Genomic DNA, 288358 nt, shown 5'->3' with positions numbered 1-288358 from the left:
CATCACCCTGTAAATGTGACACTCCACCCTTGAGCTGGTGTATCTGGCTTTGGAACCCCTTATGGAGCCACCAACGCAACACATATGGGACTGCATGACAGCAGACATGTACCTGTCTGGTCCCGCTCCCAGGGGGGACATGCTCCATCCTCAGTGGTGGTACCACCAAAAGGTGGTGCAGAGCCAACAGAGGTTGATGTCTATGGCTGGGCCTCAGATGTGCTAGTGCCCGGTGCCATGGTCAGTTGAAGTGGGACAGGAGGTCCTGCCGGGACCTCCCAACCCATTCAGCCTATGGTGTTGTGGTTTATAGGTTCATAGGTGCATAGGTTCATACTAGGCTATGTTTGGCTTTCACCACCCATTTTAAATTAATTTTGCTATGCCTTTTTTTGAGGTTAGTATACTGTGCCTCTGTCTAACAGTGACACAGAAGTGATAGCTGGGGTAAACCTATGATCTCCCATCCACTCATCAAGATTCCTCTTGAAGAGAGTCAATGTGGGACTCTGCCTAACCTGGACTGGGATTTTATTCCAGAGTGAAGGGAGCCTCTGGGTTATGAATCTGTCCCTCCAGCATGTCCTATTTATTTCAGTGCTGAGGTTCAAGTCTCGAGCGTGGCTCGAGGGATTTGGATTTTCTGAGGTGCAGCATGTCCATTAATTCCGGGTTGGACATGGCTTTATATGTCAGGCACAGATCGCCTCTGAGCAGGTGGCATGCCACTGAGTAGAGCTGGAGTTTCTTTAACCGGGCAGCATATGGCATCTGTTTGAGCCCTTTGATCCTCTTGGTGAGGTACTTTTGGGGTCTTTCCAGTTGCTGCAGGTGTCTGGTAAAGTACATCCCAAAAGGGGCATTGTACTCAATTATGGGCCTGATGAGGGATGAGTAAAGAGGCACGATGACCTCCCCTGATCTAGATGTGAATCCCTTAATGATTAGGTGGGCTATATAAAATGTTTTTCTAACCACTTTGGCCATGTGGTTGTCAAATGAGAAATTGCTATCAACTTGGGTCCCCAGGTCCCTAATGACTTCTTCTGTACTTAATGGATTACCACCTAGGTGGTAATTTTGCCAAAGGGGATGACTATACACTTTTTGGCATTTAGCTTGAGGCCATGGCTCTGGCACCAGTTGTCTGTTTCTATGAGGCCCTTTTGGAGGATGCTTGTGTCGGCTGGAGAGTTGATTATGGCACCCAGTTTGCAGTCATCTGCGAACTTGGTCAGCCACAGTCCTTCCATGTTGGCCTGTACCGCCGAGAAATATATACCGAACAAGAGAGGTCCCAGGACTGACCCTTGTGGGATGCCACTTGTAACTGGTTTGGAGTCTGACATGGCTCCAGCAATTCTAACCATGTGGGTTCTGTCCTTGAGCCAGTTTGCAACCCACCTAGTGACATAGAGGTTTATATTTAAGCTGGTGAGCTTATCTATAATGCCCGAGTGGGGTATTGTATCAAAGGCTTTTGCGAGGTCCAGGTAGGCTGTGTGGACCACCTTCCCCTTGTCAATGGCCTTGGTGACTGTTTCAAAGAAATCAACCAGGTTTAAGAGGCAGGATCTGCCCTTAACAAAGCCAAACTGGGTAGGATCCAGTGTCTGTAGGTCCCCAATATCTTTATTTATGAGGTCCATGATGATCCTTTCCATAGCTTTGCAGACCAAGCTAGTCAGGCTTATGGGGCAATTGTTTCCAGGATCTGTTGAGGCACCACCTTTGTGGAGAGGGACCACTGTTGCTGTATGCCACTCTTTGGGTACATATCTTGTAGTAAGGCTAAGATTGAACAGTAGTTTTATGTTTGGGTTTAGCTCTTCTTGGAGTTCATGTAGGACGCAGCCCGGGACACCATCTGGTCCCACTGATGCTGTGTTTTTTGCTTTGCAGTGGGCGGCTCTTACCTGAGCATCTGAGATGTCAGGGGGGCAGCACTCTGTTGGGATAGATATTTGCCCTTTTGGTGGGGAGGGGGGGGAGAAGTTTGCACTAAACTTGTCAGCTAGGATGTTGGCAATGTCTGTGGGCTCGGTGTATTTTTTGTCATTTTGGACTACCTCTGAGCATATCCGGGAATTCCCACCCAGGTTCCTAACATAACTAAAGAAAGCCTTGTGATTACCTTAGTGTCCTGTGCAATTTTTCTCTCGAAGCTGGCCTTAGACGATTTTATGAGTGCCCGTAGTTTTTTGCTAATACTGATTAGAGATGCCTTCCCTTTTGGGGATTTTGCTCTATCATGTAGTAGCTTCCTCCTTCTATTGTATAGTTTGTTTATGGCTGGGGTCCACCAGACAGGACGTCTGCCTTTGGAGGATTGGGTCTTGGTTTTATTTGGGATTGCATGATACATGCATTCCTGAAGGTGTGCATATAATGCGTTTATAAAGGATTCTGTGGTCTGGGCCGTATTTTCCACAGGCCCAGGTGCTTTGAAGGATTCCACCTCAAGTTTTGAGGCATGTGAAATTTGCTTTAGACAAGTTTTTCACTGTGGTTTTCGGGGCAGGGGGTGGGGTCAGGATGTGAATATCCAGTGAGATTAGTTTATGGTCTGATCTTACTAGTGAGGGATACACTTCTGGTCTGGAGCATAGTGTCCCCATGTTGGTGATGATCAGGTCCAGTATGTTTTCCCTCTTGTGGGAGTGGTAACAACTTGTTCCATAGCATTTGAGTTTATAAATTCTAGGAACCTTTGGGCTAGGGTGTTGGAGCTAGAGTAATGCTCCCAGTCTACGTTTGGGTAGTTGAAGTCGCCCAATATAATGGTGTTTGGAGAGACCTTCATATTTTCCAGTATTCTCAGGAAGGCCAAGTGGGGTTACTGTGTTTGGGAGGGTGGTCTGTAGCAGGCTATAAACTGGAAGGCAGTTTTACCCACTGTTAGTTGCTCATGGATAGTCTCTGATGCTTCGTGCTGTGCCACCAACCTGGAGGTGTGGGTATCTTTGACGAATATTGATACTCCCCCTCCTTTTGTGGTTCGGTCCAAGTTTTGGTGCCGAAAAGCATGGTATGAGGTATAACCTGGTAGTGCTGGGGTGCTCTCGGGAGCCTTGAACCAGTTTTCTGTTACTGCACAGATATCGATGTTCTCCATTCTAAGGAGAGTTTTGAGTGTGTGCATCTTGAGGTTTAGACTTCTGGCATTGAGTAGCATTACTCTTAGTTTCTTATCCCTTGTGATACCTATGGAGGTGGGTTTGTCTTTTGAGCCTTGCCTAAAAAAGGCACTATGGGGGTAGCAAGAGCCTTTGCCAATATCTGAAAGCCCAGGGGTGACAGGTGCAAGCCGTCCCTAGCGAAGCATTGTGGCTTGTCGAGCATGTCATCCCAGGCTGACAGGCATTGGATCCCCTTTGAATGACACCAATACTTAAGCCAATTGTTGAAATTGATCATCTTGTCTTCATATTGTGGCATCATTCTTGGTGAGGGTAAGATGCTACTCAAGGTCAGGGTCATACCGGCCTGGGCTACATGCTCAGAGAGCTCCTCTATGTCTCTTTTATGTAGTCCAGGGAGGTAAGTCTCAGGTCATTCACACTAGCATGGACAATGACTGAGTCATATTTGTACTTGCCTTGGAGTGACCTGAGTGCTTGTGTTATGTGGCGGATCCTAGCCCAACAGGCAGCTCACCGTGACCTTCTCCTTGTTCAGCCTGGTGAGTGGGACGTCAGTGTGCCTGACGATAGAGTCACCTATTACAAGTGTATCAGGTGTGTTGTTTAGCCTTAAGGGCTGTGACTGTTCGGCACACTGGCTTTGTGAGCTATGTGTTGCACGTGTTTTGTTTTGGGGTAGTGGTTGCTTGGGTGTCTGCTTTGGAGGTCTCTGCTGCTTAGGCAGATTTTTATTTAGAGCCTCGGGTATGTTTTGTGTGTTTATGTGTTTGGTTTGTTGTCGTGGTAGGTCTATGTGAGACTGGAATTGTAGTGAGTGTGGTTTCCTTCTCCTCCTGACTGGTTACGCCAGTACTGAGTTGAGAGAGCTTAGCCTCCAGTTTGGCTATATGGTTGCATCTCTCACATGTGTTGGAATTTGTTGGGAGGAGGAGAGGGTTGTCTGTGTACATGAGGCAGTTGTAACATTGCCTCAAGATTCCCAGATTCACCAGCTGGACCAGAGAGGAGATTGACAACTGACCTTTGGACATGCTAGAATAGTATTGGGAATTCCTTTATAATTGAAAAAAGGGCCAATGGGGAACAAGGTACTCAAGGGGAGTTTGTGAGGGTGTAGTGCTTTTCATTTTTTAGAGCTGTCTTATATAATTGCTTTAGTGAGCAAATGCCAGGTAACTTAAATGCAATGTGTTACAGGTAACTTAAATGCAAAAATGACAAACAGTAACTTTCTTTCAAGTGAAACAAGGAAATAAGTACAGTAAGCAATGCAGATATCACTAGGGATCCACAGAAGTGCTAAAAGGCCACGTTTTAGGTGGAATTAGCGTTTCAGGGAAATAAACAAACAACAAGCATACAAACAAAGCTAGATTCAGCAGGCCTGGATCTAGTCTATGCTACAGCAAACAAGGTGTACTGATTTCAGTAAGAAACAGTTAGAATATGCAGGCACTATAAGCCTTTAACCAGAAATTCCCAGCTCAGAAGGGCAGAGTCCAGCCTCTCCTCCCACAAGAGTGCAGACCGCGATCCTTCTTAATGTACAATAACTGGCCTGAAGCCCAAGTGCTTAAACCAGAACTAACACACTTTTAGAATAACAGACACTGAGCCCTCAATCAGCAGTTCCCAACTTAGAAGGATGTAAGCTACCTGTCCTGCCACCACAGTGCAGGCCAGAAACCTTCCTAATTTAAAACAACTGGTCTGAAGCCCAAGTGCTTAATCCAAAAGACTTAGAAATGATAGCTACACTTTAATCAAGTTACTACCAAGCAGTAATAAATACAACTGAATACTTTAAAGAATGCCTGGATTAGTGCTCAAGTTATACAAACAAAGCTAGATTCAGCAGGCCTGGATCTAGTCTATGCTACAGCAAACAGTAAGAAGCAGTTTAAATATGCAGGCACTATAAGCCTTTAACCAGAAATTCCCAGCTCAGAAGGACAGAGTCCAGCCTCTCCTCCCACAAGAGTGCAGAACACGAACCCTCTTAATGTAAAATAACTGGCCTCAAGCCCAAGTGCTTAAACCAGAATTAATACACTTTTAGAATAACAGACACTGAGCCCGCAATCAGCAGTTCCCAACTTAGAAGGATGTAAGCTACCTGTTCTGCCACTACAGTGCAGACCACAAACCTACTTAATGTAAAACTGGTCTGAAGCCCAGGTGCTTAAACTAAAAGGCTTAGAATGAGTTACACCAGCAGTAATAAATACAATTGAGTACTTTTAAGATGACGCAAAAGCAAAACAAAGTAGGAAAAAACACAAATACAGTAAAAGCAGATACTTTGTTTTTAAACCCACATATGGCTTAGTGATAGACAACAGCATACAGGATTACCTACGACAGTATGCACAGATATCACCAGCAACCCAACACAACAGATGGTATACATTTGCAGAGGGAGCACATCACATGCATATATACTGCATGCCATCTGTACAATGTGTAGTAGACATGTGACTGCAGCTATGAGCAGTTGCCCATTATTGGCTTGTCACTGGGAACCCCAGACAGTGTCTGTCATACCACTGTCTCATGTGACACATGTCCAGTCAGGGATGCAATGGCAATAACACATCCCTATCATCATGTACTGTCTGCAATCCTCACTCCATGCTTCTGCTGTGCACCGATGTGTGTTCAATGTGTAACACAGGAAATAAATGGTACTGATGGGGGTCCCTCATGAACAGAGTACTGCCATGTCTGTATTATAACATGCAGAATAGCTATTACCACACACATGTTAAACATGCAGTAGTCTCGATGCAGCATAGCTACATGCTGTAGTCATGTGTGGCACATCACCCTCCTGTCTTTAGGCAATTTCCCACTGTGGAAAATGATTGAGGTACATCCATATATTATCTGTGATGCCGTGTCAGAACACCACATCCAGGTATCACTCACAGTGACTGTCATGGCGAAATAACAACATGGTTCCCTAGATAGTGTACTGTGTTTATCATGCGGATGGCTATGGGAGCACCATTACAGCTCAACCACATGCAATCATCTAGAGGAGGACTGCAATAGGTGCAGAGGCCATCACCTGACCATGTCCATCATTTACAATACACATGCTGCTGCCGTGCAGGTGTACTCCTTCACATCCACCAGAGAGTGTGTGGGTGGGACAGGCAAAGTACACCAGGGAAGGGCTTGGAGACTTAACCATAAGCATCATCTGTCACATGCCGCACAGTACAGTGGTCAAACCCTGACTGACTACTCATTACTATTACATCTGCATGACGTTACTACATGTGCCACAAAGGCAACATGTTGCTGTGCTGTAAGAACATATATGTGTGTAGGTGAGTGACATCTGCAGCAGAGATATAGTAGACATACTTTAGGTGTGGCACACATGGCTGTCCATGTGAACGGATCCCATTGTCACCACAACCACTCTCTAATGGACATGCATTGGCACCTTTGCCAGGGCCACAAATACACAATGTAACTACTTAGTTTGCCACACTGCAGTAATGCAAAGGACCACATGCACCACAGGGGATATCTGGGGGTTCTATGGGCTAGGGCATATGAAAGTACTAGACATCTGTTGGTATGCCAACGAGGATTATACTGGGAGTGACTGTGGTTGGGAGCATCACAACCCACACGCAGACACAGGTTGTCAGTACTGGCATGCAGGTATGCATTGCTTCATGGGTGTGTAGTGGTTGGCTGTGCAAGATGGCTGTAGAAGGCTGGGTGAGGGGTAATCCATGGCATTGCGTCACCCGACAATGGTGTGCAGTGCAGGGATGTAGTGTCTGCAATGTCCCACACAGATGGGTACTGCATTATCTGGCCGAACATCCTGGTTACCAGTGTGTATGGCCATAGCTTTGAAATGCGTGCCATGTCTGTGTTTGATAGTCCTTCACATGGACATTGCTTGGGATGTGCATGTCCCACAATACTGTACAGTGAAATGTAAAGGTGTACCTGGTTTGGCAGACACATGTTGTGTACACAGCCTGTTATCCCCCAATATGCCAACACTGGCCTGGTGTGGTGAAACCTGCTTATAGTGTGCAGGTCGACCCTGCACATGCATGAATAGTATGATACAGGTATTCCATGGTGTCAGTGGCATCGGTCCATACAGTGCACATGTGTACAGCATTGACTGACCTCTGTGGATCACATTTGATGGCACCACATATGTTTCAGGCATTCAATGTGGAACATAGTGAAGGCACAATGTCCGCATATATGTGCCTATTGTACCACTGCACAGGGTACCATGTCCTCTGCAGGCCACTGCATTCACACCATGCCTACTATCTGTCAATGTGCATGGTACTAGCAACATAGCAGGATATCCTAGGCAAGTTTGTTTGTGCATGGCACATGGGTGCGGGACATATGCCGGGTACTAGTAGGGCTGCATACTTTGCTCACCAGGCCTTTTGCCAGATGTATGGGTATGGCTTGCCAACACAATCCCGTGGCTGACTGACAGCTGTACTCTGTGTGAGGTGGCCAATGTGTCATAAGATGGATGCCATAAAGGAAAACTACAAAATCCGCTCCCAAACATGTCTAATGATAAGACAATCATGGCCACCTCTACACAGGCTCTGACAGACAAACACACACTTACCATGTCCTGTATACAAACCCCTACCATATCACACTAAAGTGATACGCATTTAGGGCACATGCTACAGCGAATACTACAAAGCACTGCCCTTGTCTCACGCAGGCAGACACACACACACTTGGCATGCCTGTGATTAGAACACCGACCTAACTACACTATTACACTACAGCATTACCCAGTTACAGAACATGCTAATGAGATTACTGGGACACAGCACTCTCAGAGGTGCATTTGTAGATGGGTGACATCATCAGCCTTGCCAAAGGTGGGTATAAGAAATGTAAGGAGTGTGAGCAGTCTAAAAGCATTACTCAGTCCTCAGGCAGATGGAGACACACACACACACACACATACACGGAAAGTGTGGGATTAGAACACCAACCTAACTACTTTATTACACTACAACATTACGCAGTTACAGAATGTGCTACCAAGATTACTGGGACACAGCACTCCCAGAGGTGTATTTGTAGGTGGGTGACATCATCAGCCTTGCCAAAGGTGAGTATAAGAAATGTAAGGAGTGTGAGCAGTCTAAAAGCATTACTCAGTCCTCAGGCAAATGGGGACACACACACGGCAAGTCTGGGATGAGAACACTGACCTAACTACTTTATTACACTACAGCATTATGCAGTTACAGAACTGCTGTACGTATGAGGTTGTCCAGTGTTTGTCATTCTGGGATGACATGGCTGACAGTAGACAGGCCTTTGACACATATCATATGCATCCATGATTCAAGGGAGTGGGGATAATACCCAAGTCGCATCCGCCCATACCGTGCCATTCCAAGGCAAATGTCCTAAACACAGGATAACACCCTGAGACCTACAGGACAACTGCATTGTTTTCTTATGCTAACCAGTGCTAGATGTGTAGCGTCCATAATCACAGCTGGTCACTGTAGATCCAACAATGGGGAGTACTGACATCTGTGCAGTGTGGAACACCTGGTTGATGGCTCTGTAGTGCACAATAGCACTACCACCATATTCCTCAGAACCAGACATATGGGCCATAACACAGGTACGGACCATTCCTGGTGGTGGTGTCCCCACATACACAAAGGTCACTCACATGTACTTACCTGTACCCCCACGAAAGGCATCACAGATGAGTCATGTGCAGGACACAGTGTCACATGCTGCATTCTAGGATGTAAACCTCAGACACCACCATGCCCTCGGACCACCAACACGCATCCATACATGTTATAGGACATATAAGAGTACACCACCATGTGAACCTTGACCAGTGGACTGTACAAAGCTCTACATCAACTGTAGATAGTACCCATGTACTGACACAGTTGCATCATGTGTTATGCAATGCAATGATACCATTGTCTGTAACCAGGTAAGCTGTACACATACCAGGGGCCCTCGGTTATTTACAGCATTAGCAGATGACTGTTGCTGTACACCAGTGCACACCCTCATGTATGGATATGACGTACATGTACCTGCCCTGGGTATGTACATGCCACACACACAACATACATGTAAATAGCATAGCTGTTGTTGTCCTTTGTGCAAACAGGTGGCTACAGCCATTACACACATGCACATGGAATGTAGGTCCATGGCTGCTGAATGCTAACAGTACATATGGTGTGATATCAATGTTGACAGAGGTAACATTCCCTCTGTATCGGTTGCTCATTACACCTATCATATCATACAACAGTCCATGTGTCATGTATGTCATTACACATGTCCACCAATTGCAATGCCTACAAACATGCCAAAATGACTGGATTGTAGGACATACACACATGTGCATCTAGTGTTGTGCATTCAGATAACATGAGTTTGCAGTTGCTGATGTATGCAGGTGACATGTATCCTAGTACATCATGCAGTTGCAATGCAGCCTCAACATTGCCAACTGTATATGGTGATATGCTGATTGTATGGAAAGATGTACCTCAGGTATGGACAGATGTGTAGAAATAACTAAGTGGTGGGGCATATTTGCAGATGGATGTTTGCTATGGACAGCTCACAGGTGTGTCACAAGTGGTCCTACAATAACCTGTGTAACCGGTAAGCAATAGTTTCATTAATTGAAGGAATAACACACAACTTAGACAGCGGTCAGGGTGACAGCGAAGGTAAATCACTTGACACCTGTTAGCAGTTAAGGCGTCCCATGTGCATATATTAGCACTGTTGCCAAAGGAAGCATCAGTACAGTTTGTAATGCACGCAATACTGCTGTAAGTCTGTCATACATATCATGAGCAAGGCAGGTCTTTGATTCACAGTACTGGCATGTGTGGTTGCGTATGTCTTCATATATGTCACGTATGGTGGGGAATACATCTCAATTGTTACTCACTCTCCTGTACACTAGTGTACATATCTGTACAGACTGCAATGTAGAAAGCAGGACATAGGCAAGGGCGTGTATCTCACACATGTGAGGTATCTGTATGTGCGTGACATAGATGTATTCAATACTGAATGCCACAGTGTGTGTATGTGTGTGTGTGTGTGTGTGTGTGTGTGTGTGTGTGTGTGTGTGTGTGTGTGTGTGTGTGTGTGTGTGTGTGTGTATGCATGGCTGTCTGGCTCCTGAAGTAAGGATGTATGTTACCATACTGAACTGATAAGACCCCTCCCCCATCCAGGCGATGCATTCTACTATCCATGTTGATGTCCCTGATCATAGGTCATACTGACTACCTGTACATGTGTATTCTCTGTGGCACATCACGTAGGTGCACAGTACTGTAATGATGAATTGCACATAGGTAGGGGTCCTCACCTCATCAGTAGCAACTGTGTGCGAGTGTGCGTTTAAGTGAATCCATGAGTGTGTGAGTGTGTTACTGTGTCACTGAATACATCTGTGTCAATACCTGAGTGTGTGGGCGCAGTTGTGTGTTGGCATCCTGTCATGGGAATGTGTATTACTGATTCCTAAATAGGCATCACACTTTCCACTGGCCTTTACCCTTGTAATCACCTAGACTGCTCTCTTACCTCACCACTCCATGTAACTGTACCTGTGATGTCACCCTTTATGGATGCCACATCTGTAGCCACAGTAGCTTAATACACAGCTATCATGCTTTTGGATCAGTACACATGTTTGGAATGTGGGACATTCTCACTGTTATGTGGCAGCTACACGGTGCATGATGGCATATTCATACATACCTGTGAGTAGTCCACATTGACATATGGGTCACTAACTGCAAACACTGACATCCACTGGCACGTGCAATTAGACATGAAGGAGGACAGCAGAACATCATGACCAACATGCAGTTACTGTTGTTACACAAGACACATACTGTTAACAGTACGAAATGAATTGTACACCTGTAGTACATGGTATGTCTGCTGCCTGTCAACAGTACCCAATAATTGTAAACTACACTTATCTTCCTAGTCTGTTCACCCTGTGCATCAGACCATATGAGCATGTCCCTGCACCGATGGTGTGGATGTTAGGGATGCGGCACAGGCAACATCATATGCACAGGGTGATAATGTTTGCCAGAGGCCTAGGCTGCACCATTGGATGATATCATGTGTGTGGGTTAGGGCCTTTGATCTAATTGGGCGTGTGTGGATGTTATGCATGTGTGTGTTAAGGTGCCCTACATATGTTTCCAGTGTGTGCGTGTATGCATACACACAGTTCTGCCATGTGTCTGGCCTACACAGGGGTATTATTGACAGCTGCAGACTGTACAGGCCAGGTTTTACAGTTCACGGTGTCCGGCCATGGACATGTGACCTGTGCTAGCCAGGGGATGCATGGGCACTACCAGGCAGAAGTGCAGATTGGGTACTGTCTGATGTCACTTGTCCACTGAAACCATGTCCCTATTGGGACCTTTCCGGGCCACGTGCATGTGTCCTGCTGTGTCGTGGTGTGGATAGCACAGCACCAGATGCACTGCTGCTGCTACCGCCACTATGGGAGTGGACATGTGAGGCAGCTCGTACATGTGAACCTGAAACAGGTGATGTAGCAGGCCTACATCCACGAGCCCGACACGTCACTCCTACCAGATGTTCCAGCACAGACACCTCACACTTGCAGATTGTCATGCCATGGTCAATGACTCCAACTGTCTTTCCAAAGCTTCAGCAATCTGCTGTTGAGCCTTTACCATTGCCTGGATGTTGTTTAAAGAATGGACAGCGGCCCTCTGAAGCATCTTATCTTCTCTGTTGTGCCATTCAGTACACGCCTGTGCCTCCATTACAGCCTGAAACATGCATCTGGTGACACCAGCTGCTGCGCTCTGTCTTGCAGGAGCATGTTGGCCAGAGGTCCTCCTATGAGCAGCGCTGGCCACGTGCCTGTGTGGGGCACCGCCAGTCAATTAGCTGGCACCATGGTGTGCAGGCACACCTTCCATAGCCCCCACACTTTCCTGTTCCAATCTACCACGCACCAACTGTCCTTCCTCTATGGCCACTGGTGATGGAGTATGTGCAAGCATGGGATCTGTGTGCGGGGTTCAGGGGGATATAGCTGGAATGGTAACCAATGGCACAGTTTCAGCCCCTGACAACTCTGCCTGTGCCTCAATCATACGTTCATCATCACTGCTAGAGTGAGATGTACCGCAGGAGGGCAACACACCTACTTCACCTGTGAGGGCAGACAAGAACTGTACATTACAATCTATATAATAGGCACACACACACACACACAAACACATGCATGTGATATGACAGAAGGCATGCAACATGCATGTGATACGGCTGATGGCATGCAGCGCAGACAATAATAGTGATAGTTATCATACATCCCTGGGTTGCACACAACAGCATGCATATGTCATAGCAGACAGCATTCAAATTATACAATCATAGTAGTAGTTAGCATACATCCCTGTGTTACACCATGTAGACCTGCACAGGTTAACAGTACACCTGCCTGATGTGTGGCATATAACCTTGACAACCACATGTAGTATGACATGTGATCTGCTGACGTGTGCAATGACATGCATACGTGTTTAACACAATGGTGTCCTGTCAAATATACAGTGGGGTAATGGTGTCCCATTGCAGTATTGTCTGTCTGCCCTACAGATATACTGCACATTTAGCTGATGTGCATGGCCATTGCAGGGAATCATGAGGCATTTCTATTGCTACACAGTGTGAGTTACAGACACAGTTCATAGCCATGACTCTGTTCAGATATAATGCATATATACTGTGGAATGTGACCCACGTCACTGAGGTGTATACACACTAAACCATGATGTGGAAGTTGTGACACAGGTCACTGAAGGGTATACGGATGACACCCCTGCACATCTGCAACCATATTGCTGCTGCCTGGCAACTATGGCCAGACATGGTGAACATGTCGGTACACCATGTCCCACATGACATCTGTGTACCACACACACACACACACACACACACACACACACACACACACACACACACACACACACACACACACACACAAGGAGCAAGTATGACATTGATGTCTGACACCAGCAAGGGGAATGTACTATATATGTGGGCTGATGTGGATACTGTACAGGTGACTGCTGTCATGTTGTGACACCCTCAAGATGTTCAACACATCTTATGTGGTGGATTGATGTTACGCCTACAGAAGATGTGCACAGGCCTGTAGGATGTCTAGTGTTCCACATCTACAATATAATCAATACACAAAGGCCATAGTTAGACCATGTGTAGCCATTGTACAACAGGGTGCACACACAAGCGCACCATGTCTACTGTGTGTGTTGCTCCATGTCTCTGGCCATTCTCCATGGCCATGTGTGTACATGTGTTGGCCAAATTATTGTGACAAGCATCTATTTCACATGTCTGTGTTGTCCCATATGGCATACACCCTTAGATGTCACATGTTCCACTGACAACAGGGTTATGCAGACAAAGGGTGGTATGTGGGATATGTTTTCAGGTTAGGTAGGCAGTACTGCAGCCAGGCCACTGGATGTCATGGACATGTCAAGAGAGCACATCACATTGTGTGACATTTATAGCAGGGCTATGATCCACATCAGTGAATCCTGTGGGCTGGCCATACTCCAGCCCACTGTGTAGTACTGTTTGTATTCTCCGCATGTGTAATTCTGATCTGTAGTACATGTCCCTACAGTGAACAGCAGCTCCACCATTGTATGCACAGCTGTCCACACATCTGGCAATGACAGTTTGTGAGGATTCATGTTGGTGAGATGATTCACATAGTCTGCAAGTGTTGTACATGGGTAGGTATTGTGATGCATTGCAGGTCCGACCTGTATATTGTGACAGGACCATACATTATGTGTACATGTTGTAAATGGCCACATGGCAGATAGATCTGTGCATTACAATTCCTGATAAATAATAACAGTCTCACCTGCAATGGGCTGCTGTCACAGCGGAATGCCAGAGTTACCTAAATAGGAGTAACACAGCAGTATGAGCATTATCCATGCATGTATGATGGCTACAGGGTGCAATGTGCATGTTAACACATACACCAGTGCATTAGACTATACTATGGTGTATGCCCATGTGTGCATACACAGAGTAGCATACTATAGTATGCAGTATGTGTGTATACATGGCTTGCATATGATGTTACATTACATATTGTACAGTGACACATGCAACTATATGGAATATAGTTGTTATAGGTGCAGTACTGACTTAGCAGACAACTCCAGGCTCAGTGGTTGAGAAACACTCACCTCCACAATATCAGCTAAGGCTTGTGGATGTGGTTTTGCAGGTGTCCTCAGGTTGGCCAGTAGCTCCTCAGTACGTGTGAGTGGGGGCTGGGTTGGTGGTCCACCACTTGTTGCACCTTGTTCCCTGGTGATTACATTTGCACGCTGTTTTGCCCATCTAATGAGGTCTATACAGTGTCTGCACACCTGCTGGTATGTGCAGTTGTGGCCACCCACATCATTAACCCTCCTACAAAGTTCCATCCACAGGGCATCCTGCTGCTGTGCAGCCTGTGGCACATGGCTGAACAGGATATCATGATTGTCAAGTAGGTATGGGATGAGGGCCTCATCCTTCAAGCGGGTAAAAGGGGGTAGCCTTGCATGTGGCATACCTGGAAGACATAATGATGAAGACAGGTCACAGTAACTCACAGAGACATGCAGAGCCACAGCTGAACATACATGTGTATTGCATGTATTACATTTAAATAGTTGTATTTACAAACCTACATGACACTGACATGTTTGTGTCACACACATGTGATACTCAATGGTGAGTGGATATTATCACCATATATGTGTGTGTGAGTGTGTCACCTGATTACATTGCTCATACTCCATGTGGATGCTGTCTTGATGTGGGCATGTCTGTTTGCCTGTACTGGTGTTCCTACCTATCAGCACATGGCTGGATGTGTCCACACTAATGCAGTCGACCTTGATGCTGTGTATATGTCACATATAAAGACTTTCACTGCCTTAACAGACATGACCTGTGACCCTGCAGACTTGCTCACATAAGGTTTTACATGTATGTGTTCTGCCATATACATCTACACAGCACTGTACAGCAATTCAACATCCTGCCATGTATCACTTGTGCTGCACATGTGATACACATGAGACACTGGCTAGCGAGATGGTATTTGCAGGGATGGATATCAACTATAGCATGTACAGTCAAAGTCAACTAGTAGGCTATATGCCATGGGCCATGTATGAATCTAGGATGAAAGGTTACCTGGCAGTAGCTGACAGGCGGGTCTCTGGGGCCAAGTGGAACAGTGCCACATTACTGATCCACAGGGTTAATGATACATTTACCATGCGGTCATCACACCATGTCTGAGAGGGGAGTGATGTGTAGCTTTGACGGACAGGAATGCATAGTATGGCAGGACTATGTAAAGTGTATGGGACAAGGATCTGTCTAGCATGTGGAAGGTGGATGTCCATGAAGTATGTGTTTGAGATCAGGATGTGTATGTGTAGCATGTCCAACATCACTGGGTTGGACATGGATTTATTCAGGGTATGCATCATGCTACATCTGATATGGGTCACTTGAGTGTTGTGTATGGCTGGACAATGATCTCTATATTCATGGATAGCACCATGTCATTATTAGTGTTGCCACATATGACTACCTGACAGGTGTGGTGACGTTGCTATCACAGGAAAGACAACTGCCCAGCTGCATCCCTTACCCACAAGTGTCCATTATGTTGACCGCTGCCTAGGTGTTAGTTCATGGGTACAGGTTTATTAACATACAGGTGACAATGCAATATGTAGCTGTCAGATTGTGGCCATATGTCACACAAACCTCACCCATAAAGCCCCTTCTGTATGTTGTCCACAACACTCTTGAGTCAGCTATTGCTCCTAGGTCATAGTCATTTGCATACTTCAATAGGCAGATACCGTCTGTTTGTCTGTGAGGTATGGACTACAATGAGGGGGAATACAATTAATTAACCCTGACTTACTGTAGCTGCCACTGGTGTGATGAGCATGTATTATTCAGACACCTTCTGTAGTGTTGGTTCTGCCAGCAGTCTCATTGCAAAACACTCCTGTGACATAGGAATGTACATCTAGTATACCGAGTGTAGGTGGTACACAGTATGGGTGATGATGTCCTATGACCTGGCAAGGTAATGACATGCAGTGTGAAATCAACCTTACTGTCCTCTACATCTGTAATGCTGACATCAATTATTTGATCAAGGTTCATGGCCTTCCAGACCAGACTCAGCAGGGTAGTAGTGCAGTACTTCCCATTATCAGTGGTGTCTCCCCCTTTGTGGTTTGTGATACCTGTTGGTGTGCACCATTCAGTGTGCACACAGCCTGACATGGAGCTATGTTTTACATGATGTGTACGTGGAGAGCATCTTGTTTTGCCATATGTGTATGATACAACCTGTGATGTGGACAGGTCCCATGCAGCCTGAGTGCAGCTTGTACCTGCATAGTTGTGGGTACCAGGGCCCTGTGGTGTACATGGATATATGATTGTGTACCTGTTGCGGGGGCAGTGTGTTTATGTTATCCAAGACCCTATCTGGATTACTTATTCATGCTCAGCACTTGTTCAGAACTTGTAAGCACTACGTAAGCTACTAATTACTATAGCACTCAATCTTCATCATTACCTAGAGGTAAACAAGCTTTGTACATACTTTTCTCACTTGCTTAGAGTAAAATAGCTCTTGTACTCACTTTCCTCACTTATTTAAGGGAAAGTAGTTCTATATTCAGGTATATCCAAATTTCAACTGCCAGTGTTCTCTCCTGTCTATCTGATGAATATGGACATTTTGAGGCAACGTACTCATTGCCTCCTGTACACAGACAAGCCTCTCCACTTACCACCCAACACTACAACCTGTGAGAGATGCATTTATCTAGCCAAACTGGAGGTAAAGCTCTCTCCAACCAAGCCTGACCCTGACAGTCATGTGAAGAAGGTAACCATTTGCACCACACCACACTCATCACATAGTCTCACTGAATCTACCCCACCATTAACTGAGAAAACTACTCGTGTACCAACTCATTAACTCAACGCTTTATAGAATTCATAAACACCAATGCCCTGGATCAACATATCCACACACCCACCAGGGGCAACAATATCCTAGACCTAGGCACTACCAACATGAGTGACCGGTGCTCCACACCTGAAGTCAACTCCTCGTTGGTCCAATCTAACCATGAGCTAAACACCGCTGATATCCACATCCCGCCCCACCCTCCATTAAGGGAACCACAGTATAATATGTCTACAAAGTCAGCTTTATGCTTCTTAAGACAGACGTGGTGAATGTCATGACACCCATGCAGATGGACAATACTGTTACAACTGCTGAATCCTACACAAATGCACTCTATAAGCATTTACACGAGTGCATGGATTGTGCTATCTCAAACAGAACCAAGACGCTATACTCCTAATTAAGGAAACCAATCTGGTGGTCCCCTGCCATAAACAAACTGTACTACAGGAGGAAGACACTGTTGCAAAAGAGAGTACAATCCCATGCGTGGAGGAGCTCCCTGGTCAGCCTCAGTAAGAAGGTGAGATCCCTTATAAGATCCTCCAAAGCTAGCTATAAATACAAAACCACCACTAATTCCAACAACAACCACAAAGCATTCTATAGCTATGTCAAATATCTCAATGTCAACACCCAGATCTGCTCTGAGTTACAGCACAAAGGCATGAACATTACAGAACCAACTAATATTGCCAACATCCTGGCAGATAGGTTCAGTGCTACCTTCCCCCCCTCCATCTCAAAGCTGCACATTCTAAAGCCAATATCACAGCATCCCTGGGACTGGACAACATCCCAGGCTGAATTTTACATGAACTTCGGAATGTACTGGCTCCCCACCTATGCACCATGTTCAGTAATAGCCTCACATTGGACTTAGTGCCCCCTGAATGGTGCACAGCAACAGTTATCCCACTCCACAAAGGTGGCGCCACATTGGACCACGGGACATATTGCCCTATAGGCCTGACTAGCCTGGTCTGCAAGGCTATGGAGCACATCATGGATCTCAGTCACAGAGACACTGGGTACTTCCAAACCTTTGACCCCTCCCAGTTTGGCTTTGTTAAGGGCAGACCATGTCTCCTAAACCTGGTGGACTTCTTAGAGACAGTTACCAAGGCATTAGATGAGGGTAAGGAGGTTCACACAGCCTACCTAGATCTCTCAAAGGCTTTCAACACCATTCCTTATTCTGGTATTATCAACATACCCATCCACCTGAACATTAACCCCTACGTTATGTGATGGTTTGCAAAGTGGCTCACGGACAGAACCCACACAGTGGGAGTTGCATACCCTAGGTCTGACTGTATACCAATTACAAGTGGCGTCCTCCAGGGCTCAGTCCTAGGACCCCTCATGTTTGGTATATAACTCTCTGACGTACTTGCAAGCACAGGAGGGCTTTGGCTGAAAAGGTTTGCAGACGACTGCAAACTAGGGGACATAATTGTTTCCCCAGCTGTTACAGACACCCTCTGGAATGGTCACACTGAGATGGATACCTGGTGTCAATATCATGGCCTCAAGCTGAATGCCAAAAAGTGCATAGTCATCCCCTTTGGATATAACTAATTACCCATGGACTACCACATAGGTGTTAGTCCCCTACATACAGAAAAGGAAATAAGGGATCTGGGAACCCCAGTAGATAGCAATCTCTCCTTCAATACCCATAATAACAGAGTGGTTAGAATATCCTTCTAGATGGCCCCTCTAATCTCTAATGGGTTCGCATCCAGATCAAAAGAGGCCATTGTGCCTCTCTCAGACCTCTCAACTGTCCCGAATAACTCAGTTTGTACCGAGTTTTGGGGTCCCAGTAATGGTGTGCCATGATTCACGAGTGGCACCGCATTATTTCCGATTTTTCGGATCTATTTTTTAAATTTTCGCGCTTTCGGCGGTGACATCATCACGTGTGCGATGACATCAGCTCCGTCAGCATGCAGCGCATAGGTTTGAATAGGATTGCGGTTAGATTTATTTTACTAAGCTAATACGCGTCTAATCTATCTTCCTGCCATTGGGCAGAACACAGGAGGAGGATTACTTTACTTTCTGCCATTCAGGCAGAACACAAAATTTACTTTACTTTCTGCCGTTTGGGCAGAACACAGGATGTGGATGTACTTTACTTTACTTTCTGCCATTCGAGCAGATCATAGGATTACTTAATTTTGACACGCAGAGCCGGTACAACGTACAATCATCGGACTTATCTTCGGGAAGTCAGCGCTAATGTAGGGTGTGTGTGTGGTGTGTCTCAGCTGCTATTGTGTGATATATAAATAAAGCCAGTACTAATTTTGTCTAGTTAATTGTATGTTATGCTGTACAGCATTTATTTATATTGCATGTTGCACCATGTTGAGAGTTTTTCTCCCTGGGACTTTCTTTGATTATACAAAGTGTCCCTTTACAGCAATCTTTGCTGTTGTGATTTTCATTTTTAAATAAATAAGCTGCACATGGATTCAGCCATCGTGTGTGTGCAATTTTTGATTATTCCTTTGCGAATGACAGCATGGTTTTAAGTTGCAAATGTTTTGACAACACATACTACTTCACTTTTGTGCCTGGATCATAGACATGGGGCTTTCAGCAGGGCCTTTGGCCCTTACTTACTTTTTAAATTACGATCACCAAAAGATAACTGAGGGTACAACACGTAACTGTAACCAAAGCCAAAAACCCACAGAAAAAACCACGATCCACACTGTGTTGTAAATCCAAGAACCGAATGTTCTTTAATTCAAACAAACTTCTGTACAATCAATAGTTGAGCGCTTTCATGTAAATAATACACTTCTTCAGAACAAGATGAAAAGCTGGGAGTTGACACTGCACTAAACCACTGTACAAGTGTCCTATGTTCTTTGGTTCTTGTCTCCTTCTGTCCAGGTGCTATTGTTGCCTCTCTCTCTCTCTCCCCTTAATGTTCAGATGCATAGTCTGCAGGTTTCCATAGCATGTTCCTTTATTACAGAAAACACGTTATCATGTCTTCTAGTTCTGTCAGCTTTTTTTTTTTTTTTTTTTTTTTTTTTTTTTTAGTTTGTCAAGCGTTGTCGCCTCACAGTTAGACGTTGCCCGTCTGATTCTCAGTTAGAGCGTCTTCTGTGTAGCGACATGCGTGAATGGGCGTTCCTTCAGACGGGAAACGTCTAACTGTGAGGCGACAACGCTTGACAAACTAAAAAAAAAAAAAAAAAAAAAGCTGACAGAACTAGAAGACATGATAACGTGTTTTCTGTAATAAAGAAACATGCTATGGAAACCTGCAGACTATGCATCTGAACATTAAGGGGAGAGAGAGAGAGAGAGAGGCAACAATAGCACCTGGACAGAAGGAGACAAGAACCAAAGAACATAGGACACTTGTACAGTGGTTTAGTGCAGTGTCAACTCCCAGCTTTTCATCTTGTTCTGAAGAAGTGTATTATTTACATGAAAGCGCTCAACTATTGATTGTACAGAAGTTTGTTTGAATTAAAGAACATTCGGTTCTTGGATTTACAACACAGTGTGGATCGTGGTTTTTTCTGTGGGTTTTTGGCTTTGGTTACAGTTACTTTTTAAATTGGGGGAGTGAAACAATGTCATCTTGAAAATTTAGTGACAAGAAACAGACTGCATTAATATAACCTATAAAAAGTGAGGTTGCAGCTGTATTTATGCAAGGGAATGTGAAGAATGAGGTAGGCATTGATGCCTGGAAATCAAAACATGTTGTAAATCTGTATACACCAGTGGCATTGTGAGGTAATGCAAATGGGTGAGGGGAGTTTGTTCAAGTCTTGTGTTTTGCTATAGGTGCATAACTTGGCCTATCATGCTTTATATTGGTTGGGTCACTGTCATTGTGTTTGCAATTGCCTCATCTTTCCTCAAAGAAGTAACTCTCTGTTCTTCAGAATAGATAGCTGTTGAATTAGCTTGGTTGAGAGTTACCCCACTCAGTCTTTGTATTCACAAAGATGTAATATGAATTAAATGTTTTTGAGTAGTTTTATGAAAATGATTCTGTTGACTCTCCTTTATTTGTGGCTTTTACATTAGTGTAGTCAGTTAATAGCTCAGAACTCTGCAGGTAGCAATTTAGTGTAGAAGCAGTTAATTTTACTTTTATAAAAGAAGACTATTTTAGTTTTTCACCTGTTCAAAGTTTGATGATACAAGTCCAAATGTTAATATAAATAAAACACTATTGTTATGTTTATTTTGTATTTAACATTTTGCCTGTTTTCAGTTTGCGTTTAAAAGTTGGTAATGGTATCCCACAATTGCACTGGAGTGGGTGGGGTTACATAATTATGTATGAAAATGTTATGTTAATCAGCGTACAGATTTGTACCTATTTTTCAAGGCCTTTGTCCAGATTTTTGATGTTTCCAGGTTGAGAGGTATGGCCTCTCTGCTCATGACTTATTAGACTCATTAAAGGATACATCGCCCCATTTGGGATATACCTTACAAGACAACTGCAACAGCTTGGAAGACCACAACAGTACCACACCAGCAGGATTACTGACCTCAAACAGATGACCTATGCAGCCCAACCTAAGAAACTCCAGCTGTACTCGGTTGCATACCGCATACTCACAGGTGATCTCTGCTTGACATACAAGGCCCATGTCCAACCCAGTATTGCTGGATATGCTCCACCTAAACAAAGGCCCATGAGAGCCACATGCTCTAGAGATACACATCTAACCACAATGATGACTAGGATGTGCTGGACGGAAATATTCCTGAACCGGACACTCCCCATGCTTTGAAACATGATTCCAATGTACATCAGGCAGGGCCCCTCACTAGCACTCTTCAAGGGAAACCTTGATGTGTGGATGGGTGACAGACATGTACCCCGGGGATCACTACAGTGGCTCTACTGGACAGAGGCACAGGGAACTAATGGCTCTGCCATTCAGAGGCAGAGGAAACTAACCTATGGGGGTGGTGAAAGCCAACCCACTCTAGCTAGGCTTATAAATACCCTTGATAAGACAGCCTAGTACCTACCTTTGCACTTATTACATGTCTTATGTGCATGGATAGTTAACTAGCTCTTCCATTTTACTTTGCTATCATGCTGATAAACTGTTGGGTGACTAAAAGTCATATGTATCCTGTTATTGTGTATTGTAAATGCCAATAGACATAACTAATGTTTGCCTAACATAACAGTAATGCTATGTAACTTGTAATACATATCTGCATACAATACTGTACATTACACAGTTATTGGCACAATATCCCACAATGCAAATCATAATTGCACAGTGGGCCAAACTTCGACATGCTATTCTCAGTAATACGCTCATAAATATGGCTACTGTTACAATATATCAACATATACTATCCCCTGTTATAACACATACTTGTTGGACCAGCCCTGTCACTGACAGCAGCTGCTGAGGAATATTTGTGTTCAAAGTCCTTATATAGCATCCCTTGTGATGTATGCGGTGTTTGCCTTGTGACCTACAGCAGTGCACACAAATACTACAAGCGTTACTATGCTCAACAGTTCATCACTACAAGATAACTGTTTCCACTATATGGATTGTGTGCACTTTAAATACTACAGAACAGGTACTAAATACACAGACATACTGACTGTTCTACATACCTTATTAGTAACCCGAGGTGTCGTTAACTGTTGATTCAATCTTTTTCAGTGTGTGGTTAAATCTTCTTTGTAATGTTCTGCTGGTATATATGGATGGTTTGAATGTTTGATAAGCCATCCTTTTCTAGTTAAATATCGGTAACATGTGGTATCCTGACCACCAATTGGTGTTCCAAAGTAGTTAATTAGATGCACATCAGCTGTGCAGCTACTCCATTAGCCGATACCATGGCAACAGTGGTGTATAAATGAGTACTCCTTTTGGGCGTTGTCTGTTTGCCTTACTTTCGAGGAAGATGGACTGGATGCGTTGTTTGTGATGTATTTCAACAGCTATATGGAGACAGACAGAAATATATTAGCTTCATGACTCCCATGGATTGTGTGTACTGGCTAGACAATTTTGTTCTACATGTGAGTACAGCTATATGGAGACAGACAGAGATATATTAGCTTCATGACTCCCATGGATTGTGTGTAATGGCTAGACAGTTTTGTTCTACATGTGAGTACAGCTGTTATATTTCAAAACATTGCTACTTATGCAGGGTTTGTTTGTACCTGATACTTCTGCAGATGTTTAAGTCTGGCTAGGATGTTTGGGCAGCCCAAGGCTGTATGGCTATGCATAAACTGTTATGTGGTTTACAGTGTGCTCACCAGACATCCTTGATTTGGTGTACATGTGTAGCATACTGTGCTGTTACTCAGTAATTGGTAACACATTCTGGTGTACACACAACCCTCTGAAACTGGATTAGTGCAAATAAACCCTGTAACATCAGCAGCTGTTCCATTGTATAACAGCAACTATTTCACATAGGGCCATGTTAGTGTGTCTCTGACAAGGTATGTTAAGGCTTCTGCAGATGTCGTACAGTGAGTGAATTATTTGTGATGTTATTAGTTTGTATTGTAATTTATTTGGGTGTGGGGGTGATGTTGGTGGGTGTGCATAGCAGATGCAGGTGTGTAGGAACTGCTTTTATGCATAATCAATATGTGCATGAGGGTTCCTTCCCTATTTGAACACCTATCCTTTAGTGGACTAATACTATGGTAATTGCAGGCTGATTCATTAAGGCACTTTTAAGTGGTTCCTGTATATCATGCAGGTGAAGTTAGTCATTGAATCCTTTGCTACATGAAAGCTGTGCATTTCTTTCATAGGTATTTGCAGTCATTGTAGTTGTGCTGGTGACTGACCCTCTTTGGCTAGGGTTGCCACCTTTTCATATGGCCATAGTGGGACATTTTTGGGACACACATCAGAATTTACAGGCCGACACAAACCCATGGTCAGTACAAGGGATAGAACTTTCCTTTCTTGCCTAAATATAAGCTTATTCTTGTAGCAGTGTAGTTGCTTATCCTGTTTCTTGTAACATGTAGGTATTTTAGATAAAGAAAGAACTATTGTATGCAACTATTACATTATATATGGGACATAATTATGTCCTAGAATCCCAGGACATTTGCCACGTTTAATATATTTGGTCAGGACACAACCGCCCAAGGAGGAACTGTCTCTCCACAAGTGGAACAGGTGGTAACACTATCATTGGCTCATGTCCATAGCACATATTTGTAATATATTCTCCATATCCTTTGTTCATAAAGGTTGGTCGTGGTGGAATGTGTGATTGCTATGGTCCATGTTATACTCATATATGAACACTTCAACCGCTGTATACGGGATACCTATGGAATCCTGAAACCACACAGTTCCGACACACACAGTACCGGTCCCAGACTCCCATACCCCACATTACCGACAGTGACAGTAACTCGCAAAAGTAACACACACACATGGAACACACACATGTACACACAGACACACTGCTATCCACCACATCCAAACAAACCATCCTATACTACGTATGAGAAGATGGTGGGCAAGCCCCCCTACACCCCCCATGTAGGTGTCTGCACTCCCCACACCCCCTACTTTAATATTCCACCTCCTAGATCACGCAAATGGAAGCACAAAGCTAACCCACACCCACATATTACAGTCCCCTAGGAACACACACCACACTCAGAACACACACTTACACACTCTACATCCCTCAGAAATACACTTACACACAGTAACCTACCTGAACCGCAACACCAGAAGCACTGACTAACTGTCCCTTAACATCGTGATTTTAAACCTCGCGCATCTGGTGTTTTGGTACTTTCGGACCTTAAGCCTCAGAATTACGCGCATCGGTATGTAAAGCAGTTGGTATGTGGTAGGTATCCCATTTATATGTACCCCCATGGTTATGTAGATGTTGTTAACCTATCTATATATCTACATATATATGTATATCCCCATATATCGGCATATCTCTCTCTCTCTATAGATGATGATGTGTATATATATATATATATATATATATATATATATATATATATATATATATATATATTTTATATATATATATATATATATATATATATATAAAACATACACCTTTCATTGGGTACATGCCGGTTTGTCCTATTTCCACACATTCCTACCTTTTGTGTTTTATCCTGTCAGTATACACAACTGCCATTGGTACATCTCAGGTAGCTTAGTGGTATGTTACTGTGAAGATTGTGTACATGGTTGCATGTTCTAATCCTGGCAGTGGTATTTTACCTCTCAGAGCAGGCACTAGTAGTGCAAGGTTGATTAATGCACATTTCAGCGGTTGTGTGTTCCACATGTTTATTATTTTGTAGAAAACTACCTATATATGCAAGCTGTGTTTAAGGTATGCTATGTAACATGTAAACATCTGATAAGATTCCTATCAGGGATACTCCCCATTATTTGGAACTACATCCCTGATTGCATTATACAAAACCCCTCACTAACACTCCAGGGAATCCTTGCAAAGTGGGTGGGGAACAGTGGATACACTCCATGGATCCTGCAATTGGTTCTGCTCCACAGAGGGACAGTTGGTTAATCGATGGGGTGGCGATAGCAGACACTTTTTGCCTATGCTTATGAGTGGCCTCGGCAGTTGGGCATGTACCTACCTATGTATCTATGAATCTCTACATACAGTATGGACACATGCTGATAACTTAATTTACTGTTCAGGTATTGACTTACCTTGTGCCAATGGTGGTTGTGTGTACAATAGTTGAGGGTACCTATGTAGGATGCACACAGTAGACCACCTATACATGACAATTTACAGGTGGTCGTGTGTGTGTGTGTGCCATCCATGTTTGCTGTGTGTATGCAGGTGGAGAAGGGTGTCAGTCCATGAGTGCCTACACTGTCAGTGTGTGTGCTATACGTTCCATCTTTGCCAAGGCATGAGCATACTGGACACGGCTCCATCTGCCTACTGGGGCTAGCACAGGGTGTTTGTGGTCTGAGTCCCTCTGTGCCTGTGGGTCCCTTGGCAATGGTGGTGGGCTGTGAGGGCCTTCACCATTCTGTCCTTGCTGCAGCTGTTTCCGCAGGATTGTGTAGCATGGCACATACTATGAAGATGTGGGCACATGTGCCTGGAGAGTACTGCAAGGCTCCACCAGATATGTCCAAGCAACGGAACCGTGATTTCCAAACACAGACTCTATGATGATTCTGGTTTCTGTGTGTGCCTCATTATGGCATTCTTGTGTGGCTGTGTGTGCATTTCTAATGGGAGTCATCATCCACGGTTCCAGTGCATAGCCAGCATCCCCCACAATGTGGCCATATGGGATGTCCCCCCTGGCAAATACCTGGTACACCTGTGAGGCATGCCAAATGTGGGAGTCATGATAGCTTCCAGGGCTGCCAGCACACACATCCATGATAATGCCCTGGGCATTGCACCCGACCTGGCAGTTGATGGATGGGTATCCCTTGCAGTCTATGTAGCGCCTACCCTGCTCACCGGGTGGTGACTTGATGTGTATGTGCATGCAGTCTATTGCACCCAGTACCTCTGGGTAGTCTGCCACATGGTGGAAGAGACGCATATTGCTGGCCAACTCCTGCATTTGGGGGAAGTATATGTGCTCACTGGCATGTGGTAACATGGCATCCAGGAACTGGTGGAGTACCCTGGATGCTGATGCCTGTGAGATCCCCATGATATCCCCAGTTGGCTTTTGGAAGGTACCTGTGGCTAGTATTCTCAAGCTTACACATACCTTCGTGTCCACTGGGATGGGTACCCCTCTGTTACTTCTGGCTCTGAGGTGTGGCCAGCACAGCTCAACAAGTTGCTGTATGATGTCCCTGTCCACCCTGTAATGCTCTACTATCTCCAGATCATGTAGCTCCTGGTAAGTTACCCTGGATCTGAACACTCTTCTCCTCCTCTGGTGCCTGAGATGATTGTCAGCATCATCCTCCACACCACCGACAGTCTCCAACACATGCTGGTGAATCAAAGCTATGGCAGCCCCTAACATGTACATATTAAAAGTTCCCCATCTGTATACACCAATGGTGCAGAGTGTCTGGGAATACACAAGTGTGTGTGGGGGGGCTTTCACACCTTATACTATTGTGCAATGGATGATGCTGGTGTAATTGGGTGTGTTTGTACAATTCTAGCTGCAGGGTATCTTAATTATTGGTTTTACAGCAGGTACTGCTATTGTGGGACCTTTGGTGTTGACTTACGCTTGGCTGCCATGATTCATCTATTGCCCTTTACTTCAATTTTCAACCCGATTCTCCTCCCATTGTCAGGCATGCATCCAGCTGCCGGCTTTCTTGTTTTGTACTTTCACAACCCAGGATTGTGTTGGAAAATGTGTTATGTAGCTGATCTACTGCAAGTTTGCTTTGTTCTGCTATGACAGTTCTCTTTCCTTTCTGCAGGTAGCTGCTAGAAGCCTTGTTAGCTGTTGTCAATGACCCACTGTTAGTTCCTAGGTGTTAATTACTCATTTGTACTCCAACTACCATGCTGCAGCATTTCCTTATTGTCTTCCCATATCCTTCCTGTTTCAGCTGTGGTGTGTGCCACGCACAGCCGTTTACTGGGTTTTTGAGCGCATTTTCATCCACGTTCACATGCACTTTCGGTTACCTTGTGTGCTCTCAGCTAAGCAAAGCTATGGCTACTTCCACACCCCTATCCTGCGGCTTTGCTTAGCAACAGGCAACCCGGATTAGCAATGATCCAATGTGCTTACAGCTACGGTGGTTCACTTGATGTCATGTTTACCTCCAGGTCACTCCTCGGTGTTGTACCTCTATGCTGTGTGGTACATCCTTACGCCGGCGGGGCATTTGCAATTCAGTATTACTTAACTCATTTGCATGGCATTGACTACTAATTCCTAGTTACCACACAGAACACTATCACAGACCCTTAGCAACCCTTGCGCCATGGTTGTGGTGTAACATGCGTGCCATTGACTATTATGGGGAATTCATGAATTGTGTTACATTGCAGTTTTATGACATCTAAATATATTTTCCTTGTGATCCTGTTTGCGCACAGATGCACTGCGGTTTTACTTTGAGTTAGTATGGCCATGACATTAAATGTTATTGTTTATGTGTTGCACATTTTTTTTATGCCATTGGCTATATATTAACCATTGGCATATATTAGCATTATAATACGTAAATTTGGTCTGCTTTCATGGCTCCGATTTTATGTTTGACAAAATGTAAACCTTTTTTTGGTTTACATTTCTCCATGCTTACGCTACGCTTGCACCACTTCATGATTCGCTATATACCTTCATTTGCATAGTACACTGCTGCGCATGGGGTAATTAGCATACATGCGCCGGGAGCTGCGCAGCTCTGGTGTATGCTGGTAGTGCAGGTGGAAATAGCTAGTACCTGAATCGCTCGGCGGCCATATTTGGCGCTAGATCGCTGACGCCACTCCGGCGCCTGGCGCAAGCTTCATGAATCCATGGGAGTGTCTTTTCATCATTATATTGGGTTAGTCTTTTTCTAGGGGGGGCAGTAATTTATTTTAGTAGTATTTTGTACCTGCATGGGATATGCTATATATATATAAAAAAATCTTAATTTAGCATAGAACAAGTTTTGTCTTTTAGTCAAGTAATTTTTATCTTGAATCAGATATCATAGTAGATGGAACAATGTATACCAAATGATTTTTTAGATGTCTACAAATCAAGTTCTTTTCACAGCCTACATTTACAGTGTAAGATTAAAGAAGTCAGTTGTGACTATCCGTTGATTCTGAAATGAGAAACTGACATTCATCTATTTAGTGTTGAGCAGTTAAGGGTAACATTAGTGAAAGATCCCATTAGGACTGCAATTATGTGTCAGGAAGACTGCTTTGTAATTGAAATCTTTCTTGAAATATAAAATGTGGAATAACTCAATAGAAAAGACTGTCTTTGCCAGCTATTAATATTGCACTGTAGTGTAGACTTAGTCCATGAAAGGATGTTGCAAAGCTAAACCACATAAATGGACAAGGATCACATTCTGTACACTAACAGGCATTCCATCTATAAGAACTTTCTCTGCGATAAAAAAAAAAAGTATGACCATTAGAGAAAATATCATCCCAAGACATCACAAACTTCTGCAGAGCATCCACTCAGAATTCTTAAAATATCAGCTTTTCAAAAGAGTTAAAAATAATGACCAAGCCCACAAGGTGTTTTATGTGCAAGAAGGCTGTTTTGAGCAAAAGAAAAGGGGTGGTAAATGAAGATGAAATACACTATAGGGGGGAAAATATTTGATCATTACAGGCCTCGGCCTCTATATCTGTATTGCAGGCTTAAAGTGAGAGCTTTGTTGTTTACTCTGGGGAGAACATACTTCAAAATGAGAAGCTCCTAGCTGTCCAGCTTTAAAGAGAGGCAAAACATTGTCTTTAAAAAGGCTCATGGTGAGTGAAAGGAAGCTAATTGTCCAGATGTTGAAGTTGAGATCCCTTCTGTCCTTTTCTATTCACTGTTGAATGCAGCCTGCTTCACATTAATCTTACCAATAAGAAAAGCGTCTATTTAAAAATTATCTAAAATGACCATTAAGCTTTCAGTCCAGCTTATGAGCAGATAACAGCAGGCAAAGGAGCAACAATATAATTTTAGAATAGGACAACTATGGATGGCAACAACAAATGAAATTAAATGAGACAGATGCATGAATAATCTATGGTAATCTTGCAAATCGATAGAACATTTTAATTATCAATGCCACCTCCTTATCTGTGGTTTGTAAACTCAAAAAAAGGGATCTGATTTAGAAATGAAGTATACAAGACAAAAAATATTTAAAGCATTCACTTATATAGTGGCTATTACTTTTTACGTCTTTCTCCTTAGTTTTGCAAACACTGATGTATATTGCCTATATTTTTCTTCTGTCCTTTTGCATGCTAGGTGGATGTATGTCGTTTGCAAAATCTTTCAGTTTTCTTTTTCACTAACTCCTGCTGATTGACAGGGTTGATGGAGAATGTTCAAGTTCAAAGCAAGGTGCAGATTGCAAAATTTCAGTTTTCATTTGAGTGCGGTGCATATATGTTTAAAGATACTTATTTTTCATTAGCATTTACATTTAGTTTGTAGTACACTTCTTTTGACAGCAGAAGCAGTGCCAGCTTGCATTGCAGACATTTGCTAATTGACTTTATAACAGTGTTTTCCTCTTAAGATGGGCTAGGTATAATAAAGAAATGTAATGCCCTTGTAGTGGTACTCAGTCCACCTTTTAAAGTGCACTGCATAGCCAACTGGTGAAATCCATGTTATTTGTAACTTCCTATATGAAAAAAAGATAATTACTGTGTTGATTAAAGTGTAAGATAAATAAATTAAGTATAAAGTAAAGACAGAATGAAAGGCCTCAATACACTATTGCACAGATAGCACTGGATGTGGACATTTGAAGAATAGGTGTCATTAGAAAAGCAGTTCAGGGCACAGAAAGACAATGTGTGATGGACATCATTATTTTGACAGAGCTGCATCTGAAAAATAACTAGCCATTCTTTGCATGGACGAGTTGTTTTGGCTGACACCTTAGTCATTGACAGATAAATCAGTAGACTGAACCAAACAAAGGGGAAGAGGGGGCAACAAAAGCAATGAGGAGGACAGAGGGGGAGGAGTTACTATATTGGAGGCAATAGCAAAAAAAACAAGACAAAACAAAACAAAAAAAAAAACTTTTGCATAGCACTCATCCAGCACAGGATTTCAGGGAGTAGCACGAGCAAAGGACAGCAGTGTAAGTCACTGTACACATGCAATCCGGAGATCCCTGTGGTGGTTAAATGTACATCATACATGCAACTAGTCCGAATGCTGAGCATTACTTCTGTCCTGTTTCCTTGGCAGCTAAACACAGCCATTCATTGACAACAATTGCACATGTCATCCAGTTAGTGTAGAGTATTAATGTTAAGGTTTTGTAACTTGTATTTTCCCACTATGTGGGTCTGGATTTTCTCCCCCTGCAGTTTTCCTCAGTTTGTCACACCTCTCTATATCCAGGTTCATGCTTCCCACTGATCTTCCTTGGCTATGAATAGAGTATAACATAAATATTTAAGCACTTAAATATAAATTACATATATTGCAAGGGTATACATATTGTTTATTTGTCCCACCATTACCTTTTGCTTTGTCCAGAAGTACTGAGCAAAGTAGATGAAAGGAATGGTGCTACATAGTAAAGATCTTGCTTCACAAGTTCTTTGCAAAGCATTTCTGAACAAAACAAAAGTGGAGGACACAGTACCAAAGTGATAGATGATTTTTTTTTTTTTTATGTTTACTCTAATTGTTTAATGGCTTCAATCCTCAGTGATTTGCCAGAAAACCACACATTTTGTGAGGAACAGACCAAAAATATGAGGCAAAAATCTGGACATTCTTCACAAATCTGGCCAATTGAGAGGTATGTATAAGACTACTGCTGTTGTGTGACTGCGCTGGATTTTGGATTGGATTTCTTCATTTAAAGTATATTGATCATGTTCTGGAGCAAGTTTATTAACAAATCTTTTGAGCTGGGTATAACCGTTTTACTGTAAACAATAAAATATCTTGCAGTTGTTGATGCAAAACGTCTTGTCTTAGCATTTTATTTTGTTAAGTATGACTCCCTAAGTTTTTTTTCAAAGAGCTGAAAACAACTCCCATGGGTCAGCAATGATGGTGCAGCAGTTAGTATTGTCACCTCACACCAAAAGGTTCTCCAGTTCGATTCTCTGATAGAGTACCTTCTGTGCAGAGTCTGCATGCCCTCCCTGCGGTCATGTGAGTTTTAAAGACATACAGTAGGTAAGTGTGCGTGTGCCTTCTGTGAAGTCTGGGTACCAGGCTGGCAACTCAACACCATAAAAACTCCAATGTCAATCAATCTGTGGACCAGTGATTAGCTGTGGCAACCCCTAATAGGAGAAGCCAAAAGAAATTGCTTTGAAAATACCTCCTATGACATCATGAAAGTCTGAAATCATAATGCCTCACAACCTAAACTAATGCATAGGTTACTGTCATTTCATACAGAATGCATCAGCAGGAGTTACTTTCTTGAATGACGGGTTGAAAAGTGGTTTTGCAGGTTGAACACTTCACACTGAAAACTAATGCATGGGGTAGTATTAAATAAGAACTGGCTTCTCTAAAAAGGTATCTTGTTTTTGATTACTCACAATACTTTGTAGTCAAATGTAAACCATTGTCTAATATTTACCATGACATCATTGTGAGAGTGAGTTTTAGGAAAAAATGAGTAAACAGTGAAACTAAAAAATAAAACAAGGCATTGTATCTTATTTTTTTCAAAATCACTTAATCATTGCAACTTTAACAGAAGAAGGATGCTTCCAAAAGTGATCAAATACACTTTACAGTTTGGATACATCCATTTTTTTTAAATATTTGCTCTTATTGTAATACAGTATATTTTATTTTAAAAATTTGTTTTCTCTTAAAGGTTTTTTCCTTGGAGTTTTAAAAGTTCTTAGCTAGGGTCAGTTAGAAAAAAATAATTTTCCTGTCACTGAATGAAAACGAAAAATCTAGTTAATTTGTAGGAGTAGATGAGGAGTAAGATTTCTTATTTAGGGTGTTTACTGCACTCTTATTGGACACTCTAAATTGGCCCTAGACGTGAGTGTGTGCATGTGTGTGCCTTCTGTGGAAGGTTGGGCACTGGGCTGGCAACTCAACACCATAAAACTCTACTGCCAATCATGAGCAGACAGGTGATCCTTTGTGGTGATCCCTAATGGGGAAAAGCCAAAAGAAGAAGACTGCACTCTTATTTAGGGTGTTTACTGCACTCTTATTTAGCTGCGTTCTTATTTAACTGTAAGGGATGTGAGACTACTGCTGGTGTGTGATTGCACTGGATTTTTCTCACTCACCCACCCACCTATCAGTGCCTATTCTGCTTTTAATTCTGGTGGCTTTCAAGCTACCTTCCCCTGCCATAAATGTGACATTGAAAGCTACTCTTACTCTCATCTCAATTACTCATTCTACTGGCAACTGAAAAACTAAACTGGGAAAGGACTCCTATTTGACTCTCAAAATTTGAGATAGCCTCTGTTTCGTATCATCCTACAAGTGTGTACTGTGATGTTTTGTGTATTAATCCTTTTCTCTCCACTTCACTTTTAAAACTTATAACATATGGGTCTGAACTACCAATGACTGGTACTACCTGTCAGGAATCAGCTTGAGATTAGTGATTCTGTTGAGGGAAAGAGCAAAAAAACATGACTTACTAGCATTTCTGTTCACTGCCAATCACCAAAAAGCCTGTAAATTGATTCTTAGAAGCCACAATTGCATTAATACCATTGGCATGCTCCTGATGAGAGAAGGAGCAATAGGGCATTGATTCTTGCCAGTATCTGATTAGGCACTATGCATGGGACTTCACTGAGTGCTCTGACTACAGTTTTGGTGAGAGCCTTCTCAGTGCCTTTGTACAGCTTGGCTTTCTGTTGTGTCCAGCTGGTATAGTCTCTGTCCAGGGTGTCTATCAAGAAAAGATTGTAGTAAGTGTAAAGAACACAGCAACATCTGGGTTAATGCTACTTCTCAGTAAGCAGCTTGATATTAGTGATCTACTTTTTCATCTGGTTAGAGAAGAAATAAAGGATCATTGATTCCTAGCAGTGTCCAGTTATGTTTAAATCAGCACTATCCCACTACCAGACAGATAGCACCTCCAGTATTGAACTCCAAACCTCATAGGTGCTACTATTTCTTCAGCCCACATTAGGGAGCACTTGTTATAATGTAGCTAGGGTGGAGCAAAGGGGACAACTGCCCCAGGTACAATGTATTGGGGTGTGTGATCACCCAATTTTGATCACTCTATAATGCAGACCAGCCTTTAAAAGCTTGGTATTGCATTTGCAGTCAAACCTGAGTGTGTGGTCTAAACTATAGCAACTGCTTGCTACATTTGTAGCAAGCAGTTTTCTACAGTTTAAAAGAGAGAAGATGTTTCTTTTCTTTTCTTTTTTCTTAAGAAAAACCTCCTTGGCACTGTAGTATTCCATGTAGTATATAAATTGTAGCAACTGCTTTCTGCACTTGTATCAAGTAGCTGGCTACAGCTTAAAAAAGAGAAGTTTTTTTTAAGTAAAACATGAACTCTGTAGTGCTCATGCATGATATGAACTGTAGCAACTGCTAGTAATTAGTTTGTTACAGTTTAAAAGAGAGAAAATGTTTCTTCTGTTTTCTTTTTTTTTAAAGAAAAAACTTAGCACTGTAGAGTTCCATGTAAGATATAAACTGTAGCAACTGCTTGCTACATTTTTAGTAAACAGTTTGCTACAGCTTAAAAAAAGAGAAGATTTTATTAAGTAAAACCTGAGTGCTGTAGGAAAGTTGGGAGCAGGGCATAGAAATGGGAGATGATTGGCTGAGGCAGGAGGTAAGGCAGTCATATTGTGTATCTGGCTACTGGCTATCTGGTTGGTGTATCAGTAGAAGAGAAGGGGCAGACATTTTTTTTCCTCTTAACTTGAAGAGCTGGGTAACACTCAAATTGTTTGCTGTCTGCAGGAAGCCAAAAAATTGGTGTCCTGCAGAAGTCCTTTTTTTATGCTGAGGTATGGGATGCTAGCTCATGGTACTGGCACAAGATGCACATGATGATGATGATTGAGCCAGCTACACTTCTGAGCACCTGGTACCATCAATTTATACTTTCCAACTATCTCTGTGGCCAGCTTGATTGAAATCGGCATCATAGGACAATGTAACAATTGTCTCATGTCTACTGACACCCACCTACTACTTAAACAAACTGACACAGTGTGTGAAAGATGCAGTTATATAATGTTTTTTAAGGCAAAGATCTCACATGATGCCACGCAAAACCACACTAAACCAATCAGACACAGACATAGAAATACATATACTAAGGCTCTTAAATGTAGCCACCTAAACCCCAAAGGCCTTCTAATACCCTCAGCAACCTCATAAACATAATGCAGGTAGCACTCACCATGAAACATGACATGATTCATGTGACAATGAATCAATTCAAAAGCCCATAAGGCAAACCTCTACACATTTTAATATCCTAGTCATAAGTGACTTCATTGTGAGACATATCGATGTAACATTCACCAGGCTGTGCAAGGAGAAGGTCATGGTCAGTTGTCTGTCTGATGCTAGCATTCACCACACCACACATGCTCTTAAGTCCTCGCACCACAAGAGCACATGTGACACACTTATAATAAACATGTGTAATTGACTTGAGTCCTACCTCCATGGACTATATGAAGAGAGACATGGAATCCTTGGAATATTTGGCTGAGGCTGGTATAAACCTAGCATTCGACCATCAACAAGAATGATGCTGGAATACAAGCAGAAGATTGTTGACTTCAGCAACTGGATTAGCTTCTGGTATCAGTCTAAGGGAATTCAATACTTATAAGCCTGAGAGGAGATATTAGACAGCCTTAACTGCTTTGTTAGGAATGGCCTGCACCTATTCCCCAAGGCTTTTGTATACTGGCTAAATCCTTGTCTACCCCATAGTGTATTTTTTGGCAATGTTAGTCTTCTAAATCTTCCAGCATAGCAAATTAGAATCCAGATAATATAAAGTTATCGGTGCTCAATGCTGGGAGACCCCCCAAAAAAAATCCACTCCCTACAAACACTCCTTAACTTGGAAAACATCAATACCTGCATTGTTTCAGAGACCTAGTTCATCCTAAATGAGAGCACCTCATCAGTGCAAGATTATAATGCCTGCCACACATTCAAGCCTATCATATTATATGAAGGCACTAAATGCAGTTGTGCTTCTATATTCTTAAAAAAAATTACCTTCGGACTCATTAGACAAGATAATGACCTAGAACTTCTTCACATCCAACTTACCTTTAACAAAACTCCTTATCATATTATATCATAGCTAAGTATAGCACCACCTCAGACCATACAGCTAATCAAACCAGTATGGAGTCTCAGTGCATTAAGCCAAACACCTTTCTCCTAGGAGACTTTAGCTACACCTCCATTAACTAGAAGACTTATACATCCTCAAACATGCATCCACACAATGTGTCTAGACAAATGGATGGGAAATTTCAAATTTATCTCCACTTTAGTACCCATGTTCCCCATGGATAGAGGCAATAAATAAATGTCCCAGCAAATCCTTGTTCTGCCCACCTCTGGGTTATCTGTATGTAAAATATAAGGGCTAAAAATTGTCAAGAGAATGTAAGGTTGGACTTCTTAGGATCCTAACAGATCAATAGCTTAGTAAGTACCAATGAACCTATGAATCTATGATATCTGCAAAACTGTCGACCCTTGAGAGCTATGGAGATGAACAGTGGTTCTTCTGCCATCTCACATACATCAACACACATGATGGCAGTGGTTTGCCCTTCTTCTGTGTGGGAAAGGGGATTCCATATCACCTGTGGACTTGACAAATTGGGTTCATGTACCAACTCCTACCTGAGGTAGCAAGTCACAGGAATAGTGGAAAATCCTGCTTTGCATACTTCTCAGGCACAAGAGATGTGTGAAAGCACAGGTAGGCACCAGTCCTCGAGGAAGTAAAAGGTGGTCCAGCACTGACAGCTCTTGCATGCCACACTCAGGTGCTACTGAGTGCTGGTGGTTGTGGGGAGGAAATAGTAGTAGAACATACTTCCCATAAGTAGTATAAAACTGCATCAGGCTTATCCAGCTCCTCACACTGGCCCCTGACATTGATCAGGTATATCCCAAGGTAGGCTAACATGGTCCAGTAAACCTGTTAGGTGAGTAAAGGAACTAGGAGAAGTTGATAGTCTGCTGCATGGAGCCAAAAACAATAAAATAACATAACTTCAGCGTGTTCCTGTTATTATTTATTTATAATTTATTTCACTGTGTTAACCAGGAGCATGAGATGATCAGGGGAGCCCTTTTTAACCACAACCTGAGCCAAAATGGCAGTAACAGTATCATGATATAAATCACAGCATCCACATAATAGCTCAGAGTATTTAGACTCAAAATATTCAGATATATGTACAATATACCATAACCAATTATAGTTACAACATACATTTACTCTAAAATATGGAGATGAATTATATTCCTCAGTGTTTGTATTTCCTTAATCTATACTATAACTTTGTGAGAAATAAGTCTAGAATTTCAAAGTGGATTGAATATAGAATATTGTAGCTCATCTGATCAATTTTTACATCCATTTAACTAATTTTTAAATAAACAATGCATCCAAATGCGCAATCCATATAAGATGCAATTTGTTCAGTATTCCATCTCATTTCAAAATGCCTAGGCAAAAGCAGAAGCAAAATAGGCAAAAAACGGATCTCTGGCATAAATCATAGTAAAATCAGAAAGACCTGCAAACTTTATAAAATGAGATACGCTACAAAATTTAGTTCAAGATTAGATTACATGCTAGGATATGAATGCATATATGTCTATCTTGCATCAGATAGTAAGATTATCATCACTAAAAAAATACCCAGACTTGTCTTAAAACATTCAGCAGTGTTGCATGCCTTAATCTCCTTAGGAAGTGTATTTCAGTACATAACAACCGTATCACAAAACGATGTTCTTATTTATTTATTTTTTATTTATTTTCCATTTGTTAACAGGGGATGTCCAACTGAGCCAGAGGCCCATTTTCAGCAGAGGCCTGGGGAGAAAAGCTACTTTACAAAAAAACATTACATGCAAATTCATGCAATACAATACCAGAAACACATAGCATTACAATATAATACCAAAAACACATATCAATTTTACAATGCAATACAAGAAAACACATTACAAGATAATGCAAGAAATGCAGGTAGTAAGTAAGCTAAACAACTAACTGACAAAATAAAGAGGTCTAATAAAACATATAATATAGAGTAATAATATTCTGAGTAGAAAAAAAAACATTGCTAATTAGCATTCTGACAAATACAATAGTAGACTGTACCATCATAGGGAAATTATAGATTTTTAAGTGAAATGTAATGGTATAGGAGGGGAAATATTATTAACATCATATATTGTATAGAAGGCAAGAAAAAAATAGATGAGTTATGTTAGTGGCACATATACTTAAAGCAATGGCAGCAAGGCAATGTGGAGGTGAGTTGATAAGGAGGGAAAGATGGTGCATATAAAAGACTTAAGGTGGGTATAAAGTGATTAAAGGAGTAGTAAATTAGCAGTAGGTAGAGAGACGTTGAAATTTGGTGGGCACTGAAAAAGCAGCTTAGAATATAAAAAGAAAAAAAGATAATTATGGTTGAAAGAAAAGGGATGGACAGAATACATCAGCCTTGGTTAGTGCAGGAGCAGAGCCAAGTGTTGGCTAAGTGCTCCTTAAACAGTGTTTTAAATTTGGATGTATTGCTAGTGTTTAGTATCATTTGAGGTATGGAATTCCAGGACTTGGATATTTGGTAGGAGAACAGAGAATTGCCATGATAGTTATTAGGTTTAGTTACTGTAAGTAGTAATTTGTTGGAGAATCTTAGTGTTCTGTTGTCTGAGTAGGGCTGAACTAAGTTCTTAAATGATGGACAGTAGTCTGGATGGTGTAAGATAAATTAATGAATGTTAGTTGCTTGAGAGATAGGAGATGAGATAGTTTGATCCAATTTAGTTTATGAAGTGCTGTGCAGTGATGTGATCTGTGAGGGAGGTTAGTAGCCAATTTAGCGATTTTGTTATAACAGGACTCCAGTTTGTTTAAGTCAGATTTTCTGAGGTTAGTGAATATTTGTGAGGTGTAAAGGAGGGTAGAGAGTAGATGAGTCCTTGCTATGGGACATCTAGTGGCATCGGTTAGTTAAGGCTTGACTCTGTACAGCAAACCAAGCTTAATGTGGACCTTTCTGATAGCTAGAGTGAGGTGCTTGCCAAATTTTAAGTTGTTGTCTAGTGTAACTCCAAGGAGTTTGGTGTGCTGGACAGGTTCTACTTTAGTTTTATTGGCTGAATAGATGATGAAAGGAGTATGGTTATCAGGTGCTCTACTATTAGTGAAGAGCATAAGCTTTGTTTTATTTGGACTGAGTATGAGTTGAGAGTCAGAGAGATATTCTTCAATGTCCTCGAAAGATTGTTGGGTTGTTTGTAGGAGTTCTGGTAGGGAGGGAGCTAAGCATATGAGGGAGGAGCCGTCAGTGTATTGAATGATAGTTGCATGCTGGGTGGCTGTGCTGCCCTATTGGTGAATTTGGTGGAAAGCAGTGGACCAAGAATTGAAACTTTGTTTACTCCTACTGAGACTGGTAGTAGGGTGGATAGTTCAGTTTGCCTCTTAACTGCCTGTTGGCGGTCAGTTAAGTAGCTGAGAAACCGGAGGAGAGCAGGCTGGGTTTGATTTAAAGTAACTAGTTCTTTTAGCAGCTTTTGGTGTGACTCTGTATCAAAGGCCTTAAACATATCAAGAAAGATAGCAGAGACAAGCTGATTATCATTTCTAAGATGGTTGATTGAGTTTGTAACTCTGAGAAGGGCAATGCTGGTACTGTGTTTAGATATGAAGCTGTGTTGAGATGCAGATAGGAGATGTGTTGTTCTTCATAAGAGTATTTTATTTCCATGCAGTTTTGATGCCTTAATGCCAAGGGATTCAAAAATAAAATGACCATTTCATGTCTGGAGTACCATGATCATTTCATCCTTCAGCTTTTTGTAAGATAGCATACTATGATTTGAGTATGTCATCATGAGACAAAAATTTGTGGAACTCTATCTTTTTAGTTAAATGTCCTTAAATCCTTTATAAAGCTCTAATGTTTGTTTTTGAATATGTATAACAAAAACGACTTTGAAACTCTAGCTTTCTCTGTAGAAGATTAACAAACAATGGGAGTATTTCATCCTGCTTTCTAGAATTAATATACAGCTTAGCATCTTAAAACTCAGTTTCTTTTTTCCAGAGGGTTAGTTAAATTTAGGTTATTATCAACTATAGGACAGAGATCTCCACATTTTGGACCCACCAAAGGTCAACATTTGGTTTTGATGATACTAAATGCAACCTATTGGTTATGGCCTAGATGTTCAAATTATATAATGCAACTTGAAGTGTGTTAACACTATAACCACATCTAGCGACAAAACAAATAGGCAATGGGAGTCTCCTTCACGAACACAAACAGTAACAATCCAGTAGTCCTTAACGCAATTTTTTATTTGGAAACAGAAAAAGGCGTTTTCGCTACTGACACATAACTTCCTCAGAGGTTTTAAAGTCGATTGACTCAATGAATAAAAATCACTTATATACAAAAATTTAAACTCTGAGTCACAGGAAGTGACAACATAATCTCATCAGACTTCACCCTACGTGGTTTTTTATGTACAAAACAAATCCATTTTCACAATTACGTGTACATACTAGTAAACTTTACTAAAAACAGTAATAAAAGATGTAAAGAAGCTTGTTAAACAAGTAACAGTCTGGTCTAAAACAAGTAAAATACTCCTAACAACTCTCCTGTGGGTTTTTTTTTACTATAATCCTACAACCAAGTCCTATGCTGACTATAAACACTAATGTGCATAAATAAAAAAGAAAGTATGTTATATACCTTACATCTATGCCAGAAAATAGGACTCATAAGACAAAAAAAAATCATTGTTTTAAAAAGTCATCGTTTTAAAGAAGTCATTGTTTTTTTAAAAAATCATTGTTTTTAGAAAAATCATTGTTTTTAGAAACAACAATTATAATCATTAAACCCAATATAGTGTAGTTCTCTAGCGCAAATGATGAGAACGCTTTAGCGAAACACATTGGCACACATCCTGGACATACATTCTTATTTATGGGCATTGACCATGTTCCGGTTGACATCAGAGGTGGCCCAACACCACTCATTTCCGGGAGCTTGAATGGCAACTTTCTTTAGATGCATTCAAGGCTCCCGGTTTAAATGAAAACTGCAATATTGCTGCAGTACTAAAACTACGGAGTTATTTACGCTAGAGAACTACACTATATTGGGTTTAATGATTATAATTGTTGTTTCTAAAAACAATGATTTTTCTAAAAACAATGATTTTTTAAAAAACAATCCCCGGGATTCATGAACCTTGCGCCAGGCGCCCGCATAGCGTCGGCGTGATAAAGCCAAATATGGCCACCGAGCGATTCAGGTATGAACCAATCCCACGTGCACTACCGGCGTGCGCCGGACCTGCGCCGCCCCCGGCGTAGGTATGCTAAACACACTGTGTGCGGTATTGCACCATGCAAATGAAGGCAAATATCGATCCACGAAGTGGCGCAGGCGTAGCGTAAGGGCACGGAAATGTAAACCAAGAAAAACGGTTTACATTTACCCAAACATGACCAAGGAGTAATGGAAGGCTGTCAACGTCAGGTATCATACAGGTGCAATATGCCAATGGCGAAAGGCACCGAGAATGTCCAAAGAAAACATGCACAAAATGTAAATAATGACATAAATGTTATGTACGCAGAAACCACAGCAGAACCCCCAGATATGTGCACAGAAGGTGCAAAACAATGAAATAATATGACAAATGTCCTAAAAGAGCAGTATAATACACATCAGCTGCACAGCCACCACACACCATAGTATGTATGGAAAGCCTCAACCCCAGCGCAAGGGTTGTCAAGGAGTGGCGGCAGTGTTCGGCGCCGTAACCATGTATTAGCAGTCAATGCCATGCAAATGAGGCAGATAATAGTGAATCGCAAAACCGGCGCCGGTGTAAGGATGGAGCAAACGGCACAGCGGTAGTATACCGAGGAGTGGCCTACACGGAATACATGTCAATCGCAGAGGAGTGTGCCACTGTAGGAGGAAGCACATTGGAGGCCAGCAAACATGGGCTGTACAATGCACATCACAGCAGCAGGACCGGCGTGTGAGGAAATAGATGCGCTGAGAGTACATAATGCGTGCACAGATGCATGTGCACGAGGATGACAACGTTCCCCAACCCAGTCATGTGACGGCCTCCCTGTCAACAACCATGGATATAGGAAGGTAATGCGGAGAATATGAGGAAATGCGGAAGCAGTGTAATTGGAGCCGTAATGAGCAATCAACACCAATCAATCCAGGAAGGGCAAATGGCGGCAGCTGACAACTCTGCCTGCAGACTCCCGCAAAACGGGAAAGGGGAGGCATAGGAATGCAAAGATAGTAGGGGATGTAGTAGAAATGCAAAGAGCAAAGAACCGAAATAGCACAGCCAAGTACAGAGGTAGCATAACGGCGGCGGAAGACAAAATGCATCATATGCCATGTGCCTGCAGGATGCACTGCAGGCAATAGTAGGTGCAACGTGCAGAAACAGTAATGTAAGATGCAAAGCTACGCCAATGCAGGCAACTGTAATGTAACACTAAAGGCAATACCGTCGCAGTTGCAACGGTAAAACACTGAAGATAATCCACAGATACGGCTGCACAGACACACCCAATGACATCACCGGGTATACAGCACAACAGTATAAAGTGTGAATGCACACAACACACAGCGCGATTTCCCAAACGCCGCACCATAGGGTGTAAACACACGGGGAACTTTTAATATGTATATGTTGGGTGCCGCCGTGGCTGTGATGCATAGGTATGTGTCAGAGACAGACGGAGTTGTGGAGGAGGGTGCCGACAACTACCGTAGGCCTCATAGGAGAAGGAGAGTGTTCAGACCAAGGGTGACCTACCAGGGGCTGCAAGACCTGGAGATAGTAGAGCTACAGGGTGGACAGGGACACGTTACAGCAAATAGCGGAGCTGTGCCGCCACGCCTGAGAACAAGAGACAACAGAGGGGAGCCCATCCCAGTGGACACAAAGGTATGTGTGAGCTTGCGAATACTGGCTACAGGTACCTTTCAAAGGCCAACCGGGATATAATGGGCATCTCACAGGCATCAGCATCCAGGGTACTACACCAGTTCCTGGATGCCATGTTACGACATGCCCATGAGTATATAAACTTCCCCAGATCTCAGGAGGAGTTGGCTAGCAATATGCGCCACTTCCACCGTGTGGCACAATACCGGAGGTACTGGGTGCGATAGACTGTACGCACATAGAAATCAAGTCACCGCCCGGGGAGCAGGGTAGACGCTACATAAACCGCAAGGGATACCCCTCCATCAATTGCCAGGTCGTGTGCAATGCACAGGGCATTATCATGGATGTGTGTGCTGGCAGCCCTGGAAGCTACCACGACTCCCATATCTGGCATGCCTCACAGCTGTATCAGGTATTTGCCAGGGGGGACATCACACAAGGCCACCTTGTGGGGGATGCTGGCTATGCACTGGAGCCGTGGATGATGACACCCATCAGAAATGCACACACACACATGCAAGAACGCCATAATGAGGCACACGCACAAACCAGAATAATCATAGAGCGTGTGTTTGGGATGTTGAAATCACGGTTCCGGTGCATGGATACATCCGGTGGAGCCTTGCAGTACTCTCCAGGCACATGTGCCCACATATTCATAGTATGTTGTATGCTACACAATATGATTCTGCGGAAACAGCTGCTGCAGGGACATAATGGTGTAGGGCCACCAAGCCCGCCACAACTGGCAAGGCAAGCACAGGCACAGGGCGTTCAGTGCCATGAACACACTGTGCCAGCCCCAGTAGGTAGACGGAGGCGTACCCAATATGCCTATGCCTTGGCAAAGAGGGAACGTATAGCACATACTCTGACAGCGTAGGCCCCATGGACTGACACCTCCCTACCTGCACACACAGTGAAATGGACGCCACACAAACATGTCCGCCCGTAATGTGTACCGTATGGGCGGACGTATGTGTGACTCCAACATAGGCCTCACCCAAACACTGCACACCCAATAGCCAGCGGAGCATGGAACGCCAACACCTCAACCGCACGCCAGTCCTACAGCAGACAGTGTAGCCGTATGCTGCCACTTTCGGCGCAAGTTGACCACATATGTACTTATGTGCATACACAGATACGGAGATAGATATCATCACACACGTAGAAATATATGTACACATACACAGATATAAGGTACAACAGGTAAATATGGAATCCCAGGGATGCAAGTTTACAGAGAAGTAAGAGGCGAAATCTCCACATAGTAAACATAGTGAACGACAACCCGATCATCCGGGAGGGTGGGCAGAGCAGGGAACGCCAGCCATGGAAATGTCAACCTGCATCAATGCATATCCGTGGGTCGGGATGATCGCCAGGCCACGGTACAGTAACGGGATATGTGCGTGTCATATTCATAGGATATGGATGCGGAGGTACACACCGCCGCCGGCGATGCGGTCAATGTAGGTACTGTGTGAAACCATCGGTGCGAAAGCGGCAATCATACCTCTCAAGTGTATGTCATTATGAGGAACGTACCTCATTTGGGGTCTAAAACAGTTCATGTTCCTCGAAGTTCCTCAAAGTTCCACATTGAAATACTCTGTCACACATTCATTGTTAGGAATTTATTGAAATGAAATCCTGGTAAATAGAAATTAATCATATTAATTCATTAAAGGTTCTTCTTTATAAGTAAATCAGCATATTTTAACCATCCTATGACCTTCTTAGCTGAAGTTGTTAGTAAGCCATTAGTATGTGTTCCACATTTTGCCCATTTGTCCCATATTATGAAGGTGTGTGTTCCTCATTTTGGAAATGGAAGGTTGAGAGCTATGGCGGCAATATGTGTATGTGTGAGGTGAGGTTGTCGTGTGTTCCGCTGTGTGTGTGTAATGTGTGTGCCACTGTAAAATGTGTATGTAGGTGACATGTCACAGGCGGAGAGGAATAACATGCGTAGGCATACAGTACAGGAAACATAGGCGTATGTACAGCAGTACCCACAAAGTAGTAGTGACAGCTCCTCAGTGGCTAGGCGCGTGGCGACGTAAAATGATGCAAAGCGGAAATGTCCCAGAATGTACCACAGGACCATAGCCAACAGGAGATTCAAAGGACGCATGTACAAACCATGACCGTATGTATGGCGGCCATATGGTAGACTCAACACGATACGTCGGCAACGTTACACAGCATCAGGCATGTACGGCGAAAATACGCATGTGCTATCCTGGCAACGATCGTGGCCACCTACCATCCCGTAAATACCGCTGTGTGTTCCACGACTGTTAAGTAAGCAAGCGCCACACGAATAGGAGGCAACAGGTAGCATACAGGCTGTCCCAAGTACAGGACCACAATCACCGTAACTATCAGTGACAAAATGCCAATGGATAGTAGGCACGTACGAACAAACGCAGATATATAACCGATGTGAAGGAGGAATACGTGCAGGAAGCACACATGCAGGCGATACCGACACCACACGACATCAACAAAACAAACAGTCCCAGAACAACAGAAAGGTAACCTGCAGCTCCCCAAGCAGGGATGGAGCACACACACAAGCATATCGTGTATGTATAAATGCAAGACCCACACCCCGTACCCGTCACCCACATCCGCAGATATACCCCATCGCACATATCAAACGGATACCAGCGGAAACCGTAGCAAAAACATACAGGCAGTCAATGACAGCGGCATACCCGCAACAAGCCGCGTGGGAAACACTAGCAGCAGCTGATGCATCCCTGCATCCGTTGTGTACAGGAATATAACAGCTATGTTACACATCTGAATGCACAACGCCATCGACAGACGCTGCCTGGACACGGACACCCACATGTTTAACCAAATACCATACCCAACACACACAATCCACGGCTAACACCACAGCGAAATGTACCTGACACCACACATAGCGGATGCAGTCACACAAACATGATACAATACATACCATCCCCACTAAGGTATTGCAAATAACCAACGCCCACACGAGGAATGAACCATGGCCTAGTTCCGACGCGTAACGTACGAATGGAGGAGGATCACCGGTGATATGCGCATAAGTACACACTGAGGAACAGCTATTGGCGTGATGAACCCACATGCCTCAGGTAACGACGAATATAAGGAAGACTCCCCGGATGTTCAAACCGTATGTTCATACCGAACAAATAGTGAAGACAAAACAAGGAGTATCAAGCAAGTAGTGACAAATACAGAACCAAAGGCCAGAAAGGTATGTCGAACCCACGAGATGTACTGGTGTGTAACGCATGATACGTATGACGAATCTGCACTGTATGTGAATGGTGTGTGTAAGTGAAGATACCTGTCCATCAGGCAGAGAGTGGTGAAAGGTGGTTATGTAATGCTAAGCCGCGGAGCATACCAACGACTGTGGACAACGTGTGCACAGCAGTGGGACAACATGTACACAGCCGGGATAACCCAAGGTCCACCATAGGGATTTCAAACACAGAACAATGCCACCACCCACGCTGATGCTGGCAGTGGATATCCAACAATGAAGTGCCACAGCAGGGGATAGGACATGTATGTATAGTGTCACAGCACACATGTGTATGGGCATATACCGTCGATGTCATACGGAATGTGCGCACGATGTGCACGTATGCCTCGCAGTAGGGGTGACCATGTCAATTATGTGTAATGCAAAACTGTCATGATGGATATGTTCAGAAATCATATACAGTATCACAGACATAGCATGCATGATGGAGGGATGGCCTAATGTTATGTACATAAACAGGATATGTATGGCCTGCACATATGGGACAGAGTAGTAGCAGAATAGGTACTCAAAATGGAGGGAACAGCAAGTAACCGTATCCAAACGTTCTGTAGCAGGTGCAATGTGTGCAACAATGATGTCCGGCAGGGCCGTGTGTAAACACATGTGCAATGTACACAGTAGTGTCACCCCCCCCACAGTAGTGTCCACTAAACAGCAGAGGTGGATGTCAACTGTATGTCTATACAGTACTTCCGCTGTGGTGGTACCATGGGTCTGTGTCACCCTACCAGCAAGGCAGCTATCACATGACCAGTGACACAGTCTATCCCTGTGGGATGTGCACAGGACCTATGTCCCACAGCACGGTGTGTGTCCAGTCTGCGGAGGTCACACAGACGCCCAGGCTGAGCAATGTGGCATGTGTGCACACATGCAGGAGTGCTCCATTCACCCTGCCCACTGCAAACGCCATGTAGGAGTCCTACATGCATCAGTAATGTGGAGAACATGGCCCATGCCAGAGTAGATGACACCCCTGTGTTAGTGGTATGCAGGTGAGTACAGATGTGTTTCACGACTGTCATTTGCATATGTAAACTGTCTGAGCTGGGTAGACATCACGGCATGACTATACTGTGACATGTAAAGTTGTATCCATTGTGTAAGGTACACCACACATGTGTTATTGTAACACTGCCCGCATGTACATGTGTGTATGGCACAGGTACAAGTGCACCTAATGTATCAGCTAGACATACAGTCCAGAAATGTGTGGCCCTGCACATGTGTACCCACGCCATAGTGGAATATGGCAACCACAGCACAATGTGGGGCATGTGTGTGTACAACAACCATGTACAATGTGATATGCATGTATGGGGACAGTATCCATGTGATACACAGTGCATGACTGTCACTATGCAAAGGTGATGTGTATGCACTATGTGTGATGTAACTGATGCAATGACATCTACATGATATATCTGCCACACTGACACCTGTATGGTTGTTAGCAGTATGAGTAGGTTGAGCTACAATGCTGCCAGGTATGTAGATGTGGTATATGTAGGCATGGACAGTACTCTGTGACAGCATGTAGTGTATGTAAGCAAATAGTGAGCATGAGGGGCCACATGACTGAGGACTGTGCAATGTCACATGTATCTGACATGTTGTAGTTAGCATGATATGCCTGCACCACTGTGTGACCTGCACAGGAGTCACATGGCGTAACATCCTGAGACATAGGGTACGATGTGATGCTGGATGCCGACACTGGCAATACCATAATGTGGAACGGCGCTGAAGGGCAAAGAGCGGATAATGTCTGATTTGTCACCCTCTGTACCACACCAACCACCCATGCAATGGTATGACAGGTGGCCAGCATGTGGATGTGGTGTGCTGTGGTGCACAGAAGCCCACCAAGGTTGCCAGTAAAGGCATGGAGGTCGTCAATGAGTGTGTGGAGCATGTATGTGAGGATGTGGCCCAGTGCCATACTGAATGGCCCAGTCATGGGTGTACAAATGCAGCCCCATACGTGCAATGCAGTACCACCCATGTGTAGTGTGATAGATGTGGTAGTGTGGTGGTCAGGGTACACAACGTCCATGAATGGGCTAGCAGTCAATGCAGTGTGCTGCTGCAGAGACATATAACAGCCAGGTTTGCGGGATACAACAACTACGGAGATTGGAGGTGACATTGGGACTGTGTCTTAGGACATAACGTGTGCATGGCAGTACCATGTATGTGTCCACAGGGTTAATACAATGTCCAGCCATGGATTGGAACCCTGTAGTGAGTGAGAGTGTGTATTGTTGGTAGGTACCCCATTGGCAGGCACGATGCCAGCAACATCTGTGTTGGCAATGCCTGCATGAGTGTTGTATGCTGCATTGAATGTGGATGTAGCCAAACAGCAGAGACATACCACCACACTGTGTGAGGGCCCACACTGCAATGTATGGCAGTCATGTGTAGGTAGCTAGCTGTGGAGTATGTAATGCACCATGAGGACCCACCATGACTGTCAAGTGATGCACCACACACATGTGAACATAACTACCGTGCAACAGCCTGCACATGTGCCCATACAGCACATGTGCATGGAACAGGAATACCTCTGTGGCATCTGTGAAAAGGCCAGTACCACCATGTCTCTGCGTGGAATAGCATGGTCCCTACCAGTGCGTAAATGTAGTGGAAGTGCACTGTGATATGTGTTGGCATAGTCACGTATACTGTCCATCGTACCGGGTGCCATGCCATCAACTACCTCTGTCAGTGGATGTTGGTATTACCGGCTGTAGAGCATATGTACTATGCATACTGCGATGGTCGTGTGTCTAGGGCGTGGCTAGCAGGCCTGAGAAACATGGATGTTCAGCAAACAGAGGGGGGATGTCTGTAGGTATAGCACACAGACACATGGAGGTATGGTGCATGCCGAGGGTAGTGTAGGTATGGTATGTGTCGTGTAATGTGTCACCCAGCTATGTGTACTGCATGGCCAAGCATGTGTGGGTACATGGGAGTCCATACAAGGGAAGTGCGTGTTGCTGTCAGTACATGGCAGTAGCAACTGTCCCAGGTGCAATGTACAGTATGACAACACGGCCAGCATGTAACCTGTGGTGTACAGTGTATTCACCGTTGCGTGTCACAATGTGTGTAGGGGTCACGAACATGGGTATCTGAACATGGATTACCTATGATGCAATGTGTCTGGGGAATATACAGTATGTGTGTAAATCACTGTGTGGTGTGGGAACCACCCACCCGTGTGTGTTGCAGCCCAGGTATGTGCCTGGGAGGTATGATCTGTGTACAATCTGGACTCGCAGGTGTGCTGTGTAGGGCATGGAGGCAGGTCCCAGGCACTGCAGATAAATGACATGCGTGCCGTACTGTCTGTGCAGTGCTTGTGTACAGCACAGTGGAGGGTGTAAGCATTGTCACACATCACTGCATGCTGTGCCTGCCTGTGACAGCCCTGCCGGAGACAGACATGTGACACTGCTGCACAGGCAGCATAGCATGTGAAGATGTACATGTGGGCTGCACACCTTAGGCAGATGTCTGCAGGTCATGTGTGCCACGGTAGTGTGGTTGAACATGACTGTCAGACTGGACAAACACCACATGCCTGCATAAGTACAGTATGACCATAGTCAACACTCCCAGTGACAGAGTAGGCCAATGTACAGTATCCCTGTGTGCAGACCACTGGCTAATGGACACCTGGCTAGACACACACCCGGAGGGTTAATTCACCATTGAGCCATCACATGTCCCAGTCCATGTGGCCTGTACAATGTCATCACAGGGTGGTCACAATAGCAGGTGGCAAGGCAGACACGGTGTACCAGGTGATGTGTCATGCGTGCATATGTTAAGTAGCACAGCCGTTCACATGTCCGCAACATACTGGTGCACAATGTATACTGTGACATGATGTGTGGAACTGCACTGTCACCCACTACAGGGCCATCTGACACAGGTGTGTTGTGACAGGTGTAACCCATGTTTGCACAGGATACACACTGCTGGTGTAGGCAGCCATGCTGGTGGCTACCAGTGGTACATGCAGTGGTCATACAGCCATAGTGCACACAGTGTTCATGCAGGAATGTCCATTGTCGTGGACGATGTGCTGCTATGTGAAGGTAGGTGTGTGTTGTGAATGTTACACATCCAGATGACACCATCTGGCGCAGTCATGGTCGTCAACACCATTACACACATCCACAGCAGTCAGAACCCAGTCCTGACAATGTGTGTCAGTCACCCTGCATCGTGTGACATATGTGCACATGGCGGAACACCTCACTGTCATCTAAGATGGCTACATGATGTTCGGAATGTGCTGTGAAAATGTACAATGCTGGTAGCCCAATGAAGTACCTGGAATCACACACAATACGCTATGGCAGCCATGTAAACCATGCACAACAATGACCGCCCAACAGACACAAACAATGCGTTGACACGTGGAACATGTGCACATGACAACCCCCAATGAGGTATGTTGCACATATTGATGTACAATTGTCATCTATGGCCATAGCATGGATGCAGACGCACATACCCCACAGGTAGTACCACGTGATGTAGGTAGGGGGACATTGCACATGTACATGTGACAGTAGCTGTACAGCCACATGTCCTGCATAGCCGTCATGTAGGGGTAGCTGTGGCATGTGACCGCTGGACATGCCCGTACAATTGACCATGTCCCACAGGAGATGTGTTATGTGTGTACCACATGTGATGTGCCGACAACAAGCTGTGACGTGTACGGCTGCCGGTGTACCTGTGTGACATTGTCTGTGATGGGTGCAAAGGCATATAGTATCGTATTGCATGCCCACAAGCCCCACATAGGTGCATAGCCTGAACATACAATACAAGGAGGGTGTGGGATGATAGCAACCCACAGGAGGAGATGGGTACGGACGGCAGACCACAACCACATGTGCGTGTACGGTGTTCATGTCCATGACACATGAGCATCTGAGAGGCTAGCCTTACAGCTGTACAGGGTTGCATGCATATATGTTCAGCAACATCCCTGTGTGTCCCACCACTGGCCCGTGGACCGATGGACACCAACCAAATGTGCAGATATGATATTTGCACAGCACATCACAGATGCCTACTGTACAACAGGCTTACCGTGTAGACATGTGCACAGTAGGTCTGCGCCAGCTGCAGTCAAACACGTTATGTGCCGAACCACACCAATAGTGCAGGCCATGCCACAGATGGACGTGCATGCATCTGTGTATGTATGGCTGTGAATGTCTCCGGCATAGCAGTATAGCTGTGTCACCGTTGTGAACAACAATATGAATGGGTTGTATGTGTGAGGGGTGCGTCACATGTATGGTCAGATTGACAATACCATCACTGACCCTGCTATGTGAACATCCCTGTCCCCATACATGGATACCTATGCTGTGCCCAACACCACATTCACAGAGGGAGGGATGGCGGTGTGTAGTGCAGCAGCAGACATGGGGGTGGCAGCAGGCACTGGATGTACACATATGTGGTACCCACATCAGTGCAGGCAACCATCCATGTGCACGGGATAGCCGTGTGTGTCCACATACAGCACTGTGTTGATCAATATCACAGCACATAGCACCTGTCAGGGTTACAGTGTATGCATGGATGTGTGATACCTGCATGCACCTGACACACCCTCAGCAAGCAGTGTGCAGCATACCTTGCTTGAGGCCAGTGTCCACACCATGGTGATAGACATGTTGAATGTCCATATACACATAGCAATGACATATGGAATGGATAGCCACCCTGCCAATAACGTCAACCCCCAGGTGGATCACAACCCAGTGCCATGTATGTGGCATACCCTGCCATACCATGCAGCCCTGCCCAGCAAGGCTGCATGAGCTATCACAGTCCTACATGGTGCAATGGACAAAAGGCACTCTCACTATCAACCATACACAGCAGTAATGTGGCGGTGATGCACCCTGTGGTGTTACAGGTGCTGTGTGTTGCTCTGGACAATGTGTGTGTACATGCTATGCATGGCCTTTCCTGCTAATGTGTCATGGTTACACAATGCCCTATGTCTATCACATGTGCAACACAGGGAGCTGTGGCAAGTTGTCCAACACCCGTACAGTGCTGTGTGGATGTACATGGCACAACACATGCATGTGCAGGTGTCCATGTGTATGTGTACAGTGCCACTGCTGACGTTGACAATGGCTACAGACGTGATGTTTACTGACATATACACAGCGTCCAGGTGAACAGTAGCACCGACGTCACATGGGGACCTATGCCAATTGATATGGACACAGGTGCAGCCAGGTGCACATGTCCACAGCAGGCTAACATCTACATGGTGCGTGTACAGTGTGATGGGGTGGCACACAGATATGATGTGACACCCACTGCTCAATGGTGTGAAGCCAACACATCAGCTGTGTCACTGCCACGATGCCTTTCACAGATTACTGTGCAGATGTTGTACATGTCATAGCAATGTATTTCCAACAGTATGCCAGCACAGCAGTGTAACTTTGACCTGCCACCATCATTATGTCTTACAGATAATGCCACGTTCCCGGCTACCCGCATTCACCCGTCAGGAGGATGAGGTGATTATACCATACCTCCATACAAATCATGACATCCTATTCAGTCATGCGCCACAGCAGGCACAGGAACGAGAGGAGATGTGGCAGGAGATGTGCAGGAGGGTGAACAGCCTGGGCAGACACATCCGCAGTTACCAGCAGATCCGCAGGCACTGCACAGACCTGATCCTGCATGCAAGACAGCGTGCCACTGCAATTGCCAGACAACAACGTGGGACAGGTGGTGGGCCACCAACCCAGCCCCCACTCACAGCCACGGAGGAGCTCCTGGCCAGTCTGGGTACACCCACAGAACAACACGCAGAAACTCTTGCGTCCATCGTGGAGGTGGGTGTCTCGCAAACTATGAGGTCGGAGCTGCCTGGTAAGTCAGTGTTGCATGTTTGTATGATAAGTGACGTGGGAGTGGGTGTCATAGTACAACACATAATATAGCAACACATGCCAGCTATATGGCCACACAAGATGCATACTACAGTATGCTATGTTGTGTTACCAGACATGTGCATAGCAGATGCAAACTCACAGATGCATGATGTGACATGCACAGTGCTGACTGTGGCGATAGTAATGGATAATGTGTATACCTTTGTGTCATTCCTTTACAGATACGTCTGGTGTGTCGCAAAGACAAGGGTCTGTTGCAGGTAAGTCTGTTGCTAGTCAAAGGCATGATATGGTGTATTGATATTCCCCATGTGTCCAGGCATGACATGCACACCTGTGTGTGCCCCAGTCACGGTATACAGGTTGCACCACCCGACACACACACCACACATGTACAGTAGATACAACCGTTAGCGTAGAGTGGCATGACACCACACAACCTATTGGTGTGTTATGTGCAGTCAGCTATGCATACAATGGTGTCGGTGTTCCACAATGGCTGCATGTGTAGTATGCATCGGTATGCCTCTGCAGTATGCACACAGTACCACATAGTGAGCTGTGATCTGGCCAGAGCACAGGTGTTACCAATGTGACCTATGCCCCTGCATTGGACGCACACGTTGTGACATGGCACATACCATGTCCCATGCACGTGGATGTCTGTCTGCAACATTTACACACCATGACATGACCTATGCACGACATGGCAGACATCCACACTGTCTGCATATCCGTAGGGAATGTGACACCTTAGACTAGTATGGTTGTATGTGACATGGGCCACCACAGGGCCATGTGCACGATGTCCACCACACACAATTGTCAATGACCCAGACAGACAAGGCCATGGCCGATACCTACAGGCATGTTGTCACACAGTACATCCACAGTGGGTATTCACTGTTGCACCCTGTACACACATAGTGGCCTCATCACTGTAGTGGACCCCCTGGACATCCGATGTGATACACCAGTGACATGGAATGCCTGTCCACAGCTACTACAGGTGCCACCATTGTCCACCATATATGTGCTGCTGAGCAGCTGAACTGATTGTCAGACATGGCAATGTAATGCGCCCAGGTCACGCATCGCACAGAAACATACCTGTGTCCTGCTACTGTGCAGTGGCACAGTGCCTGCACTCCACACTGTACAGCTATGTATACAGCTCACACCAACCGCACCTGCACAGACATCCCTGTTACCCATACATTGTATTTGTAGACTGTACACATAACACTGCACTGTGACAGCTGTTGTGATGTGGTGCATGTGGTGGGACACCATTGTCACATGTCCACATGATACCGCACATGTTTGCAGTGTACATGACATAGTGTCGGCAGACATGTGTAGTGTCAACTCCCCTGTGGCCACACGGTGTATCACGGTGATGCATGCAAACTACCATGAATGTGTGTACTGCATGCCTACTAAAAGACACCTGCCTGTTGTAGTGTACCCACCAGGGCAGTGTGCATACTGCCACTATGAATGTGTGGTCTGCATTTACTGGTCTGTGCTGTGGGAATGCTGCATGCCACCTGCAACATCACATGCATGATGTGTCTGTGTGTGTGTGTGTGTGTGTGTGTGTGTGTGTGTGTGTGTGTGTGTGCATGTCTGTATTGTAACGGATGGTATGTCTTTGTATTGACAGGTGCTGTAGGTGGGTTCCCCTCCTGTGGGCCATCTGAGGCTAGTGTCCACACAGATACTAGTGGTGATGACCATGTGCATGTGGCACAGGCAGGGTCGTCTCAGGCAGACACTGTGCCATTGGAGAACATCACACTTACGTCCCATTCATCCCTGCACATGGTTCAGATGCCGACACATACCCCAACACCATTGCCCATGGATGACGGTCAGTCAGCGTCTGTTGGCACCGAGCAGGAATGTGTGGTGGCTGCAGAAGGTGTGGCTACACACGATGTTGCCAGTGCAATGACTGGTGCAGTACCACACAGGCATGTGGCAGGTGCTGCTCGTAGGGGGAGCACCGCTAGACATACACCTGCCGTACAGGGTGCAGCAGCTGGTATAACCAGACGCATGTTCCAGACTGTAATGGTGGCACAGGCACGTGCCGAATGGCAGAACCTGGAAGGGCAGAGGCTGCAGAGGTCTGCAATCCGTTCCTTGAATGACAACATCCAGTCATTGGCGAATGCCCAACAGCATCTTGCCGATGTTCTGGATAGGAGATTGGGTGAGATGGCTGGGATCCTCGACCGAGGCATGGCCATCCGTGAGCGTGAGCTGTCTGTGCTGGAACACATGGTAGGGGTGAGGCATAGGGCACGTGGCCAGTAACACCAACAGGTGCAGGTCAGCGTGTGCGTGCCACCTCCCATGCCCACCCACACAGTGCTGGTAGCAGCAGCAGTGCAGCTGCTACTACACCAACCACACCAGGACACAGCAGGCCACGTGGACGTGGCCCTGGACAGCCCCGGCATGGGCACGTTTCCAGCGGACATGTGACATCGGAGAGTGGACAGTCTGTATCTCCACCCGGTAGTGCCCGGGCGACCCCAGGCAGGCACGGGTCACATCGCCGCAGGCGGACACAGTGAGCCGTAACACCTGCACTGTACAGTCTGGGGCTGTCAAGCATACCCCGTGTAGGCATCACAGATGACTGAACCATGTACACACAAACCCACACACAGCAAACACAACTGTAGGGCTCCACCACATCCACATGCAATCTACACAGTCATGCCCAGTCAATGCACAGGCCCTTACACACACACATGATGTTATCCATTGGTACAGCCCATGCCTGTGGCACACATATCACCCTGTGCATATGATGAAGTCTCTGCCGCAGAACTGTGAGCTACACCATTGGTGCATGGTTATGCAAACATATTCTGATGCACAGGGTGGACAAGATAGTGAGAGGTGTATGTGATACCTGTGTCCGCATAGTACGTGACGTGTATGTTGTGGTGTGTGTGTATGGCTGGTGACAGGTGTGTATGTGATGTGGGTTGTGCACTGACATCATGCAGCAGACATACCATGTAGGGCAGGTGCAGCATTCATTGATCTGTGTACACAGTATGCATGGTGGTTACATGTGTAGCACCATGTTGGTTCAGTTAACCCGTATGACAATGATGGTGTATTTGCATGTGCCTACTGGGAGCACTGTTATTAGTTCCCCACGCAGTAGTCATGGGGTACCCACAGGCATGTCTGGCAACATCAGCATAGTACAGGTACCCGCAACTGGCATGGACCCCTACATAGGTACATAGGCGCACATGTACATACCAGGCTATGTGCCCTACGACATGTGTAGACCTAGCATGACTGTGTGTGGCTGCTAACACCCCTTAGGATGGGGATGCCACATGCATCAGTCCCCAGTCCCTTGTCCAGCACTGACACACGGATGATGCCTGGCGCATAACTATGTTCACACATCCACACATCATGAGTACTCCTGGACGTAGGCAGTCAGGGCCTTTCCTTAACATGGGCTGGCACTCCTCTCCGTGTTGTAGGGGGTCTCTGGCCGTTGACCCTGTTCCCCCAGCACGTCCCACTCATCTTTGTGGTGAGGTGTCTGACAGTCGCTTCTGTGCCCGTGTTTGCCTGGAGCCTAGGAGGTGAAATATGCCCATGTCACCCAGGTCGGACATGGCCGTGTATGCCAGGCACAGATCACCACAGAGCAGATGTGCTGGGAAAGTATACAGCTGGAGTACCCTTGGTCGTGCAGCTTGTGACACATGTCCTAGCACCGTCATCCCTGCGTTGTGGAACGTTTGTGGTCCTTCCGAGTGCTGCAGGTGTCAGCTTAGATACAGGCCAGATGTGCCATCGTACGCAGTCATTGCTGTGGTGTGTGATGTGTACAGGGGTACAATGAACACCCCTGATGTGGATGCAATTCCTTCCAGACCAGGTGGCCACAGTGGAATGCCTTCACACTCACATTGCCATTGTGTGTGTTGACAGAGGTTACCGACAGGTGTGTTACCCATTTCCATGAACATGTCCACCATTTTGAATGGCTTACTACCTACATGTTACATTGGGCCGAACATGTCCTTCACACTGGGTAGGTCTGCACCTTCTCTGGCATGTAGCAGCAGGCCATGGCTCTGGCACCAGTTATCCATGTCTATTACGCCCTAGGTGGATGTCCATGTCACATGGGGTGTTGGGTATGGTGGCTGGTGTGTAGCCATCTGCATACCTTGTCTGCCGCAATCCCCCTATGATTGCATGCACATTTGAAGGTCGAATGCCGTATGGCAGGGGGCCCAGGACTGAGCCCTGTGGGCCTCCACTGGAGACCAGATATGAGTGTGACACGGCACCAGGAACACCAACCCTGTGTGGTGTGACCCCCAACCTTTCTGAGAACCATCGGGTGACATATGTCCCCACATGTACGCTGGCAAGCGTTTCCATGAGTCCCATGTGGAGTGTACTCTGAACGCTCCCACCAGGTCATGGTACTGTGTGCAAACCCGCGTATCCCCATCAATGGCCTTGGTGACCACTCCAGACAGGACGAGCAGGTTCCGGAGGCAGGATCCACCCTTGACTATGTTGTTGTGGGTATGTTCCGGTATTGGCTGTACACCGCTGTCTGTATCCATGGGCACCTGTATGGACCTCCACACAGCTTTGCAGACAAGGCTTGTCAAGCTGATAGGGTGTGGCTGTCTACAGTCCAGAAGAGCACTACCCTGGCATAGTGGGACCACAGATGCCATATGCCATCCATCGGGGACATAGCCCATAGTAAGGCTAACATGACACAGTGACCTCATGTGTGGGTCGAGGGCCTCATTGAGGATGGGTAGCACACAGCCAGGGACACCATCGGTGCCCATTGGTGCTGTGTCAACCGCCATAGAGTTATGAGATCACTCCAGGCCATATGGGATGTTTTGGAGGCTACACTCTGGTGGGATGGATATGTCCCATCTTGGGGGTGGGTGGGGGTGGATGTATGCATGGAACATGTCCGCTGGTTTGTAGACAATGTCTGTGGGTGCAGTGACCGTTGTACCATTCTGGACCATTTCGGCAAGTCTGTGTGCCTTTAACCATGTCCTTACCACAGTTAGGGAAGGCCCTATGGTTGTCTCATGTGCCCTCTGCAGTACCACTCCCACAAGCGGCCGTGGATGATTGTATGTGTGGCCGTATGGTGACGCCGGTATGAATGGGAGATGGTTTCCCTGGTACTGACATTGCTCTGTCATGTATTAGCTCCAACTGTTGATGTACAGCTTGTCAGTGGCTGGGGTCCACCACACCATGTGCCTACCTGTGGTGGACAATGTCCTGATGTTATCATGTTCGCCTGGTGCAGACATGCATGGGGGTGCTCAGAGAAGGCATTCGTAAGGCGGTTGGCTGTCTGGCCTGTGTTCAACACTGGCATGGAGGGCTTGTAGGGTACCACACTGGTCGTATGATGTGTGTGGTTTGTTGTGGAGAGGTCATCACTTAGGTCCCCCATGCCGGTGTTGAGTGCAGGATGTGGATGACCAGTGGATCCACTATATGGTCTGGCATTACCATTGAGGGCTGTACATCCTGTGTGTGGCATATCCTCACCATGTGTGATGGGCAGAACTGTTAGACATCCCCCCTAGTGTGTATGGTGCATGGCTGTTTAACAGTGGCCAGGTGTGAGAACACCTGGGACCGGGTGGCGAGTGTGTTGTGCCATGGGTAATGTTCCCAGTCTATGTATGGGTGGTTCATGTCACCCAATACGGTGCTGTTGTGAGAGCATGCACACTCACCAGTGTCCTCAGGACGTCTGTGCAGGTATCCTGTGTTTGGGAGGGTTGTCTGTAGCATGCAAGAAACTGTAGGCCAGTCCTACCCATGGTTAATTGCACCTAGATATTCCCAGCTGCAACGGCCATGTCTGTGGCATGGCCGGGTTGCTGTTGTGTGGCTGGACACACACGGCGGTCCACATTCCGCCACCCATGCCGTCGCACCATGTGTATGCATGTCTGCTCTGTGCCGAGTCTAAGTGTCTGAGCATGCCCAGTAGGCAGCTGTGTAGATAGACACACAGCACAGTGCACACGCGGCCGACTGCAGTTATACCCCAGGTGCATGCCTGTATCCCCTTCGCAACGGCCACGTCTGTGGCATGGCCAGGTTGCTGTTGTGTGGCTGGACACACACGACGGTCCACATTCCGCCACCACCCATGCTGTCGCACCATGTGTATGCATGTCTGCTCTGTGCCGAGTCTAAGTGTCTGAGCATGCCCAGTAGGCAGTGATGTACTGATCAGTGGTTACCTGGTATTCCCGACTGCAGCACTAACGTGTTACTGTACGGCGACCTTGGGATGGTAACAGGCTGCGTGACTCAAGACTCTGACATAATTCCTGATCGGTATTGCCTCTGCAAATGATACCACCCACGAGGGTATGCCTCCTGACAGCGCTCTGCTCAGTAAACTCGGTAGCGCGTTCTGTAAATGCTTCATACTGTAGTGTGTTCATGTAGATAGGCGTAGGTTCGCCTCCGCCCTTCCGTGTGTGTGTGTGTGTGTGTGTGTGTGTGTGTGTGTGTGTGTGTGTGTGTGTTTCCAGCTGCCTCTGCGAATGAACATGCTTTAGACGCCAACACGCATTACCTTGGCTCTTGCCACCTATTGTCTTGCGGGTGGTGTCACCAGCCTAGAAGTACGCCTCTGTCACCGCTCTGCTCAGTAAACTCGGTAGCTGCTCTGTAAATGCTTCATACTGTAGTGAGTTCATGTAGATAGGCGTAGGTTCGGCTCCCGGCCCTTCCGTGTGTGTGTGTGTGTGTTTGTGTGTGTGTGTGTGTGTTTCCAGCTGCCTCTGCGAATGAACATGCTTTTAGACGCCGCAACAACACACATACCTTGGCTATTGCCAGCTATTGTCTTGCGGGTGATGTCACCAGCCTTGAAGTATGCCTCTGACAGCGCTCTGCTCAGTAAACTCGGTAGCGCGTTCTGTAAATGCTTCATACTGTAGTGAGTTCATGTAGATAGGCGTAGGTTCGGCTCCCGGCCCTTCCGTGTGTGTGTGTGTGTGTGTTTCCAGCTACCTCTGCGAATGAACATGCTTTTAGATGCTTCGCAACACATACCTTGGCTATTGCCAGCTATTGTCTTGTGGGTGATGTCACCAGCCTAGAAGTATGCCTCTGACAGCGCTCTGCTCAGTAAACTCGCAGCAGCGTTCTGTAAATGCTTCATACTGTAGTGAGTTCATGTAGATAGGCGTAGGTTCGGCTCCCGGCCCTTCCGTGTGTGTGTGTGTGTGTGTGTGTGTGTGTGTGTGTGTGTGTGTGTGTGTGTGTGTTTCCAGCTGCCTCTGCGAATGAACATGCTTTTAGACGCTTCGCAACACATACCTTGGCTATTGCCAGCTATTGTCTTGCGGGTGATGTCACCAGCCTAGAAGTATGCCTCTGACAGCGCTCTGCTCAGTAAACTCGGTAGCGCGTTCTGTAAATGCTTCATACTGTAGTGAGTTCATGTAGATAGGCGTAGGTTCGGCTCCCGGCCCTCCCGTGTGTGTGTGTGTGTGTGTGTTACCAGCTGCCTTTGCCAATGAACATGCTTTTAGACACTTCGCAACACATACCTTGGCTATTGCCAGCTATTGTCTTGCGGGTGATGTCACCAGCCTAGAAGTATGCCTCTGACAGCACTCTGCTCAGTAAACTCGGTAGCGCGTTCTGTAAATGCTTCATACTGTAGTGAGTTCATGTAGATAGGCGTAGGTTCGGCTCCCAGCCCTCGTGTGTGTGTGTGTGTGTGTGTGTGTGTGTGTGTGTTACCAGCTGCCTTTGCCAATGAACATGCTTTTAGATGCTTCGCAACACATACCTTGGCTATTGCCAGCTATTGTCTTGCGGGTGATGTCACCAGCCTAGAAGTATGCCTCTGACAGCACTGTGCTCAGTAAACTCGGTAGCGCATTCTGTAAAGGCTTCATACTGTAGTGAGTTCATGTAGATAGGCGTAGGTTCGGCTCCCGGACCTTCCGTGTGTGTTTTTGGGCGTTTCCAGCTGCCTCTGCGGATGAACATGCTTTTAGACGCTTCAAAACACATACCGTGCCTACCAGCATCCATTCCTGTACGGTTGTTGCCACCCACCTGTACATGTGCCTCTGCTGGTGCTGTACTCGGTGGTCCACGTAGCGCATACCATACCTGTGTTGTACGTTTGTGCGGTTGGGTATGTGGGGGTGTGGTCAATCATCATGCGTGCCACATGTGTGTGTGTCCAGGCTCCCAGCTGCATGGGTTCATACAGTATGGCTTTGAGGTTTACGCGGAACACCCATAACCTGGCGCCATCCTTGTGTTTGTGGATGGCGGGATGCAGCTCGTGTACTGCCTGTGTGCTTTTGCTGGTCGGCGACCTCCGTAGCGTGTTCTCCACGTGCACCCTACTATGGTGTGGTGGGGTGCTGCTGTGTACATTACACTGACGGGCCTGCCGGATGTGTCCGTCTCTATCTCTTTCTTTGTATATCTATGTACCTATGTTGTGGACGTACCGCTGCTCTACCATGGACAGCTGTCTTCCCCATGTATCGCATATTTGCACGGCTGACACATATAACTGTGGTACGTTGCATATCCACACATTGTCCATGCACCGTCCGTATTCCGAACACCTCATAGACATCTGCTGGATTACGTGGTAGACAGCTATCCTTGCTGTCCTGACACTGTACCCATACACGACATACACCTTGTGTGTACTTGCCTATTTATGGTGTGTGTATGTCTAACTGTGCTGTATGCATGGTCGTGTGTGTGTCCCGCTATAGCCATGTGTGCAGCTGTCGCCACTATGGGTATCCTTGTGGACCGCTGTTACATGGGCACGTCTGAACATACCTGCAGACTGTACTACCCCTGACGGCAGCTGCGCCTTACATCGCTGCCTGCCCTAGGCTGTGGGGCTACATGGCGACGCCACCACAACACATGGTGCACCCATCTTGGTATACCTCGGTGACACGCCTACTAGACAGGTTGCCCTACTAGAGCGGCACCTGGGCAGCGCAGGATTGGAGTATGCCTACGCCGGCTATGGGCACATCACAAGGCATACGCCTAAATTCGGTGTTTTACGGCGTCTACATTATAACACCACAGGAGGGACCTCTGCAGCTATGCTGAAGAATGCGGATGTAGAATAGATTAGTAGGTGGAGGTTGGCCACACACCAGGGCTGACCGATGGATAACTGCCGAGGCATCTTTTGAGAGGCAGGTGGAGCAAACACCTTAACGGGAATGTAGTGTAGATACAGATGTAGGGTTAACATACATTTGTCCACTCTGTCAGTTTGTACCGTTGTATTACAGTGATATGCTATGCATATCTTCCATATACATTGTTAGGTCTTCGATTGTTGAGGATTCGGCATAGTACAATATCATACTAGCGGCCAAATAAAACATCGGCCGATACTTTATCCAACCCAGTTTGGCTTGGTCAAACAACATGTTTTAAACGTTTACTTTTGGATAGTCCCAAGGCCATTGATAGGGTAAAGCGTCCATACAGCCTACCTCAACCTGGAAAGGCCTTCACACAATACCCCTCAGGTATCATTGATAAAGGCCGGCTTGAATGTGAATACATACATCGTGGGGAAAAAAACAGGCTAAGTCACAGAACCCACACGGTCATAGTTGCTCCATGTCATACTCACAGCCTCACAGGGGTGTCCCACGGGTCAGTCCTGGGTGCAGTTTTTCAGCATCTACATTTCCAAAGTACAAGCAAACACATTTCTGACAATGTTTGCAGATGACTGCAAACTCCATAGTAAAAACATCTGCCACAGACATCCTTCAGAAGGGCCTCACAGATGTGGATAACTGGTGCCAGAGCATCCTACAGCTAAATGCCGGGAAATGCATAGTCATACCCCTTCGGGAAGAACAAGGTTACCCCTAGCTACCAAATGGTGGCAATCCACTGAGCACAGAGGGAGTTACCAGGGATCTGGGGACCCGGTTGTTGGTAACCATGTACACACAGTTAAAAAGTTAGGTAGACCTTCAACATTGCCAGCATCATGAAGGAACATCTAGATCAGGGAGGTTTGTCCCTTGTACTCATCACTCATTAGACCTATGATTGGGTAAAAGCCCGTCAGAATGTATCTGACCCAACACCTGCAGCCTGGGCCCCCCAACAGTTCATGACAAACAGATGCAGGGGTCTCAGGAATATGTGTTATGCTGACTGACTGAAAGGATTCCAGCTCTATTCAGTTGCATACCACTTCCCAAAGGGTGACCTGTGCCTGGCATAAAGGCCATTTAACCCAGATTTGATGTTTATGTTTCATAAATTAACTGTCCCCAAAAAAGGGCGGTGGGGCATACACATTTACACTGTCCAAAAAAATTAAACCTGTGGGTGGGACGGGAGTCATAAAAACACTTTTTTAAAAATGTTTTTTGGAACAACATTTCCCCGTTTTTCATTAGGGCCCCAAAAGGCAAAACCCTTTGTCCTTTGTTTTAGTTTTTTTGACAAAAGGAAAAAAAGTTGGTTTTTATTTATTTAATTTTTTTTTTAAAGAAAAAATTTTTTAACTTTTACCACTTGTGAATCAAAACAAATTTCTTGAAAAAATTTTTTTTAAAAATTAAATTTTTTAAAAACAAAAAAGGGGGTTTATCTTTTTTTTAATAATCTGGGGCATTTAATTTAAATAGGTTTTCTTTTGGTTCTTTAATATTTTTTGGGGACCCAAATTTCCCCTTTTTGAACAATTTATTATGTGCTTTTAAAACCCACTCAGAAACCCCTTTTTTGGAAAACCCTTTAGTTGGGCCTTTTTTATTATTTAAATTTTTAAATTTTTCAAAGAATTTACCTTTTGGATTTTTCAATTGTTTGGGGGAAATTTACCCCCCCACGGGGGAAAATTAAACCCAAAATAAAGGCTTTTGCCTGTTTCCTTTAAGGATTTAATTAATTTTTAAAGGGGCACATCTAAATTTTACTGGGGCCCCCCTTAAGGATTTAAAATTTTAGGGGGGGAAAAAAAGGTTTTTGGGACTGCCCCTTGTATGTACTGGGAAAAGGGGGGGGGCCTGCTTAAAATTTTTAAGGGAGACAAAAAGTTTTCAAAAACCATGGTAAATTTTGGGCATTTTAATTTCCCCGGTGGGGTTTTTGGGGTCCACTGGAAATCACGTTTTTCCCATTTTGCTTTGGAAAACTTTTTTCGGCCCTTTTTTTTGGGGCCTTGTTTTTTCTTTATGGGGTTCAAAAGGGTAAATTTTCCCTATGTGTTTTTAAAACCTGGGGGTAAAGCCCCAAAATGCAGCCCCCAAAAATTTTTTTTAAAAATTTTTCCCCACCCGGGTTTGCCCGGGTTTATGGGTTGGGCCATCCCGGTCTAAAGGGTTTGTCCAAACCATTTTGGGAGAATTGGCCCTTTTTTCTGGGAAACCCCACGGGGTTTTTAAGGGCTGTACACCCATTTCACCACCCCCAGGCAAATTTTTACCCCCTTTCCGGGGGGGGATGTTTTTTCCCCCTTTTATTAAAATGGGGGGGGGGGTAAGGCAGGGTGACATCCCCTCCAGGGGGGGGAAAAAAAAAAGGGGTTTACCCCAAACAACACCGGGCCCCCCAAATTTCTTTTACCCAGGAATTTCCCTTGGGGTTTTTTCCAACAAAGGGTCGACCTTTACCCATACCATCCTTTTCAGTGGGGGCCCCGGGATATAGGGACGAATTCCCATGGCTGGTCCCCCCCGGGTTTTCCTTGGCCAAATTATGGGTCTGCATTTCAGGCCTATCATCAAATTAAACAAACCCCCTATGCCCATATGTGTTTCCTGGGGGATGGGGGGTTTCGACAAATGAGGGTTCACGGGTTTTGGGCCCCCCCCCAAAACAGGATTCAAATGGGGGAATGGAAAATTTTTGGGGCCCCCCCTTTTTCCCCAAGGACACCAATTCATAATGAAATTAAAGGGAGGGTTGGGGACTGTTTTCCTTGGGGTGGCCAAAGGGGTTTGGATGCTTTGCTTTGTTCAACCAATCCCTGATTTGGGCTTTCCCTTGCCCCACCCCTGTTTTTGTTTAAGTGACGGGGGAAACCCCTTTTTTTCCCAAAGAGAACCCCGAAAAAATTTTTTTGACCCAAATGGCAGGGGGTTTTAAAAAACCAAAAACCCTTTAATTAATCCCCCCAGAGGTCCCCTTGGGGAAGTTTTTCGCCACCTTTTAAATTGTCCCGGGAACGACATCAATAGGTAAAAATCACCCCCCCACTTTTAAAAACCCGTCTTAAACCCCCGGGCCAAATTTTCAAGGTGTTTAAATTTTTTAAAACCCAAAAAAAACACCCGTAATTTAACATTTTTTTAATTGATAATATTTTTTTATTTGGGGCATTTTTCGGGTTTTTTAAAATTTCCCCTTTTTTTGTTAAAAAAAATTTTGGAAAAAATTTTGGCTTTTCCTTTTGCTTTTTTTGGAACATTTTTCCCCTTGCTGTGGGTTTTTGCCGGTTTTAAAAACCAAATTTTACCCCAAAAAAAAATTTTTGGCTTTCCAAAGGAAAAATTCCAAACCTTTTCCCGAACCCCTACCCTTTTTTTTGGTTTCCCTTTTTTTTTTTAGGGGGGCCCTGAGCCCAGGTTTTTTGGGGCCAACCCGTTTACCTTTTCAGGGGGGCCCCTTGCACCTTACCCTAAAAGCCCGGCCTATGGGTTAACCCCCTTTTCAGGGGGCTGCATTTTGGGGAAAATCCCCCCCCCGGGCCAAAATTTTCCCCCCCCTTTTACCCAACCCCGGTGGGTTTTCCCCTTTTGGGACAAAGGGCCCAAAGCATTTTTTCCAGGTGTTTTTGGGTACCCCAGCCATAAACCACAAATTTACGGGGAGGAGGGGGGTTTTTTGGCCCACTACAAGGCGTGGAGGCACCCCTTTTGGAGGTTTTTTTTGCCAACCTTTTTTTGGTCCCATTATTTAAAATTTTTTAGAGGCTTTAAACCCCGGGGCCCCTTTTTGTCCCAAAAGACATTTTCCCCCCAGGGCACCCCTTTTTTCCACAAGGGGTTTAAAAAATCTACTGAAAACCTGGGGTTTTTTAAATTTCATACGGGGGGGTTTCATTTTTGGGGTTATGTGGAAACCTGGGCCGGGGGCAAAAAATTTTCCCACATTGCTTTCCCACCCCGGGGTTTTTCAGGGGATTTTGGAAAGGTTTACTCAAAATTTTCACATTTCCCCAAAATTTCCCGGGGCTTTTGGGGGCAGGTTCGTTGGGGAGGGACAAAAACGACCCCCTCCCCACATGGGACAAAAATGTCCCGTTTTGGGCTTTTGGGGTCCCCCAAAATTTCTGTGAACGGGTGGACAGCTTTTCCATTAACATAGCATATGGGACCGTGACCCACTGGTTCCAATTATTTAGGATTTAAACCCCTTAGGGCATTTTCTTTGACCCACCCCGTAATGTGGTGACGGGACTGTGGTTTCCTGGGCCAATGTCCCCTGACCCTGGTTAACTGTCCCATTTCCATGAGGAGACCTTCGCAAAGACATGGGAAGGATCAAACCCCTTAAAAAAGGCATGGGAGTATACTTTTTCACCCAAAACAGTTTGTTTCAGGGGGTTAGCTTTAATTTTTTTGCGACAGTCAAACCCTTATGGGGGGGCTTGCATCCCAAAGTACTGATGCAAAGGCCCTTTCCACACCCCCTAGGTTCATTAAAACCCATGCCCTTGGGGGAACACCAATCCAATGGGTTTAAACTGGCATGTGACACCCCCTGGTCATATTTGGGGCCCTTCGGACCTACGCCCGATGCCCCCGGGGTCTTCCCCTGGGTCCCCCTTTATACATCCATTTCCCAGTACAGGCCACACAGGGGGGTTATGGGGACATTGTTTTTAGATGACAAACGGGGGCCATAGTGGGACACACTGCACATTCCAAAAGGGGCCTCCCAGATATCATCTGCTGCAACATCCTACAGCTAAATGAAAGGGAATCAAATCTACCCGTCAGGGGGGTACTAACACCCTGCCAACATAGGGGTGGCAGTCCATGAGGCCCTATTACCAGGGATGGGACAGGGTGGTCACCATTTTTTCAAAACACAGGGGATGGTTCATTGGGACTTCTACATTGCCCACCTGTTTTCAGGGATTCACATTAGACAGGGGGGTTTTCTTTTGTACTCAACGTTTCCCAGTTGGTACATGCCCCGCCAAAGCTTTCCCCACCCGAGCCTGGAAAGGCCCCCATTACCAAAAGGAGCATCTCAGGGAAAAGGTTATGCTGACCCAAATGAAAGGGCCCTCCCCCTTCCCTCCAACCCCTTGCCCAGGGTACCTTGCCTGGCATCCGGCCCGTTGAACCCATTTTATGCTTGCTTTCCCCCAAAAACTGACCCCCAAATCACAACATACCCCTTGGACGTATTTAAAAATGGCTGGTGGGACACATTATCACCCCGAATTATGCTTGGAACAACCCCAGTCATGTGGCAGAGCACCTCTGGGCCTTTTTTTAGTTTTTCAAGGGCTTTCTTTTTCAAATCTTTTAAAAAATTTACATTCCACGGTAACACACCCCAATTTTTTAAAAAAAAAAAAAAAAAAAAACTCCAAAAAAAAAAAAAAAAAAAAAAAAAAAAAAAAAGAAAAAAAAAAAAAAAAAAAAAAAAAAAAAAAAAAAAAAAAAAAAAAAAAAAAAAAAAAAAAAAAAAAAAAAAAAAAAAAAAAAAAAAAAAAAAAAAAAAAAAAAAAAAAAAAAAAAAAAAAAAAAAAAAAAAAAAAAAAAAAAAAAAAAAAAAAAAAAAAAAAAAAAAAAAAAAAAAAAAAAAAAAAAAAAAAAAAAAAAAAAAAAAAAAAAAAAAAAAAAAAAAAAAAAAAAAAAAAAAAAAAAAAAAAAAAAAAAAAAAAAAAAAAAAAAAAAAAAAAAAAAAAAAAAAAAAAAAAAAAAAAAAAAAAAAAAAAAAAAAAAAAAAAAAAAAAAAAAAAAAAAAAAAAAAAAAAAAAAAAAAAAAAAAAAAAAAAAAAAAAAAAAAAAAAAAAAAAAAAAAAAAAAAAAAAAAAAAAAAAAAAAAAAAAAAAAAAAAAAAAAAAAAAAAAAAAAAAAAAAAAAAAAAAAAAAAAAAAAAAAAAAAAAAAAAAAAAAAAAAAAAATTTTTTTTTTTTTTTTTTTTTTTTTTTTTTTTTTTTTTTTTTTTTTTTTTTTTTTTTTTTTTTTTTTTTTTTTTTTTTTTTTTTTTTTTTTTTTTTTTTTTTTTTTTTTTTTTTTTTTTTTTTTTTTTTTTTTTTTTTTTTTTTTTTTTTTTTTTTTTTTTTTTTTTTTTTTTTTTTTTTTTTTTTTTTTTTTTTTTTTTTTTTTTTTTTTTTTTTTTTTTTTTTTTTTTTTTTTTTTTTTTTTTTTTTTTTTTTTTTTTTTTTTTTTTTTTTTTTTTTTTTTTTTTTTTTTTTTTTTTTTTTTTTTTTTTTTTTTTTTTTTTTTTTTTTTTTTTTTTTTTTTTTTTTTTTTTTTTTTTTTTTTTTTTTTTTTTTTTTTTTTTTTTTTTTTTTTTTTTTTTTTTTTTTTTTTTTTTTTTTTTTTTTTTTTTTTTTTTTTTTTTTTTTTTTTTTTTTTTTTTTTTTTTTTTTTTTTTTTTTTTTTTTTTTTTTTTTTTTTTTTTTTTTTTTTTTTTTTTTTTTTTTTTTTTTTTTTTTTTTTTTTTTTTTTTTTTTTTTTTTTTTTTTTTTTTTTTTTTTTTTTTTTTTTTTTTTTTTTTTTTTTTTTTTTTTTTTTTTTTTTTTTTTTTTTTTTTTTTTTTTTTTTTTTTTTTTTTTTTTTTTTTTTTGGGCAACCCTTTGGGGTTTGTAGATGGGGAAAACCCCCCGGCAAAACCCCCGGGGGGGCCCATAAAAATGGGAAACCGGAAAAACCAATTCTGGACACAGATATCCTTCCAAAGGGGGGGCCCCCCCCCCCCCAAAAATAAAAACCTTTGGGGTTTAAAGTTCCCCCAACCCCGGTTTCCCCAACCAGGGGCCCAATTGGCCTTTTTCCCCCCCTGGAAGCCCTTGGTTAATTCCCCCCCCTGTCCCATTACCATGAGGAGACCTATCTGCAAAGACATGGGAGGGATCATACTGCGGCTGCGTACATGAGCGCGCCAGGGGACATACATACTTTGCATCCAACACGGTTTGTCTTGTTCAGGGGCGGGTCATGCCTTTAAAGCATGGTTGACATTTAGGACAGTCACCCGAGGCCATTGATGGGGGTCTTGCAGTCCATACAGCCTACCTCGACCTGGCAAAGGCCTTCATCACATTACCCCCCTCAGGTATCGTTGATAAACCCATTGGCTGGGATGTGAACACGTACATCACAGAATGTGTTGTAAACTGTCTATGTGACACAACCCACACGGTCATAGTTGATGGCAGCATGTCAGACCTACTGCCGGTCGCAATTGGTGTCCCATGGGGCCCTTCCCTGGGTCCACTCCTGTCATACATCTACATTTCCACGGTACAGGCACACACAGGGGTGTTATGGGCAACATTGTTTGTAGATGACTGCAAAACAGGTGCCATAGTGAGACGGACATCTGACACAGATATCCTTGAAGGGCCTCCCAGATATGCATATCTGCTGTCAGGGACATGTCCCACAGCTAAATGCTAAGTAATGCAACATCATACCTGTGGAGAAGTACTAGGTCACCCTTGTCCAGCATATAGGTGGCTGTCCACTGAGCACAGGGGTGATTACCAGGGATCAGGGGACAGAGTTTGTCGGTCACCATTCGTTCAACACACACATTGCTATCGTGGTTCTGTGGGACTTCTACATTGCCCACCTGTTTGTGCAGGGATTCACATCTACATAAGGCTAGGTGATTGTCTCCTTGTACCCATTACGTGTTACACCTATGATTTACTACATTGCCCCATTCAGACTGTATCTGACCATACACCTACAGCAGCTGGGAAGGCCTCATAGGTTAATTGTCGTACAGATGCAGGATGACATCGTTTTGTGTAATGCTGCCCCACTTGTAGGACCCCTGCCCCATTAAGTCACATACCTGTTGTTTAGTGTTGACCTGTGCCTGACATACGAGGCCATGTCAACCCATATGTCATGTGTATGCTTCACCTACTGTATCTGCATCCCTCAGAACCACAGGGGCAGGTGACATGAACCTTGTCACGGTCATTAATGGGATGTGTTTGAGTGACACATATATCACCCAGACACTCACAATGCTGTGGATCTACATCACAGTACATGTGAGACAGAGATCCTTCCTAGCCTTGTTCACGGGTATGTTGTCCATTGGATGGAGAATTGCAGGTATAGGCCAGGGATTACATCATTATCACTGCTTGACGGAGGTACAGCAATATCATGAGTATTTTATCTGAAGCACAGAAGGTTGGCAAAGTCATCCTACCTATGGTGTAGGGTTATGGCTGAACCTGGGACAATGGCCTACCCTGTACCTATGGACATATGAACCTATATTCATAGTTTGTCACATTTACACTTGTCTATCCCCTATCCTCTTTCTCCAGTGTATATTTCTGTGGCACATGATTGTCCTCTGTATTACTTGCAGGTATGCTGTCTACAGTGCACATCGTCACAGTTGATGACAGTGTATCTGTGTCCCTAACACTGTGATACTGAGGACTACCACACATCCTTCACAACATTACATGCATATGTCCATTCTATTCTTCTTTGGCCTATGGGGGGGTGTTAAGGCAAATATTACACAAGTCCCTGTTTGTGCATGCTTCATGTTGGTGTCTGACCAGGCTCCGTTGCAGTCGTGTGTTGGACGGTAGTGTTTCTGTGTGTTTGGCATGTGTTTTCATTGCCGGTACATCTGTGGGAGGTGTGGTTGGCACATGTTCCTCTTTGCACGGACACCCATCCTGGGGTTTGTGTCATGCATCTGCACTTGGCATGTGCCATATGTCCTGTACTATTCCCACAGTCGTGTATGCCTTCATGCACTACTACTGCGTGTTACTGGCTGTTTGTATGTGGTACACATGGACATTGTGATGGTTGGCTTGACCTATTCCCATGCTAGAACATACACATCTGTCAATTACGTTGTTTAAATCAAACTGTAACACTCATTCATCTTTTCAAAATGACAGTCAATAACACAGGAAGCTGAGATTAACAACGTTTTACTACTGTGCAGCAGGAGGCAAATAACTATGCAGTACAAGTTTAGAGTTTTCCTTTACTCTATACATGTTACAGCTGTGTGAGTATTGTGTTTACAATCATCTTTTGCACACATTAATGATGTGGTCAGTCACAGGGCATTTACATCACTATAATCCACAATATTGTATTCCTACAACAGTGCTAAGGTAATGCTTATTAAATGTTTTCCCATGAGGATAGCACAGCCTTGCGAGCCACATAGTCAATTAGTATGTACTTTGGTAAATTTTGCTCTGTCACGGTTCCAACACTGTTCAGATCGGTCGTCACTTCATTTCCTACTAGGTTCCTTTGTCTCTCTGGTGAGCAGCTGTACTCTGTGTTAGATAGAGCTCACAAGCCCATCCTCCTCAGTGGAAGGATGACAGATATACCTGTACATACATTTATTATTCTCTAACCGAGCAGATGACTAATGCTGAATGACATACACCTGCTGCACTGGTTACTGCCAGGGTCAGGGTTCAATCACACTGCAGCTACACTACAGGCAATTACATGCATGATAAGCTCTACTGCCATATTGTAAGATAGAATAATATGCATTATACACTATTTGCTTCTAAAGTAGCACGTCATATATATGTTTAAATATGTATTTTGCTAACATTGTCCCTCCTTTGATTGCTTCTATTCTATCCAGAAACATATACAACATTATTTCATTCCCTAGCCTCTTCCTCTCTGGAACGTTTAACTAGGCAAGTAATTTGTTGTACATTTCAAGAAGGATTGCATTTTGTATTGACAAATACCACTACAGGTCTTGATACATAGTCTCGGTACAGATACGACAGAGTCCTGACTAATACTTACATGCAAAGTATCCATAACAGACACATGCTCCCAATATGAGCAGAACAACACAAATGGCAATCATGATATTCAGTATGACTGCACCCCATCCACCAAATGGTTTGTGGAAATGGTTCGTCAGTGGGTTTGGGCCTGGTTCCGCCATGGATGACACCTGCTGTATTACCTCTAGGTGGGAGTTGATTTCGGTCTTTTTATGTGGTACTTGGACACAGCGGTCTTCTTTAATAAGCGCGCACGTACCAATTCTCGCTGCCAGGGTGCAGTCGTGCGCTATTACATTTTGTGACACAACAGTTCTCATTGCATCCAGTTCATCAGTCACAAGTTCAAGAGCGGAAAGTCACATTGATCAGTCCTCTGACAGGTTTTGACAACTTCCTCTGTTCCCTGATTGATTTCACTACTCCACAAGCTGGGAGTGTTCCAGCCCAGGTTATGATGCTGTCACTCATGTCCATATGAATCGATATACCTTTATCTCTTGCAGAAGACTGGAGTTTCAGAACAGCTTCCATTTCACCCACTGGATTAGTAGGTTTCTCGACTGTGTTTCCGGTTCTTCTAGCTATATGTGTTATAGTTCGTTTCGTACCCAGAGGCAATTGTGCAGTATGTCATGTGACTGGAGCCAGATAACCCAAATAACAACTGCTGGACCAATTCTCAGGTAACCATTGATATGCTTTTATCCCACAAACAACATAACAATATTCTACTTTACTACTGATGCGGGTTACCTCTGCATGTAACATTTTCCTGTCTATAACAGAGGACTGTTTAAACAATTCAGGATGTTTCTGCACATCCTTCCACGTTATTCTCATGAAGCTTCAATACAGATAATGAATGGTGCTACAAGTAGTACTGTGGTCTTTGGCTGTTATATGACATTTGTAAGACACAGTTATGTTACAAATACTCCCACCAACTTGAACTGTATCATGTTTATCACAACATACAATTACTTTTTGTGTAACAGGTAGGTACAGTGCAACATTGTCCTGTGATCTCACAGAACCTGTATCAAAGTGTACATATTCACAAGTCTCAATCTATCCCCAAGGGGCAACATACATCGGAAGTCCTCCATATGATGTAGGTATGGCAGTACAAACACAGCAATTTAAAATGTTCATAGTCTGTACATGCACACGCGTCATGCCTAGGTATGTGTTGAAGTGTGGAAGCCACTCTGTGGCCAGTTCATCACGTATCACTATTTGTATCCGTGTAGTTATATGCAGGTAAGGTCCCAGCAAATGTAAAGTAAACACAAACATGGTTAATAGGTGTATAATCATTAGGACAGTAAACAAAATGTCTTTGGGGTTGCTTTGTATTGTTATACAGTCTGGCCCGGGTGATTCAGGCTCTATGGTATATCAGCTACAAGATGTAAATCAGACTTGATATCCTTTACCGGTTTGAAAACTGTGAGGTGAACCCAGGACGACCTCTCTGCAAACTTTACTGCAGTAGGCGTTGCCAACGGTAGCTGGTACAGACCTTCACACATTCCACTTGGTAATTATGTTCTTTGGATAACAGTGACATACACACAGGATACTGGTCTCAGCTATGCGTCCGGCTTCGCTTGCTCTTTATCTGTAAAAGACTTTAACTGCAAAACAGTGTTATTGGTTAACAATCCTCTCATGTCACCTGCTAATGAGCCATCGACCTCCGGCTCTGCAGGCATGACAGCTTTCCACTCTGGCACATAATATGCCATTCCACATACTACTTCGAAGTGGGTGCAACACTTTACATTTGGAACTGTAGTCATGCTCAGCAATGCTAGAGGTAGACAGCAAATGTAACTCATCTGGGTGTCACCCACCAACCTCCTCTACTTATTTCTCGGGATCCCATTGTACCGTGCCAGCAGTCATGCTGACTGTGGGTTGTACATGCAATTTACATTCATGGAAATACAAGTTAATCCCCCAGGTTGCGTGATTGTCTGGTTCACTAAATGTGTTCTATTGTCACTGTAGCTTCTTTACAGTATGCCAGATCTAGGGATACTTTATTTTACTGGCACCTTTGCCACTGCTGCTGCATCCGGATTCATGGTTGGGAATGCTTCTACCCATTTTGATTATATATATGTGTGATCACTAAACAGTATTTCTTCCCTTCACATTTATTCAGATGTATGAACTCCATACAAATAGTACGGAATGGTTATGGTGGTGTAGGTAAACTCACTCCCTTCAGTTTAAATGCTCCCTGTGCATGATGTCTACTGCAAATGTGACACGCTGCTCATGATGTTTGTATGTGGTTCCTAATTCCATATGTTAGGGGTATTCTGTTAACCAACTTTACCATCCCCCCTGTTGAGACATGGCTCTACCCATGGCTCCACAAAGCCACATATCTGAATACATTAAACGTTAATATTGGCTTTCTCACTGTGGATATGTGCAGTCCGTCTTCAAGGATTGCTCCTCGTCATACCCACGTCGGCTTTTCTGCTTTCGTAGTTGATGTTTGCATTGTTTGTAACATTTCTACATCTAGAATGTCTGAGGATTGTCATTCCTCATTCAAACAGACACTTTCCAACTGTGAGGCTGCTTGTTTTGCAGCTGCATCAGCTCGTGCCTTCCCTTTCCTACTGTTTTCCTGTTGCTTTCTATAACCTGCACATTTACAATTAGCTACTTTAGTGGGTAACTGAATGGAATCTAATGCATTCAAGATCAATTGCGCATGATTAATCGGTTTACTGGTGGATGTTATCATTCCCCTATTCTTCCACCGCTGCTCATAAACATGCACTGTACAGACAACATACTGACTATCGGTATAAATGTCCACACATCAGTTTTTCGCTAGAGTACAAGCACGTGTTAAAGCTATCTATTCTGCTGCTTGAGCAGACACGTTATGCTGCAGGGGTTGGGCGTCTACAATTCCATTATCAATAACTACTGCATAACCTACTTGATTCGTTCCTGTAGGACTCTGTCTACATGATCCGTACACATAAACTGTCACCTCTGCATCATCTAAGGGTATATCAGTGATATCATGTCTGTGTGGAGTTATTTCATCCATTTCATATAGGCAACTGTGTGGTGTGCCATACACAGGTGTCGGACGTGACGTTGATAGGTTTAATGTTGTACAACGTTCAATCACCATATGAGGTTGACTCAGTGGTATGGTCAAACAAGACAAATGTCTAGCACGGGTCAGGAATGCTATCTTCTCTTGCAGCAGAATGATCGCAACTGCATGAGACATTCTCACAGTGAGAGGGTGGAATAATAACATTAAGGCCGGGGCCTGTACTGCCATGGGTGCTACAACAACTGCCTGTACACAATGTGGCACTGACCATGCCACAGTGTCCAACTGCAATGAGTAGTAAGCTATGGGCGTTGCTTACTTCCATGCTGTTGCATCAAGACTGACGTCATATATCTCCGCTTACAATCTACAGTCTGACAACATGTGTTATGACTATTCGGGAGACCTAATACAGATGTTGAAGCTATCAATCGTTTTAGTCTGCAGAAAGCTGTTTCTGCTACTGGAATCCAGTGTAGTATATGTTGTGCTACCATAGGTGTATTAAAGATTAAGGCAGACAATAGAGCGGATTCCAAAGCATTGTTTGGTAACCAGCTTTGACAAATGTTAGTCGGCCCAGAAAGGACTTCATTCCCTTCTTGGTAGTTGGCTTGGGTGCTTGTGAAATTGCTACCTTCCTATCGTCATGTAATGTTCTACCCTCCTTGGATACCACATGTCACAGGTACTTGACCTGTATTCTCTGTAGTTGCAATTGATGCTTGCTTAATTTATGTCCCTGTTCTGCTGAATATCTCAATAATGCTATTGTATCTTCCATACATTGCTGCTGGGTAGGGGCCGCAAGCAGAATATCATCCACATAAAGTAGAACTTGACTGGCCCCGGGTGGAGTAAACACCGGAATGTAGCTAGCCATCTCCTGTGGGAATGCCGTTGTACTTTCACAGTTTCCCTGCGATAGCCGGGTATGGCTGTATCTGTTACCCTGAATGTAAATGCAAAGCAATACGGACTATCTGGATGTATAGGTATTGCAAAGGAAGCATAGCTTATATGTACCACGGTTAGATACTTCTGTGGTGTGTTCATAGCATTCAATATTGTGTGTGGGTCTGGCACCATCGGTACCCTAGGTATTATTACATGATTTACAGCTTGTAAATCCTGTACCATCCGCCATTCCCCCTTTGTTTTCCGATCAGAAGATACAGGGGTATTGCATGGTGAATAGCGATTACTTTGTAGATGGGGAATTCCCTCTGTGACTTTACAGATATCTTCTGGTGTCCACGGTCTATACACTAAGGGAGTTGGGTCCTGGCCTTCCTGTCCTGCATGAGGGTTCGGTACTTCAATTAATTGACAGATATCCTCACTCTGTTCTAGTGACTGTCTTCTTACTCGAGTGTCCCTAGGTATGTTACGAGTTCGGGATGTGGTTTCAATAGCTTCTGTTACATTTGGTCATTGTGATACCTCTGTTGCCACAGGGTAACGTGTGGGGACTAGCCTGCCCTCCCGCTTCATATCCTGGATGTGGTATCGGAGGTGGTAGGGGTGGGGGCTGTCGCTACTACTGTATTATGATCTTCTCTGTATACGTATGATGCTTTCGCATTTTTAGTGTTCTGTTCCCTTCGGTTCACTACCTCAATCCACCTATGTGCTTGACGGATACCCAATTGTCGCTGTTTTGTCACCTGCACATCTTAGGGCTGCCACCTTTTCAAATGCACAATGTGGGACATTGGTGTTTGGAACGTGTAATTTGCCAGGGAAAAACATACCCACGGCCAGTACATAGGACAGGAATTCACTTTTTGCCAGGAGAGCTACCTATTCTTGTAGCATTTCAGTTACTTATTCTGTTTATTATGATATTGTGTGGTTCCAGATACAAAATTACTGTTTTATGCTACCATTTGAAAAGATATCTGAGAAATGTTTGTCCTGAGACATCAGGACATTTGCCATTTGTTCGGTTTGTTTGCAGGACACGACTGGCCAAAGAGGGACTGTCCCTCACAGGGTGGGACAGGTGGTTACCCTAGAACATCTGCATCACATTTTCAGAGATTCCAATGTTTCAGTAACGATATTTTGTGTAATATACCATCAATGACATATTTATTACCCCATTTTGCAGAATATCTCACATTATGTGCTCTCTGCGATTGCATATACTTCACGTCACCCGTCAAACGCGGATCACATGATCTGTTTGTGCACTAATCTCGCATATCCTCTACACGACTGTTACGTACCCTTCTCTCGTACCACATGGTATCTCCTTCCCTGCATCCACTGTAGTGTCTACAATGACTATTTACTCTACTCTGTGTTCCCCTGATCTACGTCCAGATTTAACACTATTTGGATTGGTCTTCGACCTGCTATCACAACTGTTAACAGAAATACAATGTAGTCTGGTCCCTGATCTACAATAGACACAAAGAGACAAACCCTCCTTACCTGAGCCTCCTGTTTATGACCGCACGTTTTCTTCTTGGGATCCAGTTTTCCGCTTTTCAGCCACAGATCAGACAGTGGACAGCCTCTTTACACACAACAATTCAGTCGGAGGTCTTTTCATTCAAGAAGAACCATTTAGGCAAATTCTCCTGCGCAGATGTCTAACCACCCATGCACTCTGACCTGTAGCTTACCAAGGGAATTCCGGCTAAGAAGGACCACAATGTCAAATAAGTTGTTAAAACCAGACTGTAGTGATCAGTAGGCTTTTCTAAGTGACAGTCAATAACACAGGAAGCTCGGGTTCACAGCGTTTTAGTAGTGTACACAGGCAGGCAATATAATATACAGTCCAAGTATGAGAGTTTTGTCTGACTCTATACAGTAAGCAATTTCTTTATATAGTGTTTACAATCAGCTTTTGCCCACCTTACTGGCGTGGTCGGTCACAGGGCATTTCCATCACTATGGTCCGCAATAGTCTATACATACGTGGGTGCTGAGGTCGTGCTTTTAAAATGTTTTCCCATGAGAATAACACAGCCTTGCAAGGCACCTGGTCAATTACAGTGTCCTTCTGTGATTGTAGCTGTTTCAAGGACCTTGGACTGTTCCGATACAGTAGTCAGTTCATTTCTTACTACGTTCCTTTGTCTCTCTGGTAAGGAGTTGTACTCTTATCTTCGATAGTGCTCACAAGGCCATCCTCCTCAGGGGAAGGGGTGATGTTATGCATGTACATACATTCATTTTCTGTAACCCAGCAGATAATTAATGCTGAGAGACATAAGCCTGCTGTACTGGTTACTGCCAGGGTCAGAATTCGATCACACTACAGCTTAGCTTCACCAATTACATGCATGATCATTTCTACTGCCATATTGTACGGTACAATTCAATGCATTATATAGTATTTTGATTCTAAACTGGCACTTCCTGTGTGTTTCTATATATATTTGTCTAACAACATCCATCCGGCCATATGCATGTTGTTCCGTCCTTTACCTTGACCGTGTGTATTTGGCCGTCCGGCAATGCTACTCTCCACATGTGATGTCCCACCTTCCCCTTCTTTGCCTGTAGCACCCTGTTAGGACGTCCTGTTTGGTAGGCACATGTTCTGCTATATGTGTTTGACTTCTCTGCATAGCTAATCATCGATGCGGTAGTTCAACAACACTACTTGTCCACATGTGTACAGTTATGTGCACCGTGGCGTGTGCAAACCTATATGGTTTGGACGGGTACATACCACATGCGGGATGTACACATTCTGCACACACATTCACATGCAGCCATTTCCATATCTGTACCTGGGGTGGGTTGGTGACATGTGGGGTATGTATTTGCCCGCGTGGCACTGCCTAACACATACTTCTTACCACATTTCAGGTATGCACATTGTGTGTAGGTGTATAGCTGCACAGGGATGCTAGCTGGTTTGGGTGCACAGGTGTACATGGGTGGGACTTACATGCTACAATGAGCCTATTGTGTATTACATCTGCATGCATGGGTTCTGCTTCTGGATATTACACTTAAACATACGCCATCCTGTGTATGCGACAGACACGTTGCTGAGTGTGGGATATGTTGCTATGCACATGTTTGCCTGTGTTTAGGGTATCTTGGTTCCTTCCTGTTGTTGTGTCGACACAGCTACCCGGCTATGTACTCTCACTACTGCTTGTGACCATTATGGTTGACACCTTTTCCAATGCCCATAGTGGGACATGTTTTGTGGAAACATCTGATTTTGCAGGACAACACATACCAACGGCAAGTGGAGTTGACAGAACTTCACTTGTTTGCCATACTATACGCTTATTCTGTTAGCATTTGGGTTCCTTATTCAGTTTCTTATGCCATGTATGTGTTTCATATACAAAATATATGTTTTATGCTACTATTACAGGTATATTGCGGAATATTTTGGCAGGAATCTCAGGTCATTTGCCAGTTTTTCGATTTTTGCTGGGACACAACTGTCCAATGAGGGACTGTCCATGGCAAATTGGGACAGCTGGTAACCCTGGTGACCATGCCCATGTCGCTACTGGGGTTGCCACCTTTTCCAGTTGCCAAGGTGGGATATTTTGGGACTCACATCTGATTTTACAGGCCAACACATACACACGGTCACTATATAGCATAGAACTTCACTTGTTTGCCTAAATAAAAGCTTATTGTTGTGGCAGTTTGGTTGCTTATTCTGTTTCTTGTGACATTGAGGTATTTCAGTTACAGAAATAACCAATTCATGCAACCATTACATTAAATACGGGATATCATTATGTCCTACAATCTTAGCACATTTGCCACTTTTAACATCTTTTATCGGCCCACAACCGCCCATAGAGGGACTGCCCCTCGCAAAGTGGGACAGGTGGTAACCTTAGTCGCTACTCCTATGTCGGTGCGGCGTGCTGACATGCTGCGGTACACCTTCTCTGGGTATGACCACTGACGGTGCATTCCGGGACAAACGCGGTCTTAAGCGTATCCTTTGCTCCTTGGACGGGTACACTTAGGGCTTCGTGGGTTGTATTTGCTTCTCCGTTTAGTTGGGACGGGTACTATGTTGCATACTCTACGTGCATTTCATTCTGCACGGGCCCTGGCTGCTGCCATTACTATTATGGGTGGACCGTGGCAGTCAGCACATTAGGTTGCTCACCACCTGCCGGCTTGGCCACGCCTCCGGACGCATCCTACTTGGGCTCGCTCACGTACACTACGCACGTGTCTGTGGTTGCGGCGCACTCTCATTACTATGCATATGTCGCTACTACGCCAGCTATTCACTGCACCGCCGGCGCAGCCCTTACGCTGGCCTTGCGCCGAGCTTCATGAATCCCGGGGAATGACTTCTTTAAAACGATGACTTTTTAAAACAATGATTTTTTTTGTCTTATGAGTCCTATTTTCTGGCATAGATGTAAGGTATATAACATACTTTCTTTTTTATTTATGCACATTAGTGTTTATAGTCAGCATAGGACTTGGTTGTAGGATTATAGTAAAAAAAACCCCACAGGAGAGTTGTTAGGAGTATTTTACTTGTTTTAGACCAGACTGTTACTTGTTTAACAAGCTTCTTTACATCTTTTATTACTGTTTTTAGTAAAGTTTACTAGTATGTACACGTAATTGTGAAAATGGATTTGTTTTGTACATAAAAAAACACGTAGGGTGAAGTCTGATGAGATTATGTTGTCACTTCCTGTGACTCAGAGTTTAAATTTTTGTATATAAGTGATTTTTATTCATTGAGTCAATCGACTTTAAAACCTCTGAGGAAGCTACGTGTCAGTAGCGAAAACGCCTTTTTCTGTTTCCAAATAAAAAATTGCGTTAAGGACTACTGGATTGTTACTGTTTGTGTTCGTGAAGGAGACTCCCATTGCCTATTTGTTTTGCCGCTAGTTTACTTTTCTCGTTTTACCAGCCTATAACCACATCTGTTAACACCTCTCAAGTAAGAACACCTCTACATTTACCTTCCTTATTCATAACATTATATCTCTTCTAATTTAATAGTCTGACTACTTTGCTTCACACAATTATTTTCCATCACAGATTTTTTTTTTGTTTTTCACCACTTTGTGCAATATCTGAATGTACTTCCTTCCCACCAACAAGGTTTTCACATTTTTTACCAGATTTTTCAGTTTTGGGGGTACTTAATTTTTTCAGGTAGTAGAAAAATACTAATGTTAACACCTTCTGTCCTTTCTGCCCTAATCACTACCACCATTTCCAAATAAACATGGCTTCCAATCCTACCCTCCTTCCAAGTTAAAAATAACTGTCTCTTGTCTAATTACAACCTTTCAAAGTCAACTTTCATGTTTTACTCTCAAAAAAAATGCAAATAATATAGCCTTCTTCTCCTTGTGCCTCCACTAATCACTGCCCACACTTTTTTGTGTTTTTTGCTTTGCTATGGTTGAGATGCTATCTCTGTAATGGTACTAACCATGCCACTCATTTCTTGAACTCCCAGGACAGTTTCAGCCAGTCCTTAGCTACCAGCCCAGAAGCCTTCCTAATGTTATTACATATTAACCCAATTCTGTCATTGTCTGCTCAAACTGTCATTTTGATAAGAGGCATTACTCCCTACCAGCATCCATATTACTTTCACCTTTCTTTTTAATAAGGATTGTTGCTTCATCCCTACTGGATTTAACTTCAAGTATTCATTTGTATTAATATCAAATACTATATATTTTGACATGGCATCAACTTTATTTTTTTGTTGTCAGCTTAGAAAAGCTAATTTCTACAAGCATACCACTTGCAAAAGTACAATCATCCTCTCAACTCAAACACTAATGACCCATACCCAATTTGAGTTCCCTAAGAAAAATATTTGAAAAAAATAACTTTTCAAACATATTAAGAACTATGGAGTACTCTGTGATCAAAAGCATGGATTCAAAAACTCATTCAGCACCATGATTGCTCTACTAAACGTCACTTGTAATATATACAGCAACATCAACAAAGGACATACTGTTGCAGGAATTTTTGCAGACCTAACTAGAGCATTAGAAATTGTTAACCACAGAGCCTTCTTTTGCACAAACTCAGAATACTAAATTTTGTTAAGAACAGAATAGCTTGGTTCAACAACCGTCTTAAGGATATGACATTCCAAAGAACTGTCTTACTCCGGAAATGTTATGCATACAATTCCACTTAGTGCAAACATTTGCACACAAATAGGGTGATGATTACCTAACTGCTGTATTTTCCTTTGAGGGAAGTCATAGGCACTTCAGCTCACTATTCAAGTTAACATTTCAATTATGTGCTTTCTCGCATCTGTGCCATGACTTATTCTATACATCATTTATTAGTGTACAAGTGTAGAAATAGAAAGTGGAGATACAAAGACAGGTTTTCAAATCTGACAGTGTATACCTCATTTGAATGTGTACAAAACCAACTAGTAACAGGCAGAACCAGCTTACATAGAAGATATGCTTGTGTGGAATTGTACTTAGGGTTACATTTACACAGGGAAACATTTGTCCCCTCCAGTGTCATGCTCTCTTTTGCCATTCCAACACATTGCTCAAGTCACCCCTTCAACTGTGTGCTTTCTGACAACTGTGATATGAGTACTTCTGCAGCATCATTAGATAGTGCACATGTTTAGAAAATGTTGACTTCAGGCAGATGTTCAAATCTGCTAGTTTGTAACTTACATTGCTATGTTCAAAATCAAGTGGTAACAGGCAGGAATGGCTTACCGAACAGGTGTTGAGGTGTACACTGCTACTGAGTAGTAACACTGTCACACGTACAGGGTTTTGATTCCCGAGCTGATACATTCTCTTTTAAGGCAGTGCATATGCATTCAAACACACGGCTCAGGTAGTTCCTTCAACTGTGTTCCTTCTTGCGACTGTGTTATGACTTCTTCTGTGCTGTCAGCAGCAAATTAACTGGTTTGATTTACATGGGCATGTCTTCATATCCAGCACTGTCGACTTTGTATGAGAGTTTTGAGAGTTTAAAACATAAATAAATAAATAAATAAAATAAAGAAAGGGACATTGGTGACAAGCTGGAAAGGCTTACTCAACAGATGAGATATATGATAGTCTGTCTTTTTAATTAGTAGATGATTGTAATCTCCTAATTGCTCTTCTTCTTGTGAGCATGCCCAGTTCAATTATGCATGTATTGCATTTTTCTTTGCATAACTTTTACTACAAAGCAGTATAAGTAATATTTGTTGAGAGCAGCAATTGTCATTTCTCTTCCTAAGGCATACACCACAGAGAATTTGCAATAGACCTCATGGCTGTGCTGGGTGTCACACAATGGAATTTAAAGATGATGTGCAGAGGACACCAACATTATTACAGGCCTGTCTAAAATAGTTATGTAAACTCTATCAGTTTCCACAGTTCACTGTCAACCTGATGTGATATTGCAACTGTCTGTGAGCTATGTTGAGTGTTTTGATCCAGGTATTACTGTTGTTTGTTGCACAATGCTCAATTCAGTAGTCATTTTCCAAAAATATTGTCACAAACCATTCGGATATGCATTTCCTCGGTACTGTACTTTTGAGTGGCAGCATGAACTGATATACATGCAATGCGACTGTTACATGGTTCCCATGCCATCTGATACACACTGAAGCAGTGTTTGAAACAACTGTTGCTACACAATAATGATTTAATGCACACATGTATTGTAATTACTTGTCCTTGGATGTCACAATTTTGTGTCTGTTCTTGTTCGTACATGTCATGTAATCATTTCCATATTCATTCATAGACACAAAAGTTATTAATGAACTTCAACCATATAAGTCTTTTCTGGCAAGCTTTCCATCACATTACAGGTTTCATTACATCTCCCACATGTCCTGTATACATACACCTCACCTGTTATGATTTCCACATCTGTAACTATTTCTGCATCATAATAACTTACTTTCTGTTCCAGATAACATTTGTGTTTCTGTGGTATATCCTTGAGGGTTATAGTGTATGGGGTTGATGAATTCTGTATCTCTCTTTTTACTCTTCACAACATGCATGCTGCTGCCACAACTTTTTCTGTATCTACTTTCAGTACTCATTGCATTTCTCCACACATTTATGTATTTGTTTTTCCATTATTCATTCTTTGGGAGTTGACACATGCCCATGCGAAATTCCAAACTTTTATTACTTGCACTTATCTACCCTAAACACATTCTTCCTTCTGAACATTTAATGAATGTTTCTTAAAGTGAATGACAATGCCAGTAATGTTCCATATGTCCATGAATTCATTCAGTGCAATGTAAAACAGTATAAGCATGCAATGCCCAGTTATTGCTAGGCTTCCCCTTGCTTATGTATTCCTAATTTACTTATCTGTTGTGCCATGTGCCTACACCAACTTCTGAATCTCTAGTTTTTTTTTCTAAGGTCCCCTGTTTACATCATGCACGCACCTAGGTCAAGCACTTCCTGACCTCTAAATGGCTATGTACCTATGTTGTGGGCTCGAACTGAGGCTGCCCATCATGTTGTGTGCCTTGGCTTCCTGCAAATTTGACTTGTAATGTTGTTCAATGTGCAAAGACAGCCAATCAAGTTAGCTTCAGTGTGACGTGTATACAGCATTAATGAATCCCTGGGATTATTTCCATTAAATGTTTTAACTCATTCCCTCCAGATGTTTGCACTGTAACTTCCAATGGGTGGAGCCTACGCTTTTTGAAAGAATAAAATGATGTCCTCCCATTTCAAACAGATGTTCATATCTCTGGAACCATAGAGGTTACTAAAAAAAGTGTAAATTTCAAACTCCTCAGTACAATAGTGACAGTATTCTTTAGATACTAGATCTTAAACAAGATTATCAAATCACAGTAAACACAGCAACTATTATGTTTATAATATTTTGCAGACAACATACAAAATCTTAACAATCTCTGAAGTTACACTCATACTATAATCAGCATTTTGCTCATCCAGCTAAGAGTGTTCATGTGAGGCTAAGCAATTCTATCTGTTCTACGTGATTTTGAGATATTTAGAAAAACATGACATTTATGACAATATAAATAAATATTATACAAACAACAATTATCTCTTTATCTGCACTACACAGAAGTTAAATTATGTTTGCCGTTATATAAGCTTTAAGGTGAGCTCTTTTAATACTTTCTATGTAACATGGTTTTGGAATTATTAATGCAAATATGAAAAAGTAATACTTGACCCCTACAGATGTCAGTAGGATGTAACCACAGAAGTACCTGGAGGCATCACTTAGCTGTAACGAGTTTAGGTTAAAATCAAAGAGTAAGAAGCACAATCACTGAAAATCCATCCCCCGGATTCACGAATCCTCCGTGTAAGACTTAATAAGTCTTACTCAGAGGCTGCAGTTGAACAGTATGACGTCAGTGTGCCATGAATATGCGTGAGGGCATGCTGACTCAACCGTAAGTCTTACACGGACCGCCTAAGAAAGCAGGGGGCGTGTCTGACTGCCGAGCAGTCTAAATGTCCACGCCTCTGCAAGTGTTTAAAATAAAAGCAAATAAACAAGAGCGAGTCTGCTCAAATGTCCCTGCACCCAACACCTCACTGTCTGATATTGTAAACCCCCATCACAATTCTAAAACGCATAACATTAATTTTTTTTAAATTCCCAAAATAGCTGCCTGTATTTGCGCGTGTGTGCCTGTTGCTTAGCTACAGTTAGCAATTCTGACATGGAAGAGCATAAGAAAGAATGTTTATGCAAATCACACCAAATAGCAATAGCATAATGGTAGAGCGTTCGCACAAAGAAGAGGCATTCACGGTTCGAGTCCCACCACTCCCTTTTGTATTTTTTTTTAAATCAAATATGTTTAAACATAACTAAAAAGCAGTGAAATGGCCAATGTATCAGTGAACAAAATAAATATTTTAAAGGATCCCAATATAAAATTGCCTGCAGTTAATCAGCGCTTCGTCCAGCGCAATAGAGTTGTCCATAGTTAAATAGTGCTTTACCCAGCACAATAGAGTTGCCCATAGTTTAATAGCGATTTATCCAGCGCAATGCGTTTGCATGGACGTGTGCGCCACACCAACCAGGGCACAGTAGGGCACCGAGGAGCAACGTAGAGCAAAGTTGCTTAAATGCAGCCACACCCCCTAGCCTGTCTGGACAGTATGAAAATAAAATGAATGACAAAGTTCGAACCCAGGACTCTGTGCATCAGAAGCAAAGTACAGAACTACTAAGCCATGACAATATAGGGGAAACAGCCACTGTTAACATTCATATACTTACTAATGGTAGTTTAACCATTACTAAGCAGGTCTGCAGTCAACCGAGAATTTTAGAAAATGGCCAATCACAAAAAAGTGTGGGAAATGCAGCATATTTAAGCCCCACAGGCGGGAATACACACCATAACTGATTGTAGCTCACATCTGCAGTTAGAATGTCTGGTGTCGGAGAGGGAACACGCTTCCGAGCGCAACGTTGGGGCATCAAGGAGTCGAAATACATGGTTGGCTCCTTGTCCACTGTCATGAGTCAAGACTCCTGCAGGGCCAGTTCCAAGGGATGGAGTACAAGGCAGAGGCTTGGAACCAGTTAGCTCGTGACCTCACCAGTGCCACAGGCATTCCTCGGACTGGTGAGCAGGTCCATCACCACCATGCAGACCTGAACAGATGAAAGCAGGACCGCCTGAACCAATGGATCCAGGAGGCCCATGGGATACGGGATGCCCCACAACTGAGTATGTAGCCATGGAATGCAGTATGTAAGAATTGATAATGGAGTATGTATAACAGATAGGTATGCCTCAATATCCCTTCATTTACTTTACAGCTGCAGGTGACCGTGCTGTGAATCAGCAAGCCTATGCTGATAAGCTGCTAAGGCTGTGCCACCAGGCAGGTTAGTGATTATTCTGCATGTATTGTTATATAAAATATGGGAGAGAGCATGAAAGAAAGTGTTGTAGTCCAATAATAAAGCCATAAAATTGCCTGAATAAGTCCTCTGCATGTACTGTCAGATAAAAATGTCAGAGAGGCAGAAAAAGAGTGTAGTAACCCATTAAGAAAGGTAACATATGTCTGGAATAATATCTCTGCAGGCACTGTCATATAAAATAAGTGAGTGAGCCTGAAAAAAGAGCATTCTAACCTATTAATAAAGGTATAATATATCTTGAACATGTCTGCCATATACACCGTTAAAACAAATAAAGGAGTGAGCCTGTGGAAAAGTGTGTAATGTCATTAATAAAGGTCTAAAACCCGGAGTGTGTCTGTGTCACAGAGTTTGAAATGTTGTTGTACTCTTGCATTATGCAAACAGTACTGTTTGAAAAGGTGCTGGCAACCCAGAGTTGTGCAGTCCCATATAAAGTGGGTGATGGAAGTGCTAGTAGCTGTGAAACATATATACAGTCCACAACAGTCAGTTACTGGCTGGTATGAATAAGTAAATCTGGCACACGTGTAGCATGTTATTTTTCCCCAGAAATGTGAGTGTGTGTCAAGAAATGCAGGGTTCTGTACAAATCGAAGTGAAAATGTCATGTGAAAACATCCCAGATATGTAGATAAAGAAATATAAATGCAATCAAGAAATATGTAGCAGTAACATCTGCATCCTGGACAGTTAGTATGTCAGATATAGGTCAGGCATATATTGAACTAGCCAAACCCATTACACAACCTAATGTATGGTGGCAAGTGTAATAATACATGTAGGGGATATACACTTGCAGTCACTAGGAATGTAGTGTAGATGAAAAGGTAACTATAAGATGTTAACCGAGGTTTTTTTTCTACACCCTACTGTATGTGCATAAACCATGCAATTCCACACCTCAGTGGGTATGTGTAATTTTAAATATTTGTTGGGACATATGTCCTATTGTTCTATAAATATTTGCATTCACGTTGATGCATGTGCCCTGTTTAAACACCACAATCATGGTGGCCTGTTGCTACCAAACATCCCTGCATGCTGTTGGAATATCCACTGTGGTTCACTATATGCATGTGTTATGCTTGCTGTTCAAATGTTGTAACCTTGGTGTGTTGGGTTAATGGGAATATTACTGCATGCTGTTACAACTAATCTGGAATGCTGTTTTGCTTATGTTGTAATTAAACACACCTGATCACAGAATGTATGGGAAGGCTGGTCCCAGCGGACCCACCTGTCCCTCCTCAGCTGGCGAGTGCACCTGGCACCAGCAGGTCCAGTGCCCAGCCCGGGCTTCCCTCCTCCGTTAGTCCTGTGCCACCGTTGGGTGGAAGCACTGCAGGGGATGGGGCTCATCCCCCCGTGCAAGTGTGGGCAGAGAAGGGCCACCTGTCACCCTTCGAAGGGTCCAGGCTGTGGTGCGTAGGGAGATCCAGCATTCAGTCGCTGATCCCCTATGCCAGCTCGAAGCAAGAGTGGCGCATCTCACAGGTGAGCCTGCCCATCCTACGCAGCCCCCAGCACAGCTACCCTCGGGGCTGTGAAGGTTCAGTGGTGACTGCCCATGGGTGGGGATCTCAGTTCCACTGTTACCATCTGTGGGCTCATGGGCTTGCGATTTCCAAACATCCGACCCTGTCAGTTGTGTTCACCTACTCCATGTGTCATACACCACCCCTGTATGTGTCTTGTCTGTCTTGTCTGTTTACCTTCCCAACCTACCTCCCCGGACATACCTACTTCCTCTACCTCCCTTCCCACTCTCACCTGAAAAAAAAAAAAAAAAAAAAAAAAGTTGCAATCTGTACCTACAAAAACATTACGCCCCATACATAGCTGCCCATTTCGCACACATGTCCATTGGACATGTAAGCTGATAATTAGAATTGGCAGTACAACATACTTTGTTGTCCTCACACTTCTCCCAGGGGTGGAAGGTTTTAAATTTCACTCCAAATTCATTGCATATGCACAGCTGTTGCTGTTAAAGAAATTGGCAGCTTTGGACCTTCCCTACACCCGTCCTGCACATCCCAAGCTTGTTTACCTACTGTCTGTCCCTCTTTGTGCCCCCTTTTTCACCACTTTCCCATCTCCCCATTTTGTTTTCTTTAAAAGGAATTAGCGCGGGGGTTAGCGGGAGTAAGCACTTTTATGCAGTAGTAAGCGGGTTTAAGCGAGTGTGCGCATGTGTGCGCTTAGCTAAGTATTGCCAAGTATCACGCAAACCCACGCAGGCCCACTTACAACTGCTTAAAAGTGCCTTAGTCACTCTATGGCAGGGCCCTTGTTCTGCTGAACAGCAAACGAAAAAGCCTCTGCCAGTCCCGAACCCCAGACCATTGGCACAATAGACTGTATGAATTACCACTAAGCCACAGCAGATATACAAATAACTTGCTTCTCACATAAATATAGCATGCATTACAATGAATGTAAATGGAAAATAGGAATGGTATAACACAAATCCTGTTCTGTGGGTCTTTACCAACAGTTGTTGTGGAGTTGCATGACATGACTGTGAAAGGAGAACCAGCCATCCTAGCAGGGAATAATGTTACAGTAGCACCTTACAAACACCACACAGTATCAGACCAGGAAAAATACTGGCAGAGGTGAATAGGGCAGAGGCCAGACTCCCCAACTGTAACTGATTTACAAGGATGTCCCTGATTTGTAAACCAATGTTAGCTGTGCCCCACTGAATCACTCCGAAAAGTACTAATTGTAGGCAGACAAGTGTGGAATCACACGTAGTGCATAATGTCAATAGGTGAGAGTAGACACTGCATGCACGTCAGAAAAGGTGTACTTATACATATGCTCTGATTCCCAAGAAAGTCTCAACTGCAATATGTCAGTAATATATTGCAGGTGTATCTCACTTATATGTACCTTTCACTGAGGCCGTTCAAATATACACCTGAGAGTATGTGAGGCCTGGCAGAGGCAGGAACACACAGGCATATCAGCATTACTGCTGTTATACACTCTGCAAATAGCTTTGGAAGGAGTTCCACAAGCATGCCCTTATGTAGGAGTACAAAACAGAAATATCACAGGATGTAGCCATGTACTGCTAGTAAACAACTGTGACAATGCCAATGTGCCACTGCTGAAAAGACTGGTGTGGTGCACAGACAAAGTAAACTAGGCTAACCTCTAGCTACCATCCGGATATGTCCACAGGTGTGGGCTACACAGAGAGACTACTTGCTTTGGTAGACTAACAGGTACACAGCAACCCTGTATGTTCAGCAAGATAAACCTCACATGATAATAAAAAATGTTCTTTGCAGTTCTGCACCCCTACCCAAAGGTACAACACACCTGTGTAATCAGGCAAAAACCAGGGTGTAGGTAGGCATACTCAGTACTGAAATATGTCCAGTTGTGTTGAGCAGCCTGTGCTAATGTCAACAAAAACAAACCACAAACTGTGCAGAAGTGAGTAATGTAATAATTACAGTATAGCAGTTCACAAACACTGCATGTGCTACAGGAATTCAGTGCAATAACCACATTTGTATGGCAGTTAATTGTGTAAGTGAGAAAAAAGTACATACTCCCATGTATCCTGTGTTAGCATTTGGAGGGGTGCGTACATGTCTACACTGAGATGTGTGTACTGGAAGCAGCAACATTCAGGTTTGAGTACAACATGCATATAACTGGTACAACCCTAGCATCATATAAGAGACATATACCAACCTTCAGACTGACACAACGGTGTCCAGAGCAAACAAGCATGGGCCCCACCTTGGAAAGCTGAAAGGGCTACACCTACCTAACCTAGCATTTTATAGCAGTGGGCTGCAATCACAGTGAGTAATGCAATGACCAAACAGCAGGCTGCATGCAATTACTGAATGGTGGGCAGCGATTGGTGCAGAGGCTGTCACATGCACAAGTGCAGATACCTAGAAAAGCAGGCTGTACCTGCAGTCCACACATGCAATTATATCATTGCAGGTGCTGTGAGATAGAGAGTGAGAGAGAGAGAGAGACACGGACACAGACACAGACTGAGACAGAGACAGAACAGAGTGAGAAACTGAGACAGAAAGTTAAATAGAGGGCAAAAACCCAAAACAAACCACCAATAAAAAAAAAAAAAACTACAAAACCATAACACACGGAGCAGGGAAATACAAAGGTAAGGTATGTAACTCACATGTATGTGTTGGCATGTAGTAGATGTTCCTGAAGAGTACTCTACACACTGCAAATCATCCATGTGTGGCAGCAGTATGTATCTATCTGTATCTGCACATGTGCATAGGGCAAGGGACATACTGCAACTGTTAGTGAAGGGTGGACAGATATCTGTCAGTGAAGGTTGATATGTGCATATATCCATGTAGGTCGTAGTGTGTGGCCTAGAAAACAGCATGCAGTGCTCAGGAGCGGCCTTAGGTCAACTGGTGCCCTAGGCAAAAGGTCTCCAAGGCACCCCCTCCCACACTTCCTGGTGCCCCCATCCTTGTCTTACTACACCACATAAATAGTGGAAAAGCACCCCTGCTAGAGCGGCACCCTAGGTGGCCGCCCAGTTGGCCTATGCCTAAGGCCAGCTATGGTAGTGTTGATATATGTCATGTGGTGGTTAAATGCTGTGGGACAGATTTGTCAAATCTGCTGTGTTACAGCCAGTGAGGCCTGCTAATGCTACAGGGGCTGAGGACACCCACATGCATTCTGCACAACACTGTGAAATTTAATCACATACCTGTACATCCCACAACTGTCACATAAGTGATATCCCCACCATGAAAGGTGTACTGTACATGTGCCTATATGTACATCCATGTGTACAGCAATGGATGTGTACATGTATGTGTATAGATATGCATATATATAATATATATATATATATATATATATATATATATATATATATATATGTAAATATATATATATATATATATATACATATAGAGTGAGAGAGAGAGAGACATGGGGTCATATGTACCGCAACATGTGTGTGGTGACCAAGGCATGAACTGTAGGCAAGTGTTGATACTGCAGTGCCATTCCACCTTCCCAAAACAGTGTACCCATTAACTACCACATAGGTAGAGATCTACCTAACAGTGAAGGTGTGATAAGGTAACATGGGACACAGGTGGACAGTAGCCTCCGCTTTGATGAAGACAGCGCCACACTACACCTGTAATCTGTCTGTGTGGTGTGTGTCATGACAACAGGTGTGTCATCTATGGAAGTATAGGGTAGAGTTCCCCTCTACTCATCACAATGCCCTGTGTGGTATGTACTTCACATGACAACTACACCAGGTGAACAGGCCACAGACATACCTCCCAAAGGGTAATACTGGCCGCAAACAAATGTCCTATGCAGACTGACTCACAAAACCACAACTACACTGTATTGCATATTGGCCACACAGAGGTGACCTCTGCCAGACATATAGAGGTATGTCACACCCATAGCTGGGTGACAACCACCATGGCAACATATCACAATCCCTCCGGGATACACGCTCTAGGGCCCTAAACCTTGTCAGCTCACTAAACAGCACATGCTGGAGGGATAGGTTCCCATCTCAGAGATATGCCATACACCGGAATAGACCACATAGCAATAGCAAAAAAGGCCCCTCCTTAGCAGTTGTTATAAATACCCCTGATGATTGTGTGGGAGATTGGTAATACACCCCAGGAAACACCTCTGTGGTTCTGGTTGGCAGGGGCAAGTGAAATCAAAGTACATGTGTGTCAAAGGCCAGGGTAGCATATGGCTAGGCTGCCGTAGGCCCTAGGGCCAATAGCATATTACCTACCTATGACACTATGCACTCACACATGTACTTAATGCAATAGCTGCTATGTGAGGTTGAATAAGTGTAACGCTGAATGTGTGCAAGGTCTGTAAAGGTGTGATAGCTTAGTGTGACATTGTATCTGACATGGTAGTGCCTATCCTAGCTGTGAGGACAGCAACTGATGTGTAATGTACTGTTAGGCAGACATAGTAGTACGGCATATGATGTGACGTAGTTCTCCATTGATGAATGTGGTGTCTCATTGTAGGCTAAAGCAATACATGTATGCTTAGTGAGTGGTACTGCTGGTGAATCCATCACCGATATGAACTGTAGTACTACCTGAAGCTGTAGGCCTAAACAGCACAGTATGGTTTGTGTTCACATTGCTTGGAAACACTGTCATGTGTTTTTCCTGTAGTCTGCACAGAGGACAGAATGCAGGCATAAGGGTGTGTAAGTAGTGGCACACAGTATTGTATGGTACACAGGTAATGCTCATCTGTGTTGGCATACAGTGGTGCATTGTATGTTTGTCTGATGTGTGTGTAATTATGCCTGTACAATGGCTGCAATCATATGTGTGTTACAGGGTAAATGTGCATATCCAGCAACATATATACTTTGTTACAACAGTATGCCGCCTATAGTAACAACTGTACACATCTGTTAGGCAGGGCTTTGTCATCAATGACTAGGGTGGTTGATTGTTACTACTGTACCTCTACTTTACATCCATTGCAATGGATGACATCTCTGTTTGTGCATTGGTGTGATATACAACCCTGTCTTGAGGTTGTGCAATGTGTCACAAACAGTGTGTCGGGTACTGTTGCATAGTGGTGTGATATATAGAGTGTGCCAGGCAGTGTTAGTTAGTTGTGGCCTGAGAACCAATAAGTGGTATTGAACATGTGTAACCTCTGACAGACAATAGGATGGTATATATGTCAGTAAAGTGATATCTGTGGATAAAGGTGTAAAGTGTGCCACAGGACACTCTCACACATATTGTTCATATCTTTTTCAGCCAGATGGCCCACCAACGCAACCCAGCATACACAGCGGATGAGGAAGAGGTGATACTGCAAAGCCTATTGCAGCAGTACACAATGCTGTTCTCCAGAAGCAGCCAGCACCAGCAGGAGTGGACTGCACTGTGGCAGGAACTTGTTCGTCAGGTAAATGACATAGGCATGCATAACCGGACATATGAGCAGGTACTCCATCACTGCAGTGATTTAATTAGACAAGTCCGGTGGCGTGCGTCTGATATCCAAAGACAGCAGCTTGCCACAAGTGGTGGGGTGGCCATTCACCCCCCCACACACCAGAGTGGAGGAGCTGCTCCTAAGCGTGGTGGCTCCTGGACAACAGCTACATCAACCTCTGACATGTGTTGTAATGGAGGCCGGAGCCACCCAGCACATCCACCTGGAGCAAGCAGGCAACATGCCCTATCTGTAGACTACAGTTAACTGTATTGTTAGATTATGTCTACGTGAGATGTGTACTGTGTATTTAGCAATTCCACTGCCTAATGTTGTGCAATATGGATAGTTTGAATAATATCTCTACACCTGTGACTGTTGACTGTTGTTGTACTGCAGTTTAGCATACCCACGGTAGCAATGCCAGAGTTGTGGCCACTGACGAACTCTCTCATATTCTCGTAGGTCCCTTTGGTGTGACGGCAGGGCAGCCGATCCATGCTGGTAAGTGTGTTATACCTGCAATGTTGGTAATGAAATATGCATATCAAAGGTGAGGTGTAGGCCATGTACACGTAACACACCTACGCATAATGCATGCCATGCATGTTTGCTGTGAGACGTTGCACAGCTCAGTAATGTCAGTAGCTGCCTCAATGACATACAATACACAGAGCATGACACACAGTTGTGGCAACCCCGTACTGCACATTGGATAGGCATAGTTGCAACACCTGTACACAACATAACACATTTATCACATGCAGTACACAAAGTCATGCTACATACGGTGTGACCACACACCCGCTGTAAGGTCACACTTCAGTATCCCACATGTCATCCACACACACAAGATGTACCTTAGGGGTAGAGGCCTATCATGGGGCTATGCAACACTCTTCAACACATAACACAGTCATGTTATGCAATGCTGCCTATTGGGCACCTCATACACCCATGTACAAAGTGGCTGTGTAATAGTGAACATAGCCATGGCACTGCAGTTCAGGTACAGCATGCTAGGTGGTGGTCTATCACACAGTAGTAGCCATGAGTGACCACAAGATGCATGATGATGATGATGGCACATGGTACTACACCCCATCCGGTTACAGTGACCACAGTACTACACATATCGGTCTTTGCTGTGCACCTCATTGTTCTGTGTGTGCAAACATATGCACCTATACACACTATGCATAGCATGTTGTGTGTGTGCTTACATATGCCAGTATACACATTTTGCACAGCAGTCGCCATCTGTACAGAGTCACATATATGCCCTGGAATACTATTGGGTGTATAGGTCACATGACACACATTGGGTATGTGTGGTGTTTAATGTTGCAGTCATGTAGCATACCATGTGATGGCTGGCACCGACATATCTGCAATATGTCCCACACTCACCATAACCACTGTACAATGTCCATGTCTAGCATTGGGATTCCTTCACATCTACATGCACCACTTATCCCATGTCTGTACATTGCATGCATTTGCTACACCTGTGCCCACTATTATCTGCTATGGACACAGACACTGTCATCAGACATGGCAATCTATGTGTCACACAGATGACACATGCAGCCATGGTATGTATACCATTGAGTGATGGTGCACATGACATTGCAGAGCAGATAATACTTGCACAGTTGTGTCCATGTACACATTGTGTTCCAGGGTGTAGCCAATCACTGAACAACTATACACAAGCATCAACGCCATGTATAATGTCATTAGATAGGGCTGTCTACACTTGCACTGCATGGTGTTGAGCAACACATAGACTGCATGCTGACATGTGTGTGGTGACTGTTTGCCTTGTGATACTGTCACCCACCATCACCCACTATTGTGTATGTGTTGGATTGCTGGTGTGTGTGTGTATATGTGCTGTGTTGAGCAGTGTATTTCTGTGCATGTGTGCATGTGTTCATGTGTGCATGTGTTCATGTGTGCATGTGTGCATGTATGCATGTGTGCATGTGTGCATGTATGCATGTGTACATGTATGCATGTGTACATGTGTTCATGTGTTCATGTGTACATGTGTTCATGTGTGCATGTGTTCATGTGTGCATGAGTGCATGTGTGCATGTGTTCATGTGTGCATGTGTGCTAACATCATGTACACATTGTAAAGTGTGTTTCCTGTCTTCCTTCCACAGGTGCTGAGTTAGGGGTGGCTGAATGCAGCAGGGAACCTGATGTCACCACCACTAATAGTGGAGATGATGAGACATGTATTGTGGCACAGGAAGGTCTGACAGGGTCTGTCATTGGTCCAACAATTGACAGTACACAGCGGTCAACCCCATCTATGTGCACACTCATACTGCCAATACATCCCTCATCACCAATGGCCTTAGCTGAGGGACAGCATACAGTTGGCATTGACCAGGAGAGTGTGGTACCTATGGCACATGCATCCCCTCACAGCAGCCATAGCCAGATTACTGGAATGGTACCACATAGGTGGATGTCCAGGGGTTTGCGGGGGAGCACCACTCATCGTATTGCCCCTGGTAGATGTGCCCCCGGAGGTATTACAACCTCCAGTATGTTCTGCAGGCACAGGCACGTATGGAACGGTACACGCGACAGGGACTAAGGGTGCAGAGGGCCCATTACACTGCTGTCAATGACAGCATCCATGACCTTGCCGGTGCCATCCGGAATTACACCGAGGTCATTGATAGCCGTTGGAGGGAGACATTAGATGTCCTCCACAATGTGTTAGCCATGAGCCAGGACTGTGCGTGATGGATGAGAAGCCGATGTGGGCGCATGCCAGCAACAACATCAGCTGGTAGTCATCGCAGATGGACCACAGATCACAGCCGCTCCCGTAGTGGCAGTACCAGCCCCAGCAATGCTGGGGCTGGCCTGTCCATTGACCGTCCTACTAGAACACATGCACATGGCACTGGCCAGTCCCAGCAGGGACATGGGTCCAGTCATCACACCTCTGCCTCTGATGATAGCACCCAGTCAGGGTTGGTACCCGATACTGCCCATAGCACCCCTGTTAGGCACAGGTACTGTGTCCATGGCCGGAGACAGTGATCTGTATGGCCTAGCAGGTACAGTCTGTGGCTGTCCCACCACCGCCCATATATGGCAGCCACATGGTGGAGCTGTGTGCATGCAGACACGCACACATATTTACCATACAACTAGGGCTCACACATACACACACACATTACATCAACATTGGCCCATGCAGTACTGTTGTCCCTCACACACACACACACACACACACACACACACACACACATGGCAATTGGATGGGTCAATGTTGGGCTCTGGCAAACCTACAACACACCCTGTGCATAAGATGACACCTGTGCCACCTCCTGTCATCTGTAACATTGATGCAGGAACAGGCTAACATGGTTCTGATGCACAGGGTGACATTATAGCAGTGTAGCAATAGTAGCAAGTTGCCAACAGGAAAGTGTAGTGATATCCTTGTAGGTATATCTGAGCAGGCATTATGCATCACAGCTGTGATAGTCATTGTAGCATTGTTTACACCAGTGTTAGGTCTGAGTATGTATTGTCCACCCATGTGCCACTTGGCTGAAGTGTACAGTGTTGCCAGCATGTGTTAGTGAGTGGACAATACATGTGTGATGTGTGCATTACAAATTAGTGGGTGTACATCTGTGAACATGGTGTGTGTGCACTGTCTGCATATACGTGCATAGTGGACACGTGGGATGTGCGACATATCCTGTTCTACACACTAACATCTCATGGTATCTTTTGATGGCCAGTATGCATTCTACTACAGATATGTACTAACATGGGTACACATGTGTGTATGACATGGGTTGGCACTATGCTCTGGGTGATACTGTTGATATCTGTCAATGATCTGCAGTCTTGTAGTATACACCACCTCAACAGCATGACTATAACCAATCATTAGATGATGTCCTGACAAATGACTCACAGTTGTAGGGAACTCAGTAACAGTTTGATCCTTCCAGTACTATACTATAACAGTAACCAGTGGTATTGACCGCCACACATTCCTGGAACCACACCTGTGTGGCATATAGCCCTCTTAGGTACATGCAAACACACTAGGGATATGTCCATCCACATCTGGAAATGCATGCATTGGCCTACACTGCATTCCCTGGATGGGACGCATATCCTACACAAGGGTATCATACAGACAGACACCTGTTGTCCAATACATGCTGTATAGCAGTAAGCCATCTATGGCATAGTCATCCACATTTACTATACATACTATCCCAACAGTACCACATAGGTGGTAGCCCTGAACATGTATGTTGGGTACCAATGTGTACAGACAGACACGTGTTATGTCATCTGTCCCTTGGTATCCACATATCCATAGGTATTGTGGGGTCCCTCTGTGTTTCACATAACACATTAGGGGCCTGTATGCATATCCACAGGGCTGGTGTACACCTATAATGACTGTCCATTATTGCCAGTCGTTGTTGTGTATGAACATGTCTGACATATACCCCGGCAATTACCCTCACTCACAGTACTCTATAGTACGTGTCATGGGTGTGTGTGGCAGAGATGTCCTTGGCCATGGATCACTACATTGGCTGGGCTTGACGCATACATACATATGTGACCTATGATCTGAGAAGCAGCGGCACAATCTGTCGAAGGTTACAAATGTATTCATGTAGTATGCAGGCTTCACACCTATGTACTGATTGAGGTCACATGTACACAAATTTATTTGACACGCAGATACCTGATGTGTGCCATGCACTTACTGTTTGAAACATATGTCATACCATAGTAAAAGCAAAACCCACACTGCATTGACCACCTGTGGCACACACACACCACGCGTTTGCAGGACTCAAACCCCTACCTAACTATGTTATGATGCTAGAGAAATACGCATTAACACAGTGTGCTATATGCATTACTGGGTGGTTTATGTTCTCCTTGAATATTTGTAGGATGCTGACATCATCAGACATTCCAAAGAGGGATGTACCTCTTTTAATGTGTTTTCCCAGTCTCCAAAAAGGCTACTCCTCTCAAAAGAAATCTCACACACACTTGGCGTTTGCAGGACTCAAACCCCTCCCTAACTATGTTATGATGCTAGAGAGATAGGCATTAACACGGTACACTATATGCATTACTAGGTGGTTGCTGTTCTCCTTGAATATTTGTAGGATGCTGAAATCATCAGACTTTCCAAAGAGGGATGTACCTCTTTTAATGTGTTTTCCCAGTCTCCAAAAAGGCTACTCTTCTCAAGAAGGACTCAAACCCCTATTTAACTATGTTATGATGCTAGAGAAATACGCATTAACATGGAATGCTATATGCATTATTGGGTGGTTTTTGTTCTCCTTGAATATTTGTAGGATGCTGACATCATCAGACTTTCCAAAGAGGGATGTACCTCTTTTAATGTGTTTTCCCAGTCTCCAAAAAGGCTACTCTTCTCAAGAAGGACTCAAACCCCTATTTAACTATGTTATGATGCTAGAGAGATATGCATTAACATGGCATGCTATATGCATTACTGGATGATTTTTGTTCTCCTTGAATATTTGTAGGATGCTGACATCATTAGACTTTCCAAAGAGGGATGTACCTCTTTTAATGTGTTTTCCCAGTCTCCAAAAGGCTACTCCTTTCAAAGGAAATCATACACATACACACACATCCCCCCCACACACACACACACACACTTGGTGTTTGTAGGACTGCAACCCCTACCTGACTAGGTTATGATACCAGAGAGATATGCATTAACACAGCGTGCTATATGCTTTATTGGATGGTTTCTATTCTCCTGGTATATTTGAAGGATGATGACATCATCAGACTGGACATGGTAATGTGTGTACACATTTTTATGCAATCCCTGGAATGATCCATGTAGGTCGGCAGGTATCAACAGCTTGTACAGGACCCCGTGAGTCTCACCTTGTGTGATCTATCTGTGGACACATTGACATCCCTTCATATGTCAACACATATCTATGCACAGATTGTTGGTTTTGTGGATACGACATGTGTCTGTGATGTTGATGAAGAGCTGTTCAAAGTCTGTGTGGGACATGTGTAGCTCTGTTCTGTGATGTATGTCTGGGTGGCTGCCTTGCAGACGGTGTAGCATGCTTGGGAACCATGATCTGCACATGAACATACCACAGTTGGTAGGGTTGTGTGTTTGTCGGTTTCCAATAGCTCTGTTTATGACTTCTGCCATGATGCACTCCATGGCCTTGCAGATCAGACTTTATAGGCTTACTGGACTATACTTCCCATGGTGTGTTGTGCACCCACACATGTGGGGAGTGCCATATGTTGCTGTAACACATTCAACGGTTCCAGGTCCTGTGGAGTGGGTGAGGCTCAACAGACTGTTCAAGTGCAGGGTCTGTTTGTTCTGTAGTGCATGCATGACACATATTGGGAAACAATGTAATCCAATTGCTGCCATGCTTTTGGCTTTAGGGGGAGCTGTTCAGTCATTCTACACGTGGTATCTCCTGGTATGATGTCAGGGACTATTGTCAGTGGGAGGTGAGTATGTATACATGGGCCTGTCTGACAGGATGACAGCAATGTCAGTAAGGTACAGTTGTCCCTGACTCAGCACATATATGCGTGTACATTACTATTTATTACATAGCTGAAGGACATGTCATGATTCTCAGTCTGGACTCCTTCTCAGCTACTCTTTACAAAACACCGACAAACATGAGCACTAATCCCGGTTATACTCTTTTACACACTTAACACCCTACTGATCCTTTGTGATCAGGTTACAGAGTATGTCATCATAATACACTGGCATGTCCAGGGGTCAGTTTCATGTGTACTCTCCAGTCCAGCTAGTGAATATTTTGGTTATGACACAATGTCACATCTGCCTCGTGTACACAGACAACCCTCTCCTATTCACATCACACTCACATATATGTGGGAGATGTAACAATATTGATATACAGGACACTGAGATCTCTCGACCCGTGACTGGCATAGTCTATCAGGTGGTGAGGGTGACCACACACACCACATATCAGTCTCAAATACACCGACAGTGACAGCAAACAAACCACATTATCACACATACACATATTCGGAGGCTCTACATACACTCTGCCTAAGCAGCAGAGACCTCCAAAGCAGACACACATACAACTGCTACCCCACTACAGTGCCCACATGTCATACAGTTCACAATGTCAGTGTGCCACACAGTCACTGTCCTTTGGGCTAAACAACACACCTGATACACTTGTTATAGGTGACACTTAATGTCAGACACACTGTCGTCCCACTCACCAGGCCAAACAAGGGAATAGTCACTTTGAGCTGTCTCTCAGGTGCCAGGATCTGCCACATAACACATGCACTTAGGTCACTCCAAAGCAAGTCCAGGACTGGCTCCGTCATTGTCCATGCTGGTGCGTACAACCTCAGACATTCCTCCCTGGACCACATGACATGAAACATAGAGGAACTCTGTGATCATGTAGCCCAGCCCAGTATTACTTTGATCTTGTCTAGCATCTTACACTCACCAAGTATGATGTCACAGTATACCAGCTAACTGATCATATTTATCAGTTGGCTAACATATTGGTGTTATTCAAAGGGGAAACAGTGTCTGTCACCCGGGGGTGACATGCTCGACATGCCATGTAGCTTCCCTATGGACAGCTTGCACCTGTTACCCTTGGACATTTGAATACTGGCTAGGGCACTTGCTGCCACCATACTGCCTTATTTAAGCGGGGCACAAAGGACAGAACCACCTCCATAGACATTACAGACTACACGACACTGAGGGTAATGCTGCTCAACACCAGATGTATTACCCTCAAATTGCGCTCACTCAGGAATCTCCTCAGTATGGAGGATAACAATATCTGTGCACTAACAGACACATGGTTCAGGCTCCCACATGCACACCAGCACTACCAGGTTGTTTTTTGTACCATGCTTTCTGACCACATAACTCGGAATGGCCAACACAAATAGGGGGAGTATCCATATACATCACAGATACACATACCTCCAGGTTGGTAGCACTGCACAATGCATCACAGACCATACATATGCACCTAACATTGTGCAAATCTGCCTTTTGGTTTGTTGCCTGCTACAGACCACACTCCCCAACTCAGCAACCTTACTCAGCTTTCCTGGGAACATTGGACAATATGAAGTTCTCCCCAAACACCATTATATTGGGTGACGTCAAATACCCACACATTGACTGCGGATAGTACTCAGGCCCCAACACCCTCATCCAACAGTTGCTACTATTTCTAAACTCATATGTTATGGCACAACCGGTCACCACACCCACAAGAGGGGACAACATATTGGACATGATCATCACCGACATGGGGACTCTATGTTCCACACCTGCGATATACCCCTCATTGGTAAGGGCAATACATACTTTATCTCACTGGAAATCCATATCCCGTCCCCACACCCATCCTGGGTAATCTTGATGAACTTCCCAAAAGCAAATGTTACACTCCTCCAAACCATGGTGGTATCCTTCAGAGACCCTGGGTCAGTGGTAAGTATGGCTCAGACTGCTGAATCCTTTACATACACATTCTATGGAACCTAGTGGACTGCATGGATCATTACATCCAGAATAACAACTAGACTCACTCCTCCAATGGCAGTGGACCTGTCTGGTAGACCCCAGCCATTAATACGCTTTACAACAAATGGAGGAAGCTACTACATGATAGAGCACAATCCCAGACAGGGAAGGCATCTGTGATCTGTACTAGCAGACTGCTACAATCACTCGGGTATTTATGTCAGGCACGCTTCTAATGAACAATTGCACCAGACACATCGGACACTCACAAGGCCTTCTTCAGTTAATTCAGGTACCTGGCTGGACACTCACTGATATGCTGTGTGTTACTGCATACTGACTAAACATACCCTGAACCCACTGACATTGCCATCATCCTGGCAAACAGGTTCAGTGCAGATGTGTCCCTCCCATCCCCCTAAGGTGGTACTGTCCATACCAACAGAGTGTAACCTCCCAGACATCATGAGTAAACAGGTGAGTGCTGCCCTCCCCACAGAGGACAACACAGCATCAATGGGACCAGACGGTGTCCCGGCCTGTGTTGTACACAGCCTTCATGACAGACGTAACACTCACATTACGTCACTGTTCGATATAAGAGTTACTGCAGGATATGTACCCACGGAATGGCGTACAGCGATAGTGGTCCCGCTCCACTGAATACTGCCACAACAGACCACAGACAATATCAGCCTAAAAGGCTAACTAGCCTGTTCTGCAAAGCTATGGAGTGTATTGTAATGGGACTCATGCACATAGACATGGGAAACCTACAGACACTGGGTCCTACACATTACAGCATTGTTGTGGGCAGATCTTGCCTGTTGGACCTGTTCATATTCTTTCAACAGTTACCAGGTCTATCAGTGTTGGGACGGTTGTCCACACAGCCTGCCTGGACCTTGCACAACCCTTCAACACAATACCCCACTCGGCCATTATGCATAGGCTCACCAGCATCAATATCGACACATATCTGGCACGATGGATTGCTACCTGGATCAGGGATAGCACCCACATGCTCAGTGTTGCAGGTGCCATGTCTGACTATACACCAGTTACACATGGCATCCCACAAGGCTCAGTCCTGGGACCTCTCTTGTTCAGTATATATTTGTGTGATGTACAGGCTATCACACAAGGGATATGGCTGCCCAAGTTCGCAGATGACTGCAAACTGGGTGCCATAATCAGCTCTCCTGCTGGCACACGCATACTCATACAGGGTCTCACAGAGATAGGTTGACTGGTGCCTGAGCCATGGCCCACAGCTACATGCCATTAGTTGCATAGTCATCCCCTTTGAGGATGACAAGATGCCCACACATTACCACATAGGTTGTAATCCATTACATACAGTAGTAGTTGTTACGGGTTTGGGGACACGACCTGTTCATACTCTCACCTTTACAATCCTATTGCCATAGTGGTTAGACAGTACGTCTACATAGCCCACCATATCCCACATGGTTTCACATGTTGATCAAGTGTGGTCATTGTGCCCCTATACTCTTCACGACCATGCTTGGTTACTATGCCACATTTGGGATGTACCTTACCTGACACCTGCAGCAACTGTAATGGCCACAAATGTTACTCTTCGAGCAGATGTAGGGACTCACACAGATGCCCTGCACAGTTCCGATACATTAACTCCAGCTCTACTCATTCACTTACCACCTAGACGGATGTGTTGTGTGCCTGTAGTTGAAGGCAATATCTGACCCAGACTTACTGGACATGCTCTACCTCAGGATATCCGACTCCCTTGGTGCTACTCACTCCAGGGATACATACCTCAGCACTGATGTTAAAAGGACATGCTGGGGGGCAGATTATTATCAGAAAGCCTCCACTCACTCCGGAGTGTAGTCCCGGTTTTGCATAGGCAGAGCCACCCACTGACCACCTACAGGTGACATCTTGACAAGTGGATGGGTGATCGCATGTTTACCCATGGGATACTTCTGAGTCCCTGCTAGACAGAGGCACAATACACTGAACATAAATGGGCTATCTTGTGTGACCTACTATTCACAGGCACAGTGTTCTGATTTGACTGGGTTGCAGAAGCCAAACACACTCTGGCTATGCTTGTACATGCCCTAGGGCAGATAGCCTAGTATCAACCTCTGAACCTATGATAATTTTCATGATGCACAATGTTTATTGCTGATAATGTTTGCAGGTTTTTATCATCTTTGCTTTCGCACTTTATATGAACCGCTTAGGTATCTGCAGAACATATTTGCTTAAGGCAGGGTTCCACTATATTATATACGTGTCTGTTGTCATATAAGTGTGTGCACAGGGCAGATTGCTGTGTAGTGAGAGGTTCCTGGGTTAACACATGCAACTGCCTGCTATGTGTGGCCCAATGCTGTACTCCAACATGGCCTAAGTGTGTGAGCATGCCCAGTTCAGACTGTCAGTGTTTTGTTGCCTGACATTTGTTTCATGTAGTCAAGTGTGTGAGCATGCCCAGTGTGACCTTTCAGTATGTTGCTGTCTGAGGTCCACTACATTTGTTGATGTATGTCTACATGTCCAATATTAACATTTGTACTGTGTGTGTTGAAAGTCAGGTTCTATTCTTACTGCAGGACTCACCTTTGTGTCATAACTCGACAGGGATTATGCTGTGCCTGCAGGGTTTCCATGAAATACTTTGCATAGACTTATCAACATTTCTTCATGCAGACTAATCACTGCACTACTGTCATGGTTTAGTGGTTCAGTACTATGACTATAGTGCACTGTATCCTGGGTTTGAGGCCCATTGCTGCTTATATTTTTATACTGAGCAGACCAGACTGCTTAGGAGCCAGTAGAGCAAATATGAGCATGTTGGCTTTTGTTCAGCTATGCCCTACCTAGACCCAGCTTGTCCAACATTGCTCAATATTAACCATCATTGCTGGACATTGGCCAATATTACTCTACATTGACCACATTTGTAGTAGTTGGCGTGTGCAATTTTGTTTACATTGACTTCATGATGGTAAATGCTGTTTAGCACTGCTTTATATTGCTCAACACATGGCAATCATGCCTCAGGTGTTGATGCAGGGCTGCTTATGTCGGATGCACATACTACACTCCCTATACATGTTTGAAAGCAGGTAGTGTCAATGTAGGCATCCCTTTTACTACATGTGTGGCTCAGAGAGAGGTATAATTTCCAGAGTTCCTACTGAGCCAGTGTATGTGCTATGCATTGCCTCTTTGCCAAGGCCAAAGCATACTGGGCATGCCTCCTTCTGCCTACTGGGGCAGGCTCAGGTTGTTCCTCCTCTGAGTCACACTCTGCCTGCGATGGCCTTGGCAATGGTGGGGGGGCTGTTTGGCCCAGGCCTATGCTGGTCCTGCTGCAGCTGTTTTCGCAGGATCATATTATGTATTATAGCACATACCATGACAATTTGGGTACATGTAGTTGGTGAGTACTGCAAGGCTCCACCAGATGTGTCCAGGCACCGGAACAGTGACTTGAGCAGCCCAAACACATGCTCGATTACATTTCATGTTTGTGCGTGTGCCTCATTATGGCGTTCCTGTTCAGGTGTGTGTGCGTTTCTGATGGGTGTCATCAGTCACGGCTTCAGTGCATAGCCAGCATCCCCCACTAGGTGACCATGTGGGATGTCCCCATTGGCAAATGTCTGGTACAGCTGCATCAGATGCCAGATATGGGAATCATGGTAGCTTCCAGGGCAGCCAGCACACACATTCAGTATTATGCCCTGGGCATCACACATGACCTTGCAGTTGATGGAGGGGAAGCCCTTGCGGTTGAAGTAGACCCTACCCTGCTCACTGGCTTTTGCTTTGATGTGTATGTGCGTGCAGTCTATTGCACCCACTACCTCAGGGTATTCCACTATTTGCTGGAAGAGACGCATATTGCTGGCCAATACCTCACGGGAATTGGGGAAATATACATGATCACCGACATGTGCTGACATGGCATCCAGGAACTGATGCAGTACCCTGGATGCTGATGCCTGTGATATCCCCATCATATCACCAGTTGATCTCTGGAAGGTATCTGTTGCTAATATTCTTAGGCCAACACATACCTTAGTTTCCACTGGGATGGGTTCCCCTCTGTTGGCTCTGTGTGTGAGACATGGCCTGCACAGCTCAACAATTTGCTGCAAGAGGTCTCTGTCCACTCTATAGCGCTCCACTATCTCCAGCTCATGTAGCCCCTGGTAGGTAACCCTGGGCCTGTACACTCTTCTCCCTCTCCTCACTGTGGGTTGTCCAGCAGCATTTGCATTATCACCACCCTCAGCATGTTGCATATGTCGCCTTATAACAGCAATGGCAGCCCCTAACATTTTTTGTCTCTGTGAAGCCTTTTCAGTTTTCACTTCTATTAGCTTACTGCAGTGTTGCAGTGTCTCTTGAGAGAAACATAATGGACTGTTGTTTGCAGAGTTTTAAGTGCTGGGCTGGGCTGGGCTAGTGTTCTGCCTGGGTAATTGCCTGATTCTGATTGTTTTCACTTGCTAGCTCTGCTAGTACTCCCTGGTAACGTCCACTAATTGGCGTGCTTCCTTTTTCCTTACTGTTTCTTCGGGGGGGGGGAGCGCTGCGCACACAAGAGCAAACACGCATGCACACATGCTTACACGGACTAAAGCTTGCTTATTCTTCTTAAAAAGTGCACACACCGACACAAACGCGCTTACAACTGTTTACGCAGCCTTACATATGCTTACTCAAGCCTACACGTGCGCACACACGCTTACACGCAAGCACACTGTCTTACTCGGGTTTACTGGCATGCACACACACACATGCACACTCAGTAAGAAACTTTGGTGTTATCCACGGCATACACCTTCGATTTCTTGACTTTACCTGGCCTACCTGTTGACACACCTCTTTCACTATTATGCAAATGTAAGCTGGCACATGGCACTCTGCTCCAATGAGCTTCACTCCTTTCATACATACTCCCCCGTGATGTCACCTATCTTCTACTCTGTTACTCCCCTTATCATACTCCTTCACTCCACTGACTGTGCTCATTTGCTATGTAAACTTGCGATTCACTATCCTAACTCTCATTTGCATAGGATTGCCTACTAATGCTTAGTTACATCTCTTAGACTGAGCTTCCCCCCTTAGCTACCTCTACTCGGTGGCCATGTTGTCTTCAGCTTGCCATTCCCTTGCATTGTAAATTCATTTTAGCTATAAAATCCACATTTGTGGATCTTTATTATTAATTTTCTGCTTTTTAGGGCGCAGCGCGTTTGCGCGGCGCTGAGCTACAGTTAAACCCCAGAGATCGGGATAAAAAAAAGTTATTTTATTTTTAATTTGCATCACTTCCCATTGCCAATGGCAGTATTTTTGGCCATTGGCATGCTTCCTCCTGTAAATGCATGCTTTTTTTCCAGCTGACACGGCTCCGTTTTGCTATTTGCAGAACCGTACTCAGTTATCAACTGAGTACATTTCTGCAAATAACACTACTCCTACTTGGACAGGTTCGGGTTTCCTGGATCGCAAATTTACCTCATTTGCATAGCTTACACCTGCAATTGAGGTATTTTGCATATCCCAGCCCTGTCCATATAGGACTAGTTTGGAGAGTTCAGTTGCATGCCCCTACCGGCTGTTCCTGGATCGCTCGGCAGACATGTTGGCTGCATGGAGTCTTTCTCTACTCTAAGACTCCATGCAAGCCTTCATGAATCCGGTCCCATGTCTTGATTATTGTTTTTAAGATCCTGTCATTTAAGGACAAGTATTTAAATTCTACATATATTTTTAGTTTATTCTGAAGAAGTCTGATAAATAGATGAAAGTTCTACACAAATAATTTTGAGTGTAGTGAATCGGTTAACTTGTTTTATTTTTTATTTCTTTTTTTACCAAGTTTGGTGGTGCTGTCTGTTATGTTTTTTAATACCCAGAAGTTAGTTTTGCACTATCAGTTTTTCATCCTGTATCTTCTTGAAATTTAAAAGAAATATTATAATTGTGTAATATTTTACAAGATTTTTGCAACTTCTGATTCATGGATGTCTAGTGCTTAACATTTGCAGAACATATGTATTAAAAATCTAAAACATATTATTGTGATACTTGGATCATTATATTAAGGTATTTTTGGGAAGGCTTTCTTTTTGACTAATGTGCATAAATTCAGCAAATGTTGTGACCCTTCACATTGCATATTAGCACATTGTAACACAAATAATATGGTGACTAAGGCAACATTCTATAGAACTGTGCATTAACCACTGACACCACAGAAGTCATACCAAAGTTGTCAGAAGACACACATTTGAAGGGATAACTTGAGTATTGTGATAGAATGCATATGACTTCCCAAAAGGGAGTATAAAACTTGGACTTTCTCTCTCCCTATATAAGTTTTTCCACTGAGTTTATTTGTACACACCAAATCTGTTGGAAAAGCCATTCATGCTTATTACTTTTGTCTGACACTCTCACAGTAGTTAAACATTGCCACATTCAAACACTTGCTGTGTATGTGTCTGAGGCAAAAAACATGCTTTGAACCAGAATGATCTCAAGATTCAAAGGTAGTTTGACTATGCAGTTGCTGTCATTCTCTGGTGAGCCAGTATGTGTCAGCTTGGGATGAGATGGTTGACAAGAATTCCTGCTTTGCTAGGGATGGCCTATACCTCCTTACCCAAGGCCTACACATGTGCTGTCCCTATAGCACTTTTTATAGGCAGAGTCCATATAATGGACATCCCAGCCTAGTAAATTCTAATTTGGAACACATTACTGTGGCTCTACTCAGTGCCAGGAGTCTTTAAAAAACACCCAAACTTGAGGTTCTCTTGCAACTTGAACAAATTCATATATGTGTAGTTAGACAAGCATGTTTTCAGAGCAATGAAAGCACTCCCTGTATCTCTGGGTATAATGCCTATCACATTTTCAGATTCATTGGTAACTGTCAGGGAGTATCAGCATTTGTCAAGGAAATCATCACCTCACAACAGATCCCTAGGGACATGTGAACTCCTAGAAGTCCAACTCACCCTAAACAAGACTAAGTACCACTTCATAGCTAGCTATAGAGCATCCTGTATGTCCCTTTTTGAACACAACAGCTATCTTAACACATTAGCTGAAATCCCCAATTAACCCAAGACCTTTCTTTTGGGAGACTTTAACTATTCATCAATAACTTGGCATACCCACACTACTAATGGTCATCATTACCAATGTTTCCTTGACATTATAAATGCTAACTCTCTTTCACAACTAGTTAACCATCCTACTAGGTGTCCCGATATCCTGGGTCTAGTCCTCATAAATATGGTCACTTCTTGAACAGCTCCATATGTCCCATCATATCATGTTAAATCAAACCTTAATTTGGTGAACATTCCCTTTAAAACTGGTGGTAGTTCCCCTGTAAATAGCTCTGAGTTTGGGGACTTCTCAAAAGCAAACCTTCTTCAATTACTTGACTTAAATAAATTCTGCTGTAATCATCCCCTGATGGATCCTGTTGTTAAAGCTGCTACCCATGCCTCTGACTTCTACTCCTACTTAAATAGGTGTATTGATAAACCTGTAAAAATATGAGAAGTTTAAAAACAAACCCCTGTGGTGGAATACCCATATAAATAAATGATATAACCACTGAAAGAAACTGCTTAATGCTTATAAGAGGTCTCATTCTACCTACCTTAAGAGCATGCTTAAGCAAACTAAAAAAAGAGCTTAAGGGAACAATTACAACAGCTCAAAGCTGAGTATGAATTTAAAATAGCCACTAAAACCAAAAATAACTGCAAATCTTTCTTTAACTATGTCAAGAAGTTAAGAACTAACACCCAACATTCTTCAGAATCAGTCCATAATAATACTACACAGTCTGACCTAAAGGTGATAGTTAATATCCTAGCTAAAAAATTTAGTGCAAATTTTACTCCACCCATGGCTATAACTATTCTCTAGAATCCAGGGTCCCAGACACCCCCTTTAATTATTATGGAACAAGTTATTTCAGCCCTTTCAATAACTAAGAATACTTCATTCATGAGTCCTGATAATGTACCAGATTTCCTAATTATCAGTGCAAAGTATGGCCATTCTGAACCCTTACTTAACCCTTTTAATCTAAGCCTTTGCATTGGTTGCATTCATGAAACCTGGAAAATAACCATTGTAATGCCATTACACTAGGTGTCCCAACCACTGACCTTGGTAACTATACACCCATTAGTCTTACTAGCCTCACATGTAAAGCTGTGGAGCACATTATCTCAGACCTCACTAATCTGGACATTTAAAAATCTGTCAAACCTGGACCCTCATCAATTTGGCTTTATCAAAGGAATATGCTGCCACTTTAACCTCGTTAATTTCTTTGAAAAATTTATTGAGCAGTGGGTAATGCTTATATAGTGCATTCAGGCTATCTAGACCTGACCAAAACCTTTGGCACTATTCCTAATGCAGGCATAATTGATAGACTTGTAAATCTGGATATAAATCCTTATATTGTGCGATGGATAGCTAAGTGGCTGTCTGACAGAACCCATGTGGTTAGAATAGCAGATGATACATCTGAAAGCAAAACAGTTACCAGTGGTATACCTCAGGGCTCCGTTTTGGGCCCCCTCCTATTTGACATATAGTTCTCAGACCATCAGGCCAGCAATTTGGGCCAATGGTTAACTAAGTTTACAGATAACTTTAAACTGGGTTGTGTTATTCAATTCTCCAACACAGCTTAGACCATGTTAACAACTGGTGGAAGGGCAATTGTTCAAATTAATTGTAAAAATATATCACAGTTAATTTTGGTAAACAAAACAGTTTCACTTACAGTATAAGAGATGCACCCCTCCAATCAGACACTTTTGTAAGAGATCTTGGTACTGCTGTTGATAATTCCTTATCAATTAACCATCATGTCTCCACAACAGTGCTAGAAAGACTTTTATCTGGCCCAGCTAATTTCCAAAGGCATCTCTACTAGATCCATAGAAGTCTTCAATCTCCTTTACTCATGTCTTATCACACCCATTATTAAGTATAATACACCTTTTGGCATGTATTTGTCTAAACATATCACACAACTTGAGAGATCTCAGAGATTCATAACTAAAAAGACCAGTGGCCCCAAAACATCTTAGTTATCAGCTGAGACAGGCAGCCCTTTGTCTTTATTATGTCTAGCCTTTTATCCCATTAAAGATCCAAGTCTATTTGATCTCCTGTTCCTTTTGCAGAACTGATGGTACATCAAATACTTGGTTAAAGAAATTAAACCTACATCAGCAGATAAATAAGACACATTAATGTGATAGATTCATATCCCAATATACCTATTACTTCTGGAGCAAACTTCCGCAACATATCAAGCAGAGTAGCACCCTTGCAACCTTCAAGGTAAACTCAGATAATTGGATGGACGCTCTCAAATTCTTTCCCGGTCTGTCTTGTCTTATCATCCTTGAGACTAGAGGGAAATTTGAAATAGTTTTTTTTTTTGGTGAGGCTTGAAATAGTATGCAGACTGACTGCCTAGTACTTAGCCAAGAACCTGCTTATCTAAGTCCATATTCTACAGAATTGAGCATTAACCAAAAACACCACAGAAGAAGTCATATTACAGTTGTTAGAAAGCAAATGCTTGAAAGGATAAGTTGAGCAGTGTGTTTGAATTAATATGTTTTCTCTAAAAAGGGTTTTGAGATATCAAAATCCTGCAGCCAAGTAATTGTCCTCACTAGGCCAAATTATCTACATCATTTATGTTGAGTAAGCATGTTCTGCCTGTCACTAAACACTTACAGCAGTTAGATATTGCCAAATTCTAGCAGCTACCTATCTAGATCTATATTCTGTAGAACTGCATTAACCCTGACACCACAGTAGACGTCATTGCACAGTTGTCAAAAAGCACACACTTGAAGCGATGACTTGAGCTTTGTATTTGAATGGATATGTTTTCCCAAAAAGGGAGTAAAACACTTTGGTGATTTCTATCCACGTCTAAATGTTACCAGTTAGTTGAATTCTACTGACCATATGCATAAGCCAGTCCATCCTGTTAGCATTTGCTGACACACTCATAAGAGGTACACATTGCTGGATTTTAACATTTGCCTATTTAAGTACACATACTCCAGGGCTGTGCATTAACTGCTGATGACACAGAAGTCATATCACAAGTACCTGATAACACATAGTTGAAGTGATAAAGACACGTATGGGGGGATGGGCAATGTCTTGTGTCAAACAGACACTGTCAATGTGTGGATCAAACATTACATCATACTGTATTAATAACTCAACATCTCCTCAGGAGTACATTAATGTAGCAAGACTGTTATACTTAGAAGACTAATTGTCTCCTCAAACTGATGTTTATTGCTTATGTGGTGCAGTGGACTAAGCATATTACCTTGATGAGCACTAGTAGAATGCGGCTGAAGGCAAATTTCTCTCATTTTTTCCAGAGGACTTGAATTGTCACTTACCATTACTTAACTTTGCTGCTTGATGCCAAGCTTCATGCATTGGTAGAAGCAGTAAGAGTAATTTGTGGTGTGTTTTAAAAGTGTTATGACCATGTCTGTTGAGTGATATATTTGTTACTTCACATGAATTGCTATGGTATGGAATTAGATATATTAATGTGTGTAAGAATAATGCTATCTACACATTACTAGATGTAACATCTGTTAGACTAGCTAATGTATTCCACAGAAATGCTATCACAAGTCAATAGAGGAAGGGATTTGGACTGTCATGTATCTGACAAGTCACAGTTGAAGGAATTCTGCAAAATGACAGACACAAATGTGACATTTCATTGATTCAACATCAAAATGGTGGGTGATAGTGACAGCTCTCACACAGAGGAGTTCCATCCTTGCATTCCTGACTGTTAATCTCCAGATCACTGCTTATACATTATGGCAAATAAGTTTACTCTTTATGTGTGTAACATTTAAATCTCACTGTTATGTGTATATAATATACAGGATGATAACAAGGCATATGTGCAACTGATATTGGTATTGCACTCATCAATCACCATCATCATCAGCCCCCCTTTTCCGATTTTTCTACATGGGGTCAGGGTATCGTGTTAACTGTTGCCAACTCTCTCGATTCAGTGCCACACTCCTGCCTTCTTCAATACACATGCCTGACTGTCGCAGATCTTTCACACAATGCATCCACCTCTTTGCTGGATGTCTTTACTTCCTCTTACCTTCTTCCTCTCTGTCCAAAATCTTCCTCACCAGATTGTCTTCTGCTTTTCTACACATGTGCCCAAACCACTGCAATCTGTTCTCGTTGATCTTTTCTGAAATTAGAGCTACTTTGGCTTCTGCTCTTATATCCTCATTTCTTTGTCTGTCCCACAGTCTGCATCTATCACCTTTTTCAGGCATCTATACCATCTACAAATATGTTTGCAACTGTAAAAGTAAAATGGGACACGCAGTGACACTAGGAAGGAATATGACAGGGAATTCCACCCTCAATTGCGTATAGCAGACACCAAATGCATTGCACTGAACTACTCATATCATGTATACATTGACCCAATAAAGTATATATAAATAACAGAAGCCACTAACATTACCTTCATTCTGTCAAAATTGCTTACTGAAGTGCAATGTTGCCTAGCTCATTTGTGCAACCAATAGTAATGTATTAGTAGATGCATAATTATTTTTTGAGTTTTTACCATATGACAAGAAGTTGCAGTTGACTTTGCTTGTTAATGGCAAACATCATGCAAATGTTGAGGACAATAATAGAGATTTCTGTTTATAAGCCATTTATGGCAATATGAGTAGTATACATGTTGACTCATCGACAGCACTTTAATCGACTGCTGTTCATTTGACAGAAAGAAAGCGAAGCAAGTTTTGTCAAACCTCAGAGGTAAATATTTTTGCAGGGGAGCAAGACCCCTTATACCCCCATGTAGGAGGTCACCCCCTCACTCCCCCCAAACATAAATGTAACTACTCCAAGTGTGCACAACAGAGGAGAGAAAAGAAAACTCCACTGTTGACAAAACTTCTTTCACTCTTTTCGCATCGATCAGACAGCACTCAAAGTGCTGTTGATGGGTCAACAGGACTGCTGTGTGGTGTGTGATTCCATTTTTTTTTATAGATTAAAACTGTGAGATGGGGTGGTAAAACAGTGGTGAAAATGGGGAGTAAGAGGGTAAAACACTGAGGGAGAATCAAGTAATGAGCAGGATGGTGGTGGGAGATCACTATAGCTATTCACTTTACTTTACTAAATATTTAAAAAAAAAAAAAAAATATATATATATATATATATATATATATATGTATATCAAATAGATAGAAATGTATGGATCTACTTTGAAAGCTTGAATGGCTAGATTACCGAATGTGATTTTCATGAGATGATAACATTGTGCCAGGTTAAGTAAACACTTACACAGCATGAAGAAATATACCCTTTTCGCCACTGCAGTGGTGCAATCCCAAAGTTGTTATATATAGATGGGAGTGTGGAGGGTGCAGCCCCTCACCTAGGTATGTTTTACATACTGAGGTGTGTTTCCGTGCAATTTTGAGCAAGTATTTTGCTTTACATACACATATACATACACACACACATACACACACACACACACACACACACACACACACACACACACACACACACACACACACACACACACACACACACAGACACACACACACATGTAAATATATATATATATATATATATATATATATATATATATATATATATATATATATATATATATATATGGGTCTACTTCACTTCACTGAAATCCCATTTCACTGAAATTCATTTCACTGAGACAAAATCACCTAAAGTTCATAACACTGAAAATGTAATTTCACAAGATTAAATGGGAAACCAAAGACAAACAAACTCATAAAAGTAAAGCCTACCTTCCACAACTTATAAACAAAGTATTTATCCTCTTAACAGAAACCAGACAATAGGAAACCGAACTAAGTGGGGGCTATGCCGCCCCACCCTAACATATATATACTAACTCCAGGTCGCATTACAGTGGAGATGAGGGCATATACCCTTTACTTGACTCACAGTACTCTACACACTGCCACATCAAGTCTATAGCTTGCAATTCAGTGAAATGAGATTCAGTGAAATGAATTTTCAGTAATATGAACTTTAGGTAATTTGGTCTCAGTGAAATGAATGTCAGCAAAATGGGATTTCAGTGAAGTGATATATATATATATATATATATATATATATATATATATATATATATGGATCTATGTAAGAAGTTCAAGTTTTCAGAAACCCAAAATTAATATTGTTGAGACAATATGATCAAGTTTCTGAAAACTCGAACTTCCAAAAACCTACCTTTTTTCTACATTTTTGCAGGGGAGCAAACTCTCCTGCACCCCACATACCACCTGCATATTATGTATACTCCAAGATTTCACTAAAGTGGGGAAAAGGATAAATTGCCCAATCCTCACTGTACTACGATCTCCACTCAAAAGCTTTGATTTTTCAGAAACTCGATCATATGGCCTGGACCATATCAATTTTGAGTTTGTGAAAAGTCAAACTTCTGATAAGGACCCAGATATACATGTATAAACAGAGAGGGAGAGAGAGAGAGAGAAAGAGAGATGTAGATACAGTATATATATATATATATATATATATATATATATATATATATATATATATGTATATAGATATAGATGTAGATTTAGCTGTCACTCCAGCATGTTTTATCTATAGGATGGTGGAAGTTTAGAGTCTTAATTTGAGTGCTTGTGTGGCTATTGGTCTTGGAGCTTGAAGATTTGGTCGTCAGAAGCACATTTTGTAATAGGAAGGTCTAAACACAGAATTTAGGTATAGGGTTTCAAGCTTGCACTGGAAGCTAAGGGATTTTAGACCAGTAATCCTTTGAGTCGAAACCTCTGAAGCATTTCTAGCTGAGTAATGTGTCTGGATAGGTACACGCTGAAGGGGCTAATGTACTCCAAAACTGGTCTATATAGAGCTGAGTATAGTAAGAAGCTAATTTATTTTTCCCCGGATGAGATATGTTTATATATCAGTGGGCCACAGGGATTTCCTGGCTGCTGATACTATACTGTGGTTGAAGGAGATGGATTTGTCTTCCAGGTTACCACAATCCTGAGCTCTGTATCCATTTAGAGTTGGGTAATGGCCATAATGTAAGTTATAGATAAAGATGGTTTACCAAAAGTGACAATAGTACTCATTGTGCATTTAATTTTTAAATTTTCTGCAAGAATTCTCACAGGAGTGTTACTGTAGCTATCTTCGATCTCCTGGTTTGCCATGTTAGATTCTTACTTATAAAAAAGTATTATATTCATAATCACTGTTCCGGAAGACACTCTTTGTTTTCATTTATTATTTGTTACCTGGTTAAGTGAACTGGACTGAAGATTCTGTTCAGCCACAAACCAGTCAAATTAGCATGCATAATAACAACAAAGAGCCGAGGACATACTATACAAAAATAAATAGTTACATAAATAAAAAAGCCATGCATGATAATGTTAAAAGGGTGGAGATTACAGCAACAAAGACAAATAACTTTCAATAAAAAAATAATACAAGTTCAACTAGAAAAGAAAAAGCAGCAAATGCACTGTGTGCAAAATTCTGTCTCTGTGTCTTGGGAATTCACCTCTATTCAATGCTCATAACAGTCCACAACACCTTCAATGAAACCAAGTAGAAGTGAACAAAAGTTTATTGTAATGCCAACAAACAAAGAATGGTTAAGCACTTTCACTTGAATAAAACAAGCTTCCTCAGAACACCATAGCTTGCATCACAGTTGTTTAAATAACTTTTTTGGCTGCACTGTTTGCTTCAGTTGAATAAAAAAATAATAAAAATTCATAACAGATATCATTCATGGGAGATAAAAACGAACAATAGATAATCAGCTTGTTTCATGCACCAACCTGGGGATTCAATAAACTCCATGTAGGGTTAGCGCAAAGACTACATGAAGTTTACATGTTTGCATGGTGAGCAGCAGTGCTAATTGCATGTGCATGCTGTGCACTGCATTTAAATGTAAATAACTGCAGTTTCATTGTCAGCAGCAGTGTTGCTGACTAGGAAATGTAGAGCAACACAAAACATGTAAACTGTGACAAACTAGGTCGGTGAGATTGCAGGGAATGCACAATGATTACCAGGGTTACTAATAATGCAGTATATATAGTTCCAACATTACATGAAAGTGTATACACTGCAAAGCATTGTGGAAACCCATTTCAGATATACTGAATAAAAGTTGTTTAAATGATCAGCAAGAGTACATAGACTGCATTATAAATAAATAAGGTAAGTGTGTGTAATGAAAAGGGACACACAGATGAACTGTAGGAAAGAACAGAAGGGAAGAGGACAGATGAAACATGGTAATGTTCAGTAGGTGAGTGCATGTCAATGAAAACAGTTGTAGCATGAACACTAATCACATATCGACATGATAGAGTATGGACTGCATAGTTAAGTTATTGTATATTATGTGACTGTCACACAAGGTGACATATCAATAGAGAAGATTATTTGTGATATAAGCATCCTGACATGGGACATGGACAGGACATATGTCGGGAATTGTATATACAAAAGGGGTTAGGTGCATATTGTGAAGCTGTGCAAAATGAGTTGGCTGAATGTGAATGTAATGTCGGCAGAGATCTCCACCAAGTGAGATACATAGTTACAGGCTAATGGACAACAGAAGGCAGGACCATGCACAATCATGGACAATATCAGAATAATACAACCAGTAATTCCATGTCTGTGACATAACATATGTGATTGTGAGTGATCATAGATGGCTCTGCAAGAACACACTTGTACAACTATTATGATTTGACAACAATCTATGAGGGGAATCAAACTCATCTTCCTCAAACTTTAAAATCTGCTGGAGGTGTTGGGAGGGACACTGTTATACCTGTATTTGAGATTATGAGCAATCCTGGCTAGTTGACAGGTGTGCACGGCATATATATGACACAATCTACACTGTCTTGAATGTAATCCATGCCATCAATGTTGTCAGTCAGCAATGTATTTACTGTGTGCATCACAGAAACATGTGTCACACATCCATCTGGTATAATACCTTAATGGGGCTTCCACACCATCAACCACTAGTATTATACAACAAAGAGAATACTTAGGTATGGTCAATAAAATGTGTGAGAGCACACTGTGCAAATGTAGTATACTTGAGAAGCTCATCCCTGGAAGATGTGTTGTGAGGTTGTGAGATAAATTAATATTGATTAAATGGTCACATAAGTCTTGTCCCATACACATGTTGTTATGCTGTTATATAGCAAGAGAAATACAAGAAAGCACTAATTAGTATGGCATAAAAACAAATAAAACTTTTATTTTGTAAGTGATTTCATGAATACGATTCCTGAGGGAGTGATTCATCTTCCTCACATAAAAATATAAATGGGTGGTACAAGTAGCCAAACAGATCAAATCACTGCTACTACAGCTAGGACATAACTGGTGAATACAGTCTGCCTGTCACAGGATGAACAAAATAATTGACTGGGTATATATAATTGGAAACATTACATGAGTAACAGGGGAAGGTACCTGACTGTTCTGACAATCTGTTCCTACCCAATTTACGTTTATAACAGAGGTGTCATTTAAGTGACTTTTTATTCTTAAAACAAACTCTGGGACATTTCTCTACAATCCACTTAATCGTCTCATCGTCCATAAGAATTGGCCAGTTTTTCTTAGCAATATCACAAATCAAGTTCACATCACTAGAATATGTAAGTAACACATTAGTATTATTAGACACTACAATCAATGCTGGTATGGATGTATCACTAAAGGCAGAGCGAAAAGAAAAATATGGTCTCACTCTGACCATTCATGCTGAATGCACCTCCCATATTGGCTCATCAACTTCCTTCTCAGAGTATCCCCTATCAATAAAATCACTACAGAGCTCTGCAAATGCATATCTAATTTTGTATTGTCATTATGCAACCTAGAAACCCTCATGCACTGACTTTTCACTACACTCCTATGCACATGGCCTGATGCATACTTGACTAGTGCAAAATACTATTCTTCCTACATGGTTTCCTATATACACACATATTAAAACAGGCATCTGCAGTCCTAGTGACATTAACATCAAGAAAATGTATACTAGAATATGAAAAATTCACAATAAATTTAAAATAAATTAGAGGTTCTATCAAGATAGTTAACATAATCAAGTAACAAACTGTGGGGGCCCACCCACAATAAAAAACGTAATCAACAAAATGTTTATAAATCTAAGATCTGGGAGAAGTCATTACCTGGTAACACCTGGGTAGATTTCCAGTATTCCAGTATTATATTAGCATAGCTATTGGAACATACTGTGCCCATAGCCACTCCTAGTTCATGGAGATAATATTTCTCTTTAAAAATGAATGCATTGTTCTCCAAAACAAGCTCTAATAAAATACTAATCAAACTGATCTGACTTTAGAATAGTTGCGATTCTGAGACAAAAAGAGCCTAACATAATCTATCCCTTCATTGTTCGGTATAACTGTTAACAGAGACCACATATCTAATGCAAATATTAAACAATCCAATGTCTTACTGAGATCTTGTGCGCATTCATATAATGTTTGTAAAAACATTGAGTGTCTCTGTGGGGAAGACGAATCACTCCCTCGGGAATCGCATTCATGAACATGCTTATGATATATGGATAGTTAAGACCTCTAACGCTTTAGAAAAGCATGTTAATCTTTATGGGACCTCACACCATTTTTTACTTTATGGTATTACAGTTGATGTTTAAAGATCCTAGAGGTGGATGATCTTGAGAATTAAACAGAAGTAGCCGAATTGAGGTGGATCATTACTCTACAATCTGACAGGGTTTACTGCTTGAATGAAGCAGTATCTTTAAAACTGTTATTGAAGCCACATAGGCTGTTTCATTCATTCATTGTTATGAATATATATTTAACAGGGTTCCTACTTTGCATTTTATGATCTTATGAAGTGCCAACAGGTGTGGAAGCACTTACCAAATAAAAGTTTTATTTGTTTTTATGCCATGCTAATTGGTGCTTTCTTGTATTTCTCTTGCTATAGCACAGCATAACAACATGTGTATAGGACAAGACTTATGTGGCGATGTAATCAATATTATTTTATATTGTTGTCTGTCACAGAACATTTAATGATGGTATGTGGGCACATGCACACCTGTGCCATACTGCAAGTCTCACTGTGAGGGTGGAATGTGAACTGTGTAGATGGTTGATCTGCTCCACTACAACACATGTCCTAATATTCCAACAATATACATAAAAGTGTATCATACCATGTCAACAGTTCTCAGGAGTCATATTATTACAGCTGTTATAGAAGGGACATGTAATGCAATAGCAGCATTGGCCATCAATGCATTAGCTCACATCACAGATTGAAATACCTTCTTTTAGCTATACTGTATGCAGGATGCATGGAGCTACATAAAAGGTACCCCAAGTGGTAGTGAAATGAAGAGCTATTCTAAAGATCATACAATGACCAGAATGTACCACCAGCCCCCCCCACACACACACACACACACACAGAGCAGTAGACTGGGCCTGATTTGAACATTACACCTGTGTAGGTATAGAATATGAATGCCATGCAGTGTCACAGTAGCATCACCACATATGTCTTACTTATACATATACATGATAGAGTTGAGTGTTTAAGCATGTATGTGTGTGACATGACACTTCAGAAAATAAATGTGCAATTGTAGAACCATAATTCTACTGAAACCCACAGTGGCACATTTAATATATATCTGATATCTTGTGTATGCTCAATGCACCTGCTGTAGACAGTTATTTGCATGTTTGATTACTGTATTCATGTTAATTTTAATATAAACTAAACTGGAGCAACAGGGAAAAAAATGGATTTTGCTAGATTAGAATCCAGGCTCATCTGCATTATTAAAAAAAAACAACTGCGTATTTTCATTTTCATTATTTAGTATGTGTGTTGACCACCCCGCAATGCCGCTTACCATATTTTCATAGTGGTAACCACAGAAAATGCAATGTATCCATTTTGAAATTGTCTTCTGTCTGCTTCATGTCTGCAGGTGTACTAGACCTGAAGCTGTTGGGCAAGGTTGCTAACTGCCGAGCAATGCCTCTTAGCAGGTTTGTGCGATGACAAGTAAAAAATGCAACAAAGTATCTGTTGTGAAATTGACTACTGTCTGATTCCTGTCTGGGCCATTAGGCCAGGTTTGCATGAAGTTAAGCCACTCACAAATGTGACAGGCAAAGCTCACCTTGTTTTATCCTTATGAACAGTGTTTATTAGGTTTCATCCTTAAAAGACAAATGTGGGACTTAAACTGAGAGCTAGATAATATATTCTGTGTGGCTCACTGAGTTTAGCAGGATTTACAAGTGTAGTTTATGCAGTCTTTATCACAGAAGTATATTACTTGAAATGCATTGTATTTATCTGTTTCCCCATGTTTGCGTTAAGTCAAATGCCCCACAAATAGTAATATAAAAAATAAATAAAATTAAAAAACAATAAACAACATTAGAAAAGATATCTAGCATACATCAAAGATCTTTACACAAGTCTGAATTTGAACTGCCACACCAATGAACCTACAAAACACAGTAAGAGTGTCTTACCCTCTTTGCCAAAGAAACAGCTCTGCAGCAAAAATGAAAATCATTGTGCATACAAGCAAGTCCCAAATCATCCACAGTATTAACAAGACATATGACACTTGTACACTCTCATTTGTTTGTACATTTGTTAATTTCAGATTTAGTGCAACAAGTAATCATAGGTTCATAGGTTGGTACTAGGCTATCGGTCCTAGGGCCTGTACAAGCCTACCCATAACAATTCCCTGGCTATTTCTTCCCTGGACCCTTGTCAAGCAGGGTGACTGATGTGATCCCCGGGGTAAATTTCCTATCTCACATCCATTCATCAAGGTTCCTTTTGAACAGGGCCAATGAGGTGCTCTGCTTGACATGTATGGGCAGTCTATTCCAGAGCAGGTGATCACATGACCACTTATGAGCATTGTTTGTAGCAAAGCAGCTCTGTCTTATCTTTGAATGGTGTTCATTCTTCTCTTATTTAAGCAGTAATCTCAGACGTGCAGTCTGTAAGGCATTTTGTATTATTGTCATTAAAATGTATGAGGACATTAAATGGCAATAATATACAGTTTTCAGCAAAGGCAGGGGAGTTCAGATATTACTGAACAGACACTAAGAAATGTATGCTGCTTACTTACACTTTTATTTATTTACTTATTTATAGGTTCATAGGTTCATACTAGGCTATCTGCCCTAGGGCATTTATAAGCCTAGCCAGAATGTGTTTGGCTTTCGCCACCCATTTTAAATTAATTTTGCTATGCCCTTTTTTGAGGTTAGTATACTGTGCCTCTGTCTAACAGTGACACAGAAGTGATACCCGGGGTAAACCTACGATCTCCCATCCACTCATCAAGATTCTGCTTGAAGAGAGTCAATGAGGGACTCTGCCTAACCTGGACTGGGATTTTATTCCAGAGTGAAGGGAGCCTCTGGGTTATGAATCTGTCCCTCCAGCATGTCCTATTTATTTCAGTGCTGAGGTTCAAGTCTCGAGCGTGTAGCTCGATGGGATTTGGATTTTCTGAGGTGCAGCATGTCCATTAATTCCGGGTTGGACATGGCTTTATACGTCAGGCACAGATCGCCTCTGAGCAGGCGGTATGCCACTGAGTAGAGCTGGAGTTTCTTTAACCGGGCAGCATATGGCATCTGTTTGAGCCCTTTGATCCTCTTGGTGAGGTACTTTTGGGGTCTTTCCAGTTGCTGCAGGTGTCTGGTAAGGTACATCCCAAAAGGGGCATTGTACTCAATTATGGGCCTGATGAGGGATGAGTAAAGAGGCGATGACCTCCCTGATCTAGATGTGAATCCCTTCATGATTAGGTGGGCTATATAAAATGTTTTTCTAACCACTTTGGCAACGTGGTTGTCAAATGAGAGATTGCTATCAACTTGGGTCCCCAGGTCCCTAATTACTTCTTCTGTACTTAATGGATTACCACCTATGTGGTAATTTGTGGCACTTTGTTTTTGCCAAAGGGGATGACTATACACTTTTGGCGTTTAGCTTGAGGCCATGGCTCTGGCACCAGTTGTCTGTTTCTATGAGGCCCTTTTGGAGGATGCTTGTGTCGGCTGGAGAGTCGATTATGGCACCCAGTTTGCAGTCATCTGCGAACTTGGTCAGCCACAGTCCTTCCGTGTTGGCCTGTACCTCCGAGAAATATATACCGAACAAGAGAGGTCCCAGGACTGAGCCTTGTGGGACGCCACTTGTAACTGGTTTGGAGTCTGACATGGCTCCAGCAATTCTAACCATGTGGGTTCTGTCCTTGAGCCAGTTTGCAACCCATCTAGTGACATAGGGGTTTATATTTAAGCTGGTGAGCTTATCTATAATGCCCGAGTGGGGTATTGTATCGAAGGCTTTTGCGAGGTCCAGGTAGGCTGTGTGGAACACCTTCCCCTGGTCAATGTTCTTGGTGACTGTTTCAAAGAAATCAACCAGGTTTAAGTGGCAGGACCTGCCCTTAACAAAGCCAAACTGGGTAGGATCCAGTGTCTGTAGGTCCCCAATATCTTTATTTATGAGGTCCAAGATGATCCTTTCCATAGCTTTGCAGACCAAGCTAGTCAGGCTTATGGGCTGATAGTTTCCAGGATCTGTTGAGGCACCACCTTTGTGGAGAGGGACCACAGTTGCTGTATGCCACTCTTTGGGTACATATCCTGTAGTAAGGCTGAGATTGAACAGTAGTTTTATGTTTGGGTTTAGCTCTTCTTGGAGTTCATGTAGGACACAGCCCGGGACACCGTCTGGTCCCATTGATGCTGTGTTTTTTGCTTTGGAGAGGGCGGCTCTTACCTGAGCATCTGAGATGTCAGGGGGGCAGCACTCTTCTGGGATAGATATTTGCCCTTTTGGTGGGGAGGGGGGGAGAAGTTTATGCTGAACCTGTCAGCTAGGATGTTGGCAATGTCTGTGGGTTCGGTGTATTTTTTGTCATTTTGGACTAATTCTGAGCATATCTGGGAATTACCACCCTGGTACCTAACATAACTAAAGAAAGCCTTGTGATTATCCTTAGTGTCCTGTGCAAGTTTTCTCTCGAAGCTGGCCTTAGACGATTTTATGAGTGCCCGTAGTTTTTTGCTAATACTGATCAGAGATGCTTTCCCTTTTTGGAATTTTGTTATATCATTTAGTAGCTTCCTCCTTCTATTGTATAGTTTGTTTATGGCTGGGAAAGTCCATTGGGCCATATTGAGCCCTTTTTCAATGGAGGCCTGGGGAGAAAAGCTCCAAGTACATTCAAAATTATTTTACCAGTTAATACAAGAAAGTATATACAAACAATTAAGCAGTTAGTACAAAAAACAAATAACATTGGCAGTTAATACAATTATAGGAGAGGAAGCTCCATGTACAATACAAAATTTATTGGCAGTTAATACAGTTATAGGAGAAAGCTGCAAGATACATTCACATTTATTGGCAGTTAATACAATGGAGATTACTGCGAGAAAGGAAATAGGAGAAATTTGGGAGGGATGTGAGCAAGAACATTCCCAGGTGGAGGATAGATAAGACTGTAGAAGGGACTTAAAGTTAGAATTATTTTGGGTAGTCCAAATATGAGGAGGAAGTGAGTTCCATTTTTGTGCAAGAGAGAAGGCTAATAGAGATTGGCCTGGAGTGCAAAGAGGTTTGTGCAGTTCAAGTAGGTTCTGATTGGTGGATCTAAGAGAACAGCCAGGATGGTGCATTGTGAGAGTGGAGGATAATGAAGGTCAATGGGAAGGATTGAAAATGAGTTTATGGACAGTGCAGAGTTGAATGAAAGATAGATGATTAGGGAGTTCTAACAATTTAGTGAATGTAAGGAAATGCAGTGGTGAAAGGAAGATTTGGAATTTGTAGCAAACTTGGAAATTTTATTGTAGCAGGATGCGAGCTTAGTCTTGGTGGTACTTTGAAGATTGGTGAGAAATGGAGCTCCATAAAGGAGGGAGGGGAGGAGGTAAGAGTAGGAGAGGGTTAGCCTGGTTGAGGTAGTTAGGTAGCGGTTATGCCGGTAAAGCATACCTAGCTTTTGGTGGGTTTTCTTGATGTTGGCTTGAATGTGTATATCACATTTTAGCTGTTCATCAATAAAGACTCTGAGAAGCTTGGTTTGAGGGACTAATTCAATGGGGATCATGATGTGGCTTTTTATAATGAAGGACTATTTGTCAATTGTGTAGTTCTTGGTAGGGGCGAAAATCATAAGCTTAGCTTTAGTTGCATTAAGGGCTAAATGGTTATTTAGCATCCAGGTCTCAGTTCAACTAAAAGCAGTTTGAGTAAGTTCCATAAGTTTGGAGAGAGAATCAGCTGAGCAGATGATAGTAGAGTCATCTGCGTATTGAACAAGTTTAGCATTTGGGATGCAATGATGGAAGTCGTTAATGAAGATATTAAATAATAAAGGTAATAAAGGGCCTAAGATAGTCCCTTGGGGCACTCCTGTGAAGCTATCAAGAAAAGAGGAGGTGGAGTTGTTCCATTTAACGGACTGTTGCCTGTTTGAAAGGTAACTGGAAAACCAATTTATAGTTGGAGGAGAGAGGTTAAGGTGTGAGAGCTTTGATAGTAATAGGTCATGGGAAATGGTATCGAAGGCTTTCGATAAGTCTAAGAACAGAGAGGATACAACATTGCCAGAGTCTCAGGCATAGTTGACGATGTCAAGGAAAGATAAGAGGGCTGACAAAGTATTATGGTGGGGTCTGAAACCATGTTGTGTAGGCAACAAGAGGTTATTGTCTAGGAGGAAGGAAATAAGTTGTTGGTGAATACATTTTTCAAGTATTTTTGTGATAGGGGAGAGTATGGCTATGGGGCAGAAGTTAGGGATGTCATTGTCATTGCCTCCCTTATGTAAGGGGATGATGAATGCCTTTTTCCAAGGGAGGGGTACATAAGATTCCTGGATGGAACAGTTGATGAGAATACAGATGGGGTAGGCTATGCCATCAGCAGCTAATTTTAGAAAGTTTGATGGAAGGTTATCTGGGGCATTGGAACAAGGTTTTAATTTACTGAGAAGTTTTTTGATAGCATTGACAAGGACAGGTTTGAGGGAGAAAAAACGGAGGACAGTAGGGTTGTTGGTGGTGGAAGAGAGGTTTGTGTAGAGAGGGGCTGAGGTGGGAGGCAGGACGGTGGAATTTGTGGTAGAGGAAGAGGGAAGAGTTAGGCAGAAGAGGTTGATGAGCTAGCAGGGAAAGAGTTGGTAAGTTTGGTTATAGAGTCAATAAAAAAGGAGTTAAAGTTGGTGGCTATGGTATGGTCAGGAGTACAAGGGTCAAGAAAGAGGTTATCTTTTCTGCCAGGTTTGAAGAGGGCTGTAATACTACTCCAGAATTTCTTAGGGTTAGATTTATAGTTGTTCTGGAGTTTTGAGTAGTAGGATCTGTGATTGGAGCAAATACACTATTTTATTGTGTTGCACAAGTGTTTATATTGGTTACGAGATTGTGGGGCTTGGAGCTTTTGGTGGAGTTTCCAGAGTTTGTCACATGAGTGCATAAGAGTGATGGCATCTTTACAGAGCTATGGGGCTATTTTGGATTTCACTCTTTTGGTTTTGGGAGAGGCACAGGTATTTAGTAAGTTAGTGAAAACAGTATTAAAGTGGATGACAGCATCATCTGGGGGAAGAGTTTTCAAAGGGCTCCAATTTATTAGTTTTAAGGTATCAGAGAAGGATTGAGGGTTAAAGTTACTAAGGGTGCATATTGTGATGTAATTGTGCAGTAAGTGTAGTGAGGATGGGGAGCAGGTTGCAAAAGCAGGAAGATGGTCACTAATGGAGTTGGGCAAAATACCACTTTCAGAGATATTGTTTGGTTGGGAGACTAGTATCCAGTCCAGAATAGTGCCAGAGGAGGTATCTTTGTTGGGTTGGGTAGGAGTGCTGATTAACTGAGAGAAGCCATATAGGTTTAAGGTATGGGAAGTAGAGCTAGAGTGAATAGAAGACCAGCTGATGTTAACATCACCTAGGATGATGGTTTCATTAGAGAGAGTGGATGAGAACCAGGAAAGTATATCTTCAAGAATGGGGATATTGTTCCCTGGTGGGATGTAAAGTGCAGCTATGACTATACGTTTATGGTTGTTAATCTTTAGTAGAGCAATGGTTATTTCAGCAGTGGAGAATTTAGGTATGGGGTTGGTATAAGGTGTTAAAGTTAGATACGAGGAGAAGAGAATGGCTACTCCACCACCTTTCTTCCTGGTTCTATTTTATCTAATAAGTTTGTAGTTAGGGGGGATTATTTCAGTGTCTTTTAGGTAAGGCTTTAGCCAAGTTTCAGATATACAGAGGATGTCAGGATGATTATGAGAGAACCAAACATGGAGGTTGGGAAGTTTGTTACAGAGGCTTTGGGCATTGAGGGTAGCAAAGAAGAGGGACATATTGGTAGTTTGTGATAGGGGAGATATGGTAAAATTGATACAATTACTTCTAAACCTTGTAAGTGTAACCTGGGTGACACACCCACTGCAAGTAAGGGAGTCTGAATTGCTGTTGTGTTTTCCTTCTCCCTAGTAATAATCATTCACAGCTGCAATACATTAGCATCTGACACCGAGAGAGAGCTCGCACTATATTTATTCCTGGTACATGGAGCCATTTGGGATTCAGCAATTCTAACTAGTGAAATCATCCAAAGCTAACGTCAAATCCAAATTGGCCATATCTACTAAAGACAGCCATAAGGCCTTCTTCACATATGTCCATAATCTCAAAGGAAGCTCTGAAATCTGTTCAGAACTGGTGGTCAAGGACACCACATATACAAATGCCATAGATATAGCAAACTTGCTGGCTGACAGATTAAAAAAAACTTCACCCCTCTGTCTCCCCATCAGTAAATCAGGACATTCCCAGTACCTGCCCCCTTCCCCTTATATCTAGGGAATAGGTCATCACTGCTCTCTCAATGGCAAAAAAATTCAACCTCCTTGGGACCCAATAACATTCCAGGCTGCATCGTACATGAACTCAGACAGGAACTTGCAGCACCATTAGGCACCCTATTCAACCAAATCCTGAGTATTGGCTTTGTCCCAGCTGAGTGGAACATCCATTTTTCTGGGAAATTATAGACCTATAAGCCAAATTAGTCTGATCTGCAAGACCATGAAACAGATTATCATGGACCTCATTAACAGGGACATTGACAACCTCCAAACACTCAATCCCACACAGTTTGGCTTCGTCAAGGGGAGGTCATGTCTGTTAAATTGGTTGATTTCTTTGAGGCAGTCACCAAAGCAATGGACAATGCACACTGCCTACCTTGACCTGGCCAAAGCCTTCAACACTATTCCCCTCTTGGGCATAATAGATAAACTTTCTCAACTAGGCATCAATCCAAATGTTAACAGATGGATAGCTAACTGACTCACTAATAAAAAACACCTAATCAAAACAGGGGAAGCCACCTCCAGCAGTAGACCCATAACAACTGGCATACCCCAGGGTTCGGTCTTGGGGCCTCTGTTATTTGGGTGCAGGCCAAAACTAGTGTGCTATGGCTGACCAAGTTTGCAGATGGCTGCAAGCTGGGCACTGTCATCAATTCCACTAGTGATGTGGACATCCTCCAAGAGGGTATTAACCAGACAAATGACTGGTGCCAGAAACATGGCATCAAGCTGAATACCAAAAAATGCATCATTATCCCCTTTGAGGAGAGTGACATCCCCACAAATTATCACATTAATAACAACATGCTAAGCATGCAATCAGTCATGAGGGATTTGGGCACCCAGGTTGGTAGCAACCTGACTTTTGACCACCATGTTGCTTCCGTTGTATGGAAAGCTTTCTACATGGCCCACCTCATAAGTAAGAGTATCTCATCCAGGGACAAGACGGTCATAACATCCCTGTATTCTTCCCTTATAAGGCCAATTATTGAGTAAAATGCTCAGTTCAGCATATAACTTGAAAATCACCTGCACAGCTGGAGAGACCACAGAGGTGCCTCACCAGGAGAATCCAGGGCCTCAAATATCTACCATACACAGATAGGCTAAAAGCCATATCCCTCTACTCAGTTTCATACAGACTCCTCAGAGGTGACCTCTGTCTGGCATACAAAGCAATCTCAGACCCGCCTTGATGGGACTGCTGCATATCCACAAGTCAAGCTCCACTCGAGTAACCCGCACGTGCAGCATCAACCTGGTTTGTAACATCAATAGGACTTGTTGGCAGGACAGATTTGTGTCTCAGAAACTCCCCCATCTGTGGAATTGACTCTGTCTCCACATCAAGCAGAGTACCTCTTTACCACTTTTTAAGTGCAACCTGGATAACTGGATGGGAAACAGAAAATACATCCCTGGGATTCCACCCGTGTCCCTGCAGGAAAAGGGCATCAGGTACTGACTTGTCTAAACATGGGCTAAAGTCTTGGCTAGGCTTATAAGGGCCTCAGGGTCAATAGCCTAGTAACTTCCTATGTTCCTATGAACCTAAGGAGTTCACACCTCATAATGCATCTTCACCATTGTCACAGGCCTGAATATACACTATAAGAAGGTAACCATGTAGATAGGGAACCTGAAGGTGAGGAGAGTTGTGTATGTGGATAACACAGAAGAAGATTGTTAATAAAGGATGCGCACACATCCTGACTGGTAGACCAACATAATGAATCAGAGACACTTCAGGTGTAGCTAACATTGGGTAAGACAGTGACTCAAGTCGTAGTCTGTTATAGGTCCCCAACCATGTCCCAAGAAACACACTCCACATTCCTAAGCACCCTAGAGAATATTAGGGTCCAACCTAACACTCTCATATTGGGTGACTTCAACTATCCCTCCATTAACAGGGAAAACTACTCATGTACCAATAAACTTGCCCAATGTTTCCTGGAATTCATTAATTCCAATGCTCTGGACCAGCTCGTTCTTACCCCCAGTAGAGGTAGCAACATCCTTGACCTGGTCATTACTAACATGGGCGACCGTTGCTCTATACCAATAGTCAACTCCTCCCTGGTTAGATCCGACAACAAACTAATCACCTTGGAAATACACATTCTTCCCAACCACCCACAAAGGTAACCACCATGAAAAACTTCTCCAAAGCTAACTTTGGGCTCCTTAAAACAGAGGTGGCTAACTTCAAGGCACCCATGTAAATGGAGAATAGTTGCATGACCGCAGAATCATAAACCAATGTACTGTACGAATATGTACACAAATTCCTGGATCTTACCATACCCAATAGAACCAAGACGCTCTCCTCTAAAAAAAAGAAATAAATGATGCAAACAAACAAACTTGAAAAACTGTAGAGAAAACCAGGAGACCAAAAAAACAAGTGTTTTTTAGCGCTTTCATCCACAAATTTAATACGTGAACTTCTTCAGAGACACTTACACAATAAACCCAGTTCCTTAAATACTTGATAATACAGGAAATTACCTCATATTAATTAAATCATTTTGTTAAAAATTATTATATATATACATATAAATATGTATAAAAATAATAATGGTAAAAAATCATAAATAAATATGAAATAAAGATAAATAAATACAGCCCAATTCAAAAAAGTGTGTTGCCATGAAAAAAATACACATGTATGTATAAAAAATATATAAATGCATATTTGTTTCTATGAACAAATAAAAATATAATGAATAAATAGTATTGATAATGAAAAAATTATTATATAAAATATATATGAATATGTGTGTGTGTATGTAGTTAATTAATTAATGTGTTGTCTATACTTTAAGAAACATTTTAAATTGATAGACTCATTAAGGCCAGGTGGCTTATCATCCCCCAGCACAAGTTGCCACAGAGTCTCTCTACACTCCAAAATATTGTTAAAATCTCCTCCAAAATCACGACTGTTGATCTTGTCCAACACTGAAAACTCAAATTTCTTAAAATCCCTACAAACTGATGCATGTTTAGCTAAAGAATTGAGCCTATCTTTATTTTTTATTGCTAAATTGTGTTCATAAATTCTCCTTTTCAAAACCCTCTTGGTTTTACCAATGTAATACTGTTCACATGATATACAATTTGCAATGTATACTACATAATCCGAATTGCAATTATAACCTTTAGCCCAAATCGTGTAGTTTACAGACTTGACAAACACACAAGTACTATTGCTGATAAATCTACATTGCCTACAGTTGTTACAAGCATATGTACCCCTCTTAATGCTTACAGCTCTAATATTGTCCTGATGTCTGACATGATCTGTCTCAAGCATAGATTTGATGTTGGTCACCCTTTTATAGGTAAAAATAGGTTTAACTCCTAAAATGCCAACCAAATCCCTGTTACCTAACAACACCTTCCAATTATTTATGATAATGTCCTTAATGGACCACATTTCGTTGACAATAGGTAAAGGAAAGGCAATATTGTATGTATTAAGAACATTTACATTGGTGGATCCAGAGCTAACACCTACATGGTCAGACAAAAGGATAGGTTTAGCAATGCCCTTTCTAAGCTTAATAGCTTCCTGCTCTATGTTTTGAATCCAATCTAAAGTGTAACCTCTGCATAAAAATAAAGATCTCAGAAATTCAATTTCCCTAAAAAATATATCATCATCTGTAGTAAGTCTACTCAGACGAATTATCTGCCCCTTTACAACACCTTTTTTCATATGTGTAGGATGTAAACTGTCTTTGTGTAGATACTGATTGGCAAAAACCTCCTTCCTATATACCTGACTACTGAAGGTGTTGTTAACCATATCCACAGTAAGTAAAACATCAAGAAAAGGAATGCTTTGCCCAAATCCACTTATTTTGAAAACCAAAAACTGTGTAGTTTGGTTCAAATCATCTACAAACACAGAAAACTCTTCTGAGGTACCAGTCCATAGAAATAATAAATAATCTATGAATCTAAAATAAGATAGTACCTTATTAAAACTGGGATGATTAACCAAAAATTTAAGCTCCCAGTTGGCCATTACCAGGTTGGCAAATGCTGGTGCCACTCTTGGCCCCCATGGCCACTCCCAAAATCTGTTTATAATTGTGTTTGCCAAATCTAAAGAAATTGTTGTCTAACACAAGCTCCATAAGATCACAAATTGTGTTGACTTTGACACTGTCAACATCTGTATGGCTAGTCAGATACTCCCTCAAATATTCCAACCCTTCTTCTTGCTTAATGGAGGTGTATAAAGATTTGACATCAAGCGTAGCAATACTGAAAGGCTGCAAAGGAATATTTGTTTTCCGTAATTCTTCCAATAAATGCCAGGAATCTCTGATATAAAATCTAGATTTCTGCACAATTGGATTTAATAAATGATCAAGCCAAATAGATATATTCTCTGTTTTGGATAGCTTTGCTGAAATGATGGGTCTAAATGGTGGGTTGTCCGCATCCACATGCAATTTCGGGATGCCAAATAAAGTGGCCAATTTGGGATGTTCAACCAAGAGGTATTCATAACTTTGGTGATCCAACTCACCCTGAATAAACATGTCATACAAAAGTGTATTGACAAGCTATTATTCACATCAGGGGCACAAACCACTTTATATGTCTCAGTATCTTGTAACATGTTAAACATTGAATCATTATACTGGGAAGTGTCCATGACCACAATCTTACCCCCTTTGTCAGCCTTCATAGTTCTAATATTAGAATTTTTACACAACTCATGTAAAGCTTGTCTTTCAGATGGAGCCAAATTTTCTCCACACACCTCGTTGTTCATCTTTCTAAACTCCTGTTCACACAAGCTCTGAAATGTCTGAAGGGTATTGTGCAAAGGGGGATTAAAAGTACTAGCTTTCTTGGGTCCACCAGTAGACAAAGTGTGAGATTGAACCAACACATCATGCATAATATAACGCAAATTGAGTTTTCTCAAGTATAATCTAAAATCTATTAACAATTTCCCAATATTAACTTTGTTATTCGGGATAAAAGAAAAACCCTTCTTTAAAACATTTACCAATTCAGTGGACAATACAGTACTCGACAGATTTGTTACACTAATGCAAAAATCATCAACCTGTCTAAAATTGTTCACTTGTATTTCCTCTGGTTGGGATACTTCCCTTTCCCCTTCCTCTTCCCCTTCCATTTGTGGTAATAGTTGTTGTTCCACTTGTGAGTCTCTTTGTTCGGTATCGTAGTTGACCGAAAAGGACCCTGATTCTGTACCTGTTTACCACCAGCTACTACTTGAGCGTAGCTTGTTTGTGACTGATGAGAGGGATGTTTATTTGAAGATGGAAAAATTGTACCACCCTCCTCATCAGCTACAACAATTTGTCCAGTGTTCTTGTCTACAATCTTGGTTCCAACGTGAACATTCACTGGTGCAGATACTGTATTTGTAACCTCTTGGGCCCCATCGTTTGTATTCAAACATACAGTATTGCCTGTGACACCAACACTGTCCAAATTCTCTTCAGACCTACCATGCAATACATAGGCCTGTTTCAATTGGTAAGCTAAAATATCTCTTTTTAGTTTATTGTGTTTCCTAGCCACAATAGATGCCCGGTGCCTATCGGCCTTCGCCTCCACACCATTGTATAAATTAATGTAATCCTTGAAACAACTAAAACTCTTGATTTTTTCATCAAGTTGTTTGATGTGCTCTTTAATAGTTTCAAGTTCGTTCTCATAAAAAGTGACCAAGTAACCCATCATGGCTAAGCCAGTGTTGTTATAAAATTCTATTAACTTAGTACTCAAATCGTCACCGTCGGTGACACAATTTGGGAACTTGGCTGTCCGCAAGCCCTGAGGCACAATTTTTCTTGTGATACATTCTCTCAAATAATAGATCTCTAGTTCCAATGTAACATGTCTATATACCATCTTTTCTAATTCGTAAATACTTTTTTTGCAATTGACATTGTCCGTGTAAACACTTTCGTTATGTGACTTACTTGCTCCACGGTCCAAAGTATCAATTTGTATGTCAGCAAACGGATTATTATGCGTTTTACAAATATAACCCAAAACGTCAGTTTGACTCACGCCATTCCTGTTGTCCATAGACGCCGATGTAACTGCCGTAACTGGACGACTCATGCTGGCTATGACGTCACTTCCTGCCCCTCTCTCCGATGAATTGGAAGTGGTGGTAGGGGGACGTGTCTTGTCCTTTTTGTCTTTTTTCTCAAAAGGACAAGCCAAACTACGCACAGTACCTGCTGAATGAATATCAGATACACTGTCCTTGATGTCAGTGTGTTGAAGAGTATCTTTGACTATCCTGACAATCAAAGATACGAGTTCTTCCTGGGATTTATGCTCCCCACTGATGCCACAAGTAGAACCACTGCTTGGAACTGGATACACAGTCATATCAAGCAGACTGTCTTGACTGCTCAAATTGCTGCTTTCAGTCTCCATGGTAAACTCTCCAGAAAACCACAAACCACACAAATGAAATAAATGATGCAAACAAACAAACTTGAAAAACTGTAGAGAAAACCAGGAGACCAAAAAAACAAGTGTTTTTTAGCGCTTTCATCCACAAATTTAATACGTGAACTTCTTCAGAAACACTTACACAATAAACCCAGTTCCTTCAATACTTGATAATACAGGAAATGACCTCATATTAATTAATTCATTTTGTTAAAAATTATTATTATATATACACATAAATATGTATAAAAATAATAATGGTAAAAAATCATAAATAAACATGAAATAAACATAAATAAATACAACCCAATTCAAAAAAAGTGTGTTGCCATGAAAAAATACACATGTATGTATAAAAAAATATATAAATGCACATTTGTTTCTATGAACAAATAAAAATATAATGAATAAATAGTATTGATAATGAAAAAATTATTATATAAAATATATATGAATATGTGTGTGTGTGTATGTAGTTAATTAATTAATGTGTTGTCTATACTTTAAGAAACATTTTAAATTGATAGACTCATTAAGGCCAGGCGGCTTATCAGCCCCCAGCACAAGTTGCCACAGAGTCTCTCTACACTCCAAAATATTGTTAAAATCTCCTCCAAAATCACTAGTGTTGATCTTGTCCAACACTGAAAACTCAAATTTCTTAAAATCCCTACAAACTGATGCATGTTTAGCTAAAGAATTGAGCCTATCTTTATTTTTTATTGCTAAATTGTGTTCATAAATTCTCCTTTTCAAAACCCTTTTGGTTTTACCAATGTAATATTGTTCACATGATACACAATTTGCAATGTATACTACATAATCCGAATTGCAATTATAACCTTTAGCCCAAATCGTGTAGTTTACAGACTTGACAAACACACAAGTACTATTGCTGATAAATCTACATTGCCTATAGTTGTTACAAGCATATGTACCCCTCTTAATGCTTACAGCTCTAATATTATCCTGATGTCTAACATGATCTGTCTCAAGCATAGATTTGATGCTGGTCACCCTTTTAAAGGTAAAAATAGGTTTAACCCCCAAAATACCAACCAAATCTCTGTTACCTAACAACACATTCCAATTATTTATGATAATGTCCTTAATGGACCACATTTCGTTGATAATAGGTAAAGGAAAGGCAATATTGTATGTATTAAGAACATTTACATTGCTGGATCCAGAGCTAACACCTACATGGTCAGACAAAAGGATAGGTTTAGCAATGCCCTTTCTAAGCTTAATAGCTTCCTGCTCTATGTTTTGAATCCAATCTAAAGTGTAACCTCTGCATAAAAATAAAGATCTCAGAAATTCAATTTCCCTAAAAAATATATCATCATCTGTAGTAAGTCTACTCAGATGAATTATCTTCCCCTTTACAACACCTTTTTTCATATGTGTAGGATGTAAACTGTCTTTGTGTACATACTGATTGGCAAAAACCTCCTTCCTATATACCTGACTACTGAAGGTGTTGTTAACCATATCCACAGTAAGTAAAACATCAAGAAAAGGAATGCTTTGCCCAAATCCACTTATTTTGAAAACCAAAAACTGTGTAGTTTGGTTCAAATCATCTACAAACACAGAAAACTCTTCTGAGGTACCAGTCCATAGAAATAATAAATCATCTATGAATCTAAAATAAGATAGTACCTTATTGAAACTGGGATGATTAACCAAAAATTTAAGCTCCCAGTTGGCCATTACCAGGTTGGCAAATGCTGGTGCCACTCTGGCCCCCATGGCCATTCCCAAAATCTGTTTATAAATGTGTTTGCCAAAACTAAAGAAATTGTTGTCTAACACAAGCTCCATAAGATCACAAATTGTGTTGACTTTGACACTGTCAACATCTGTGTGGCTAGTCAGATACTCCCTCAAATATTCCAACCCTTCTTCTTGCTTAATGGAGGTGTATAAAGATTTGACATTAAGCGTAGCAATACTGAAAGGCTGCAAAGGAATATTTGTTTTGCGTAATTCTTCCAATAAATGCCAGGAATCTCTGATATAAAATCTAGATTTCTGCACAATTGGATTTAATAAATGATCAAGCCAAATAGATATATTCTCTGTTTTGGATAGCTTTGCTGAAATGATGGGTCTAAATGGTGGGTTGTCTGCATCCACATGCAATTTCGGGATGCCAAATAAAGTGGCCAATTTGGGATGTTCAACCAAGAAGTATTCATAACTTTGGTGATCCAACTCACCCTGACTAAACATGTCAAACAAAAGGGTATTGACCCTTAGGAAGCTATTATTCACATCAGGGGCACAAACCACTTTATATGTCTCAGTATCTTGTAACATGTTAAACATTGAATCATTATACTGGGAAGTGTCCATGACCACAATCTTACCCCCTTTGTCAGCCTTCATAGTTCTAATATTGGAATTTTTACACAACTCATGTAAAGCTTGTCTTTCAGATGGAGCCAAATTTTCTCCACACACCTCGTTGTTCATCTTTCTAAACTCCTGTTCACACAAGCTCTGAAATGCCTGAAGGGTATTGTGCAAAGTGGGATTAAAAGTACTAGCTTTCTTGGGTCCACCAGTAGACAAAGTGTGAGATTGAACCAACACATCATGCATAATATAACGCAAATTGAGTTTTCTCAAGTATAATCTAAAATCTATTAACAATTTCCCAATATTAACTTTGTTATTCGGGATAAAAGAAAAACCCTTCTTTAAAACATTTACCAATTCAGTGGACAATACAGTACTCAACAGATTTGTTACACTAATGCAACAATCATCAACCTGTCTAAAATTGTTCACTTGTATTTCCTCTGGTTGGGATACTTCCCTTTCCCCTTCCCCTTCCATTTGTGGTAATAGTTGTTGTTCCACTTGTGAGTCTGTTTGTTCGGTATCGTAGATGACCGAAAAGGACCCTGATTCTGTACCTGTTTACCACCAGCTACTACTTGAGCATAGTTTGTTTGTGACTGATGAGAGGGATGTTTATTTGAAGATGGAAAAATTGTACCACCCTCCTCTTCAGCTACAGCAATTTGTCCAGTGTTCTTGTCTACAATCTTGGTTCCAACATGAACATTCACTGGTGCAGACACTGTATTTGTAACCTCTTGGGCCCCATCATTTGTATTCAAACATACAGTATTGCCTGTGACACCAACACTGTCCAAATTCTCTTCAGACCTACCATGCAATACATAGGCTTGTTTCAATTGGTAAGCTAAAATATCTCTTTTTAGTTTATTGTGTTTCCTAGCCACAATAGATGCCCGGTGCCTATCGGCCTTCGCCTCCACACTATTGTATAAATTAATGTAATCCTTGAAACAACTAAAACTCTTGATTTTTTCATCAAGTTGTTTGATGTGCTCTTTAATAGTTTCAAGTTCGTTCTCATAAAAAGTGACCAAGTAACCCATCATGGCTAAGCCAGTGTTGTTATAAAGTTCTATTAACTTAGTACTCAAATCGTCACCGTCGGTAACACAATTTGGGAACTTGGCTGTCCGCAAGCCTTTTGGCACAATTTTTCTTGTGATACATTCTCTCAAATAATAGATCTCTAGTTCCAATGTAACATGTCTATATACCATCTTTTCTAATTCGTAAATACTTTTTTTGCAATTGACATTGTCCGTGTAAATACTTTCGTTATGTGACTTACTTGCTCCATGGTCCAAAGTATCAGTTTGTATGTCAGCAAACGGATTATTATGCATTTTACAAATATAACCCCAAACGTCAGTTTGACTCACGCCATTCTTGTTGTCCATAGACGCCGATGTAACTGCCGTAACTGGACGAATCGTGCTGGCTATGACGTCACTTCCTGCCCCTCTCCCCGATGAATTGGAAGTGGTGGTAGGGGGAGGTGTCTTGTCCTTTTTGTCTTTTTTCTAAAAAGGACAAGCCAAACTACGCACAGTATCCGTTGAATGAATATCAGATACGCTGTCCTTGATGTCAGTGTGTTGAAGAGTATCTTTGACTATCCTGACAATCAAAGATACGAGTTCTTCCTGGGATTTATGCTCCCCACTGATGCCACAAGTAGAACCACTGCTTGGAACTGGATACACAGTCATATCAAACAGACTGTCTTGACTGCTCAAATTGCTGCTTTCAGTCGCCATGGTAAACTCTCCAGAAAACCACAAACCACACAAATGAAATAAATGATGCAAACAAACAAACTTGAAAAACTGTAGAGAAAACCAGGAGACCAAAAAAACAAGTGTTTTTTAGCGCTTTCATCCACAAATTTAATACGTGAACTTCTTCAGAAACACTTACACAATAAACCCAGTTCCTTAAATACTTGATAATACAGGAAATGACCTCATATTAATCAATTCATTTTGTTAAAAAATTATTATATATATATATATATATATATATATACACATAAATATGTATAAAAATAATAATGGTAAAAAATCATAAATAAACATGAAATAAACATAAATAAATACAACCCAATTCAAAAAAGTGTGTTGCCATGAAAAAAATACATATGTATGTATAAAAAAATATATAAATGCATATTTGTTTCTATGAACAAATAAAAATATAATGAATAAATAGTATTGATAATGAAAAAAATTATTATATAAAATATATATGAATATGTGTGTGTATGTAGTTAATTAATTAATGTGTTGTCTATACTTTAAGAAACATTTTAAATTGATAGACTCATTAAGGCCAGGCGGCTTATCAGCCCCCAGCATAAGTTGCCACAGAGTCTCTCTACACCCCAAAATATTGTTAAAATCTCCTTCAAAATCACTAGTGTTGATCTTGTCCAACACTGAAAACTCAAATTTCTTAAAATCCCTACAAACTGATGCATGTTTAGTTAAAGAATTGAGCCTATCTTTATTTTTTATTGCAAAACTGTGTTCATAAATTTTCCTTTTCAAAACCCTCTTGGTTTTACCAATATAGTACTGTTCACATGATACACAATTTTCTATGTATACTACATAATCCGAATTGCAATTATAACCTTTAGCCCAAATCGTGTAGTTTACAGACTTGACAAACACACAAGTACTATTGCTAATAAATCTACATTGCCTACAGTTGTTACAAACATATGTACCCCTCTTAATGCTTACAGCTCTAATATTGTCCTGATGTCTGACATGATCTGTCTCAAGCATAGATTTGATGTTGGTCACCCTTTTATAGGTAAAAATAGGTTTAACCCCTAAAATGCCAACCAAATCCCTGTTACCTAACAACACCTTCCAATTATTTATGATAATGTCCTTAATGGACCACATTTCGTTGACAATAGGTAAAGGAAAGGCAATATTGTATGTATTAAGAACATTTACATTGGTGGATCCAGAGCTAACACCTACATGGTCAGACAAAATAGCAATAGTACTTGTGTGTTTGTCAAGTCTGTAAACTACACGATTTTGGCTAAAGGTTATTATAATTACAATTCGGATTATGTAGTATACATTGCAAATTGTGTATCATGTGAACAGTATTACATTGGTAAAACCAAGAGGGTTTTGAAAAGGAGAATTTATGAACACAATTTAGCAATAAAAAATAAAGATAGGCTCAATTCTTTAGCTAAACATGCATCAGTTTGTTGGGATTTTAAGAAATGTGAGTTTTCAGTGTTGGACAAGATCAACACTAGTGATTTTGGAGGAGATTTTAACAATATTTTGGAGTGTAGAGAGACTCTGTGGCAACTTGTGCTGGGGGCTGATAAGCCGTCTGGCCTTAATGAGTCTATCAATTTAAAATGTTTCTTAAAGTATAGACAACACATTAATTAATTAACTACATACACACACACATATTCATATATATTTTATATAATAATTTTTTCATTACCAATACTATTTATTCATTATATTTTTATTTGTTCATAGAAACAAATATGCATTTATATATTTTTTTATACATACATGTGTATCTTTTTCATGGCAAAACACTTTTTTGAATTGGGTTGTATTTATTTATGTTTATTTCATGTTTATTTATGATTTTTTACCATTATTATTTTTATACATATTTATGTGTATATATATATAATAATTTTTTTAACAAAATGATTTAATTAATATGAGGTCATTTCCTGTATTATCAAGTATTTAAGGAACTGGGTTTATTGTGTAAGTGTTTCTGAAGAAGTTCACGTATTAAATTTGTTGATGGAAGCGCTAAAAAAACGCTTGTTTTTTTGGTCTCCTGGTTTTCTCTACAGTTTTTCAAAAAAAAAAAGAAAGCCAATCTGGTGGTCCACTGCCATAAACAAGCTCTACAACAGAAGGAGGAAACTGATGTGGAATAAGGTAAAGTCCCAAAACTGGAAAAACTCTCTTATCTTCCTCAACAAAAGGTTGAGATCCCTCTTCAAATCCTCTAAAGCTAGCTATGAAAACAGAATTGCAGCAGACAGTAAAGACAACGACAAGGCCTTCTATAGTTATGTAAAGAATCTCCATGGCAATACTCTGATTTACTCTGAGCTACAATGGTACCTTCTATACTGAGCCAACAGATATTTCCAATATACTGGGTGACAGATTCAGTGACAACTTTACTCTCCCCCCCCCCCCCAAAGGACCACTCACAATACCAGTAGATTGCCAGGCAGCCAGTATTACTACTGAATAGATTAAAAAAGCAATCTCCAAGGCTAAGAATACAGCTTCTATGGGACCCGACAATATCCCTGGCTGTGTTCTACATGAACTAGAGTGAACTGGCACCTCACCTGTGTGCCCTGTTCAATTACTGCCTCACCTCAGGCTTTGTCCCTACCAAACGGCACACTGCTATAGTCATCCCTCTCCACAAAGGAGGAGCGACTACAGACCCTGGGAACTATCGCTCCATTAGTCTGACAAGTCTGATATGCAAAGCTATGGAACACATCATCATGGACCTAATAAACAAGGATATAGGTAATCTCCAAACTCTGGATCCCATATAGTTTGGTTTTGTGAAGGGTAGATCATGCCTGCTCAACTTGGTTGACTTCTTTGAGTCAGTCACCAGAGCTGTGGATGAAGGCAAGGTGGTTCATACAACCTACCTTTATCTGGCCAAGGCCTTTGATACCATTCCCCACTGAGGAATCATAGAAAAACTCACTAAGCTAGGCATCAACCCTTATATCACTAGGTGGGTTGCAAACTGGCTCACAGATAGAACTTACAGTGTGAAAGTAGCTGACTCCAAGGCAGAATGCCAACCATTCACAAGTGGAGTCCCACAGGGATTGGCCCTGGGTCCTTTTCTGTTTGGTATCTACTTCTTAGAAGTCCAGGCCAACACGAAGGGGCTCTGGCTGACAAAGTTCACAGACGATTGCAAGTTGGGAGCCATTATTAACTTCCCAAGTGAAGTTGACATCCTACAGAAAGGCATCACTGAGACCAACAACTGGTGTCAGAACCATGGCCTTAAGCTCAATGCCAAAAAATATGTCATGATCCCCTTTATGAAAAACCCAGTTCCCATGAATTACCACATTTATGGCAGTCCACTGAACAGAGAAGGTGTTATAAGAGATCTGGGAACGCAGGTTGACAGCAACCTCTCTTTTGACCATCACATTGCCACTGTGGTCAGAAAGTCCTTCTATGTGGCACATTTCATTACTAAGGGTTTTGCATCCAGGAAGAAAGAGGTCATTGTCTCCCTCTACTCTTCCCTCATTAGGCCAATCATTGAGTACAATGCCCCATTTGGCATGTACCTCACTAGGCACCTGCAACAACTGGAGAGGCCACAAAAGTACCTCACAAAGAGGATCCTAGGCCTTAAACACTTGTCCTATATGGACAGACTCAAAAAACTACAACTATTCTCTGTCTCATACCGCCTACCTAGATGTGATTTCTGTTTGACTTACAAAGCCATGTCTGACCCAGCTCTGTTAGAAATGCTATATCTAAATAAATCCCAACTTCTCCGCACCACACTCTGCAGAGACCTCAACCTCATTGCCACAATCAACAGAACGTGCTGAAGGGACAGGTTCATAACCCAGAGACTGCCCATGCTATGGAATAGACTTCACATACATGTCAAACAGAGCACCTTACTGGCTCTCTTCAAGAGAAATCTTGATGAATGGATGGGAAATAGAAAATTCACCCCAGGGATCACTCCAGTGGCTCTACTCGACAGATGCACTGGGAACTAAGGTCAGGTGGCACGATGCCAGGGAAATCCTGTGGGCTAGGCTTGTAAAGGCTCCAGGGTCATTAGCCTAGTACACACCTATAAACCTATGAACCTAATACTTTGGATTTATCTACATATAAGACTACTGATCTTTATAACATATGATTGAATTTTTCAATTACATACTGCATTTGCTCACATGTAACTAGGAAAATGTTTACATATATGTATTAACAAATGCAGCTTTTATCTGTATGCACTTCTTAGAAGTTTACTGATGCCATTGTCATTTTTGTCAGGACATTTTACTTTCCCAGATACACAGCCTTAACTTTCATTACAAGTGCTACTGTTACAACTGTTTTGCTTTACACTCTTCTATATTATTTCAGTGAAATGTAAAAGTCCTATATTGTCAATGATACAAGGGTATTAGCCTTCTAGGATGGCTCTTAGACACCACTATGGGAGTGCTGGGCACAGGGAGAGATGACTGACAATTGCATAAAATTACATGTTTGTGGTAAATGGGTACACATTTTTGTGACAGTTTGTTTAAAAGCACTTATAACAATTGACTGATGTGTTATTCCTTATTTGGTACAAACTGTCATTTGCCTGTTGTTTTGGGGGTGGGGGAGCCAAGTTCCATTTTTGTGTTGCCACAACCAAAAAATATTTTACAGAGGTTTGTTTTGCTCTTGTTAGTCCTTGTTTTGGAAAAAAACTTGGTTTGTGTATGACTGTGATATAAACCCTTTTTTATATTTTAATACCTGAAGTTTTATGTTTCTCCAGTGGGTAATATTGAAAAGCTAACACTATGTGTTATGTCTAAGCAGGACTTCTATTTATGTGGTATTTATGTGTAGTATCCTAATATTTATGTATTTATGTGTAGTATCCTTCTTTTTGTGTTTTATGTCACCTAGTACTATGGCACCCAAGTGTCCCAATCCCATCAAATCCCCCTTCAGTGACTCTGAGAATGATGTGATTGTCCAAGCCTTTCAGCAACATGGTGCCTTTCTGCTTGAGAGAGGAAGTGGGGTTATGTCTGGCAGAATGCAGATTTGGAACTAGATAGTGAAAGACATCAATGCCATTGGGGAGTGCAGCAGGACATATTGTCAGGTGCATCATAGGACCAATGATATTATTTCATTGGCCCAGAGGAGAGCAACTGCAGTGTCCTGTGCACAGCTGGCTACCAGTGGGGAGGAGGCTGATACAGAGCCACCACTGACACCAAATGAATAAATCCTGTCCACTGTCAGGGATGCAGAGTGCTCAGTGGAAAGTGTACAGCAGCATGTGATTGATGTTGATGCTGCTGCTGTTTCAGAGAGGGTAAGTATGCCCCAGGAGGAGCTTCCAGGTAAGCTTACATATGTCAGGTTTTAACAATTTCTTGCATAGTAAAATATTAAAAGCAATAGTTAAGTTAGTTTAATACATTTTTGGGGGAGACCAGTTATAGATTGATGCATAGGCACACAGACAGCCTGTAAATAGTTAATCTCCCAGGCCCCTGCTTGTAAATGTTTCATCTCCCAAACCTCTGCTTATACTTATCAAGAGTATCAGAACTTGTCAGAGATTTGGGATGCATGGCTAGGCTTAAAAAGGCCCTTGTGGTCATTAGCCTAGTAAACACATATGAACTTAGGAACTTATGATACAGTTAACAAAACATTCTGATTCATTACACATGGGATTGAGGTGGATGTGTCATCCAAGTTTCAGTTAAATGTATTATTAATGGACATATAAAGGCAATAAATTGTTCACCTTGTGGTATTGTTATTGCCATGATGGTGTCCTTACATTTTGTTTAACTTCTTCCAGGGCCATCCTCCCTAGCAAGTATGGTGTCATCTCCACAAGGTAAGCCAAACATTTTTATTTCAGTAATGATGAGGATTTGACAGAAATATGCATTTATCTGTATATGTGAGGTGAGTGTCAGGACTGTGTGTATATTGCTGTACTCTCTGTGATCGTGGCACCAGTGTTAGTTTGTCAGCATATATTAAATAGTAGAAGTGTAGCTATTAATTTCTTTCCTGTGTTTGTTGCTTATTATCACAGGTGATCCTGTCAGTGGAATTGTAGGACTCTTGCTACCTGATGTCAGAGTATCGGCAGACTCTGATGATGATGGTGGCCAAACATAGGCACAGTCAAGGGGTGAAGAGATTGAATCTCATACTCAGGTTGTCATTCAGCCATCCACTGTATTTCCAACAAACACAGCCAGTAGGCCTACACATAGCTATGCAGACACAAAACCAGGAACCACCAAAATCCAAGGCCACAGGACCCGAATCTCCAAGGAATGTACTTTCAAACCAAATAGGTTAAAAACAACACCTTTATTGGTACTTAGTCCAAATCACACCAATGAACAACCAACAATAGACCAAGCGCTTTCGCTCGGTTATTATCGAGCTTCTTCAGAGTTGAAATAGTTTGTAGTGTGGTTAGTTGTTCATTGGTGTGATTTGGACTACGTACCAATAAAGGTGTTGTTTTTAACCTATTTGGTTTGAAAGTACATTCCTTGGAGATTCGGGTCCTGTGGCCTTGGATTTTGGTGGTTCCTACACATAGCTATTCCAGTGAGCACTCCGATATTGGACAGGTGGAGAGTGAGACACTTGATCAGGGTAGTGTGGTTACTGCAATCCAAACAATGTAGGTGGGAAAAAAAAGAAGGCACACAGTTCTTAGCTGAAAGTGGTTAATAAAATTGGATTTGGCTCAGGGTCTGTTGACTTTGGCCGTAGCCAAAGTGTGAGCAAGTTGCCACACAGGAAGGTTGTTAGAGGTGCTCAGTGGAAGCCTGCTGCCCATACTCCACCTGACCTGGTATGTCTTTCTGTGCCACTGATAGGTTCATAGGTTCATAGGTAGGTACTAGACTATTGGCCCTGGGGCCTATATAAGCCTAGCCATAAAGGTTCCCTGGCTTTCATCACCCAAGAAAATTATTTTCCTGTGCCCCTGTCAAACAGTGCCACAGAAGTGATCCACAGGGTGAATTTTCTATTTCTCATCCAGTCGTCAGGATTTTTATTAAAGAGGGCCAATGAGGAGCTTTGCTTGACATGAATGGGTAGTTTGTTCCAGAGTATGGAAAGTCTCTGGGACAGGAATCTATCCATCCAGCATGTTCTGTTTATTGTGGTGACAAGCTTTAGGTCCCTGGAGCATGTGGTTTGGAGAGATTGGAATTTCTTTAAGTGTAGCATGTCCAACAGCTCTGGGTTTGACATAGCTTTGTATGTTAGGCAGAGATCGCCTCTGAGTAGGCGGTATGCGACAGAGTAGAGCTGGAGGTTTTTTTTGAGACAGTCTGCGTATGACATCTGTTTGAGGCCTGTAATCCCCTTAGTGAGGTATTTCTATGGCCTTTCCAATTGTAGGTGTCTTGTGAGATATATGCCAAACAGGGCATTGTACTCTATAATGGGTCTGATGAGGGATGAGTAGAGAGGAACAATGACCTTTTTTCTAGAGGAGAATCCTTTTGTGATGAGGTGTGCCATGTAGAAGGATTTCCTAACTACTGTGGTGATGTGGTTATCAAAGTAGAGACTACTGTCCACCAGGGTCCCGAGGTCTCATCACACTTTTAGTGTTTAGTGAACTACCACCAATGTGGTAGTTCATGGGTACCAAGTTTTTCCCAAAGGTGATTACAATCCACTTCTTGGCATTGAGCTTGAGGCCATGACTTTGACACCAAGCATCCGTCTCTGTGAGGCTCTTTTGTAGAATGTTTACATCATTAGGTGATTCTATTAAGGCTCCCAGTTTGCAGTCATCTGCGGACTTTGTTAACCAAAGATCTTCTGTGTTGGCCTGCACTTCAGAGAGGTAGATGCCGAACAGGAGAGAACCCAGGCCTGAACAATGTGGTACTCCACTCATCACTGGTCTGAAGTCAGGCTTGGAGTCTGCTACTTTTACTGTGTGGGTTCCGTCAGTGAGCCAGTTGGCCACCCATCTTAGGACGTAGGGATTTATGCACATTTAGGGCTATCATGGAGGTGCAGGCACATTCCAATAGGGCTTGTGAGGAAATGCTTATGGTTGTGGATGTGGAACATTCTGATATGCATGACTGCCTCCACAGTGTTGACGATTCAGTGGGTTGGATGGATGACATATTGAAATGGGTGGGTCTTTTGATGGAACATCTGTTGGGAGGTGAACAACATCCATACAGACATAGGTCAGCTACATCCTCTGATGTTAGCTGATGTGGCATGTTTGATCACACTCCCATAGAGGCACTACTTCCACTGTTCCATCAGTGGCTGAGGTATCCACACCCAGATATGGCAGGTCATGGGGTCATGGTCTTGGGTGTACTCATGAGTGGAGCTCACCCAGCAGACATCAGTCACATTCAGGTAGCAGCAGTGCATCTGACCATGGGCATGGATGTGCCAGTGCAACTGCTGTCAGAGTCAGTTCTTAGGGTCGGGGATGATGATGATCAGCTGTCACCTCTGCCATGCATGGCTCATACCTGTCTGACATACGAGGACAGAGAGCTAGCACAGAGCTTGGCTGTGTTCTTGCAGATACTCACACAACAATTTCACCTGGAGTGCCTATACAAAAATACACACATAATAGTTACATGGGTCAGTCGTGAGGCTTACAGCTCATTCTGTCTCAGTGGCCATTTGATACTTTAACCAAATGTCTGCCTGTTTCACTTTCTTACTTACACTCACTGAATACCTTTTGTGTCAGCCTAGGTTTCCTGCCCCCCCCCACACACACACACACAAAACACCCTATGCAAATGATGATGATGAGTGTGCTATAACCTTGTTTTCTACCTTTTAGATTCAGAGATACATAAGTCTTTTGTCTGATGCTCAGGGTGCATAGCTGACTTAGTGTTTAGTATATCTGTGTTTGTGATGCTGTTTTGCAAATTGTACTGCTTTTTTACAGGTTTTGTAATATGTACATCCCTCCCAACCTCTTAGACCAATAAAGCTGAACCAAACCATGTAAAAAAGTGGGACAAAGGCCCAACAATAGGGATACTTTTTAAAAATGTTTGGTCTTACAAACTTAGATAGTTAATATAATAACAGGTTTTGCATGACTATTTTTATGATTTGTCTGAAGGATATAAAGTCTGAAACTGAAATATTTGTCATTATTTTCTAACTTCTCTCTTTAAAAATTTTCCAGTACAAAAGTATGAGGTCTAACTGTGGACATTCTGTAAAAATCTATGCCATGCATTTATATTCATAGACATTTAATTTTCTAGTCCAGGTTCAACACTTAGAAAATTCATCAATTGCAAGACTTTTAGTTTGAAGCTGATTCTGTCTGATGCCAGCAGTACACATCCATTACATGGGTAAGTAAAGGTTGTGAGCATTGCCTGACAGCAATGTTACTGCATTCATGTGTGTATGATGATGGTTTTAGCCCCTTAGGTGGTAAGCGTGCATGCTATCCATTGCATCTTGGCTAGTGTGAGTTCATATTGTGCATGTCTGCATCTGCCTGCACCTACAGCAGCTGCTGGTTCCCCCTTTGACTTGTCTCCTGGGTGTGGATATGGTAACCTTGCCAGTGGTGGGATGTGTGACCCATCCCCTTGGTGTTCCTGCTGAAGTTGTTTTCTCAGGATAATGTTGTGAAGCATGGCACAGATGGTGAAGATTTCAGCACATGTATGGGGAAGGTACTGCAAGGCTTCCCGGATGTATATAGGCACTGGAACCAGGATTTCAGCAGCCCAGATACATGCTCTATGATATTTCCTGTTTGAGCATGTGCCTTATTATAGCATCCATCAGCTGGTGCGTGTGCATTTCTAATGGGCATCATCAGCCATGGTTCAAGTGCATAACCTGCATCTCCCAGTAAATGACCCTGTGGGATATCCACCCTAGTAAAAATCTCATACAGATGTGAGTTGTGCCAGTTACAGGAGTCATTGCAACTGCCTGGGTTGTCAACACACACATTCAGTATGATTCTTTTAAAGTTACACATGACCTCACAGTTAAAGGAGTGGAAACCTTTTCTATTTATGTACACCATTCTCTGTTCCCCAGGTGGTGCTTTGATTTCTACATGTGTACAGTCTATGGGACTCAGAACTTCAGGGCAGTGTGCTAAAGGGTAGAACTCCTGCATAGTTTTGGCTCTGTCTTCTGATGTACAGGGAAAAATATATGCAGTCACTGCCATGTTGTAGCATAGTGTTCAGGAATTGCTTTTGGATCCTGAATCCTGATGCCTATGACACCACCGGCATGTCCCATGTTGGTCTCTGTAAGGCTCCTGTAGTTAATATTCTAAGTGCTAAGAATACCTTTGTTTCCACAGGTATTGGTTCCCCTCAGTTTTCCCTTGCTCTCAGTTGAGGACTGTAACAAAAGGAGATACTACCAACACAGCTGTCTGGAATTTTGTAAATGGTTACGTGTCATTTGTGAATATCAACATGCGTTGTGTAAGAAGCTTGTGTTACAGATGTATTAGAACTGTATGTCATATTGGACAGACGTGTGCTGAAGAGATATTTTTGTAAAGTACTGAGAAGAAATGTATATACACTATTGTAACTGTTTAGATGTATATATTTTTAAAATGGAAACTGCACCACAAGAAGTTAACTTTAGAAGAATAGTTGAGATTGAGTTACTTTATGGCTGGGCCATAAACAAAAGATGTTATCTATCAGGTTCAGTGCAGTGACAGACACAATGGGCCGGATTCATGAAGGTTTGCATGGAGTCTAAGACTAGAGTAAGACTCCATGCAGCCAACATGTCTGCCGAGCGATCCAGGAACAGCTGGCAGGGGTGTGCAAGATAGCTCCTAAAACGACTCTTGCACGGACAGGGTTAGTTTATGCAAATTACCTCATTTGCTACTGAAAGCTATGCAAATGAGGTAAATTTGCGATCCAGGAAACACTAACCTGTCCGAGCAAGAGTAGTATTATTTGCAGAAATGTACTTGGTTGGCAACTGAGTACCGTTCTGCAAATAGAAAAACGGAGCCATGACAGCTCCAAATAAAGGATGCTTCCAGTTGAGGAAGCATGCCAATGGCGAAATATACGGCCATTGGCATTTTTTTCCATTGCAAAATAAAAAAAAATATTTTTTTTTCCTCGATCTCCGATGTTTAAGCATAGTGCAGCACCACACAAACGTGCTGTGCTCTACAAACCAGAAAAACAAAAAATAAAAGCCACAAATAGGGATTTTATTCAAAATATTCATCTGCCATGCAAGTGAATGGCAGGCTGAAGACAACATGGCAACTGAGTAGAGGTTGCTAAAGGGGGAAGCTCAGTCTGAGAGATGTAACCAAGCATTAGTAGGCAATCCTATGCAAATGAGGATAAGGATAGTGAATCCCAATTTTGTCATGTTTTTTCATGAGGGGGTATGTATCAAAAAGACTGTAAGCTGATTGGAGCAGAGTGGCATGTGTTTGCTGTGAGTTACTCAGGACTAAAAGAGGTGTGTCTACAGTTGTCTAAACTGAAATCCAGAAACTGAAGGTGTACACCGTAATTATCAGTGAAGTTTCTTGCAAAGCTGCTTACACTGTGTGCACATGTGTGCGTGTGTGTAAACCCGTCTAAGCCTGTGTGAGCGGGTGTGCACCCGTGTAAGCCTGTGTTAGGCTGTCTAAGCATGTATACATGAATGTGCACCCGCCTAAGCCTGTGTAAGCTTGTGTAAGCCTGTGTGCGCGCGTGTGCGCTCATGTGTGCATGTTTGCGCTTGTTTGCGTGGTGCTGCCCCCTGTGGAAACAGAAAGGGAAAAGGAAGGAAAAGAAGTAGTAGGAAGTTAACCAAGGAGAAAGTACAGTTTTGTACCTACCATAAATGTAGATGTTTGAGTGTCTTCACTGCTGCAGTCATTATACTTGGGTTATCCTGCCGTCAGGCGGTCCCGCAGTCGGCCAGAGTTCCAAAGTCTTGGTCCGGCGTCGGTTACTGTCACCTCCTCCCTGACGCCAGTGCGTCAGGGGTATATAAGAAGCAGCCGACGCCATTTTCTTCAGTTTTTCTTGCCCCAGATGACAGGTGCCCCCAAAAAGATAGGCAATATATATTGCTAACAAAACATACAGTAAGGTAGAAACAAAACTTTCAGTAACCAGCAAATACACCACATAGGTAGTATAGTGTAGAAAGTTATAGATAAGACCCAGCTAAGAAAGAGGGGATGGCGGGTGGGTAACCAGGACTGCAGCAGTGAGGACACTCAAACATCTACATTTATGGTAGGTACAAAACTGTACTATGTTCATCGTGTTTCACTGCTGCAGTCATTACACTTGGGTAGAATCCCAAAGCTGAGTCAGGGTGGCTGGTTCTATAGAGGATTTGGTGTGGCTATGAGGCCCTGCAGCACTGCAGTGGCAAAGCCAGCTCTGGATCTAGAGTAAAGAGGCAAGTGATAATGCTTGGTAAAGGTGTGCACTGAACTCCAAGTTGCAGCTTCCAAAATGTCTTTGGTAGGTACTCCTCTAAGATAGGCAGTAGAAGTTGCAGTTGCCCTGGTGGAATATGGTCTAATGTTAGATGGTACAGGTTTCCCATGCTGTGTGTAGCAGAACCTGATACAGTGTCCTATCCACTTTGAAATGGTCTGCTTTGAAATAGCCTTTCCCTGCGATCTTGCAGCATAAGATACAAACAATTGTTCAGTTTTTTCTAAAAGCTTTTGTTTTGTCCAAATAGAAGCGTAATTGCCTGTGTATGTCCAAGGAATGTAGAATTCTCTCCCCTTTATTCTGGGGATTTGGATAAAATGTTGGCAAGTGAATGTTTTTTTTAGGAGCCACACTGGATATCACCTTAGGCATAAAAGAAGGGTTTGTTCTTAAAGAAACCCTGTCTTGGTGAAAAATGATGAAAGGCTCCACTGCCATCAGTGCCTGTAGTTCTGAGACTCTTCGTGCTGAGGTTATTGCCAGTAGCAGAGCAGTTTTCCATGATATATATTTTAATTCTGCTGAATTGGCTGGCTAGAAAGGAGGTAAAGTGAGTTTTTCCAAGACAAAATTGAGGTCCCATGTAGGAGTTGGTGCTCTCTGGGGCGGTCTTATGTTTTTAGCCCCTCTGAGGTACTGCTTTAGCAATGGATGAGAGAAAATAGGAGGATCTGTGTTGTAATGAGCCAAAATGGCAGAAGCGTGGATCTTAATGGATGAGAAGGATAGTCCTTTGTCCAGCATCTCAGTTAAGTATTGTAATACCTGAGGAATGTTAGGGACAAGAGGGTCAAGGCTTTGAGCCTTGTTCCAGGCACAGAATCTCTTCCACTTTTCTGAATAAGATTTCCTGGTGCTAGGCCTCCTAGCCTCCAAAATGACATCCATAACAGCTTTAGATAGAGGTGTTGCCTGTTTGGCTAATGAATCTGCCATGCAGCCAGGGATAATGTTTTGAGCTGACTGTGCAGGATCTGATTGTTTTGTTGAGTCAGAAGGTGTAGAATTTGAGGCAAAATCCAAGGTGGGCCTTGAGCTAAGTTCTTTAAGATTGGGTAACAATGCTGGCTTGGCCAGTCTGGAGCAATCAGAATCATCTGTGGTTTGTCTTGTCTGGCTTTTAGGAGTATCTTTGAAAGGAGAGGCAGAGGTGGGAAGGCATAAACGTTTAGGCTTTTACAGCTGAATGAAAGTGCATCCACTGTCCATGCTTGTGTGTGATAAGTCCTTGTGCAGAATTTTTGTAGTTGGCAATTCAGTGGGGAGGCAAAAAGATCTATGTCCAGGCACCCCCATTTTTGTATTATCATGCTGAAAACTTGTGGATTTAATTTCCACTCGTGAGGATCCATGATGTTTCTGCTTAAGTCGTCTGCCAGAGTATTTTTCTTTCCTGGCAGGAATTGTGCTTGCAGATGAACTTGATAAGTTATAGCTGTGCTCCACAAGGTCATGGCTTGTCTGCATAGGGGGTAAGAATGAGTGCCCCCTTGCTTGTTTATGTACCACATTACTGTGATGTTGTCTGTCTTTAATAGTAATTGTCCTAGATGCAGAAGGTCCTTGAAAGCTGTTAGGGCATTTTGTACAGCCAACATCTCTTTTCGATTGATGTGAAGATGCATTTGGTCTGTGGTCCATTTGCCCTGAATACATTTTCCTGCCATGTGTGCTCCCCAGGCATAATCCGAAGCATCTGTTGTTAAAGTCTGCTTGGCTGTGGGAAGTCTGAAAGGCTGACCCTTGTTGAGGTGACATGCCTGTGCCCACCATCGAAACTCATGTTTTGGGCAGGGAATTAGTGGTATTACTGTTTCCAAGCTGTGAGAGTGCTGAGTCCAAACACTTTTTAGGTACCATTGTAATTTCCTCATATGCAGTCTGGCATATGGAATTAGTAGAATGCAGGATGCCATGAATCCCAAGGCCTGCAGAATTTTTCTTGCAGGGAGTTGGGACTTTGTTGCCATCATTTGAAAATACTTAGTCAGTTGTCTTTGTTTGTCTGGGGTGAGATAAGCCATCTGGGCCGTTGTATTTAAGCTGGCACCCAGGAATATTATCTCTTGTGAGGGCACTAGTTTTGACTTCTTTTCATTTACTGTGTACCCTAGGCAACTTAACAACTTTTTTTACAAATGCCAGATGCTTTAGAAGAATGTCCTTGCTCTCCACATGAATCAGGCAGTCGTCCAGGTATGGATATATTTGAATTCCTTTTTGTCTGCAAAATGCAATTACTGGTGCCAGGGACTTTGTGAAGACCCTGGGCACAGTAGATAAGCCAAAGGGCAGTGCAGAGAATTGATAGTGCATTGAACCAGCTATGAATCTGAGGTATCTTCTGCAATTTTGTCTGATAGGGACATGCAGGTATGCCTCTTTGAGGTCCAAAATAACAAGCCAAGCTTTCTTGCCCAACATGGGAAGGAGCTGCTGTAGTGTCAACATTTTGAATTTCAGAACATCCAGGTAAGTATTTAGAGTGGAAAGGTCTAGTATGCATCTCCAGGCTTTGTACTTTCTGGGGACCAGGAAGAGTCTTGATTAAAATCCTTGTCCTTGTTCCTGCTGTGGTACTTTTTGAATAGCTCTCATGTCCATGAGGCTGTAATTTGTTTTTGTGCCTCTGCCCATTGATTGTGTGGCAGGTCTGGCATACCTTTTAGCCTTGGTAAAGTGTGAAAGTGGAACCTGTAACCTTGAGACACAATATTCAGCACCCATTTGACTTAGATGATTGCTTGCCAGTTTTGTGAAAAAAGTGCTAGTTTCCCCCCTAAGGGAGCTGCCAAAAGGGAAGAGTTTAGCATTGGAAGGGGGAAGTCATTGGGACTGGTTCCTGTAAGGTTGTGACTTGTCCTCACCTCCTTTTGGGGTTGAAGCACCGCACTGTCGTGGTCTGTAAGAGCCTTGGGGCTGAGATCTGCCTCTTGGGCGTCTGTATCTGCCTCTTTGTGGCCTGTCTGACACTAGAAAGGACCAATTTTCCATAGGCCAATTCCTGCTAAATCTTGGTGGCTGTACCTGTAAGAAATCCTTCACTGTTTGCATAGATTTTGCCTTATCCTCCATTTTCTTTAATACCTCTTCTGCCTTAACACCAAATAAAATATCTTGCTGTAAAGGAGCATCCAATAATTTTGCCTTAACATGATCTGGTAAGGTTTGTTCCTTTAACCAAACATGTCTTCGAATCACAGATCCTGTAACTGCTGCTTTACAAGAAGCTTCTAATGAATCAAAACCACATTGCAAAGTATGCTTTCCCACTTCTTCAGTTGCATGCAATAAATCCTGCATTTCCTTAAAATCAGGTTGTTCTGCATTTCTACTCATTTTCTGTTTTAACTGAGACAGTAAATATTGTTGATATTTAAGCATGTGAAACTGGCAATTTAAAACCTTACTGCTAAAGTTGCAGAGGTGTAAACTTTCTTCCTCCATCTGTCTAATGCTCGAGAATCCCTGTCTGAGGGAACTGGATTTTTAGCCGTGGAGGCCTTTACCCCTTTGGGACCTTGGGAAATAGTTTCTGGGTCAGCAGCAGGGTTTTTATAAAGAAATTTGTGAGAGTGTCTCATGGAAGCCCTGCAGGCACAGCATGATCCCTGTTGATCTATGACACAAAGGTGAGTCCTGCTGTACAAATACACCTTGATTTACCATACACATATAGTATAAATGTGTATACTGTGCGTGCTCACACACTCCAACAAATGTAGTGGATTTCATTCAGCATCACACTGAAAGGTCATACTGGGCATGCTCACACACTTAAAGAAACGAAGCAAATGTCAGGCAGGAAGATACTAAAAAGTCATACTGGGCATGCTCACACACTATATGGATGTGATAATAAGGGATCTATGGACAAATGTGTATAGTCATCTCTACTTCCAGAAACACATTCACAAAGTGGTCTGAAAATCCTGCTATGTGTTCACACAAACTGCCAAGTTCTGTGCATGTAGGTCAAAGGAGCTTGCCACTACTCAGCAGTCATCAGACCTGTCAGAGAGTACCACAACACACTTGCGATGAATCTGACTAGGCACGTTCAGCAGCTAGAAAGACCAATGAAGTACCTTAACAAGAGGATTACTGGCCTCAAATAGTTGCCCCATGCAACAAGAATGAATGTAACCCAAGCTGTACTCTGTTGCATACTGTCTATGCAGGAGATCTCTACCCAACAGACAGGTCCATGTCATGGTTACACTCAGATCTGTTCTGAGTTACAGCTCAATGGCACTAAATGTACAGAGCCAGCTGATATTGGCAACATCCTGGCAGATAGGATCAGTGTTAACTTTACCCCCCTCTCACCCATGAAAGAGCACATGTCTATAATGGAAGACTGCAAAGTTGCTGTCATCACGGCTGCACAGGTAAAAAAACACTCTCCGAAGCCAGTATTACAGCAGCCATGGGACTAGATAACTTCCCAGGCTGTGTAGTATATACTTCCCTGAAGTAAACATTAACATGGAAGTTCTGTGGCTACTGAAGTTTACAGAGGACTGCAAACTAGGAGCAATCATTGTAAACACTAAAGATGTGGACATCCTACAAAAGGGTCTCACTGAGACAGATGGCTGTTGTCCAAGCCATGGGCTGTAGCTCAATGCAAAAAGGTGCATTATCATCACCTTTGTCAAAATCTCTGTAGCCAAGAACTACAACATAGGCGGTAATATACCTCACACTGTAAGTGTGACAAGACACCCTGGGTCACAGGTGGACAGTGGATACAACTGTGATAAGCACATTCCCACAGTAGTCAGGAAACCGTCTTATGTGGCACACCTCATCACAAAATGTGTCTCATGCAGAATAAAAGAGGACATTGTTCCCCTCTACTCACCACTCACTAGAACTATAAAAGAGTACAACGCCACTGTTGCTATGTACCTCACAAGACAACTACAACAACTGGAAAGCCAGCAGCAATACCTCACAAAGAGCATTAGTGGCCTGAAATACATGCCATACACAGACCACCGCAAAATGCTCCATCTGTACTCCCTTGCATATCGCCTACTCAGAGGTGTTCACTGCCTAACATACAAAGCTATGTCAAACATAGAGCTGCTGGATATGATCCCATGTAAAACACTCACAATCACTCTGACCTTTGGACCAAAAACCACAAGTGAAATACAAAAGGAAGGGGTGTAGCCATTTACCTTATGGATAGCCACACCTTCAGGTTACTGGCACAGCATGAGGCCTTGGAGATCATGCAAGTGCAACTAACATTGGGCATAGCTGCCCATCAGATTGTAGCCTGCTACAGATCATGTACCTTGTCACAGGTACCTCACTCAGTATTCCGGAGAACAATGGCAAATATAAAGGTCCTATCAAACACCGTTATATGAGGAGATTACAACTACCCAAACATTGAGCGTGTGAATTACTTGTATACAACGTCCTTTGCCCAATGTGTCCTACAGTTAAGAAACTCTAACACCCTGGAACAGCTGGTCAGCATGCCCACTACAGGTGACAACATACTGGACATGATCATCACCAACATGGGGTACCAGTGTTCCACAACAGAGATAAACCCCTCGCTGGGAATATCAGATCATGAAGTAATCACACTGGACATCCACATCCCGCCCCCACACCCAGTCAATGAAACCACTGTGAAGACATTTGCAAAAGCAAACTGCACACTTCCCAAGACCAAAGTGGAAAGTTCCAAAGACCTCTTGCTGTAGGATAATGGTATGCAATCTGAAGAAACATTTACAAGTGCATCCTATGAGCATCTACAGGGATGCATGGAATGAGACATCACAAATAAAACCAAGATGCACTCATCCAAAAATAGGACAACAAGCAGGTGTTTGTGTCCATAAATAAGCTAGACAAGAGAAGGAGGAAACTAACACATGATAGATCCAACTTCACTAAAGGAAGGATATCACTGATCATTATCAGGAAGAAACAATGATCGCTCATAAAATAATCCAAGGATGGTTTCTAAAGACAAATAACCAAGGAATGTAAGAATAACACCCACAAAGCCTTCGGTAGCTATACCAGACATGTAGGTGTCAACTTCCAAATATGCTGTCAGCTACTGAAAAAAGGAACAAAATACACCAAACCAACTTTCATTGCCCACATCCAGGGGGACAAGTTCAGTGTGAACTCCCCCCATCACCCCCAAAAGGGTCTGTGTCCATCACAGAAGGATGCAGAGACCCAGCCGTCATGGACATGCAGGTAAAGACAGCCCTCACCAAAGCTAAGAACATAGCATCAATGTGACTGTATGTTGTCCCAGGCTGTGTCTTACACTAGTCACATAAGGAACTACACACTCATCTACATTCACTGTCCAGACTCAACCGTACCACAGGCTATGTACCCAAAGAATGGCATACACTAACAGTCATCCAGCTCAACAAAGGGTGTGCCAAAACAGAACCTGGAAACCATTGCCCAATATGTCTACTCCGCCGGGTCTACAGAGCTATTGAGCCAATTGTCATGGAACCCATACACTGAGACATTGGAGATCTCCAGACACTGGACTCTACACAACTTCGCCTTGTTAAAGGCAGAGCCTGGCTATCAGACCTAGTTGAGTTATTTACCATGAACATAGATGGAGGTGAAAGTAGTCCACACAGCCCACCTGGACCTCACTAAGGGCTTACTACACCATTCCCCACTCTGTCATCATGGACAAGTGTACCAGCTTGAACATTAACAGCTATGTCACAGGATGGGTGGCCAAGTGGCTCACAGATCAAACACACATGTTCATAGTTGCGGGTGCCATGTCCAACTCTAAGCCGGTCACAAATGGCATCACACAGGTCTTGGTCCTGGGACCCCACCTGTTCAGTAGATACTGCTCAGAGGTACAGGGAAGCATGGCAGGTGTATGACTGAACAGCTTTGCAGATGAATGGTAACTGTGGTCCATAATTGACTGTACAGCTGACACAGACATCCTCCAGAAGTGTCTTACAAAGACAGATACCTGATGTCAAAACAATGCCCTCAAGCTGAATGACAAAGAATGCATAGTCATCCCCTTTGGGAAAAACAAAGTGCACACAATTTACCACATAGGTGGTAATCCAACATGTACAGAGAAAGTCATTATGGCCCTGGGGACACAGGTAAATAGTAAACTCACCTTTGATGATCACATGCCCAAAGTGTTTAGACATTCCTTCAATGTAGCCCATCTAATGTCACCTAATGTAACCCACTTTGTATAGTCTGATGATGCCACCATCCTACAAATATACCTGTGGAAAGAATAATTCCCAGTAATGTATAAAGTGCGTTGTGTTAATGCGTACTCCTCTAGTATTATGAAGTATTTAGGAAGGGGTTTGTATCCTGCACTGGACAACTGTGTGTGTGTGGTCTCCTTGGAAAGGAGCAACCTTTTAGGAGAGTAGTAAGAGACCTCAAAAGCGGCAAACTAACCTTTGTCAAGTCTGATGATGTCACCATCCTACAAATATACCTGTGGAAAAAAGAATGCCCAGTAATGCGTATAGCGTGTCATGTTAATGCATACTCCTGTAGTATCATGAAGTAAATAGGTAGGGGTTTGAATCATGCACTGTACAACTGTGTGTGTGTTTGTGTGTGGTCTCCTTGGGAAGGAGTAACCCTTTAGGAAAGTAGTAAGAGACCTCAAAAGCAGTAAACTAACCTTTGTCAAGTCTTATGATGTCACCATCCTGCAAATATACCTGTGGAAAGAGAGCTCCTAGTAATGTGTATAGTGCATTGTGTTAATGCATATTCCTATAGTATCATGAAGTAGTTAGGTAGAGGTTTGAATCCTGCACTGGGCAACTGTGTATGTTTGTTGTCTCCTTGGGAAAGAGCAACATTTTAGGAGAGTAGTAAGAGACTTCAAGAGCGGTAAACTAACCTTTGTCAAGTCTGATGATGTCACCATCCTACAATATACCTGTGGAAAGAGAGCTCCCAGTAATGTGTATAGTGCGTCGTGTTAATGCATACTCCTGTAATATCATGAAGTAGTTAGGTAGGGGGTTGAATCCTGCACTGGACAAGTAAGTGTGTGTGTTTGTGTGTTGTCTCCTTGGGAAAAAGCAACATTTTAGGAGAGTAGTATGAGACCTCAAAAGCGGTAAACTAACCTTTGTCAAGTCTGATGATGTCACCATCCTACAAAGATACCTGTGGAAAGAATAATTCCCAGTAATGTGTATCGTGCGTTGTGTTAATGCGTACTCCTCTAGTATTATGAATTATGAAGTAGTTAGGTAGGGGTTTGAATCCTGCACTGGACAACTGTGTGTGGCTTTCTTGGGAAGGAGCAACCTTTTAGGAGAGTAGTAAGAGACCTCAAAAGTGGTAAACTAACCTTTGTCAAGTCTGATGATGTCACCATCCTACAAATATACCTGTGGAAAAGACAATTCCCGGTAATGTGTATAGTGCATTGTGTTAATGCATACTCTTATAATATCATGAAGTAGTTAGGTAGGGGCTTGAATCCTGCAGTGGACAACTGTGTGTGTGTCTGTTTGTTGTCTCCATGGGAAGGAGTAACATTTTAGAAGAGTAGTAAGAGACCTCAAGAGCGGTAAACTAACCTTTGTCAAGTCTGATGATGTCACCATCCTACAAATATACCTGTGGAAAAGAGTAGTCTCAGTAATGTGTATAGTGTGTTGTGTTAATGCATACTCCTATAATATTATGAAGTAGTTAGGTAGGGGTTTGAATCCTGCACTGGACAAGTGTGTGTGTTGTTTCATTGGAAAGTAGTAACATTTTAGGAGAGTAGTAAGAGACCTCAAAAGCAGTAAACTAACCTTTGTCAAGTCTGATGATGTCACCATCCCACAAATATACCTGTCGAAAAGAGAATTCCCAGTAATGTGCATAGTGTGTCATGTTGATGTGTACTCCTCTAGTATCATGACCTAGTTAGGTAGGGGTTTGAATCCTGCACTTGATGAGTGTGTGTGCTGTATGTGTGTGACACTGTTGCTCAATGTGTTGTGGGTTTTGCTTTTACCACTGTATGTCATATCAGTATGCATTGCACATGCGAGCTAGCTGTGTGGTAAATACATATACGTACATGTTACCTCAATGATTGCATGTGTGGGAACCCTGCTTTCCCCAAGAACACAGCTGTCAGCCTTGCCGACTGTGCTGCTGCTTCCCAGACCGTATGTCACATCTGTATGCTTGTGACAAGCCCAGCCACCGCAGTGATCCCTGGCCTAGGTCATTTGTGTCACACAAAGTCATTACAGTTCCTATTGGAATGTGTGAGTGAGGGTCTATGTCTGAGGTATATGTCAGATCTGTTCAAATGCAGCAATGTCTGTCAATGATGACTATTCATAACAGGTGTAGAACAACCTATGTGGATATGCATGCAGACCCCTCATTGCTTATGTGATCCACCAAGGGATTCCAAAATACCTTTGGAAATGTGATTAACAAAGGAGAGATGACATAACACTTGGTTGCATATACACATCGGTACCTGTTCATCATGTTGGTGGCTACTACCTATGTGGTACTGTGGGGATAATATGTTCTGTAAAGGTGGATGACTATGCTTAGTTTGGCTTATAGCTTTACAGCATGGGTTTGACAACAGGCATCTGTCTGTATGATACCCTTGTGGAGGATGTGTGTGTCATCTGGAGAATGCATTATAGGCCACAGTATGCATTACCAGACGTGGACAGACATATCCCTACTGTGATTGCTTGTACCTAAGAGAGCTATATGCCAAACAGGAGTGGTCTCAGTTATGGGTGCAGGTGAATACCAGTGGTTACTGGCATTTTATAGTACCTGAAGGATCCAAATGTTGCTGTGTGTCCTACATCTGTGTGTCGGTTGTCAAGACATCATCTAACGATTGGTTATGGTCAGGTTGTTGAAGTGATGTATACTACCAGAATGCAAAACAATGACAGATCGTAACAGTATCACCCACAGCACAGTGTCAAACCATGTCATACACACATGTGTAGTCAGGTTCCGGAATGTGTGTAGTACAATGCATACTGGCCACCAATAGAAACTGTGGAGTGTTACTGTGTAATACAGAGCATGTCACCCTGGCCATGTGTCCACTATGCATGTACATGCAGACAGTGCACCTCCACCATGTTCACAACTGTACACCTGCAAATCTGTGCTACACACATCCCACGCATACTGTCCACGCTCTAACACATGCTGCCAATACTGCACACATCAGCCAAGTGGCATGTGGCTGGACAATACACAATTGGAACCAACACTGGTGTAAACAACACTACAATGACAATCATAGCTTTAATGCATCATGCCTGCTCAGCTACACCTTCAAACATATCATTACACCCTACTGCTGACAACATGCTAACATTGCTATATTGCTATATAGACACCCTGTGCATCAGCACCATGGTAGCCTGTTCCTGCATCAATGTTACAGATGACAGGAGGTGGCACAGGTTTCATCATATGCACAGGGTGTGTTGTTGGTTTGCCAGAGGCCTACAGTGAGCCATCCAATTGACATGTATATGTGTGTGTGTGTGTGTGTGTGTGTGTGTGTGTGTGTGTGTGTGTGTGTGTGAGGGGCAAGAATACTTGAATGGGCCAATGTTGTTGTAATGTGTGTGTGTATGTGTTAGCCCTAGGTGTCTGGAGTATGTGTGTGTGTCTGCATGCACACAGTTCCACCATGTGGCCGCCATATACGGGTATTTGTGGGACAGCCACAGACTGTACCTGCGAGGCTTTACAGATCACCATCGCTGGCCACGGATATGGTACCTGTGCCTGGCAGGGGTGCTACTGACACTATCAGGTACTAAGCCAGACTGGGTACTATCCCCAGAGGTGGATGGATATACACTGGACACAGGTCCCTGCTGGGACTGTCCAGAGCCACGTGCACATGGTCTTCTAGGATCTTCTATGGACAGCCCACCCCCAACATTGCTGGGGCTGGTAATGGCACTACCGGAGAAGCTGCGGCTTGAGGGACGTCCACGGCGACTGCCAGCTGCTGATGTTGATAGCATACGTCCACGTCGATGTCTCAACTGTCCTGCACTGTCCTGACACATGGACATGACATTGCGGAAGATATCTAATGTCTCTCCCCAACGTCTATCAGTGACCTTGGTGTAATGACGGATGGCACCTGCTAGGTCATGGATGCTGTCAATGATGGTGGTGTTATGTGCCCTCTGTGCCCTTAGTCCCTGTCTGGTGTACCGTTCCATATGTGCCTGTGCCTCCATGACAGCCTGGAACATGCGTGACGTTGTCAGACCTGTGGCACATCTGCCAGTGGCATGATGATCAGCAGTGCTCCTACGAGAACCCCTGGGCATCTGCCTATGTGGTACCTTCCAGACATCTGGGTATGGCTGCTGTGTTGGGATGCATGTGCCATGGATACCACACTGTCCTGGCCAATGCCAACTGTATGCTGTCCCTCAGCTATGGGCATTGGTGATGGATGTATTGGCAGTATGACTGTATGCATGGATGGGGTGGACAGCTGTGTACTGTTGACTGGTGGCCCAACGACAGACCCTGGCAAACACATCTGTGCCTCAACACATCTATCTTCATTATCACTATGTGGCTCAGTGACATCAGTTTCCCTGCTGCAGTGAACCAGCCTTAACACAGCACCTGTGGGAGGAAGACAGGAAACACACCTTACGACCTGTGCATGATGTCTGCACACATGCACACATGCACACATGAACACATGAACACATGAACACATGAACACATGCACACATGCACACATGCACACATGAACACATGCACACAGAAACACAGAAACACATGCACACATGAACACATGAACACATGAACACATGCACACATGCACACATGAACACATGCACACAGAAACACAGAAACACATGCACACATGAACACATGCACACATGCACACATGCACACAAATACACTCCTCACTACAGCAGATACCCACACACACCACCAATAATCCAAAACATACTCAATAGTGGTTAAAGGTGGGTTACAGTATCACAAGGCAAACAGTCATATCACACATGTCAGCATGCAGAAAATTTGCTGCTCAAGACCATGCAGTGTGAGTGTAGACAGCCCTTGTTAATAACAGTATGCATGGCTTTGATGCATGTGTGTTGTTGTTCAGTGATTGGCCTCACCCTGGAATGCAATGTGTACATGGACACAACATTGCTGTGCAAGTATTAAAATGTCTGCAATGTCCTGTGCACCATCACTCACAGGTATACATACCATGGCTGGATGTGTATCTGTGTGTCACATAGATATCCATTTCTGATTACAGTGTCTGTGTCTGTAGCAGATAATTGTGGACATAGGTTTAGCACATGCATGCTATGTATACACACAGGATGAGTGGTGCATGTATATGTTATGGAATACCATTGCTCGACATGGCCATTGTACAGTGGTTATGGTGAGTGTAGGACATATTGTGGACATGCCAGTGCCAGTCATGACATGGCATGCTACAACATGACTGCAACATTAAACATCACACATACCCAATGTGTGTCATGTGACCTATACACTCAATAGCATTACAAGACATATATGTGTCACTTTGTACCTTACAGTGGGTGTCTGGATATGCCATGTGTAGCATGTTAAGGTGTACTGAGTATGACAAAGTTGTGTATGTTGTGTACATGTGTATCAACTATGCCTATCCAATGTCCAGTACTGTGTTGCCACAATTATGTGCGATGCTCTGTGTATTGCATGTGATTGAGGTAGCTACTGACATTACTGAGATGCGCATAGTCTCACAGCAAACATGCACAGCATGCATTATGCGTAGGTGTGTTATGTGTACATGGCCTACACCTCACCTATGACATGCACATTTCATTAGCAATATTAAATTTATAACACACTCACCATAGGTTCATGGGTTCATAGGTTCGTACTAGGCTATCTGCCCTAGGGCATTTATAAGCCTAGCCAGAGTGTATGTGGCTTACACCACCCCTTAGGATGAGAATACTACACCCTTTTAGGGTTTAATTTACTATGCCTCTGTCTAGTAGTGACACAGAGATGACCCCCGGGGTAAACCTACGATCTCCCATCCACTCGTCGAGATTTCTCTTGAATAGAGTCAGTGAGGGGCTCTGGCTGCCTTGCTGTCACACCAGAGGGACCTACAAGAATATGAGACAGTTTGTCAGTGGCCACAACTGTGGCATTGCTACTGTGAGTTTGCTAAACTACAGTAGTACAACAGTCGACAGTCACAGGCATACAGATTATATTCCAAATATCAGTATTGCACAACACTAGGCAGCACAGCTGCTAAACACAAGGTACACATCTCACATATGCATAATCTACCAATACAGGTAACAGTACTCCTCCACTCTGGTGAGGGGGGATGAATGGCTACCCCACCACCTGTGGCAAGCTGTTGTCTACAGATATCAGACGCATGCCGCCGGACATGTCTAATTAAATCACTGCAGGGATGGCGTACCTGCTCATATGTCCGGTTATGCATGCCTATGTCATTTACCCAAAGAACAAGATCTTGTCAAAGTGCAGTCCACTCATGCTGGTCCTGGCTGGTTCTAGAGAACAGCAGGGTGTAGTGCTGCACCAGGCTGCTGTGTATTTCCTGTTCCTCTGCAGCTGTATAACATGGGTTGTGTTGGTGGGCCATGCCCCTGGAAGACAATTAAACAATATGTGTGAGCAAGTCATGTGGCACATTTAACATTCTAAAGTACAGATATCAATTAACTGCCATATATAGCATCCGATTGACTGTCAGAGGATACACACGTTCAATACCACATATTAGTGCTCAGGCCACAACTGGCTGACAGTGCCTGGCACGCTCTATATATCAAACCATGTTCTACACAGCAGCAAAGAGAAGCCAGTATGTAAGACTATACACCAGTACATGGCACACTGTATGTGACACAATGCACCACCTAGCCACAGGAGGTATATATCAAGCTAATGCATAAAGAAAGACGTCATCCATTGCAAGGAATGTAAAGTACAGTTGCATTATTACCAGTATACCACCCTAGTCGTTGATGCCAAACCCCTGCCTAACATATGTGCACAGTTGTTAATATAGGTGGCATACTGCTGTACTAGACTATACATGTTGCTAGATATACAGGTATACCCTGTAAGACACATATGATTGAGGGCATGGTACAGGCATAATTAAACACACATCAGACATACATACAACACACAAATGTATGCCAACCCAGATGAGCTTTACCTGTGTACCATACAGTACTGTCACTATTTACAAAACCTTATGCCTGAGGTATGTAATCTGTGAGGACTACAGAGAACACACAAGACAGTGTTTCCAAGCAATGTGAACATACACCATACTGTACTGTTTAGGCCTACAGCTTCAGGTAGTACTACAGTTCATATGGGAGTTGGATTCACCAGCAGTACCACTCACTAAGCATACATGTATTGCTTTAGCCTACAATGAGACACCACAGTCGACAACAAGGGACAACATCACACCATATGCCATACTACTTTTTCTGCCTAGCAATAGCATACATATCTTTTGCTGGGATCACAGCTATGACACAAACTACCATGACAGAAACAATGTCACACTAAGCTATCACACCTTTACAGACCTTGCACACATTCACCAACACATTCACCATCACACTCAGTCAACCTCACATAGCAATTATTGCACTAAGTACATGTGTGTGTGCATTGTGTCATAGGTAAGGTAATAGGCTATCGGCCCTAGGGCCTACAGCAGCCTAGCCATACACTACCCTGGCCTTTGACACACATGTAATTTAATTTCACTTGCCCCTGTCAACCAGAACCACAGAGGTGATTCCCGGGGTGTATTTTCTATCTCCCAACCAATCATCAGGAGTCTTTATGACAACTGCTAATGAGGAGCTTTGTTTGCTATTGATAGGTGGTTTGTTCCAGAATATGGCATGTCTCTGAGATAGGAATGTATCCCTCCAGCATGTGCTGTTTAGTGAGCTGACAAGGTTTAGGGCCCTAGAGCGTGTATCTCAGAGGGATTGTAATACGTTTACATGGAGGCTGTCCAACAGCTATGGGTGTGGCATAGCTCTGTATGTTTGGCAGAGGTCACCTCTGGGTAGGCAGTATGCAACACAGTCTAGCTGTGGTTTTGTGAGTCGGTCTGCATTGGGCATCTGTTTGAGGCCAGTATTACTCTTTGTGAGGTATGTCTGTGGCCTTTCCAGTTGCTGTACTTGTCATGTGAGGTACATACCACGTGGGGCATTGTACTCTACAATAGGTTTTAAGTGTGATGAATAGAGGGGAACACTGACCTATATTTCCCTAGATGACACACCTTTTGTGATGAAGTGTACCACATAGACAGAGTACATGACTAGTGTGGCACTGTGATTATCAAAGGGGAGGCTACTGTCCACCTGTGTCCCATGTTCCCTTATCACACCTTCGGTGTTAGGTAGACTACCACCTATGTGGTAGTTAATGGGTACAGTGTTTTGGCAAGAAGGGATGACACTGCAGTGTCAACACTGAGCTTCAGTCCATGCCTTGGTCACCAGGCACCTGTTGCAGTAAGCATGACTCCATGTCTCTCTCTCTTTCTCTCGATATATATATATATATATATATATATATATATATATATATATATATATATATATATATATATATACACACATGCATACACACATACATATGAACATCCATTGCTGTACATATAGGCACATATACAGTCCACTTTTCATGGTGGGAATATCAATTATGCGACAGTTGTGAGATATACAGTTATGTAATAATATTGCACAGTGTTGTGCAGAATGCATTGAAGGTGTCCTCAGCCCATGTAGCTTTAGCAGGCCTCACTGGCTGCAACACTGCAAAACTGAGAAATCATACCCACAGCGTTTAACCACCACATGTCAGATACCAGCACTGCATGCTGTTTTCTTTGCCACACACTACAACCTACATAGAAATATGCACATAACAACCTTCAACAACATATATATATATATATATATATATATATATATATATATATATATATATATATATATACATACACCCTTCACAAACAGTTGCAGTATGTCCCTTGCCCTATGCACATGTGCAGATACATATAGATATGTACTGCTGCCACATATGGATGATTCACAGTATGTAGAGTACTCTTCAAAAACATCTACTACATGCCAGCAAATGCATATGTGTTACATACCTTTCCTTTGTATTTCTCTGTTCCGTCTGTTTTTAAAGGAAATATTTTTTTTTTGGGGGGGGGTTCTCTGTCTGTTGATGTTGCTCTTTCTTTTTCTGTGTCTGTCTGTTTCTGACTCTTTGTCTTTGTCTGTGTCTCTGTCTCTGTCTCTCTCTCTCTCTCTCTCTCTCTCTCTCTGTTGCTGCAATGATATTATTTCATGTGTGGACAGCAAGTACAGCCTGCTTTTCTAGGTATCCGCACATGTGCATGTGATGGCCTCTGCACCAACTGGTGCACACCATTTAGTAATTGCATTTAGCCTGCTGTGTGGTAATTGCAGTACTCACTGTCATAGCAGCCCACTGCTATAAAATGTTAAGTTAGGTAGGCGTAGCCCTTTCAGCTTTCAAAAGTGGGGCCCATGCTTGTTTGCTGTGGACACCGTTGTGTCAGTCAGAAGGTTGGTATACTTCTTATATCTGAAGCTAGGGTTGTAGCCAGTGATTTGCATGTTGTACTCACACCTGACTGTTGCTGCTTCTAGTACACACTTGTCAGTGTAGAATATTACTCACCCCTCCAAATGCTAACACAAGATACATGGGAGTATGTACTTTCTTTTCTAATTAGACAATTAACTGCCATACAAAAGTAGCTATTGCAATGTATTCTTCTGGCACATGAACTGTTTGTGAACTACTATACTGTAAATATTAATTTACTCACTTCTGAACAGTTTGTGAGGTTTTTTGTGTTGACATTAGCACAGGCTGCTCAAGACAACTGGGCAAATTTCAGTACTGAGTATGCCTACCCACATCCTTGGTAGAGCCTGAATACACAGGTATATTGCTCTTTTAGGTAGGGGTGCAGAAATACAGAGAGCATTATTTATTATTGTGTGATGTTTATCTTGCTGAACATACAGGGTTGCTGTGTACCTGTTAGTCTATCAAGGCAAGTAGTCTGTCTGTGTAGCTCCCACCTGTGGACATATCCAGATGGTAGCCAGAGGCTAGCCAATTATTCTTTGTCTGTGCACCACACCGGTCTTTTCAGCACTGGAACATTGGCATTGTAACAGTTGGTTGCTACCAGTACATGGCTACATCCTTTGATATTTCTGTGTTGTACTCCTACATAAGGGTGTGCTTGTGGGACTCCTTCCAAAGCTATTTTCAGAGTGTGTAACAGCAGAAACGCTGATATGTCTGTGTGTTTCTGCCTCTGTCAGGCCTCTGATACACTCAGGTATATATTTGAACAGCCTCAGGGAAAGGTACATATAAGTGAGGTACACGTGTAATATATTACAGACATTAAGTTGAGACTGTGAGAGAATCAGAGCATATGTATTAATACACCTTTTCTGACATGCAAGCAGTGTCTACTCTTACTTATTGACATTATTCATTAAGTGTAATTCCCCACTTTTCTGCCTTACATCAGTACTTTTCAGAGGGATTCAGAGGGACACAGCTAACATTTGTTTACGAATCAGGGACATCCCTGACAAGCAGTCACAGTTGGGAAGTATGGCCTTTGCCCTATTCAAATATGCCAGTGTTTATCCTGCTCTGATATTGTGTGGGGTTTGTAAAGTGCTACTGTAACATTATTTCCTGCTAGAATGGCTGGTTCTCTTTTCAAAGTCACGTCATGCAATTCCACAACAACTGCTGGTAAAGATCCACAGAACAAGATTTGTGTTATGGCATTCCTTTTTTCCCTTTACATTCACTCATTGTAATGCATGATATATTTATTACAACACCAATTTGTTGCATGTCTGCTGTGGCTTAGTGGTACTTCATGCAGTGTAGTGTGTCCAAGGTCTGGGGTTCGAGACTGACAGAGGTGTTTTATTTTGCTGCTCAGCAGAAAAAGGGCCCTGCCATGCAGAGTGACTAAGGCCATTTTAAGCAGTTGTAAGTGGGTTTGCGCGGGTTTGTGTGACATTTAGCGATACTTAGCTGAGCGCACACAAGCGCACACTCGCGCAAACCTGCTAACTACTGCTTAAAAGTACTTACTCCCGCTAACCCCCGTGCTAATTTCTTTGAAAGAAAAGAAAATGGGGAGATAGGAAAGTGGTGAAAAAGGGGCACAAAGAGGGAAAGACAGTAAGGAAAACAGCTCTGGATGTGCAGGACGGGTGTAGGGAAGGTCCATAGCTGCCCATTTCCTTAACAGCAACAGCTGTGCATATACTTGTAATTTGGAGGGAATTTTGAAACCTTACACCCCTGAGAGAGGGGTGAGGACAACGGAGTATGTTGTACTGCCAATTGAATTTCAGTGTTTGTGTCCGGCGGACGTTTGTGTAAAATGGGCAGCTATGTATGGGGCGTGATTTTTTTGCGGGAGCAGATTGCCCATTTTTTTTTTTTCAGGTGAGAGTGGAATGTGAGGTAGGGGAAGTAGGTATGTTGTGGGAGGTAGGTTGGGGAGGTAAACAGACAAGACAAACAAGACGCATACAGGGGCGGAATATGACACATGGGGTGGGTGAACACAATTGATGGGGAAGGATGTTTGGAAATCGCAAGCCCATGAGCCCACAGATGGCAAAAGTGGAACTGAGATCCCCACCCATGGGCAGTCACCACTGCACCTTCACAGCCCAGAGGGTGGCTGTGCTGGGGGCTGCGTAGGAGGGCAGACTCACCCGTGAGTTGCACCACTCTTGCCTTGAGCTGGCATAGGGGATCAGCAACTGAATGCTGAATCTCCCTACGCACCACAGCCCGGACCCTTCGGAGGGTGACAGGTGGCCCTTCTCCATCCACGCTTGCACGGGGGGGGACGAGCCCCATCCCCTGCAGCACTTCCACCCGAAGGTGGCACAGGACAAATGGAGGAGGGGGCCCGGACTGGGCACCGGACCTGCTAGTGCCAGGTGCAATCACCAGCTGAGGAGGGACAGGTGGGTCCGCTGGGACCGGCCTTCCCATACATTCTGTGTTTAGGTGCATTTAATGACAACATAGACAACAGCATTCCAAATTAGTTGTAACAGTATGCAGTAATATTCCCATTAACTCAACACACCAGGGTTCCAACAGTTGAACAGCAAGCATAACACATGCATATATTGAACAACAGTGGACATTCCAACAGCATGCAGGAATGATTGGTGGCAACAGACCACCAAGATTGTGGTGTTTGAACAGGGCACATGCATCAAAGTAAATGCAGATATTTATAGAACAATAGGACATATGTCCCAACAAATGTTTTGAGATTAGACATACCCATTGAGGTGTGGAATTGCATTGTTTATGCACATACAGTAGGGTGTAAAAAGATACCTCCATTAACATCTTATATGTACTTATAGTTTACACTACATTCCTATTGACTGCAGGTGCATATCCCCTACATGTATTATTACACTAGGCAACGTGCATTAGGTTGTGTAATGGGTTTGGCTAGTTCATTATATACCTGAACTATATCTGACATACTAACTGTCCAGGATGCAGATGTTACTGCTACGTATTTATATATTTTATTTATATTTATATATCTACATATCTGGATGTGTTCACGTGACATTTTCAGTTATATTTCTACAGCCCCCTACATTTCTAGCAGCGCACTCACATTTCTGGGGAACACATTAACAAGCTACTCGTGTGTCAGATTTACCTATGCATGCCAGCCATTAAACAGCTGTTGAGGACTGTATATATGCTTCTCAGCTACTGGCACTCCCTTCATCCACTTTATATGGGACTGCCCAACTGTGGGTTGACAGCACTTAATACAACAGTACTATTTATATAATGCAAGAGTACAACAACATTTCAAAGTAAGTGACACGGACACACTCCAGGTATTATACCTTTATTAATTACATTACACACTTTTCTAGAGACTCTCTCATTTATTTGATATTACAGTGCATGCAGAAGACTTATTCAAGACATATTATATCTTTATTAATGGGTTACAACACTTTTTCAGGCTCGTTCACTTATTTTATATAACAGTACATGCAGAGATATTATTCAGGACTTATTTTACCTTTATTAATGGGTTACAACACTTTTTTTCTGGCTCTCTCACTTATTTTATGTAACAGTACATGCAGAGAAATTATTCAGGGCATTTGATGGCTTTATTATTGGGCTACAACACTTTTTTTCAGGCTCTCTCACTTGTTTTATATAACAATACATGCAGAATAATTACTAACCTGCCTGGTGGTGCAGCCTTAGCAGCCTATCTGCATAGGCTTGCTGATTCACAGCACAGACACCTGCAGCTGTGAAGTAAATGAAGGGATGTTGAGACATACCTATCCATTATATAGACTACAATAGCATTTCTTACATACTTCATTCCATGGCTACCTACTCAGTAGTGGGGTATCTTGCATGTCATGGGCCTCCTGCATCCATAGGTTCAATCGGTCCTGCTTCTGTCTCTTCAGGTCTGCATGGTGGTGATGGACCTGCTCACCAGTCTGAGGGATGCCTGTGGCACTGGTGAGATTATGAGCTAACCAGTTCCAAGCCTCTGCTTTGTACTCCGTCCCTTGAAACTGGCCCTGTAGGAGTCTTGACTCATGATGGTGGACAAGGAGCCAAGCCATGTATCTTGACTCCTCGATGCCCCAGCATTGCACTTGAAAGCGAGTACCCTCTCCAGTACCGGCCATTCTGAATGCAGATGGGAGCTACATTCAGTTATGGTGAGTATTCCTGCCTAGGGAGCTTAAATATGCTTCATTTCCCGCACTTATTTGTGATTGGCCATTTTTGAAAATTCTCAGCTAACAGCAAACCTGCTTAGCAATGGTTAAACTTCAATTTATAAGTATATGTATGTTAACAGTGCATGTTTATGCTAAGCTGTCATGGCTTAGTGGTTCAGTACTTTGATTATGGTGCACAGTGTCCCGGGTTCGAGCCTTGTCATTGCTTTTTATTTTACTACTTTCCAGACAGGCTAGGAGGTGTGGCTGTGTTTAGGTGACTTTGCTGAACTTTGCTCTACATTGCTCTATGTTGCTCCACGTTGCCCGATGGTGCGCTGGTTAGCGCGGTGCGCAGCTCCATGCAAACCCATTGTGCTAGGTAAAGCACTGCTTAGCTATGGGCAACTATATTGCGCTAGATAAAACACTGCTTAGCTATGGGCAACTATATTGCGCTAGGTAAAGTGCTGCTTAGCTATGGGTAACTATATTGCGCTGGGTACAACACTGCTTAGCTATGGGCAATTATATGTCAATATCCTTAATGCTGCTCACCTTCTTATATTTATATATATACATTTTGTTGAGTAATACATAGGCCATTTCAATGTTTTTTACTAAAATTTCTTTCATATATGTCAGGAATTATTTTATATACTAATTTAAAACATAAAATAGAAAGGGGAGTGGTGTGACTAAAACCGGGAATGCCTCCTCTTTGTGCAAAGGCTCTACCACTACACTATTGGGCTTAATTTGCATAAACATTTCTTATTATGTTCTTCGATGTCGAAATTGCTAACTGTAGCTAAACAATGGGCACACACACGCAAACACGTGCAAATATGGGCAGTTATATCGGGAATTATAAAAAAAAAAAATAGTTTGCATTTTACAATTACAAAGGGGTTTATTATGTGGGGATGTGTACTGTTTGCTATGTGTACATTTCAGCGGACTCGCTCATTGCACTTGTCGTTTTCCCATTTATTTGGTTGCAGGGGAGTGGATATTTGGACTGCTCGGCAGTCCGACATGCCCCCTGCAGTCTTACACGCTACGTGTTAGCCTTCCAGTTGAGTCAGCGCACCCTCATGAATATGCATGGCGCGGTGATGTCATAGTCTTAGATGGCAGTCTCCGAGTAAGACTTGGTTAGTCTTACACGGAGGATTACTGAATCCCCCCCCAATGTCTAAAACTACAAGTTTCTGTATTGTCTTGAAAATTCTTATTGTTTTATGACTTCCAGGATCTGCCTTAGATATAAGAGAAGTCCTTGTTTATGTATTTTCACAGGTAGATGCTAAATGCTAGCAGCTGTATCAGTGGGGAGGTTTCGACTGGATAAAGTCAGAGGTCAAGAAGTGATGTCATGCTACAAGCTACCCCAGCAGTAACATTTGAAATATTAATTTAAGAAGACTCTAAGAAAGAGATTGAGCATTTTTTATTTTGTCTTTGACCTGATGAGAACAATCACTCGCCACATCTGCCTGCTTGCTTTGTAAGTTAACTAGCGTACATTCATTTCTTTTAGATACAGTCAGGAATATAGTGAAGTACAGCTTAGATGTTTTCTTTACTTATTTCAGACAGTCCTACAATGTTGGTTTAAATATTTCCTGTGATTTTGAACTCTGATGTAATTGTGATTATTTACTGAGTACTTTCTTGTTCTTTTATTATTTATTATTAAATATCTTTAAACATTTCACTGTAGCTGATGTTTGTGAGACATATTTAAGTTCTAAGAGTATTTGCATATTTATCTGGTGACAGTGTGGGACATTCCTAATAGCCTTCCTCTTGGTCAAACTACCATTTGGATTAATAGTAACATCACACAGTAAGAATGGACACCCTTTGTTAAGGGCCTTAAAGTAGCTGGTAAGGACGTGGCTGGTGACAGTAATAACTACCTTATAGTCTGGGCAGAAGGGACATAGCTAGTAAACCTTTGCCAGCCTTTCCCAGGTGTGCGTGTGTATAAATCAAACCTCAAAGTGTGTGTGTGTGTGTCAGCTACTTGGGCAGGGGGTATGGCCACTGATCGGACAGAGAGGGTGCTGGAGGTCTTGCCTTGGCCACTCAGCTGAGATCTCAAGTCTGTAGCTGTGCCAGTGGGGAGTCTTACTGGGGATCTTGAGTAAGAGGGAAAAAACAGCCTCAGACTGACTGTGGTCTCTGTGTGCTCTTAAGGAAAATTGCACTTGATGCAGAGAGCTGCATCTGGAAATACTGTCTGTGTACTTGTCATCCTCCCAATGTACGTTCCACAGTAGTGCAAGTGGTGAGGATTGAAGCTCCTTGATTACTGGTCCAGTGTTGAGGTGTCACTTATATTGGTTGGTAATGGTGGGATATCCACATCACGTATATTAGGATTCACTGGTGTGGATATTGAATTCCTGTAGCCTATAAACAGTGGTAACTAAGAAAGGTGTCTGTACTCTCAATCAGCCACACAGTGAACATTCAGAGTTTCATATCACAATTGTTTTATTTATTTATTTTTTGTTAGCTTAGTCAGGGAGAGCAGGCAATGGTGTCAGCAGAGGAGGATGTCATGCCAAAGGACTGGGGCATGCCAACTTGACTAAAGCAGAAATGGTTGCAGCCTTAGTCACAGCTGCATCACAGCCTTGCAACCAGGAGGACAATCAAACCGGCCTTGGGGATGTACAAGTCTCAGAAAATGGACAGTTCAACCTTTCTACAGTGGAATTAAAAATCCGTCTGGAGTTAAAAAAACTTGAACTGGAGGCCAAACATTTGGAAATAGAATCAGAAGAGAGACTGACATACCTGGAGACCGAAGAGAATGAGAAGCTGAGACGTCTGGAGGTTGAGGAGAATGAGAGGCAGTGGCAACATAAAAAGGAGAAGCTAAGTCTTTGCCAGAGTCATGAAGGTAATGGGGATGGGAGTCACCAAACCCCAGAAGCAACATAGGTCAATAAATTTCTTCCACAATTTACACAGGGGGATAATTTTGATAGATTCATTCATATGTTTGAAAGGGTATGCAAAAAGTATAATGTTGACCAAGAGCTCTGGGTACGGTTCCTGACCCCCCTTACTCCATGGTAAAGCTGTAATTGCTATTTCTAAATTGTTTGATACTGATTGCTTAAATTATAATACAGTTAAAAATAGTTGTTAGTGTTTTAAGTTAACACCTGCAGCTTATAAAAAAAGTTTAGTGAGCATAGATGCAAGGCACATGAACGTGTGTGTGAATATATTGCTGAGTTAAGCACTTATTTTCATAGGTGGGTGAGTGGGTGTCAGGTCACCACTTTTGAAGTGCTGGCAGATCTTTTGGTGAGGGAACAAGCCCTTACCACTTTTCCTGAGGACACGAGAATCTGGTTGGCAGATAAGGAATGCAGGACCACAGATGCGTTGGGGAAAAAGGGAGACCTATACCTAGCAAGCAAGGTATCACTGCACAGGCAAGGTATACCCAGTGCTGCTCATGGGTCTAAGGGAACCCATGGTGGGCAGCCTAAACCATCAGTATCAGGGGAAGCCACTGGTCCAGGTACACGTCCAGGACCAAGGGTTAAATGATTGAAATGCAACCAGTGGGGCCATGTAGCATATAGATGTCCACAGAGGGTAAGGTGGGAAACAAAAGGTGGGAGAGCCAGTAAATGAGAATGACAGAATGCCAGCAGTAAGTTGTCTGGAGACAACAAGGGTACCAAACTACCACAAGAGGTTATATCCTATCTTAGTAGATGGAAAAGAGGCCACTGCTAAGAGAGACACAGTCTATGACCTAACCATTGTGAAGCCTGTAATGGTTAAAAAGGATATCTACTTGCTTGGGTAGTCTACTCCAGTCAGAGCCTTAGCAGGGACCTCATTCCAAGTACCTTTGGCTAGGGTTCATTTTGACTGGGAAAGTGGAAAAGGAAGCAAGCAAGTAGGTGTGTTTGAGGATATCCCTACAGATGTCCTGATAGGGAATGATTTTGATAATTCAGTTTCTTGTGTACACGCAGTTACATGCAGTCAGGCTTGTAGACAAGCCTGTGGGTCTGGTAGCCTGGGGAGGACCCAGACAGACTGCAAACATGAAGTCAGGACTGGTGTGGTGGTTACTTCAAAGAGGGATCTACCCTGTAGCAGTGAGACTGAAGGTGAGCCACAGCTGCTTGTGGGTACTGGTGTTCCCTTCCACAGAGTGACTACAAAGGCAAAGGTGAGTAGTATTACCCAGGCTGACAGTGAGGCACCGCTGTCAGAGAATACCAAACTTCCTGTGGATGGAGAGCTGGGAAGGGTTGCAAAGAGAGAGCTGAGACAAGCTCAGCTCTCAAACCTTACATTACAGTGCTTGAGGCAGGTAGCTAGTGAGGCATCTGATTTTCAAGGGAAGGGGGAATGTGTATATTGGGACAAAGGGTTACTATAAAGAGAGTGGACCCTTGAGGGAGGGCTAGAGGGTGAGATAATACAGCAGCTGGTAGTGCTCAGAGCCTACCATCTGACACTCCTAGCTATAACCCATGATATTACTTTTGTAGGTCATATGGGCATAAAGTGTACAAAGAGACGTATTATGGAGAACTTTTATTGGCCAAGGATTTCCAGAGATGTAACAGTGTACTGCAGGACCTGTGAGCAGATGCAAAAGGTAGTCAAGGCAGGAGACAAGCTCAAGACTCCTTTGATGCCTTTGCCTGTGATTGAGGAGCCATTTCTGAGGGTAGCTATGGATATTGTGGGGCCTCTGAGTACCCCAAGTTCCACAGGGAAGAAGTATATCTTAGTTGTAGTAGATTATGCTACCAGATACCCTGAGGTGGTGGCTCTGTTCTCCATTGAGGCAGAAAAGGTGGCAAATGCTTTGTTAGACATTTTCAGCAGGGTAAGTTTCCCAAAAGAAATACTGACTGACAGAGGTGCCAATTTCATGTCAGACCTGCTGGCTTGTCTGTGGAAGCACTGTGTAGTAAAGGACCTAAAGACCACCCCTTACCATCCACAGACTAATGGCTTTGTTGAGAGGTTAAACTCTACACTCAAAATCATGCTATTGGCATTTGCAGACCAGTTTATGAGGGAGTTGGACAAATATTTGTCCCTCTTTTGTTTGCTTACAGAGAGGTGTCTCAGGAATCCACAGGCTTTTCACCCTTTGAGTTGCTGTATGGGTATAGGGTGAGGGGACCTCTAGATCTGATTTGTGTTGAGTGGGAGGGTGAGTATGAATCCCGCAAGAAGTCTGTTGTGGCATATGTCCTACATCTCAGGACAAGGCTCAGGGAAATCATGGGCTTGGCGCAGTAGAATCTGGCAGAAGCCCAACAGCAGAAAAGGGTCTGGTATGGCAGGAATGCTCAAGCTAGAGAGTATGCTGTAGGGCAGCATGTTATGATTCTCATTCCTGTCAGACACAGCAAGCTGCAGACAGCTTGGGAGGGACCCTTCAAGGTGGTAAGGAAGGTTAGTGATGTTAACAACATGGTGGAGCTGCTAGTCAGGAAGCAAGGGCACCAACTGAATCATATTAACATGATGAAACCTTACTATGATAGGGAGGACCTGGTGCTAAGTATTTGCAGTACAAGGCAAGAGGAGTCTGAGGGGGATCTATGGCTACAGGGAGCCAGCCAGCAAAATCTCAAATTACTATGATGGAGCCTAGGATTGCAAGCATATGATTGGACAGTGCAACACCATACTGGGGTCAGCAGTGCCAAGGCAGCTGGAATCCCAATACAGGGAATGGAGTAAGGTATTCCAAGATAGGTTCAACCCTCTCATGCCATGTTTCTCAAGGGTCACTTGAAAAAGTAACTTGATTCTTCGGGGGGTGGGAGTTTAACAAAAGGAAATACTGTCAGCTCAGCTAGATGAAATTTTGCAAATAATTATATGCCATTTGTGAATATTAATATGGTTTATATAATAGTGTAACAAAAGGAGGTACTGCCAGCCCAGCTAGCTGGAATTTTGTAAACAATTGCATGTCATTTGTGAATATTAACATGGTTTATATAGAAGTGTAACAAAAGGAAATACTGCCATAACAGCTATCTGGAATTTTGTAAATAGTTGTGCGTCATTTGTGAATGTCAGCATGCTACATGTAAGATGCTTGTGTTACAGATGTATTAGAACTGTATATCATATTGTACAGACGTATGCTGAAGAGATATTTTGTAAAGTACTGAGCAGAAAAGTATATACACTATTGTAACTATTTAGATGTATATATTTTAACAATGGAAACTGCAACACAAGAAGTGAAATTCAGAAGAATAGTTGAGACTGAGTTACTTTATGGCTGGGCCATAAACAAAAGATGTTATCTCTCAGTTTCAGTGCAGTAACAGACACAATGTCTAGAACTAGACGTTTTTGTATTGTCTTGGAAGTGTTTATTGTTTTATGACTTTCAGGATCTGCCTTAGATCTAAAAGAAGTCCTTGTTTATGTATTTTCACATGTAGATGCTAAATGCTACCAGCTGTATCAGTGGGGGTTTTCAACTGGATGCAGACAGATGTCAAGAAGTGATGTAATGCTGCAAGCCACCCCAGCAGAAATATTTGAAATATTAATTTAAGCAGTCTCTGATAGAGAGACTGAGCATTTTGTATTTTGTCTTTGACCTGATAAGAACATCCACTCACCACATCTGCCTGCTTGCTCTGTAAGTAAGTTAACTAGGGTACAATAATTTCTCTTAGATATAGCCAGGAATATAGTGAAGTATTGCTTAGATATTTTCTTTATTTATTTGAGACTGTCCTACAATGTTGGTTTAAATATTTCCTGTGATTTTGAACTCTGATGTAACTGTGATTATTTACTGAGTACTTTCTTGTTCTTTTATTATTTATTATTAAATATCTTTAAACCTTTCATTATGGCTGATATCTGTGAGACATATTTAAGTTCTGAGAGTAGCTACATATTTAATTGTTGACACTGTGGGACACTCCTAATAGCCTTGTTCTTGGTCAAACTACCATTTGCATTAATAGTAACATTACACAGTAAGATTGGACACCATTTATTAAGGGCCTTAAAGTAGTTGGTAAGGACATGGCTGCTGGCAGTGATAACTACCTTATAGTCTGGGCAGAAAGGGGCATAGCTACTAAACCTGTGCCAGCCTTTCTCAGGTGTGTGTGTGTGTATAAATCAAACCTCAAAGTGTGCGTGTGTCACCTACTTGGGCAGGGACACAAACCACTGGTTGGAAAGAGAGGGTGCTGGAGGTCTTGGCTTGACCACTTAGCTGAGATCTCAACTCTATAGCTGTGCCAGTGGGAAGTCTTACTGGAGATCTGGAGAAAGAAGGAGAAACCAGCTCCAGAGTGACTGCGGTCTCTGTGTGCTCTTAAGGGAAATTGCACTTGATGTAGAGAGCTGCATCTGTAAATAGTGTGTATACTTGTCATCCTCCCAATATGCATCCCCCACTGTGTTGGGACACCACAAGGACAACAGAGGTTGCAGAGTTTCTGTAGTGTGTCTCTATCCACACTGTAGCATTCTACAATTTCCACCTCATGCAGATGTGAAAATTAAATGGGGTCTCAACAACCTTCTCTTTCTTGGCCATGATCTGTTAGCAGCAGCAGTAGCATAGACTTGGGCCTGCTGCACTTACACATGAATAAGAGCAACAGCAGCCCCTAACATTCTTTTCGTATAGACTAGCGTTCATGGCTATATTCCAATAGGTTTTGGATTCACAAGTAAAATCTACACTGAGTCTACACAGTCGCTTTATAGCTTGTTGAATAGCTCCTCCTCCTCCATCTTGAATTGGTTGATTAGCATACAGTTCAGCTGCTTGTACTGTAATTAGCATATTTATCATGTTTGCAAGGCTCTGCACGATGTGCAGAGCCACTTATTGAATACAAAGTGGAGCACTATCGTGTGTGTCATGACATGCACATGGTTTTAGCAGACTGTGTAGACTTTATTGCATCTACACCTGAGTTTATTTTCAGAAGTGACAATCAGCTATTATCTTTGAAATGTTTTATATTCATGATATGTTTCAGACCTAATAATCAAAAGCTTCGTATTTTTTCGTTTATTTTTGGAACAAGAAACAGACTTGTATAGGCATTTGCCCTGGATGATACCCGCTGGCATTTTCACATAGGCCTGCATATCGTTGCCCCAATCTGTCCTGCTTCTCCTTTATTAAAAAGAGTATGCTCACTCTGGAATTTGAACTACCTTGACCAATGTTTGTTTTTGTGTGTCATATTGCCTGTAACAACTCATCCCTTTTATTGGCTTGACTATGGAGTCAGTGAGACAAAGTACTCACAAAACAAACCAATAGCAGTAGTACTTATATTATAGGTTCATAGATACTTACTAGGAAATTGATCTGTGACAATTTTAAGATGCCTAGCCTTACATTCCCATGGTTGTAGCCCTTTTGTTTTGCATATAAATAACCCAGTGTTGGGAAAACAAGGATACATTGGGACATTTACTTGTTACTGTCATCCATGAGGGACATAGGTGCTAAACTGGGTTTGAATTTGCTGTTCCCCATCCATTAGTTACATGTGAATAGAGCAAAAGAAGTACTTTGTTTATATAGAGTGGAAGGTGGTTCCAAAGAAGAGGTATTTTCGATGATACATGCCTATTTCTCAACAATTATCTATTTATGTTAAAAAAGAGATGGAGATCCCATGAGTCAGAATTCATGCTGTCATTGGACTTGTGTATGTGTAATAGGATTGAAAGGATAGGGTCTGTTGAGATTCTATATGTAAGGCAGAGTCCACCCCCTTAGTAGCATGTATGATTTCGAGAAAAGGAACAAGGCTTAGAGATGATCTGCATACTTTTTGTAACTTTAGGCTGTTAATTTTTTTAGGGAGAAAGTGTCATGGTCTCTCCACTTGTGACAAGTGTTTGGACAGGTACACACCAAATGGGACACTATATTCAATTATCAATCTGATGAAAGCTGACAACAGTGGAATGATTACCTTTCTGGAACTGGACACCATACATCTAGGTCTAAGCTGTGGGATGAAGAAGGACTTCCTTAAAATAGTGGGTAAATGATTATCAAAGAGCAGTTCATCACTGACACAGAATCTTAAATTCCTGACTAATGGATCAATTTTCAGGGATGACAAATGCTTATACCATTGAACTGTGGCAATCTCCAAAGAGCAGCACTATGAGACCAGCTGTCCAGCACAACATCTCATAAGGCTGTTTCTTTCAGACACCAAGGGATTCACACCTCTCTGGACATAGTGCACAAAAATGGGTAAATGAAATAAGCAGCAATAGAAATGAAACATGGAGAAGTGTGTGTGTGTGTGTGTGTGTGTGTGTGTGTGTGTGTGTGTGTGTGTGTTTGTGTGTGCGTGTGTGAGTGTGTGCGTGTGTGCATGTGTGCGTGTGTGTGTGTGCGTGTGTGTATTTGTGTGAGTGTGTGTTTATCTGGTTGCTTGTGTGTGTGTGTGTGTGTGTGTGTGTGTGTGTGTGTGTGTGTGTGTGTGTGTGTGTGTGTGTGTATTTGTTTGCATGTGTGTATGTGTATTTTTTGCATGTGTGCATGTTTTAGTTTACATGAGTGTGTGTGTGTATTTGTTTGCATATGTGTGTGTGTGTGTGTGTGTGTGTGTGTGTGTGTGTGTGTGTGTGTGTGCGCGCGCACATATGAGTGTGTGTATGTGTGTGGATTTGTTTGCATGAGTGTGTATTTTTGTTTGCATGAGTCTGTGTGTGTGTGTGTGTGTGTGTGTGTGTGTGTGTGTGTGTGTGTGTGTGTGTGTGTGTGGGTGTGTGTGTGTAAATTTGTTTGCATGAGTGTGTTTTTGTGTGTGTGTGTGTGTGTATGTGCTTGTGTGTGCGTGTGTGTGTGTATTTATTTGCATGAGTATGTGTGTGTCTATGTGTGTGTGCGTGCGTCTTTGCATGAGTATGTGTGTGTGTCTTTGCATGAGTATATCCGTGCATGTTTGCATGTGTGTGTGTGTGTGTGTGTGTGTGTGTGTGTGTGTGTGTGTGTATGTGTGTGTGTGTGTGTGTGTGAGTGTGTGTGTGTGTGTGTGTGTGTGTGTGTGAGTGTATTTGTTTGCATGAGTGTATGTGTGCATATGTTTGCGTGAGTGTGTGTCTGCGTCCGTGTGTGTCTGTGTGCATTCATGTGTATTTGTTTGCATGAGTGTGTGTGTGTCTGTGTGTGTGGGTATAGGTGTGTGTGTGTGTGTGTGTGTGTGTGTGTGTGTGTGTGTGTGTGTGTGTGTGCATGTGTGAATGCAACAGCTATGTGTGATTAATTTTACTGCTACAAATGTGAATGCTGTTTGTGTGTGAATGCCAGTACTACATTGTTTTTTAGGTGATTTTCTTCTTTTCTTTTTTTTGGGAGAGGTTACCACTTGTGCTTTGCGGATTTTATCTGGATCACTGGGTTAGAATAAAAATCTCAAACTCATCCATAGGCAGGAACCTCTGCATTACCTTTTTATCAGTAATTGATCCATAATGAAGTCAATATAGGCAAGGAAGAAAGGAAGAAAATGTTACCCCATTTGATGTGAGAATTTCATTGAAATAAGCTGCATTTCAGGTTTTTGAACAAATTTTGTTGCATAATCTTGCTATACTGTTATACAACCCACTTGATTGTGGTTATCTCCTATCATACAGAAAGGTGACTCTAACATTGGTCTACTATAAGCATCTATTATTAAAGTAAAACAAAATAACCAGTACCAACTGCAGGCAAGATAAAGACGTAAAACTTTTTTATTTAAAAATGGTTAGCGCTTTCATGCGGGTAATCCTCGCACTTCTTCAGACCATTTGACAAACCAAGCACATCCAGCATATATATATATATATATATATATATATATATATATATACTATTATTAAAGTGTTAGAATTAGAGTTATAGTGATTTTTAGCACTCCAGTTTATAAATACAATTTCCTGCTGAATTTTAGATATAACTAACTTATTTTCTTTTATACTGGTTTTCGTGACAGACATACTTATTAATAGTTTTATTTTTATAAAAGTATTTTTGTTTTCATGTGTGGTAGAATTTCTTTGATACTGAGAAGATACTTACACATTTTTTAAACAAAGATATTGCTTTACTTTTATTTTCTAAGTCAACAGTAAAGTTATCACCTGTTTGAATAATGAAGAAGTTTTGACATCTTATTTTTGACATGACTACACTTGAAGCATCTACATCATCATATCCAGATTTCAGTGAATGAATTCCACTGACTGTTGTTACTAATGTGTCTGATCTATTAGGAATATAATTATTTTTCAATGCTGCAATTTTTTTTCTAAACTTCTATAATATCAGACTTTGTTACAAAATTATGTGGGATTAAATAGTTCATAGCTCTTATTCTGATTTATTACAAAATTATGTGGGATTAAATAGGTCATAGCTCTTATTCTAAGGTAATAGATGTGTATATGCTTCACACATTTAGCTAATAATTCAGAATCTTTTTTGAAAAGTAAATTTGCAAGAGTGGCAGCTGTCCCATTCTGACATTCTATTGGTAAAGAGATAACAGCAGACTCATTTTTATCTTAATTGTATATAAATATTGTTTGTGTAAAAGACTTGTGCTTGCTATTAGCCTTTAATGGACCTAGAGCCTATAAATCTGGACATTGACTATTTGCTTTTAAAAGTCCTGGACAGGGTAGTAAAAGTGATAGCAGTGTCCGGTTTGGACTTTGATGCCTCATTATCTCTCTGTATCTTTTTGTTAGAAAAAGAATGGTCTCTATGGATCAACTGAAAGATTATCCCATAATATTTAAAGTCCCAAAGAAGAAAACAAATCTTTTAGATGATATTTGAAAGACCTTGAGGAGGAATTTTCCTTTCAAAATCCTGAGAGGAAGGAGAATGTGTCTGCACCATATAGAAGTCCTCCTCTTTCCTGAATCAGTCAGGAGAAGGGCTTTTTTTTACATTGAGGACTATTTTTTGCTTTTCTTTTTACCTTCTTAGTGTCTGCAAATATCCACAGCTCTGTGTTGTATATGTAGACTAATGTATGTCCTACAAGGTACTAGTGTAGGTTCCTGTGATTTCATTGTTTTTTTTTGCATTGGTAAAATACTCATTTACAAAGGTGTTACAGTTAGTGTAAAGTTGCATTAAGAACACAACTAAATTAGATATGGTTATGGTGGGCATAGTTGGGTTAAACACTGCTGAAGTGCTATGCTCATCTACCATTTTGATTTCTGGACCTGATATAATCTTAGGAGAAGCCATTGTAGGTCAAAGTGACTGATATATACTTGGTCAGAACACCCAAGCCCTAGTCACAGCTGCTTGAGTAGTACATATTATTGTGATTTGTCAGCGGTCAGAGATCGGTAGACCATGAAGAACCAGGTGTTATACTACCTATATTGACCACTCTTTCTACAAGATATAGTGGCCCTAGACTGATAATAATAAAGTAGGAGTTGGGGGAGTCTCCTGCATAGGTAGTGTATGAGGGACTGAGTCCCTGCAACATTTTTTATAGTTTCATTCTGACAAACTTCAGTACATGTAGTACAAGAATGTAGGTATGTCCACTGCCATTTATTCATTCTTTATGTTCAGTATAATGTGATATGAGCTCAGACAGGATCAAAAGACACACCCAGGGATTCATGAAGCTTGCGCCAGGTGCAGGCATAGTGTAGGTGGTATAATGCCAAATATGGCCGCCGAGCGATTCAGGTATGAACCAATTCCACGTGCACTACCAGCGTATGCCAGATCTGCGCAGCCCTCGGCTTAGGTATGCTAATCACCCCATGCGCAGTACCACACCAAGCAAATGAAGGTACATAGCGATTCATGAAGTGGTGCAGGTGTAGCGTAAGCCCACAGAAATGTAAACCAAAAAAAAAAATGGTTTACATTTTTCCAAACAGAACATCGGAGCTATGAAAGTGGACCAGACTCAGGTATTACAAAGTTAACATATGCCAATGGCTAAATATACAGCCAATGGCATAAGAAAAGATGCACAACACCTAAAAAACAACATTTAATGTCATGTCCACAGTAATGCAAAGTACAACCGCAGGGCATGTGTGCGCAAATGGGAACACAAAGAAAATATATACAAATATCATAAAATCACAATGTAATACAAATCATGATTTCACCATAATACTCAATGGTATGCATGGTACACCACAACCAAGCTGCAAGGGTCGCTAAGGGTCTGTGACAGTGTTTGGCATGGTAACTAGGAATTAGTAGTCAATGCCATGCAAATGAGGCAAGTAATAGTGAATCGCAAACGTCCCGCCGGACTAAGGATGTACCATACAGCACAGCTCTACAACACCGAGGAGTGGTTTTGAGGTATACATGATATGAGCAGTGGGGTGTGCCACCGTAGCTGTAAGCACATTGGAGCAATGCAAATCCGGCCTGCTCGGTGCTAAGCAAAGCCGCAGGATAGGGGTGGGGATGTAGGTATAGCATCATTTAGCTGAGAGCACATATGGTGCCCGAAAGCGCATGTGTACGGGGATGAAAACGTGCCCGAAACCCGGTAAACAGACGCACGCGCCACGCACCATAGCTCAAACAGGAAGGTTAGGGGAAGAAAATAAGGAAATGCCGCAGTAGGGTAATTGGAGTACAACTGAGCAATTAACACCTATTAACTCACAGTGGGCAATCAATGGCAGCTGACAAGTCTGCTCGCAGAAACCTGCAAAACAGGATAGGGGAGGTGTCGGATTGCAAAGAAAAGAGAACTGTCATAGCAGAGCAAATCAAACCTGCAGTAGACCAGCCATAGAACACATTTCGCAAGATAAGCCAGGTTTTGGAATGTACAAATGAAAGCAGGCTGCTGGATGCATGCCAGAAAATGGGAGGTGAAACATTAAGAAATGTAAAGGAAAGGGCAAGAGGTAATCTACAGCAGCCAAATGTAATTCAACACCAAAGGCACCACAATAGCAGTACCTGTGGTAAAACACATAAGATACCCTGTAGTTACGATCATACATACACACCCTATGACATCATCAGTGTTCACAGCACAATAGCATAAAGTGTGAAGGCACCTCACACACACCTGTGTATTCCCAAACACTGCACCATCGGTATAAACAGACAGGGAACGTTTACAATGTTCATGTTGGGAGCTGCCATAGCTGTGATTCATCACCATGTGTTAGAGACTGAAGGTGTTGTGGAGGATGATGCTGACAACCACCACAGGCCCCGGAGGAGGAGAAGAGTGTTCAGACCAAGGGTAACCTACCAGAGGCTACATGATCTGGAGATAGTAGAGCGTTACAGGGTGAACAGGGACATCTTGCAGCAAATAGTTTTACTGTGCCGGCCACACCTGAGATCCAGAAACAACAGAGGGGAACCCATCCCAATGGACACGAAGGTATGTGTAAGCTTGTGAATACTAGCCACAGGTACCTTTCAAAGGCCAACTGGAGATATAATGGGGATCTCACAGGCATCAGCATCCAGGGTACTACACCAGTTCCTGGATGCCATGTTACCACATGCCAATGAGCATATAAACTTCCCCCGAACTCAGGAGGAGCTGGCCAGCAATATGTGTCTCTTCCACCATGTGGCACACTACCCGGAGGTACTGGGTGCAATAGACTGCATGCACATACATATCAAGTCACCCGGTGAGCATGGTAGGTGTTACTTAAACTGCAAGGGATACCACTCTATCAACTGCCAGGTCGTGTGCAATGCCCAGGGCATTATCATGGATGTGTGTGCTGGCAGCCCTGGAAGCTACCATGACTCCCACATCTGGCATGCCTCACAGCTGTATCAGGTATTTGTCAGGGGGGACATCCCACATGGCCACCTTGTGGGGGATGCTGGCTATGCAATGGAGCCGTGGATGATGACTCCCATCAGAAATGCACACACACCCATGCAAGAACGCCATAATGAGGCACACGCATAACCCAGAATCATCATAGAGCGTGTGTTTGGGATGCTGAAATCACGGTTCCATTGCTTGGACATATCTGGTGGAGCCTTGCAGTACTCTCCAGGTACGTGTGCCCACATCTTCATAGTATGTGCCATGCTACATAATATGATCTTGCGGAAACAGCTGCAGCAGGGACATAATGGTGAAGGCCTTCACAGCCCACCACAATTGCCAAGGCCATCACAGACACAGAGGGATTCAGACCACGAACACCCTGTGCCAGCCCCAGTACGCAGATGGAGGTGTGCCCAATATGTCTATGCCTTGGCAAAGAGGGAACGTATAGCACATACTCTGACAGTGTAGGCCCCTATCGACTGACACACCTCTCCACCTGCACACACAGTAAAATGGATGGCACACACACACACACACACACGACCACCTGTAAATTGTAATGTATAGGTAGCCTACTGTGTGAATCCTACATAGGCAGCCCTCAACCATTGCACACACAACAGCTATTGGAACAAGGAATGTCAACACCTGAACAGTACACGCACCTATCAGCATATGTTGATACTGTATGTATAGGTTCCTAGGTACATCGGTAGGTACACGCCCGATTGTCAGAGGCCATTCATCATTGAGTAACCAACTGTCCTTCAGTGGAGCAGAGCCAATTGCGGGATCCATGTGTGTAATCACTGTTCCCCACACACTCTGCATGGATTCCCCGGTGTGTTAATGAGGGGCTCTATATAATGTAATCATGGATGTAGTGGCAAAGCATGGAGAGTACCCATGACAGGTATCTGTCACCCCAGCATGCTCCACCTATGGTTGTGTGAAGGTGTAGCACATTATAGTGTGTGGCTCACTGTGACATACATTCCCAATGCTGGAACACATCCATTAAACATCACTTGGACATACCATTAATAGGTCTCATCCATATGTAAACTAACTGAGTTACCCATTTGATTCCAGTATGGAGTAACAGCCATAGTACAGTCCACATACAAAATGCCATAACACGTGTACAAATCCCAGATGCCCAAGTGGTAAATGTACTGACTGTCGTGCATGTTCCCGGTTCCACGTCCTGCAAGGGACATTACATAATCCCGAAGGCACGAATAATGGATGTTGGATGCAGGTCATCAGATCAGGTTTAGCACATGTTAGCAGGATTATGCGTTGCCCAGTGCTGGTAAGCGTCGTTTAAACATGACTATATGGATATGTGTGAAACAGGGCTAAGCTTCTCTGAATATCGCGCAGATCACGGTAAGTGATGTTCAGAACAGGTGAAACAAGCATTATTCACCCCTGTACTAATAGTGCCTGCTCTGAAGGGTAAAACGACCACTGCCAGAAGTAGAGCACGCAATCATGTACACAATCACCTAACACTAAGCTACCCGAGATGTACCAACGGCAGGTGTGTAATGTGACAGGTTCAAACACAAACGTGCAGAGTCCAGGAAACAGTATACACCGACATGTACACAATGAAAGGTGTATTCTCCCTCTCACTCTCTCTCTCATATATATATATATATATATATATATATATATATATATATATATATATATATATATATATACACATATATATAATAGAGATAGAAAGGGTGATAGAGAGGTATATGTTGATATATACGGATTCACCTATATCTGCAAATATATAGATAGGTCAACGACATGTACACAATCATGGAGGTACACATAAATAGGATACTGCCAACTATGGAATGTGTCACATACTGACACGTGTAATCACGAGGCTTAAAGACCGAAAGAACACAGTACCGGAACACTAGAACCGCATGTAATATTATCACGATATTAAGGGACATTTAGTTATCGCTGCCGGTGCTGCGGTCCACGGAGGTACTGTGTTCAACTGTGTTTGTAATTACTGTAGTCTGTGTATGTGTGTGTTGAGGGTGCCGTGTGCATTTCCATGGGACTGTAATGTGTGTGTGTGTGTGTGTGTGTGTGTGTGTGTGTGTGTGTGTGTGTGTGTGTGTGTGTGTGTGTGTGTGTGTGTGTTTGCATTGTGTGTCTGTTAGTGCTAACTCAGAGGTAGATCATTACGGTAGGTGTGGTTATAGCTGGCCGTAGGCATACGGTTACCGCCTGTCCCACTTTAAGAGGGACAGCCCCTCCCTGGGCAGTTGTGTCCTGACAAAAAATATTAAAAAGGGCAAATGTCCAAGATTGTAGGACATAATTATGTTCCATATATTATGTAATAGTTGTATTAAATAGTTATGCCTGTATCTAAAAAATGTAAATGTTACATGAAACATGATAAATAGCTAAAGTGCTACAAGAATAAGTATGTATTCAGGATAAAAGCATGTTCTATCCTGTGTACTGACCGTGGGTATGTGTCGGCCTGTAAACACCGATGTGTGTCCTGCAAATGTCCCACTATGGCCATTTGAAAAGGTGGCAACCCATAACAAAAAGGTTCAGTCACCAACACAACTGCAATGAGTGCAAATATCTGTGACAGAAATACACGAGACAGCTGTCATTTAGTAACATTCCCTTACATATCGCTGTATTTCCAGAGGTATTGAAGTATCAACCTCACCTGCATACTATATAGAAACCAATTAACAATGGCTCAATGTATAAGCCCGTAACAACCATAGTTTCAGTCCACTAACTCATAGGTCTTCAATTAGGGAAGGAGTCCACACACATATATGGAATATGTAGAAATGCAGTCCCCACAAACCTGTATATGCTATGTACACCCACCTACATCTCCCCCACATCTGAAACATTTGCAATACAGACTGTAATAACATCACAAACATCCACTCACTCAATTACATCTGCAGAAGCGTTAACATACCTTGTGAGAGACACATTTGTAAAGGCGCTATGTGAAATCGTAGCTGTTGTATAATGGAACAGACGGCGATGTTACAGGTTTTGTTTGCAATAGTCCCTTATCAGACGGTTGAGATGACAGGTACACTCACATGTAGAACCACATACTCTAGCCATCACACACAATCCACGGGGGACATGAATTCAAAATATCCATGTCTCTACAAATAGCAGTTGCAATTCCACACAACAAAACACATACAGGCCGTCTCCCCGAAGGTAGGGCAAAAGGGCAATGCCCAAGTGGAGAATTCAATTATACCCCACTGTTGCCGTGCAATTGGTGAATGGAGTAGATGCACAGCTGATGTGCATGTAATAATTTACTCAGGAACACCAATTGGCGGCAGGAAACCACATGTTACAGGTATCGACGTATATAAGGATGACTTGCCATACATTCAATCCGTATGCTCATACCATAGAACCGTTTAAACAGTAAAGGTGTAAGAGAGATATTTACGAGCACTCGGAACGCTAACAAGGTATGTAGAACACTCAGTATGTTAGTGTATGTAGAGCCTGTTTTGTATTAATTAAATGCGTACGCAATGCATAAAGTGGGAAAAGGTATTATGTAGTGATGTCTTGTTGAGCATATTAACGCTTGTAGAAATTGTGTGTCCTGCTGTGGGCCATAAGATAAACATCTCATACACCACAAGGGATGCTACACGAGGGCTTTAAACAGAACAATTCCACACCACCCGCCATTAGTGGTAGGGTTTGTCCAACAAGTACGTGCCATAACAGGGGATAGTATATGTTGATATACTGTCACAGTAGGCATGTGTATGGGCATATAATGACAATAACATGCCTAAGGTGGTCCTGCTGTGCAAGTATGCTTTGCATTATGGGATAATGTTTAAAATATGTGTAATGTACAGTATTGTAGGTAGATATGTCAGATATTCTACACAGCATAACTGTTATATCATGCAAACAAAATGTATTGTCTATTGGCATGTACAATACACATTAACAGGATACATATGGCTTGTAGTCACGGGACACTGTAACAGCATGATAGCTAATGGAAATGGAAGAGCTACTCAATCAACCATGCACAAAGGACATGTAATAGATTCACAGGTTCATAGTGAGGTACTATGCTGTCTGGCAAGTCCATGTGTAAACCCAACTACAGTGTTTACACTGGCGGCACCTCTCTAGGGTAATGTCCTGTCTGTGAACAGCAGAGCCATGTGTTACCTACACCTCTGTACAGTACAGCCACTGCAGTGATCCCTGGCATACATGTGTGTCTCCCATCCACCCACTGAGGTATCTCATGAACAGTGCTAGTGAGTGTCCCTGCTTGATGTACATAGGAATCATGTTCCAAAGCATGGTGAGTGTCTGGTGTGGGAATGTAACCCTCAAGCACATCCCACTCATCGTTGCATTTGTGCACATATCCATGAGCATGTTGCTCTCAGTGGCTTTTGCTTATGTCGCGTATGTGGAGTATATCCATAAATATTGTTGTGGACATGGGCCCTGTATGTTCAGCAGAGGTCACCCCTGAGTATGCAGTATGCAAATGTGTACAGTCGTGGTGTCCGTAGTTGTGCCGCATACATCAACCTTCAGAGCTCAATAATCCTCATGGTGTGTTAATGTTGTGGTATGTAAAGCCGTTGCTGTTCGGTAAGGTACACCCCAAACATGTGTCATACGTCAGGCGTATAGAGGTACAATGGGTGCCTTTGTTCCAGCTACAAACCCAGTACAGATAAGGGTGGCCACGTAGAAGGATATCCATGCCACACTGGCAATATGGTTATCAAAGGAGTGGGTGCTACATACGTGTGTACTAAGTTCCCGTATAATGTCACATGTATGTAGGGGACTACCACCTATGTGATAGTCAGTGGGTGATTGGTGTAATCCAAAGGGGATGTTTATGCACCTTGTGTCATGCAGCATGAGGCCATGTTATCGACATCAGGTATCCATCACAGTGACACCCTTATGGAGGGTGTGTATATCAGCTGGTAGATCAATCATGGTGCCTTGTTTGCAGTTGTCTGGAAACCTAGTCAGGGAAAGTCCCTCTGTGCTAGCCTGTACCTCAGGGAAGCATATACCGAACATGAGGGGCCCTATGACTGAGGACTGAGTTATGCCAAGTGTAACTGAATTACAGTAGGTACTACGGTATGCTACCTTCGTTGTGTGGGTCCTGTCCATGAGCCACTTTGCATAACATCCTGAGACGTAGGGGTTGATGTGCAGGTGGATGTGTATGTTGTCAATACCAGAATGGAGAATGGTGCTGAAAGCCAATGAGAGGACAATGTAGGCTGTGTGGACCCTCTTAACATCATCAACTACCCTGGTAACTGTATCAAAGGAGTCCACCAGGTGTAGGAGCTATGGTCAGGCCCTAACAAGTCCAACATGGGTGGCATCAAAGGTCTGGAGCCCACCAATGTCTCTGTGAATGACTTCCATGATGATGTGCCCCATAGCCTTGCAGAACAGTTCAGTCAGGTGTATAGGGCAATAGTCCCTCTGGTTCATTGTGGCACCACCTGTATGGAGTGTGATAACTGTTGCCGTGCGCCATTCAGGGGCCACAATGTCTGATACAAGGCTATTAGTAAATCTGGTGGCCAAGTGGGGAGACATGTCGTTCTGAGGTTTGTGTAAATCACAGCCTGGGATGTTGGACGGTCACACAGAGTCTGTGTTCCAGGCCTTAGAGAGTGCAGGTTGCAACTGTGTAGTTGTGACCGCAGGGACTCTGCAATGTTCCTGCATGGATTATGGCCCTGTAGGGAGTGAGAGGGTGTAAAGTTAGCATTGAACCCATCCGCCAGGATGTTGCCAATATCACTCAGTTCTGTAATGTACCTGTCTAACCGTCATATATCAGAGCAGATGTGGGTATTGTCATTGACTACTGACATACCTCCATAATGCTTTGTGGTAGTCCCTGGAATGTGTCGCAGTAATGTTTACGTAGCTAGCTTTGGAGGATGTGATAAGGGATCCCGGATTCCTTCTGAGGCTGACCAGTGAGCTACCCCACCCATGAGATTGTACTCCACTTTGCAACAGCCTCCACCTTTTGTTGTACATTATGTCCATGGAACTGGACCCCCAGAGTGGCGTCCGTTATTTGGTGGGTACCATCATGGCTCTGTTTGGAATAGCATGATCCATGCAGTCGTGCAAGTGCTAATGAAGTGCACTGGTGTATGTTTCAGCATTTGTATGTGCATTGTCCATCTGCACGGGTGTCATGACGTTTACTACCGCTGTCATAAGATGTCTGTAGTAGGCATTGTAGTAATCCTGTACTGCGTATTCCATGAAGGGTGTGGTGCCGGGATGTGGATAACAAGGATGATTAGCATATGTTTGGAAACTACCAATGAGGGGACAACCCCAAGTGTGGAACACCAGTCACATGTTGGTAATGTCCATGTCTAGGATATCGCTGAACTTGGTGGTGGTGTGTATGGGTTGATCCAGCCGAGTGGAGGTTATGAATCCCATACAGCGTTGGCCTAATGTGTCAGTACATGAGTAGCTATCCCAGTTAAGTGTGGGGTAGTGTCAGTCTCACATCAGTAGTACCTGTCTGAACCCTACTATCCAGTATGCCAAGAAATGAGGGCCGGTAACCATGGGCTATGTTGTTGAATTTGTAGCATGTTACAATGTGTATAGCAGTTCTGGCTGCAGTTAGTTGCATGTGGATCACCTCTGATGCATTGTGCTAAGTAACCAGCCAGGAGGTGTGTACAACATTGTGAAATATAGACACACCTCTGCCGTGGGTGTTCTGGTCCAGGTTACATGACTGAAAGGTGTGGTCTGCATATAACCTGTCAGTGCAGGTGTGCTCTGCGGAGCCTAGAGGCAGGTCCCAGTCACTGCAGAGATATCGAAGTGGTCCATTATAAGGAGTGCCTCACCTGAGTGTGTTAGAGATGAAGATGTCAAGCATTGAGTAACATTACCCCAGGTTTTGCTTGCCTGTTCCCGTTCTGGTGGTGAATGTTATTGGAAACTGTGCAAGACAGGCAGTATAGGAGCAGCAAGAGCTTTACATGTTATCTGTACTCCCAGGGCTGACAGGTGCAGGTCATCTGTGCCAAAGCATCGTGTTTTGTTGACCATGTCATTCAAAGCAGACAGATACTGGATGCCTGTGGAATGACAGCAGAAGCATAGGCAACTGTTGAAGTGAAACAGTCAGTTGTTGTACAGTGGTATCAGCCTGGATGAATGCAGAATGCTTCTCAGGGATTGGCCAATACCCTCTGGGCTACAAGACTGAAGAGCTATTGCATGTCCCTGTACATGTAGTCCAGGAAGTTACATCTCAGGGCAGTCACACTAACATGGAGAATGACAGTCAAATCGTACCTGGTGAGGTGTGGCATGGGTGCATAGGTTATGTTGCAGATCCTGTTACCCGACAGCTAGATGTAAGGGACTATCACCTTGTGTAGCCTGCTGAGTGGGACATCAGTGTGACCACATACAGAGTCACCTATGACCAGTGTGTTGGGTATGTTATAACACCCTATTGGCTGTAGTTGATGGGCACACATGAGTCTGTGGGCTATAAGTAATTGTTGTTGTGGTTGGTGATGGGGGCTGCCTCTGGTGCCTACACAGAGAGTATGGAGAGGTTCTGCATATGTCATACTCATACTATGTGTGGCCTGTGGAGGTGGAGATCTAGTGAGACTATGTGATGAGTGGGGTGTGTTCCAAATGTTAAACATCCCCACATGAATGTCAGGTTCAGTCTGGGTTGGTGAGAGCATTACCCCCAGCATGGCTACATATGTGCATCTCCTACAGGCTGTAGTGTTGTATGTTGGGTGGTGCGCATTGACTGTGTACATGAGACAATTGCTCTATTGCCACATGTTTGCCATATTCATCATATAGACAGGCAATAGCACTGGTAAGTGACATGTGGACATGCCTGTATATTCAACCATGTCACACAAGATATGTGAGTTACGTGTGTACAAAAGCTGTTGTACTGTAAGCAAGCTGGAAATGTAAGGACAGACAGTGTACTTGTAAGAAATTAGTTGGAATGGGTGCTATAGTAATTAGCAGCTCATGAAGTGCTTACATGTTCTGAACAAGTGCTGAGCATGAATATGCAATACAGATAGGGTGTTGGATAATATCAACCCACTGCAACCCACAAGTGGAGATGACAGTCATAATTGGAGGAACTGCACTATTACCCTGCTGAGTATGGTCTGCAAGTCTATGAAACTTTATCAACGTAAATGTTAGCAGTACAGATGTAGATGACAGTACGGATGATTTCACATTGCATAGCATACCTGTGACAGGTCATAGGACATCATCACCCATGCCGTGTTCCAGCTACACCGAGTATACTAGATGTACCTTTGTATGTCACAGGAGTGTTCTACCAGTGGCGTGCTGACAGAAGCAACACTACAAAAGGTGTATGAGTGACATGTGCATATCACACCAGTGACAGCTACAGTAAAACAGGGTTAATGTATTGTACTCCCCCCTCATTGTAGCCCATACCACACAGACAAATGGGAGGCATCTGTGTATGTAAGGATGTGAATGGCCATGACCTAGGAGCAATAGCTGTCTCAGTGTTGTGGACAACATACAGAATGGGCTTTGTGGGTGAGGTGTGTGACATATGTGCACAATCTGACAGCTGATAATAGCATTATCACCGCTATGTGAATAACCCTGCACCCATTATCTACCACCTAGGCAGTGGTCAACATTATGGACACTGCGTAAGGGATGGTGCTGTGCAGTTCACCTCCCTGAGTTGGTGACGTCCCCAGGCCTATTAGGTAGTCATACGAGGCACCCATGTCATGACAGGGTGCCATCCATGAGCATGGAGATCATTGGACAGGCATACTCAGCACTCGGGTGACCAATATCGGATCACATATCACCTTTAAGGGGTATTGGCCATGTGTGGATGGGTGATACCAGCCTTCACAATCCTCACCTCCACTATGCAGCATGCTGTCTACCTTGCATAAAGACATGTGCTACACTGTGATGTTGGACATGCTACACATACATATCCTGATCTGAAAGACATATGTCATGAACAGCCACCGTCCTACTACAAGGATCGCCACATGCTGGACAGATCCCTGTGCCATACATGTTACATACTCCTGCCATACCATGCAACTCTGTCCATCAAAGCTGCACATGTCATCTCTGTCATACATGGTGTGATGACCGCATGATAGATGTATCATTAACTGTCTGGATCAGTAATGTGGCACTGATGCACTTTGCGGTGGCAAAATGTCTGTCAGATACAGCTAGAAAACCTTGCCTGTACATGCTATAGTTGATAACCATCCCTGCGAATGATGTCCGGCTAGCCATTGTCCCATGTCTATCACATGTGCAACACAGGCGATATGTGGCAGGATTTTGAACTGCTGTACAGTGCCGTGTAGATGTATATGGCAAAACACATGCATGTAAAGGTTTCTGTGCGTATGTGTGCATTGTCACTGCTCATGTCCATTAAGGCAGTGTATGTGTTGATATGTGACATATACACAGCATCAAGGTCAACAGTATTACTGTGGACACATCCAGGCATGTGCTGATAGGTAAGAACACCAGTACAGGCAAACAGACATGCCCACATCAAGATGGCATTCACATGGAGTATGAGCAACGTAATGAGGTGACACACATATATAGTGATAATATCCAATGCATAATGGGTGTTACATGTGTGTGACACAAACATGTCAGTCATGTTAGTGTCATGATGATTTGCAAAGATAACTGTTCAGATGCACTAGATTTAATACAAATGTAAGTGCAGCTGTATCTGTGTACATCTCTGTGATACTGTGACCTGTTTCCATCATTATGTCTTCCAGATAATGCCTCGTTCACACCTGCTAGCATATAGCCGCCTGGAGGATGATACCCTCATCCCATACCTCCATGAGAACTATGAGGTGTTGTTCAGCCATGTGCCACAGCATGCCCAGCAGCGTGACGACCTGTTGCAGGAACTTCGCAAGAGGGTTAATGATGTGGGTGGCCATAACCGCACCTACCAGCAGGTGCGCAGACACTGCACGGACCTGATACGACATGCAAAACAGCGTGCCAATGCAATCGCCAGGGAACAAGGTGGAACAGGTGGTGGGCCACCAACCCAGCCCCCACTCACACCCACAGAGGAGCTACTGGCCAGCCTAGGGAAACCCTCAGAACAGCATCCACAAACACAATGAGCCTGGAGTTGCCTGGTAAGTCACTACTGCACATATGACTATTATATCCCATTTAGTTGCATGTGGCACTGTACAATATGTAATGTAACATCATATGCAAGGTATGTTTACACACATGCCGCATACTACAGTATGCTACCCTGTGTATACACATGTGCATACTATATGCTATTGTACAGGCGACTGTGTTAACATGCACAGTGCACCCTGTGGCTGTCATACAGTCATGGATAATGTTCAAACTGCTGTGGCACCCCTCTACAGGTACCTCTGGCGTGCCGCACAGACATCAGTCCGTTGCGGGTGAGACACCTATCAGTATCAGGCATGTTAATGCATATATCTATTCGCCATGTGGCCAGTTAACACATGTACACATAATGTATGGTCCAGTCATGATGTACAGGTCGCATCTGTCAACATTCACACTGGCTACCCATGTGCAATATATACAAACTAAATGAAACACTGACATGAAACCACAGTATCTGTCATTGCTAGAGGTGTGGACAGCTGTGCATACAACGGTGGAGGTGTTATTCAATGTAGGCATATGTACTATACATTGGAACAACACATGTGTGGTATGCAAACAGTACCACACAGTGAGCTGGGATATGGGCAGCCTACAGGAGTCACAATTGTGTAATATGCCCCTGCAATGGGTGCACACATTGTGATGTGCCATCTGACATGTCCCACACATGTAGTGTTCCGACTGCAATATTGTCTCACTATCCCATAATACATACCCCACATACCAAACATACAACCCTTTGTCTGCATAACCCTGTGGACAGTGACATATCTGGCATCTATGAGTGTATGTCATATGGGACAACACAGACATGTGAGATAGATGTCCATCACAAACATTTGGCCAACACATGTTCACACATGGCCATGGAGGATGGCCAGAGACATGTAGCCACACAGTAGATGTGATGTGTATACACCCTGTTGCACATTGTCCACACATGGTCCAACTATAGCCTTAGTTGACTGATTATATAGTTGATTTGGAACACTGGACATCCTAAAAGCCTGTGCACAGCTTGTGGAGATGTCACTTAATTCGACCATATAAGATATGGTGAACATCACAAAAGTGTCATAGCATGACAGTAGTCACCTGTTCAGCTTCCACAGACATTGACACCACATCAGGCCACAGATACTGTACATTTCCCTTGCTGCTGTAGGACATCACTGTCAGCCATGCACCTCGTGTGTGTGGTACATTAATGTCATGTGGGATACGGTGTATTGACAAGTCTGCCATGTGTGGACATGGTTGCCAGACAGCTAAGACTTTGTAGTAGTTGTGCAGGGGTGTCATCCATAGGTCTTTCAGTGACCTGTCACATGACACAGCATGGTTTGGTGTGTATACACCTCAGCAACATGGGTCACAATCCACAGTTATGTAATGTGTATGCACGCAGTTATGGCTATGCACTGTGTGCATATTACACACTGTATAGCAATATAGATGCCTCATGATGCCATGCAATGGCACAGTGTCTGTACTTCACACTGTATAGCAATGTAGATGCCTCACACTACCCTTCAATGCTCATGCACATTTGCTAAAAGTGCATTCTATCTGTAGGGCATGCAAACAACACTGCAATGTGATACCCATTACAACGCTGTACATGTGTCAGGACAACATTGTGTCAGACATGTATGCATGTCAATGCACACGTCAGCAGATTACATGTCAATGTCAAGGTTACTTCAGCCATGTGTACTGTTAACCTGTGCTGGTCCACATGGTGTATCACAGGGATGCATGCTTACTACCATGATTGTGTGAACTGCATGGCTACTGATATGACACCTGCTTGCTGTTGTGTGCAACCCAGGGAGGTATGCTAACTACCACTATTAATGTCTGAGCTGCATGCTGTCTGCTGTATCACATGCATGCTGCATGCCGTCTGTCAAATCACATGCATGGTGTGTCTGTGTGTCTGTGTGTGTCTATGTGTCTGTGTGTGTCTGTGTGTTTGTGTCTGTGTGTCTGTGTGTGTCTGTGTGTGTCTGTGTGTCTCTGTGTGTGTCTCTGTGTCTGTGTGTGTCTCTGTCTGTGTGTGGCTATTGTAATGTAGAGTCTTTCTTTGCATTCACAGGTGGTGTAGGTGCGTTACCCTCCTGCGGTCCATCTGATGTTAGTGTCCCCACAGATACTAGCAGTGATGAACATATGCATGAGGTACAGGCAGGGTTGTCAGGGGCTGAATCTGTGCCAATGGTTGCCATCCCAGCTATGCCCCCCTCTTCCCCGCACACAGTTCTCATGCCAACACATACCCCATCACCAGTGGCCATAGAGGAAGGACAGTCAGCATGTGTTAGCTTGGAACAGGAACATGTGGTGGCTACAGAAGGTGTGTCTCCACACCATGGTGTCAGTGTAATGACGGCAGATGTGCCACACAGGCATGTGGCCAGTGCTGCTTATAGGAGGACCTCTGGCAAACATGCACCTGCAGGACAGAGCGCAGCAGCTGGTGTCACCAGATGCATGTTCCAGACTGTAATGGCGACACAGGCACATGCTGAACGGCAGAACAGAGAAGGGCAGAGGCTTCAAAGGGCTGCTATCCGTACTCTAAATGACAACATCCAGGCATTGGCAAATGCTTAACAGCAGATTGCTGATGTTCTGGACAGGCGATTGGGTGACATGGTTGGAATCCTTGACCGTGGCATGGCAATCCGTGAGCATGACCTATCTGTGCTGGAACATCTCGTAGGAGTGAGGTGTAGGCCACATGGACGTAGGCCAGCTACACCACATAGTGCAGGTCAATGTGAATGAGCAACCTCACATGCCAGCTCCCATAGTGCCGGTAGCAGTAGCAGTGCAGCTGGTGCTGCACTGTCCACACTGGGACACAGCAGGCCATGTGGATGTGGCCCTTGACATTCCCAGCGGGGACACGGTTCCAGTGGACATGTGTCATCGGACAATAGCCAATCTGTACCTCTGCCTGGTAGTGCCCGTGCAACCCCTGGCAGGCACAGGTCACATGGCCATGGCCAGACACAGTGAGCTGTACATCCTGGTCTGTACAATTTGGAGCTGTCAATAATACCCCTGTGTAGGCTGGACACAAGGCAGAACTCTGTGCACACATACATGCACACAGCAGAAACATCTGTAGGGCACCGCAACACCCACATGCATAATGACCACACATGTCCAATCAGATCACCTGACCTAACCCACACACATGATGTCATCCACTGGTGCAGCCTATGCCCCTGGCAAACATTATCACCCTGTGCATATGATGATGCCTGTGCCACATCCCTGTCATCCACACCATCGGTGCAGGGACATGCTCATATGGTCTGATGCACAGGGTGAACAGAATAGTGAGATAAGTGTATATTACATTTATTGTGTTCTGTTGACATGCACCAGACATACCATGTAGTACAGGTTTATAATGCATTGTTATATGTTCACAGTATGTGTCTTGGTAACAACAGTAACAGCATGTTGGTAATGATGCCCTGCTTCCCTCCTTACGGTCTTCTTGCATGTGCCAATACGTAGCAGTGTTTGCAGTTTCACATGTGTAAATGTGGAGTACTCACAGGCATGCATGGCAATACGAGCATGCTATATGTAGCCTCAACCTCACTGTTAGGCTACCATTCCACAGATGTCCACACATCTACTGGTCCAGAAGCATGTGGGCTGTTTAATAGGCTACAGTGGCTAGAGACGTGACATCCATACCAGGTCACATCACAGATATGGTGACATGGTGCAGGGGGTTTACACAGCGGTCTGGCCGATGATAATGTTAGAGGCCACTTGATAGCATGAGGCCTCACTGTGTAGCAGTAATACACTGTCACATTACAGGATGAGAACACACACAGACATACACAGAAACACACAGTAACATGCACACAGTCACGGGGTCAACAATACTATAATGCACACTCAGTAGTTTTGAGGTGAGGACCCCTGCCTATTTGGTAATCCCCCTCACAGTACTGTGGACCCACACGACGCGACACAGAGAATGAACATGTACAGGTAGCCAGTAAGGCTGAGACCGATGGCATCAACAGGGTAGTAGACTGCATCACCATGAGAGGTTAGGGATCCTGTCTGTTCTGTATGGTAGCATAAACCCTCTCTCCATGCACCAGACAGCTATACATACATACACACACACACACACACACACACACACACACACACACACACACACACACACACACACACTGTGGAGTCCACAAATGTCATTCACATACAGATAGCTGACATGTGTGTGATACACACACCACCCCTGCCTACATCCTGCTTTCTACACAGCAGTATGTACAGATCTCTACAACAGTGTACAGGGGTGTGTAACAATTGTGATGTATTCCCCACCATACATGGCATATATGGTCACACAAGCAAACACACATGGCATTACTGTGAATCATACACCTGCTATATGATGATATGTCTTGACAGACATGCAGCAGTATTGGCTGCATTATGTGTACCAATGCTACCTTCAGCAATTGCGCTACTATATGAACACGGGAGGATGCAAGTGTTACAGGTGTCAAGTGTTTTACAGTCAGTAACACCCTGACCACTGTGTAGGTTGTATGTCTTCACCTTCACATAACAGTAACATAGCGTACTGTTTGCACATGTAATGGTAGGATGGCTTGTGACACACCTGTGAGCTGTCTTCAGCAAACATCCATCTGCAAAGGTGTATCACCACTTTATGTATACACATCCATCCATACCTGATGTACATCCTACCGTACTGTCAGTATTTCACCATATACAGGTCTCAGTGATGGGGCTGCATTGCAACTGCAAGTTGTAGTTAGGCACAGATGAATGACATACATCAGCTACTGCACATGCATGGTAGCTGCATGCACACCACTACATGTACATGTGTGTTGGTCCTACATTCCTGTCATGTAGCCATGTTTGTATGCATTGCAATTGGTTGACATGTGTGATGACATACATAACACATGGACTGTTGTATGATATGATGGTTGTCATGGGTAACTAGTACAGAGGGAATGATTGTTACCTTATGTACTGTTAGCATTCAACAGCCATGGACCTACCTTCCATGTGCATGCGTGTGGTTGCTGTAGCTACTTGTCTGCATGGAGGACAGCAAAAGCTATGCTATGTACATATGTATTGTGTGTGTGTGTGTGTGGGCCATGTACATATCCACTGCGATTACATGTATGTCATATCCAAACATGAGTGTTCTTTGGTGTACAGCGACAGTCATCTGTTACAGCTGTGTAAGATCCAGGGCCCCTGTTATGTGTAGAGCCGACCTGGTTATGAACAGTGGTATCATTGCATTGCATAACACATGATGGAACCCTGTCAGTACATGTGTAGTCTGCACAGTTGCTGTAGACCTATGTACAGTCCACTGGTCATGAGTCACATGGTGTTGTAGTAATGTATGGATGTGTGTTGCTGGTCCAAGGACATGGTGATGTCTGAGGGCTACATAGTAGAATGTGACATTTACCACTGTGATCTGCACCTGTGATGGCTCTTGAGTGTGTACTAGTCACTACATGTGAGTGGCCTTCATGTACATGAGGACACTAGCACCAAACTGTGCCCTTCTGTTTTTAGAATCCGTGTGCATGCAAGACAGCCCTTCACTACTACTAAGTGTGTGAGCATGCCCAGTACACTGTTGTGTAGATGGACACACAGTACATTCCAAACTGCGCCCGTCCGTGTTTAGAATCCGTGTGCATGCAAGACAGTAGAATGCGGCATTTACCACTGTGATCTGCACCTGAGACATCTATGATGACTCTTGAGTGTGTACTGGTCAGTACATGAGAGTGGTCTTCATGTACGTGGGGACACTAACACCAAACTGTGCCCTTCCGTGTTTAGAATCCATGTGCATGCAAGCCAGCCCTTCACTACTACTAAGTGTGTGAGCATGCCCAGTACGCTGTTGTGTAGATGGACACACAGTACATTCCAATCTGTGCCCTTCCATGTTTAGAATCCATGTGCATGCAAGACAGCCCTTCATTACTACTAAGTGTGTGAGCATGCCCAGTACGCCGTTGTGTAGCTGGACACACAGTACATTCCAAACGGACGTGTGCTACTAAGTGTGTGAGCATGCCCAGTGGCACCTTGTGTCAGTTATGTGCCTCTGTGTATGGGCATAACCATCGAAATCCTGTATAGCGATGGTGGTCATCCAGGCAACAGATGTCCATACCCCACGTCAGGATGGATTCCTACATTGAACACACTGTTTGACTGTCTTGAAGGGTGTACTGTCTGTGGCGCGTCTCGTATCTATGTAGTGTTGTAATACTACTCCATAGATAGGTGGTTGTCCCACTCACACCACTGCCATGTGTTTGTCTATGTCTACCTTGGGACAGTAAAATGCTTTTAGACTGCTCACTCTCTATACATTCCCTATAGGCGTCTTTGCCTTTGCGGATGATGTCATCCACCTAGAGGTATGCCTCTGGGAGTGCTGTGCTCCAGAAATCTCGGTAGCGCGTTCTGTAACTGCGTAATGCTGTAGTGTGATAAGGTAGTTAGGTGTATGTTTGACTCCCAGCCCTGTCAAATGTGTGTGTGTTTCCAGCTGCCTGGGGACAGAGTAATGCTTTTAGATGGCTCACTCCCCATACATTCCCTACCAGCATCTTTGCCTTTGCGGATGATGTCATCCACCTAGAAGTATGCCTCTGGGAGTGCTGTGTTCCAGTAATCTCGGTAGAGCATTCTGTAACTGTGTAATGGTGTAGTGTGATAAGGTAGTTAGGTGTATGTTCGACTCCCAGCCCTGCCAACTGTGTGTGTGTGTGTGTTTCCAGCTGCCTGGGGACAGAGTAATGCTTTTAGACAGCCCACTCCCCATACATTCCCTATCGTTGTCTTTGCCTTTGTGGATGATGTCATCCACCTAGAAGTATGCCTCCGGGAGTGCTGTGTTCCAGTAATCTCAGTAGCGCATTCTGTAATTGCGTAATGCTGTAGTGTGATAAAGTAATTAGGTGTATGTTCGACTACCAGCCCTGCTAAGTGTGTGTGTGTGTGTTTCCATCTGCCTTGGGACAGAGTAATGCTTTTAGACGGCTCACTCCCCATACATTCCCTATCGGCGTCTTTGCCTTTGCTGATGTCATCCACCTAGAAGTATGCCTGTGGGAGTACGGTGATGCTGAAACACGGTAGCGCATTCTATTACTGCATAATGCTGTAGTGTGGTAGACTAGACAGGTAGGTGCTCGATTCCAAGGCATGGCAGGTGTGTGTGTTTGGCAGTTATACCGTATGTGTTGGTATCAGTGGGTGGCTAGCTGCGGGATGTGTTTAGTGTGTTTTGTTGCTGACCTATACAGTGTCCACAGCACACATATTCTGCCAAGACACTGGGTTGTCAACACATACATTCGCCAATAGGTCTGGTGAGTAAATGTCAGCAGCCCTACTCTTACCCTTGATATGGTCTGACCCGTGTGACGCAACAAAACACACATGCCTTGATAGTAACAACACTACATGATGCAGGTGGCACATGTAGTCTCCTTTTCATTCCTGTCTAATGCTTTGCTGCCATGAGGTCCATTGTTGTGATATAAATGCAATATCTACATATGTGTGTACATGTATGTGTGTGTATGTATATACATATATATATATATATATATATATATATATATATATATATATATATATATATATATATATATATGTCCATGTATATATGTATCCAAATAATATATATATGATATATGTAGATATAGAGAGATAGACATAGATGTTAACATATATGTCTGGGGACATCAGCACTATTGAATGTTTGTGCCGGATGATCTGTACGTGATAACCTGGGATCTATGTATATCTGCCATGGCGTAGTGATAATGCACATCGTCTGTAGTGTGCAGGGTCACGGGTTGTAGTCGTGTAGACACCGGTTATTTTGTTGCTGGGAAAACCATGGGACATCGAATATGGTGATAGTAAGGCACCTGTTGCCAGTTGTGTACGGATCTGAGTGACACTGAGCAGTGGTTATTAATTTGGAGGTTCGGTATGGGTCATATAACTATTCATTAGAAGACTATACTATGCAGATGAAGTTGACAGTAGTGTATCCCATTTATCACCAGGGTGTGATGCAGGTCCCTGGAGTGTATGTGTGTAGTCAGCCGGGTGCAGGGCTTGAAAATAGTTGACAGCATGGGAGGGGGGTCAGGCATACTGTACATACATTGCAGAACTGTGCCTCAGGAGTGCTCCTGCCTTAGCATGCCTAAGCTAGGGGTGTGTCTATACCTGCCTGGTGACATTGGCAGGGATGACAGCAGTGGTGGGGTAGTCAGGGTGTACAGGTTGCACAAACAGGTGTTGATCAGCACAATCAGCAGATGACATGGCCAGCCCGCACCTGAACAGTACGGTAATGTGAGCAAGCAGCATACACACAGGTTTCTTCCACACTCTACACCACCGGTGTATACCTGCTGGGACATTTCATGACACAGTCCAACCAAATGAGAAGGGCTGCAGCAGGCAACATATACCAACATGTACAGGAGGCTGGGGCAGTGAGGATGTGTATGCTGCTGAACAACCCTTACTGGGGTGACATAAGACTTCATAGACCCAGGGTGACTTACCAGGGGCTACATAGGCTGGGGATGGTATAGCACTTTGGGGTGGACAGAGACCTCCTACAGCGGCTTGTTGACCTGTGCCTGCCACACCTGACACATCAAACAGGCCAAGGGAAACCCATCACAGTGGATACCATGGTATGTGTTGGCCTAGGTGTACTAGCCACAGGTACTTTACACAGCACAACTGGGGATATCATGGGTATCTCACAGACATCTGCATCCAGAGTATTGCACCAGTTCACAACTGCCATGTCAACACATGCCAGTGAGCATGTACATGTCCTCAACACACGTGATTAGTAGACCAGCAATATGCATCAATTCAACCACATGGATGACTACCCTGGGGTACTGGGTGCTATAGCCTGCACACACATACACATCAAAGCACCACCCGGTGAGTGGGGTAGGGCCTACAGTCACTGCAGGGGCATACCCTCCAACAGCTGGCCATATGCGATGGCCAGGGCATGAGATTGAATGTGTGTGCTGTCTGCCCTGGAAGCTATGATGATTCCGATATATGGCTTCTGACACAGCTGTACCACACCAATGCCAATATGGACATCCCCTACAGTCTCCTAGTGGGGGATGCTGGGTAAATACTGGTGTCGTGGCTGATGACACCCATCAGCAATGCACACACACCTGAACACTCACACCATAATGAGGTGGATGCATAGGCAAGACATATAATTGTGCATGTGTTTGGGATGCACAGTTAATGGTTCTGGTATCCGGACACATCCGGTGGAGCCCTGCAGTATTCACTAGCTACATGCATACAAGTTGTTATGGTATTTGCTATGCTACACAATCTTATCCTGCAGTAACAGTTGCAGCAGGAACAGCATGGGGCAGGGCCACACAGTCCAACACCACTGCCAAGGCCTGTACAGGCACAGTGTGACTTGGCGAAGGAATTACCTGAGCAGGGCACAGTTGGCGAAAACCCATGCACAGTATGACCTGTCCTTGGCAAAGAGGCAACACAAGGCATATGCACTTACGCAGTAGGTACCCATGGATTTCCCCCTCTCTGACCAGCACACAGTACAATGGATGCCAAACATGACACTACCTGTGTTCGGCCATGTAGAGGAGGTGCACAATCCCTCATTAGGCATATCTCATGTGACAATACCAGACCTCTCCACCAGTCGGGGACACATTTCTACAGAATCAGGGACAGGTCAAGAAAAAATCAGGGATAATCAGGGACACTTTTTCAAAAGTAGTGCTATTAACTTGAAACATTGACAGAATCAGAGCATAAGAATTAATACACATTTTCTGAAGTAAAAGAAGTTTATAACTCTTACTTATTGTCATTAGTCATTAAGTGTAATTCACCACCTTTCCTCCAAAAGTCACTAATTGTAGGACGGATTAAGAGGGACAGAGTTAAACTTTCAGTCAAACTCAGGGACGTACCTGAAAATCAGGGACAGTTGAGAGGTATGGACAATACTCTAGCCATTGCAACTGTCCTGATTAGGGGACATTCTCATGTTGTACGTATCTGTACTGGTTGCTTGTTACAGGTCTTGTATACCTGACACATCGATATGTTATGTGTAGTAGCATAAGCAACTTTACTGCTGCTAGACTATGCTTTGATTTGTGCTGATATGTATATTTCTGTACTATGCATGGCTGTAGGTATGTTCTGCCCTGGTACGTCTGACATTTCTACAGTGCAGGTTCCACTTTGGCCATGCAGAATGGTGGCGGCCCTATAGATCCTATATGTAGAGCTATCACATGTGTCAAGGCAACACATATCCACAGCCAGTAGTAAACTGACAACCTCAATGGTTTGCATATGTTAAGGTTATTCTTGTAGCATTATAATTGATAATACTGTTTCCTATTAAATGTAGCTGTTTCTGATACAACAAATTAATTTCTGACACCACTACACACACTATATAGCCTCCTGTCCCGAACTCACAGGCCATGTGCCATAACTATCATTTTGCAGGACACAACTGCCCAGGCGGGTGTGTCCCTCAAAGGCATACGGGTGTTGAACCTCATCTATTATGCTATCATCTACCTAAGGTGGTCAGCAAATTATGCACTTTCCGTCACAAGCAGAACTCACATACCAATGGGTGTGAATGAACACTGTATCAGGAACAATGCATAACACCCTGTGGCACACATTTAGACGATTGGTTCTATTAACCAGACACATTTACAGTCACAGAGCATATGTATTCACTCACGTTTGTCAAGGTACATGCTGTTTATGACTCATACATGTTGCCATCTGTCATTACCTGTATTCCGCCACCTGTCCACCTAATATCACTAGTTCTGGAAGTGTTTAGTTGGACTTTGTTACATTCTGATACATAACTATGGACGTCCATGCTAATCGGGTACACGGCACTGATTTGGTCTCTATGTTTTCCCCCGATGGTTTACAGACTATCCGGTAGATGTGCTCTTCAGGTTTGGGAGGTGTAGGCATATGCTATGCCCACATAGGAATATTAATGACTTTCACTGGGTGGGCCTACTACATCTCTGCCAACCAGTACCTGCACACTTAAGCCCATTATTGCATACCCATGGTCCACCTACCTGGCACCCCTCTACTGCAGTCATGACATATACTTACTGCGAGCGCAGCTGGGGTATGAGCACACCCCTACACATTGCCCACTCTCCCCGTCTTGGGACACATGTCATACGTTTTGTCAACCCATGTATTATCACACTTGCACAACCTACTGTTCCATGTACACCTACATCCTGCTCGCATCAATGTCAGCAGGTTCGCATGTACCCTGAATTTTTGGGGTCCCGCAAGTGACACCATTATCCATGTTTAAAGTGTAGACCTTGCAGATCTCTCCCACTGGTACTTTCCTACAGGTGTTTTGGACAGCGGCAGTGTATTGATCTGTATTGCCTGTCTGTATGTCTGACCAGCCTAGCTAGGCAGTATGGGGGGTACAGTGTTTATTTATCGGTCCTCCCAGTCACATATGCCCGGGCTGTAGATATGCTACCCCTAATTGCTGTGAAGTAACCTAGTTATGTACATGTGTATATCTACAATGACATATATATTTTGTTTTGTGTGTATGTGTATATATCAATACCTGTCGTTTGTGTATATATATATATATATATATATATCTATCTATATATATCCGTAGTATATCCTTGTGTGAATATATATATATCTGTATAAATATATATGTGTATATAAATTAATATAGGTATATATATATATATATATATATATATATATATATATATATATATATACGTTTTTATCTATGTATACATCTGTGTGTCCGTTAACCTATACATTTCCCGGACATGGACATTTACACATGTGTATTGTGTTTTATCTCTGCTTCAACAGCATACTATTGTCTTAGTCATTATGACACCGACACTTCACTCCGGTGAACTTGTGATCAGTATATTGCACGTTATACAGCGGACAGATGTCGCACGTTTTTCATGTCTGCGGTGCCACTGATAACTGTGATGTGATACAGTGTCATTCGACCTATTACTCATATGCGCAGCCTATTATTCCTGCTACTGTGTTTGTTTCTGTGCACATTCATATTATTACTGTTGATAGAAGATAGAATGAGTGTTTGTGTTACTGTGATTGTACATCAACATATTGATGTCTTCATGTAGTTGTGGCTTTCTGCTTTTCCCGGTTTGGGGTTGTCACAGCAGAACTCCGTTCCGCTCATGGGTGACATATAGGTTTTACGTGCTGGGCTGCCAGCCCTGACGCACAGTGTCCGACAACGATACGCCCATTCACGCATGTATATCTGTGTATATATATATATATATATATATATATATATATATATATATATATATATATATATATATATATATATGTATATATATATATATATATATATATATATATATATATATATATATATATATATATATATATATATATATATATATATATATGTGTGTGTGTATATATAGATTATATATATAGATATATAATTGCATATTTCTGTTATGTCTGTGGATATTTATCTATACACACATCTATCTATCTATATATATATATATATATATATATAAAAGCTACAGCTGTACAAGACAACATACATTTGCTATGCTAAAAGCTGCGTACACCCACACAGGCGCACTTGCATCTACTTATTCTGAGTTACATATGTTTACTGGCACTTCTTTGGGATTACATGTGCCTTATTCCTTATGAAAGTACCACTTTGATTGATGGAATCCGGTTAATGGACCCATGCAAACGCAATCACCTTTACATGTATAAATGTTGGCTTTACAGCACAGAGGCATTCATTACACAATTAATATGTGCTATAGTCGTACTTGAACCGGGAATGCCTTTACGTTAGGTGGATGCTCTAACCACAACACTATTGTTGTTCTGGCTCATTTATATGTATACCCATGGTTCATAGCTACTCTGACATATGCCTCACCGCTTCCCTTACACAGCAGGCATCCATTCTCCTGCTGGGAAAACTGCAGTACTACACTTATGACATTCCCTGTTTCCTACTGCTCAGGACCTGTGCTGCATGTCTACTTACTCCAAGGATATTCAGAACTCCTACGCTTATAGTCCTCGCACATACGTGTGTTTGATTGTCAGGGTGTTCATGTGCTGGTCTGGGTTTAGGCTTGTCTGACTGGTTACTAGAACTGCCCTGGCACTGTTCAAATATCAGACATAGCACATGGACAGAGTTAGTCCAGATTTTAACATTCTACCTGTGTTTACAGACGCAGTTGTCTGGGCACCTCTGACCACATTATTAGATTGGCGCTACATAATTTAGGGCGGGGAGTTGTTCCACTACATAATGCAGGGTGGGGGAGTTTCCATGTGTTTCCCTTCCCATTTGACTATTTCATTCATTTATAGATACAATGAATATTATTCTGGACATCAGTTATAAATTCACTACAGGTATGCAACAGTCCTGTCAACAGATGTGACAGTTAGTTGGTCTACTTATGTGTACAGACCTCTGTGATACTCGGGGACTCGTATCTACAGTGACAGGGACAAGGCTATGACAACTCAGGGACAATCACGGACACTTCTACCATATTAGTACTATTAACTTGGAGCGTGTTGACAGATTCGTAATACTACTACTTTTCTGCAGTTAAATGTGTCTATTACTCTTCATTGTTGTAAGTAGTCATTCTCATTCAACACCTTTCCTCCAAAGGTCACTGGCTTTGTGAGTGGTTAAGAGACTGGCCAGTTACTGTGCGAATGCTCTGACCATTGGTAGCGTTGACATTGTCATATGTACAGGTTGGGTTATATTCTGGGGACACCAGATTGTTTAGGCCAACACATAGCCACGGTCAGTGCAGGTTTAGAACATTCATTAGTTTCCTAGCTGTGAACCTATACCTTTAGCACTTTAGTTGTTTGCCTGTTTCTTGTATGACTTACGTTTATTCTATCCTGACGTGACCGATTTAGGTAACTGTTACATGCAGTATGATACATAGTTATTTCCAACAATCACAGGACATTTTGCATTGTATCATTGTTGGTCAGGTCACACCTACCCACACAGTAATTGTCCCTCACACAGTGAATCAGGGGGTATCCTGTTTACATCAGTGCCTTCATCACCCTTATTCCATGTGCCACTATGCGAATGTGTGCAATATATTCTCTCGCTTATTCGTGTCGGGACACATGCATCATGGGCAGGTGTTTGATCCTAGGTAGTAGGTTCTCATTGACCATCTAGGGCTGGACAGTCTCGTGCACCACTACTGCACATTCCGACTTGTGTCCAGATGTCTACAGGACTGGGCATCATGTCTTGATACCCATTCGAATGTTTACACAGGTTACTTATCCCATGAGGGATATCCAAAAATTTAACAAGACTGATAATAACAAGACCGATACCGACCATTCTTGTGGCATTATGAAAATGTGCTGGGGGTTTTACATGCAAGGGATACATAGTTTGCAATCCTGAAACTGCCTAGAGTGACACTACCTACTATATATGCGTAGTGGTCACTATGTGTAGATGTGGCTGCGCCAAACTAGTAGGCCAAGTATGGCTGGATTTGGTGGATGTTCAAGTATGGGGGCGGGTTGTGTGCTGTAGAGGGGATGCTGGGTAGTCCATTATGCATCCAGGTGTGTTGCATTTGATATGGCCAGTTCCATCAGGACCAATCTGTGGGTATGTGCCTGTGACAATTCTGTACATTTGTATCGCACATTTTAATATTCATATGTTTGTGGGGTTGTGTTCTACAGTATGGCCTGTCTGGTTGTATTGCAGATGTGTATACATGTTTTTGTGTTTCTTTCTACTTCACCCGCTGCTCCCTCATACACCTCCAGTTCACCTATTCTGCATACGACACAGTCTCGCCTTTGAGGATTATACCATTACCCATCCCCCACACACATATTCCTGACACTCCATCCATCACTGCTTTGGTTGATGGCCCATGACACGGTCAAGGTAAAACATTGCATACCCTACATATGTCAGGTACCTGTATGGTTGTGTGGACTACCCTGCCATGTTTGACCTTCCACATGCTATACCTCACGCACATAGGTACACACCCATACTTAACTTTCATGACAAGGTTGGTATACCCGGGTAATACCCGTTCAACTGTGACACATCCTGACAAGTACGGCTTGGACCGCAGATGTGCGGATCTTGCCGTCTGTTCTAATCATTGGTAGGATGCCACCTTTTCCTATGTCCAGGATGGGATATATTCCGGACACATATCCGATTGTACTGGACAACACGTACCCACAGTCAATGCTATGGATAATACTGTTCCTTTCAGCCTACATGTTGCCTTATTGTTGTAGCAGTTAATATGCTCCTTCTGTTTCATTTACATGCTTATTCTATTTCCTGTCACATATGGTATGTTAAATACGGACATACCTATTGTATGTGACTATTACATGCATTGTGGGATATAATTCGGTCATACGGTCGCTAGATATTTAGATTTATCGTGTTTTTTGTTATAGACACATCTGCCCAGCTGTGTACTCTCCCTCACAATATGGATTAGCTGGTGACCCTGACCATTGGGCTGGACGTACCTATTGGCGGCGCGCTAACATATGATGCATTTCACTTCCACTTGGTATAACTATCTACACTGTGTTGGACTACGGGCACACGGTTTTCAATGTCATTTGTCCGAGGGATAGGGACCCGTTATTCCCTACCATGCATTTGTGTTTGCTTCTTCATTTTGTGTTTGCAGGAACTGTCTTGCATGCTTTGAATATGTTTCAGTATCCATGGACACTGACAGATGTGATTACTATTGCTTTCAAATTGTTATATGCAAGCATTTTAGGTTGCACGTCGACAGCTGACATTTTCACATCTCCATGCGGCACTTCGACATGCCCTATGCACTCGCGCGCCTTTCCTATGCACGTGGCTGTGGCAGCAGCGCACCTTCATTAATATGCATTTGGCACTACTGCGCCATATTCATGCCACACGGTCGGCGCAAGCCTAACGCCGGCCTTGCGCCGAGCTTCATGAATCCCAGGGACAGTGGACTCCTAACAGAGATGTTGTGCATTTTCTTTTTTGCACCAAGTTCTAAAAAGGAATTTTGTATGTTTTGATAATAATGTCATGTCCTTGCTTTTGGAAGTCATTTGAATATTGATGCCCTCTTCTGAAGTAAAGTTGGAAATATCTTTTGTTATTGTTACCTTTTTTTGTTTTTAAGCTTTTTAGCTGTCTCATTTGAACACTCATGTTTGTTGATTTTAATCACCGTATCCTTTTCTTCCAGTTTCTTGTCAAGCTCATTGTAATCTGCCTTTGAAAATGATTTGAAAAGTTAGAATAATGAAAACCAGTTACTTGTGGCACCCAAATGTGAAAAATACTACTACAGTTACAGTTCAATATTTTATTTAACTTTTTTCCTTGAAGATATTGTAAGCAAATGATGAAGCTCAAGCTATTATGCAGACAAAGTTACTCTAACATTGATGCAGGAACTCATGCTTTGACAGTATTGTAATAAACTGAAGAATACTCCTAACAAATCTGGCTATTTATCCAAGCAAAGTTCCATGAAACAGTAAACAATGACCAACAATGGCCTTAATAAGGTGTGTCTTATGAAAACACTGCCCTTGAAAAGAACAGCAAACAACAGTCATGATTTATTGTTACATATACTCTCCACTGAAGATCAACAATTACCTTCCATCAAAAGACATGAGTTTCCATAACATAGTTCTGATTCACATTTAAATAACAGATTATATGTTCAAATGTATAGTTTCCTTTTGAAAGACTAAGTTTGTGATATCTCAGAAAATTATTTTTTCTATGGCATAGAGTCATCCTGGATTTAGCATATTTAAGTAGTAGGGTGGCAGAGGGTGCCTGCGGGTTCAGATATGCTTAAGAGTAAAAGAGACACATTCAGAAGTCATTGTTTCACTGCTAGTCTGTTACTTCCTAATCTTAATTCAAGTGTTACTCATTTGTCGCATTTAGTCATGGAACTTGTTGCATAAAATGGAATGAGACGGATAAGAGTACTGGTATAAAACAAATGAATATCATAATGGCCCCACATAATATGGATTACAGACAGTGTTTTTACAAGAAACTAAACAAAAATATGAGTTAAGATGTCTGAAATTAAGGGGAAGTTGGGGTTTGCTGTTTGTGTCTTCAGTGAAAAGGGGATATTCCATTGATATTCATGACTGTAATTATTAGATGCATTAATGATAGATAGGATGGATTGTCTTTTTGTAAGGGACACAGCTCTAATTGTATTATTAGGGAGTTTCTATGGCCCCAACATACATCAGTTGACAGCTCTGAAAGAAGGAGCAATGAAGACTGAATGATGAAGAGATGTGGATACAGCTGTGATTCTCCAGGTAACTTGAATGTGGTCTTAGAAATGTTTTGCATCAAATATCCCAGGATAAGATGACAAATCCACATGTTTGCTATTTCTTAAATTACTTTCACAAGCAACAGCTTTTGGCTGACATTTTAATGGTGTTTCCTCCAAAAGAACAGGATTTCATGTGATACAGTGATGCTTGTTATAGCATGCTGGCTAGACTGTATTTTAGCAATACAAGATCCAGCTAACACAGTTTTGTCTAAACAGGTACTCCTAATTTGTTATCAGATCATCATATTCTGAAATAAGAAATTACAATAATTGGAGTTACTAAGATAAAATTTCATGCATGTGGCACCTAGATAGTCTGGATGAAATAATCAGTTCAAAAAGAGGACATTTTATAGCATAATATATGAGGCCTAATGGGTCACTTTTGAAAGGACAATTGAACAGAATGCCAAAGATTTAAGGAGATTATAGATGTCAATGTAGAACAAAAGTATTAAAAATGTAATTCCTTCAGGAAGACAGAATCTAAAGAAGACGGGATGTAAAAATAATGCCTTATAGGTAGAAGATAAGAAAGAAAAGACTTACTGTTTTGTAATTTTCCTGAAACAGCTCACAAGTCAGAAAAGTTTAATCTTTTTATTTGACAATGGGGTGGATATTACCTAAGTTGCTGGCTTTGAAAATTAAACAAAATGAGAAGCTGGAGTAGTCCATCAGATCTCCAAGAGATGGAAGGGGAAAGTTCTACAAGTGCCACAATACAGATTACAACAGTGATGTGTATGTATAAATGCACACACACACACACACACACACACACACACACACACACACACACACACACACACACACACACACACACACACACACATATATATATATATATATATATATATATATATATATATATATATATCTGCTTCATCCTTAGCATCCTTTTCTCAATATGCCCAACATCCCTCCTCAGCACATGTCCAAACCAATGCAATCTTGGCTCTCTGGCTTTGTCTCCAAACCGTCCAACCTGGGCTGACCCTCTAATATACTTATTCCTAATCCTGTCTACCCTCATCACACCCAGTGCAAATCTTAACATCTTTAACTCTGCCACATCCAGCTCTGACTCCTGCCTTTTTGTCAATGTCACTGTCTCCAACCCATATAACATAGCTGGTCTCACTACCCTCTTGTAGACCTTCCCTTTCACTCTTACTGGTACTCGTCTGTCACAAATCACTCCTGACACTCTTCTCCACCCACTCCGCCCTGCCTGTTCTCTCTTCTTCACCTCTCTTCCACACTCACTATTACTCGGAACTGTTGATCCCAAGTATTTAAACTCATCCACCTTCACCAACTCTACTTCCTGGATCCTCACCATTCCTCTATCCTCCCTCTCATTCACACACATATGTTCTGTCTTAGCCCTGATGACTTTCATTCCTCTCCTCTCTACAGCATATCTCCACCTCTCCAGTGTCTCCTCAATCTGTTCCCTACTCTCATTACATATCACAATGTCATCGGCAAACATCATAGTCCACAAGGACTCCTATCTGATCTCGTCTGTCAACCTGTCCATCACCACTGCAGATAAGAAAGGACTCAGAGCTGATCCTTGATGTAATCCCACCTCCACCTTAAATGCATCTGTCACTCCCACTGCAGATCTCACTGCTGTCACACTACCCTTGTACATATCCTGTACCACTCTTACATACTTCTCTGCCACTCCTGACTTCCTCATGCAATACCACAACTCCTCTCTAGGTACCCTGTCATATGCTTTCTCTAAGTCCACAAAGACACAATGCAACTCCTTCTGACCTTCTCTGTACTTCTCCATCAACACTGTCAGAGCAAACATCGCATCTGTAGTGCTCTTTCCTGGCATGAAACCATACTGCTGATCATCACCTCCCTTCTTAACCTAGCTTCTACTGTTCTTACCCATAATTTCATGCTGTGACTGATCGGTTTTATCCCTCTGTAGTTACTACAGCTCTGCACATCAACCTTATTCTTAAAAATTGGTAACAAAATACTTTTTCTCCACTCCTCAGGCATCCTCTCACTTTCCAAGATTTCATTAAACAATCTGGTTAAAAATTCCACTGCCATTTCTCCTAAACACCTTCAAGCTTCCACAGGTATGTCATCTGGACCAACAGCCTTTACATTCTTCATCCTCTTCATAGATAATATCCTTACTTTTTTCCTTGCTAATCCTTTGCACTTCCTGATTCACTATATCCACATCATCCAACCTTCTCTCTCTCTCATTCTCTTCATTCATCTGCCCCCCTCAAAGTACTCTTTCCATCTGTTCAACACACTCTCCTCACGTGTGAGTAAGTTTCCCTCATTATCCTTTATCACCCTTACCTGCTGCACATCTTTCCTAGCTCGGGCCCTCTGTCTAGCCAATCAGTACAGGTCCTTTTCTCCCTCCTTAGTGTCCATCCTTTCGTACAACTCTCCATACGCCTTATCCTTAACCTTTGCATTTGGTTTGCTATTGAAACCTGGAAACTGCATGGTTTGACCAGTCACATAGTTGACCCAAAACCCTGAATCTGGAACAGTGAAATTCCAGCCAGGTCAAAACTCAGTACATCAACACCTGTAGTTTGATGTATTAGACATAGCAGGAGGTGATGTTAGTCACCCATGCTATGCACCTTCACATACTGTGACATTCAACAGTCAATGGTACATGTATTTTACTATTTTGCAAGGGGGCAAGACCCCCTACACCCCGCATCCAAGATTGCAATATAGTGAGGAAATGGGTTAATTCCGTTCCTCACTAAACTGCAATCTCAGTACACAATGCCTAACTCAGATACTTGAATTACACTACCCATTCACTGTAGTGTAGTCAATGTATTTTGAGTCGGCATTCTGCCTAGTTGAAAACTGCTTTTCAACAGCATGCCGGTCAACAGCAGTGACTTTGCGTATTTAATTGTAAATCTGCACATGTATGTATATATATATATATATATATATATATATATATATATATATATATATATATATATATACACACACACATATATAAATATTATATAAATATATAGATATAGATATATAGATACACATTCATACACATACGTACATCACTATGCCAGTGTTTCATGAAGCAGTTTATGGAGTCGTTGGTGCCACTAACTGTTACAAAGGAAGAAGCAATACAGTTAAACTAACCTATAACTGTAGGACAGATATGTTTAGCTACAGATGCATTTGCAATGTCCCCAAATAATTCAAAAGGCAATTGGCACCAATACATCGCTATAACCATCTTTTAAACTGTAGCAAACAAATGGATTATGATAAGACCATAAAATACTAAACATAATTAATTGCTGTCACAATTACTGACTTACCAGTTGCTAACATTCTTTGTATTGAGCAAGTCAGACTGACTGCAAACCTTCCAAAAATGCAGAACCACGAATCACTATGTATCAAACATGAAAACACAACCCTTTCACTAACCTGTTGGTAAAACTCCACAGTTACTCGTACAAACCTCTTCATTCTCATACAACAAACCATACATGCCACAAGCAAAATTCAAATATACACCTTCTACTATACATTAAAAGTAATCATTACATTGTGCTACACTGTGTGTTTCTGAGGTACACTTCATAAGGAGAACATATCTTCATATTGCATTATCAAACATGTTAGGACGGTTCAAATAGAAAATGATTTGGCATTCCCTCTGCAAACTATACCACAAGGACAATCATTAATGTCATGTAATTCCTTTTTAACCTGAGGGCTTTTCTCCCACTCTTCAGGATTCGGGGGCTCTACCTCCTCGCACTATTATTTACGTATAATAACTGCAGTTGCCATTCAAATAGTTAACTACTTAGGTAATGGAAGCTACTGAGAAATTTATTAATTACTTATTTCTGCATACATTTTGACTTAATCCTTATATATGCTTATATTTATTAAACAGCAAATTATCAAAGCACACGTAGCCATGGAATATTTATAGTCCATCCATCCGTAACAATTAATATGTTTTGTTTACTGCAAGTTGAAATGGAAGGCTATCATGATTTCCTTTCAATCATTACATTTTTATGTGTATACAGCTTTTCTCTTTGAGGGAAATGTAAAAGTGTGTTGCTTAGAGCTTAGAGCAACTTCAGTTGATATCACTTAAAACTGAAACTAAAGTATACAAGGCATAGTGGGAAGCAAAAACCTCAATGGAAATGTATGCCAATGTTCCAGAAAGTACCCATTACCCCAAAGAGACAAGCTGTACACAGACATACAAATGTAACAGTTTGGAGGAAATCATGCTGTCCTTCTAGTCTAACTTGCAGTGAACAAGAAATACTTATTAGCACAGATGGATTAGGTACTGTGAATTTAAGATAATCTGTGCTTTGCTGCTCTCTTACTTAATAAATGAAAAAAATCTAATGACTCAGTAGAAATGTGTACAGAAATAAGCACACACATTAAACAAGTGCAAGAATAACTGCAGTGGCTTGCTTATTAGTAAATGTAATCATGTAAGGAATATTTAAACACACATCTATGATAGGTAAACCACCATCCTCTATGCCTTCTCTATGCAGCAGAAGAGGTGAGTGCATACAATACATATAATAATGCATACAAGTAAGATAAGGATGCAAGTTGATTCAAGAGGCTGACTGAAGTTGCTTATCAGTATGCAAAGAAAACAAATATTTCCATTCCAAAACAACTGATAAGTAGTAAATGATGTGTTTCTATGTTTTAGATATTTTGTAAATATAAATAGATAAGTAAGTGCTTTCAGTACAAAATTTCAGCACAATCCATATCAGCCAGAAATTTCAAACGTATTACCATTTCTTATGTTACACCAGCTGAACTCATTAGTATCAAAAGACTACAAAAGTAAAATTCACCACCACTTGACAGCAACATACTGATTGCTCATGTTTCCAGTACCATTTACCAGATTTATTTTTCTGAATAAAGATTTAATAAATATAAGAAATCACTGTTAATGAAGAATGCACTGATGTATGACACTTTGAGTCCATTTAATGTCTACATTTCTTGTCTCCTCACTTTTCATTATTTTTATTTTGTATTACTTTCTCTTTCTTTTTTCTTTCTCTTCTATTTTCATAATTTCTCTACATGTCCAGAATTCCTAGGAGAGCCTAACCATGTTTCTCCCAGGTCAGGGCACATTCACCCTCTGTCCATCCAAGAATGCTCTGTTGTGGTCAGGACAGTGGCACCATCCTGTAGACCCCCTGGAAAGGGGCAGCCTGCCAAGCCTTACAGCCATGAGCTTCAAGACTTGGTTGAGGATGTGGTGGAACAGTTAGTGGAGAGTCATTTTCACCTAGTCCAGTATGCGCTTGCACAGGTTCAGACACACAGCCCAGGTAGTGCCAACTGCCGTGCGACCACAGGCCACCACCTCCTCAACATTGGGGTCCTCCACTGCTAAACCATCATGGAATGGAAACATTTGAGGCCCTTTGAATCAGGAGTCCTTCTGTGTCTAACTCCTTTTTACATCTCTCAATCCCTAATTTTCTTCCCTACATCCTTTCACCTGCTTCATATCAAAACTTCCCTCTTACAAAAAAAATTGAAAAATCAGGGGTCTATCCCCACCAAAACATAGTACCACCCACCTCATCCAGCACAACCCTCTTGATTTGTCCCATCTGTGTTTCCCTTTTGCTATATTTCCTCTTTCTTATCTTCCTCTTTGCACTCTTATAAAGAAAGAAACCAGATGTCTAAATAAGAATAAGTCAGAAAGTCTTACCAAGATGTAAAAATCTTCATGGGTGAAACTTTCACACTTCAGAGTACCTTTCTGAAGCCCTGGGAATATCCGTTATTTCTTTCTGTCTTTTGCTATTTAATACATTTATTTCAGCAATGCAACTATACTAGCCTTCAAGCACTTGCAGCCAACCTTATCTCATTATAACTGAAACACTGCTCTCATTTACTAAAGCAAAAGTTTATTTCACTCTTCTGCTGTTGTTTTACATTTAATTTCCTTCTTGTCTTCCTCATAATGTCATTACATGCCATACTTTATGTTTTTTCACTTTTACTTCACTATGGGTTTCCTCATATATTTTTATATAAACTCCATCATTTCTCTTTGCTTATAAAATTGTCTTGCTGTCTACCACACAAATGTTCTATTATATTTTCTTCCCTTTTAATATTTTTTCCTAAAATAATTACCTCTTCTCTCTTTCCTTTAAGGAAAATGTCTTTTTTGTTCACCTCATAAATTTCCCTTTTTAAAAATTAAAATATCAGAATTTCTAATAATTCTTCATACTCTGTAATCATGTCCCTATGATCCTCCTTTTTTTCCTTTGTATCTACCTTTCCTTCTGATTATACTTTTGTATTTTTTTTCTTTAAACTCAGTCCCCATTCAGTGCATGTTTTGCAAACAATGTCCCATACAGTAATACCCTGTAAAATTCTTTTCTTGTTTTCCATTCCTCTCTGTTTATCCATTCTGTAACCTTTCTAAACCTTCTCTTCGTTTGAGCTCCTCTCCATTCATTCTATACATATCTGTCACACTAAAAGGACCCATGATCCCAACTACCTTCTCGCCTCACCTTCTTTTATAATTACTTTCTATCTGTCTGTCTAGCTGTCATGCAGAGAGATGAGTTCACTTGAGATCATCTTCATTCCCAAAACATGTTGTCATATATTTCTTCTCATCTTTATTAGTTAATTTATAGTGTCTGGGATGACTCATTATTATGAATGCAGATAACTAATACCTATTTATTTCTACTCTAAATGGTATATTTCAGATTTAGCTAAAATTATCTTCTTCATCTTTTCCTGGTTAGGGGTCGCCACAGTGGATCATCTGTCTGCTTATGACTGGCAGTGGAGATTTACAGTGTTGAGTTGCCAGCCCAGCACCCAACCTTCCAGAGAAGGCACACACATACACGCACTCATACCTAGGGCCAATTTAGAGAGTCCAATCCACCTACAACATGTCTTTGGGATGTGGGAGGAAACTGGTGCACCCAGAGGAAGCCCAAGTAACCACAGGGAGGACATGCAGACTCCGCACAGAAGGCACCACAGCCAAGGATTGAACCAGGGAGTCTCTTGCTGTGAGGTGACAACACTAACCGCTGCACCACCGCAGCCACCCCAAATTTAGGTAAAACTATGTTTACCCAATATTTCTTCTGTGCAGTATAGATTACTGGTTGGTGAGTTAGCTACCTAGCTAGATAGACGGGTAGTAAGATAGTCAGAAAGCTGGATAGAGAGACAGATACATTCATAAATAGATATAGGTATATATATATAGTGTGTGTGTGTGTGTGTGTGTGTGTGTGTGTGTGTGTGTGTGTGTGTGTGTGTGTGTGTGTGTGTGTGTGTGTGTGTGTGTGTGTGTGCGTGTGTGTCTCTGTGTGTGTGTGTGTGTGTGTGTGTGTGTGTGTGTGTGTGTGTGTGTGTGTGTGTGTGTACGAGTATATCTATATATCTATATCTGTGGTGCCAATTCATTAAAGCCTACAGGGGTGTGCTAAGACCATGTGCACATTGTGAAGTGAAGCACCATTTTGAATTCAGTAAGTGGCTCTACACACCATTTTGAGCTGTGCAAACATGGTAAATATTTTGACATGCTAATTACAGCATAAGCAGCTGAATTGTATGATACTCAACTAATCCAATATGTAGAAGCCATTCAACAAGCTATAAAGGAATTGTGTAGACAAAGTGTAGGTTTTTTCTGCAAATTCCAAAACCTTTTGGAATGCAGCCATGGAAACTACTGTACACAGGAACAGTGTTACGGGCTGCTGTTGTCCTTATTCATGTGTATGTGCAAAAGGCCCAAGTCTGTGCTGCTACTGCTGTTAATACACCTCAGTCAAGAAGGAGAAGGGTGCTTAGACCCCATTTATGTCATGGTCTGCATGATGTGAAATTGTAGAGCACAGAACAAAAAATAAACAGACCTCCAGTAAATCTAGTGAACTTCACAAAAAGTGTAACAGAAATCACTTGAACTAAGGCAGTTGAAAATTATAGAGCACTACAGGGTGGATAGAAATACCTTACAGGAACTCTGCAACCTCTGTCATCTTCAACTGAGAGCAAGGGAAAACTGAGGGGAACCAATACCTGTGGAAACTAAGATATGTGTAGCACTTAGAATATTTGCTAAAGGAACCTTCTAGAGACCAACATGGGACATGCTGGTGGTGCCAGAGTTATTAGCATCCAGGATTCTAAATTAATTCCTGAATGCTATACTACAACATGCCGGTGACTACATATATTTTCCCTGTAAATTGAGGTCAGAGCCACAACTATGCAGTAGTTCTAGCACACTACCCTGTAGTCTTGGGGTCTTGGGTGTCATAGACTGCACACACATTGAAATCAAAGCACCACCTGGGGAACAGGGAAGGTGTACATAAACAGAAAAGGGCTTCCACTCCATTGACTGCCATGTTATGTTTAACGCTAAGGGAATCATGCTGAATGTGTGTGCTGGCAATCCAGACAGTTACCACAATTCCCATATCTAAAACAACTGACAACTCTATTAGAGGTTTTCTATGTGGATATCCCACAGGGTCATTTACTGAGTGTTGCACTCCTACTTTGGACACAATAGAAGAGTCTTTGTGGGTTCTGTTCAAGCAGTTTTATTTTATACAAACACATCACTAGAGAAGTTTACTGACTTTAACTTAAGTAACTTATATACAAACTAACAACTGCAATCATGCATGCTGTCACCCTGGCTGCTATTATAAAATAGCACTAGGGATTGTATGTGTCTGCAAATTATAAGTACATATACAGCCTTGACATGCTTCTTAAAGATACAGCACACTTCACTTGCACTCTGATCTACATCCTCCCTTTTTTAAGAAATAGATCATGCAACGCTATGAGTCTATTTAGCATGCAGAAATCAGAGGTAATTCTTTGTCATGCATTATATAATACTAAATATATATCTATATCTATATATATATATATATATATATATATATATATATATATATATATATATGTGTGTATATATACAATCAAGTTGACATTGCTGTTTATTTCACACTAGGCTTCGATACTAGTCCATATCATGTGACATAAATCTGGGAATTAGATTTAGCAGCTGGAACTGTCTCTGCAAAATGTTTGCCCTGTGGAATGTTCGGAACATTTTCTGGAATGGAATCAGAATTTGAACACATTCTGGTAAAAGAACATTGTCTGATTCACTCTTAGATTTGAAGTCTGCATCATGGAAACAATGTTGTAATGGTGATGATGATTCTGGTAAAGGAAAAAGATGTCTATGGTTCCTCCTATATTCCACACCCTTGGGGTGTACCAGGTAGGATCTTGGCTCAGCACAGATGCCTGTAATCTGTCCAATTCGATCAAAACCTTTCATTGTCTGGATTCGTACTGTCTCTCCTACCCTCAATGGATGAAGTAATCTGCTCAATCTGTTGTAACTAGATTTCTGGATAGTACGCTTCTTAACCAATTGAGCTTTGATGGTTTTATTTTTCTTAGGTTTAGGCTTCAGTAAACTAGAAGTAATGGGCACAGTAGTTCTAGTTTGCCTGGAAAGTAGTCTTTGAGGAGGTGAGCCACGAATATCATCACGGGGTATGTTTCTGAGATTAAGCAAATTCAAGAACACATTGGTATTGTCATGCTTTGACCTTTCATGTAATTGCTTTGCACTCTGTACTGCATGTTCAGCTAGACCATTGGACTGAGGATATTCAGGACTACTAGTAACATGTACAAAGTCCCATTCTTTTGCAAATTTCTGAAACAACTAGGTAGTAAATTGAGTATCATTGTCTGAAAGAACTTTGTGTGGACTACCATAAACTAAGAAATGATGTTATAACTTAGTAATAAAAGCAGGGGATGTTAGGTTAGGTAGTAAATCAATTTCAAGCCAATTCGAATAAGAGTCTACCACAACCAAGTAATATTGATTGTTCCACTCAAATATATCAGTTGCAACTGTTGACCAAGGTAGTTCAAGAACCGGATTAGTTGAAGTGGTTCGCTTTGCAAATGCGATCTAGTACTATTGCATACTGAGAAAGAAGAAAGTACTTTATCAATGTTTTTGGTAATGAAGGCCAAAATACTAATTCTCTTGCTCTTCTCTTAGTGGATGTGGATCCTGGGTGGCCACAATGCAAAATCTGGATATACTCTTGTTGTAAGGAAGCAGGAACAACAATTTTATAACCTTTGAAAATAATGCCATCTCCCATCAACAATTCATCTCTGTAAGGAAAATCGGTTTGCACTTCAGGTGGTACACTAGATTGCTTTGATGGCTATCCAACATTAATGTATTGATTGAGCTTCTGCAAAACTGGATCAGTCTGAGTGTGATCTCTCAACTAATCAAGTCTAGTGGTAGAAAAAGTATGCACTGACATCATACCAAAGTCAAAATACTCTAAATCAAGCTGTTCTGTTGTATTTCTGAGTGATCTGAATAAGGTATCAGTCAGCTAGAGCAATTTGCCTTTTGTCTAGATCATTTTGAAATTGTACTTTTGCAATTTGAGCATCATTCTTTATAATCTCGCTGGAGCAGAATGTATAGGCTTCTTTAGAATAGTAACTAGAGATTGGTGGTCAGTTTCAATCTGAATAGCTCGACCACAAATATAATCATGATACTTGGAACATTCAAATACTATTGCTAAAAGTTCCTTCTCAGTTTGGGCATACTGCATCTCAGTTTATGTTAGATGCATATGTCTGTCCTCTTGAAGTATAACTGCACCAAGACCAAATTTTGAAGCATCACAGGAAAGAGTAACTGGTTTGTTCACATCATAGTATCTTAATAAAGGTGGGGTGGCAATTTTCTGCTTAAGGTCTTCAAATGCCTTCTGGTGCTGTTCCAACCATGACCATGTAACATTTTTGTGCGCTAGCTCTCTTAAAAGTACTGTCAACTAACTGAAGTCTGGTATAAACCTGCCTAAATAGTTGACCATTTCTAGAAAATGTTGCAAAGCTTGTGCATTATCTGGTGCTGACATCTCAAGAATAGTTGCTTGCTTGGTGGGGTCTGGTCTCAAGCCTGCACTTGTAAACAAAATGACCACATATGTAACTTCTGGAAGTCTGAATTTGCACTTCAGAGGATTGAGTTTCAACTTAACTTCACGTGCTCTGTCCAGAACTTTCTTGAGGTTTATGTTATGCTCTGCTTCACCATTGCCTCCAACCAATAAATCATCTACTATTATGGCACAAGGATAACCCCCCAAAAATTTGTTGCATTGCACAATGAAAGACTTCACTTGCAGAATTTATTCCAAATGGCACCCTTAGGAATCTGTACCTGCCGAATGGAGTACCATAAGTAGTTACCTGCCAAAATGAACTATTTGCATCCAAGACAGAGTGCACATTGGATGATATGGTCTCTTTAATGCTTTGTTCAAACCTCTTGGGTCAATACATATTCTGATTTCATCTGAGCATTTTTTGTGAGCTGCTACCATGGACGACACTCATTCAGTTGATTCTGTGACTGGACAAATCACACCTTACTGCACCATTTTATCCATCTGAGCCTTAACTTTATCCTGCATAGCTAACGGAGCTCTTCTTGCTGATCTGACTACTGGAGTGACCTCTGGGTCTAACTTCATGGAATACACAACTGGAAGTTTGAGTAACTTGTCATTGAAAACATCAGCAAACTCTGAGAAAATGGCTTCAGAAAAAGTAGAACTCGGAAATGCACTTGAACTTCTTTAGCAAATGAAAACAGATTCATTCTTAAACTATCTTTAAGACCCAATAAAGATTGCACCAGTCTTCAAACTACATAGAATAACAAGCTATAACAGTTCTCAGACAATTAACACGAAAGCATCACTGAACCTTTGGTCTGAATTTCTTCACCTCCATAAGCAACAAGTCTCGCACTACTAGCTACATTGAGTTGTTTGTTAGTTCTCACTTTAGCAAATGTGTCTGCTGATATAACAGTACACTTTGAACAAGTGTCTACTTTAAGCTCTGTGGATCTTCCATTAATCTGGACAGTACAAAACACTTCGCTCCTTGTTAATAAATTCACTGCATCAACTCTTCATCAGGCACTGATATACCATCTACATAGAAAGTTGACTGCTTCTGCTCTACTGATGTTTGTTACTGTTGATCAACTTGCTTTTTCTGAGACCTTTCTTTACAACTGTGTGAGGCTTACTTGAGTTGCAAAACTTTTTGAAATGGCTCCATTTTTTACACTTGTGACATTGCTGACCAAATGCTAAGCACTTCTCTCTTTTAGACTCATGATTTGCACCAGAATTGCAACGGTTAACAATAAAGCTAGACTTCGGTTTTGCTGATTCATGCTTGAACTGCACTGAGCTGGAGCAAGCTCCTTTCTTAGAACTTACTGGAAAGCTACATGTCTTCCCTGCAAACCATGTAGCTGCCATGTGCTTGGGCCTACTTTTGTTTGCCTTGAGTTGCATGCTATCTACACTTGTTCTGGAGGCAACTGAAACCATGCTCTTGTCACTCACAAGCATGCTTGTGTGTTTTTCTGTCACCTCATGGATTTGACAAATATTTATGGCTTTGCTCAATGTTAAAATGCTGTCATGAAGTAAAATCTTTCTCACTGCAGCACTGTTAATACCATACACAAGCCTGTTCTTTATCAGTTTATCTTTTAAGTCATCAAACCGACATGTTTTAGCTCTGTTTCTCAGGTCAGTTATATAAGCTGCAAATGTTTCCCCTCTAATGTTTTCCTCCTTTCTGATCTCTCATGTAAAACAAATGCCTCTAATGTAATATTTGTCTGGGGGTCACACATTTCTCTGAACTTGCGCTTCAAACACTTGGGGTCTTCTCTTGAATCATCCTGTACAAAAATGTGATGGTTTTCACCTTCTCCTTCATATACCGCAGGTGCATACACAAATGAGCGCTGTCTTTCTTTGTCCTCTGACCCAGCTAGGTTTAGCAAAATGAATGCCCTAGAACATGCATTTCTATCTGCATAAGCTGCTTGTATAAAAATTTCGTACTCTTGCTCAAATATTCTCCAATTCTCTGCAATATTCTGATCAAATACAAGTGGTAGTGGCTTTTGAAATCCGTCCTCCATATTAACACATACCAGTGAAGGGTTTTGCAAATAAGCGCAAACATAAACACATGCACATATGCCAGAAACTTATGCCAGTATTTGTAACTTTCTCCAATACCTTTTGTGCTTCTGAGTTTATACCTTTTGGGCTTTTCGAAATGATGGTAGTGGGCAAACTTGTAGTACCTTTGAATAATTGGACTTTGCAAAATAAACTTCTTGGGCACTTTAACACTCTTGTAATATAATTTTGCAAGAAATCACCTCTTATCAGTGTAAGAACTATATCAAATAACTGTATGATGTGAATAAACTAGACCACTCTTGCCCAAAACTCAGTAACATTTTGAAGTAATTGCACTTTGCGAATAACAGCACACAGCACACTGAAATGTCCTCAAGATGGTGGTACCTTGTGAGTCAACTCTTTACAGTGCAAGAAACACTCTGTAATGGCAGCATTTTGAGAATAGACACACCCAGCACAAGAAATGTTTCAAAATGTCTTTACTTTGACTATATTTTATGTAATAGTTGTACTTTGCACACAATAAACTCTTCAAAATACATGCATAATTAGCACACACAGCAAGTACTTTTACACAATTTGAGATACTTTGAATAACATCCGTTATGCCCTTTATAAAATACGTCATAGTTACGCCAAAACATAGCACTTTGCCAAAACACATGCAGTCACCTTGCTTTATTTTTGCTGAATGTGCCCTTTTTCTGCCCTTATTATATTTGTTTTGCTCATTTAAGCCCTTTTCCTGTCCAATGTACTTTTTTGTGCTCATTTTACTCTAAACATGCCCAGTTTTCCTTTAAACACACTTATTTTGCTTTAAACATGCTCGTTTTATCTTTAAACATACTCATTTTGCTTTAAACATGTTCGTTTTGCTTTACCGTTAATCGTTTCATCATATACCTTTATTTTAAACATTTCTTTTAGTTAACAAACTTTTTGTGCCTTCCGAGTGCTCAGTAATGCGGTCTGTGCCCTTATAATGCCTGTTTTGTCTCTTCTATCAAATAAACAGTTTGTGTTACTTCTCATTACCTTTGATTCTTTTCTGGCTATTTTGGTGCTCGTTTCTCTTAGTTTTACCTTCACTGTCATCTCTGCACCTCATGGCTCTGGATATTATTCTCTGCAATCCTGGTTCTGACACCATGTCACTCTCCTACTTTGGACACAATAGAAGAGTCTTCATGGGTTCTGTTTAAGCAGCTTTATTTTATACAAACACATCACTATAGATGTTTATTGACTTTAACTTAACTGTGATCATGCATGCTCTCATTCGGGCTGCTCTTACAACATGGCACTAGGAATTGCACATGTCTGAAATTTATACATGCTTCTTAAAGATACAGCACACTTCACTTGCACTCTGATCTACACTGTGGGATGCAGGTTATGCACTGGAGCCATGGCTGATTGCGCCCATCAGAAATGCACACACACCGACCAAAGTACACTATAATGATGCACATACTCAGACAAGAAATATAATATAGCATGTGTTCTGGTTGTGTAAGTCATTGTTCCAGTGCCTAGATACATTGGGAAACCCCTGCAGTACAGTCTCCATACTTGCTCTGAAATTTTCACCATCTGTGCTATCCTTCACAATATTATTCTGAGAAAATAGCCTCAGCAAGAGCACCAAGGGGAAGGGGCATACATCCCACCACCACTGACAAGGTCACCTCAGTTATACATAGGTGAGGAGTCCACGGGGGAACCACCAGCCACTGTGGGTGTAGGCAGACCTAGGTATGCACAATATGCCTTCATCCTGGCCAAGAAGCAATGGATAGCACACCACTTAAGGGGGTAAAACCTTCATCCTATGCATATACATATATTGACATTGATGTCGGGCAATACTCACAACCTTTACTTATCCATTTAATGTCTGTGTACTGCTAACATCACACAGACTCAGACCCGAAGTAAGACAATTGTAGCTGCTGGACTATGAAGGTAAGTGTTGAACATGGAACAGGAAAATAAATGTCTAAGAGCACAAATAAATGGCAGATCCTTGCATACTGTTGCTTGCTAGTATAACTAAGTAGAAGGGGTGTGATTTACGATTGGTAGCAAATTAAGCACGCATATCTTAACTGTAAAATCAAGCACCCATACTTCATTCTGTAACTCAAGGAAATTGTAATAATTGAAATAGTATATACTGATGTCATGGGTTCAAATCCCACAGGTAACAAATATATCATAAAATAATTAAAAAATAAATTACATAAAAATATCAACTAAATTAGCATAAATGCCATGCTGTTAACTGTAAAAAACATGTGCAATATATACATATTGCAAGGATTACTTGGAACAATTATCAGTCCTAGTTTGTAGTTTTTAAAATATATATAATTAATGGAAAAGTAACATATTTATATCGTAGTAATTTATTGTGTATGACATATGATGGTTCTAATTATCTTTTTTCTTTTTTCTGTTACTCCATCCCTTATGTCTCTTTTTTATTTTTATATGTGTGTTCACAATGTTCTGATGTCATACATTTCTGACAACTGACTAAATGTTTTTCAATACAAGGAGGTAGGCCAACCACTGCAGATTAGCCTGCCATCCCACCAACAGCTACCACACTGATGCCCAGCACATCTGGTCCCCAACCTGGCAGCATTGTCTCTGCAGCCCCTGCACTACTTGGGCCCTTATCATCAGGTAGCATTACCCTGGCTGCTGGTGCAGTGGTACTCTCCGGAAATATTGCTGGGGGTGGTGATTTTGTCACCTGCCAGGAAATGCCAAGCATGGTGCATGAGATCATGGAAAGTACTACTGGTGTATGCCTCAGCCAGATGGAGAAGCTGCTAGTTAGAATCCTTGGGAAAAGAAAACAGTAAGCACTCTGACAGCAGGTTCAGGAAGGAGATGGTGATGACAATTTTAAGGGTGAGGACTAGATTCGCACTGTCCCCATGACTGACAGGCATGGGTCTCCATTGTCCACTCCCTAACCTAATCTTGGTGTCCCCAAACCTTTTGTGTCCCACACCATCCCTGTCTCTGTTTTGTTTGTTCTATTTGTCTGCAACTGCATATTCACTTACCCTACTTACATGACCCTGATATGCCTACATCACTTACCCAACATTCCTCTCTTACTGAAAGAAAATTAAAAAATAGTCACCTGTCCCACAAAAAAAAAAAAAAAAAAAAAAATATCATCCCATGCATAGCTTTCTACTTTGCATATGTGTCTTTCTGACACACTTGATTCAGTCCAATTGGCTATGCAGCATTATTGTCATCATCTTTGTTGAGGTGACAGTTCAAATTCATCCAATATTCTATCCATGTTCATTTTACACTGCTGAAAAAGTGGATAGCTATGGTTATTTCCTAATTCCATCCTGAACATTCCTATATTGCTTCCCCTTTGTTCTTCCTCCTGCTTGCCCCTCATTTCACCAGTTTCCTATCTACTCTGTTTTCACACCTGTAATCTGGTCAAAAAGTAGAAACTCCACCAAACACATAAATAATAAATCCCTAATGAAGCACTTCACTTTTTGACCTCTGCATTTGTGCAGAGTTTAGCATCCCACAGCAATGCCAAGTGACGGTGAATGGCTCTTCACATCATATGGTATGGTGTGGTTACCTCCAAACAATACTGCTTAAATCCACTGCATTAAGGAAACACACAGTCAAAGCAGAATAAAGGCATTAATTTTAAATATTTCCCATAATATTTATTTAGACTGATGAATGTATAAATATGCTAATACATATGTGAACTGCTGACATACACTAATTGAGTAGTGCTTGTTTTTATACATTTATAAAGTACTTCACTGTAATCATTCCCTCTCACATTTGCAAAAATTATTGTATGTAATTATTTAATTACATCATGAATACATATGTAAAATTAGACTAAGCTGGATTCAAACCCTGTATCATCTGTGCTCAAAATAAGAGCTCACTGCTGTTAAACCTGGTGCCAGTGAGACAGCTAAGCAGCAGCTGCTTTTATTTCACTCCTGACTTTCCAAAGTGCTGACTACAGAGCCACTTTGCGTAGCATGTTTGTGAGGAGGAAAGCAAACCTATAGAACTCTAATAATTTTCTCAGTTAAGCAGAAACCCACTTTTGCTTGTCGCTTAAAAATGCACAAATGAGGAAAGCAGTATAAATACTCCTTTATTGTCATAAAATTTGTGACACAACTTTTCCGATATAAACTACTTGTGAACACCAAAATGATACCACCAACTGTAGGCCAATACCAAAGTAGTAATAAAAGAAATTTAATAAAAAGTGAAAGTCAAATACACATAGCTCTTCTCTAGCGCCTCGGCCACACTTGCCTTTAACAGAGTATACCAAAATTAATCAACCTAATCTATATACTACATCATATACATTTATTCAATTAATCAATAAAATAAAACACTTCACAATAAAAGCCTAAAATGCACAAATCCCCATTACTTATACAAAACTTTTCCATACACATTCCTGGTTAAGCACTAATGGGCTCATTGTAATAAATTTCAAAATCATAAGAGCCTCCTTTTTCCTTAATATATATTTTACTTGCTGTTCATTCATAAATGTGTTACTCTTTATATTATCTAACACTGTCACTAGTAGCCCCACAGGGTTACCATTATGATACCTATTAAAATGTATTGCTATAGGACTAGTCTATTTATTATTTTTAATGTCCCTAATGTGCTCCTTTATTCTACAGACAAACTGTCTTTTAGTCTCTCCGACATAAAATTTATTACAAGAGCATTTAAGCCCATATATAACCCTCTCAGTTCTACAATTAAAGAACCCATTAGTTTGAAAATTAATACCATTAATATTAATAAATTCTTTACTTATATATTTACAAATACTACATTTACCACAGGCTTGTGTACCCTGTATATCAACTGACTTTACAGATGTAGCATTTGGCATATTAAATTTACTATGAACTATAAAGTCTTTTATACTTCTGCCCCTTCTCTAGGAGAAACACAATTTTTTACATTCTAAAACATCAACTTCCCTTTTGACTATTCTCCAACTATGTTTAACTTGTTCCAAAACTTTATCAGATACTATAGAATAGGTGGAAGTAAAATAAATACATTCACTATCATTACTTTTATTTTTATTTCCACCATAATTATATCCAATTTTACTATTATTTAATACTTTATTTAAACTGTCCTTTAAATCTACTTCAGGATAGACCCTCTCATAAAATTTATTAAAACTCTCATACAACTCCATTTTCCTAATACCTAAGTCATTACATAATCTCTTAACTCTAACAGACTTAGTATATGGTATAGATTTAATAGTATGGGGAGGTGGTAACTACCACCATGTAAAATACCATTTGTTTCTTTAAATTTTCTATGTATATTGGTAGTAATATAAGCACCAACTTGTCCCTTCAAAACTACATCTAGATAATGTACTTCTGTCCCCCTTTGTAAACCATCAAATTTTACCCCTACATTATTTTTCTGTATTTCATCTATAAATTCATAAATATGATCTTGTCATCCCTTACAAATAAATATTAGATCATCAATGTAACGAAAATATTTATAAACATATTTGATGGAAAACTGATTAGTATATATATATATATATATATATATATATATATATATATATATATATACAAATTCTCAAAATGACCCATAAATATATTTGCATAACTCGGAGCAAAAGGTGCTCCCATAGCTGTTCCCTGAGTCTGCTTATAAAGACTCCCATTAAATTTGAATATGTTATTCTTCCAACAAACCATAATTAAATCTATAACATATTCTGTAACTGATTTTCACCTAAATAATGTTTTATTGCCTGTATACCATCAAGATGCTTAATAATGGTGTACAGGCTAACAACATCCAGTACAAGAAAATACATATCTTTTTCCCATTTTATGTTACCAATTTTATCCAAAAACTCAAACACATCCTTCACATAAGATGGCAATTTCTTAACTGTAGGTAACAAAAATTCATGAAGGAAACATGCTAAATTATGCAAAAAACTACCACTTGCCGAAACTATTGGTCGTCCGGGTTGGTCTTTCATACATTTGTGAATCTTAGGAAGACAATAAAGACATGGCATTCTAGGATTTTTAATAATAAACTTCTCCTGCACATCCTTCTGTGAGAAATAATGTAATCTATGCCCTTTATATATCAAGTCATTATATTCTTGCTGGGCTTTTTCATATTCTACCATATTGATTTTTTTATATACCTGTTCATCATTTAAATGTGTGTAACACATAGTTAGATATTGTATATAACTTAAAATAACTAACGTACCCCCCTTATCTGCAGGTTTAAATATTAATTCAGCTTTTTGACTTAATTTATTTAGGCATTCCCATTCTTTCCTATCCATATTATATCTCACATTCCATGTTATACCCAAGTGACATATTAAAATGCCTGATATTTTTATTTCTTTGCGGAGGCATAAAGTCACTTTTTACCTTAATACCATCTGTATTTAATTTACAATAAGCATTTTCATCTTCATTAGAATGACAAGAATAAAAACTGTCATCAGTACTAATCAAATCATCACTCATATCTTCATATATAACATTTTCAGTTACATCAGTTCTAAAATAATTTAACAAATTTAATTTCCGACTAAAACAAAAAACATCCCCTTTTAATTCATGCAATCTAGGTAGGACAGTTGGTACAAACTTCAAACCCCTTTCAAGAACACTCAAATCACAATCCGATAGTTCATATCCAGATAAGTTAACCACATACTTACAATTAGTAGATACTACATTAAACAATTCAGTCCCATTTCCCCCGTTTACTACAATTGTCAGTCAAAGGGAATAGTGTATTTGGTTAAATGTATATGTGGCTCATATTATGTAGGAAAGACAGAGAGGAGTTTGAAACAAAGGCTATATGGGCATACATATGACATTAGCAGGAAAAGAGAAGCCAATGTACTTTATAGACACACTGTAGTTTGCCCACGAGCAGATTTTAAATTTTGGGATATTAAACAGGTTTTAAGAAGTGAAAGAGGTGGAGACTGGGAAGAGCAACTGGAGTTAAGGGAACTTATTTGGCAATTACAGTTGGATGCTTGCAACCCACCGGATTTAAATGACCATATTTCACTTATGCCAGCACTTAAAATGAGAGCCAACAAATATTAAATATTAAATATATGTACTAAATATATATATAAAGGTTAAAGCATGTAATGAATTTTAGTACAGTATGAAAATTATTGATTTAATGTATTTACAACATTAACTACTGTGTAGAAGTGTTTAATTATAAATATATATATATATATATATATATAAATATATATATATATATGGGTTCATGTCAAACCAACGACATGTTAAAATAACGAAAGTCACTACAGCTAAACGAAACCATCGACAGTTGAAAACATCGACAGTACATGTATACGAAAGTACACTGCTAACATGGGTCCTGCAAGGGGGAAGTAGTATGGGTACAGTATCATATCATATCCTTTACTTCCCCCTTGCAGGACCCATGTTAGCACTGTACTTTCGTATACATGTACTGTCGATGTTTTCAACTGTCAATGGTTTCGTTTCGCTTTAGTGACTTTCGTTATTTTAACATGTCGTTGGTTTGACATGAACCCGTATATATATATATATATATATATATATATATATATATATATATATATATATATATATATATATATATACATACATATATATACTTTTTTAAAATATGTGAAACAGATGATTTTTATGATTTTTGTGATAACATATTTAAATGTATAAAAAGTGGTAAGAAAGTGTGTTTATTTATGCATAGAAAATAAGAGCTGTAGTTTTAGGTAGTTGTATTCCTTTAATTAGGAATTTTTTAATTAGGTGTTGGGTCTATTTAAACTAAGGGCGGGAACTTTCAAAATGACTCTGATGATGTTTCCGTGATAGGAAATGAAAGCGCTAAGTCCATTTTTTATATTGTGTAAAGTCAGTCTGTTTTTTTAAGCTGTACAAATAAATTACTGAAGTTTTAACTGAGCTTCATTTACTGAGGAGACCTCCTTTGGGCTTGGAATTCAACTGAAGTGTTTGGTAGAGTTACTGGTTTTCGGTTACTTCAGTCGTTCCATTGGATTATTGGTTGTGCCCTTTTGTAGGATGTCCACATCATTAGGAGTCATCTGCGAACTTCATTAGCCAAAGATTTTCTGTGTTAGCCTGTACTTCAGAAAAGTAGATACCAAACAGGAGAGGAGCCAGGACTGAACCCTGTGGTACTCCACTTGTCACTGGTCTGAAGTCGGATTTGGAGTCTGCTACTTTCACAGTGTGGGTTCTGTCAGTGAGCCAGTTGGCAATCCATCTTGTGACATAGGGATTTATACCTAGTTTAGTGAGTTTCTCTATAATTTCAGAGTGGGGGATGATGTCAAAAGCCTTGGTAAGATCTAGATAGGCTGCGTGAACTATCCTACCCTCGTATATGGCTTTGGTGACTGCTTCAAAGAAGTCTATCAGGTTTAGAAGACATGATCTGCCTTTTAGGGGTCCAGAGTTTGGAGATTACCAATGTCTTTGTTTATAAGTTCAATGATGATATGTTCAATGGCCTTGCAGATCAGGCTCATTAGGCTAATGGGGTGGTAGTTCCCAGGGTCCATAGTGGCTCACCCTTTGTGGAGTGGGATAACTGTCACTATGCCATTCAGTGGGCACAAAGCCTGAGGTGAGGCTATGATTGAACATGGTGCTTAGGTGGGGTGGCAGTTCATTCTGTAGTTCATGTAGAACGCAGCCTGGGATGTTGTCAGGTCCCATGGATGCTGTGTTCTTGGCTTTGGAGAGTGTGGTTTTTACCTGTGCAGCCGTGTTCACAGGAACTTTGTATTCTTCTGGTATAGAAATGGGCCCTTTAGAGGGTGAGAGGGGGTAAAGTTAGCACTGAACCTATCTGCCAGGATGTTGGCAATATCAGTTGGTTCTGTATATTTAGTGCCATTGTGCTGTAATTCAGAGCAGATCTGAGTGTTACCATTGAGATTCTTGACATAGCTATAGAATGCTTTGTGGTTGTCTTTAGAATCAATGGCGATTTTGTTTTCATAACTTATCAGCTTCTTGCCGCGGCTGACCAGGGAGTTCCTCCAATCATGGGATTTTACTCTTTTTTGCAACAATTTCTTTCTTCTGTTGTAGAGTTTGTTTATGGCAGGGGACCATCAAATTGGCTTTCTTTTTTTGGAGGATAGCATCTTGGTTCTGTTAGGGACAGCACGATCCATGCACTCGTGTAAGTGCTTGTAAGGTGCATTTGTGTAGGATTCAGCAGTCGTGCCTCTATTGTCCATCTGCATGGGTGTTGTGAAGTTGGCCACTTCTGTCTTAAGAAGCGTGAAGTTGGCTTTGGAGACATTTTTTATGGTGGTTTCCCTAATGGGGGGTGGGGGCAGGATGTGGATGTCTAGGGTGATTAGCTTGTGGTCGGATCTGACCAATGATGAATTGACCTCTGGTGTGGAACACTAGTTGCCCATATTAGTAATGACCAGGTCTAGGATACTGCCTGGTAGGGGTGTGGATAAGTTGATCCAAGGTGTTGGGATTTATGAATTCCAGAAAACGTTGAGCAAAAGAGTTGGTACATGAGTAGTTTTCCCAGTTAATGGTGGGCTAGTTGAAATCGCCCATTATAGGTTCATAGGTTCATAGGTAGGTACTAGGTTATCTGCCCAAAGGCATTTATAAACCTAGCCAAAATGTGTTGGCTTACGCTGCCCCCTTACATTAGTTCTTTGTACCTCTGTCCAGCAGAGCCACTGAAGTGATCCCCGGGGTAAACTTTCTGTTTCCCATCCACTTGTCAAGGCTTCTCTTGAAGAGTGTTAGCGAGGAGCTCTGCCTAATGTAGATTGGAATCTTGTTCCAAAGCATGGGAAATCTCTGGGACAAGAATCTATCCCTCTAGTATGTCCTATTTGTTGTTGGGGTGAGGTTTAGATCCCTAGAGCATGTGGCTTGAAGGGACATGGTTTTCTTTAGGTGGAGCATGTCCATCAATTCTGGGTTGGACATGGCCTTGTATGTCAGGCAGAGATCACCTCTGAGTAGGCAATATGCAACTGAGTACAGCTGGAGTTTCTTCAGTCAAGCTGTATAGGGCATCTGTTTGAGGCCAGTGATCCTCTTGGTGAGGTACTTCTGTGGTCTTTCCAGCTGTTGCAGATGTCTTGTAAGGTACATCCCAAATTGGGCATTGTACTCTATGATGGGGCTGATGATTGATGAGTAGAGGGGCACAATGACCTCTTTTGATCTGGATGTGAACCCTTTTGTGATTAGATGGGCCACATAGAAGGATTTTCTAACCACTTTGGCAATGTTATTATCAAAGGAGAGATTACTATCTACTTGGGTCCCCAGATCCCTTATTACGTCTTCTGTATTTAGGGGACTACCACCTATGTGGTAGTTTGTGGGTACTTTGTTTTTTCCAAAGGGGATGACCATGCACTTTTTGGCATTTAGCTTGAGGCCATGATTTTGACACCAGGTATCCATCTCAGTGAGACCCTTTTGGAGGATGTCTGTGTCAGCCAGAGAGTCAATTATAGCCCCTAGTTTGCAGTCGTCTGCGAACTTGGTCAGCCATAGTCCTCCTGTGCTTGCCTGTACCTCTGGGAAGTATATGTTGAACAGGAGGGGTCCTAAGACTAAGTCCTGGGGAACGCCACTTGTAACCGGTTTAGAGTCGGACCTAGATCCCGCAACTCTCACCATGTGGGTTCTGTCCGTGAGCCAGTTGGCAACCCATCTTGTGATGTAGGGGTTTATGTTCAGGCTGGTGAGGTTGTCTATAATACCAGAATTGAGAATGGTGTCAAAGGCCTTTGCGAGGTCTAGGTAGGCTGTGTGTACCACCTTTCCCTCACCTATAGCCTTGGTATCTGTCTCAAAGAAATCCACCAGGTTTAGGATGCATGATCTGCCCTTAACAAAGCTGAACTGGGTAGGGTCCAGTGTTTGGAGGTTCCCATTGTCTCTGTTAATTAATTCCATGATGATGCACTCCATAGCCTTGCAGACCAAGCTAGTCAGGCTTATAGGGTGATAGTTCTTGGGGTCTGTTGTGGCTCCACCTTTGTGGAGTAGAATAACTGTTGCTGTGTGCCATTCTGTGGGTACATAGCCTGTGGAGACGCTGAGTTTATTATAAGGGTGTTGGGTTGTACCCTACTATTTTCCAGTGTATTAAGAAATGACATGTCACATATGGACAGTGGCAGCAAATACACACATACACAAATAGTCTTACTGTCTTCCATTATATAGATACAGGGAGTTGGTTTTAAATCGTATAATAATGGTTGGGATTTTATGTGATGTTGGCCGTTAGGTTAATAATCTCCTATGACCCTATGAACATTTGACATATCACTCTTGCTGTCGTTTACATCTGCTATGTTGAGGTATGGATATACAGTATGCCCTCAAAAGGGTATTACAATCTGTGATGTGAAGTAATGTACTTATAGCAACTGCTGCCATTTCATTACAAGCTCCTTCTATAACTGCTTTTGTAATATGCCTCCTGAGAACTATTGACATGGCATGGTAAACTATGTATATTATTAGCTTAGTAAGACATGTGCTGTTGTAGTGGAGCAGATCAATATTTTACACAGTTCTCATTCAACCATCATAGTGACACTTCTAATATTTCACAGGTCTGCATGTGTATACCTACCATCATTAAATGCTCTGTGACATACATCAATATAAATTCATGCTGTTTACATGGGCACATAAGTCTTGTCTTGTTTCATCCACATATGGTAATGCTATGATATTCACAAAGATATCACATTTTGATTCAATTGCATCATTGTGGAATTCATTGTATGTGCAGTTGTGTTGCTGTTCCCAAGTATTATTGAGATGGTCCCCAGCAGCATTGTGTGACTATCAGCATTTGTGTCAGGAAATGTTCTGCACAAGCCAAAAACAACTGATTTGTAATGTGTTATTATATGGCTTCAGGCTGCTCAAACACATCTTTCCCATGAAACACATATAGGTATATGTTATGCGACTGATGTAATTAGTTGACATTGGTACAGCTGTATTTCTGTGTGAACAATACCAGTATGTGGCATATGATGCAAAACCAAGGTTGTATTTGGAGGTGTTGTCACAAATCATTTATTTAAATAACTGTGAAATATTAGGGGAATACACAGCTAAGCAAATATCTGTTTGTGGATGCCAGCAACCATACACAGCAGGAGAAAATAGACGATCTGCTAGCTGACAACTTGTCTCACACTTTACCCCCCCCCCCTGTCACCACTGGCTATCAGCCAAGGTATACTTGCAAACATTATTCAGTTTATCTTCTCAGCATTGCAGTTCATCTGTGAGCTCTGTATGGCTAATAACATGGAATGGATGGACCCTGACAAAATCCCAGGTTGCCTATCATGGAACTAAAAACTTGAACTAGCAGACACAGTTGGATCTCTACTTACACATAGCCTCCAAACAGCATATGTTCTTGTAGAAGGGTGTCCAACAACAGTTATCCATCTGAACAGGAGGGAGCATCACCTGATGCACAGAGTTATAGTCCTATACTCCTGACTGTCCTAATCTGTGACACAGATCAAAATATTATCATGGACCTTATGAAAAAGGACACAGGTAATCCCCTGACTATGTACCAAACCCATGTTTGATTTGTTAAGGCCACGTCTTCAAGAAGGTCAACAAGGGCATGCATGAGAAAAAAGACTATCATCCTGGGTAACTTGACATGGCCAAGGCATTTGACACAAAGCCACACTTGGGTATTACAGAAAAACTGTCTCAAGTGTTCATAAACACCTACATCACCAAGTGGGTAGACAAAGGGGTCACATACAGGACACATAATGTCAAATTGTGTGAAGCCACCTCTACCTAGATTCCAGTGAACAGATCCATACTTCAGGATTCTATACTAGGCCATTTTCTGTTCATTATTTAAGTCTCAGAAGTCAAGACAAACTTACACATCCTTTATCTAGCAAGCTTTGTGGATGACTGCAAATTGTGGACAATCATTGAATCAAAAATTTGTATTGGTATAATATAGACAGTATTAGCATACACAAAGTATTGTTGCCAGAGCCATGGAGACCCACTTGATGAACAAAAATCATGGGGAATTAGTTCCTTTATGAAAGCAAATACACAAGTTAATCACAATATAGACAGCACACTCCTATGAGTAGGCCATGTGGTATGTGACCTGTATACTCAGGTAAATAGTATGTGGAACTTCTAACAGCATTTGGCTGCAGTCATGACTAATCCCTTGTATGTAACATAACTCCTGGGAATGTGGAGTAAATCCACATCAAAATGCATTATAATCCCATAGTTCCCAGTCCTCACCACACCAATAATTGTATAGAATGCACCCTTTCGCATGTACCTCCCAACACATCTTCCAGGGATGATTTACTCAAGTGTATCACTTTTGCCACAGTGAGCTCACACACATCTTATCAGCCATACCTAAGTATTCTTTTTGATGCATAACCATTAAGAGCTGACAATGTAATAACATGGGTTATATTTTTGTAAGTATGGGTTGTGGCATATATATATATATATATATATATATATATATATATATATATATATATATATATATATGGGTCTACTTTGTTTCACTGAAAGCTCATTTCACTGAATTTCAATTCACCCCGACCAAATCACTGAAAACTCAAATTACTGAAAACTCATTTCACTGAATCTCATTTCACTGAAGTGAAGTACTGGCACTGTGTAGAGTACTGAAAGGCAAGTAAAAGGTATATGCCCTTTTATCCACTGTAGTGCGATCCTGGAGTTAGTATATATAGTTGGGGGGCACAGCCCCCCATACTGGGAGGTTTTGGGGCAACCCCCCCAACATGTATATATATATATATATATATATATATATATATATATATATAGTCTTCTGGAGAGAGTTAGTCATTGGTGTTGCAAATATGCATGCCTATGGTTTAAAATGTATAGTTTTGAAGCTTTTAGTAAAATACAATATAAAACCAAACTAGGTGGGGGGAAAACAGTTCACTGAAGGCAGTCCGCTGGTTCCAGGATCTTGTGGTGGTGTATATACCATGTTTCTGAACTGGTGTATGGGAGGGGAGCTTGTTGTACATCCTGGCACAGTGAGGATAAGGGAATATTCCTTTTTCCTCACTGTAGTGCGATCTCGGAGTTAGAATATATAAGAGGTGGGGTGTGCAGGGTGGCTTGCCCCTCTGCATAAATGTGCGTAGTGTATTTTTTTTCTTTTATTGTTCAGAGAACTGTTTTTTCGCGAAAGTGCATTTCTCTACAGTGATCATGTCAGGGTGCTTATATCACAACAAGTCATCTCCACTGATATGTAACCTTGTGTGACAGTCACATGATATACAATGACTGTGTGATAATAATGACTATACCCACACAGGAGGTGTTAACAGCAGAAGGTACTGTATCATGTACGTATGAGATTACTGTTCATGCTATAACTGTCTTTTCTTTATGGTGTACATACATTGACAGGCCCTTATCTGCTGTACAGTACCATGTTTCATTTGTCCTCTTCCCTGTCTTTCTTCCTACCATATGTACGGTCCTTTTCCATACACATACTTCCCCAGAATAATTATTTGTAATGCAGTCTATGTACCCTTGATGATCCCCATCAAAACTTTATTTCAGCATGCCTTAACAGGTTTGCATAGTACTCTGCACTGACTACAGTTTCCTATAATGTGTTAGAACTCTATGCATTGCCTTATATTAAACCCTGGTAGTCATTGTGGCAATGCTACTCAAAGCTCCTTAAAAGGGTGTCCAATTATTACTGTGCAATATTATTATCCAATTGGTATTATGACTACAGTCAAGGCTTATTAGAGTGGCTATGTACAGTTTTACCAAAGGCATACGTGTACGCTAAAGAGCTTAAATTATCTCTACACAAATCAGCCACAGTTAAAAGGTTTTACAATATTTAATAATAAATAATTAAAACCACAAGATAATACTTTCAACTACACAGTCAGTGCTAGTCAAGAGTTCAGAGATCACACAGAAATACTTAAAATAAATCAGTAGTACAGTTCTGACATCACAGAAAAACAATTAGTCTAATCTTTCTAATTTTCCAGCTATTGCTAAAAGAAAACACACTTTTAAAATAACTTACTTACATAGAGGATAAGGCAGTGCTGAGTTGGATGTTCGAGATAAAAATGTTTAATGTTTTCTGGATCTCTCTGTTTAAATTGAAACTGCAGTTCTGATAAAACATTACATCATTTCACACTTTCCTGGTGTTCCCAGGCTGACAGAAACTGCATTTACATTCTTTTACACTTAGAACAATAAAGGACATTCCACATGTAAATTCTGGTCATTAACTTTAGCCTTAAAACAATAGGCAGGAAGCCTTCATCTAGCCTAGCCGGAGCCGAATTTAGATCACAGGATTACATGTTTTTACTGGGTCAGTAGAGAGCACTGTTGCCACATTTTTGTAACAGCATTTTTTCATTTAAGAAAACAAGCCTGTGACTCACATTCATATTTACAAATAATAGAATTATGTATAAAATTCTATCTGGCTAGGCTGGCAGCCTTAACCCGTCTCTACCAGTCTTCACATCCCCCCCCCCTCCCGGAGAACTCAAGCTAGTTTTTCAAGTGACCCTTGAAAAACGCCGCTTGAGAGGGTTAGGTCTATCTGAGTGTACCTCACCCCATTCCCTTTCTTGAAAGCCCATCTGCATTGGCATTGCTACTCCCACTGCAGTGCTACATTGACATATCATATGCTTGCAACCCTAGGCTCCATCTTAGCAACTTGGCATTTTGCTGACTGGCTCTGTTTAACCATGTTAGAGGGTTATGATCTGTCATAACAGTGAATTTTCTTCCATACAGATAAGGCTGGAGTTTCTACAATGCCCACACTATGGCTAGACATTCCTTTTCTACAGTTGCTCAGCATTCCTCCCTGGGTTGGAGCCTAATGACTGAGATAAACCACTGGGTGCTCTTCCCCCTCTGAAGAAATCTGGCTAAGTACAGCCCCCACCCCATGGTTCAAAGCATCCACCTGTACAACAATGTATTTGCTGTAATCTGGACTGGCTGACACAGGGGGTCCTCCCAAAGCTTCTTTAAGCTTCTGGAATGCCTGCTCACATGCTGGAGTCCACACTACCTTATCTGGCCTGTTCTTCCTTGTCAGGTCTGTAGGGGGAGCAGCTATGGTACTATAACTGGGGACGAACTTTCTGTAGTACCTTGCTGTCCTTAAAAATGCCCTCACCTGCTTTTTAGTAACAGGTGCAGGCCATGCTTGAATGGCTTCCACTTTGGCAGGTTCTTGCCTTATCTTACCACTCCCCATGCTATGTCCTAGGTAGGAGACCTCCGCCCTACCCACCTGACATTTATTCGGCTTAATGGTCAACCCTGCCTTCTGTAGTCTGCCCAGCACCTCCCTGACATGCTGAAGGTGCTCTGCCTAGGAACGGCTGTAGATGGCAATATCATCTAGGAAAGCAAGGGCAAACCTTCCGGCTCCTACTAGGATATGCCTCTGGAAAGTCATTGGGGCATTCTTCATCCCAAACGGCATCTTTTTGAACTCATACAAGCCAAAAAGAGTCACAAAGGCTGACTTCTCTCTAGCACTGGGAGTCAAGGGCACCTGCCAGTAACCCTTGGTAAGATCAGTGGTTGTAAGATACTTAGCTCCACCCTGCTGCTCTAGGGCCTCATCTGTCATAGGCATGGGGAAAGCATCCAACTCTGTGTGACTATTTAATTTTCTGTAGTCCACACAAAACCTGGTGCTGCCATCTTTCTTTGGCACCAGCACCACTGGGGAGGCCCATGGACTGTTGGACTCTTGAATCACCCCTAGTTCCAACATATCCTGTACCCCCCTCCCTCAGAGTTTGTTTGAATCTGTCAGGCACCCTGTAAGGGGCCTGCCTAATAGGCCTTTGGGGTCCTGTATCCACCTGGTGCTGCACCAGGTGGGTTCACCCTTGTTTCCCAGTGAACATGTCCCCAAATTCCTGCAACAGTCTTTGGATTTCTTAAACCTGGGTAGGAGATAGCTGCTGGTACATTGATATCCTTTCCACTGAGGTGTCAGCCAGAGCTTCACTGAGATCAGTCCCTAGATCTCTCTCAGACTCCTTCTGCAATCCACTGCAAATGCTCAGCACAATGACTCCCCTATCATGGTAAGGTTTCATCATGTTAACATGGTACAATTTGTACCCCTGCCTTCTGCCTAGCAGTTCCACCATGTAGTTAACATCACTTACCTTTCTTACCACCTTGTAGGGACCCTCCCAAGCAGCTTGCAGCTTGTTGTGTCTGACAGGTATGAGAACCATTACTTGCTGCCCCACAGCATACTCTCTAGCTCGAGCATTCCTGTTATACCACATCTTTTTCTGTTGTTGGGCTTCTGCTAGGTTCTCCAGGGCCAAGCCCATGAGTTCCCTGAGCCTTGTCCTGAGATTTAGGACATATGCCACAACAGACTCCTTGTGAGACTCGCACTCACCTTCCCACTCATCTCAAATTAAATCTAGAGGTCCCTTCACCCTATGCCCATACAGCAACTCAAAGGGTGAAAAACCTGTGGATTCCTGGGGAACTTCTCTGTAAGCAAACAACAGATGGGGAAAATATTTGTCCCACTCCCTCTTAAACTCATCTGCAAATGCCCGTAGCATGGACTTGATTGTAGAGTTTAACCTCTCAACAAGGCCATTAGTCTGGGGATGGTAGGGGTGGTCTTCATGTGCTTCACCACACAGGACTTCCACAGACAAGCCAGCAGGTCTGACATGAAATTGGCACCTCTGTCAGTCAGTGTTTCTTTTGGGAAACCTACCCTGCTGAAAATCTCTAACAAAGCATCTGCCATCTTCTCTGCCTCAATGGAGGAAAAAGTCACTGCCTCAGGGTATCATGTAGCATAATCCACTACCCCTAGGATATACTTTTTCCCTATGGAACTTGGGGTACTCAAAGGACCCACAATATCCATAGCTACACTCTGAAATGGCTCCTCAATCACAGGCAAATGCAACAAAGGAGCTCTCAGCTTGTCTCCTGCCTTGCCTACCTTTTGGCACTGCTCACAGGTCCTGCAGTACCCTGTTGCATCTCTGGAAATCCTAGGCTAATAGAAGTTCTGCATAATACACCTCTTTGTATGTTTTATGCCCATATGACCTGTAAAGGGAATATCATGGGCTATGGCTAGAAGCACCAGATGGTAGGCTCTAGGCACTACCAACTGCTGTACTCTCTCACCTTCTAGCCCTCCATCAGGGGTCCACTCTCTGTATATTAACCCTTTGTCCCAGTATACAGATTCCCCCTTTCCTTGAGAATCAGGTGCCTCCCTAGCTACCTGTCTCAGGCCTTGCCATGTAGGGTCTGAGAACTGAGCCTGTATCAACTCTCTCCTTGTAACCCTTCCCAGCTCCACTTCCACAGGAAGTCTGGCATCCTCTGACAGTGGTGCCTCACTGTCATCCAGGGTACTACTACTCACCTCTACCTTTGCAGTCACTCTGTCCAAGGGAACATCATTACCCACAAGAAGCCGTGGCTCACATTCAGTCTCACTGCTACAGAGTAGCTCACTCCCTGAAGTAACCGCCTCACCAGTCCTGGGTGCAATTATGCAGTCTGTCTGGGTCTCCCCCAGGCTACCAGACCCACATGCTTGTCTCTTAGCCTGACTGCCTGTAACTGCATAAGCACATGTTACTGCCTCATCCAAATCATTCCTTATCAGGACATCTGCAGGTATATCCTCAAACACACCTTCTTGCTGGCTTCATTTTCTACACTCCCAGTCAAGGTGAACCCTAGCCAAAGATATTTGGAATGGGATCCCTCCTAAAGCCCTGACTGGAGTGGACTTCCCAGGCAAGTAGTACTCCTCTGTAACCATTGCAGGCTTTACAATGGTTATATCAGAGGATGTGTCTCCCTTGGCAATGGCCTCTTTGCCATTCACTACAATAGGATATAGCCTATGGTGGTAGTTTGGTACCCCTGTTGCCTCAAGACAACCTACTATTGTCATTTTGTCTTTCCAACTTACTGGCTCCCTCACCTTTGGTTTCCTACCTTGCCTCCATGGATACCTGCATGCCACATGACCCAACTAGTTGCATTCAAAACATTTAACCCTAGCTTCTGGATGTTTACCTGGACTAGTGGCTTCCCCTACTACTGGCAAATTCTGTTGGGGTGGCCTGTGCTGCCTATCATGGATTTCTTTAGACCCATGAGCAGTACTGGGGGTCCCCTTCCTGTGCAGGGCTGCACTGCATGCCAGGTATAGGTCTCCTTTCTTCCTCAACTCATCTGAAGTAGCACATTGTCTATCAGCTAACCAGAACCTCATGTCCTCAAGCAAAGTGCTAAGGGCTTGTTCCCTCACCAAAAGGTCTGCCAGCCCTTCAAAAGTGGTGACCTGACATCCACTCACCCACCTATGGAAATAAATGCTCAATTCAGCAACATATTCACACACACACTTTCATATGCCTTGCGTCTATGCTCATGAAACTTTTTCCTATATGTTTCAGGTGTTAGCTTAAACAGTTCTAAAAGACATTTCTTAACAGCAGTATAATCAAAGCATGCAACATCAGACATTTTGGACAGAACAGTTACACCTTTATCATGGAGTAAGGGGATCAGGAAGTGTACCCAGTGCCCTTGGTCAACTTCATACTGTTTACATACCCTCTCAAACATATGAATGGAACTATCAAAATTATCCCCCTCTTTAAACTGCGTAAGACATTTACTGACCTTTTGTGCTTCTGGGGTCCAGTTACTCCCTTCCCCATTACCTCCATGACTCTGGTGAAGAGTCAGCATCTCCTTCTCATGCTGCCTCTGCCTCTCTTGTTCCTCAACTTGCAGACGTAACAGTTTCTCATTCTCCTCAACCTGCAAACATAGCAGTCTCTCATTTGCTTTTAATTCCACATGCCTGGCATCCATCTCAAGTCTCTTTAGCTCCAGCTGGATTTTTAAGTCCACTGCAGAAAGGTTGAGCTGTCCATTCTCCGAGGGAATAATATCTCCACTGTCAGTCTGATTGTCCTCCTGGTTGCTGTTTTCTGATGCAGCTGTAACCAAGGCTGCAATCAGGTCTGCCTTAGTCAGGTTTCCATGCACCAGTCCCCTAGCCTGGCACATCTCCGCTAGCTGGCTCCTTGTCAGCTTTCCATACTCCTCTGCTGGCATGCTGCCTGCTCACCCTGACTAACTAAGCTAACAAAAGAAATAAATCAATTGTGATCTGAACTCTGAATATTCACTATGTGGCTGATTTAGAGTACAAAACAACTTCCAAGCTCACTGTACACAAGCTACAGGATTCACTCTACCCACACCACTACAAACCAATTAGTATTTGCCAACCAATTAATATGTGATGTGGATATGCAACTGCTGCCAAACAATTAATATGAGGATATCCCAACCACTGCCAACAATTAATATATGAGGTGGATATCCCAACCGCTGCCACCAATTAATATGTGATGTCCGTGCCCTGGCCCAGCAATCAAGGAGCCTCAATCCTCACCACCACCAGAGAGGGCATCTCATATATGAGGAAAGGATAACAAAAACACACACAGTAAAGTGCAATTTCCCTTAAGAGCACACAGAGAACACAGTCAGTCGGGGGCTGGACGCTCCCTTGCTCTCCAGGTTCCCAATAAGACTCCCCACTGGCACAGCTATAGGGTCCAAATCTCAGCCTAGTGGGCAAGCTAAAACCTCTAGCACCCTCTCTGTCTAACCAGTGCTTCATGTCCATGCCCAAGCAGCTCACACACACACACACACACACACACACACACACACACACACACACACACACACACACACGCTTGTTGAGAAGAGGTTATACAACCACACAGACACTCCTGCGGAATGCTGGCACAGTTTCTCCAGCTGTGCCCCTTTCTCCCAGACTATATGGTAGTTCTGCTGGCCACTACCCACTAATACTTATCAGCTACTCAAATGCCCTAAAAAGGGTGTCCAATTATTACTGTGCAATATTATTATCCAATTGATTGCATGACTACAGTCAATGCTTATTAGAGTGGCTATGTACTGTTTTACCAAAGGCATACATGTACTCTAAAGAGCTTAAATTATCTCTACACAAACCAGCCACAGTTAAAAGGTTTTAAAATCTTTAATAATAAATAATTAAAACCACAAGACAACACTTTCTACTACACAGTCTGTGCTAGTCAAGAGTTCAAAGATTACACAGAAATACTTAAAATAAATCAGTAGTACAGTTCTGACATCACAGAAAACACTTAGTCTAATCTTTATAATTTTCTAGCTATTACTAAAAGAAAACACACTTCTAAAATAACTTACATAGAGCATAAGGCAGTGCTGAGTTGGATGTCCAATACAAAAATGCTTAATGCCCTCTGGTTCACTCTGTTTAAATTGAAACTGCAGTTATGGTAAAACATTACATCATTTCACACTTTACTGGTGTTCCCAGGCTGACAGAAACTGCATTTACATTCTTTTACACTTAGAGCAATAAAGGACATTCCACATGGAAATTCTGCTCATTAACTTTAGCCTTAAAAGAATTGGCTGGAAGCCTTCATCTAGCCCGGTCGAAGCCAAATTTAAATCATAGTGTCACAACATGCTTTTACTGGGTCAGTAGAGAGCACTGTTGCCACATTTTTGTAACAGCATTGTTTTCATTTTAGACAACAAGCCTATGATTCACATTTTTATTTACTAATGACAGAATTATGTATAAAATTCTATCTGGCTAGGCTGGCAGCCTTCACCCTTCTCTACCAGTCTTCACACACATATTTAAGTATCTTATGGTTCATGTGCTCACTTGCCTATTATTGATTTTTGTTTCTATATTCCTATAAATATCTTCCCCAAACCAGTAACCTCCACATTTGCTTTTGATTTACAGTACCAGTAAGGGAATCAAACTCTTGAAATGTTGCCTTTTCTCTTAGTCATACAAATGCCACCTTCTGGTCTTTGACCTATCATCCTGAACCAAACAAACCAAGATGACGTGGAAAGCCAATGTATGGGTTAAGTCATTATTTGTTCAGTTAAGCTAAGACAACAATTCTGCTATCACCAACAAATATCAAAATTGATCATATATTGTCCATTGTAGGGTCTGTCATTCCAGTCATTTGTTTTTAGCTCTGTTGTCACTAGCCTGTCTGAAATGATCATCAGCTTGAAGGATTTGTCATGTCATTCTGCTCTTTCCTAATTTGTCTGGCATTACTAAGGAATGACTAAATCAAAACCATTACTGAAATGTATAAAGCATCAGTCACTGAATGTTTGACAATCCTTGCTAATCCATATTCATTCTGGACTCCATATTTTCACTGGACTGCTTGATGCTTGAATATGTTATACTAATCCAAAGAAATAAAATGCCAATAGCGGAATGAAGCATGGCTTCTTCGTTCACAAACAGTACATTTAGACCTCCAAGTAAAATAAATTGCGTTTAATAAGATTAGCACTTTCACCACTAGGCAAGTGGCTTCATCAGACCATACAAATAAGAATAACAAAAGACAAATTTATACTCAGATAATTAACTTGTTCACATGTGCATTTGATAAATAAAAAATATGCTATCCAACTCAATGGCATGATGCGTATTACACTATACGCAAACGTTGCAGAATCACTTAAAGCAACATCCATTCAAAATGTAGTTATGGCATTGTCGTTTAAAACATCAGCCAAAACTTTAAAATGTACTAAGTGGCTTAAATTAGTAGTTGCCCAACCCTTCATATGAATGTGAGGATAATTAATATATAAAAATGGACGGCATTAATAAAATGGTATTGCTTTTAAACAAATAAACAAGCATAGGATTAACTCATTCACAAATGCATTTAGTTAATAGATAGAAATACAACCCATCTCAATGCCAGAATGTGTATTACACAATACGCAAAAGTTGCAAGATCGCTTAAAGCAACATCACTTCAAAATGCAATTATGGCATTTCCACTAAGACAATACATCAGCTAAAGCTATAAAATATACTAAGTAGCTAAAAATGATGATCATCTAACCCTACATATAAATATAATAATAATAATAAATGCATAGAATGTTATAGCATTAATAGGACGCTAACGCATCTAAGCAAATAAACATGCATAAATTATTCCTTGGTAAAATATGAATAATAATACTATCCCTATAATAATATAAAACTATGCTGAGATGGTTGTCAGTGAATGAACATCTATAAAAACACATCATAATCTACTAAATAAACAATAAAACTAAACCAGATGCATATCAAAATACACATAAGAAGAAAAAAGGGAAAAAATGACACCCATATATAACAATCTGTTAAACACAGGACTCTTATAGATGGTATACTACTTATAAATGAACAAACAGCAACCACATATAATCTAATATGTATGTATATATATATATATATATATATATATATATATATATATATAGATATATATATATGAAATGAAAACATATATGACCATAAAGGTGGTCCATTTGTTCCTATGGAAGTCCGATGCACTCAGTTACATATTTATAATCTAGGTATACCCCTAGCATCTAAGACGGGTTTAACAGATATTTTCCCATTTAGACCAAATCCTTTATCTGCTCTGAGTTTATGTATCCACCTAAGTTCACACCTTTCAGTCCTATTTTTCAAATCCCCCATTCTATTTCCCACTTCAATCTGCTCCAATACAAGGAATAGGAACTGGACAAGGCACTCACATTATCCTGTAACCTAATGCTGTTGATATGTTCTCTTATCCTTTCAAGGAGTGTGCAGTTAGTCATTCCCACATAAAAGTAGGAGCAACAGCTGCAGTGGGCTAGATAAACGACATTCTTACTACCACATTCTGCCCTCACTTTTAACTTATATTGTTTCCCTGTCCCTGGATGACAAAAGAAATTACCTGTTCTAATGTGTTTACACTGATTACATTGACCACAGGGTTGTGTACCAACCATATCCCTTTCTAGCTCACTACTTTCATTTGGATAACAAAGCATCCTTTTCAGATTTTTTTTATTCTTATAACAGAATCTGGGTTGTTCACTGACAATCTTCTTGATTCTGTCATCTGTCATCAACAAAGGCCAATGCTTTTTAAATATCTCTCTTACTTTCCCTACGTCACTGGTATAGCCAGTGACACATGAACGGTTTCTCTGTTTGGACTAAAGTCTTAAATATATGTCTTGAGTGCATGCTAGTTCTGTGCAACAACGTGTTTTTATAGCATTCCTTTCTGTAAACACTGGTTACTATAGTTTAAATAACTGACTTCCCAGTCTTAATATCCTGGTATTCAGTTTGATCGTAGGAATGGTTAAATGTAAATATCAGGAAACTGGTACTATTCTGTAGCTGTTCAACAAATTCTCTTAATATTATATCATCACCTGCCCCAAACAATAAACACGTCATCTACAAAGTGACAATATATCAAAACATTTTGCTTAAATAAATAGTTGTCAAAGACACATTCCATCTCCCATTGTATCAAGACCGCATTGGCATAGCTATTGGCACAACTAGTGCCCATAGCTACGCCATTGCATTGGACGTAATAAGTGTCCCTAAAAACAAAAACATTATTTTCTAAGACAATCTTCATGAATTAACAAAGCAAATCTACCAACCTAGTTTCATAATGACTGTGTTTAACCAAAAATCTACATAAATACTCTAAACCCTGGTTATTGGGAATGATAGTGAACAAGGATACAATATTCAATGTAACAAACGAAAACTCCTTTGTGGCATCTATATTTTTGGACAATGAATATAGGTCTTGTAAAAGATGTTTGGTATCCCTTAAAACTACTTCAAATTGATCCAAAATGGGTCTAAGATGTTTTTCTGTAAATATAGAATAAGATTCGGTCATTCACCCCCTCCCTGAAACAATGGGTCAAAAGGGTGGATTAACTGAATTCTTATGAATCTTGGGCATACCTTGCAATATCAGAATGACAGGGTGAGTGATATCCAAATAATTCTTAAGTTCTATCATGATGTTATGTGAGACTAAACAATCATTCAATCCTATACGTATATTCCTAATCATATTATCCAGTTGTGCATTGCTGAGTAAACTGTATGTGTTGGTATCTGCTTGCATGGTTCTCATGGATCCGAAATAGAATTCCTTATCCATGATAACAGTCATGCCCTCTTTATCTGCTGGGTGCATCACTATTGATCTATCTGCTTGTAAAGAACTCAATGCTTGATATTCTTCCCTAGTCATGTTAGTGAATGCTCTCCCATGTTGTTCACTCACAAGTATATCATACAACTCATCTTCACAGATTTTACTAAATGCTTCCAAAATTGGATGATTAGTAGGTATGTAACTACTATACTTTTTAAAAAGGTTGACCAGCGTTAACAGATACTTGGTTATCAGGAACGGACATTTTGATCATAATATTTCTTATAAAAAGTTTCATATCAATAAGTGTGTCAGATAGATCAGATCTTTGTGCTGGAATAAAAGACATTCCTTTATTAATAACTGTCTCCTCATCCTTGGTTAGAGTCTTTTTAGAGATATTCCAAATCAGGGACCTTTCTGGTGCCACATCTTCTTGATTGTAGGATAATCGTCTGCTGAAAACTGCTCTTTCCTTTTCATTCTCCTTCGGCTCCTTGACCGTTGCTGTTCCCTCCCCTTCTCCTGTCGGATGGGTAGGGGAAGTTTCATAAAAACCTGCAATGGTGGTTGTACATTCGTCTTCTTCCTTACAATCTGCTGTGCAGGTGGAATCTCAGTTAATTCTTCTACGATGTGGCAATTAGAATCAGAATTAGAAGTATGAGGTGATAATTCTGATCCAGGCATAGTAGTTCCACCCTTATTTATATCAGTCTCAGGTTGAATATGTGTAGATATAATTGATGTAGTCAGCCCAGCAAGCATGATGCCTCGTGTTTCTTCTCCATTCAAACTAGTTAGTCCTTCAGTATGCTGGTTCATATGGTTATTATCAGACCTAGGCCATGGAAAGACATGACCATTCCGAAAATCTGATAAATCTCACTCCAAGTTCTTCCGTTTGTTTGTAGACATTCTACGTTCATATGCTGTAACATTGTCTATTACATTTCCCAGCATTCAATCAACAACTGAGGCTAGAAAGCCCTTCTACAGGGTATCTTGTTGTTTCTCCACCACTCTTCTTAGTTGTTCTTCTACCGGTCTGAAATATTCATTAATCTCATGTAGCTCATGCTGGTTTCCAAATTAATGTCCTGCCATTTGGCTAATAACTCAGGATAATGTGTGCCATATGCTGGCATTTTTAATGCTCTTAGGCTACGAAGTACTATGCGAAAATGTAGAGAAGCTTCAAAATGAAACCTTTGGAGTTGTAATCATTTAAGCTTGTACAAATCATCTTCAAAGGTATGGACCATAGACCAAAAACGGGTTTGGTCATAACTTGGCCTTTCACTATCTGATTCATTTTCAACATTAGCATAGTCAATAAGCAAAAAATTATTATCACTTGTCAGTACATTCATCAGACCTGCGTGTTTCTGACTTCTCGTTGGTTCAAGTGGATTATAGTTAAGCTCTATGTCACTCTGATTTACACCATCAGCCATACTCCAGTGGGTGACCAAAAACCAAGTCAAGTAAAACAAACAAATCCCCCAAAGGATAAATGAACCACTGCACAGAAATAGGAAAATAATTCAAAGAAATAAAATGCCAACAGTGGAACGAAGCATGGTTTCTTCATTCATAATACCAGTGATGTAGGGAAAGTAAAAGAGATATTTAAAAAGCATTGGCCTTTGTTGATGACAGATGACAGAATCAAGAAGATTGTCAGTGAACAACCCAAATTCTGTTATAAGAATAGAAATAAATCTGAAAAGGATGCTTTGTTATCCAAATGAAAGTAGTGAGCTAGAAAGGGATATGGTTGGTACACAACCCTGTGGTCAATGTAATCAGTGTAAACACATTAGAACAGGTAATTTCTTTTGTCATCCAGGGACAGGGAAACAATATAAGTTAAAAGTGAGGGCAGAATGTGGTAGTAAGAATGTCATCTATCTAGCCCAGTGCAGCTGTTGCTCCTACTTTTATGTGGGAATGACTAACTGCACACTCCGTGAAAGGATAAGAGAGCATATCAACAGCATTAGGTTACAGGATAATGTGAGTGCCTTGTCTAAATATATACAGGGAACTGGTTGTACACACTAGTTCATATTCCTTGTATTGGAGCAGATTGAAGTGGGAAATAGAATGGGGGATTTGAAAAATAGGACTGAAAGGTGTGAACTAAGGTGGATACATAAACTCAGAGCAGATAAAGAATTTGGTCTAAATGGGAAAATATCTTTTAAACCCGTCTTAGATGCTAGGGGTATACCTAGATTATAAATATGTAATTGAGTGCATTGGACTACCATAGGAACAAGTGGACATGTTTAGGGTCATGTATGTTTTCATTTTATATATATATATATATATATTATATATATATATATATATATATATATATATATATATATATATATATATTTATTATATATGGGTGTCATTTTTTCCCTTTTTTCTTCTTATGTGTATTTTGATATGCATCTGGTTTAGTTTTCTTGTTTATTTTGTAGATTATGATGTGTTTTTATAGATATTCATTCACTGGCAACCATCTCAGCATAGTTTTATATTATTGTAGGGATAGTATTATTATTCATATTTTACCAAGGGATATTTATGCATGTTTATTTGCTTAGATGCATTAGCTTCCTATTAATGCTATAACATTCTATGTATTTATTATTATTATTATATTTATATGTAGGATTAGTCGATCAACCTTTTTAGCTACTTAGCATATTTCTGGGGTGCCTTCTGTGTGGAGTCTGCATGTCCTCCCTGTGGTCGCGTGGGTTTCCTCCGGGTGGTGCGGTTTCCTCCCACATCCTAAAGACATGCTGTAGGTGGATTGGACACTAAATTGGCCCTAGGTATGAGTGTGCGTGTGTGTGCCTTGCGAGGAAGGTTGGGTGCCAGGCTGGCAACTTGACACTGTAAAACTCTACTGCCAATCATGAGCAGACTGGTGATCCACTGTGGCGATCCCTAACTGGGAAAAGCCGTAATAAGAAGAAGTATATTTTATAGCTTTAGCTGACGTATTGTCTTAGTGGAAATGCCATAATTGCATTTTGAATGGATGTTGCTTTAAGTGATCTTGCAACGTTTGCATATTGTGTAATACGCATTCTAGCATTGAGTTGGGTTGTATTTCTATCTATTAACTAAATCCATTTGTGAATGACTTAATGCTATGCTTGGTTATTTGTTGAGAAGCAAAAGCATTTTATTAATGCTATCCATTTTTATCCTCACATTCATATGAAGGGTTGGTCGACTACTAATTTTAGCCACTTCGTACATTTTATAGTTTTGGCTGATGTTTTAAATGGCAATGCCATAATTACATTTTGAATGGATGTTGCTTTAAGTGATTCTGCAACGTTTGCATATAGTGTAATATGCATCATGACATTGAGTTGGATTGCATATTTTTTATTTATCAAATGTACGTGAGCAAGTTAATTATGTGAGTATAAATTTGTCTTTTGTCATTCTTACTTGTATGATCTGATGAAGCCACTTGCCTGGTGGTGAAAGCGCTAACCTTATTAAACGCAATTTATTTTACTTGGAGGTCTAAGTGTACTGTTTATGAACGAATAAGCCGTGCTTCATTCCACTGTTGGCATTTTATTTCTTTGGATTATTTTCCTGTTTCTGTGCAGTGGTTCATTATTCCATTGGGGGACTTGTTTGTTTTACTTATGTTGTACTAATGTATATTCATCCAGTAAATGTTCTTGACTTAACACCATGACATTTTCAGTGCAGGGGATAATTAAAGACAGGTGTGGGGATGTGAGGTTGTACAGCTTGCCACCCACAAGTTGAAGTTATTCTTTTTCATCTACTTAGTCTTCTATTTTTTATTTTATTTTATAAAGTTGAGGCATTAGAACCTGTGTAAATGCCTGCAATTGAAATATTGAAACCTCTTCTAATGAATTATCCAAATAGCTCCATGATCCAGCACCTCAGAGGTTTGAATAGGTCTCCTCTTAGTACATCATAAAGCTGAGTCCAGCTCATAATATATTACAACAGCTCTGTTCACCATGGTTCTGACTGTGCAATCAATGTTTGGTAAAATAAAGACAATCTAGTTTGCCCAGAAGAAACATAAAAAAGAATTGATGATTTACAAATTGATGCAGCACAACTAATGTCGATCATAGTTGAATACCAGCGATTCTGATATGGTAAATACAGTCTGAAGAAATACATACCTTTTATCTAAATGAGAGAATGTAATGTAGTGTGCAAATCTAAACTACAACTGAACAAAGTCATCAATACTCCCCCATAGTTACTGAATGAGCACATCATTTAGAAATGTTTCACATAGATCTAGGACTTCACCAAAATAGAAGAATATCCCTCATTATTCCTCGTGGGCACCTGGCCATTGATTATCAGCAGGACCCCTAAGAACAGCATGGGAGAACACCAGACAAATTTATCAGTGAAGGAAACCAATAGTACCCTTCTTACAAAGGTTTAAACAAGTGATAATAAAGGTAATGGTTCACTACCCCCAGAGTATAATTCACCTCTCTTTTGCATACAAACTACTGGTGATGCAGAAGCCTTTATTCCTCTGCAGTGGTATTATAGGAGTTGTCATCATGTCCTAAGACAGTGCTTACAGAACTGACAATGTAAGTGTTTTAGACTTTCTGAAATACTCCTCAAGACCACTTTTGCTTATGATGGTATAACCATTATAACTGATATGTTGAGACTCCCTGTTTTAGTCAATCCCTTGTTTACCATTTTTACTACATTAATTCCATATTTACCTTTCCAAAGGCATGAAAGATACCAAGACTGATTCCAGTTCATGAAATGGCACTGGCATTTCTGCTAGCCTCTGTCCTATTGCCAGATTGTCTCCATTTGCTAAGATGCTTAAGAAGCAAGTTAGCAATCAAGGGGTTGCTTACCTTAAAGTTACTGGACTTCTTTATGAATCTCATCATAGCTTTAGATGCAGATTTGGTAGCAGATCTCTCAGCTGTCACTGATTTTGCCTCAAATTTTGCCTTGCTCCTCTTAATCCCCCTAAAACTGTTGACTTTTGGAGAAAAAGTGTTGAATTACATTTAATAAATAATGACAAAATATTTAGAGTCGCAAAGTTGTTCTTTTACTTCAGAAAATGTATATTAATTGACTTTCTCATATTCTGTCAATGCCTCAGGTTAATAGTACTAAAATTTTAAAAGTCCTCCTTAGTGTCCATGATTATTTCTGTATTTATATCTGATTCTCTCGAGATTTGTTCATGTTAATCTGTGGCAGTGGTACTAATCTTTGTGCATGTAATACATCTATCATAGTGAGGAAACTTGCAGGCATACTCTAGAATGCATCTCTGTTATGAAAGCCACATGTGAGCTATGTTTCTTAAGTACCAAGCTCAGTCTCTTTAGGAATCTATTATGTTTTATATGGCATATCTAAATCTGCAGAGTTATGTGTCTCAGACTGTTGTTTTTAATTGTGGAAACCCTGTGAGGTGAATCTGAACCCTTTTTACTTTTTATATTGTTAAATGGTTTGCCTTTTGTTTGTCATACAGCAAAGTACATCTTATATGAAGATTAGTGTTCCTTTGGCCTATAGGTTAGGTCCCAAAGCATGTGATGAGCTTTTAAAGTTATTCAGTAGTGTACAGACATGCCTGCAAAATCTTTATCTAATACTGAGTGTAGAAATACTTTGTGTATACCTTTTTCAGGGATCAGTCATCAAAATATAAGATCATTATCTGATGAGTATGAAAACTCTCGATTCCTTTAAACAGTGGAGGTTGTAGCTTGATAGTGTATTGCTTTAAAAGAACATAATTATTCTACCACTATGAATTTTTCATATTTGTCACTACTGAATATGTATATTTTATGTATTAAGAGTGCTGTTATTGTCTGCATGTGTAGTCCCTTCATTATGGATTGTTGTTGCATATGCACTAACACAGTACAGTCTTGATAAGCTCACAACTTCCTCTAATGCAGTTTTATTACTTATATTAAATGTTCTAATACCACACATCTTTGTACATTGCATTTTCTTACTTCTACATTAGATTTAGATTCACATTTGTTATATAAGTAAATGTTCTTCAATTAGCCATCTTCTTGATATAGATGGACAAAGCTCTTACTAATCTGCAGGTGACCCAACTTTGAGTAGAGGCATTGTTGCCTATAGGAGCTATCTAGGGAGGATGGGAATAAGTAGTAATTCCTGCCTTACCAATCCTAGAAGGAGGAAGGGGTGGTTCTAGCACTCCACAAGGGTGACACCTAGCCAAGCCCACATTGTCATGGCACTTAGCACTATAAAAGCCAAGTGGAATCCAACATGCATAGATAAGCTTGCCTTGACAGGACAGCAATAGCAGTCTTGGAAGAAGTGCCTGGGGGGATGGTAGTCACAACAGAGAGATGGTAGACAGCCTCCCATGACTGACAAGCTCACTTCCTACCTACCACCTGACTCTTTCAGAAAACATACAAGCTAATCAGGACAGCATGGCAGGAATGAATTCACCAAGGGCTGTCACCCAGCCTGGGAATGCCTGCATCTTACATAGGCTGACTAGGTGTCAGTAACTGAGCCATTAGGCAAGGTTCCAGGATGGTATAAGAAAAGAAAAAAAGAAAAAAAAGAAATTTTCTTTGCTAGCTTCTTCTTCTTTCGGCTTTTCCCAGTACATTTGTAGTAAAGAGAATGGAAGGATTTTGCTCTGAAAATATTAACAGTAAGTTTATAGTAATGGTTTTCATACATAAGTACCTTACTATGACAAACCTGTTATAGCAAGGTTTTTGCAAATGAACTTCACTATTATAATAACACACAGAAGTACAGAAGCTTTTCTGCAAAATAGACTGTATCATGCCTGTTGAATGTATTTCATTATGAGGAATATTCCTCTTTGTGCATCTTAAACATTTCATTTTCCAAGCTGTTCCACACTGAAAGGGTCTTTTCCACACTCATTACTAAAATTAATATTTTAAATATCCATAGAAAATACTAATGAATCATAAGAACTCACCAAAATAGCTTTTTGAAAGTATGGAAAACAGTTATTAATCATGTGACCTTCCTTTCCATTGTTGTTTGCTAGTGTTCTACATTCTGCCTATTTGTTTCACATTGTGAGAACAGTTGTTCTACATTTTTTGATTGAAAGGTTGAGAGTGAAGGAGAGCAGTAAACCAAAAATGCACTCAAAATAAAAAAAAGTTTAAAAATTCACAGAATGTGCTATTAGCATAGGTGTACAGGGCATACAAACATAAAGACCAGTGGAAATAAGAAGTTGTAAAACTTGTAGCACAGCTCATACTGTTGAATAGTCAGGAAAAGATCAGTAAAAGGCAAAAGTAAAGTAGCTTGAGGTAGTTCACAGAGGTAGACAAAAATAAATGAAAATATACAAAAAGCACACACAAAAAAGCTTTCTTGTCAAGATGAATATCTTGATCTTATTTCAAAAATGCATAGCAACCAGGTTATGACTACAGACATAAACATAACCTTTTTATTCTAAGTTATTTGGCCCTCTGGGATGCACTCATACCAGTCTGATTCAAAACAAAGATTTATTATTTCTTCTGTCACAAAGGATTCTACCATATTTCTAATCTTATGAATCGTTCATTATAATTGTACAAAAAGCTGTGTATTTTACACTTAAAGAAAAAAGTTGATTAATATAGTGGAATTTCCTAATTGTAGATGTTTTATGTAATTTATGTTTAATGTATGCTATAGATGTTTTATGTAAAATGCACATCATAATTTATTATGTGGACATGTACATCTAGGAGTGGCATAACCCAATGATGTTTATTATTAATGACATTCTTCTTTCCATTGGTCAAGGTGATGGCTGAAACGGTCCCTGGACCTATTCACTTACCCATTTAGAAATGCATTTCCATCCTCTCTTTTAGGATTCCACAGACATTTTTGAAAACAGTATAAATAATCTAAGAATATATAGACTTGAGATGTGTATTATACTAATGTTTATTCAAAAAAAGGATGCCATGTCAAACAGTTAAAATATTCTTGCTTTTTTACTTCTACACAGGACTTGCATATTCATATATCTAAAGCTCCTTCCTTACAGTAAATGTTCTATACAATGAAAATAATAAATCAGCCTTGCCCTTTTGCTGAGCGTCATGTTGGTTACTGCCAGAATTATCTGGCAGTAAGTGTGGGTAGGTTAAAAAAGAGAAAAAAAAAAGAAACCTGGTTTTAATGATTCAATTCTTACCACATGCTGCTCTGTGGAAACGTGATATACAGTGTTCACTTGGGATTCTTAACTCACCCTCTGCTCCCACACTTAGTTTTTGATGCCAAAAGAAACCTGTTAGTAGGTATAAGCTATTCCTAGTATCTCCATGCAGCCCTCACAGTGCTATCATTACCATCATCCATTAAAATGATGCATTAATAATTATTGCACTTTTCAAAATGATTTTATTTATAACTGTCTTTTGTTTTTTAGTATAAAATGTTCTTGCTCAGATTATAGTCTGACTGATAGGAATTCTTTACAGAAAATACAATCAAACTAATGCTAATGACCTCAGCAGAACAACTAATATAGTAAAACTTTATGAATATTTACATTTTAAATGAGGCATTGCAGTTATAGACAGATGATGCATTCGCATGCTTGGCATTAAAATTGCAGAATGCTCATATATGGCTATGGAGTCAGTAAAGGTATGTGGCCTACTTTCCATAGCTCTACATGTCATAATCATAGAAGGACAATGTACCTGATGGCTGACCACCAAGAAGAAATCATTCCCATTTTCTCACCTTTATTTGTATGGAGTAAATATTTCGGACATTTTATTAAAGTACATAGTAAGATTAAACTATTTGAGATAAAACCTATAGCAATTACACTCATAACTCAGTATCTCTTGTTGCTAATCTGGTTCATAGCACTCTAAGTACTGCCTCACATTTACTGCACTGAGTAGAATGTATATGATGCTTCCAATTCACAAGAGACCGATTATCATAATTATACATGTTTCTATGGAAACACACAAGTCTATCAGTTTTGATTCATTATATTGTTATACCTTCCAGCACTTTCTAATTATTAGGTGCCCATAAAAGTCACAGTCTTGCTGTTGCTATAAAAAATGAACTATAAGTATGCCTCAATTATTAACCCTCTAAGATCTGACAGATAAGACAGATGGCCTTTCAGAAAGAAGATTTAGTTTATAGAATTTACATTTAACAGTAACATTAAACTCAGAAGAGAATATTTACCAGATTTGTATGCATAGCACAGTTACCATGCACTCATTAAAATGCAACATTATGTGCTTCTGAATTTTCTGATGAAACATCAGATACACTGATCCTAAAGGTCATTAATTAAAAATAATTGTGTTTATTTTTAATAAAGTCTGTTTAAACTATTCTCAGGGAAATGGACAACTTTCAGCTGGTTTATAATAAATATTAATATCTCTGGTAATATATTTAAAACTGCATATAGCCAGTTGAATGAAAATATGAATACTACGAGGGTAAAATTATAACTAATTTGATTATATACTTTAGAATTCCGGAATCATAGCATCTTGTTGTTACTTTAATTTTCATCCTTCAGCATTTTTCTTCATGGGATTCTTATATGAAATATTGTTACTGTAGCTGAAGCAGAAAAGGCTATGACCTAATTCTGTAGTTGTCTTTGACTCTGTCCATTATCCACTCGCATAATAAGTGACTCCTCTGAACATTTTTTTTTCTCACATTTGTTAATAAGGTAGGTAACAAGTCACACTGACCCAAACCCATCACAAATATAAAACAAAGGGAAGTGTTACATCCAGCTTTGCAATTAAGCCAGTGGTGCTGGGTAAGAGGCACTTATGTGTAGCTATTTGTACTCTCTAAACAAACAAATTAATTAATTAGTGAAATGTCTCATATGCTTAAAATAGAAATTGTAATGTGGGTTATCTGTGTTCTTTAAAACAGTGTGCTAAAATATTCTGATCATATAATACCTCTTATATATGGACTTTCCTACAGGTAAACAAAATGCTTTATTTTTTCCCTAAAGGATTAAAATAAAAGAGGCAATATTTATTATCTAGTTTTATTTAATTTAACTTTGTTTTGCTATTGCATTTAAATATGAAAAGCTTGCTTTTATTGAAAAATAATAATTTCTTTATGAAAATGAATACTTTACATTCAACATTTCATCTACTGTAATATATGATAGCATAGCTTATCTTGCATTAGTATTTTAAAAGCATATAGAGCTAATCTGGATTACAGCTAACATTACTAGTCAGTAGCGAAATAATGAAAAATGCTCATAAGAAAGGCTACAAATTTAAATTTTCATTAAACAGTTTACCTTCCTATTCAGTTAAACTGCCTCTTTCTGATGAATAGTTTTGTACTGCTCTTCTGTTTGATGTACCTTTTGATGACAAACCCCTATAATGAAAAAGCATTTTTAGCTATTTACTAACAAGTACATAATTGCTGCGTTTACATCCTTAGTCTTCTCTTACATATAACTCTATTGAATTCTGATTGTGGAATTATACAAAATGTAACTAATTCATTTGGGTAAAAGATAAGAGTTTTGCCAAGGAAAGCAAACTGATTCATTTTCTGGAGCAATGATGGAATAATCCGGAATATTTTCCAGACTCTGGCTATTGCTGTTTAACCTAGTAGGCATTAAGGAATTCCTCTGCCATGCAAAACAGTCTGGCCTGATAAAATTAAAAATCCCTGTAGTTCCCATACTCTTTCAAAGGCCTGAAAGTCAAGAATATGGTGTTGCTTGTTTCCCAACTTTATTTGTTAAATGAGGCTCCCTGATGCTGTTTTGGTGATGCCCTAACCTCATTAGACTAACCTGCTAATTGCTGGGGAATAAATGGATGAATATTCAACCCAGTTTAGACTTGCTGCTTCTGTACTCCCTAATCACTCTTCTAGATAGAAAATCACTGTCTGCAGTGATGGCATTGGGTGTAAAGTTCTTTTCACTTTTCCCATGTTTATGCAACCATCTAATTGGCATATATATATATATATATATATATATATATATACATATATACATATATATATATATATATATATATATATATATATATATATATATATATATATATATTTAAGTTTTGCATGCACTGAGATTGTTGCTGAGCAAATGAGTAGTAGCATGTTGAAGTCTGCAAAGTCGACTGTTTATGGTCAGCTTTGTAAACATCGATCTTTGGGTTTTTTTTTTAATTTCAGTACACCTGTACACACACACACACACACACACACACACACACACACACACACACACACACAGATATATATATATATATATATATATATATATATATATGTGTGTGTGTGTGTGTGTGTGTGTGTGTGTGTGTGTGTGTGTGTGTGTGTGTGTGTGTGTGTGTGTGTATATACGCTATTGACACATGAGGGTTTTTAGAAGCATAATCTTGCATTCTCTTTTGGTCCTTGTAATTCAAGTATGTATAATCCAGAGCCAGGCAAAGCATTTACATGTTACTCATATCCATAAGGGACAAGGGTGCCAAACCATTAGTAAATTTGTGGTTTTCCATCCATTCATTCAGACTAAGTCTGAACAGACTAAGGGAAGTACTTTGCTTTATGTCAAGAAGAAGACAATGGAAAAGAAGTGGTATCCTCTGTCACTCATATCAATCCCTTCAGCATGTTCTGTTTATGTTGTAGAAGAGATTAAGATCTCTATAGCATGTATTTATGCACCTATAGAACTTGCATATGTGCTATAGAAGATAGTGTCTGTTGAGGCTGTGTACATGAAGCAGGGACTGTCTCTCAGTTGTTTGTATGATGCTGAGAAGAGGGACAAGGTTTTGAGACTGTCAGTTTATTTTTTCTGATTTAGGCCCTTGATCTTCTTGGTAACAAAGCACTGTGGTCATTCAAGTTATGTTATGTGTTTGGAAAGATGCTAATTAAAGCAGGTGTTATACTCAATGCTCAGCCAAATAAGTGTCGAACAGAGTGGAATAATCACATCCTTGGTCATAGATGCCATACTATTTCGAATAAGCTGAATAATGAAAAAGGATTTTCTTACAATAGTAGATATGTGTTTTTCAAATGGCAGTTTGTTGTCCACACATAAATGTTTGTGTCTGTGAAATTTTTACTAGCTATATATAAATGTGGTGATGGTTCATCAAACCAAAATTGATAGATATATATATATATATATATATATATATATATATATATATATATATATATTGCTGTGTCTTTCGGCTTTTCAATCATCAAAACAAGGATTCTTCAATGGCACTAATAACAGCACATTCACTTTGATAAAAAAAAATCAACACGCTTTTGTGCATGCTCTGAGGAATAACTGCAGAGCATGAAAATGTTAGAATATATTTTTGTAGGGAGGTAATCTCCCAACATCCATAAATACCTGGATAATTATTTATTTCAACTCAAAGATAAAACAATCCCTGGGGAAAGAGTATACACCCCGTTCATGGGAATTGTCAGTTTTACACAATTGTTGACCATCAGTTTGTAAAAATAGAAGTCATCATTCAGGAGTTTTGCTTATTACAAGCACTCTTATATAGACATATACACATAATTGCATATCTGTCTTTATATATATATATATATATGTATATATATATATATATATATATATATATATATATATATATCTGGATCTAGGACACTTGCTCGAAAAAGCAAGTGTCCGAATCCATATATACCAATCACAGTTTAACGAAAGCGATTTAATCGAAAAAGCACTTCTGTTAAACTGTGAAAAAAAAACAAAACCACTAATTAAATGTTTTTGCAGGGGGGGGGGCTTTGCCCCTGCACCCCCAACATGGGGGGGCTGTGCCCCTCACACCCCCCCCTACTTAAATATTTTCACTCCAAGGTTGCACTACAGTAGAGTAAAGGAATATTCCCTTACTCACACCACAGTGTGACCGGCTCTCACATTCCCGAAATTGCTGCTTCGATGAACAGCAATTTCGGGTATGTGTGAGCGCAAATTTGACTTTCGGTGAAAGTTAAATTCGCGCTAGTGTCCGGGTTCCATATATCTATATAGATAGAGAGGTGTGGAGGGTGAGAGAGGCTTGCTCCCCTTGCAAAACTTGAGTGGAAGTTTTGATTAGCTTATTTTTGTGTGGTTGAACAAATTCCAGATTTTAACTTGATAACACATAGAGGAGCACATCATTATAACTCCACTAAGTCCAGTTCCGGAAAAAGGGGGATACAATTCTTTGTTTTACTTCTTTTGTTTGTCACTCATTTTGAAGATCTGCATATAATCCCTCAGTTTTGCTGCAAACTGTGATCCTTAATCTACTGTCTATCCTAAAGAAGATGTGCTTTGGGATTCAAGTTTTTATGTTGTTCTAATTATAACATTCTTAGAAACATATTGCACACAGTACATACTAGTAGGTCCAAAACTCATTTTTTTATATAAAAATGACTATGTGTGAATGCACCAAAAGGTGTTCAGATGGTCTAATTTCTGATGAAATCAATCATCTTTCTTCTCCATGTCTACCAGTTGAAGATGTATCTATTTGCCCTTATGAACAACTTATACCAAAAGAGGTAAGAGATTTTGTTTGTTTAATTATTTATTTACTTCAGGTAGATAGGCTGGAACCACTGCTCAGAAGACCCTTTCCTCCTAGTTTAATATTCAACAGTTTTATAATATGACTAAACTATGCTTGAATTGATATCAAAGAGAAAGTAATCTAAGAAGTTATGATATTTGTAATTCAGAGAGTGAAAAGTATAAATGTTTGCAGTCAAGACATACCAATGCATTTATTCCAATAGGTCAAATCAAACAGGTGCAAAGGTAAGAGATCTAAAAGGGGCAAAGATAAAACAACATTTCATGGTGGTTATAATTATAAGGATGAAATAAATAACAAAAAATGGGTCAGTAGCGTACATATCCTAAAGCAAAATTTTAATGACCTAAAGAGTACATGAGTTAAGACAAACATATTCAGAAAAAGAGGATATCCCCTCCCATCCCAGTGTATATTGTATTGCATATCACTCAACTGTCCAGGTTTCTTCAGAATGCCCATATTTTGCCTCATTTTTTTTTTCTGTTCCTCATAAAATTTGAGGTTTTTAGGCAATCACTGAGGTCTGAATACACTAAATAATAACATATATTTGAGTTTCAGAATTCATATCCTTTAGAAAAATGCACGCTTGCAAAAGTGCTATTATTATGACAACTGTCTATGTTTATCAGAATAATATTTAAAATCTGTCCCTATTTGTAGGCCTTTGTCCCCCCATTATTTTAGGCTTAGTCCAGATTTCTTGAGCTTTGAGGTAGAGAGGTATATCTTATTGTAACGCAAGTAAGACTAGAGTACATTGATTTCAAATATGGTCAATATCAACAACCAGTGAGATTGTCTATAACTAGCTATTTTTTCCCTTAAGCAATAAAGCCTCTGTGAAGCCTTAACATTGTTATGGTATAGCTCATTCTGAATGACTGCTGGAAGGCTGTTACACTGTAAATGAAATTCCTACTTATGGCTACTGGTCTCATATTCTATGGTTAAATGAGGGGTTCCACAGTTTAGAAGGAACTCACAATAAAGCCATAACCCCTATAATTCGATAGGAGTCAGTTCAGATGTAATCAGAGACTCTCCTTAAGATGCCTCTGGGCACCTCTTGCAAGAGATTTAAAAGTTATGGCTCAATGGGAGGAGACAGGCCCAGAATGTTTTGGAGGCATTACCACTTTCAAAATACCTAACAATACCTAGGGATCTTACATGATGAAACTTTGATTGCTTCTGCAGATAGGGACATTTAGTTTGCCTTTTTCAGTTTGCTACAACCCTAACCATCACCAAAAAGGCATTTAGAAAACAAAGGGATGAGTGAGCCTTATTTCATGTTACATCATCTTATAATGATTTATGTTCTTTTAATGAGAGAAGGAGATTAGAGGTTGATGATGCACTTCCAGTCTAGGCATTAATGTAAGTAGGGCAAGCAGTGACCAGAGTACTAGAAAATAAAAGGCACAATCCTCCATATTGATCCTCATGGACAAAACTTAGCATGAGAGGCAACAACACAGAAACAAATGTTGATAACTATACCTACACCTGTATTATACTATATGCCTTTTCTTAGACACATAATGTTGAAAGTTGATAATATTAACTTTACTGAAGGGCCCAATAAATGGTATCAGAAATACTTGGTCTAGAGAACTAAACCACTTCTACAACATCAACAAAATGGTTTAGAGGGACAGTTATATATCAGAGTGGATACTGCTGCTCTAGAACAGACTCCCCATCTGCATAAAACAATGTTCATTCCTGTCGATTTTCAAGTGCAGTTTGGATCTATGGATGGGAGACAGAACATTTACCCCAGGACTGCCCCTGTACTACTAATGGAAACAGGCAGGTCCTTAATGCTTTTTCCCATGAAATCTTCTATGGCATAATGCCAGTTATTCTCATTAAGGGTAATATATAATTTTTGACTATGGATGTTAGCCCAATCTATAACCAAATAGGATAGGTTAATTCAAGCACAAAAAGATAAATTGGCTAGGCTTAAAATGGACCGCAAGGGTAGCTAGCCTAGTACTTACTTATTAACCTAAGAACCTATACGAGATATTGCTGTTGAAGAGAAATTAAAAAGGAATGTAAAATTTCCACCTATGTTAAAGGTTGGTTTTAAGATTACTATAAAAGAAATAAAAGTCTAACTATATTAGAGCATTTTCAGTACTGCTTACAATAGATGGCAATCAAATAAAATATATACTAAGAAATACCTGGAAAATTATTATTGGTAGTTTTGTATTAAAAAATTTAAAACAACTAACATCTAAGACTGATGCAGGAAATGCAAGTGTATAACATACAAAGGTATGGTACTTACCTGTGTAGTTTTTGCAAGCAATGTAGATTTATTGGTGTTGATGTATGCTTTAAAATGTCACATACTAAATAAAATCTTTTACTAAAAGTAGATATAGCTGTAATACTCCAGTGATTGTGTTTTTGGCCAGATGTGTTGATTGTAAGAACTTCTGCATGAGTAAAACCACACAGAAGCTCTCACAGCCTGCATATGGACACACTCACTGGCCATTAGAAGCATATACTTGAATAATCTGTTATATAAACTCAATACATGCAGTGCTGACTTTAGAAAGTTTATTTGCAGGATTCAATAAACTTCATGTAGGTTTCACACAGCCTACAGCATACACGGAGTGTATTTACGTATGAGATACTGCAAATCGCACGACGTTGCTCAATCTCATACCATGAATATTAATGATGTGTGGCACTCATAGCAAAGGTTTACCAGCTCACCCAAGTGTTACTGGCTGCAAAACATGTATAGTGAATGTGGATCATTCCAGGGCAAAGGGTGAGCATGCATTTTCTGAAAGATATGACGTACAGAATAGAAATGTATATGTCATAATATATTGACTGCAATCTTCACTGATTTCACAATAAACAACCCACTTTACAATGAACTGGCCAAATACACGATGCAAATATCTGGACATTCTGCAAATCTGTGGACAGCCTGTCTTTTGTGTTTTAATTTATTTATTTTTTTTTTTTTTTGTCAGTGTTTGCTTGATGCGCCTCTTGGCATAAACATATTTAGCTATGCTCAGCTTGTTTGCGTGAAGTGCAGCAGAACAAAAACTTGAGGAATGGACCACACACAGGTTGTAGACAGGACCCAGACATCCACAAATATGAACCAGATGCATTTAATTAATAATATTGTGTATCACACAACCAATGTAAGTGGCATTGTCCTACATTTAACAGCAAGAACCTTACAATAACTATTAAGATAGCAGATATCCATCTCACTAATCCTGTGGCAGCAGGTGTTAAGTATAGGAGTGGAGTGCAAATTGTATGGGGGTCTAGTACTGGATGTGCAAGTTTTGTTTTACTGTTGTGAGATTATAGCAATAAAGTGCAAGATACACAGCTGTTTTTGTTCAATCTTTTTGTTGTAATAGCTGCAGATGTAGGAGAAACATATATATGATAAAATTGACTAGCCCATTTACACAAGTACCTGTAAATCTAATCAGTTAGAAATCTCATTGTTTGCCACTGTTGCATATCACTTACTATCAGGCAAACATGGTGCCCAGCAGTGCTCATCCTCTCTTACCATGTATGTGTGATGGTAAGCAATATGCAACATTTTCAGATGTTGAAAATCCAAAATGAGAGCACTCTCAGTAAGCATAAGATCTGGAATAGGTGGGAAATGGCACCATATAAACTGCAACTGGTGGGAAATGCTCAATAAACATTGAGCTTGAACTATGACAGGCATGTCTGGAGTTGCTAGAGAGGGTGTGGCTTTCTGGTCCAGCACCGGGGTGTCCAGAAGTCCAAGATTTTTGTTGCACTCCTATTTATAGAGCATTGGTCCAGGTTGCTGCAGTGGGACTATTCCAGCTTAGAATATAAATATGAAACCTGAAATAATGTTGCCAGGGACTTAACCAGTATGACAGGTATCCCCCACACAAGTGAAAAATGCAGACATCATTTTGATGACCTCTGGAGGAGGATGCGGGATAGCCTTGAGCTTTGGATTGGGGAATGTTGGATGGGGGACACCCCACAGATGTGTAAGTATCAATTTCAGTGAGTAATTGTAAGAGTTATAAGCTGAATATAATCAAGACTGGTATCCATAAAGGTGTTCTGTTCTGTTTTTTCCATAGCTGCTGAGGAGAGATTTTCAAATGTTTGATCCAATGCCACATGTCTAGTAAGGATGCGAGAAGCATGCGGAATGTATGCATCAGAACTGTACTGTCTAAAAAGTACTTTGATAATAATAATTTGTATAGTCATTTTGTAGCAATAAAAGTTAAGGCCCACTTAGCTGGTATTTAATAGAGTTGTATCAAACTGAGCATGCATATCCCATCTGTAAAAGAAACTATGCATGCCATAATCTGTTGTACAAAGCAACGGTACCATATTCTCAAATAGCAGTAGGTATGCATCTCTAAACTGTAAAAGGAAAAGTATGCATGCAGTAGTCTGTAGGACAAAAGAACAGTACAGTATTTTTTTAGCATAGTCATCGGTTGTGGGTTCAAAAAGTGCACTTCCAAAATATACAGTACTGTTAGATTTTCATCATTATTGGAATGTAACTTCATACCTCTATACCAGTGGCACAAATGACTTTCTGTAATCTGTATTCAGTATAACTGGAACACACGTGTGCAATATATGCACACATCAAGGATTAGTGGCTACAATCTGTTCTATAGTGTTTCTTTGTTATAAACTGGGTAATTGTAAAAGTAAGGAAGTTTGTAGTTTTAAAAGTAAAGGTAACAGGATATAGTGAAATAATTGTATCAATGCTTTGTATGCCACATATGAAGTTACTAATGTTCTCCCTTTTTTCTCTCACCCCAACCTTTCTCTTTCTTTTTTTTTGTGTGTTTATTATTTTCTTTTCCTTTTTGGGGTAGGGTTATTATTTTCTTGTGTGTGAGTGTGTGTGTGTGTGTGTGTGTGTGTGTGTGTGTGTGTGTGTGTGTGTGTGTGTGTGTGTGTGTGTGTGTGTATGTTTACTTTTTTATTTGTTTGTTTTTCCCACAGCCTAGAGCAGAACTACTTGAGGGGCCGGGCAGTGCAGTAGCAGCAGAGAGGGCATTACCAGGTACTGCACCAGACATGCTGGGCAGCAGTGCTGTAGCTGGCGGAGTGGAGGCAGGTAGATCCTGTCGATAGTCCTACCATACTGTGCTGTGGGATAAAAAATAAAAAAGTAAACAAAAAAAAAAAAAAAAAAGAAGAATAAACCCCCAAAAAATAAGAAAAAAAAAGAGAGAGAAAAAAGGGTTGGGGAGAGATGAAAAAAATGGGGATAATTAGTAACTTCATATGTAATATAGGGTTTACTATCAAAATTGCAAATGACACTAAGTCGACTGTCATATGGTCGAACACGGAAGTTCGAAATCGGGAATGTTGAAGACAAAATAATCAATCTAGGAATGGTTTTAACATGGGTCGAGGTAGGTGTTCAGTATTATTCCAAACTACAAACATCTCCCCTACCTCGACCCATGTTAAAACCATTCCTAGATTGATTATTTTGTCTTCGACATTCCCGATTTTGAACTTCTGTTTTCGACTATATGACAGTCGACGTAGTGCCGTTCGCAATTTTGATAGTAAACTGTAATATAGAAAGCATTGATACAATTATTTTACTCTATTCTGTTACCTTTACTTTTAGCAGTGCAAACTCCTAACAAATACCTTTGTTTACCATTCACACTACCCAACTTCTAACAGATGCACAATATACTACAGATTGCAGTAAGCAATCTTTGATGTGTGCATACACTGCACATATGTGTGGTCCAAATATACTGATTGCAGTTTACAGCAAGCCAGTGGTGACACTGCTTTACAGCTCTGATGTTACATTGCAATACTGATGAAACCTTAACATATTTAATATAGTATATATTTAATAAATTTTGGAAGTGTGGATTTTGAAGGCACAACCTATGACTACTTTGTAATAATGAACTGTTGATTTGCCTCCAGAGTAATGCATGCATACTTCCCTATTACACTTAAGAAATGAATGCTCAATTTGATACAAGTGTATAAGTAGCAAATAAATGCATTGTAACTTTGAATGCTAAAATAACTGCACTGTTGGGATGCATACATACCACATGCATCTCGCATTCATGCTAATCTAGTGGCATGAGTTCACACATTCAGTGTCCCGTCTGTGATGGCTATGGAAAAACAGAACACAACAGAACAGCATTAAGCATACCAGTCCTGACTATATCCAACTTTTAACTCTGGCAAGTAGTCTCTGTAAGTGATACATACACATCTGTGGGGTGCCCCCAGTCCTACATTCCTTGATCCAATTGTCAAAAATATACCTCTGCCTCATCCTGTAGTCTTTGTAGTGGTTCCTACATTGTTCAACAGTGCAGGGGATACCAGTAGCACTGGTCAGAGCCCAGGCCAGACTATTCCATACCTCTGCCTTGTAATTTTATTTATTTATTTTTATTTGTATTTAACACTTGTTTACAGGGAAAGTCCAATTTGGAATGACGCCAATTTTCAGCACAGGCCTGGGAAGAAACACTCCAGAGTGTTTCTCCTTGGGCCTGTCACAATAGTTTGAGCAATCTGAGTCACAATAGTCCTTCTGCAACAGCCTGGGCACATGTTCATTAACTAGGAGTCCAACAAACACTTTGGACTCCTAGAAACACTATCTGTGAGCACAGAATCTCAAAAACTCTCCAGGAATGCCAGCCATGCCTATCATATGTCAAGACCAAATTAGAATAATGTTTCACCACCAATTGCAGGTATCACTCTTACTGGGAGTGTTCACTTTCTAGATTTTCAACATTTGAATGTGTTGCACACCATTTATCATCGAGCGACCTTGTTGCATGAGAGTGAGTGCTGTCGGGAAATGTGTTTGCGTAATGGCCAGTAGTATTATTTGAATGTATCAGGTGCATGTGTTTGTGTGACTATGTCCTGTCTGCTACATGGGTAGCTCATTTGTGTGGTTTGTGTAGTACCAGTCTACGTGCAAACAAAATGCGCATAGCCAAAGCCATCTGTGCTAAGTGATGCATTACACAAACAGTGGCCCCCCCAAATAAAACAGGAAAAAAATCATATAAAAAATGGAGAATTAGTTGAAATGTGGAAAATCAGTCTATGACATACACAGTAGAACCTGTTTATGCACATGAGATATAACTACATAGGTCTGGATCCCAATTGTCACTGGAATGCACTGTCGCAAAACAGGAGGGGGACTTAATGCATCTTTGTCCATAAAAACCTTTACAGCAAATACATGACATAATTCCTCACACAACCAAGTGCAACTGAATGTACACTGATATCAAGGCATGACCTGATATTTGTAAATGTATTCTATGTAATATACTCGGATGTGGTGCACTTACTGGTCACACAACCTGCTATGACTATTCCTTGCAAATATACAGCTGTGTCCTACCTTTCTGTGTTTCTTGGTCATTCATCAGTTATCTGATCAGTACTCAGAGACATGCAGTATGTAAGCCAGTCTATATCATTTACCTTAAAATGTGTGAGGATATTCACTGGGGACAATATTATATGCAGTTGCTATCAAATTAATGGAAGGTTGAATGCCACAAACAAGCACAGACTGCTGTTTTGGAGGTGAGGAGCAAAAGTGGATTCCTGTCATGGAACATGCAAAGGTATACTGTTCTTTCAAGGGGGCTGTACCCAGGCTGAGCTACTGTTATGGCACAAAAAATACTATGTTGCTCTCCTTGTTTTGCTTCCTGATGGTTTGATCTTGTGAGGGTGGTGAAGCCAGAAACTGCTATGTGTCCTATTACTTTCAAACATCTCTGTTATGATTTCCCATTTCAAATGTATGTTGCTAAACCAGGGGCATGCAGTGCTCACCATTACTTTGGGGAGGTATCAATATGTGAATTTCTGAGGCCCACTACTTGCTAATGGACACATACAAGTCAAACATGTCTCTGCTGTCACATGTGACATTAATTTCTGTACAAATCTCCCACATTGTGGTTGCTTACTGCACCAAGTGATGAAATACAAGGACATGTCATAATATTACTATGCAATACAGCACATGTTCAGGACTTACATTGTAAATACAGTAGTTGACACAGTGTTAGTTCAGAGCTGACTTTGATGCAAGCAATACACAGCCAATATATGGGGAGGTAAAGGCTGTGGCTTTGAGTTGAGGCTGGCAGATGTTGCAGGGTTCCTGTATTGTGTCCCTGTCCACCCTGTAGGACTCTACACATGTATGTTGCGGTAAGTTAAATGTGGCTTGAAAACTCTTCTTTGTCTCAGCCTAGGCCTGTTGGCAGCAGCAGCAGCATTGCCTGCAGCCTGCAGCACATACAAATGAAGTTAAGCAGCAGGAGTAGATCCTAACATTCTATCTGTCTAGACTTTCTGTGTCAGCACACCACTACTTTTGAAATCCACAGAAAAAACAGAATGGAGTCTAAAAGGTTGCTTTATAACTTTGTAAATACCTCCACCAGATTGGTTGATTAGCATGCAGTTCAGCTGCTTATGCTGTAATTAGCATCTCTGAAACACAGATGCGGTCCATTAATAATCTACTCAATTATAAAAATGCAAATGTGTAGCTAGCCAAACTGATGGTAAGGAAATTTGCTACATGTTTAGCAAAGCAAATTATTTTTCAAGCTATCTTTACAGAGGAGTATTGACCTCCAGCAGGTATGCTGTCATTTTTTTTAACTACATAATGCATATGCTGGAATATATTAATGAATAATGTGAAGCAAAGCCTTTTACACTTTTAACTGTATGCATTAGTTAGAAGTGTACTGATGGCATGGCCATGTTTGTTAAGCCATTTCAGAGGTACAAATGATTGACAATACATGAAAATAGTAAGGTGTGTGTTACATATGTACAAATGTTTCATGGACAGGTCCTTCAAATGCCTGTTTAGCATTTTCATGTTTTATTAGCAAAATGGTTCATGTACCTGTTCTTTAGTGGGTGGGGAAGCAAAGAAAAGTTACTGTTATGTCACAAACTAGAATGGACTGTTCTTTTTTTGGGGGGGGTGATACAGTTGAGTTACTGCTTTGGCACATACAAGGATATATTGCCCTTGCTACTCTCCTTGTTTTGCATCCTGCTTGTTGTTAGTATTTCACATATGTTGCATGTGTTGTTTTTCCAGTGGGTACTACTGACTACCTTAACTGTTTTTTCTGGTTACAGTTACTTTGTTATGTGGTAGTTATGTGCATTATCATTCTGTTGTGTTTTAGGACCAAAAATGTCATTGAGGCACAGACCCCCCCCCCTTTAGTGAGGCAGAAAATACCATAATAGTGGACGTGCTACATCAACATGGCACTTTCCTTCTTGGAAGGGGCCGTTACATATGCCAGAGAGGCTGAGGATATGGTAGCAAATCATTGATAACATAAATCCCATGGGCGGCCATAGACATACGTATGAGCAGATGGGCCACGAGGCCACTGACATGTTCAAATCTGCACTCACTGAGGTGTGCAGCTACTGTTGCCCGAGTCCAGAGAGGAACCAGAGGTGGGGCTGCTGATGACCCACCTCTCACCCCCAATGAGAAATTCCTGACAAATCCTCTGACACAGGACAACCCACAGCAGAGTGGCCCACAATATGTCCTTGATGTGGATGAAACTCCTTCTCAGTCCCAGGAAGAACTTCCAGGTAGACTTTGTTATATGACCAGTTCAATATTGTTGTATAGTAAAGCAATTAAAATAAAAGTTACTTCTGTGTCATTTGTATTTTGGGGGGAGGAGATTGAATATTAGTACAGTGATAAGCTCAGTTTGGAGGTGTCAACCACGTACTTGTTAAAGCAAAACATCATGTTGATTGAGAGGAGTACATGTACTACCTCCTGTCTTACTGTAAAATGTGATGATGTTGGGCTTACCTTTTGCTTATCTTCTTTCCAGACCATCAGGAATCAAGCACCGTAGACCTCCTGCAGGTGGTAAGCCAAATCAAGTTATTTCAGTACTGCAAATCGATTTCTAGTAATCTAATGTGTCATTTTAGGCCTGTTGTGTATATTGCTGTACTGTCTGTAATAGTGGTAGCACTGTTAGTTGTTTAGCATATATTGCACCATAGTAGTGCAGGTATTAATGTATGCCTGTGTTTCTCCCTTTTTATTACAGATGATCATGACAGTGCGAGCGTGGTCCCTGTGCCAACTGCTGTTAGTGCCTCATCAAACACTGATGATGATTGTGACAAAACTGAAGCACAGTCTGGGGTGCACAAGTTGAATCTGAGGCAGAGGTTGACATCCAGCCAACCCTTTCTTTTTCCCCAGATGTAGCTGTAAGCCTACATGTACCCAGTCCACTGAGCCCAAAGATAAAGGACAGGTGGAGGGTGATGACATTGAGCAGGGACGTGTGGTTACTATGGTTTCAGTGCCTGTTGAGTCTGCCCATAGCCAAAGTGTTGGTGAGATGCCACTCAGAAGGGTTGAAAGGGGTCCTTGGAGGGGGCCTACTGTCTCTCCTCCAACTGCTACAGGTGCCTCTTCCTGTGTCAGTAAACATATGTTTAGGGCTGTCATGGAGGCACAGACATGTTCAGAAAGGCACTCCAGACAAATGCTTAGGGTTGTGAATGTGACACAATCTGACATGCGTGACTGCCTTCAATGTGTTGCCAATTCCCTGGATTGGATGAATGGCATGTTGGAACAAGGGGTGTCTGTGATGGACCAAGGGGTGTCTGTCATGGAACAAGCAGTGTCTGTGATGGAACATCTGCTGGGAGATGAATAGTGTCCTTGTGGGCATAGGTCAGCCACAACATCTGCTGAGATGCTGTTTTCTCTCTTTTGGATTCAGGGATACAAAAGCTTACAGGGTGCATAGCCACATTAGTGTCTAGTATATCTGCATTTGTGTTGTTGAACTAATAATTGTACCTGTCAGTTATATTTGCCTTGCCAAATGATGTTGTGAAGTCAGGAACTGCAATGTGTGTCATTACTTTATAACCTTTTTCTTTAATGTTTTCCAGTACATACGTATGGTGCACACCATAAGACACACCATCAAGGGCAGATTTCAGGATTGTATGACAGCATTGTAGTCAAAGTCATCAGAACAGTAATACAGTATAATGCTCTCTTTTGCAGGAACCTCACCAGACACACGCAGTAGCTGGCCAGACCACAGGACTTTCTCATCAAGATAGTACAGGGCCTACTACCTATGACATGATGTATGTTTTTAGATTAACCTGCATGTCACTGTGACCTGTCTGGTATCCTATTACATTGTAACTGTGATTCTAAGCCTATTACTTTTGGTTGCACTTGGGCTTCAAGCCAGTTGTCTTACATTATGCAGGTTTGTAATCTATATTCTGGTGGGAAGAGAGGGTAGCTTCTGCCTTTCTGAGCTGGGAATTGCTGGTTGAATGCTTATAGTTGTTCTAAGTCTCCTTGTTTTGGTTTAATCTCTTGGCCTCCAAACCAGTTATTTTACATTAGGAAGGTTTGTGGTGTAGACTCTTGTGGCAGGGGAAGATAGCTTATACCCCTCTAAGCTGGGAATTGCTAGTTGAAGGCTTATTGTGTCTGTTATTCTGAAAGTGTCTTAGTTCTGGTTTAAGCACTAGTGTTCTAGACCACTATTGCACACTTAGAATCTTTGTTGCCTGCACTCATGATGGAGTATTCTGCTGGATTGCTGCTTTATTTAAAATGTTTGTTCTTCTGTTGTAATTGGGATTTTCTGCACTTTAGATTTCTAGGACTTCTGCATTTTATAGCATGGGCTCAATTCAGGCTTGCTGAATCTAGACTGTTTGGTATAATTGGAGCACGAAAACCAGTTCTCTTACATTAAGAAGGCCTCCCTACACCTTTGTGGCAGAATTGTGTGGCCAAGAACCAATCTGACTTGTGGATTGCTGGAATAAGGCTCATTGTTAGCCTTACCCTTGTTTTACTTGTTTACAATAGTTTAGCTTCACTTGTATTCTAGTGTTGTGTTTTGGGGTATTTGCACTCCATTTGCTATAGCTGCTCAGAGCTTGCAATGCCACCCTGTGAACAACTCAGGTGTGCATTGCGAATCATTAATAAATTTCTGTAATCCTAACTCTCCATAGATTAGACACATTTTGCTAGTTTTATACCAAACCTAGTCCATCTAGCCCACTCTCCACTAGTTACTACAGTATATACTTTCCATAATGGACAGACAGTTTCCCACCATGTCTGCAGGCAGCCTGATGTACATGGGCATCCTGAGGCAACAGAGCAATTGCTGCATGTATACTGATAACCACTTATTGCTAAAACAAACTAATACAACATGTAAGAGCTGTATCTATACTATGCATTTGGAATCAATTCTCTCACATAACAACAAATCAGGTATCAAACGTTGTCAGCACACACAGTTCACCTATTTCACATAAGTTCACAACACATAAACTCACATATATGGAGGTACTCACTAGAAACCTAACTAAAGGTTGCAGTCCTCCTAGGTGCAAAACTACTGCACACAGTGCAGACACAACAAAATCCACTACACATAATAATACACACATCAGAGTCTCAGCCAATAATCTCCCTCGGGCAAAACACCTCAAAACCAAATGTCTTGCTCATAAGCAACTTCATAGTGAGACACACAAATGTCCCATTCGCCAGGCTGGACAAGGAGAAGGTCATAGTCAGCAGTCTGGCAGGAGCAAGCATCCATCAGAACATGCACACACTCAAGTCTCTCAACAACAAGTACCGTTATGACTCCATCATAGTCCATGTTGCCATGAATGACTGGAGACGTACCTCACTGTACTATATGAAGGTGCTTACCTCTCCCAGTAGTGGCCTTTTTAGGCAATGTGAAAAGTAAAGTCCCAATGTAAAAGAATCCACCACAGACAAACTGATGGTTATGCTGCTTAGTGCATGGAGTATAAATCAGAAACTACACCCACTGGAAGATGCCCATGTCTGTGCAGTCACACAGACATTGTTCAAGGCTACAGAGATCACCCTAGCCATGCAGGGGTACAATGCCTTTTGCACATTCACACATCAAAATAAGTGTGAAAAGACCAAACATTAAGGTATATACATCTTCATTAAAGACAAATACACCACAAGACTGGTCAAAGAGTATGCTACTGTAGTGCTACTCCATGTCCAAGTAACTGTATGTAAAACCCCCTTCTGTATCATTGATAGCTACAGATCCCTGAACCACAAGGACTACTCTGCCTACTTGGAACAAACTGAGTCACTCACTAGACAGCCAAGCACCTTGGTCATGTGTGATTTCAACTATCCTTCCAACAAGTTGGATATTTGAGAACAAACACACTCTCTCTAAAGTTCTTGGACTTTGTTTATATACATGCTGTGTAACTGATAGTTTGCACCCCACAAGAGGTTTGAATGTCCTAGAGTTAGTACTGACCAACACAGTGGTTCTCTGCACTAATCCTGTGTGTTGGCACCCCTGGTCAGGTCAAATCACAATTCAGTCTCATTCACATTCACAATCATTCCCAACACCCCTTGAAGAGCAGAAAGGATGAAACATTTCTCCAAGGCAAACTATAGGCTCCAAACTGTTGCCATAAAGAGTTGCAAACCCCCTGCTACTACTGTCAACAATGACTGTTATAAAGAGGTATACACAAATGGCCTGCAAAAACAGCTATACAAATGTATAGAGTTGCTTGAACGTGAACGGATCAAAACAAGTTCCTCACAAAAAAACAAGCCACCCTAGTGGGCATCAAGCATGCATAGATTATACAACAAGTGGAAGAATGTAATGTCTAAGAACAAGAGAGAACTGACTCAGCAGAAGAAGAACATCCTCCAAAGCTTGAACAGGGAAATTGGCTATCTTGAAATCTCTTCTAAAGCCACATAAAAACCTAAACTAGCATCCCTAGCTAAAGATAAACATGAGGCATTCTTTAGCTATGTCAGACATCTAAAAGTGAAGGCTCAGCTTTGTAGCCAACTAATAGTAGACGGTACCACTCATACTGACCCTGAGGACATTGCCAACCTGCTACCAGACAGTTTGGGGCAAACTTAACCCCCCCCACCTCGTTCCCACCAGACATACCCAAAAGCATACCTGTCACCCAGTCCTCTACCTAGTAACTTCCTATGAAGCTAAGGTGACATCTGCCTGAGCTCCAGAACAGTGTCTGATCCTGGCCTGGTGGGATGGTTGGATATGCAATAATCTGATATAGCTGATTACTTCAACATTGTCTGTTCAGCATATGGTGCAGTGTCCTGCATGTTAGTATAAAAGGTTGTCTGTAATGTCATGTAACATCTGACTCACACACACACACACACACACACACACACACACACACACACACACACACGCACAGATGCACACATGCACACATGCACACACGCACACACAGACACATGCACACACTTGACTATAATGAGAACAGAGCCCCTACCTAAGTACACAGACTACAGAACACAGTACTACAGGCAAGCGACACAGCACATTTCCAACTTTTACATGTCTGCAGGTCAACTTATAGTGAATGACATCAGCAAGCCATGTGGGAGACAAGAGGTTGGGAGGACTACATAAAATGGATGTGTAGGCTTCTGCAAGGATGAAAAGACAAGTAAGCCATGCCTGTGGAAAAATAACTGTAAGGTAGCACATCTTTTCTGCTGAGTAGAGACACACACACACACACTCCCAGTTGACAACAGGGATAACAGAACCCCTACCTAAGTATACAGACTATAGAACTCAGTACTTTACACAAGTACCATGGCACAAGGTTGACTTTTACATGGGTGCAGGTGAACTTATGGTAGGTAACATCAGCAGGCCATGTGGGGGACAACAGGTTGAGAGGCCTGCATAGGCACATAGATTCATAGGTTCATATGAGACCAGTAGCCTAACTGTATAGTGTGTCCTAGGTGTGTAGAAGCCTAGTTGTGTAAAAACACAAGTACCCTTATTGAGCATAGTTGGATGTTTCACTTTAACAGACCAAGGTTGTCATCATCACCGACTGGCCTTGTCCATGAGGGAGCACACAACATTATATATTACACTTTTTAGTCTGATTGATATATGTGAGTAAACAATACTGAGCCCCCATGGTTTTATTGCTGGGGGTTGGTGGACAACACATGTATGCATTGTGAATATATGGTGCATACTGAGAAACTGCCCTGAAAATCTGATCATATGTACAGAACATTAGCTGAATTTGGACTGCCACCTCCAGAGAGAGAGAGAGAGAGAGAGAGGTGACAACAACATAATCATGTTGTATAGCCAATTGGACTGAATCAAGTGTGTCTCCTAGATATGTGTGTAACATGGAGAGCCATGTATGGGACATTTACTTTTTGGGACAGGTACCCTATTTATTTTTGAAGAGAGAGGAATGTTGGGGAAGGGACACAGGTCTGTCTGAGGCTGGTAATTTGGCAAAATGAGGAAGAAATTGCTGACAGACAGGACATACAAGACAAGAGATAGGGACAGTGAAGAACACAAGAGGTGGGTGAACACCACAGTTTGAGTAAGGGTGTGGACCTTGCAAACCCATGAATGTCAAGCTGGGTGACAGTGAGAAACAAATCCTCACCCACTGGCCTGTCATCACTGTCACCTCACTATGCTGATGCCTGTAGTGTCTGACATCCTCATCTCCTTGTATTATTCAGAACAAAGATGGAGAGCAGTGTCTCCATCTGGTGTAGGCATGCAGCCACAATGTGGCACACAATTCTACGCACTATTCTTCTTATGTGATAAAATCACCCACTCTGCCACTGCTCCCAGATGGAACCACAAGCCTTTCCTCCATGGCAAAAGTACCTGAGGGGCCAGGTAGTGCAGGGGCAGCAGAAGGGGCACTAACAGGTTGCAGCTCAGACATACTAGGCCTTGGTGCCATAGTTAGTGGCATGGAGAGAGGTAGATCCCATGGATCAGGCCTAACCTGCTGTGTCATCGAGGAAAGAAAAAAAAGAGAAAATAATGGTTGAGGTTACAGATTGCACAAGTTGTCTTATTTGCTCATTTAGGCTGAGGAGGGTCATCTTCCAGTTCTGAGTATTCAGTTTTGTATTTGCTGACCGCAGCTTCTTTTGCTTACTGTATAACCTTGTAATGACGTGTGTCTGTCCAGGACAAGGTAATAGTGTCACACAGGCTGCTGTAAAAGCCTCATTGTAAAGTCCAGTAACAGCTCACATACACACACAAACCAACCCCGACCCATTAACTGCAGTGAGAATAGAATCATAGGAATAGGAACTTCCTAGGTTATTGTCCCTAAGGGCCTTACAAGCCTAGCCAAGAATTTAGCCCATGTTCTGACAAGTTAGCACCAGATGCCCCTGTCCAGCAGGGACACAGGTGGAATCCCAGTGGTGTATTTTCTGTTCCCATCTAGTTATTCAGGTTGCGGTTATAAAGGGGTCTATTCCATAGAAGGGAGAGTCCCTGGGACACAAATCTGTCTCATCAACAAGTCCTATTGATGTTACTTACCAGGTTGAGCTCACACATGCAAGTTACTCGAGTGCAGCCTGACGTGTGGATATGCCGCAGTCCCATCAAGGAGGTGTCTGAAATTGCTTTGTATGCCAGACAGAGGTAACCTCTGAGGAGTCTGTATAAGAGTGAGTAGAGGGACAGGGCTTTTAGCCTATCTGTGTAGGGTTGATGTTTTAAGCCCTATATTCTCCAGATGAGGAACCTCTATGGTATCTCCAGCTGCTGCATGTGCTTTGTGAGGTACATGCCAAAAGTGGCATTGTACTCAATAATGAGCCTTATAAGAGAAGAAACCCTACCTAAGTACACACATGACAGAACACAGTACTTAATGCAAGTGCCAGGGCTCAAGTTGGACTTGGAGTGTGTCAGATAACACTTTATAGATGATGACATCAGCAGTGTCTGTTGAGGGCTGCTGTAAAATACTCACTGTAAAGTCCAGCAACAGCTCGCGCACACACACACACACACACACACACACACACACACACACACACACACACACACACACACACCAAAAATTCCCCCATATGACTGCAGTGAGAATAGAACCTCTACCCACCTAACTACACAGAGTACAGAACACAGTACTTATCACACACACCAGAGCACAAGTTTGATTTTAACACAACTGCAGGTTTACTTATAGTAGATAACATCGACAGGCCATGTGGGATACAAGAGGTTGAGAAGCCTGCATGAAATGGATGTATAGGCTTGTGCAAATCTCAAAAAATAGGTAAGCCATGCCATCAGAGAGGTAACTGTGGGATACACATTTTTGGTTTCTGGTATAGACACACGCACACACACAATTGACTACAGTGAGAATAGAACCCCTATCTATCTAACGATACAGACTATAGAACACAGTACTTATCACACACACTACAACACAAGTCTGATTTGGTTGCAACTGAAGGTGAACTTATAGTAGATGATGTCAACAGGCCATGTGGGAGACAAGAAGTTGGGAGGCCTGCATAGGTACATTGCTTCATAGTATCATCTGAGGCTAGTAGCCTAATAGCAGTAAGCTGTTTGGAAACCTAACTGTGTAACAGCACAACTACTCTTACTGAGCATACTTGGCTGCTTGAGTTTTGCAGAGCAAGGCTGTGAGCACCGCCATGTGGCCCTGTCCATGAGTGAGCACACAATATTATGTATAACACTTCCACACAAATATCAACCACAACGCAAAAAGGTAATCAGACTATGCTTGTTTGAGGTGGTTTGAGGTTAACAAATGGATGTATTGTAAATAACATATATTATCATTATGATTATTATTATTATTATTGTTATTATTATTATTATTGCTGTCATAACATTGGACTCCAAAAAACAGAGGTGGTTAACTTCATGGCACCCATGCAATTGAAGAACAGCAGCACGACCGCTGAATCATACACTAATGCCCTGTACAAACATGTACACAAATGCATGGATCTCGCCATACCCAATAGAACCAAGATGTTCTCCTCCAAAAAAAGGAAGCCAATCCGGTGGTCCCCTGCCATAAACAAATTCTACAACAGAAGGAGGAAACTGATGAGAAATAAAGTGAAGTCCTAAGACTGGAAAAACTCCCTTATCAGCCTCAACAAAAAGCTGAAATCCCTCATCAAATTCTCTAAATCTAGCTATGAAAACAGAATTGCAGCAGATAGTAAAGACAACCACAAGGCCTTCTATAGTTATGTAAAGAATCTCCACGTCAATACCCAGATTTGCTTGGAGCTGTTGCACAATGGTACCTCCTATACTGAGCCAACCAATATTGCCAATATACTGGCCGACAGATTCAGTGCCAACTTTATCCCTCTCTCCCCCACCAAAGGTCCAATCAGAATACCAGTAGGTTGCCAGTCACCCGTTATTACTGCTGCACAGGTTAAAACAGCACTGTCCAAGGCCAAGAATACAACTTCTATGGGACATGACAATATCCTTGGCTGTGTTCTACATAAACTACAGAGTGAATTGGCACCTCACCTGTGTGCCCTGTTCACTCACAGCCTCACCTCAGGCTTTGTCCTTACCAAATGGTGTACTGCTACAGTCATCCCTTTCCACAAAAGACGAGCAACTACAGACACTGTGAACTATCACCCCATTAGCCTGACAAGTCTGATATGCAAAGCTATGGAACACATCATCATGGACCTAATAAACAAAGATATAGGAAACCTCCAAACTACGGATCTCACATAGTTTGTTTTTTTGAAGGGGTAAATCATGCTTGCTCAACCTGGTCGACTTCTTTGAGTCAATCACCAGAGCTGTGGATGAAGGCAAGGTGGTTCATACAGCCTACCTTGATCTGGCCAAAGCCTTTGATACCATTCGCCACTCAGGAATCATAGAAAAACTCACTAAGCTAGGCATCAACCCCTATATCACTAGGTGCATTGCAAAATGGCTCACAGATAGAACCCACAGTGTGAAAGTAGCTGACTCCAAGTCAGACTGTCAACCAGTCATTAGTGGCATCCCACAGGGTTCAGTCCTGGGTCCTCTCCTGTTTGGTATCTACTTCTCTGAAGTTCAGGCCAACATGAAGGAACTGTGGCTGACAAAATTTGCAGATGATTGCAAGTTGGGAGCCATAATTAATTCCCCAAGTGATGTTGACATCCTATAGAAAGGCTTCACTGAGACCAGTGGCTGGTGTCAGAACCATAGCCTTAAGCTCAATGCCAAAAAAGTGTGTCGTCATCCCCTTTGGGAAAAACCCAGTTCTCATGAATTACCACATTGATGGTAGCCCACTGAACACAGAAGGCATCATAAGAGATCTGGGGACACAGGTTGACAACAACCGCTCTTTTGACCACCACATTGCCACTGTGGTCAGAAAGTCCTTCTATGTGGCACATCTCATTACTAAGGGTTTTGCATCCAGGAAGAAAGAGGTAATTGTCTTCCTCTACTCTTCCCTCATTAGGCCAGTCATCGAGTACAATGCTCCATTTGGTATGTACCTCACTAGACACCTGCATCAACTGGAGAGGCTGCAAAAATACCTCACAAAGAGGATCTTAGGCCTTAAACACTTGTCCTATATGGACAGACTCAAAAAACTCCAGCTATTCTCTGTCTCATATCACCTACTTAGAGGTGATCTCTGCTTGACTTA

The sequence above is a fragment of the Protopterus annectens genome, chromosome 3.part0, assembly GCF_019279795.1.
Source record: "Protopterus annectens isolate FY-2018-M chromosome 3.part0, PAN1.0, whole genome shotgun sequence".
Classification (NCBI taxonomy): Eukaryota; Metazoa; Chordata; order Ceratodontiformes; family Protopteridae; genus Protopterus; species Protopterus annectens.
This window is presented reverse-complemented; position numbering follows the sequence as displayed.